The sequence below is a fragment of the Eumetopias jubatus genome, unplaced genomic scaffold (genome assembly GCF_037043125.1).
Source record: "Eumetopias jubatus isolate StellerSeaLion01/CBP00866 unplaced genomic scaffold, mEumJub1_p1.0 scaffold_8, whole genome shotgun sequence".
Classification (NCBI taxonomy): Eukaryota; Metazoa; Chordata; class Mammalia; order Carnivora; family Otariidae; genus Eumetopias; species Eumetopias jubatus.
In genome coordinates, this window is record NW_028274814.1 from 57,304,340 (window position 1) to 57,592,697 (window position 288,358).

General features: G+C 38.9%; 3 protein-coding genes and 4 pseudogenes across 4 annotated transcripts; 6 read left to right on the forward strand and 1 right to left on the reverse strand.

The window, feature by feature from the left end:
* The first annotated feature begins 450 nt into the window (after window positions 1–450).
* On the forward strand, window positions 451–126,335 carry LOC114203931 (ankyrin repeat domain-containing protein 26-like). Its single transcript, XM_088025706.1, has 23 exons — window positions 451–755; window positions 3,440–3,554; window positions 3,712–3,885; window positions 6,114–6,220; window positions 7,711–7,848; window positions 9,954–10,021; window positions 16,038–16,074; window positions 21,155–21,227; window positions 71,702–72,769; window positions 88,953–89,107; window positions 96,505–96,675; window positions 98,970–99,003; window positions 99,356–99,494; window positions 104,067–104,259; window positions 105,901–106,081; window positions 106,825–106,962; window positions 108,414–109,349; window positions 110,743–110,945; window positions 114,872–114,904; window positions 115,279–115,369; window positions 118,972–119,247; window positions 120,105–120,319; window positions 121,739–126,335. The coding sequence occupies exons 1-23, from the start codon at window positions 505–507 to the stop codon at window positions 122,016–122,018; spliced, it is 5,076 nt and encodes a 1,691-aa protein (XP_087881832.1). The 5' UTR covers window positions 451–504; the 3' UTR covers window positions 122,019–126,335.
* Window positions 45,296–46,713, forward strand: LOC148163713 (putative coiled-coil domain-containing protein 144B). The gene is made up of 2 exons (XM_088025934.1): window positions 45,296–46,359; window positions 46,561–46,713. The coding sequence occupies exons 1-2, from the start codon at window positions 45,403–45,405 to the stop codon at window positions 46,690–46,692; spliced, it is 1,089 nt and encodes a 362-aa protein (XP_087882060.1). The 5' UTR covers window positions 45,296–45,402; the 3' UTR covers window positions 46,693–46,713.
* LOC148163714 (putative coiled-coil domain-containing protein 144B) lies at window positions 58,501–59,917 on the forward strand. The gene is made up of 2 exons (XM_088025935.1): window positions 58,501–59,564; window positions 59,765–59,917. The coding sequence occupies exons 1-2, from the start codon at window positions 58,608–58,610 to the stop codon at window positions 59,894–59,896; spliced, it is 1,089 nt and encodes a 362-aa protein (XP_087882061.1). The 5' UTR covers window positions 58,501–58,607; the 3' UTR covers window positions 59,897–59,917.
* LOC148163715 (small nucleolar RNA U3) lies at window positions 122,102–122,207 on the forward strand (annotated as a pseudogene).
* Window positions 126,336–196,449: 70,114 nt separating the features above from the next.
* On the reverse strand, window positions 196,450–242,466 carry LOC148163716 (patched domain-containing protein 3-like; annotated as a pseudogene). The gene is made up of 5 exons (XR_015768832.1): window positions 242,034–242,466; window positions 241,679–241,850; window positions 209,997–210,153; window positions 201,973–202,118; window positions 196,450–198,164 (listed from the first exon to the last, which is right to left on the reverse strand). The product of XR_015768832.1 is annotated as a patched domain-containing protein 3-like (transcript).
* A 2,818-nt stretch (window positions 242,467–245,284) lies between these two features.
* On the forward strand, window positions 245,285–246,652 carry LOC148163717 (RNA-binding motif protein, X chromosome-like; annotated as a pseudogene).
* A 21,241-nt stretch (window positions 246,653–267,893) lies between these two features.
* LOC148163718 (patched domain-containing protein 3-like) overlaps window positions 267,894–288,358 on the forward strand; it is a 34,635-nt pseudogene continuing 14,170 nt past the window's right edge.

Sequence of the window (288,358 nt, forward strand, 5' to 3'; positions counted from 1 at the left end):
GGGCCCAGAGGGATATGGAAGAGGAATAAACTGAGGGAGAGCTTTTTTTAGGGAAGTTTTCTGGGGGACGAGGCATTCAGCACCCTGAAGTTTCATGCACTCTAGCCCCAGTAGGATACGAAGAGTGCTTTTCCACACCGGCGAGTCTAATTTCTGCAAATGTTGGGGAAAGCTCAGCCAACTCCCGCCAACGTTTGAAGGGGAACCCACCCCGGCTCACAAGCAAACGCTGAGATTCGAGAGACTGGGACCTCGCACATGCGCTTTGGGCATCCTTGGCCGCCGGCCCTTTGTGCGCAGGCGCAGCGACGCTGCTTTGTGAGGTGCCCGAGCGCACTTGTGTTTGGCTTCCTTGCTTGGTTACGGTTGGCGAACCGCGGAGTTTCGCTACTGTGATGTAGTGGCGAGGCGGGTTTGGCTTATCTCTGGCGCTAGTGTTGGGCTCTAGAGGTGGTGAAAAGCCGAGGGGAAGGTGAAGTGTTTGTGAAGCCTCCAAGCTTTGCGATGGAGAAGTTTTTTAGCTTCCAGGATAAGAAGGGCGGGTCGTCCCTTCCAGTCACCAGCTCGCTGAGGGACGGCTCGGGCATCCCGTGTGGGAAGAGAATTGGAACCAGCAGCTCCGGGTCGGGGTACAACATCCGAGACAAAGATCTCAAAAAGATCCACAAAGTTGCCATCATGGGCAACGTAAGGAAACTGCAGAAGGTTCTCACTTTCGGGAAACACGGCATGAACGAAAGAGACAAGATGAACAGGTAATAGGGACTTGGAGGCCGGCTGCCTGAGACGGCGGGGAGGAGGTGGGGCGGACCGGGAGAAGCGCGCACCTTCCCGGGCTCCGCCTGTGGAACCGAGCCCTCCTGTCACCGAGGGCGCTTTGCGGTCTTCCCTCCTGAGGCCCCGCAGCAGGGGTCCAGCGCCCAGGTCGGCTGAGCATCAAAACGAAATCTTCAGCTGCCTTTGGACCCACTCATAATTCCCCGTATAGACCACTGTACAGACAGGTTTTTTTTTTTTTTTTAAGATTTTATGTATTTATTTGACAGAGAGAGACAGCTAGAGAGACAGGGGTAGAGGGAGAGGCAGGCTCCCGGCTGAGCAGGGAGCCCGATGCGGGGCTCGATCCCAGGACCCTAGGAACGTGACCTGAGCTGAAGGCAAGCACTTAACTGAGCCACCCAGGTGCCCCTCTTACTTTCTATTTTAAAAAGAATTTGGGAGTGCAGGTGGGGATTGGTATCTTCTGACAACGTTTAGCCTCTTCAGAAGTAAAGGGGTTATTTTTATGTGTACTTGTAGATTTTATTTATACATTAAATATATACCTGTTTTTTGTTGTGTGTAGCTTTATTACGTATAAATGATTATAGATTAATCATTTTATTTTAGTTACATCCTTATGAAAATAAATAATAAAAATAATATAAAGGTTTATAAAATTTTAGTTGTGTCCTTATGAAAAAAATAAAAAATGGGAAATATAAATGATTGTTGCAATTTCAAATGTATTGCTTTACTTTATAAAAGTTTTCTTTAAAAATACTGAACTCTCTGGGATGCCTGGGTGGCATAATCGGTTGAGCATCAGAGTCTTGATTTCGGCGTGGATCGTGATCTCGGGGTTGTGGGGTTGAGCCCCATGTCCGGCTCCATGCTTGGTGGGGAGACTGCTTGAGATTCTCTCCCTCTCCCTCTGCCCTTCCCCCCGCTTGTGCATACTCTTTCTCTAAAATAAATAAATCTTTAAAAATAACTGAACTCTCCAACTGTATCTACTCTTTCAATCCATTTATTTATCAAATAGAATCTGAACACATGTTATGTAGGAGACGTACTCTACCCAGAATCTCTTCATTCTTAAAGACTTCATGTTGTCCAGTATTAGTAAGATGAGAAATTCTATTTATTTTATTTTGTTTTGTTTATTTAAAAGATTTTACTTTTAAGTAATCTGTATACCCAACATGGGGCTCGAATTTATATCATTGAGACTAAGGTTGCATGTTCTACTGATTGAGCCAGCCAGATACTACTAAGATGAGAAATTTTATTTTATTTTTTTAATTTTAAGAAAAGATTGATTTATTTGAGAGAGAGAGGGAGAGAGAGGATCTCAAGCTGACTCCACGCTGAGCACGGAGCCCATGGGGCTCGATCTCAGGATCTTGAGATCATGACCTGAGCCAAAACCAAGAGTTGGACACTCAACCAACTAGCCACTGAGGTGCCCCTAAGATGAGCAATTTTAAATTGAAGTATTAGGACTTAATCTCACTTAAAGCTTTTCCTCCTTCCTTTCAAACGAAAACATTTCTTGAAGATAGGAAATTGTAAATGTTAACCTTTACCTGCCCTTTTGAAATTTTAATAGTATTAAGTACTGATATTGATAATTGGTAGTACTTGATTTTCATGTGACTTATAAATCTAAATATTTAATAAAATGAGCTGTCCCTGTTTATTTAAATCCTGAGTTTCCTTTGGCTTAAAGTTTCTTGAAAATCAGGGTAAGAATTACTTAAAAAACATTCTCCGTTATTTTAGTCCTCTTTTCCCATAATGCTTTCAAGAACTAAAATTTATTTAAATGCCAGGTATATGACTGGAACTGCAATAGACCTGTTGTGTATATCATTATTTCATTTAATGTAAGGCACCATAGATTGTCTGATGCCCCAGTAGTTTCTGTACCGATAAGAAATTTTAAAAAATTCTGCCAATTATAGTTGTAAGACATTTTGAATTATAAATTGCATTCCAGTGTCAGAGATATTAAAAGGTGACAAAATGAGCATCTTAGAATCACTGAAATGTAGTATTCTTGAAAATCCTTAAAACATATCTACAAAGTAGGCATAATCGTATCACTTTACCTAATTGGATGTTGTCTTTGTAAAATAGTAATAGTAATAGTTATAATAATATTATGTAACAAACTTTGCATAGATCCTCATTTAAGCATCAGGCCGAGGTCTTGTGAGATAACTACTCTTTATTTTATTTATTAGTATTATTTTTTAGTCATCTCTGTACCCAACACGGGGCTCGAATTCATGACCCTCAAGATCAAGAGTCACATGATCTTCAAACTGAGCTGGGCAGGGGACCCGAGATAACTATTTCTATCCCCATTTTGTTGATGAGGAAATTGAGGATAAGGCTGAGTAAGTGATAACTGTTAAGTGACAGAGTTGAAGTAGGATTCAAACCCAAGTTAAGCTGAATCCTGAGGTCATGCTCTACCTAATCAGATAGGCTGCTCTTTATTAGTGTGGTGAATAATCACTAATAAATATTGTACTTTCTTCAAAAGAAAACTAAATCTTTGTTTTGGAGTCATAGGAATAAGGTGCTATTTAACGTTTACAATTACATGAGTTCATTGCATGTTTTGAAATAGTGCACTATAATTTCCTAAAAAGTTCTTTCACTTTCATAGGACTGCTCTCCATTTGGCCTGTGCCAGTGGCCATCCAGATGTCGTTGCTCTCCTAGTGGAGAGGAAATGCCAGCTTAACTTCTTTGATGGAGATTACAGGACTGCTCTGATGAAGGTATGTGGTAGCAGCTGTGTCTGCCTGAGATGGATTTGATTTAATTACTTAGAATGAAAATTTATTGCATTTAAGCATAACTAATTGGTGAAACCTGTGGCACGTTTACTTTAAATTTCCAGAATTTACACTCTGTTTCTTGGTGTAATACTGACAGGCTGTACAATGCCAGAACGAGAGATGTGTGACTATTCTTCTAGAACATGGTGCTGATCCAAATCTTGTGGACATTGCTGGCAATACTGCTCTCCACTATGCCACCGTTGGTTCAAATACATCAATAGCAGAGAAGCTGCTTTTACACCATGCAAATATTGAAGCGAGAAACAAGGTACAGATCAGCTGTCTTTATGAAGTATTTGAAATAATATATAGGTATATATAAGTTTTTTTAGCCACAAAACATTTTATTTACATATTTACTTATATGTGTAATAAATACATATACTGAAGTCTATACATCAGGTCCTGTCGTCATGGAAACAACTCCAAAGCCAGGGCAGGGAGGGCTAGAGAAAGATGATGCCCATGGAGAGGGCAAAGTTCCGTCCCCCAGCCACCCTTCCGCCCCGGAAAGAGAATCTTCCCATTAGCGCTTGGGAGTGAATGGTGGGCTCAGAGCCCACAAAGGATTGAAGGCCTAGAGGGGAGTGGAGGTGATGGACGCTGGGTGCTGTGCAGGGGCTTAGGAAATGGGTGCTGCTGGGAATGGGTGGGAGACTCTGACCCAGTGGGGTAACTTGGGTGAGTGTAAGTGGGAGGAGAAAGCAGCAGGTTGCAGGCCCTGGGCACTCCAGGCCCCAAGGTTCTGAAAATGAGAGCAAGGGGATCAGGTCATGACATCCTACAGGGGTATCTACTTGTGCTTGTAGCCACTCTTCCCGCCATGTACCACATTGAGGTCTCCCATTTCAGAGAGTAGTTCCTGCTCAGCCTTGTGTAGTTCCTCAGTGGGGTGGTAGCTGTATGTGGGGAATAGCTGATGACCATGCTCACCAGTCCACCTTCTGTTTCTTTGACACGCATTACTTCTACCACTGCCCTTACAGAAACACTGTTGGTTGACATAGGTAGGGTCAGTTTTTCATATTTGGAAGCTCATGCATTCCCTGAATGAAAATATTTTGAAGTAACTGAATTGTCTAAGATTTCACTTTAATGATACTTTTTTTTTTAAGATTTTATTTATTTGAGAGAGACAGAGAACAAACATGAGTATGGAGGAAGGGCAGAGGGAGAGGGAGAAGCAGGGGAGCCTGATGCAGGGCTGGATTCCAGGACCCCGGGGGTCATGACCTGAGCCAAAGACAGACGCTTAAGTGACTGAGCCACCCAGTTGCCCCAGAGCCACTCTTTTAATTCCGAGTCCCTCTCCTCAGTGACCCATTTGGATCAAGAGTGCCTTATGTTGACATCTGGGATCCTGATCCGTTGATAGAAGAGAGTCAAGCATGTTTGTGTAACCCGGAGAAAACCTTCATCTTTTTTTTTTTTTTAAAGATTTTATTTATTTGTTTGACAGAGAGAGAGCAAGAGAGGGAACACTAGCAGGGGGAGCGGGAGAGGGAGAAGCAGGCTTCCCGCCGAGCAGGATGTGGGGCTCGATCCCAGGACCCTGGGATCATGACCTGAGCCGAAGGCAGACGCTTAACGACTGAGCCACCCAGGCACCCCGAAAACCTTCATCTTTATTGGAAAGCTCTCAAAACTATACCCCTGAAACTCTAATTTCTCAAATGTTAATGTTTGCCACATAAAAGTATTGTCAAATGGGGATAAGCAAATTTAAACGGATTTCTTTTGTGCTAGATATATAGTGCAGTTTTGTCATATTTCTCAATCATAGATGATCATTGAATCTTTCTATTGGCGCACAGTACTTATGTTCCAGCAAAGTATATGTTCTTTGGAATGTAATTTAAAAAACACTACTCCAGAGATAATCATTTAGGTTGTTAACTCAATAAAAATACTTAAAGCATTTACTGCTATGTTTTAGAGTTTGGAGATATAGAGAAAAAAAATAATCCCTTCCCTCAAGAAGCTCTTGGCTGAGATGGGTGCAATAAAATAACTAGAGCATACCATAATAAATACTGTGATAGAAGCCAAGATTCTTGGAACCAGTCAATGAAGTGAGTTTTGGAGAATGACTGCAGTTTATCTGTTGAAGAGGTGGGAGAGGGCTATTTAATTTAGTTTTATTTATTTTATTTTTTTAAAAAGATTTTATTTATTTGAGAGAGAGAGAGTGGGCGAGAGAGCTCGAGCATAGGGGCGGGGCAGAGGGAGAGGGAGAGGCCAACTCCCCTCTGAGCAGGGAGCCTGGGATCACGACCTGAGCTGACCTGAGCCCAAGGCAGATGCTTAAGGGACTGAGCCACCCAGGCCCCCTGAGGAGGGCTATTGTAAAGAGAAGGAGCAGCTGGTGAAAGCACAGAAGGGCGAGAGTACTTTCTCTATTATATATTTGAGTTTAGAGGATCCTTTATAAGTTTTAAAATTCAGTATGGAAATATGTAATTTTGTAAATTATAAATTGTTTTTGCACTTTTACAGGATGAATTCACACCATTTTTACTCGCTGTAAGTAAGAACAAACAGCAAATGGTGGAATTTTTAATACAAAAAGAAGCAAATGTACATGCAGTTGATAAGTCCCAAAGGTACAGTAGTTTTGGTTTTTTTTTTTTTAACCTTACATTGTTCTGGAGTGGTACAGTTACTCACGTCAGAAAGTTTAACTTAATAAGAAGAGGACTAATTTATAATTATATAGTGAAAAATGTCAACATGTCATCAGTTAGGCAGAAAGCAATTATTCTGACAGGGCAACGTGGAAGAACAGTGTAGGGTAGAATTTATATTCCTTCATATTATTGACTGATGTCATTTGCAGTCTTTTTTTTTTTTGCCATATGATTTTATATTAGCTAAAGGGGTTTCATATTAGTTTTATTAGTTTTATAAAGTGTGGACTCCTAACTTTTATTTTACTTTATGATGCAATATTGGACTTCTTAACCCTTTTATAGTATTTTTGAAACTTCTACTTCATATATATTTTCTTTAAAAGATGAATATTAAACATAAATAGGAGTTGTTTTGTCTTTTGGATGACTCTTTGCTTTAAATTGCTTTTTGTTTTTGAAGAATACTGATGTTAGATGATCCCTAAGTGATTATTAATTACTATTACCAGATAATATGGGCTCATCATCCTTTTTCATGTTCAGTATTTTTTTTTTCCATTGGTAAGGTAGAAGGATGAAAGATAACTTTAATTGAATAGACTTTTCCTTTAATGAGGACATATCATAGGTGGGTGATAAAGAGAAAAGAGATGGGCTTTAGATTGACACAAGACTAGGTTTAATTCCTAGCTTTCGTGCTTGCTGGGCGTGTGACTTTGGAAACATTACTAATTATAACCAGATACATCTCCTGATATGAAAAGGAGGATAATAATATATCCTTCAAGGGTGGTTGTGTGTAATGTTTTGTATATATATAGCATTTAATTGAGTGCCTACCACGTGCTTATCTTAGCATCATTACTGCAACTATGACTGTTTTATCACCGTTAGTATGAATACTGTTATTTTAAGCCTGCAAGTAAGCTTTTTTATTTTTTTATTTTTAAAGATTTTATTTATTTGAGAGAGGGAGCATGAGCAGGGGGAGGGTCTAGAGCAGGGAGCCAGACGTGGAGCTTGATCCCAGGACCCCGAGATCATGACTGAGCTGAAGGCAGACGCTTAACCGACTGAGCCACCCAGGCGCCCCTGCAAATAGCTTTTTATACGGACCTGTCCTCTAGGTGGCTTGGAAGCACACTGTATCAGATTAAGGAAGAAATGGGGAAGTCTTTTTTAAAAATCTTTACCCATTCAGATGAGTGACCTCAGCATAGTTTCTTGTTCATCAAAGGACTTTAAAGCAGCAGCTTCTACTGTCATACCCCAGTAGGACAAGAGGCTTCTTGTTTGTCCTTTCCTTTTAGGCGTGGAGGTAATTCACAAAGATGAGCGCGGGAACATGTTAATGGTCAGTTCTGTACTGACAGGCAAGATATTACCCTGATAAAGGATATCAAATGAGCTGTTTAAATAACTCTTAAGTTCCTAAGGGTGAAGTTATCTCTCTGTTATTTTAGAACAGCCCTCATGCTTGCTGTACATCATGATTCTGCAGATCTAGTCAGGGTTCTTCTTCAGCAAGGTATTGATATCTCTTCTAAAGATGCGAATGGATGGACTGCAGAAGAATATTCTATTTTTAGTGGTCTTAAAGTGTAAGTGTTTACATTAAAGTGTTAATTATTACTAAACTGAGGTATATAATAATTTAACTGTTTTTTTTTTTAAAGATTTTACTTATTTATTTGACAGAGAGAGACACAGCGAGAGAGGGAACACAAGCAGGAGGAGTGGGAGAGGGGGAAGCAGGCTTCCCGCGGAGCAGAGAGCCTGACATGGGGCTCGATCTCAGGACCCTGGGATCATGACCTGAGCCGAAGGCAGAACCTTAAGGACTGAGCCACCCAGGCGCCCCTAACTGTTAGTTCTTATGTAACAGATGAGAGTTCATTGTTTGATTCAGGCAGTTTTGGGATGGCCGTGAGTTAGCCCACGTCATTTGCCAGAAATCAAGAAAAAGGCTAGACGACTAGTAAGAAGTAGTAATGGGTGCAGGATTCTTTATCTCAGGACTATTGAGACCTTTATCCTTAGGGATCCTAACTGTATCTGTTTCATTCCAAGTATAACTCTTATTATGCATGGGGTAGAAATAATGTTACATCTGTGTTTTTTTTTTCTTTCTTTTTTTTTTGTAGATTTTAGTTACTTGAAAAGAGGTAGAGAGCACAGGCGGGGGAGGGATAGAGGGAGAAGCAGATTCCCTGCTGAGCAGGGAGCCTGACGTGGGGCTCCATCCCAGGACCCCAAGATCGTGACCTGAGCCGAAGGCAGATGCTTAACCGACTGAGCCACCGAGGCGCCCCAACATCTTTGTTTTTTCTAACTAGTTACTTGGGTCTTGAGAAGTTCAGGTTAGTAGAAAACCCTATACTTTCCCTTGAGGGCTATCTCCTATACTTTCCCCCTTGAAGTTTCCAAGAACCTGAGGAGTTCCCTAAGACCAAAGAGACCATGTTTTTTCACAAGTCATTTCGAAGGAAAAGACATTCTTCTCATTCCCTTGTTTCCTCTGATTCTACTACTACAGCATTGCCATTGAAACTGGTTCTGCAGGGCGCCTGGGTGGCTCAGTTGGTTAAGCGACTGCCTTTGGCTCAGGTCATGATCCTGGAGTCCCAGGATTGAGTCCCGCATCAGGCTCCCTGCTCAGCGGGGAGTCTGCTTCTCCCTCTGACCCTCCCCCCTCTCACGCTCTCGCTCTCAAATAAATAAATAAATAAATAAATCTTTAAAAAAAAAAAAGTAGGAAAGAAACTGGTTCTGCGGTGTGGTCATGATTGATCTTTGCTCCTAGGATGCCCTTGCTGATCCACATTCCTCAGTCTTCAGGGTGATCCAGAGTTAGACTTCGAAGTTACAACTTTTTTTTAGTTTACTACATATGCTTATATGCTCAGCTATTCCAAAGCACCAGCACCCTGTTCTGTCAGCTGGGCCTCCTGGCTTTCGCCACACACACCCTTGCGTTCACGCTCAAAAGCCTTACGTGAAGCCCATATGTTAGCCCAGACCTTCATGATGAATTACCCTTTGAGGGTTTTGCTTGTCTTTTCTGCTAGCAGATGGTAGTTGGGACCATTCTAAGCTGTTAAAGAGGTTCAAATACTGCTGCAGGAAGAGACTGGACTTCTCTTTCTCCTTTGTTACTAGACCTATATCCCAAGCCTGCTTTAAATCCTGTGGAGCGGCTTTTCTTATTAGGTGATGAAAGGTCCCATATTGCCCTTCCCAGAGTAGTGGGCATCACCTTTCCTGAGAGGCCATGTTTTGGGTTTAATATTTCATTAAATCCTCTTAACAACCTTGTAAAATAAGGCAGTAAGATGCCTGTTTTATAGAGGAAGACTTTGAGCCCAAGAGAAGTGGCTTGTCCAAGAGCAAATAGCTGTGAGACTTAGGACTTCTGAGTTCTAGACACTTTCCATTATGGCAAGCTAACTCTAATTTACTAATTACTAAATTACTAATTCATGACTGGTTCACCTTACTTTTTTTCTCCTTTCATTACATACTTAATAATTAAGTAATATTAATAAAAAGTGTATAAAACTTATAAATTTGAAGTATATGGGGTACTTTAAGTTTTGATATTAGTTCTGATATTTGAAATACTCTTTTAAGAATTTGGTATTTGGTAAGTGTTTTTCATATCAGTATTAAAAGAGTAACATTGTTTATCACCCTTTTTTATATGTAGCAGTCGCCAACTAATTGCTGAACATAGAGAAGAAAAACTTAACAATTATTTGCAAAATAAGAATCCAGGTAAGACTTTCCAGCATGAATTACTTTTGGTGGTCCTCACATAGATGGAGTCAGAGTAAGGAAGTTTCGATAATGAAAGAGCAATGAAAAAAAAAAAAAACCAATGTGTAAATTGCATATGTATTTTTTTCTCTCTTTTCTTTTCTTTCTTTCTTTCTTTCTTTCTTTTTTTTTTAAGATTTTATCTATTTATTTGACAGAGAGAGAGAGTGAGAGAGCACAAGCAGGGGGAGTGGCAGGCAGAGGGAGAGGGAGAAGCAGGTTTCCCGCCGAGCAGGGAGCCCGATGTGGGGCTTGATCCCGGGGTCTGGGGATCATGAACTAAGCTGAAGGCAGACGCTTAACCAACTGAGTCACCCAGATGCCCCTATTTTTTTTTTCTTTCTTAATTTCTTTCTTAATAGTCTAGTATTCAGGATTATTTAAGAAGTTAATTGTAGGTACTGCTGTCATGAACAATGGGGAAGAAATCAGAGGGAGACAAACCGTGAGAGAGACTGGACTCCGGGAAACAAACTGAGGGTTACAGAAGGGGGGGGGTGGGGGGATGGGGTAACCGGGTGATGAGTATTGAGGAGGACACGTGTTATGATGAGCAGTAGGTGTTACGTGCAATTAATGAATTGTTGAACACTACATCAAAAACTCACGGTGTACTGTATGCTGGCTAACAACATAATAAAGAAATTAAAGTACCTCAGTATGAACAACAACAAAAGAAGTTAATTGTAGGTAATTTAAAATATGAGGCGGTATTGTCTGAAAAGAAATTCATTATTTTAGTCATGACCCCTAAAATCCCATATGATATTTTTGTGTAAATAAGAAAAAGAGATTTTAGGGCGCCTGGGTGGCTCAGATGGTTAAGCGTCTGCCTTCGGCTCAGGTCATGATCCCAGGGTCCTGGGATCGAGTCCCACATCGGGCTCCCTGCTCCTTGGGAGCCTGCTTCTCCCTCTGCCTCTCTCTCTCTCTCTCTCTCTGTCTGTCTCTCATGAATAAATAAATAAAATCTTAAAAAAAAAAAAAAAGAAAAAGAGATTTTAAAGTTAGTATGTTTTGTTTTCTCTATAAGCATATTATAATAAATTGAACTTGTTATGAAAATGGATCTTTTAATTTTTACAAGTGGATTACATTTAGTAAATATTATTCTATGGTGACTTGTCTCATTAAAAAAGGAACTATCCTTAAAACTGGGGACTTTACAATACCTTCCTGGTATCGTAAACAAATGGCAAACAATAAGAACTGCAAAACTTAGCTAGTATGCAGCAATACCAATGAGACTTTTTTTTTAAGGTAACTGTCTATTGTTTTTGCAATTTACTCATTTTCATTTGTTCACGTAACAAATAACTATCAAGTGTCTTTTAGCTCCTGAGTGTTATTCTGATGTTGTAGAATGCAAACATTCAAAAAACACAATCCCTGCCCTCCAGGAATTTGTTATTATCCTTGTCATTTTTATTATTTACTCTACTTTATTTAGTGCTTACTATGTGCCAGAGTCCCCTAGTGCTTATAATTACCATTGTTATTTTTTTATTGACATTTAATATGTTCCAGATACTGTAAGTCCATAGTGAGGAATTAGACTTTTAATATGTTCCAGATACTGTAAGTCCATAGTGAGGAATTAGACTTTGAGGAATTAGACTTTTAGTAGAATTTAGGGTAAGTATGCAGACTGAATAGTAAGTTTGCCAGGTAAAGTGGCAGAAGGACGATGTTTGGCAGGAGAAACATCCATCAAGATTACATGTTTTGTGGGGCACCTGGGTGGCTCAGTCGTTAAGTGTCTGCCTTCGGCTCAGGTCGTGATCCTAGGGTCCTGGGATCGAGCCCGATGTCGGGCTCCCTGCTCCGCGGGAAGCCTGCTTCTCCCTCTCCTGCTCCCCCTGCTTGTGTTCCCTCTCTCGCTGTGTCTCTCTCTGTCAAATAAATAAATAAAACCTTTAAAAATAAAAAAAAGATTACATGTTTTGCAGACGGAACAGCAGTGCAAAGGCTAAAATGTACGAGTGAACTTTGGAGGATTTATGAGCAGTTCAGTTTTGCCAGTACAAAAAGTGCGCTACGGGAATGGTTGGAATGAGGTGAATACTTAGCTAAGGCAAGCTTATGAAAGTTTTTCAGTCCTATGGAAAGGAGTAGATCTTACCCTGTAGACCTTGGGAACTTTATCAGGTAAAATGCTTTTAGCTGCAAATAATAGGTGACTTATAATAGTGACTAAAACAGGGGCACCTGGGTGGCTTAGTCAGTTAAGTGTTGACTCTTGGTTTTACACAGTCTCGGGTCATGAGATCAAGCCCCACATCACGTTGGGCTCCGTGCTCATCATGGAGTCAGCTTGAAGATTCTCTTCCTCTGCCCTTCCCCCCGTTCGTGCACTCTCTTGCACGCTTCCTCTCTCTCTCTCAAATAAAGAAATCTAAAAACCAAACCAAACCAAAACAAAACAGTGACTAAAACAATAGGAACTAGAATTGTTTTGATGGTTCAGTGATCTCATCAGAATCCCAGTTGTCTCTTTTTCAGCTTTGAGGTTGGCATTATTTTATGTCTCCCTTCCTGGTTGGCTAATTAGCAACAGCTCCAGGCATAGTCTCACATGACAATATCCAATGACTGGAAGGACTGTTTTTCTTTATATGTTTCTTTCATTAATTAACTAATTAATTAATTTAAGATTTTACCCATTTATTTGACAGAAGGAGAGAGAGACAGCAAGAGAGGGAACACAAGCAGGGGGAGTGGGAGAGGGAGAAGCAGGCTTCCTGCGGAGCAGGGAGCCCGATGTGGGGCTCAATCCCAGGATCTGGGATCATGACCTGAGCTGAAGGCAGACGCTTAACAACTGAGCCACCCAGGTGCCCCAAATTAAGCCCTATTTAGTTGGAGAAAATTTGTGTGATCTTTTCATTTTTTATAGGAAATTTTATCGTGTAGAACATATTGATAATCAGGATTCTCTGTTTTTTCCTGATTAAAATAAGATTGTTGCTTGTTTGACATTATTTTCTGATCATTATGTCATCTATTCTTTTTATGCCTTTATTCAGATGGGTGTAGAAATACAGGAATCTCCAAGGCAAATATTAAGAAAAACAGATTCAAGGAAAGGTGTTCTGTGAAATAACCTTCTGACTGTAATCATGTAGAAAACATCAACCCAAATCATAAAAATTTCACATAATGCAGTTGTATTAGAGGCTCCCAGAACGACACCCAGATTTGGTTATTCACTAGAAGAACTCACAGGTCTTAGCATGTTTGTACTCATGCCTTTGGTTTATTACGGTGAAAGGATACAAAGCAAAATCAGCAGAGAGGAAAGGTGCATGGAGTGAAGTCTAGAGGAAACCCAAGTGCAGGCTTCTCAGAATCCTCTGCCTGTGGATGTGCTTAATTCCTCCAGCATCAAGTGATGTGTTTAATTCCTCCGGCATCAAATTATGACAACACGTACGAAATGTTGTCTGCCAGTACAAGAATCTTATAGAGACTCGGTGCCTGAAGTTTTCTTGAAATGATAATCACGTAGGCATCTTCTCCCTAGCGTATACCAAAATTCCAGGTTCCCAGAAGGAAATCAAGTATACAGGATAAGTCACCTGGTTTGTACCAACACTTAGGCACAGCCACTCTTAGCAGCTATGGAATGGTGGGAACCCTCCCAAAATCCAAGTTCCCAGATACCAACCAAGGGCCAGCCATTCAAGTGGGATCTAATGGTGGCAGTCTTTGGCCTGCTGTATGGAATCTTTTTTGCACAGGAATTAGAGCCCTGACTTAATTTTTGTTGTTGTTTTAAGATTTTATTTTGACAGCAAGTAATGTGATGGTATAACATGGTACTGGTTTCAGCACATGATCTGTATTAAATTGAAGTGCTGGTTACTTTTTTGACTTTTGGTGAATATTTAACCCGTATTTGTACATAAATTACTGGGGCAATATTAGGTAATTATAATCTTTTTTTTATCTTACTAAACTTTCATTATGATTCTTAAACAATGATTTCTGATTTAAAATTAGAATAAAAACTCTTAATTATATAGATAATGCAGTTTTGTTTCATATGGTGGTGAATCCCTGTTTATAATTATAAAATAAGATTCGATTATATCATTGTCAATTATTTTCCTGCCTAAGTATGCAATTAAAATTATTTGCGGGCGCCTGGGTGGCTCAGTCGTTAGGCGTCTGCCTTCGGCTCAGGTCATGATCCCAGGGTCCTGGGATCCAGTCCCACATTGGGCTCCCTGCTCAGAGGGGAGCCTGCTTCTCCCTCTCCCACTCCCCCTGCTCGTGTTCCTGCTCTTGCTATCTCTCTCTCTCTGTCAAATAAATAAATAAAATCTTTAAAAAAATAAAATTATTTGCTTTATGTATTTCCATATACTTCAATTTGGTGGATAACACGTGTATTCCGTTACTTCAGTCTTTATCTTAATTTTCATGGTGGCTGTATCTTTAATACGTGGTGATAGCAGGCTCAATGGATACCTTTTTTTTCTTCATGATAAATAGGCCTTACTTTTTTGAACATTTTCAAGTTAACAGCAAAATATAGCAGAAAGTATAGAGAGTTTCCGTTTACCCCATGTTGCCATACATGCATAGCCTCCCCTGTTGTCAACATCCTGTACCACAGTGATAGATTGTTTTATTTACATTAACTCATCTTTACCATCCAAAGTCCATAATTGACGTTACGGTTCAGTCTTGGTGTTGTACATTCTGTTGGTTTTAACAAATGTATAATGACACGGAATAGTTTCACTGCCTTGAAAGTCCTCTGTGCTGTTTCTATTCATCCCTCCTTTTGCCACAACCCTTAACTCCTAACTTGAAAGGTTTTGCTTTTCCCAGAATGTCCTATAGTTGCAATCATATGGTGGATATGTTCTTGGATGGTTTTTTTTTATTTATTTTAATTTAATTTTATTTTTTTAAAGATTTTATTAGAGAGAGAGAACTCGACGAGGGGGAGGGGCAGAGGGAGAGGGAGTTGCAGACACCTGCGCTGAGGAGGGAGCCCGATGTGGGGCTCCATCCCAGGACCCTGAGGTCATGACCTGAGCTGAAGGCAGATGCTTAACCGATTAACCGACTGAACCACCCAGACGCCCCTCTTCTTGAATGTTTAAAAAATTAAAATTCCAAGGTAATGGAATGTAGTGATTCAAGATATTCTCTGTCCTTTGTTTTGTTTTGTTTTGTTTGTGTTCATCAGTGTAGGATCTGATGACATATGCCTTACAGACTGAAAAAGTGTGATTTCTGTAGGCATTTGTCACATAGTGGGGAGGGTTGAGAACAATGACATCATGTACTGCTACCTAGCACTAACCATTGGTACCATCCTGGTCTAAGAGGTGGGTCCAGATAGACTCTCTAGCAATGAAAGTAGATAGTCTCAAGAGGTTATACTTTATAAAACCAGAATCACTAAAGTCACTAAAATCTTTCATACTTACGTGCAATTGGAAAGAAGGCCAGAGAGAGTCTGTTTGCTATGTTTTGCCATGCTGCAAAGTACACTGGCTATAGACCAAACTTTGTGATGAGATGTTTCATCCTAAACTTAACAGTCTGCTGAAGAGCTGGAGAAGTTCTGTTGTGTTACAGCAAAATAAATACAGTCTCTTTTAACTACACCTAGTAGTGGAAGTCCAGAAGAATCATGTTATTTAAGTTTGACATTGTCAGTCTATGATAATGATTCTGCTAATGATACCAGTTTCGGTCAGTCTCATAGGGTTTGGTTACAAGGTATCAAATTCTGATAAATACCATTCTCTTCTTGCATTTGGTAAATGTAGAGGAGAAAGTAAGATTTCTTAATGCATTAACTGCCTACCAATAATATAATTAATAGTCTTTCCAGTGTGCTTTCCAGGTGTGGTCTTGAAGGAATACTTTTTAACAAATCATCAGTCTTATACTTTTAATATTCTGTATTTTTCTGTTGTTGATTTAAAATGTATTTTGCTTTTTTCATTAGTGGCGGATAAGATTTCTGAAGAGGAGTCTTTAAGCAGGTAGGATTTTTATGGAGTCTTTAAAATTACCTGTTAACTAAGGGAATGCAGAGAAAAGCATTTGTTGAGTTCTCCTCTGGGCTAGACTAGACACTATATTATGTGCTTGACCTTTATTACTTATATAGTCATTACAACAGCTTCACAAAGTAGCTCTGCTATTATAGCCTATTTTTTATTAGTCAGCTGTGGTGCAGGGAGGTTGATTAATGGACCTGTGATTGCATAGTTAATGAGTAGCAGACCCATGATTTGACTGTCAGCCTGTGTGACTCCCACATCCATTCTTTTGTCCCTCAGCAGCACTGGGATTAAGATACAGATCCTAGTCAGATCAACGCATTCAAATTTAGTTATGTGTTACCCCTGCTTTAGAGTTTTCTTAAGAAACCAGGTTCGTTCAAGCATTTGTCCTAATATATTTGACAACTAGTGATAACTAGAGGTCAGTATTGCAGTGGTAACTAGTCTCTTGTTTTTACTGTCAAAGATTTTAGGGTGGATCTCAGTTACCTATGGCCACAGTACATAGCTTTTACACAAGCAAGACCTAATCAGGCAAATTCTTAGATATAGTGATGTCTGCTCTCCTTGAGAGGAATGATGTTTCCAGAAGTGAAGGATATGTAATCTAGGTGTAGACCATGTTACGTTAATTAAGTTTATCATCTATTTAGAGGCTATTTCTAAATGATTCTCTATTTACTGACTTCCCAGTCTAGTTTTCCCTTTAGGCTAGTACCCTTGACTAGTTCTTCGAAGCTTCTTTTTTTATAGACCTTTTTCCTTTTCTCCATGACTTTTCTATAATCTTTTCTTGATTGTTTTTTTTTACTTTGTTCTCTGCTTTTCTTGTTGTTTCTTTTAGTCCATTAATTTTTTCCATTTCTGCCAGCTAATTAGTCTCTGTTTTTCTATAGACAAAATCAAAAGCACATAGAATTTCAGGATTTTAAGGAATCTCAGAGATGAATTAATCAAAATACCCTCTGGTACTGCAACCTATGTTTAACATCCTCACCAAGTGGTTGTTTAAATGGAGAATTTGAAACTCAAAAGAGATTAAAAGTGACTTACTTGGATATAAGTGACAGAAATGAGATTTAAATTCAGGTTTCTTCCTTTTTTTCATCTTGTAGGTGAATGTTTTAATAATTGAAAGATGGGGAGGGGGTCTTGTGAACACAGTGAAGGTGGATAAGGAAGGAATTAGCAGGAGAGGCCAAGTTTCAAGAAGAATAACACTGGGTTGGATAGTTTTAGAAAAGATGTCAGAATAGTGGGGTTTATAATAAGTTAGATAAAGATGAATTATAGGAATGAAGGATACACACACACACACACACACACACACACACACACGCACACAAAGGAATGAAGGACACAGGATATTGGGAGTTGTTTAGAAAGGCATATTAAAATAGAGGGTTGAAGAGAATCTTGAGCAGCTTTTTTGTTTGTTGGTTTAATTGAACGAACTAGCATACTTCAGGTTTTCTGTTGAGAGATATTAAAATCATTTGAGCCACTGGGAAGAATCTTTTTACAGCATATAAGAATGTGATATCATCTACTTGCACCCCAACTTACAGAGAGTGGCTTAGATCCTCTTGAGTAATAGGCGGAATGGAGATTCTACACAACATAGATGTATGGCCCAAGGTAGCGGTCTCCTCACTCCACCTCTTTTCTTAATTCTCTGATGCCCTGCCCATGTGCATGTAGGGTTTGGTGGGTGGGACTGGCTGTCAAATCAGTAAGAGAGTTTTATTTGGGTAGTTGGTAACATGTCTATGTTGAGATGACTACATGGAGGACTGAAACTCCATTTAGCTTGTTCTCCAGGAGCAGGAAATGGCTCCTACTCTTGGTCATTTGAGCCTATCCTTGTTTTGGGAGTCTGTGCTTTCATAGGCTAAAGACTTAAAGGTTGGAGAGTACCACTGAACCCTGCAGAAGAGTGATAATAGGAGTGGGAACTCACAGAAAGAAAATACTAGGCAGTGTATAGGGAAATAGAGGCACAGCTACCCGGACTCTATTTTTATCGCAGTCTCTCTTCTTGGGTATCTGAGTGCCTGTGAAGGTTTTTAAGGTCTTGCTAGTTTATGTAGACCTAAATAAGGCAGGACCTGTGAAGGAAAAACTTTGGGCCTTATAATTTTTAATCTTTTAATCTGGGAATAGTATTCCCACTAATAGCATAAATTTGTTCTTTAACATTTATATATTTATTTATTTATTTTAATTGAAGCATAGTTGACCCAAGATGGTATGTTAGTTTCAGGTGTACAAGGTAGTGCTTGAACAACTCTATATGTTACACCATGCTCACCACAAGTGTATCTACTATCTGTTACTGCATAATGCTATTACAGTACCATTGACTATATTCCCTATGCTGTACTTGTATCCCTGTGACTTACTATAACTGGAATCCTGAACCTCCCATTCCCCTTCACCCATTGTGTCCGTCCCCCACCCCCTTCCCTTCTGACAATACAGAATTCTCCCTATTTCTGCGTCTGTTTCTGCTTTTTGTTTGTTCATTTGTTCTGCTTTCTAGATTCTACATATAAGTGAAATCATACACTATTTGTCTTTCTCTGACTTACTTCACTTAGCATAATACCCTCTAGGTACATCTACATTGTTGCAAATGGCAAGATCATATTCTTTTTTATGGCTGAGTAACATTCCTGTGTGTGTGTGTGTGTGTGTGTGTGTGTGTGTGTGTAAGAGATACATCTGTTGATGGACACTTGGGTTGTTTCCATATATTGGCTGTTGTAAATAATGCTGCAATAAACATGAGGGCGCATATATCTTTTCAAATTAGTGTTTTCATTTTCTTTGGGAAAGTAAATAACCAGTAGTGGAATTACTGCATCATATGGTATTTCTATTTTTAATATTTCAGGGAACCTCCATACTGTTTTTCACACCATTTTCTATCCCCATCACCAGTGCACAAGGGTTCCTTTTTCTCTACATCCTCACCAACACTTGTTTTTTTTGTTTTTGATTCTAGCCATTCTGACAGGTATAAGGTGATAATTCATTGTGGTTAACTTTTAAACAATTAACTTTCAAACATTTCAGAGAATTCCTTGCCTGTCACTCTTAGGTATGGGAACTGAGACTGGGTCTTTAGTAGGTATTTCACATCTTCGGAGAGGTGGAGGCAAAATAGATAATGAAAACCTTTTTAAAAACAGAGACCAAATTTTGAAAGACCTATACTCTAACAACTATAAAACATTGATGACAGAAATTGTGTCAAGACAGAAGAAGTGGAAAGACGTTGCATGCTCATGGATGGGAAAAACACATATTGTTAAAATGTCTATATTACCCAAGGCAATCTACAAATTTAATGCAATGCCTAATAAAATACCAACATTTTTCACAGAACTGGAACAAACAATCCTAAACTTTGTATGGAACCACTGAAGACCTCGAATAGCCAAAGCAATATTGAAAAACAAATTGGAAGTATCACAATTCCCGATTTCCAGTTTTATTACAAAGCTGTAGTAATCAAAACAGTATGGTACTGGCAAAATACAAATATAGATCAGTGGAATAGAAGAGAAAACCCCAGAAATAAACCCAAAACTATATGGTCAATTAATCTTTGACAAAGCAGGAAAGAATATCCAATGGAGAAAAAGCAGTCTCTTCAACAAATGGTATTGGGAAAACTGGACAGCTACATGCAAAAGAATGAAACTGGACCACTTTCTTTAAAAATAAACTCAAAAATGGGTTTAAGACCTAAATGTGACACCTGAAATCATAAAAATACATGAAGAGAGCACAAGCAGTAATCTCTCTGATATTGGCTATAGCAGTGTTTGTTTGTTTGTTTGTTTGTTTCTCTAATTATTTCTCCTGAGGCAAGAGAATCAAAAGCAAAAATAAACTGTTGGGACTACATCAAAATCAAAAGCTTTTGCACAGCGAAGGAATCAGTCCACAAAATGAAAAGGCAACCTATGAATAGGAGAAGATATTTGCAAATGACATATCTGATAAAGGGTTGGTATACAAATATAAAGAACTGATAGAACTCAACACCCAAAACACAACCCAGTTTAAAAATGATCAGAAGGCATGAACAGACATTTTTCCAAAGAAAACATACAGATGGTCAACAGGCACAGAAGAAGAGGCTCAACATCACTCATCATCAGGGATGATGCAAATCAAAACTACAATGAGACACCACTGCACACCTGTCAGAATGACTAGAATCAAAAACACAAGACACAAGTGTTGACGAGGTTGCGGAGAAAAAGGAACCCTCTTGGATTGTTGGTGGGAATGCAAACTGGTGCAGCCACTGTGGGAAACAGTATGGAGTTTCCTCAAAAAGTTAAAAATAGAACCACCCTATAATCCAGTAATTGCACTACTGGGTATTTACCCAAAAAATACAGAAACACCAATTCAAGGGGCTACATGCACCCCTATGTTTACTACTGCATTATTTACCAGAGTCAGCCCAAGTGTCCATTGATAGATGAATGGATAAAGAAGTGATATATATACACAATGGAATATTATTCAGGCATAGAAAAGAATGAAATCTTGCCATTTGCAGTGAAATGGACGGAACTAGAGAGTATTATGCTAAGTGAAGTCAGTCAGAGAAAGACAAATACCATAAGATTTTACTCATGTGTAGAATTTCAGAAACAATAAAAATGAGCAAAGGGAAAAAAAAAAAAAAGACAAACCAAGAAACAGAGTCTTAATGATAGAGAACAAATTGATGGTTACCAGAGGGGAGATGGGTGGGGGAATGGGTGAAATAGGAGATAGGGATTAAGGAATGCACTTGTCATGATGAGCACTGGGTGATGTATGGAATTGCCGAATCATTATATTGTATACATGAAACTAATATAGTACTTGTATGTTAATGATACAGGAATTAAAATACAAACTTAGTAACAAAAACAGAGGCCAAATTTTAATTATATCAAGAAACTTCATTCAGTAAATAGATAGCTGACCTTTCATTCGATTTTTCTTTCTAATAAACTTGCTTTTGTTGTATGTTTTTGCTCTTAAGTATTTCCATTAAACCTGGTACTGATGATTCATGGCTTACATCAGATGCTGAAGACTTAAATTTTGGTATCGAGGTAAAGTACTCTCTTGTGCAATTTGTTTTCCTGCTCTGAATTTAGTTTGTATGTTATTTACTCTTAAAATTTAGCAGTGGCCTACCTATTATCATTTTATGTTTGTGATGGAAAGTTGGTCATAACAAACCATTTTGTAGAAATATGATGAGTTGAAAATTGTTTTTTTTTTTTTACTCTAGTAAATACTGAAGGTAGAGACTGAAAAAAGTGGGCTGGAAAATACATAATGACAGAAAATTATATTGGGAAAAGCTTTTCCATAATGGAGGAAATAAGATACTTGGTCAAGGGTAACGATTCTTACTGTGAGTTTTAAATTATGTTAACATGACTTTTCTTTCTTTCTTTCTGTCTTTCTTTCTGTCTTTCTTTCTGTCTTTCTTTCTGTCTTTCTTTCTTTCTTTCTTTCTTTCTTTCTTTCTTTCTTTCTTTCTTAATATGACGTGTATACTCATGCCTAAATGAAATCTATAGTGGATTCAATTATTGCGGAGATTTTTTATCTTGGACATTTTTTACCTTGGTAACATATTGTTTTAAAAAAGACTTTTTTCTCTATTTTTATCCTTTGTTCTACATTTAGACTAAAATAATATTAGAAATTGTGGAAATTCAGAAATTTAAATTGTTTCTCAAAATTTATATTGCAAAGGTATTCCACTGTGTTTTCAAAATAATTCCATTAAGAGTATAGTTAAAACTTTATCTAAGTGAAGAATACATATTTTGCCTAAAATAATAATCAGCTCTAGAGGCAGAGGCTCTTCATAGCCATATGATAAAATGTCCAATTTCAGAAATCTTTTATAGTATAGTTTTTAAAAATATCTACTCAATCTTTTTGTCAGATTCCAAAATTTAAAATTTCATTCTTATTTAAATATTCATTTTAAAGCCCCTGCATCATTATAAGCTACTGGATGTTAGGAAACGTAATTGTGCCTCTCCTAGAACGCGTAGAATAAAGTCTTGCTTGGAAGAAGCCATTTCATATTTTCTGAATGTGAATAAATGAGCAGACAGATGGAATTCTATATAATGGAATGTTATAAGTAGTGTGCATAATGTGTCATAAATATATGAATTTTTAACAATATGGCTCAGATTTATATTCCTTTTTTAGTTTCTATAAACATTTTATTTATTATTTATTTGAGAGAGAGAGGGAGAGAGAGAGAGAAACAACAGAGGGGAGAGGCCAGAGGGAGAAGCAGGCTCCCTGCCGAGCCGGGAGCCGGCAGACTCAGTCCCAGGAACCCGGCATCATGACCTGAGCCGAAGGCAGTCGCTTAACCAACTGAGCCACCCTCGCGTCCCAATTCTGCTGTTTTTATTCAAACAGAAATGAAGCAGAATTTATAAAAATTGCAATCATTTATAATGATAAAGTTAAACACGAAATATTTTTATCGATTAAAATTACGACAAACTAAGAGTCAAATGTTATAATTAATGCAAAAAAGTTCTGGGATGACTGGGTGGCTCAGTCGTTAAGCATCTGCCTTAGGCTCAGGTCGTGATCCCAGGGTCCTGGGATCGAGCCCCGCATCGGGCTCCCTGCTCGGCCGGAGGCCTGCTTCTCCCTCTCCCACTCCCCCTGCCTGTGTTCCTGCTGTCGCTGTCTCTCTATCAAATACATAAATAAAATCTTAAAATAATATATATATATATATATAAGCATTGAATGATGTTAAAGCATAAATGGGGATGCTTAGACTTTTCTCTGTCATCTCTGCATTTACGCATAAAAACTATTTCCTTATACTTTTTACGTGTAATTGATAAAATAATCATGTGCTAAATATAATAATACAGCATAATACAGTTCTGCTAATTTGCGAGCTTAACTTAATGAAAGCTGTGTAGTATTATTGCAGAAAACCGAGGCTTAGGAGTCATAAGGAAGTAGTTTGGGTTTTGAAATTAAGTTATTTAAAAAACTAAAGAATTACTCCAGGCCAAGCTATGGCCAGATGTGATTCTGTGGTGTATATGGATGTGCAAAATTCCTAATCAGATCTAGAAAGTTTGGGTTACAGTTTTTTACAACTTGGAGCCTGAAAAGCTAATGCCTGGGACTTGAAAGCATTTTATATGTGTGTGTGTGTGTATGTGTGTGTTTATATGTGTGTATATATATATATATATATATATATATTTTAATATTTTATTTATTTATTAGAGAGAGAGAGGGAGAGTGAGCAGGAGGGAGAGGGAGAATCTGCAGCAGACTCCACTCTGGGCGCAGAGCACTACTGATACCAAGAGTTGGACGCTCAACTGACTGAGCCATCCAGGGGCCCTGAAAGTATTATATTTGGATTGTCAAGTGGATTTACAAGGAGCTTTGGGATTATAATAACAATTTGGTTTAGCGGTGTTTTATTTATTTATTTTTAAAAAGATTTTCTTTATTTATTTGAGAGAGAGAGAGAGAAAGACAGCGTGAGCTGGGGGAGGTGCGGAGGGAGAGGGAGAAGCAGGCTCCCCACTGAGCACATGGGGCTAGATCCCAGAACCAACTGAGCCACCCAGGCATCTCTGGTTTAGTGGTGTTTTAATAGGTAAAAGCCTTTTTGGATAGTTAAAATAGTATGCATTAAGTATCTTTGTGGCTGCCATACTTGTAGTAACATAAGTATAAAGTGATGATGACCTATTCTAAGGTGACAGACCATGGAAGGAGGTAAAAAGGGCCTGACCTCTTAGCACAGGCAGGTGCTACACAATGGTGCAAGCACCATATTCGAAGTCAAAAGATATGCTAGCATCCTGGTTCTGTCACTTGGTAGCTGTGGGATCCCAGAAAAACTTGTTTAACCTGTTTGAATGTCAGTGACCTCATTCATAAAAATGGTACTAATACCTACCTCTCAGGTATGTGTAATGAACAAATGTGGGAACAAATGTGAAAACACTTTGTATACTGTAAAGGCTGCTATAGAAATACAGGACAAAAATGATCACAGCAGTATTTAGTGATTTATTAAATATTGAGGACACTTTTTTTAAATGTGAAGATTTCTGAAGGACAATAAAATAAATGGCAGTAGTGTCAAGAAAAGAATGGCAAAGATAGAACGGGCAGGTGGATTTCTAATCTGGGATATGTTAAGTTTCAGTGACATTGTATAGATATACAGCTGACCCTTGAACGGGATGAGTTTGAATTGTGTGGCCACTTACACACAGACTTTTTTGATACAGTACAGTACTGTTAATCTGTTTTCCTTATGATTTCTTAATAGCCTTTTCTTTATATTGTAAGAATCCAGTATATAATACCTATAACATGAAAATGTGTTAATTGACGTTACATTATTGGTAAGGTCAGCATTAGGTTATAATTTACTCTGACCTTCCATGCTCACTTTACAGAGTCCAGGGCCAAATGAGGATTAAGACGTAGATTAGATCTAGAGAGCAGATACGAGGTCTTCTGTTTGAATGTTTTGGTTTTTAATTTACATTTTTCCTATTTTAAGTCTAATTGCGTTTAAAGTAGGAAGTTCAATAGGAGATTAGTAGTTAAGTTTTTGGGGAATCAAAAGTTAGATGTGGATTTTTGACTGCACGGCTGTGCAAACGCCCTTAACCCTTGCATTGTGTAAGGGTCGACAGTATAGTGACTTGGTACTTGAGACCTTCTCAGTGAGATGATTTTATTTCTTTTTTAGAGAGAGAGAGAGAGAGAGAGAGCGTGTGAGAGGGGTGGGGAGGGGCAGAAGAAGAGGGAGCGAGAGAATCCCAAGTAGGCTTCATGCTCAGCACGGAGCCCGACATGGGGCTTGATCTCATGACCCTGAGATCGTGAACTGAGCTGAAATCAAGAGTTGGACACTTAACTGACTCTGCCACACAGGCACCCCCCTCAGTGAGATTTTATATGTTTGACCTTAAATACATTTCTGTTATTGAATATCAGCTATGTACCGGCTGTATAAGTTGAGGGGTTAGGCTGTAGTGGTAGGAGCAGAAAAAATAAGGAAACAACAATCCATTGTAAGTTACTATAAGTGCTTTGTATAAAGAAAATGGAAATGTTAGGTTAGGGAATTTTGGGGGAGTTTGTCATTAGGATGGGGATGAGAATGGGAGTGGAATTTTGTTAGTCAGGAAAGATCTCTCTGAATGTGGCAAGAGCTGCCAAGTGGCGGATGAGAAGGACCAGTCGTGCCAGGGTCTTGGAGAAGGACGTTCTAGACAGAGAGAACCATGGATCACATCTATGCATCATTTCACTCTTATGTCTTGGAATGACCAGGAAGCAGGAAGATCCACCCCATTGTCATAATCATTGTTGTTACTGTTGGGTGTAGAAAAGAAAATGTGCATACTAAAATAAGTGCCTGGTACATTTTAGGTAATTAATAAATAAATGTTCTTAGTCTTCCCTTAGGAAAGCTTAGACTTTTTGAAGAGTTTCATACCTGTATCTAAACTGCTTTGCTATTATTTAAATATAATTTCAAGAAAAGTTTTTCTTCCTTCTTTGCCATTTCATTCAACCATTTTTCCTATCAATAAAAATTCCAAGCCTTTGTTTATCTAAATGAAGCAGCAGCTACCACAGTGTTCTGTTTATACTCAAGATGATATACTCCAAGGTTTCTCATCATGTCCAGTATCTTCTTCTTTGAGCACTGAAAACGTTTCTGCCGTCAGGAAGAGTTTAAATTTGTAGCAAATATACTTATTAAAGAATTTGTTTAAATACATCTTTTTAATGTCCTTTTATTTTGGTGGGGAATGCAAAGGAGAGTTAGGTGTTTTGTTAGTTCCTGTTGAAAGGTACATACAAATCAGTCTTCTGTCTATGAAAGTATTTACTCTGGCCTTCCATGTTCGGGCAAATGGAGATTAAAAGGTACCCTTAATCTAGGAAGCATATATGAGGTTTTGAGATGTTTTGGTTTTCAATACATGCTTTTCTTATTTGTAAGTCTGATTGCTGTTAACGTCGGAAATTCAGATATTTTCTTAGAAAAGGATTCGGAAGTCTTTATGCAGCTCATTTTTGATGTTAATTTTAACAGAGTATTTCTGAGAGTCTTCCAAAGAAAGACGTTAAACGTTTATCTGGAGCTGCGGATCAGAAGGGACCACGTATATTAAATGAAGAAGTAGAAGGTAAGAATTGTATTTTATTAAAAAGTCACTTGATAGAATGTTAATTTAAAATGGGAATAGTGATATGTTCTAATATCCAAAGAAAATCACCTATTAAACGCATAGAAAGGAGAAAGATGTGAAAAGGAGATAAATTGATATCTTATCAGGTGTCAGCAACAGATTAAATTGAGAGTGCCACTGCAGGAACTAAATTACTGGTTCCATTTCAAGGTATTCTAAGACCTAAGGAACATCAGGAAATAAGAGGAAAAGAGCAAAAGAGGGAATGATGAGAAAGGCGGAGAGTACCGGGAGTAAATGAAGGGCAAAGGCAGCTCTTTATAGTGGAAGGTGGTAACATAAAATAATTCTTTAGAAGGAAGAGCAGAGTATTTGAAATGCAGGAAAAATATCAAGTGAGCTTCCAGTACCAAAGTTTGTCAGAGTAGTATGCCAAAATTTTTCCACTCTTCCTGATTTCCTCACTGTTGGGAAGACATTAAGGACCGGCGTAGCTGATTATGCAGAGCTATGTCCTAGTCGGCTATAAATGTATATATCTTAATGTCATACAAAATGGTGGCACTTCATAAGATAGTATCATTTAGTGCAAAATAAGAGAATTGGAAAGAAGAAGAGAGCAGGGTCACTTGGGGGAGATCAAGGAAGCTTTCGCCCTGATAAAAAGTCCATTAGAAAGTTTATGACTTTTTTTTTTAAATTTTATTTATTTATTTGACACAGAGAGAGAGACAGCGAGAGAGGGAACACAGGCGGGGGGGTGGGAGAGGGAGAAGCAGGCTTCCCGCCAAGCAGGGAGCCCAATGTGGGGCTCGATCCCAGGACCCCGAGACCATGACCTGAGCTGAAGGCAGACGCTTAACAACTGAGCCACCCAGGCACCCCGAAAGTTTATGACTTTTAATACATTTTAGTTTTGGAGAATCGATAGGAACGTGAGGCTTTTTCTAGAAGGTTAAGTTAAGGTAAAGGAATGTGGCAGCAGACTCCGTATGGACCAGAATTTCTCAAATTGTAGTGAATCATCCGAGACCTTGTTAAAAATGCACATTGTGAGCAGCAGGTCTGGGATTCTGCATTCTGACCTCTCAGGTGATGCCAGTGTTGGTGGTCCTTGGGTCATGCGCTCCATACGTAGCAAGGATGTAGACTTCCCTATAGAGAAATCTGGAAGGGCCACTGGATAGTTCAAGACATAATAGGATCAAGGAAGAGCATGACTTTGTTTTTATTGCTGAGCATGTTTTTAGCTAGAGGGGAGCAAGGAGATGGAGAAAGAGAGGTTATAGATGTAAGATACTGCTGCTAAACAAAGAGGAAAGAAGTGGTAGAGATAATCCATAATCAAAGGGATGTAAAAGCAGAACAGTCAAGACCATAAATCCAGAAATTACTTTTTTTAAAGATTTATTTATCTTAGGGAGAGAGAGAGAGAACGAGCAACCACGGCGAGGGGCAACGGGAGAGGGAGAGAGTATCCTTAAGCAGACTCCCTGCTGAGCCTGGAGCCCGATGCGGTGCTCAGTCCCGGGACCCCGACATCATGACCTGAGCTGAAATCAAGAGCCAAGACACCCAACTGACTGTGCCACCCAGGCGCCCCCAGAAATTACTTTTGAAGAAGGTGGATAGTGAAGGGAAGGAAGGAAGAAAGAAAGGCGTGGTAGCTAGGAAATTTTGGAGTTGATGAGGAAACTTGAGAGAATTCACCTTAGATGGCTTGAGTGTATTTGCACTAAAGCAGATTAAATTACAGCTGCTCCACAAAGAATACTGAAAGCAGATGGAGTGCTAAACCTGGGGTGAAACAGCCACTCATTCATCCTCCTCAGATCTATGAGACATCAAAGATCTATGTTGTATTGGTATTCATTATTCAAATGAGATTAATTTGAATATGGAAGCTTTGGCTGTTTTTCTTTTTTAAGAGAGCTAATTTTTTGATATGATAGCTGTTTCAAAAAAACCTTTTAAAGACTAACATGATCTACCAAATCAAACTAATTTTGGAAACAAAAGAGATTATCACGTTCATTCCCTAAATGCTAAAATTGTTATTATCAGTAAGCATGACACTGATTTTGAAATACAAAAGATTTTCAGTATCTAAAAATTCTGTGGCGATTAAATTGTTTTTTTTTCCATTTTGGTAATCCTATTTCCATACTGAAAGCTTATTATACATTATTTCCTTTTTTCCCCCAAGATTTTATTTCTTTGAGAGAGAGAATGAGAGAGAGAGAGAGTATGAGAGGGGGGAGGGTCAGAGGGAGAAGCAGACTCCCCGCTGAGCGGGGAGCCCGATGCGGGACTCGATCCCAGGACTCTGGGATCATGACCTGAGCCGAAGGCAGCCGTTTAACTGACTGAGCCACCCAGGCACCTCCCTTTATTATTTTTAATGAATAAATGGAATACTGGTTTTAAGGAGCACTATATTATTTAAAAATAATATGTGGAAAGTCAGTTTTCATTCTACTAAGATACTCAGTCTATTGATTAACCACATCTAATGTGTGCTCTACTTAATGTACCAGTTAATTCCATGCCTTTTATCAGTCATGTGATCAGGTCTGTACTCATAAATCGTACAATATTTTTTTCACCCCTGTAGTTTTAGGTTCTTTCTTTACTTGTAGAATTAACACTGTGTTTTCAAAAGATTTTCAATGATCTCCTAGAGTAGTGAGTACAGGCAAGAAATGCAAAGTTATTTACCTCTGCAAGTGACTTGTTTGCTGTTACTTCTTCCCGAGCTTGGTAGATCCAAGAAGGAGGACTTCTAAAATACCTACAGGCTCCTGTAACAAAGGAAGATCTGAAACAAAAATTAGAAATACAAGCAACTTAAAACAGTTCATGTGGATTGTTTCTCTTCTCACTTGATGCCTTTTATAAAGTAGTGAGCAAAGTTAGTTCTCTAGGGACCCACGATTGTGTGCTTATTCATTTAATACAGATTTATTCTGTACTGTGCCCTGATAATTTTATATCCTCAATAGTTCTGGACCCATTCTGTCAGTTCAGGTGTACTTCATCTTTATTTTGCAGTACTGCCTTGTAATTCATCTCCCATCTTGTGTGACAGTGCCCCTCAAATTCATCCCTCTCCACGGCATTTAGAGTGATCTGTCTCAAATGTCAATATGACTAGGAACCACTGTTGAAAATATATTTGTGTCCAGGTATCTTAAACTTACATATAAAGCTTTCATAACCTTGACTTCTGCCAAACTCTCTAGCCCTTTCTGCCGTCTGCCCTTTTCTCTGGCATTCTGAACTGCTGGTGATGTCTTCCTCTTAGATCCCTGTATTACCCTGTTGTGTGCTTCTCTCCCTTTTAGACAAATATTTACCCTGTCGTGTGCTTCTCTCCCTTGTCTTCCTACAGCCTTGCATACTCTCCCTGTTTTCCTCCCTCTAATCCCTTTGAATCTGGCTGACCTCACTGTTTTCAATTTCGGTTCAGGCATTATGTCCAGAAAAACCATTCCTGACACCTTTTATCTACGTGCTTCTTGAAACCTGGGTGCCTAGCACTTACTGGGAACTCAGTAAATAATTACTGAGTAAAATGAAGACAGTTTACATAGAGATGACTTAAGAGATTGCCCCATACAGGGGCACCTGTGTGGCTCAGTCGGTTGAGCGTCCAACTCTTGATTTCGGCTCAGGTCATGAGCTCAGAGTTGTGAGATCGAGCCCCATGTGTGGCTCAGTGCTGGGCTTGGAGCCCGGTCAAGATTCTCTCTCTCTCTCTCTCTCTGCTCCTCCCCCTGTCTAAAAAAAGAGAGAGAGAGAGAGAGAGAGAGAGAGAGAGAGATTGTCCCATACAGTCCAGGAGCCAAAGAAATAGATATAGAAAGAAGTAATTTACAGTTCAGGTGGTGAAGATACACTAGAAAAATCTGTAAAGTACTAAGGTACCCCTGAAGAAAGAGACACCTATTAATCTGGGGAAGACTAGCCATAATCAAGGATGACTTTACATAGCAGTCTGTGTCCTAAAAGATGTGAAGAAATTTATCAAGTAGGAGAGGAAAACATTTCAGGAATGTTTACACTCAGCAGCGACGTACACCCATAGGAAGCTTGTACACTAATAAAGGCATAAAAAATACTAATAATTTTGGAAACCATGAATAATGTTGTAGCTGAGGCTTTGGGTGTTAAGAGGTGCTGTTACAAGGTAAAGAATAGTCTGTTGTGATTTTACATGTTTCTGCTGCATTTTAAAATTTTGTTTCTGAGTGTTTTGTTCATTGATGTGAGGTGGATGAACTTGTGAATGAATCGTTGAGATGTTTGTATGTCTTTAACCTGGTGACCTTTAGTATTTCCCAAATGGTTTGTTGAAGTTTCCGATAATTAAAAGTGTTTCTTAAAGTAAATATTCAGCTAAAGATTAAGTTTAATTTGAACTATCAATAGATGAAATGTTATTTTCTGTTTTTAAGAAGGATATAGCTTTATCTAACCATTCTCAGTAGTCCATTTTAACTAAATATATAGATTTGCCAGGAGAACGAGACTTAGAAAGGACATCAGAGGAAGAGCAAGAAAGACTTGATGAAAGTGAAAATAACCACCTACAGGTATGTAAAAAGTTAAATTTAAATGTAAATTTCCGCTTTTATATTGTTTTTCCTGCTTTAATAACGTAACATAGTTCAAATGAAATTATCTTTTGAATGGACATATTGAAGTCAATAGATTATAATTTAATATTTAGTTTTTATAAAATTTTACAAGTTACAAACCTTAAACTATTGTTAGAATTTATAGTAACTTATAGCTAAACTTCATCCTTGGAATTGAGAGGAAAAAAAAATTCCTGAACAGTGTTTGCTTCTTCCATTTTTGTCACTTTTTATGTGATAAAGAAGGTAACACCAAATATTGAATCATATGTTTAAACAGTTGAAATTATGAGCAGCGTAATAATGATGACTACTGACTTAGATCCACGTAGAAGGAGTAATTATCCTCAGTGGTTCCAAATGTGCAGTTCTGTATTGCCCATCACTAATGCCAAGATTAAAGATTTATTTTGCCTTGTGATCTCTGTGTAGTTGACTTCAGAGAGTGGGGTCATAAAATCAGCACAATTGCCAATTGCCTAGAATCCCACCTTCCAGGATGGGACCTTTGTAGTTGGGTAATAAACCATAACTCTTTCAGTTATTTCATTTCAGCGTAGGAAATCAGTATTATTAACATTTTTCTTATCCACTCTCAGTGGACATTATATTAGAGCTGGATAGAAGCAGATAATTATAGTGATGTATAACACTATCATAGTATATAATTTGAATTAAGATTTAGGAATTTTCTTTCTGATTGATGTTAATTGATTTTGGCTCCTAATAATTTAAAATTTGCCTATTCTCTAGTTATTAGTCTTTAAAGAAAATCCTCAAATGCACGGTAGGGGCTATGTAAGGTATGGTGAGGTAAAATGTTTTTAAGTTTGTCACATTAAAAATAATGTAATTCATTTTTTGGTAGATGGAACATGGAATGAATTGTTTATTTCCAAAAAACTGACAAAGTTAAGTTGATGGATTTATGTTTTTCTTCTGTCTTAAGCTAGGGCGAGTTATTTTTCGCTTCTTTGTTACAATCCAGTGACTTGGGAGCAGCTTAACATAGATTAAGAAATCTAACAGTTAAATTTTAATTATTTTCTAATTTTTCTTTGTCCATACTTGATTACTTAAGGATAAAGTTATTTTACAAACATGTATCCTGGCAGAAAAGACATCTGAAAATCAAACCAAGCAAATTAATGTTCCACTTTTGCATCTGCAAAAAAAGTCTCGAGAACCAGAGATGAATAAGAACTGTGATAGAGAGGCTCGTGTAGCTGTATTTTCAGAACATCTTCTTGTGCAAAACCATGAGGAACTCTGGATCAAACAAGGCAACTTAGGGTGGAAAAAGAATTTAAAACTCATCACCAGTGAGTTAAAGTGGGAGTTTGGTAAAACTTGTCAAAGACACAAAATTGCTCCTTATCCTAAGGAAGAGTCACTACATGGTAACTTTAAAGAAGGAGCAAACGTAATGGAAATACCTTCTAACTTGACAAATGACAGACTCGATTGTGAGAAAAGGGATACATTTGCAGTGCCTGTCCCTCTAGTATTTCAGGCATTTGCTGAACAAAAACCGTCTAGTCTCAAATATGCTTGGCAGTCATCTTCTGATTTTGCTTTAAGTGAAAATAAATCGGACCGTGAAAATGGTCACAAACCAGACACTGAGCATGTTTTTAACAAAAATAAGAGTTTTAAAAGTGATACAGAAAATAAAAAAGTAAGGAACCCACTCGCTATGTTTGAAGTGAAAGAAGACCAAGAGCTTGACATGCCAATGGCAAAAAGTATGAACCAAAATAGCACTAATTCTAAATTAGAGATGGGACATCTACCTCAGTCTAGTCATTCGGAAAGCCTTTGTGACAAAAGGTTTTCCAGCTCCAATGAGGTGAGACAGATGGCTCAAATAAAAAGGCACAATAGTTCTGCTGTTACAGACACTTACAAGAAGACAAAAGACTTGTTCCGGAAGCCATTCTGTGCAGATAATGACAGTACTAATAACTATAGAAGTATGGAACCCGAAGTAGAAAATGAGAGTTCTTCTCCACCATGTAGTTACGGAACATCAGAAGTATATCTAAAAGAAGAAATACAGCAAGATGTTCAAAAGGTTAAGAACGAGATAGGCATGTTACAGATAGACTTCCTGGATTTGGAAAAAGAGAAAGTTCAACTTCAAAAAGAGGTAAGAGGTTCACTTTGCTGCTGCTCTTTTGTTTTTTTCTCTTTATCAGTTATCTGAGTCATTTTGATTTTCCACTTAGGAGAAGAGATCGTGTATAAAATGGGGTTGTCTAAATACGTGATTGTGTTCGGAAATAGCTTATTTCTGCTATCTAAATGATAGGAGTGCAGGAAAGCATTCTTATGATTTGTTTTCCTTAGGTTTCTCCGTCAGTCTCCCAAGTGGCATGTGAACTTGGGAACGAATTTAGCTATGCACCATGTGACCTCATGAACCCGAGTAACCGTAAAGAAAATTCCTTAAAAAATGCAATTATCGGGGCGCCTGGGTGACTCAGTCGTTAAGCATCTGCCTTCGGCTCAGGTCATGATCCCGGGGTCCTGGGACGGAGCCCCGCATCGGGCTCCCTGCTCATTGGGAAGCCTGCTTCTCCCTCTCCCACTCCCCCTGCTTGTGTTCCATCTCTCTCTGTGTCTCTCTCTGTCAAATAAATAAATAAAATCTTTTAAAAAAAAAACTTTAAAAAAATGCAGTTATCTTGGCACGTCTGGGTGGCACAGTCGAGCATCCGACTCTTGGTTTTGGCTTGGGTTTTGATCTCAGGTTCGTGAGATTGAGCCCCACGTTTGGCTCTGTGCTCAGTGTGGAGTGTGCTTTAGTTTCTCTCTCCTTCTCCCTCTGCCCTTCCTGCTCATGCTCTCGCTCTCTCTCTCTCAAATAAATAAATCTTTAAAAAATATATAATAATCTCTAGTGTTTTGTTTTTTTTTTTAAGTTTTCTTTCTTTATTTATTTGAGAGAGCGCGCACGTGTGTGCACGAGCATGAGCCGGGGGAGAGGCAGAGGCAGAGAGAAAGGGAGAAGCAGACTCTCTGCTGAGCAGGGAGCCTGACATGGGGCTCCATCCCAGGCCCCTGGGATCATGACCTGAGCTGAAGGCAGACGCTTAACCGCTGAGCCATCCAGGTGCCCCATCTCTAGGGTTTTTATTTTTATCTATTGGCTTAAATATAAACTGCGTTTCCATAAACAATAAAATGGGAAAGAAGCAATGACTAAGAGAAAAGATATAAACAAATATTTCAGCTAAACCTATTTATTGTTTCAGTATGTGCAATCTTTTCTGCTTTGTACTCTTGGAACTTAGAATTCCAACAGGACCACGTTGAGATATTTTTAATAACAAATATTTGGATTATCACTTTCTTCCTCCACATTTTTTAAAAACAGACTCTTTTTTTAAGATTTATTTATTTATTGAGAGAGCATAAGCCAAGGGGAGGGCTAAAGGGAGAGAGGGAGAGAGAGAGAGAGGTAGGTAGACTCCCCACTGAGCATGGAGCCTGATGCGGGGCTCAATCCCACAACCTCGAGATCATGAGCTGAGCCAAAATCAAGAGTCAGAGGCCCAACTGACTGAGCCACCCAGGCGCCCCCCTCCACTTTTTTTGGTCACCATTCTCACATGTTTCTGTTGAGTCAGACCTTCATATTATGTTTAATAAAGTATGGTACATTTTGACATGTATGATTTTTATAATGTAGGTAGCAGAAACCTTCAGAAACCTTCAGTATTTAACTCGAAGGGAGAAAATGGACTTTTGAGGTGAATTGAGTTTTAAAAATAGACAAAAATCTAGAGATATCCTCCTTTAAAAGAAGAAGTAGCTAAGCACCGTGTCCCCAATTAAGATATTAAATTACTGTGCCAGTGTCATACTTTTAATGTATCTGATTAATTTAATGAATGTGTTTGATAACTTACCTGATTCAGCATCAAAGAATTGTATCATCTCTTTCGGTGCCATAAGATGCTAGGTAATGCCACTTTAGGAACTTTGGACCAAATTAACCTTTTTTGGTTTTACTCCCATTTATCAGTGGAAAACAGGATTAAAGTTGATAATTACTTTTATATCCTCTAGCTATAAAATTTTATGGTTTTTGAATGTGGAATTTGGGGAGCATTACTCATTTCCCAAAATTCTACACTAACAGTTTCACTCTGTTCTTTTTGTGTTGTGGTGAACTTTGGTTCATATATTTTAATGAACACTGTCACTTTTTTGATAGCCCTAGGATCCAAATGAAAAAAAGAATTGTAAAAGGTAGTTGGGGAAAAAATAGCTCAGTGTAGAAAGAGGAAAACTTCTGTTTGTTCCTGGAGCACCACAATGTCACATCCTTTAAATCTGGCTGTTTTTGCAAAATCCAGGTGGTAAGGACAGAAGATGACACATTTTGTGTCTTTGTCCTTTTTATTTCTTTGTATCTGCTGGTCAGATGGGGTGGGGTGGGGAATGGTAGGGAGCAAACCGTGGATATGAATACAAAATTAAGAAAGCCCTTTTTCAAATTTGGGAAAATTCTATTTTAATTAATTAATTATTTTTTAAGATTTTATTTATTTGTCAGAGAGAGAGAGAGAGAGAGAGCACAAGCAGGAGGAGCGGCAGGCAGAGGGAGAAGCAGGCTTCCCACTGAGCAAGGAGCCTGATGCGGGCCTCGATCCCAGGACCCTGGATCAGACCCGAGCCGAAGGCAGACGCTTACCCAGCTGAGTCACCCACGCGTCCCAATTCAGCTGTTTTTATTCAAACAGAAATGAAGCAGAATTTATAAAAATTGCAATTATTTATAATGATAAAGTTAAACACGAAATATTTTTATCGATTAAAATTACGACAAACTAAGAGTCAAATGTTATAATTAATGCAAAAAAGTTCTGGGATGACTGGGTGGCTCAGTCGTCAAGCATCTGCCTTAGGCTCAGGTCGTGATCCCAGGGTCCTGGGATCGAGCCCCGCATCGGGCTCCCTGCTCGGCCGGAGGCCTGCTTCTCCCTCTCCCACTCCCCCTGCCTGTGTTCCTGCTGTCGCTGTCTCTCTGTCAAATACATAAATAAAATCTTAAAATAATATATATATATATATATAAGCATTGAATGATGTTAAAGCATAAATGGGGATGCTTAGACTTTTCTCTGTCATCTCTGCATTTACGCATAAAAACTATTTCCTTATGCTTTTTACGTGTAATTGATAAAATAATCATGTGCTAAATATAATAATACAGCATAATACAGTTCTGCTAATTTGCGAGCTTAACTTAATGAAAGCTGTGTAGTATTATTGCAGAAAACCGAGGCTTAGGAGTCATAAGGAAGTAGTTTGGGTTTTGAAATTAAGTTATTTAAAAAACTAAAGAATTACTCCAGGCCAAGCTATGGCCAGATGTGATTCTGTGGTGTATATGGATGTGCAAAATTCCTAATCAGATCTAGAAAGTTTGGGTTACAGTTTTTTACAACTTGGAGCCTGAAAAGCTAATGCCTGGGACTTGAAAGCATTTTATATGTGTGTGTGTGTGTATGTGTGTGTTTATATGTGTGTGTATATATATATATATATATATATATTTTAATATTTTATTTATTTATTAGAGAGAGAGAGGGAGAGTGAGCAGGAGGGAGAGGGAGAATCTGCAGCAGACTCCACTCTGGGCGCAGAGCACTACTGATACCAAGAGTTGGACGCTCAACTGACTGAGCCATCCAGGGGCCCTGAAAGTATTATATTTGGATTGTCAAGTGGATTTACAAGGAGCTTTGGGATTATAATAACAATTTGGTTTAGCGGTGTTTTATTTATTTATTTTTAAAAAGATTTTCTTTATTTATTTGAGAGAGAGAGAGAGAAAGACAGCGTGAGCTGGGGGAGGTGCGGAGGGAGAGGGAGAAGCAGGCTCCCCACTGAGCACATGGGGCTAGATCCCAGAACCAACTGAGCCACCCAGGCATCTCTGGTTTAGTGGTGTTTTAATAGGTAAAAGCCTTTTTGGATAGTTAAAATAGTATGCATTAAGTATCTTTGTGGCTGCCATACTTGTAGTAACATAAGTATAAAGTGATGATGACCTATTCTAAGGTGACAGACCATGGAAGGAGGTAAAAAGGGCCTGACCTCTTAGCACAGGCAGGTGCTACACAATGGTGCAAGCACCATATTCGAAGTCAAAAGATATGCTAGCATCCTGGTTCTGTCACTTGGTAGCTGTGGGATCCCAGAAAAACTTGTTTAACCTGTTTGAATGTCAGTGACCTCATTCATAAAAATGGTACTAATACCTACCTCTCAGGTATGTGTAATGAACAAATGTGGGAACAAATGTGAAAACACTTTGTATACTGTAAAGGCTGCTATAGAAATACAGGACAAAAATGATCACAGCAGTATTTAGTGATTTATTAAATATTGAGGACACTTTTTTTAAATGTGAAGATTTCTGAAGGACAATAAAATAAATGGCAGTAGTGTCAAGAAAAGAATGGCAAAGATAGAACGGGCAGGTGGATTTCTAATCTGGGATATGTTAAGTTTCAGTGACATTGTATAGATATACAGCTGACCCTTGAACGGGATGAGTTTGAATTGTGTGGCCACTTACACACAGACTTTTTTGATACAGTACAGTACTGTTAATCTGTTTTCCTTATGATTTCTTAATAGCCTTTTCTTTATATTGTAAGAATCCAGTATATAATACCTATAACATGAAAATGTGTTAATTGACGTTACATTATTGGTAAGGTCAGCATTAGGTTATAATTTACTCTGACCTTCCATGCTCACTTTACAGAGTCCAGGGCCAAATGAGGATTAAGACGTAGATTAGATCTAGAGAGCAGATACGAGGTCTTCTGTTTGAATGTTTTGGTTTTTAATTTACATTTTTCCTATTTTAAGTCTAATTGCGTTTAAAGTAGGAAGTTCAATAGGAGATTAGTAGTTAAGTTTTTGGGGAATCAAAAGTTAGATGTGGATTTTTGACTGCACGGCTGTGCAAACGCCCTTAACCCTTGCATTGTGTAAGGGTCGACAGTATAGTGACTTGGTACTTGAGACCTTCTCAGTGAGATGATTTTATTTCTTTTTTAGAGAGAGAGAGAGAGAGAGAGAGAGAGCGTGTGAGAGGGGTGGGGAGGGGCAGAAGAAGAGGGAGCGAGAGAATCCCAAGTAGGCTTCATGCTCAGCACGGAGCCCGACATGGGGCTTGATCTCATGACCCTGAGATCGTGAACTGAGCTGAAATCAAGAGTTGGACACTTAACTGACTCTGCCACACAGGCACCCCCCTCAGTGAGATTTTATATGTTTGACCTTAAATACATTTCTGTTATTGAATATCAGCTATGTACCGGCTGTATAAGTTGAGGGGTTAGGCTGTAGTGGTAGGAGCAGAAAAAATAAGGAAACAACAATCCATTGTAAGTTACTATAAGTGCTTTGTATAAAGAAAATGGAAATGTTAGGTTAGGGAATTTTGGGGGAGTTTGTCATTAGGATGGGGATGAGAATGGGAGTGGAATTTTGTTAGTCAGGAAAGATCTCTCTGAATGTGGCAAGAGCTGCCAAGTGGCGGATGAGAAGGACCAGTCGTGCCAGGGTCTTGGAGAAGGACGTTCTAGACAGAGAGAACCATGGATCACATCTATGCATCATTTCACTCTTATGTCTTGGAATGACCAGGAAGCAGGAAGATCCACCCCATTGTCATAATCATTGTTGTTACTGTTGGGTGTAGAAAAGAAAATGTGCATACTAAAATAAGTGCCTGGTACATTTTAGGTAATTAATAAATAAATGTTCTTAGTCTTCCCTTAGGAAAGCTTAGACTTTTTGAAGAGTTTCATACCTGTATCTAAACTGCTTTGCTATTATTTAAATATAATTTCAAGAAAAGTTTTTCTTCCTTCTTTGCCATTTCATTCAACCATTTTTCCTATCAATAAAAATTCCAAGCCTTTGTTTATCTAAATGAAGCAGCAGCTACCACAGTGTTCTGTTTATACTCAAGATGATATACTCCAAGGTTTCTCATCATGTCCAGTATCTTCTTCTTTGAGCACTGAAAACGTTTCTGCCGTCAGGAAGAGTTTAAATTTGTAGCAAATATACTTATTAAAGAATTTGTTTAAATACATCTTTTTAATGTCCTTTTATTTTGGTGGGGAATGCAAAGGAGAGTTAGGTGTTTTGTTAGTTCCTGTTGAAAGGTACATACAAATCAGTCTTCTGTCTATGAAAGTATTTACTCTGGCCTTCCATGTTCGGGCAAATGGAGATTAAAAGGTACCCTTAATCTAGGAAGCATATATGAGGTTTTGAGATGTTTTGGTTTTCAATACATGCTTTTCTTATTTGTAAGTCTGATTGCTGTTAACGTCGGAAATTCAGATATTTTCTTAGAAAAGGATTCGGAAGTCTTTATGCAGCTCATTTTTGATGTTAATTTTAACAGAGTATTTCTGAGAGTCTTCCAAAGAAAGACGTTAAACGTTTATCTGGAGCTGCGGATCAGAAGGGACCACGTATATTAAATGAAGAAGTAGAAGGTAAGAATTGTATTTTATTAAAAAGTCACTTGATAGAGTGTTAATTTAAAATGGGAATAGTGATATGTTCTAATATCCAAAGAAAATCACCTATTAAACGCATAGAAAGGAGAAAGATGTGAAAAGGAGATAAATTGATATCTTATCAGGTGTCAGCAACAGATTAAATTGAGAGTGCCACTGCAGGAACTAAATTACTGGTTCCATTTCAAGGTATTCTAAGACCTAAGGAACATCAGGAAATAAGAGGAAAAGAGCAAAAGAAGGAATGATGAGAAAGGCGGAGAGTACCGGGAGTAAATGAAGGGCAAAGGCAGCTCTTTATAGTGGAAGGTGGTAACATAAAATAATTCTTTAGAAGGAAGAGCAGAGTATTTGAAATGCAGGAAAAATATCAAGTGAGCTTCCAGTACCAAAGTTTGTCAGAGTAGTATGCCAAAATTTTTCCACTCTTCCTGATTTCCTCACTGTTGGGAAGACATTAAGGACCGGCGTAGCTGATTATGCAGAGCTATGTCCTAGTCGGCTATAAATGTATATATCTTAATGTCATACAAAATGGTGGCACTTCATAAGATAGTATCATTTAGTGCAAAATAAGAGAATTGGAAGGAAGAAGAGAGCAGGGTCAGTTAGGGGGAGATCAAGGAAGCTTTCGCCCTGATAAAAAGTCCATTAGAAAGTTTATGACTTTTTTTTTTAATTTTATTTATTTATTTGACACAGAGAGAGAGACAGCGAGAGAGGGAACACAGGCGGGGGGGTGGGAGAGGGAGAAGCAGGCTTCCCGCCAAGCAGGGAGCCCAATGTGGGGCTCGATCCCAGGACCCCGAGACCATGACCTGAGCTGAAGGCAGACGCTTAACAACTGAGCCACCCAGGCACCCCGAAAGTTTATGACTTTTAATACATTTTAGTTTTGGAGAATCGATAGGAACGTGAGGCTTTTTCTAGAAGGTTAAGTTAAGGTAAAGGAATGTGGCAGCAGACTCCGTATGGACCAGAATTTCTCAAATTGTAGTGAATCATCCGAGACCTTGTTAAAAATGCACATTGTGAGCAGCAGGTCTGGGATTCTGCATTCTGACCTCTCAGGTGATGCCAGTGTTGGTGGTCCTTGGGTCATGCGCTCCGTACGTAGCAAGGATGTAGACTTCCCTATAGAGAAATCTGGAAGGGCCACTGGATAGTTCAAGACATAATAGGATCAAGGAAGAGCATGACTTTGTTTTTATTGCTGAGCATGTTTTTAGCTAGAGGGGAGCAAGGAGATGGAGAAAGAGAGGTTATAGATGTAAGATACTGCTGCCACACCAAGAGGAAAGAAGCGGTGGAGATAATCCATAATCAAAGGGATGTAAAAGCAGAACAGTCCAGACCATAGATCCAGAAATTACTTTTTTAAAAGACTTATTTATTTATGTTAGGGAGAGAGAGAGAGAGAGAGAGAGAGAGCGCGAGCAACCAGGGCGAGGGGCAACGGGAGAGGGAGAGAGTATCCTTAAGCAGACTCCCTGCTGAGCCTGGAGCCCGATGCGGGGCTCAGTCCCAGGACCCCGACATCATGACCTGAGCTGAAATCAAGAGCCAAGACACCCAACTGACTGTGCCACCCAGGCGCCCCCAGAAATTACTTTTGAAGAAGGTGGATAGTGAAGGGAAGGAGGGAAGAAAGAAAGGCGTGGTAGCTAGGAAATTTTGGAGTTGATGAGGAAACTTGAGAGAATTCACCTTAGATGGCTTGAGTGTATTTGCACTAAAGCAGATTAAATTACAGCTGCTCCACAAAGAATACTGAAAGCAGATGGAATGCTAAACTTGGGGTGAAACAGCCACTCATTCATCCTCCTCAGATCTATGGGACATCAAAGATCTATGTTGTATTGGTATTCATTATTCAAATGAGATTAATTTGAATATGGAAGCTTTGGCTGTTTTTCTTTTTTAAGAGAGCTAATTTTTTGATATGATAGCTGTTTCAAAAAAACCTTTTAAAGACTAACATGATCTACCAAATCAAACTAATTTTGGAAACAAAAGAGATTATCACGTTCATTCCCTAAATGCTAAAATTGTTATTATCAGTAAGCATGACACTGATTTTGAAATACAAAAGATTTTCAGTATCTAAAAATTCTGTGGCGATTAAATTGTTTTTTTTTCCATTTTGGTAATCCTATTTCCATACTGAAAGCTTATTATACATTATTTCCTTTTTTCCCCCAAGATTTTATTTCTTTGAGAGAGAGAATGAGAGAGAGAGAGAGTATGAGAGGGGGGAGGGTCAGAGGGAGAAGCAGACTCCCCGCTGAGCGGGGAGCCCGATGCGGGACTCGATCCCAGGACTCTGGGATCATGACCTGAGCCGAAGGCAGCCGTTTAACTGACTGAGCCACCCAGGCACCTCCCTTTATTATTTTTAATGAATAAATGGAATACTGGTTTTAAGGAGCACTATATTATTTAAAAATAATATGTGGAAAGTCAGTTTTCATTCTACTAAGATACTCAGTCTATTGATTAACCACATCTAATGTGTGCTCTACTTAATGTACCAGTTAATTCCATGCCTTTTATCAGTCATGTGATCAGGTCTGTACTCATAAATCGTACAATATTTTTTTCACCCCTGTAGTTTTAGGTTCTTTCTTTACTTGTAGAATTAACACTGTGTTTTCAAAAGATTTTCAATGATCTCCTAGAGTAGTGAGTACAGGCAAGAAATGCAAAGTTATTTACCTCTGCAAGTGACTTGTTTGCTGTTACTTCTTCCCGAGCTTGGTAGATCCAAGAAGGAGGACTTCTAAAATACCTACAGGCTCCTGTAACAAAGGAAGATCTGAAACAAAAATTAGAAATACAAGCAACTTAAAACAGTTCATGTGGATTGTTTCTCTTCTCACTTGATGCCTTTTATAAAGTAGTGAGCAAAGTTAGTTCTCTAGGGACCCACGATTGTGTGCTTATTCATTTAATACAGATTTATTCTGTACTGTGCCCTGATAATTTTATATCCTCAATAGTTCTGGACCCATTCTGTCAGTTCAGGTGTACTTCATCTTTATTTTGCAGTACTGCCTTGTAATTCATCTCCCATCTTGTGTGACAGTGCCCCTCAAATTCATCCCTCTCCACGGCATTTAGAGTGATCTGTCTCAAATGTCAATATGACTAGGAACCACTGTTGAAAATATATTTGTGTCCAGGTATCTTAAACTTACATATAAAGCTTTCATAACCTTGACTTCTGCCAAACTCTCTAGCCCTTTCTGCCGTCTGCCCTTTTCTCTGGCATTCTGAACTGCTGGTGATGTCTTCCTCTTAGATCCCTGTATTACCCTGTTGTGTGCTTCTCTCCCTTTTAGACAAATATTTACCCTGTCGTGTGCTTCTCTCCCTTGTCTTCCTACAGCCTTGCATACTCTCCCTGTTTTCCTCCCTCTAATCCCTTTGAATCTGGCTGACCTCACTGTTTTCAATTTCGGTTCAGGCATTATGTCCAGAAAAACCATTCCTGACACCTTTTATCTACGTGCTTCTTGAAACCTGGGTGCCTAGCACTTACTGGGAACTCAGTAAATAATTACTGAGTAAAATGAAGACAGTTTACATAGAGATGACTTAAGAGATTGCCCCATACAGGGGCACCTGTGTGGCTCAGTCGGTTGAGCGTCCAACTCTTGATTTCGGCTCAGGTCATGAGCTCAGAGTTGTGAGATCGAGCCCCATGTGTGGCTCAGTGCTGGGCTTGGAGCCCGGTCAAGATTCTCTCTCTCTCTCTCTCTCTGCTCCTCCCCCTGTCTAAAAAAAGAGAGAGAGAGAGAGAGAGAGAGAGAGAGAGAGAGATTGTCCCATACAGTCCAGGAGCCAAAGAAATAGATATAGAAAGAAGTAATTTACAGTTCAGGTGGTGAAGATACACTAGAAAAATCTGTAAAGTACTAAGGTACCCCTGAAGAAAGAGACACCTATTAATCTGGGGAAGACTAGCCATAATCAAGGATGACTTTACATAGCAGTCTGTGTCCTAAAAGATGTGAAGAAATTTATCAAGTAGGAGAGGAAAACATTTCAGGAATGTTTACACTCAGCAGCGACGTACACCCATAGGAAGCTTGTACACTAATAAAGGCATAAAAAATACTAATAATTTTGGAAACCATGAATAATGTTGTAGCTGAGGCTTTGGGTGTTAAGAGGTGCTGTTACAAGGTAAAGAATAGTCTGTTGTGATTTTACATGTTTCTGCTGCATTTTAAAATTTTGTTTCTGAGTGTTTTGTTCATTGATGTGAGGTGGATGAACTTGTGAATGAATCGTTGAGATGTTTGTATGTCTTTAACCTGGTGACCTTTAGTATTTCCCAAATGGTTTGTTGAAGTTTCCGATAATTAAAAGTGTTTCTTAAAGTAAATATTCAGCTAAAGATTAAGTTTAATTTGAACTATCAATAGATGAAATGTTATTTTCTGTTTTTAAGAAGGATATAGCTTTTATCTAACCATTCTCAGTAGTCCATTTTAACTAAATATATAGATTTGCCAGGAGAACGAGACTTAGAAAGGACATCAGAGGAAGAGCAAAAAAGACTTGATGAAAGTGAAAATAACCACCTACAGGTATGTAAAAAGTTAAATTTAAATGTAAATTTCCGCTTTTATATTGTTTTTCCTGCTTTAATAACGTAACATAGTTCAAATGAAATTATCTTTTGAATGGACATATTGAAGTCAATAGATTATAATTTAATATTTAGTTTTTATAAAATTTTACAAGTTACAAACCTTAAACTATTGTTAGAATTTATAGTAACTTATAGCTAAACTTCATCCTTGGAATTGAGAGGAAAAAAAAATTCCTGAACAGTGTTTGCTTCTTCCATTTTTGTCACTTTTTATGTGATAAAGAAGGTAACACCAAATATTGAATCATATGTTTAAACAGTTGAAATTATGAGCAGCGTAATAATGATGACTACTGACTTAGATCCACGTAGAAGGAGTAATTATCCTCAGTGGTTCCAAATGTGCAGTTCTGTATTGCCCATCACTAATGCCAAGATTAAAGATTTATTTTGCCTTGTGATCTCTGTGTAGTTGACTTCAGAGAGTGGGGTCATAAAATCAGCACAATTGCCAATTGCCTAGAATCCCACCTTCCAGGATGGGACCTTTGTAGTTGGGTAATAAACCATAACTCTTTCAGTTATTTCATTTCAGCGTAGGAAATCAGTATTATTAACATTTTTCTTATCCACTCTCAGTGGACATTATATTAGAGCTGGATAGAAGCAGATAATTATAGTGATGTATAACACTATCATAGTATATAATTTGAATTAAGATTTAGGAATTTTCTTTCTGATTGATGTTAATTGATTTTGGCTCCTAATAATTTAAAATTTGCCTATTCTCTAGTTATTAGTCTTTAAAGAAAATCCTCAAATGCACGGTAGGGGCTATGTAAGGTATGGTGAGGTAAAATGTTTTTAAGTTTGTCACATTAAAAATAATGTAATTCATTTTTTGGTAGATGGAACATGGAATGAATTGTTTATTTCCAAAAAACTGACAAAGTTAAGTTGATGGATTTATGTTTTTCTTCTGTCTTAAGCTAGGGCGAGTTATTTTTCGCTTCTTTGTTACAATCCAGTGACTTGGGAGCAGCTTAACATAGATTAAGAAATCTAACAGTTAAATTTTAATTATTTTCTAATTTTTCTTTGTCCATACTTGATTACTTAAGGATAAAGTTATTTTACAAACATGTATCCTGGCAGAAAAGACATCTGAAAATCAAACCAAGCAAATTAATGTTCCACTTTTGCATCTGCAAAAAAAGTCTCGAGAACCAGAGATGAATAAGAACTGTGATAGAGAGGCTCGTGTAGCTGTATTTTCAGAACATCCTCTTGTGCAAAACCATGAGGAACTCTGGATCAAACAAGGCAACTTAGGGTGGAAAAAGAATTTAAAACTCATCACCAGTGAGTTAAAGTGGGAGTTTGGTAAAACTTGTCAAAGACACAAAATTGCTCCTTATCCTAAGGAAGAGTCACTACATGGTAACTTTAAAGAAGGAGCAAACGTAATGGAAATACCTTCTAACTTGACAAATGACAGACTCGATTGTGAGAAAAGGGATACATTTGCAGTGCCTGTCCCTCTAGTATTTCAGGCATTTGCTGAACAAAAACCGTCTAGTCTCAAATATGCTTGGCAGTCATCTTCTGATTTTGCTTTAAGTGAAAATAAATCGGACCGTGAAAATGGTCACAAACCAGACACTGAGCATGTTTTTAACAAAAATAAGAGTTTTAAAAGTGATACAGAAAATAAAAAAGTAAGGAACCCACTCGCTATGTTTGAAGTGAAAGAAGACCAAGAGCTTGACATGCCAATGGCAAAAAGTATGAACCAAAATAGCACTAATTCTAAATTAGAGATGGGACATCTACCTCAGTCTAGTCATTCGGAAAGCCTTTGTGACAAAAGGTTTTCCAGCTCCAATGAGGTGAGACAGATGGCTCAAATAAAAAGGCACAATAGTTCTGCTGTTACAGACACTTACAAGAAGACAAAAGACTTGTTCCGGAAGCCATTCTGTGCAGATAATGACAGTACTAATAACTATAGAAGTATGGAACCCGAAGTAGAAAATGAGAGTTCTTCTCCACCATGTAGTTACGGAACATCAGAAGTATATCTAAAAGAAGAAATACAGCAAGATGTTCAAAAGGTTAAGAACGAGATAGGCATGTTACAGATAGACTTCCTGGATTTGGAAAAAGAGAAAGTTCAACTTCAAAAAGAGGTAAGAGGTTCACTTTGCTGCTGCTCTTTTGTTTTTTTCTCTTTATCAGTTATCTGAGTCATTTTGATTTTCCACTTAGGAGAAGAGATCGTGTATAAAATGGGGTTGTCTAAATACGTGATTGTGTTCGGAAATAGCTTATTTCTGCTATCTAAATGATAGGAGTGCAGGAAAGCATTCTTATGATTTTGTTTTCCTTAGGTTTCTCCGTCAGTCTCCCAAGTGGCATGTGAACTTGGGAACGAATTTAGCTATGCACCATGTGACCTCATGAACCCGAGTAACCGTAAAGAAAATTCCTTAAAAAATGCAATTATCGGGGCGCCTGGGTGACTCAGTCGTTAAGCATCTGCCTTCGGCTCAGGTCATGATCCCGGGGTCCTGGGACGGAGCCCCGCATCGGGCTCCCTGCTCATTGGGAAGCCTGCTTCTCCCTCTCCCACTCCCCCTGCTTGTGTTCCATCTCTCTCTGTGTCTCTCTCTGTCAAATAAATAAATAAAATCTTTTAAAAAAAAAACTTTAAAAAAATGCAGTTATCTTGGCACGTCTGGGTGGCACAGTCGAGCATCCGACTCTTGGTTTTGGCTTGGGTTTTGATCTCAGGTTCGTGAGATTGAGCCCCACGTTTGGCTCTGTGCTCAGTGTGGAGTGTGCTTTAGTTTCTCTCTCCTTCTCCCTCTGCCCTTCCTGCTCATGCTCTCGCTCTCTCTCTCTCAAATAAATAAATCTTTAAAAAATATATAATAATCTCTAGTGTTTTGTTTTTTTTTTTAAGTTTTCTTTCTTTATTTATTTGAGAGAGCGCGCACGTGTGTGCACGAGCATGAGCCGGGGGAGAGGCAGAGGCAGAGAGAAAGGGAGAAGCAGACTCTCTGCTGAGCAGGGAGCCTGACATGGGGCTCCATCCCAGGCCCCTGGGATCATGACCTGAGCTGAAGGCAGACGCTTAACCGCTGAGCCATCCAGGTGCCCCATCTCTAGGGTTTTTATTTTTATCTATTGGCTTAAATATAAACTGCGTTTCCATAAACAATAAAATGGGAAAGAAGCAATGACTAAGAGAAAAGATATAAACAAATATTTCAGCTAAACCTATTTATTGTTTCAGTATGTGCAATCTTTTCTGCTTTGTACTCTTGGAACTTAGAATTCCAACAGGACCACGTTGAGATATTTTTAATAACAAATATTTGGATTATCACTTTCTTCCTCCACATTTTTTAAAAACAGACTCTTTTTTTAAGATTTATTTATTTATTGAGAGAGCATAAGCCAAGGGGAGGGCTAAAGGGAGAGAGGGAGAGAGAGAGAGAGGTAGGTAGACTCCCCACTGAGCATGGAGCCTGATGCGGGGCTCAATCCCACAACCTCGAGATCATGAGCTGAGCCAAAATCAAGAGTCAGAGGCCCAACTGACTGAGCCACCCAGGCGCCCCCCTCCACTTTTTTTGGTCACCATTCTCACATGTTTCTGTTGAGTCAGACCTTCATATTATGTTTAATAAAGTATGGTACATTTTGACATGTATGATTTTTATAATGTAGGTAGCAGAAACCTTCAGAAACCTTCAGTATTTAACTCGAAGGGAGAAAATGGACTTTTGAGGTGAATTGAGTTTTAAAAATAGACAAAAATCTAGAGATATCCTCCTTTAAAAGAAGAAGTAGCTAAGCACCGTGTCCCCAATTAAGATATTAAATTACTGTGCCAGTGTCATACTTTTAATGTATCTGATTAATTTAATGAATGTGTTTGATAACTTACCTGATTCAGCATCAAAGAATTGTATCATCTCTTTCGGTGCCATAAGATGCTAGGTAATGCCACTTTAGGAACTTTGGACCAAATTAACCTTTTTTGGTTTTACTCCCATTTATCAGTGGAAAACAGGATTAAAGTTGATAATTACTTTTATATCCTCTAGCTATAAAATTTTATGGTTTTTGAATGTGGAATTTGGGGAGCATTACTCATTTCCCAAAATTCTACACTAACAGTTTCACTCTGTTCTTTTTGTGTTGTGGTGAACTTTGGTTCATATATTTTAATGAACACTGTCACTTTTTTGATAGCCCTAGGATCCAAATGAAAAAAAGAATTGTAAAAGGTAGTTGGGGAAAAAATAGCTCAGTGTAGAAAGAGGAAAACTTCTGTTTGTTCCTGGAGCACCACAATGTCACATCCTTTAAATCTGGCTGTTTTTGCAAAATCCAGGTGGTAAGGACAGAAGATGACACATTTTGTGTCTTTGTCCTTTTTATTTCTTTGTATCTGCTGGTCAGATGGGGTGGGGTGGGGAATGGTAGGGAGCAAACCGTGGATATGAATACAAAATTAAGAAAGCCCTTTTTCAAATTTGGGAAAATTCTATTTTAATTAATTAATTATTTTTTAAGATTTTATTTATTTGTCAGAGAGAGAGAGAGAGAGAGAGCACAAGCAGGAGGAGCGGCAGGCAGAGGGAGAAGCAGGCTTCCCACTGAGCAAGGAGCCTGATGCGGGCCTCGATCCCAGGACCCTGGATCAGACCCGAGCCGAAGGCAGACGCTTACCCAGCTGAGTCACCCACGCGTCCCAATTCAGCTGTTTTTATTCAAACAGAAATGAAGCAGAATTTATAAAAATTGCAATTATTTATAATGATAAAGTTAAACACGAAATATTTTTATCGATTAAAATTACGACAAACTAAGAGTCAAATGTTATAATTAATGCAAAAAAGTTCTGGGATGACTGGGTGGCTCAGTCGTCAAGCATCTGCCTTAGGCTCAGGTCGTGATCCCAGGGTCCTGGGATCGAGCCCCGCATCGGGCTCCCTGCTCGGCCGGAGGCCTGCTTCTCCCTCTCCCACTCCCCCTGCCTGTGTTCCTGCTGTCGCTGTCTCTCTGTCAAATACATAAATAAAATCTTAAAATAATATATATATATATATATAAGCATTGAATGATGTTAAAGCATAAATGGGGATGCTTAGACTTTTCTCTGTCATCTCTGCATTTACGCATAAAAACTATTTCCTTATACTTTTTACGTGTAATTGATAAAATAATCATGTGCTAAATATAATAATACAGCATAATACAGTTCTGCTAATTTGCGAGCTTAACTTAATGAAAGCTGTGTAGTATTATTGCAGAAAACCGAGGCTTAGGAGTCATAAGGAAGTAGTTTGGGTTTTGAAATTAAGTTATTTAAAAAACTAAAGAATTACTCCAGGCCAAGCTATGGCCAGATGTGATTCTGTGGTGTATATGGATGTGCAAAATTCCTAATCAGATCTAGAAAGTTTGGGTTACAGTTTTTTACAACTTGGAGCCTGAAAAGCTAATGCCTGGGACTTGAAAGCATTTTATGTGTGTGTGTGTGTGTATGTGTGTGTTTATATGTGTGTATATATATATATATATATATATATATTTTAATATTTTATTTATTTATTAGAGAGAGAGAGGGAGAGTGAGCAGGAGGGAGAGGGAGAATCTGCAGCAGACTCCACTCTGGGCGCAGAGCACTACTGATACCAAGAGTTGGACGCTCAACTGACTGAGCCATCCAGGGGCCCTGAAAGTATTATATTTGGATTGTCAAGTGGATTTACAAGGAGCTTTGGGATTATAATAACAATTTGGTTTAGCGGTGTTTTATTTATTTATTTTTAAAAAGATTTTCTTTATTTATTTGAGAGAGAGAGAGAGAAAGACAGCGTGAGCTGGGGGAGGTGCGGAGGGAGAGGGAGAAGCAGGCTCCCCACTGAGCACATGGGGCTAGATCCCAGAACCAACTGAGCCACCCAGGCATCTCTGGTTTAGTGGTGTTTTAATAGGTAAAAGCCTTTTTGGATAGTTAAAATAGTATGCATTAAGTATCTTTGTGGCTGCCATACTTGTAGTAACATAAGTATAAAGTGATGATGACCTATTCTAAGGTGACAGACCATGGAAGGAGGTAAAAAGGGCCTGACCTCTTAGCACAGGCAGGTGCTACACAATGGTGCAAGCACCATATTCGAAGTCAAAAGATATGCTAGCATCCTGGTTCTGTCACTTGGTAGCTGTGGGATCCCAGAAAAACTTGTTTAACCTGTTTGAATGTCAGTGACCTCATTCATAAAAATGGTACTAATACCTACCTCTCAGGTATGTGTAATGAACAAATGTGGGAACAAATGTGAAAACACTTTGTATACTGTAAAGGCTGCTATAGAAATACAGGACAAAAATGATCACAGCAGTATTTAGTGATTTATTAAATATTGAGGACACTTTTTTTAAATGTGAAGATTTCTGAAGGACAATAAAATAAATGGCAGTAGTGTCAAGAAAAGAATGGCAAAGATAGAACGGGCAGGTGGATTTCTAATCTGGGATATGTTAAGTTTCAGTGACATTGTATAGATATACAGCTGACCCTTGAACGGGATGAGTTTGAATTGTGTGGCCACTTACACACAGACTTTTTTGATACAGTACAGTACTGTTAATCTGTTTTCCTTATGATTTCTTAATAGCCTTTTCTTTATATTGTAAGAATCCAGTATATAATACCTATAACATGAAAATGTGTTAATTGACGTTACATTATTGGTAAGGTCAGCATTAGGTTATAATTTACTCTGACCTTCCATGCTCACTTTACAGAGTCCAGGGCCAAATGAGGATTAAGACGTAGATTAGATCTAGAGAGCAGATACGAGGTCTTCTGTTTGAATGTTTTGGTTTTTAATTTACATTTTCCTATTTTAAGTCTAATTGCGTTTAAAGTAGGAAGTTCAATAGGAGATTAGTAGTTAAGTTTTTGGGGAATCAAAAGTTAGATGTGGATTTTTGACTGCACGGCTGTGCAAACGCCCTTAACCCTTGCATTGTGTAAGGGTCGACAGTATAGTGACTTGGTACTTGAGACCTTCTCAGTGAGATGATTTTATTTCTTTTTTAGAGAGAGAGAGAGAGAGAGAGAGCGTGTGAGAGGGGTGGGGAGGGGCAGAAGAAGAGGGAGCGAGAGAATCCCAAGTAGGCTTCATGCTCAGCACGGAGCCCGACATGGGGCTTGATCTCATGACCCTGAGATCGTGAACTGAGCTGAAATCAAGAGTTGGACACTTAACTGACTCTGCCACACAGGCACCCCCCTCAGTGAGATTTTATATGTTTGACCTTAAATACATTTCTGTTATTGAATATCAGCTATGTACCGGCTGTATAAGTTGAGGGGTTAGGCTGTAGTGGTAGGAGCAGAAAAAATAAGGAAACAACAATCCATTGTAAGTTACTATAAGTGCTTTGTATAAAGAAAATGGAAATGTTAGGTTAGGGAATTTTGGGGGAGTTTGTCATTAGGATGGGGATGAGAATGGGAGTGGAATTTTGTTAGTCAGGAAAGATCTCTCTGAATGTGGCAAGAGCTGCCAAGTGGCGGATGAGAAGGACCAGTCGTGCCAGGGTCTTGGAGAAGGACGTTCTAGACAGAGAGAACCATGGATCACATCTATGCATCATTTCACTCTTATGTCTTGGAATGACCAGGAAGCAGGAAGATCCACCCCATTGTCATAATCATTGTTGTTACTGTTGGGTGTAGAAAAGAAAATGTGCATACTAAAATAAGTGCCTGGTACATTTTAGGTAATTAATAAATAAATGTTCTTAGTCTTCCCTTAGGAAAGCTTAGACTTTTTGAAGAGTTTCATACCTGTATCTAAACTGCTTTGCTATTATTTAAATATAATTTCAAGAAAAGTTTTTCTTCCTTCTTTGCCATTTCATTCAACCATTTTTCCTATCAATAAAAATTCCAAGCCTTTGTTTATCTAAATGAAGCAGCAGCTACCACAGTGTTCTGTTTATACTCAAGATGATATACTCCAAGGTTTCTCATCATGTCCAGTATCTTCTTCTTTGAGCACTGAAAACGTTTCTGCCGTCAGGAAGAGTTTAAATTTGTAGCAAATATACTTATTAAAGAATTTGTTTAAATACATCTTTTTAATGTCCTTTTATTTTGGTGGGGAATGCAAAGGAGAGTTAGGTGTTTTGTTAGTTCCTGTTGAAAGGTACATACAAATCAGTCTTCTGTCTATGAAAGTATTTACTCTGGCCTTCCATGTTCGGGCAAATGGAGATTAAAAGGTACCCTTAATCTAGGAAGCATATATGAGGTTTTGAGATGTTTTGGTTTTCAATACATGCTTTTCTTATTTGTAAGTCTGATTGCTGTTAACGTCGGAAATTCAGATATTTTCTTAGAAAAGGATTCGGAAGTCTTTATGCAGCTCATTTTTGATGTTAATTTTAACAGAGTATTTCTGAGAGTCTTCCAAAGAAAGACGTTAAACGTTTATCTGGAGCTGCGGATCAGAAGGGACCACGTATATTAAATGAAGAAGTAGAAGGTAAGAATTGTATTTTATTAAAAAGTCACTTGATAGAGTGTTAATTTAAAATGGGAATAGTGATATGTTCTAATATCCAAAGAAAATCACCTATTAAACGCATAGAAAGGAGAAAGATGTGAAAAGGAGATAAATTGATATCTTATCAGGTGTCAGCAACAGATTAAATTGAGAGTGCCACTGCAGGAACTAAATTACTGGTTCCATTTCAAGGTATTCTAAGACCTAAGGAACATCAGGAAATAAGAGGAAAAGAGCAAAAGAAGGAATGATGAGAAAGGCGGAGAGTACCGGGAGTAAATGAAGGGCAAAGGCAGCTCTTTATAGTGGAAGGTGGTAACATAAAATAATTCTTTAGAAGGAAGAGCAGAGTATTTGAAATGCAGGAAAAATATCAAGTGAGCTTCCAGTACCAAAGTTTGTCAGAGTAGTATGCCAAAATTTTTTCCTCCAAAACCCCCTCCTCACTGTTGGGAAGACATTAAGGACCGGCGTAGCTGATTATGCAGAGCTATGTCCTAGTCGGCTATAAATGTATATATCTTAATGTCATACAAAATGGTGGCACTTCATAAGATAGTATCATTTAGTGCAAAATAAGAGAATTGGAAGGAAGAAGAGAGCAGGGTCAGTTAGGGGGAGATCAAGGAAGCTTTCGCCCTGATAAAAAGTCCATTAGAAAGTTTATGACTTTTTTTTTTAATTTTATTTATTTATTTGACACAGAGAGAGAGACAGCGAGAGAGGGAACACAGGCGGGGGGGTGGGAGAGGGAGAAGCAGGCTTCCCGCCAAGCAGGGAGCCCAATGTGGGGCTCGATCCCAGGACCCCGAGACCATGACCTGAGCTGAAGGCAGACGCTTAACAACTGAGCCACCCAGGCACCCCGAAAGTTTATGACTTTTAATACATTTTAGTTTTGGAGAATCGATAGGAACGTGAGGCTTTTTCTAGAAGGTTAAGTTAAGGTAAAGGAATGTGGCAGCAGACTCCGTATGGACCAGAATTTCTCAAATTGTAGTGAATCATCCGAGACCTTGTTAAAAATGCACATTGTGAGCAGCAGGTCTGGGATTCTGCATTCTGACCTCTCAGGTGATGCCAGTGTTGGTGGTCCTTGGGTCATGCGCTCCGTACGTAGCAAGGATGTAGACTTCCCTATAGAGAAATCTGGAAGGGCCACTGGATAGTTCAAGACATAATAGGATCAAGGAAGAGCATGACTTTGTTTTTATTGCTGAGCATGTTTTTAGCTAGAGGGGAGCAAGGAGATGGAGAAAGAGAGGTTATAGATGTAAGATACTGCTGCCACACCAAGAGGAAAGAAGCGGTGGAGATAATCCATAATCAAAGGGATGTAAAAGCAGAACAGTCCAGACCATAGATCCAGAAATTACTTTTTTAAAAGACTTATTTATTTATGTTAGGGAGAGAGAGAGAGAGAGAGAGAGAGAGAGCGCGAGCAACCAGGGCGAGGGGCAACGGGAGAGGGAGAGAGTATCCTTAAGCAGACTCCCTGCTGAGCCTGGAGCCCGATGCGGGGCTCAGTCCCAGGACCCCGACATCATGACCTGAGCTGAAATCAAGAGCCAAGACACCCAACTGACTGTGCCACCCAGGCGCCCCCAGAAATTACTTTTGAAGAAGGTGGATAGTGAAGGGAAGGAGGGAAGAAAGAAAGGCGTGGTAGCTAGGAAATTTTGGAGTTGATGAGGAAACTTGAGAGAATTCACCTTAGATGGCTTGAGTGTATTTGCACTAAAGCAGATTAAATTACAGCTGCTCCACAAAGAATACTGAAAGCAGATGGAATGCTAAACTTGGGGTGAAACAGCCACTCATTCATCCTCCTCAGATCTATGGGACATCAAAGATCTATGTTGTATTGGTATTCATTATTCAAATGAGATTAATTTGAATATGGAAGCTTTGGCTGTTTTTCTTTTTTAAGAGAGCTAATTTTTTGATATGATAGCTGTTTCAAAAAAACCTTTTAAAGACTAACATGATCTACCAAATCAAACTAATTTTGGAAACAAAAGAGATTATCACGTTCATTCCCTAAATGCTAAAATTGTTATTATCAGTAAGCATGACACTGATTTTGAAATACAAAAGATTTTCAGTATCTAAAAATTCTGTGGCGATTAAATTGGTTTTTTTTCCATTTTGGTAATCCTATTTCCATACTGAAAGCTTATTATACATTATTTCCTTTTTTCCCCCAAGATTTTATTTCTTTGAGAGAGAGAATGAGAGAGAGAGAGAGTATGAGAGGGGGGAGGGTCAGAGGGAGAAGCAGACTCCCCGCTGAGCGGGGAGCCCGATGCGGGACTCGATCCCAGGACTCTGGGATCATGACCTGAGCCGAAGGCAGCCGTTTAACTGACTGAGCCACCCAGGCACCTCCCTTTATTATTTTTAATGAATAAATGGAATACTGGTTTTAAGGAGCACTATATTATTTAAAAATAATATGTGGAAAGTCAGTTTTCATTCTACTAAGATACTCAGTCTATTGATTAACCACATCTAATGTGTGCTCTACTTAATGTACCAGTTAATTCCATGCCTTTTATCAGTCATGTGATCAGGTCTGTACTCATAAATCGTACAATATTTTTTTCACCCCTGTAGTTTTAGGTTCTTTCTTTACTTGTAGAATTAACACTGTGTTTTCAAAAGATTTTCAATGATCTCCTAGAGTAGTGAGTACAGGCAAGAAATGCAAAGTTATTTACCTCTGCAAGTGACTTGTTTGCTGTTACTTCTTCCCGAGCTTGGTAGATCCAAGAAGGAGGACTTCTAAAATACCTACAGGCTCCTGTAACAAAGGAAGATCTGAAACAAAAATTAGAAATACAAGCAACTTAAAACAGTTCATGTGGATTGTTTCTCTTCTCACTTGATGCCTTTTATAAAGTAGTGAGCAAAGTTAGTTCTCTAGGGACCCACGATTGTGTGCTTATTCATTTAATACAGATTTATTCTGTACTGTGCCCTGATAATTTTATATCCTCAATAGTTCTGGACCCATTCTGTCAGTTCAGGTGTACTTCATCTTTATTTTGCAGTACTGCCTTGTAATTCATCTCCCATCTTGTGTGACAGTGCCCCTCAAATTCATCCCTCTCCACGGCATTTAGAGTGATCTGTCTCAAATGTCAATATGACTAGGAACCACTGTTGAAAATATATTTGTGTCCAGGTATCTTAAACTTACATATAAAGCTTTCATAACCTTGACTTCTGCCAAACTCTCTAGCCCTTTCTGCCGTCTGCCCTTTTCTCTGGCATTCTGAACTGCTGGTGATGTCTTCCTCTTAGATCCCTGTATTACCCTGTTGTGTGCTTCTCTCCCTTTTAGACAAATATTTACCCTGTCGTGTGCTTCTCTCCCTTGTCTTCCTACAGCCTTGCATACTCTCCCTGTTTTCCTCCCTCTAATCCCTTTGAATCTGGCTGACCTCACTGTTTTCAATTTCGGTTCAGGCATTATGTCCAGAAAAACCATTCCTGACACCTTTTATCTACGTGCTTCTTGAAACCTGGGTGCCTAGCACTTACTGGGAACTCAGTAAATAATTACTGAGTAAAATGAAGACAGTTTACATAGAGATGACTTAAGAGATTGCCCCATACAGGGGCACCTGTGTGGCTCAGTCGGTTGAGCGTCCAACTCTTGATTTCGGCTCAGGTCATGAGCTCAGAGTTGTGAGATCGAGCCCCATGTGTGGCTCAGTGCTGGGCTTGGAGCCCGGTCAAGATTCTCTCTCTCTCTCTCTCTCTGCTCCTCCCCCTGTCTAAAAAAAGAGAGAGAGAGAGAGAGAGAGAGAGAGAGAGAGAGATTGTCCCATACAGTCCAGGAGCCAAAGAAATAGATATAGAAAGAAGTAATTTACAGTTCAGGTGGTGAAGATACACTAGAAAAATCTGTAAAGTACTAAGGTACCCCTGAAGAAAGAGACACCTATTAATCTGGGGAAGACTAGCCATAATCAAGGATGACTTTACATAGCAGTCTGTGTCCTAAAAGATGTGAAGAAATTTATCAAGTAGGAGAGGAAAACATTTCAGGAATGTTTACACTCAGCAGCGACGTACACCCATAGGAAGCTTGTACACTAATAAAGGCATAAAAAATACTAATAATTTTGGAAACCATGAATAATGTTGTAGCTGAGGCTTTGGGTGTTAAGAGGTGCTGTTACAAGGTAAAGAATAGTCTGTTGTGATTTTACATGTTTCTGCTGCATTTTAAAATTTTGTTTCTGAGTGTTTTGTTCATTGATGTGAGGTGGATGAACTTGTGAATGAATCGTTGAGATGTTTGTATGTCTTTAACCTGGTGACCTTTAGTATTTCCCAAATGGTTTGTTGAAGTTTCCGATAATTAAAAGTGTTTCTTAAAGTAAATATTCAGCTAAAGATTAAGTTTAATTTGAACTATCAATAGATGAAATGTTATTTTCTGTTTTTAAGAAGGATATAGCTTTTATCTAACCATTCTCAGTAGTCCATTTTAACTAAATATATAGATTTGCCAGGAGAACGAGACTTAGAAAGGACATCAGAGGAAGAGCAAAAAAGACTTGATGAAAGTGAAAATAACCACCTACAGGTATGTAAAAAGTTAAATTTAAATGTAAATTTCCGCTTTTATATTGTTTTTCCTGCTTTAATAACGTAACATAGTTCAAATGAAATTATCTTTTGAATGGACATATTGAAGTCAATAGATTATAATTTAATATTTAGTTTTTATAAAATTTTACAAGTTACAAACCTTAAACTATTGTTAGAATTTATAGTAACTTATAGCTAAACTTCATCCTTGGAATTGAGAGGAAAAAAAAATTCCTGAACAGTGTTTGCTTCTTCCATTTTTGTCACTTTTTATGTGATAAAGAAGGTAACACCAAATATTGAATCATATGTTTAAACAGTTGAAATTATGAGCAGCGTAATAATGATGACTACTGACTTAGATCCACGTAGAAGGAGTAATTATCCTCAGTGGTTCCAAATGTGCAGTTCTGTATTGCCCATCACTAATGCCAAGATTAAAGATTTATTTTGCCTTGTGATCTCTGTGTAGTTGACTTCAGAGAGTGGGGTCATAAAATCAGCACAATTGCCAATTGCCTAGAATCCCACCTTCCAGGATGGGACCTTTGTAGTTGGGTAATAAACCATAACTCTTTCAGTTATTTCATTTCAGCGTAGGAAATCAGTATTATTAACATTTTTCTTATCCACTCTCAGTGGACATTATATTAGAGCTGGATAGAAGCAGATAATTATAGTGATGTATAACACTATCATAGTATATAATTTGAATTAAGATTTAGGAATTTTCTTTCTGATTGATGTTAATTGATTTTGGCTCCTAATAATTTAAAATTTGCCTATTCTCTAGTTATTAGTCTTTAAAGAAAATCCTCAAATGCACGGTAGGGGCTATGTAAGGTATGGTGAGGTAAAATGTTTTTAAGTTTGTCACATTAAAAATAATGTAATTCATTTTTTGGTAGATGGAACATGGAATGAATTGTTTATTTCCAAAAAACTGACAAAGTTAAGTTGATGGATTTATGTTTTTCTTCTGTCTTAAGCTAGGGCGAGTTATTTTTCGCTTCTTTGTTACAATCCAGTGACTTGGGAGCAGCTTAACATAGATTAAGAAATCTAACAGTTAAATTTTAATTATTTTCTAATTTTTCTTTGTCCATACTTGATTACTTAAGGATAAAGTTATTTTACAAACATGTATCCTGGCAGAAAAGACATCTGAAAATCAAACCAAGCAAATTAATGTTCCACTTTTGCATCTGCAAAAAAAGTCTCGAGAACCAGAGATGAATAAGAACTGTGATAGAGAGGCTCGTGTAGCTGTATTTTCAGAACATCCTCTTGTGCAAAACCATGAGGAACTCTGGATCAAACAAGGCAACTTAGGGTGGAAAAAGAATTTAAAACTCATCACCAGTGAGTTAAAGTGGGAGTTTGGTAAAACTTGTCAAAGACACAAAATTGCTCCTTATCCTAAGGAAGAGTCACTACATGGTAACTTTAAAGAAGGAGCAAACGTAATGGAAATACCTTCTAACTTGACAAATGACAGACTCGATTGTGAGAAAAGGGATACATTTGCAGTGCCTGTCCCTCTAGTATTTCAGGCATTTGCTGAACAAAAACCGTCTAGTCTCAAATATGCTTGGCAGTCATCTTCTGATTTTGCTTTAAGTGAAAATAAATCGGACCGTGAAAATGGTCACAAACCAGACACTGAGCATGTTTTTAACAAAAATAAGAGTTTTAAAAGTGATACAGAAAATAAAAAAGTAAGGAACCCACTCGCTATGTTTGAAGTGAAAGAAGACCAAGAGCTTGACATGCCAATGGCAAAAAGTATGAACCAAAATAGCACTAATTCTAAATTAGAGATGGGACATCTACCTCAGTCTAGTCATTCGGAAAGCCTTTGTGACAAAAGGTTTTCCAGCTCCAATGAGGTGAGACAGATGGCTCAAATAAAAAGGCACAATAGTTCTGCTGTTACAGACACTTACAAGAAGACAAAAGACTTGTTCCGGAAGCCATTCTGTGCAGATAATGACAGTACTAATAACTATAGAAATATGGAACCCGAAGTAGAAAATGAGAGTTCTTCTCCACCATGTAGTTACGGAACATCAGAAGTATATCTAAAAGAAGAAATACAGCAAGATGTTCAAAAGGTTAAGAACGAGATAGGCATGTTACAGATAGACTTCCTGGATTTGGAAAAAGAGAAAGTTCAACTTCAAAAAGAGGTAAGAGGTTCACTTTGCTGCTGCTCTTTTGTTTTTTTCTCTTTATCAGTTATCTGAGTCATTTTGATTTTCCACTTAGGAGAAGAGATCGTGTATAAAATGGGGTTGTCTAAATACGTGATTGTGTTCGGAAATAGCTTATTTCTGCTATCTAAATGATAGGAGTGCAGGAAAGCATTCTTATGATTTGTTTTCCTTAGGTTTCTCCGTCAGTCTCCCAAGTGGCATGTGAACTTGGGAACGAATTTAGCTATGCACCATGTGACCTCATGAACCCGAGTAACCGTAAAGAAAATTCCTTAAAAAATGCAATTATCGGGGCGCCTGGGTGACTCAGTCGTTAAGCATCTGCCTTCGGCTCAGGTCATGATCCCGGGGTCCTGGGACGGAGCCCCGCATCGGGCTCCCTGCTCATTGGGAAGCCTGCTTCTCCCTCTCCCACTCCCCCTGCTTGTGTTCCATCTCTCTCTGTGTCTCTCTCTGTCAAATAAATAAATAAAATCTTTTAAAAAAAAAACTTTAAAAAAATGCAGTTATCTTGGCACGTCTGGGTGGCACAGTCGAGCATCCGACTCTTGGTTTTGGCTTGGGTTTTGATCTCAGGTTCGTGAGATTGAGCCCCACGTTTGGCTCTGTGCTCAGTGTGGAGTGTGCTTTAGTTTCTCTCTCCTTCTCCCTCTGCCCTTCCTGCTCATGCTCTCGCTCTCTCTCTCTCAAATAAATAAATCTTTAAAAAATATATAATAATCTCTAGTGTTTTGTTTTTTTTTTTAAGTTTTCTTTCTTTATTTATTTGAGAGAGCGCGCACGTGTGTGCACGAGCATGAGCCGGGGGAGAGGCAGAGGCAGAGAGAAAGGGAGAAGCAGACTCTCTGCTGAGCAGGGAGCCTGACATGGGGCTCCATCCCAGGCCCCTGGGATCATGACCTGAGCTGAAGGCAGACGCTTAACCGCTGAGCCATCCAGGTGCCCCATCTCTAGGGTTTTTATTTTTATCTATTGGCTTAAATATAAACTGCGTTTCCATAAACAATAAAATGGGAAAGAAGCAATGACTAAGAGAAAAGATATAAACAAATATTTCAGCTAAACCTATTTATTGTTTCAGTATGTGCAATCTTTTCTGCTTTGTACTCTTGGAACTTAGAATTCCAACAGGACCACGTTGAGATATTTTTAATAACAAATATTTGGATTATCACTTTCTTCCTCCACATTTTTTAAAAACAGACTCTTTTTTTAAGATTTATTTATTTATTGAGAGAGCATAAGCCAAGGGGAGGGCTAAAGGGAGAGAGGGAGAGAGAGAGAGAGGTAGGTAGACTCCCCACTGAGCATGGAGCCTGATGCGGGGCTCAATCCCACAACCTCGAGATCATGAGCTGAGCCAAAATCAAGAGTCAGAGGCCCAACTGACTGAGCCACCCAGGCGCCCCCCTCCACTTTTTTTGGTCACCATTCTCACATGTTTCTGTTGAGTCAGACCTTCATATTATGTTTAATAAAGTATGGTACATTTTGACATGTATGATTTTTATAATGTAGGTAGCAGAAACCTTCAGAAACCTTCAGTATTTAACTCGAAGGGAGAAAATGGACTTTTGAGGTGAATTGAGTTTTAAAAATAGACAAAAATCTAGAGATATCCTCCTTTAAAAGAAGAAGTAGCTAAGCACCGTGTCCCCAATTAAGATATTAAATTACTGTGCCAGTGTCATACTTTTAATGTATCTGATTAATTTAATGAATGTGTTTGATAACTTACCTGATTCAGCATCAAAGAATTGTATCATCTCTTTCGGTGCCATAAGATGCTAGGTAATGCCACTTTAGGAACTTTGGACCAAATTAACCTTTTTTGGTTTTACTCCCATTTATCAGTGGAAAACAGGATTAAAGTTGATAATTACTTTTATATCCTCTAGCTATAAAATTTTATGGTTTTTGAATGTGGAATTTGGGGAGCATTACTCATTTCCCAAAATTCTACACTAACAGTTTCACTCTGTTCTTTTTGTGTTGTGGTGAACTTTGGTTCATATATTTTAATGAACACTGTCACTTTTTTGATAGCCCTAGGATCCAAATGAAAAAAAGAATTGTAAAAGGTAGTTGGGGAAAAAATAGCTCAGTGTAGAAAGAGGAAAACTTCTGTTTGTTCCTGGAGCACCACAATGTCACATCCTTTAAATCTGGCTGTTTTTGCAAAATCCAGGTGGTAAGGACAGAAGATGACACATTTTGTGTCTTTGTCCTTTTTATTTCTTTGTATCTGCTGGTCAGATGGGGTGGGGTGGGGAATGGTAGGGAGCAAACCGTGGATATGAATACAAAATTAAGAAAGCCCTTTTTCAAATTTGGGAAAATTCTATTTTAATTAATTAATTATTTTTTAAGATTTTATTTATTTGTCAGAGAGAGAGAGAGAGAGAGAGCACAAGCAGGAGGAGCGGCAGGCAGAGGGAGAAGCAGGCTTCCCACTGAGCAAGGAGCCTGATGCGGGCCTCGATCCCAGGACCCTGGATCAGACCCGAGCCGAAGGCAGACGCTTACCCAGCTGAGTCACCCACGCGTCCCAATTCAGCTGTTTTTATTCAAACAGAAATGAAGCAGAATTTATAAAAATTGCAATTATTTATAATGATAAAGTTAAACACGAAATATTTTTATCGATTAAAATTACGACAAACTAAGAGTCAAATGTTATAATTAATGCAAAAAAGTTCTGGGATGACTGGGTGGCTCAGTCGTCAAGCATCTGCCTTAGGCTCAGGTCGTGATCCCAGGGTCCTGGGATCGAGCCCCGCATCGGGCTCCCTGCTCGGCCGGAGGCCTGCTTCTCCCTCTCCCACTCCCCCTGCCTGTGTTCCTGCTGTCGCTGTCTCTCTGTCAAATACATAAATAAAATCTTAAAATAATATATATATATATATATAAGCATTGAATGATGTTAAAGCATAAATGGGGATGCTTAGACTTTTCTCTGTCATCTCTGCATTTACGCATAAAAACTATTTCCTTATACTTTTTATGTGTAATTGATAAAATAATCATGTGCTAAATATAATAATACAGCATAATACAGTTCTGCTAATTTGCGAGCTTAACTTAATGAAAGCTGTGTAGTATTATTGCAGAAAACCGAGGCTTAGGAGTCATAAGGAAGTAGTTTGGGTTTTGAAATTAAGTTATTTAAAAAACTAAAGAATTACTCCAGGCCAAGCTATGGCCAGATGTGATTCTGTGGTGTATATGGATGTGCAAAATTCCTAATCAGATCTAGAAAGTTTGGGTTACAGTTTTTTACAACTTGGAGCCTGAAAAGCTAATGCCTGGGACTTGAAAGCATTTTATATGTGTGTGTGTGTGTATGTGTGTGTTTATATGTGTGTATATATATATATATATATATATATTTTAATATTTTATTTATTTATTAGAGAGAGAGAGGGAGAGTGAGCAGGAGGGAGAGGGAGAATCTGCAGCAGACTCCACTCTGGGCGCAGAGCACTACTGATACCAAGAGTTGGACGCTCAACTGACTGAGCCATCCAGGGGCCCTGAAAGTATTATATTTGGATTGTCAAGTGGATTTACAAGGAGCTTTGGGATTATAATAACAATTTGGTTTAGCGGTGTTTTATTTATTTATTTTTAAAAAGATTTTCTTTATTTATTTGAGAGAGAGAGAGAGAAAGACAGCGTGAGCTGGGGGAGGTGCGGAGGGAGAGGGAGAAGCAGGCTCCCCACTGAGCACATGGGGCTAGATCCCAGAACCAACTGAGCCACCCAGGCATCTCTGGTTTAGTGGTGTTTTAATAGGTAAAAGCCTTTTTGGATAGTTAAAATAGTATGCATTAAGTATCTTTGTGGCTGCCATACTTGTAGTAACATAAGTATAAAGTGATGATGACCTATTCTAAGGTGACAGACCATGGAAGGAGGTAAAAAGGGCCTGACCTCTTAGCACAGGCAGGTGCTACACAATGGTGCAAGCACCATATTCGAAGTCAAAAGATATGCTAGCATCCTGGTTCTGTCACTTGGTAGCTGTGGGATCCCAGAAAAACTTGTTTAACCTGTTTGAATGTCAGTGACCTCATTCATAAAAATGGTACTAATACCTACCTCTCAGGTATGTGTAATGAACAAATGTGGGAACAAATGTGAAAACACTTTGTATACTGTAAAGGCTGCTATAGAAATACAGGACAAAAATGATCACAGCAGTATTTAGTGATTTATTAAATATTGAGGACACTTTTTTTAAATGTGAAGATTTCTGAAGGACAATAAAATAAATGGCAGTAGTGTCAAGAAAAGAATGGCAAAGATAGAACGGGCAGGTGGATTTCTAATCTGGGATATGTTAAGTTTCAGTGACATTGTATAGATATACAGCTGACCCTTGAACGGGATGAGTTTGAATTGTGTGGCCACTTACACACAGACTTTTTTGATACAGTACAGTACTGTTAATCTGTTTTCCTTATGATTTCTTAATAGCCTTTTCTTTATATTGTAAGAATCCAGTATATAATACCTATAACATGAAAATGTGTTAATTGACGTTACATTATTGGTAAGGTCAGCATTAGGTTATAATTTACTCTGACCTTCCATGCTCACTTTACAGAGTCCAGGGCCAAATGAGGATTAAGACGTAGATTAGATCTAGAGAGCAGATACGAGGTCTTCTGTTTGAATGTTTTGGTTTTTAATTTACATTTTTCCTATTTTAAGTCTAATTGCGTTTAAAGTAGGAAGTTCAATAGGAGATTAGTAGTTAAGTTTTTGGGGAATCAAAAGTTAGATGTGGATTTTTGACTGCACGGCTGTGCAAACGCCCTTAACCCTTGCATTGTGTAAGGGTCGACAGTATAGTGACTTGGTACTTGAGACCTTCTCAGTGAGATGATTTTATTTCTTTTTTAGAGAGAGAGAGAGAGAGAGAGAGAGAGCGTGTGAGAGGGGTGGGGAGGGGCAGAAGAAGAGGGAGCGAGAGAATCCCAAGTAGGCTTCATGCTCAGCACGGAGCCCGACATGGGGCTTGATCTCATGACCCTGAGATCGTGAACTGAGCTGAAATCAAGAGTTGGACACTTAACTGACTCTGCCACACAGGCACCCCCCTCAGTGAGATTTTATATGTTTGACCTTAAATACATTTCTGTTATTGAATATCAGCTATGTACCGGCTGTATAAGTTGAGGGGTTAGGCTGTAGTGGTAGGAGCAGAAAAAATAAGGAAACAACAATCCATTGTAAGTTACTATAAGTGCTTTGTATAAAGAAAATGGAAATGTTAGGTTAGGGAATTTTGGGGGAGTTTGTCATTAGGATGGGGATGAGAATGGGAGTGGAATTTTGTTAGTCAGGAAAGATCTCTCTGAATGTGGCAAGAGCTGCCAAGTGGCGGATGAGAAGGACCAGTCGTGCCAGGGTCTTGGAGAAGGACGTTCTAGACAGAGAGAACCATGGATCACATCTATGCATCATTTCACTCTTATGTCTTGGAATGACCAGGAAGCAGGAAGATCCACCCCATTGTCATAATCATTGTTGTTACTGTTGGGTGTAGAAAAGAAAATGTGCATACTAAAATAAGTGCCTGGTACATTTTAGGTAATTAATAAATAAATGTTCTTAGTCTTCCCTTAGGAAAGCTTAGACTTTTTGAAGAGTTTCATACCTGTATCTAAACTGCTTTGCTATTATTTAAATATAATTTCAAGAAAAGTTTTTCTTCCTTCTTTGCCATTTCATTCAACCATTTTTCCTATCAATAAAAATTCCAAGCCTTTGTTTATCTAAATGAAGCAGCAGCTACCACAGTGTTCTGTTTATACTCAAGATGATATACTCCAAGGTTTCTCATCATGTCCAGTATCTTCTTCTTTGAGCACTGAAAACGTTTCTGCCGTCAGGAAGAGTTTAAATTTGTAGCAAATATACTTATTAAAGAATTTGTTTAAATACATCTTTTTAATGTCCTTTTATTTTGGTGGGGAATGCAAAGGAGAGTTAGGTGTTTTGTTAGTTCCTGTTGAAAGGTACATACAAATCAGTCTTCTGTCTATGAAAGTATTTACTCTGGCCTTCCATGTTCGGGCAAATGGAGATTAAAAGGTACCCTTAATCTAGGAAGCATATATGAGGTTTTGAGATGTTTTGGTTTTCAATACATGCTTTTCTTATTTGTAAGTCTGATTGCTGTTAACGTCGGAAATTCAGATATTTTCTTAGAAAAGGATTCGGAAGTCTTTATGCAGCTCATTTTTGATGTTAATTTTAACAGAGTATTTCTGAGAGTCTTCCAAAGAAAGACGTTAAACGTTTATCTGGAGCTGCGGATCAGAAGGGACCACGTATATTAAATGAAGAAGTAGAAGGTAAGAATTGTATTTTATTAAAAAGTCACTTGATAGAGTGTTAATTTAAAATGGGAATAGTGATATGTTCTAATATCCAAAGAAAATCACCTATTAAACGCATAGAAAGGAGAAAGATGTGAAAAGGAGATAAATTGATATCTTATCAGGTGTCAGCAACAGATTAAATTGAGAGTGCCACTGCAGGAACTAAATTACTGGTTCCATTTCAAGGTATTCTAAGACCTAAGGAACATCAGGAAATAAGAGGAAAAGAGCAAAAGAAGGAATGATGAGAAAGGCGGAGAGTACCGGGAGTAAATGAAGGGCAAAGGCAGCTCTTTATAGTGGAAGGTGGTAACATAAAATAATTCTTTAGAAGGAAGAGCAGAGTATTTGAAATGCAGGAAAAATATCAAGTGAGCTTCCAGTACCAAAGTTTGTCAGAGTAGTATGCCAAAATTTTTCCACTCTTCCTGATTTCCTCACTGTTGGGAAGACATTAAGGACCGGCGTAGCTGATTATGCAGAGCTATGTCCTAGTCGGCTATAAATGTATATATCTTAATGTCATACAAAATGGTGGCACTTCATAAGATAGTATCATTTAGTGCAAAATAAGAGAATTGGAAGGAAGAAGAGAGCAGGGTCAGTTAGGGGGAGATCAAGGAAGCTTTCGCCCTGATAAAAAGTCCATTAGAAAGTTTATGACTTTTTTTTTTAATTTTATTTATTTATTTGACACAGAGAGAGAGACAGCGAGAGAGGGAACACAGGCGGGGGGGTGGGAGAGGGAGAAGCAGGCTTCCCGCCAAGCAGGGAGCCCAATGTGGGGCTCGATCCCAGGACCCCGAGACCATGACCTGAGCTGAAGGCAGACGCTTAACAACTGAGCCACCCAGGCACCCCGAAAGTTTATGACTTTTAATACATTTTAGTTTTGGAGAATCGATAGGAACGTGAGGCTTTTTCTAGAAGGTTAAGTTAAGGTAAAGGAATGTGGCAGCAGACTCCGTATGGACCAGAATTTCTCAAATTGTAGTGAATCATCCGAGACCTTGTTAAAAATGCACATTGTGAGCAGCAGGTCTGGGATTCTGCATTCTGACCTCTCAGGTGATGCCAGTGTTGGTGGTCCTTGGGTCATGCGCTCCGTACGTAGCAAGGATGTAGACTTCCCTATAGAGAAATCTGGAAGGGCCACTGGATAGTTCAAGACATAATAGGATCAAGGAAGAGCATGACTTTGTTTTTATTGCTGAGCATGTTTTTAGCTAGAGGGGAGCAAGGAGATGGAGAAAGAGAGGTTATAGATGTAAGATACTGCTGCCACACCAAGAGGAAAGAAGCGGTGGAGATAATCCATAATCAAAGGGATGTAAAAGCAGAACAGTCCAGACCATAGATCCAGAAATTACTTTTTTAAAAGACTTATTTATTTATGTTAGGGAGAGAGAGAGAGAGAGAGAGAGAGAGCGCGCGAGCAACCAGGGCGAGGGGCAACGGGAGAGGGAGAGAGTATCCTTAAGCAGACTCCCTGCTGAGCCTGGAGCCCGATGCGGGGCTCAGTCCCAGGACCCCGACATCATGACCTGAGCTGAAATCAAGAGCCAAGACACCCAACTGACTGTGCCACCCAGGCGCCCCCAGAAATTACTTTTGAAGAAGGTGGATAGTGAAGGGAAGGAGGGAAGAAAGAAAGGCGTGGTAGCTAGGAAATTTTGGAGTTGATGAGGAAACTTGAGAGAATTCACCTTAGATGGCTTGAGTGTATTTGCACTAAAGCAGATTAAATTACAGCTGCTCCACAAAGAATACTGAAAGCAGATGGAATGCTAAACTTGGGGTGAAACAGCCACTCATTCATCCTCCTCAGATCTATGGGACATCAAAGATCTATGTTGTATTGGTATTCATTATTCAAATGAGATTAATTTGAATATGGAAGCTTTGGCTGTTTTTCTTTTTTAAGAGAGCTAATTTTTTGATATGATAGCTGTTTCAAAAAAACCTTTTAAAGACTAACATGATCTACCAAATCAAACTAATTTTGGAAACAAAAGAGATTATCACGTTCATTCCCTAAATGCTAAAATTGTTATTATCAGTAAGCATGACACTGATTTTGAAATACAAAAGATTTTCAGTATCTAAAAATTCTGTGGCGATTAAATTGGTTTTTTTTCCATTTTGGTAATCCTATTTCCATACTGAAAGCTTATTATACATTATTTCCTTTTTTCCCCCAAGATTTTATTTCTTTGAGAGAGAGAATGAGAGAGAGAGAGAGTATGAGAGGGGGGAGGGTCAGAGGGAGAAGCAGACTCCCCGCTGAGCGGGGAGCCCGATGCGGGACTCGATCCCAGGACTCTGGGATCATGACCTGAGCCGAAGGCAGCCGTTTAACTGACTGAGCCACCCAGGCACCTCCCTTTATTATTTTTAATGAATAAATGGAATACTGGTTTTAAGGAGCACTATATTATTTAAAAATAATATGTGGAAAGTCAGTTTTCATTCTACTAAGATACTCAGTCTATTGATTAACCACATCTAATGTGTGCTCTACTTAATGTACCAGTTAATTCCATGCCTTTTATCAGTCATGTGATCAGGTCTGTACTCATAAATCGTACAATATTTTTTTCACCCCTGTAGTTTTAGGTTCTTTCTTTACTTGTAGAATTAACACTGTGTTTTCAAAAGATTTTCAATGATCTCCTAGAGTAGTGAGTACAGGCAAGAAATGCAAAGTTATTTACCTCTGCAAGTGACTTGTTTGCTGTTACTTCTTCCCGAGCTTGGTAGATCCAAGAAGGAGGACTTCTAAAATACCTACAGGCTCCTGTAACAAAGGAAGATCTGAAACAAAAATTAGAAATACAAGCAACTTAAAACAGTTCATGTGGATTGTTTCTCTTCTCACTTGATGCCTTTTATAAAGTAGTGAGCAAAGTTAGTTCTCTAGGGACCCACGATTGTGTGCTTATTCATTTAATACAGATTTATTCTGTACTGTGCCCTGATAATTTTATATCCTCAATAGTTCTGGACCCATTCTGTCAGTTCAGGTGTACTTCATCTTTATTTTGCAGTACTGCCTTGTAATTCATCTCCCATCTTGTGTGACAGTGCCCCTCAAATTCATCCCTCTCCACGGCATTTAGAGTGATCTGTCTCAAATGTCAATATGACTAGGAACCACTGTTGAAAATATATTTGTGTCCAGGTATCTTAAACTTACATATAAAGCTTTCATAACCTTGACTTCTGCCAAACTCTCTAGCCCTTTCTGCCGTCTGCCCTTTTCTCTGGCATTCTGAACTGCTGGTGATGTCTTCCTCTTAGATCCCTGTATTACCCTGTTGTGTGCTTCTCTCCCTTTTAGACAAATATTTACCCTGTCGTGTGCTTCTCTCCCTTGTCTTCCTACAGCCTTGCATACTCTCCCTGTTTTCCTCCCTCTAATCCCTTTGAATCTGGCTGACCTCACTGTTTTCAATTTCGGTTCAGGCATTATGTCCAGAAAAACCATTCCTGACACCTTTTATCTACGTGCTTCTTGAAACCTGGGTGCCTAGCACTTACTGGGAACTCAGTAAATAATTACTGAGTAAAATGAAGACAGTTTACATAGAGATGACTTAAGAGATTGCCCCATACAGGGGCACCTGTGTGGCTCAGTCGGTTGAGCGTCCAACTCTTGATTTCGGCTCAGGTCATGAGCTCAGAGTTGTGAGATCGAGCCCCATGTGTGGCTCAGTGCTGGGCTTGGAGCCCGGTCAAGATTCTCTCTCTCTCTCTCTCTCTGCTCCTCCCCCTGTCTAAAAAAAGAGAGAGAGAGAGAGAGAGAGAGAGAGAGAGAGATTGTCCCATACAGTCCAGGAGCCAAAGAAATAGATATAGAAAGAAGTAATTTACAGTTCAGGTGGTGAAGATACACTAGAAAAATCTGTAAAGTACTAAGGTACCCCTGAAGAAAGAGACACCTATTAATCTGGGGAAGACTAGCCATAATCAAGGATGACTTTACATAGCAGTCTGTGTCCTAAAAGATGTGAAGAAATTTATCAAGTAGGAGAGGAAAACATTTCAGGAATGTTTACACTCAGCAGCGACGTACACCCATAGGAAGCTTGTACACTAATAAAGGCATAAAAAATACTAATAATTTTGGAAACCATGAATAATGTTGTAGCTGAGGCTTTGGGTGTTAAGAGGTGCTGTTACAAGGTAAAGAATAGTCTGTTGTGATTTTACATGTTTCTGCTGCATTTTAAAATTTTGTTTCTGAGTGTTTTGTTCATTGATGTGAGGTGGATGAACTTGTGAATGAATCGTTGAGATGTTTGTATGTCTTTAACCTGGTGACCTTTAGTATTTCCCAAATGGTTTGTTGAAGTTTCCGATAATTAAAAGTGTTTCTTAAAGTAAATATTCAGCTAAAGATTAAGTTTAATTTGAACTATCAATAGATGAAATGTTATTTTCTGTTTTTAAGAAGGATATAGCTTTATCTAACCATTCTCAGTAGTCCATTTTAACTAAATATATAGATTTGCCAGGAGAACGAGACTTAGAAAGGACATCAGAGGAAGAGCAAAAAAGACTTGATGAAAGTGAAAATAACCACCTACAGGTATGTAAAAAGTTAAATTTAAATGTAAATTTCCGCTTTTATATTGTTTTTCCTGCTTTAATAACGTAACATAGTTCAAATGAAATTATCTTTTGAATGGACATATTGAAGTCAATAGATTATAATTTAATATTTAGTTTTTATAAAATTTTACAAGTTACAAACCTTAAACTATTGTTAGAATTTATAGTAACTTATAGCTAAACTTCATCCTTGGAATTGAGAGGAAAAAAAAATTCCTGAACAGTGTTTGCTTCTTCCATTTTTGTCACTTTTTATGTGATAAAGAAGGTAACACCAAATATTGAATCATATGTTTAAACAGTTGAAATTATGAGCAGCGTAATAATGATGACTACTGACTTAGATCCACGTAGAAGGAGTAATTATCCTCAGTGGTTCCAAATGTGCAGTTCTGTATTGCCCATCACTAATGCCAAGATTAAAGATTTATTTTGCCTTGTGATCTCTGTGTAGTTGACTTCAAGAGAGTGGGGTCATAAAATCAGCACAATTGCCAATTGCCTAGAATCCCACCTTCCAGGATGGGACCTTTGTAGTTGGGTAATAAACCATAACTCTTTCAGTTATTTCATTTCAGCGTAGGAAATCAGTATTATTAACATTTTTCTTATCCACTCTCAGTGGACATTATATTAGAGCTGGATAGAAGCAGATAATTATAGTGATGTATAACACTATCATAGTATATAATTTGAATTAAGATTTAGGAATTTTCTTTCTGATTGATGTTAATTGATTTTGGCTCCTAATAATTTAAAATTTGCCTATTCTCTAGTTATTAGTCTTTAAAGAAAATCCTCAAATGCACGGTAGGGGCTATGTAAGGTATGGTGAGGTAAAATGTTTTTAAGTTTGTCACATTAAAAATAATGTAATTCATTTTTTGGTAGATGGAACATGGAATGAATTGTTTATTTCCAAAAAACTGACAAAGTTAAGTTGATGGATTTATGTTTTTCTTCTGTCTTAAGCTAGGGCGAGTTATTTTTCGCTTCTTTGTTACAATCCAGTGACTTGGGAGCAGCTTAACATAGATTAAGAAATCTAACAGTTAAATTTTAATTATTTTCTAATTTTTCTTTGTCCATACTTGATTACTTAAGGATAAAGTTATTTTACAAACATGTATCCTGGCAGAAAAGACATCTGAAAATCAAACCAAGCAAATTAATGTTCCACTTTTGCATCTGCAAAAAAAGTCTCGAGAACCAGAGATGAATAAGAACTGTGATAGAGAGGCTCGTGTAGCTGTATTTTCAGAACATCCTCTTGTGCAAAACCATGAGGAACTCTGGATCAAACAAGGCAACTTAGGGTGGAAAAAGAATTTAAAACTCATCACCAGTGAGTTAAAGTGGGAGTTTGGTAAAACTTGTCAAAGACACAAAATTGCTCCTTATCCTAAGGAAGAGTCACTACATGGTAACTTTAAAGAAGGAGCAAACGTAATGGAAATACCTTCTAACTTGACAAATGACAGACTCGATTGTGAGAAAAGGGATACATTTGCAGTGCCTGTCCCTCTAGTATTTCAGGCATTTGCTGAACAAAAACCGTCTAGTCTCAAATATGCTTGGCAGTCATCTTCTGATTTTGCTTTAAGTGAAAATAAATCGGACCGTGAAAATGGTCACAAACCAGACACTGAGCATGTTTTTAACAAAAATAAGAGTTTTAAAAGTGATACAGAAAATAAAAAAGTAAGGAACCCACTCGCTATGTTTGAAGTGAAAGAAGACCAAGAGCTTGACATGCCAATGGCAAAAAGTATGAACCAAAATAGCACTAATTCTAAATTAGAGATGGGACATCTACCTCAGTCTAGTCATTCGGAAAGCCTTTGTGACAAAAGGTTTTCCAGCTCCAATGAGGTGAGACAGATGGCTCAAATAAAAAGGCACAATAGTTCTGCTGTTACAGACACTTACAAGAAGACAAAAGACTTGTTCCGGAAGCCATTCTGTGCAGATAATGACAGTACTAATAACTATAGAAGTATGGAACCCGAAGTAGAAAATGAGAGTTCTTCTCCACCATGTAGTTACGGAACATCAGAAGTATATCTAAAAGAAGAAATACAGCAAGATGTTCAAAAGGTTAAGAACGAGATAGGCATGTTACAGATAGACTTCCTGGATTTGGAAAAAGAGAAAGTTCAACTTCAAAAAGAGGTAAGAGGTTCACTTTGCTGCTGCTCTTTTGTTTTTTTCTCTTTATCAGTTATCTGAGTCATTTTGATTTTCCACTTAGGAGAAGAGATCGTGTATAAAATGGGGTTGTCTAAATACGTGATTGTGTTCGGAAATAGCTTATTTCTGCTATCTAAATGATAGGAGTGCAGGAAAGCATTCTTATGATTTGTTTTCCTTAGGTTTCTCCGTCAGTCTCCCAAGTGGCATGTGAACTTGGGAACGAATTTAGCTATGCACCATGTGACCTCATGAACCCGAGTAACCGTAAAGAAAATTCCTTAAAAAATGCAATTATCGGGGCGCCTGGGTGACTCAGTCGTTAAGCATCTGCCTTCGGCTCAGGTCATGATCCCGGGGTCCTGGGACGGAGCCCCGCATCGGGCTCCCTGCTCATTGGGAAGCCTGCTTCTCCCTCTCCCACTCCCCCTGCTTGTGTTCCATCTCTCTCTGTGTCTCTCTCTGTCAAATAAATAAATAAAATCTTTTAAAAAAAAAACTTTAAAAAAATGCAGTTATCTTGGCACGTCTGGGTGGCACAGTCGAGCATCCGACTCTTGGTTTTGGCTTGGGTTTTGATCTCAGGTTCGTGAGATTGAGCCCCACGTTTGGCTCTGTGCTCAGTGTGGAGTGTGCTTTAGTTTCTCTCTCCTTCTCCCTCTGCCCTTCCTGCTCATGCTCTCGCTCTCTCTCTCTCAAATAAATAAATCTTTAAAAAATATATAATAATCTCTAGTGTTTTGTTTTTTTTTTTAAGTTTTCTTTCTTTATTTATTTGAGAGAGCGCGCACGTGTGTGCACGAGCATGAGCCGGGGGAGAGGCAGAGGCAGAGAGAAAGGGAGAAGCAGACTCTCTGCTGAGCAGGGAGCCTGACATGGGGCTCCATCCCAGGCCCCTGGGATCATGACCTGAGCTGAAGGCAGACGCTTAACCGCTGAGCCATCCAGGTGCCCCATCTCTAGGGTTTTTATTTTTATCTATTGGCTTAAATATAAACTGCGTTTCCATAAACAATAAAATGGGAAAGAAGCAATGACTAAGAGAAAAGATATAAACAAATATTTCAGCTAAACCTATTTATTGTTTCAGTATGTGCAATCTTTTCTGCTTTGTACTCTTGGAACTTAGAATTCCAACAGGACCACGTTGAGATATTTTTAATAACAAATATTTGGATTATCACTTTCTTCCTCCACATTTTTTAAAAACAGACTCTTTTTTTAAGATTTATTTATTTATTGAGAGAGCATAAGCCAAGGGGAGGGCTAAAGGGAGAGAGGGAGAGAGAGAGAGAGGTAGGTAGACTCCCCACTGAGCATGGAGCCTGATGCGGGGCTCAATCCCACAACCTCGAGATCATGAGCTGAGCCAAAATCAAGAGTCAGAGGCCCAACTGACTGAGCCACCCAGGCGCCCCCCTCCACTTTTTTTGGTCACCATTCTCACATGTTTCTGTTGAGTCAGACCTTCATATTATGTTTAATAAAGTATGGTACATTTTGACATGTATGATTTTTATAATGTAGGTAGCAGAAACCTTCAGAAACCTTCAGTATTTAACTCGAAGGGAGAAAATGGACTTTTGAGGTGAATTGAGTTTTAAAAATAGACAAAAATCTAGAGATATCCTCCTTTAAAAGAAGAAGTAGCTAAGCACCGTGTCCCCAATTAAGATATTAAATTACTGTGCCAGTGTCATACTTTTAATGTATCTGATTAATTTAATGAATGTGTTTGATAACTTACCTGATTCAGCATCAAAGAATTGTATCATCTCTTTCGGTGCCATAAGATGCTAGGTAATGCCACTTTAGGAACTTTGGACCAAATTAACCTTTTTTGGTTTTACTCCCATTTATCAGTGGAAAACAGGATTAAAGTTGATAATTACTTTTATATCCTCTAGCTATAAAATTTTATGGTTTTTGAATGTGGAATTTGGGGAGCATTACTCATTTCCCAAAATTCTACACTAACAGTTTCACTCTGTTCTTTTTGTGTTGTGGTGAACTTTGGTTCATATATTTTAATGAACACTGTCACTTTTTTGATAGCCCTAGGATCCAAATGAAAAAAAGAATTGTAAAAGGTAGTTGGGGAAAAAATAGCTCAGTGTAGAAAGAGGAAAACTTCTGTTTGTTCCTGGAGCACCACAATGTCACATCCTTTAAATCTGGCTGTTTTTGCAAAATCCAGGTGGTAAGGACAGAAGATGACACATTTTGTGTCTTTGTCCTTTTTATTTCTTTGTATCTGCTGGTCAGATGGGGTGGGGTGGGGAATGGTAGGGAGCAAACCGTGGATATGAATACAAAATTAAGAAAGCCCTTTTTCAAATTTGGGAAAATTCTATTTTAATTAATTAATTATTTTTTAAGATTTTATTTATTTGTCAGAGAGAGAGAGAGAGAGAGAGCACAAGCAGGAGGAGCGGCAGGCAGAGGGAGAAGCAGGCTTCCCACTGAGCAAGGAGCCTGATGCGGGCCTCGATCCCAGGACCCTGGATCAGACCCGAGCCGAAGGCAGACGCTTACCCAGCTGAGTCACCCACGCGTCCCAATTCAGCTGTTTTTATTCAAACAGAAATGAAGCAGAATTTATAAAAATTGCAATTATTTATAATGATAAAGTTAAACACGAAATATTTTTATCGATTAAAATTACGACAAACTAAGAGTCAAATGTTATAATTAATGCAAAAAAGTTCTGGGATGACTGGGTGGCTCAGTCGTCAAGCATCTGCCTTAGGCTCAGGTCGTGATCCCAGGGTCCTGGGATCGAGCCCCGCATCGGGCTCCCTGCTCGGCCGGAGGCCTGCTTCTCCCTCTCCCACTCCCCCTGCCTGTGTTCCTGCTGTCGCTGTCTCTCTGTCAAATACATAAATAAAATCTTAAAATAATATATATATATATATATAAGCATTGAATGATGTTAAAGCATAAATGGGGATGCTTAGACTTTTCTCTGTCATCTCTGCATTTACGCATAAAAACTATTTCCTTATACTTTTTACGTGTAATTGATAAAATAATCATGTGCTAAATATAATAATACAGCATAATACAGTTCTGCTAATTTGCGAGCTTAACTTAATGAAAGCTGTGTAGTATTATTGCAGAAAACCGAGGCTTAGGAGTCATAAGGAAGTAGTTTGGGTTTTGAAATTAAGTTATTTAAAAAACTAAAGAATTACTCCAGGCCAAGCTATGGCCAGATGTGATTCTGTGGTGTATATGGATGTGCAAAATTCCTAATCAGATCTAGAAAGTTTGGGTTACAGTTTTTTACAACTTGGAGCCTGAAAAGCTAATGCCTGGGACTTGAAAGCATTTTATATGTGTGTGTGTGTGTATGTGTGTGTTTATATGTGTGTATATATATATATATATATATATATATATATATATTTTAATATTTTATTTATTTATTAGAGAGAGAGAGGGAGAGTGAGCAGGAGGGAGAGGGAGAATCTGCAGCAGACTCCACTCTGGGCGCAGAGCACTACTGATACCAAGAGTTGGACGCTCAACTGACTGAGCCATCCAGGGGCCCTGAAAGTATTATATTTGGATTGTCAAGTGGATTTACAAGGAGCTTTGGGATTATAATAACAATTTGGTTTAGCGGTGTTTTATTTATTTATTTTTAAAAAGATTTTCTTTATTTATTTGAGAGAGAGAGAGAGAAAGACAGCGTGAGCTGGGGGAGGTGCGGAGGGAGAGGGAGAAGCAGGCTCCCCACTGAGCACATGGGGCTAGATCCCAGAACCAACTGAGCCACCCAGGCATCTCTGGTTTAGTGGTGTTTTAATAGGTAAAAGCCTTTTTGGATAGTTAAAATAGTATGCATTAAGTATCTTTGTGGCTGCCATACTTGTAGTAACATAAGTATAAAGTGATGATGACCTATTCTAAGGTGACAGACCATGGAAGGAGGTAAAAAGGGCCTGACCTCTTAGCACAGGCAGGTGCTACACAATGGTGCAAGCACCATATTCGAAGTCAAAAGATATGCTAGCATCCTGGTTCTGTCACTTGGTAGCTGTGGGATCCCAGAAAAACTTGTTTAACCTGTTTGAATGTCAGTGACCTCATTCATAAAAATGGTACTAATACCTACCTCTCAGGTATGTGTAATGAACAAATGTGGGAACAAATGTGAAAACACTTTGTATACTGTAAAGGCTGCTATAGAAATACAGGACAAAAATGATCACAGCAGTATTTAGTGATTTATTAAATATTGAGGACACTTTTTTTAAATGTGAAGATTTCTGAAGGACAATAAAATAAATGGCAGTAGTGTCAAGAAAAGAATGGCAAAGATAGAACGGGCAGGTGGATTTCTAATCTGGGATATGTTAAGTTTCAGTGACATTGTATAGATATACAGCTGACCCTTGAACGGGATGAGTTTGAATTGTGTGGCCACTTACACACAGACTTTTTTGATACAGTACAGTACTGTTAATCTGTTTTCCTTATGATTTCTTAATAGCCTTTTCTTTATATTGTAAGAATCCAGTATATAATACCTATAACATGAAAATGTGTTAATTGACGTTACATTATTGGTAAGGTCAGCATTAGGTTATAATTTACTCTGACCTTCCATGCTCACTTTACAGAGTCCAGGGCCAAATGAGGATTAAGACGTAGATTAGATCTAGAGAGCAGATACGAGGTCTTCTGTTTGAATGTTTTGGTTTTTAATTTACATTTTTCCTATTTTAAGTCTAATTGCGTTTAAAGTAGGAAGTTCAATAGGAGATTAGTAGTTAAGTTTTTGGGGAATCAAAAGTTAGATGTGGATTTTTGACTGCACGGCTGTGCAAACGCCCTTAACCCTTGCATTGTGTAAGGGTCGACAGTATAGTGACTTGGTACTTGAGACCTTCTCAGTGAGATGATTTTATTTCTTTTTTAGAGAGAGAGAGAGAGAGAGAGAGAGAGCATGTGAGAGGGGTGGGGAGGGGCAGAAGAAGAGGGAGCGAGAGAATCCCAAGTAGGCTTCATGCTCAGCACGGAGCCCGACATGGGGCTTGATCTCATGACCCTGAGATCGTGAACTGAGCTGAAATCAAGAGTTGGACACTTAACTGACTCTGCCACACAGGCACCCCCCTCAGTGAGATTTTATATGTTTGACCTTAAATACATTTCTGTTATTGAATATCAGCTATGTACCGGCTGTATAAGTTGAGGGGTTAGGCTGTAGTGGTAGGAGCAGAAAAAATAAGGAAACAACAATCCATTGTAAGTTACTATAAGTGCTTTGTATAAAGAAAATGGAAATGTTAGGTTAGGGAATTTTGGGGGAGTTTGTCATTAGGATGGGGATGAGAATGGGAATGGAATTTTGTTAGTCAGGAAAGATCTCTCTGAATGTGGCAAGAGCTGCCAAGTGGCGGATGAGAAGGACCAGTCGTGCCAGGGTCTTGGAGAAGGACGTTCTAGACAGAGAGAACCATGGATCACATCTATGCATCATTTCACTCTTATGTCTTGGAATGACCAGGAAGCAGGAAGATCCACCCCATTGTCATAATCATTGTTGTTACTGTTGGGTGTAGAAAAGAAAATGTGCATACTAAAATAAGTGCCTGGTACATTTTAGGTAATTAATAAATAAATGTTCTTAGTCTTCCCTTAGGAAAGCTTAGACTTTTTGAAGAGTTTCATACCTGTATCTAAACTGCTTTGCTATTATTTAAATATAATTTCAAGAAAAGTTTTTCTTCCTTCTTTGCCATTTCATTCAACCATTTTTCCTATCAATAAAAATTCCAAGCCTTTGTTTATCTAAATGAAGCAGCAGCTACCACAGTGTTCTGTTTATACTCAAGATGATATACTCCAAGGTTTCTCATCATGTCCAGTATCTTCTTCTTTGAGCACTGAAAACGTTTCTGCCGTCAGGAAGAGTTTAAATTTGTAGCAAATATACTTATTAAAGAATTTGTTTAAATACATCTTTTTAATGTCCTTTTATTTTGGTGGGGAATGCAAAGGAGAGTTAGGTGTTTTGTTAGTTCCTGTTGAAAGGTACATACAAATCAGTCTTCTGTCTATGAAAGTATTTACTTTGGCCTTCCATGTTCGGGCAAATGGAGATTAAAAGGTACCCTTAATCTAGGAAGCATATATGAGGTTTTGAGATGTTTTGGTTTTCAATACATGCTTTTCTTATTTGTAAGTCTGATTGCTGTTAACGTCGGAAATTCAGATATTTTCTTAGAAAAGGATTCGGAAGTCTTTATGCAGCTCATTTTTGATGTTAATTTTAACAGAGTATTTCTGAGAGTCTTCCAAAGAAAGACGTTAAACGTTTATCTGGAGCTGCGGATCAGAAGGGACCACGTATATTAAATGAAGAAGTAGAAGGTAAGAATTGTATTTTATTAAAAAGTCACTTGATAGAGTGTTAATTTAAAATGGGAATAGTGATATGTTCTAATATCCAAAGAAAATCACCTATTAAACGCATAGAAAGGAGAAAGATGTGAAAAGGAGATAAATTGATATCTTATCAGGTGTCAGCAACAGATTAAATTGAGAGTGCCACTGCAGGAACTAAATTACTGGTTCCATTTCAAGGTATTCTAAGACCTAAGGAACATCAGGAAATAAGAGGAAAAGAGCAAAAGAAGGAATGATGAGAAAGGCGGAGAGTACCGGGAGTAAATGAAGGGCAAAGGCAGCTCTTTATAGTGGAAGGTGGTAACATAAAATAATTCTTTAGAAGGAAGAGCAGAGTATTTGAAATGCAGGAAAAATATCAAGTGAGCTTCCAGTACCAAAGTTTGTCAGAGTAGTATGCCAAAATTTTTCCACTCTTCCTGATTTCCTCACTGTTGGGAAGACATTAAGGACCGGCGTAGCTGATAATGCAGAGCTATGTCCTAGTCGGCTATAAATGTATATATCTTAATGTCATACAAAATGGTGGCACTTCATAAGATAGTATCATTTAGTGCAAAATAAGAGAATTGGAAGGAAGAAGAGAGCAGGGTCAGTTAGGGGGAGATCAAGGAAGCTTTCGCCCTGATAAAAAGTCCATTAGAAAGTTCATGACTTTTTTTTTTTAATTTTATTTATTTATTTGACACAGAGAGAGAGACAGCGAGAGAGGGAACACAGGCGGGGGGGTGGGAGAGGGAGAAGCAGGCTTCCCGCCAAGCAGGGAGCCCAATGTGGGGCTCGATCCCAGGACCCCGAGACCATGACCTGAGCTGAAGGCAGACGCTTAACAACTGAGCCACCCAGGCACCCCGAAAGTTTATGACTTTTAATACATTTTAGTTTTGGAGAATCGATAGGAACGTGAGGCTTTTTCTAGAAGGTTAAGTTAAGGTAAAGGAATGTGGCAGCAGACTCCGTATGGACCAGAATTTCTCAAATTGTAGTGAATCATCCGAGACCTTGTTAAAAATGCACATTGTGAGCAGCAGGTCTGGGATTCTGCATTCTGACCTCTCAGGTGATGCCAGTGTTGGTGGTCCTTGGGTCATGCGCTCCGTACGTAGCAAGGATGTAGACTTCCCTATAGAGAAATCTGGAAGGGCCACTGGATAGTTCAAGACATAATAGGATCAAGGAAGAGCATGACTTTGTTTTTATTGCTGAGCATGTTTTTAGCTAGAGGGGAGCAAGGAGATGGAGAAAGAGAGGTTATAGATGTAAGATACTGCTGCCACACCAAGAGGAAAGAAGCGGTGGAGATAATCCATAATCAAAGGGATGTAAAAGCAGAACAGTCCAGACCATAGATCCAGAAATTACTTTTTTAAAAGACTTATTTATTTATGTTAGGGAGAGAGAGAGAGAGAGAGAGAGAGAGAGCGCGAGCAACCAGGGCGAGGGGCAACGGGAGAGGGAGAGAGTATCCTTAAGCAGACTCCCTGCTGAGCCTGGAGCCCGATGCGGGGCTCAGTCCCAGGACCCCGACATCATGACCTGAGCTGAAATCAAGAGCCAAGACACCCAACTGACTGTGCCACCCAGGCGCCCCCAGAAATTACTTTTGAAGAAGGTGGATAGTGAAGGGAAGGAGGGAAGAAAGAAAGGCGTGGTAGCTAGGAAATTTTGGAGTTGATGAGGAAACTTGAGAGAATTCACCTTAGATGGCTTGAGTGTATTTGCACTAAAGCAGATTAAATTACAGCTGCTCCACAAAGAATACTGAAAGCAGATGGAATGCTAAACTTGGGGTGAAACAGCCACTCATTCATCCTCCTCAGATCTATGGGACATCAAAGATCTATGTTGTATTGGTATTCATTATTCAAATGAGATTAATTTGAATATGGAAGCTTTGGCTGTTTTTCTTTTTTAAGAGAGCTAATTTTTTGATATGATAGCTGTTTCAAAAAAACCTTTTAAAGACTAACATGATCTACCAAATCAAACTAATTTTGGAAACAAAAGAGATTATCACGTTCATTCCCTAAATGCTAAAATTGTTATTATCAGTAAGCATGACACTGATTTTGAAATACAAAAGATTTTCAGTATCTAAAAATTCTGTGGCGATTAAATTGGTTTTTTTTCCATTTTGGTAATCCTATTTCCATACTGAAAGCTTATTATACATTATTTCCTTTTTTCCCCCAAGATTTTATTTCTTTGAGAGAGAGAATGAGAGAGAGAGAGAGTATGAGAGGGGGGAGGGTCAGAGGGAGAAGCAGACTCCCCGCTGAGCGGGGAGCCCGATGCGGGACTCGATCCCAGGACTCTGGGATCATGACCTGAGCCGAAGGCAGCCGTTTAACTGACTGAGCCACCCAGGCACCTCCCTTTATTATTTTTAATGAATAAATGGAATACTGGTTTTAAGGAGCACTATATTATTTAAAAATAATATGTGGAAAGTCAGTTTTCATTCTACTAAGATACTCAGTCTATTGATTAACCACATCTAATGTGTGCTCTACTTAATGTACCAGTTAATTCCATGCCTTTTATCAGTCATGTGATCAGGTCTGTACTCATAAATCGTACAATATTTTTTTCACCCCTGTAGTTTTAGGTTCTTTCTTTACTTGTAGAATTAACACTGTGTTTTCAAAAGATTTTCAATGATCTCCTAGAGTAGTGAGTACAGGCAAGAAATGCAAAGTTATTTACCTCTGCAAGTGACTTGTTTGCTGTTACTTCTTCCCGAGCTTGGTAGATCCAAGAAGGAGGACTTCTAAAATACCTACAGGCTCCTGTAACAAAGGAAGATCTGAAACAAAAATTAGAAATACAAGCAACTTAAAACAGTTCATGTGGATTGTTTCTCTTCTCACTTGATGCCTTTTATAAAGTAGTGAGCAAAGTTAGTTCTCTAGGGACCCACGATTGTGTGCTTATTCATTTAATACAGATTTATTCTGTACTGTGCCCTGATAATTTTATATCCTCAATAGTTCTGGACCCATTCTGTCAGTTCAGGTGTACTTCATCTTTATTTTGCAGTACTGCCTTGTAATTCATCTCCCATCTTGTGTGACAGTGCCCCTCAAATTCATCCCTCTCCACGGCATTTAGAGTGATCTGTCTCAAATGTCAATATGACTAGGAACCACTGTTGAAAATATATTTGTGTCCAGGTATCTTAAACTTACATATAAAGCTTTCATAACCTTGACTTCTGCCAAACTCTCTAGCCCTTTCTGCCGTCTGCCCTTTTCTCTGGCATTCTGAACTGCTGGTGATGTCTTCCTCTTAGATCCCTGTATTACCCTGTTGTGTGCTTCTCTCCCTTTTAGATAAATATTTACCCTGTCGTGTGCTTCTCTCCCTTGTCTTCCTACAGCCTTGCATACTCTCCCTGTTTTCCTCCCTCTAATCCCTTTGAATCTGGCTGACCTCACTGTTTTCAATTTCGGTTCAGGCATTATGTCCAGAAAAACCATTCCTGACACCTTTTATCTACGTGCTTCTTGAAACCTGGGTGCCTAGCACTTACTGGGAACTCAGTAAATAATTACTGAGTAAAATGAAGACAGTTTACATAGAGATGACTTAAGAGATTGCCCCATACAGGGGCACCTGTGTGGCTCAGTCGGTTGAGCGTCCAACTCTTGATTTCGGCTCAGGTCATGAGCTCAGAGTTGTGAGATCGAGCCCCATGTGTGGCTCAGTGCTGGGCTTGGAGCCCGGTCAAGATTCTCTCTCTCTCTCTCTCTCTGCTCCTCCCCCTGTCTAAAAAAAGAGAGAGAGAGAGAGAGAGAGAGAGAGAGAGATTGTCCCATACAGTCCAGGAGCCAAAGAAATAGATATAGAAAGAAGTAATTTACAGTTCAGGTGGTGAAGATACACTAGAAAAATCTGTAAAGTACTAAGGTACCCCTGAAGAAAGAGACACCTATTAATCTGGGGAAGACTAGCCATAATCAAGGATGACTTTACATAGCAGTCTGTGTCCTAAAAGATGTGAAGAAATTTATCAAGTAGGAGAGGAAAACATTTCAGGAATGTTTACACTCAGCAGCGACGTACACCCATAGGAAGCTTGTACACTAATAAAGGCATAAAAAATACTAATAATTTTGGAAACCATGAATAATGTTGTAGCTGAGGCTTTGGGTGTTAAGAGGTGCTGTTACAAGGTAAAGAATAGTCTGTTGTGATTTTACATGTTTCTGCTGCATTTTAAAATTTTGTTTCTGAGTGTTTTGTTCATTGATGTGAGGTGGATGAACTTGTGAATGAATCGTTGAGATGTTTGTATGTCTTTAACCTGGTGACCTTTAGTATTTCCCAAATGGTTTGTTGAAGTTTCCGATAATTAAAAGTGTTTCTTAAAGTAAATATTCAGCTAAAGATTAAGTTTAATTTGAACTATCAATAGATGAAATGTTATTTTCTGTTTTTAAGAAGGATATAGCTTTTATCTAACCATTCTCAGTAGTCCATTTTAACTAAATATATAGATTTGCCAGGAGAACGAGACTTAGAAAGGACATCAGAGGAAGAGCAAAAAAGACTTGATGAAAGTGAAAATAACCACCTACAGGTATGTAAAAAGTTAAATTTAAATGTAAATTTCCGCTTTTATATTGTTTTTCCTGCTTTAATAACGTAACATAGTTCAAATGAAATTATCTTTTGAATGGACATATTGAAGTCAATAGATTATAATTTAATATTTAGTTTTTATAAAATTTTACAAGTTACAAACCTTAAACTATTGTTAGAATTTATAGTAACTTATAGCTAAACTTCATCCTTGGAATTGAGAGGAAAAAAAAATTCCTGAACAGTGTTTGCTTCTTCCATTTTTGTCACTTTTTATGTGATAAAGAAGGTAACACCAAATATTGAATCATATGTTTAAACAGTTGAAATTATGAGCAGCGTAATAATGATGACTACTGACTTAGATCCACGTAGGAGTAATTATCCTCAGTGGTTCCAAATGTGCAGTTCTGTATTGCCCATCACTAATGCCAACATTAAAGATTTATTTTGCCTTGTGATCTCTGTGTAGTTGACTTCAGAGAGTGGGGTCATAAAATCAGCACAATTGCCAATTGCCTAGAATCCCACCTTCCAGGATGGGACCTTTGTAGTTGGGTAATAAACCATAACTCTTTTCAGTTATTTCATTTCAGCGTAGGAAATCAGTATTATTAACATTTTTCTTATCCACTCTCAGTGGACATTATATTAGAGCTGGATAGAAGCAGATAATTATAGTGATGTATAACACTATCATAGTATATAATTTGAATTAAGATTTAGGAATTTTCTTTCTGATTGATGTTAATTGATTTTGGCTCCTAATAATTTAAAATTTGCCTATTCTCTAGTTATTAGTCTTTAAAGAAAATCCTCAAATGCACGGTAGGGGCTATGTAAGGTATGGTGAGGTAAAATGTTTTTAAGTTTGTCACATTAAAAATAATGTAATTCATTTTTTGGTAGATGGAACATGGAATGAATTGTTTATTTCCAAAAAACTGACAAAGTTGATGGATTTATGTTTTTCTTCTGTCTTAAGCTAGGGCGAGTTATTTTTCGCTTCTTTGTTACAATCCAGTGACTTGGGAGCAGCTTAACATAGATTAAGAAATCTAACAGTTAAATTTTAATTATTTTCTAATTTTTCTTTGTCCATACTTGATTACTTAAGGATAAAGTTATTTTACAAACATGTATCCTGGCAGAAAAGACATCTGAAAATCAAACCAAGCAAATTAATGTTCCACTTTTGCATCTGCAAAAAAAGTCTCGAGAACCAGAGATGAATAAGAACTGTGATAGAGAGGCTCGTGTAGCTGTATTTTCAGAACATCCTCTTGTGCAAAACCATGAGGAACTCTGGATCAAACAAGGCAACTTAGGGTGGAAAAAGAATTTAAAACTCATCACCAGTGAGTTAAAGTGGGAGTTTGGTAAAACTTGTCAAAGACACAAAATTGCTCCTTATCCTAAGGAAGAGTCACTACATGGTAACTTTAAAGAAGGAGCAAACGTAATGGAAATACCTTCTAACTTGACAAATGACAGACTCGATTGTGAGAAAAGGGATACATTTGCAGTGCCTGTCCCTCTAGTATTTCAGGCATTTGCTGAACAAAAACCGTCTAGTCTCAAATATGCTTGGCAGTCATCTTCTGATTTTGCTTTAAGTGAAAATAAATCGGACCGTGAAAATGGTCACAAACCAGACACTGAGCATGTTTTTAACAAAAATAAGAGTTTTAAAAGTGATACAGAAAATAAAAAAGTAAGGAACCCACTCGCTATGTTTGAAGTGAAAGAAGACCAAGAGCTTGACATGCCAATGGCAAAAAGTATGAACCAAAATAGCACTAATTCTAAATTAGAGATGGGACATCTACCTCAGTCTAGTCATTCGGAAAGCCTTTGTGACAAAAGGTTTTCCAGCTCCAATGAGGTGAGACAGATGGCTCAAATAAAAAGGCACAATAGTTCTGCTGTTACAGACACTTACAAGAAGATAAAAGACTTGTTCCGGAAGCCATTCTGTGCAGATAATGACAGTACTAATAACTATAGAAGTATGGAACCCGAAGTAGAAAATGAGAGTTCTTCTCCACCATGTAGTTACGGAACATCAGAAGTATATCTAAAAGAAGAAATACAGCAAGATGTTCAAAAGGTTAAGAACGAGATAGGCATGTTACAGATAGACTTCCTGGATTTGGAAAAAGTGAAAGTTCAACTTCAAAAAGAGGTAAGAGGTTCACTTTGCTGCTGCTCTTTTGTTTTTTTCTCTTTATCAGTTATCTGAGTCATTTTGATTTTCCACTTAGGAGAAGAGATCGTGTATAAAATGGGGTTGTCTAAATACGTGATTGTGTTCGGAAATAGCTTATTTCTGCTATCTAAATGATAGGAGTGCAGGAAAGCATTCTTATGATTTGTTTTCCTTAGGTTTCTCCGTCAGTCTCCCAAGTGGCATGTGAACTTGGGAACGAATTTAGCTATGCACCATGTGACCTCATGAACCCGAGTAACCGTAAAGAAAATTCCTTAAAAAATGCAATTATCGGGGCGCCTGGGTGACTCAGTCGTTAAGCATCTGCCTTCGGCTCAGGTCATGATCCCGGGGTCCTGGGACGGAGCCCCGCATCGGGCTCCCTGCTCATTGGGAAGCCTGCTTCTCCCTCTCCCACTCCCCCTGCTTGTGTTCCATCTCTCTCTGTGTCTCTCTCTGTCAAATAAATAAATAAAATCTTTTAAAAAAAAACTTTAAAAAAATGCAGTTATCTTGGCACGTCTGGGTGGCACAGTCGAGCATCCGACTCTTGGTTTTGGCTTGGGTTTTGATCTCAGGTTCGTGAGATTGAGCCCCACGTTTGGCTCTGTGCTCAGTGTGGAGTGTGCTTTAGTTTCTCTCTCCTTCTCCCTCTGCCCTTCCTGCTCATGCTCTCGCTCTCTCTCTCTCAAATAAATAAATCTTTAAAAAATATATAATAATCTCTAGTGTTTTGTTTTTTTTTTTAAGTTTTCTTTCTTTATTTATTTGAGAGAGCGCGCACGTGTGTGCACGAGCATGAGCCGGGGGAGAGGCAGAGGCAGAGAGAAAGGGAGAAGCAGACTCTCTGCTGAGCAGGGAGCCTGACATGGGGCTCCATCCCAGGCCCCTGGGATCATGACCTGAGCTGAAGGCAGACGCTTAACCGCTGAGCCATCCAGGTGCCCCATCTCTAGGGTTTTTATTTTTATCTATTGGCTTAAATATAAACTGCGTTTCCATAAACAATAAAATGGGAAAGAAGCAATGACTAAGAGAGAAGATATAAACAAATATTTCAGCTAAACCTATTTATTGTTTCAGTATGTGCAATCTTTTCTGCTTTGTACTCTTGGAACTTAGAATTCCAACAGGACCACGCTGAGATATTTTTAATAACAAATATTTGGATTATCACTTTCTTCCTCCACATTTTTTAAAAACAGACTCTTTTTTTAAGATTTATTTATTTATTGAGAGAGCATAAGCCAAGGGGAGGGCTAAAGGGAGAGAGGGAGAGAGAGAGAGAGGTAGGTAGACTCCCCACTGAGCATGGAGCCTGATGCGGGGCTCAATCCCACAACCTCGAGATCATGAGCTGAGCCAAAATCAAGAGTCAGAGGCCCAACTGACTGAGCCACCCAGGCGCCCCCCTCCACTTTTTTTGGTCACCATTCTCACATGTTTCTGTTGAGTCAGACCTTCATATTATGTTTAATAAAGTATGGTACATTTTGACATGTATGATTTTTATAATGTAGGTAGCAGAAACCTTCAGAAACCTTCAGTATTTAACTCGAAGGGAGAAAATGGACTTTTGAGGTGAATTGAGTTTTAAAAATAGACAAAAATCTAGAGATATCCTCCTTTAAAAGAAGAAGTAGCTAAGCACCGTGTCCCCAATTAAGATATTAAATTACTGTGCCAGTGTCATACTTTTAATGTATCTGATTAATTTAATGAATGTGTTTGATAACTTACCTGATTCAGCATCAAAGAATTGTATCATCTCTTTCGGTGCCATAAGATGCTAGGTAATGCCACTTTAGGAACTTTGGACCAAATTAACCTTTTTTGGTTTTACTCCCATTTATCAGTGGAAAACAGGATTAAAGTTGATAATTACTTTTATATCCTCTAGCTATAAAATTTTATGGTTTTTGAATGTGGAATTTGGGGAGCATTACTCATTTCCCAAAATTCTACACTAACAGTTTCACTCTGTTCTTTTTGTGTTGTGGTGAACTTTGGTTCATATATTTTAATGAACACTGTCACTTTTTTGATAGCCCTAGGATCCAAATGAAAAAAAGAATTGTAAAAGGTAGTTGGGGAAAAAATAGCTCAGTGTAGAAAGAGGAAAACTTCTGTTTGTTCCTGGAGCACCACAATGTCACATCCTTTAAATCTGGCTGTTTTTGCAAAATCCAGGTGGTAAGGACAGAAGATGACACATTTTGTGTCTTTGTCTTTTTATTTCTTTGTATCTGCTGGTCAGATGGGGTGGGGTGGGGAATGGTAGGGAGCAAACCGTGGATATGAATACAAAATTAAGAAAGCCCTTTTTCAAATTTGGGAAAATTCTGTTTTAATTAATTAATTATTTTTTAAGATTTTATTTGTCAGAGAGAGAGAGAGAGAGCACAAGCAGGAGGAGTGGCAGGCAGAGGGAGAAGCAGGCTTCCCACTGAGCAAGGAGCCTGATGCGGGCCTCGATCCCAGGACCCTGGATCAGACCCGAGCCGAAGGCAGACGCTTACCCAGCTGAGTCACCCACGCGTCCCAATTCTGCTGTTTTTATTCAAACAGAATGAAGCAGAATTTATAAAAATTGCAATTATTTATAATGATAAAGTTAAACACAAAATATTTTTATTGATTAAAATTACGACAAACTAAGAGTCAAATGTTATAATTAATGAAAAAAAGTTCTGGGATGCCTGGGTGGCTCAGTCGTTAAGCGTCTGCCTTCGGCTCAGGTCGTGATCCCAGGGTCCTGGGATCGTGTCCCGCATCGGGCTCCCTGCTCAGCGGGGAGCCTGCTTCTCTCTCTGTCTGCACCTCCCTCCTCCTGCTTGTGCTCTCTCTCTGATAAATATATAAAATCTTTAAAAAATGTATAATTAATGCAAAAAGTTCTTTTTAATGAATAAAGTAGTAACAATTATCCTTAGTATCAAATTTCCATTAAAGATTAATGAAAAGAAGAGACAGCAAAGTAATGGGATGGCAGTATTCGAAAACGTGTGTGTTGTCGCTGCTGCTGCTGCTGGACTAATTCCACAAAGAGAGAGTGGAAAAACTGAAAACCACCTCTTTCCTTTTGGGAAAAAGGAAGATTCTGATGGGTAAGCCTATAGCAATATTTAAATAGTAGGTAATTATTATTTTCCTATAAAACAAATTCTAGTTGGAGCTAACATTCATGATTAACAAATTTTATATTTTTAGTAGGGCTATTCCGTCCTGGGTGCTAATCAGAAAAATGCAAATAACGAGATATCATTTTTTGCGGTCATTGTGATAAATATTTTATTAAAAAAATAATACCCAAAGTTAGCAAATGTAAGGAAAAAGGCATTCCTATACACTGTTGTTAGATGAAATTGGTAAATCCTTTCTGAAGGGTGATTTTAGCAGTGTGTTTCAAAAATTTTAAATATGGTGTCCTTTTTTTAAATTTATTTTTTTTTAAGATTTTATTTCTTTATTTGACAGACAGACAGAGACACAGCGAGAGAGGGAACACAAGCAGGGGGAGTGGGAGAGGGAGAAGCAGGCTTCCCGCAGAGCAGGGAGCCCGATGTGGGGCTCGATCCCAGCACCCTGGGATCATGACCTGAGCTGAAGGGAGACGCTTAACAACTGAGCCACCCAGGCGCCCCTCTTATAGAATTTTAATATGACTAATTATTTTGGGTATATCCTAGAGTTAGATGATTTTTATCAAGCATGAAATATTGCTCTTCAAACTTAATAGTGTTTCTGTGGTCTTTCTAAGCATGAGAAAAAATGATTATCAGGTTATATAGTGTTATATATATATATATACACTACATCTAGAAAATTTTTAAGGAGTCTTTTGGTTGTATAATTTTGTGAATTATTTAATGCCTTGGTCTGCCTTTTTTTTTTTAAGATTTTATTTATATTAGAGAGAGAGAGTGCGTGGTGAGGGAGAGGGACAAGCGGACTTGGCACTGAGAGCAGAGCCCCAGGCGGGGCTCGATCGCACAACCGAGAGATCATGACCTGAGCCAAAATCAAGAGGTTTAACCGACTGAGCCACCCAGGTTCCCCCTTGGTCTGGCATTGTTTTAAAAAACATTTAATGCTACATGTATGTAATTTAAAAAACTATATTACAAAATATATTACAAAAATACTACGTCATCATTGTGTAAGGATTGAACCAAACAAGAAAATTAAATCATCTATGATCTTTCCTCTTAGCTATGAAATCCTTAAAAGAACCATGTACACTCACTGATCCGGATTTACCTCCCATTCACTCTTGAATTCTGTCTAGTAATTTTCACTCCCACTACTCCAGAATTGATTTTACAAAGGTTTCCACTGATTTTCATTTTAATAAATCTAGACATAATTTCTTAGATCTCATTTTATTTAACCTATCAACAATATTTGACCCAACGGAGAACTCTCTCCTCCAAAATTCTGTCTTCACTGAGCTTCCAGGATCTCACTCACTCCCCTGGTTTTCCCCCTGCCTTCCTAGTCTGTACATCTCAGCCTGATTTGCTGCTTTCTCCTCATCCCCCACCTCTTACTTACACATTGACATCTTCCAGGAATCAGTCCTTGATTTTCCTTCTCTTGACTTTTACTATCTTGTGTATTCTAATGATCTTCAAGTTTCTATCTCCAGCCCAAATCTCTCTGTGTAATTCCAGACCTACATATTAAACTGCCTATTTGATGTCTCTTTGGGATAGCTCTTGGGTCTTACGAACTTAACATGTCCAAAATCGAACTACTGATATTCTTTCTTATACCAGCCCTTCTTGTCTTTCCTAATTGAGTTAATGACAATTCTTCCAGTTGCTCTGCCAGAAAACTTGGTATCATCTTTGACTCATGTCTTTTTCTTTTTCATACATGTCACATCTAATCTGTCAGCAGATCTTGTCAGGTCTTCCTTCAACATATATCCAGAAGCCAAACACATCTTCCATGACCAAGCCACTATCATCTGTTGTGTGTATAAGTGTAATAATTAACTAATTGGTCTTCTTGTTTGTTCTTTTGTCTTTTCTCTGTTTCCATTAATTCTGAACACAGTGGATCTATTAAAATGTAAGTCAGATTATGTCTTCCTCTGCTCAAAAGCCAATTGCCTCCTATTTCACTCAGAGTACATGCCAGAGTTCTTTCTAACACCTACAAGGCCTTGTATGATCTGTTCATCTTGGTCTCTCCCTATCCCTTACTGCCTCACTCCTATTTTCTGTCCCTTTCACGCTGTCCAGCCACACTGAATTTCTCACTTTTTTCCCCTCACTACAAACACTTCGAGCATCCCTCTGTCCTTGCTGTTGACTCTGGAGTGCTTTTCCCTCCAATACCCTCATGGCTTCCTTGCTCCTTGCTCCTTCCTTTCCCCCCTCCCCTTCAATTTTGTGCTTAAAAGTTACTTTCTTAGCAAGGCCTTTCTTGGTTATCCTGATTACCTCTTTCCCTATGGCACATCAAAATTTGATTTCTCTGCTTTAGTTTTCCTCCTCTAGTACTATCTTGCCTGTGTAGTTTATTGTATTGTGTTTACTTCACTCATGAGTAGGATTTTTATCTGTTCATCGCCACGTCCTCAGGGCCTAGAAAACGTCCTAGCGTATACAGTTCTGTTCAGCAAATGTTTATTGAGTGCATGGAGTTTCACCTGCATGTATTGTTTTTTAACATAATACTCTCACTTAAACAAAAAGAAAGTTTGATATGGGTCCATTCTGACAATTTAATCTGTCAGTTGTATGCATTTTTTTTTATTTTTGGGGGGCCCAATGTTGTGGTTACTTGCTATTTATTCTTTTACTGGTATTTATGCTAGTTTTAATTATGGTAAAGTGGATCAGAGGAATAGCAAACTTCATTTATATTTTATTAAGGAAAACGAAATATGGTGGCAAATTATAGGACTTTAAAAATTCTTGCCAAAAGATTGTGAGCCCTCAATATCTGAAATAAAAAGATGAAGTTGGAATTTATTGGCTACTAGTAAGATAGACCTATGCTGGTCACTTAGAGTCTTTTCTGACAGAGCAGTCTGCTATTCTTATATAGGGTTTTGGGAAGAGTAGAGTTTAAGGTTTGGGGGACTTTCAGAGAATTAAGTGGTTTGTCATCATGTGAAACACCATGGTAATTTGGATGAGACTGTTGTTGATTGGTTGGCACGTGAGGCATGTGTATGGAATGGTTTTGTCTCCTACTGGCTTTCTTTGAGAAGGGAGGAGCTGACACTGGTTGGTTGGTGAGTGAGGCCAGTGGGCGTTGATCAGTCACACACATTTAAAACTGGTTGTGCTGGCTTCTTTTCCCGTGGCTTCATATTTGGGTCCCCCCCCCAGGTTTGAGGTGACTTTAACTAGATGTTTTCTATTTAAAAGTTGCTTCTATCAACTGTGTTCAAAATGAAAGCTATTTCATATTCTGTAATTATAGGTTTATTTTTGAGATTTGGGTTAAAAAGAATTGTTTAATAATTGCCTTCAGGAAGATCCTTCTTTTTTGGATGTTAAATTTTAACTAGAAGAGTTATCTGTGTAACAGTTTTAAAACAATAATTGCTAGCTCTGTTTTTGTTTCCAGTGCTCTTAGGGGCTCATGTTCAATTCCTAAATTAATAATCTCCTGTGGGAACTTTCATTCTTTTTGTAAATTTAGGTAGCTATATGCTGCTAATATTCTCTTGCATACATTTAGTCCATGAAAAAGTAATTATAATTTTCTGTTGGTAAATCTAGCTTTTTATATTAGGATTAAATACTTGGCTAAAAGTATACAAAAGTCACCAAATCATTTTCTTTAAAAAAATTAAAATTTTTTTAATGTATTTGTAAGAGAGAGAGAAAGAGAGCGAGCACACAAGCAGGAGGGAGGGGCAGAGGGAGAGGTAGAAGCTCAGTGGGGAGCCTCATGCAGGGCTAGATCCCAGGACCTGGAGATTATGACCTGAGCCAAGGCAGACACTTAACCGACTGAGCCACCCAGGCACCCCCAAATCCTTTTATTTTCAAACAAAATTAACCAGGTTATTGCTATTTTTGAGTGATATATATAATGACAGATGAGTATTTTTGAATTTTCTCCAGATTTATTGAGGTATAATTGACAGATAACTGTGTAAGTCTAAGGTATACGTATATTAATTTAATACACTTTTATATTGTAAAATGGTAAGAGTGTTAATAACTCCATCATCTCACATAATTATCATTTCTCTTTTAGCAACTCTCTTAGCAACTTTCAAATATATAATACAGTATTGTTAACTGTAATCACCATTCCGTACATTAGACCCTCAGAACTTACTAATCTTGTAACAGGAAGTTTGTATCCTTTGGCCAGTATCTACGCATTTCCCACAGCCTCCTACCCCTGGCAAGCAGCAGGGTGTAAATTTGTTGTTGTTTTTTTAAGATTCTACATGTAAGTCAGATCATACAGTATTTGTCTTTTTGTGTGACTTATTTCATTTAGCATAATTCCCTCAAGGTTCATTTCTGTTGTCGCAAATGGCAGGTTTCCCTCTTTTTTGTGGCTAAAATATTCCATTGTAAATATATACCACATTTTTTAAACCCATGGATCCACTGATGGACACTTAGGTTGCTTCCCTGTCTTGGCTATTGTAAATAATGCTGCAGCAAACAGGGGTGCAGATACCACTTCGAGATGATGATTTCGTTTCCATCAGATATGTTCCCAGAAATGGGATTACTGCAGCATATGATAGTTCTATTTTTAGTTTTTTGAGGAACCTCCGCAGTGTTTTGTATAGCGGCTGTACCAATTTACAGTCCCGTAATGGTGTACAAGGATTCCCTTTTCTGTACATCTTTGCCAGTGGTATCTCTTGTCTTTTTGATGAAAGCCCTTTAACAGGTGTGAGGTGATAGATATATGATTGTGGTTTTGATTTGCGTTTCCCTGATGAATAGTGATGTTGAGCCCCTTTTTCGGTACCGTTGGCCATTTGCATATCTTCTGAGGAAAGTTGTCTGTAAAGGTGCTTTGCTGAGTTTTTATTTGAAGGATTTGTTTTTTGCTGTTGAATTGTATGAATTCCTCATATATTTTAGATATTAGCCTTTTTTCAGATATGTGGTTTGCAGATATTTTCTTCCATTCTGTAGGTTGCCTTTTCATTATGTTACTTGTTTCTTTTTTGTTTTTTTAGATTTTACTTAAGTTCAAGTTAGTTAACATATATTGTATTATTAGTTTCAGGGCTGGACTTTAGTGATTCATCCCTCGCATGTAATACCCAATGCTCATCACAAGTGCCCTCCCTAATGCCCATCACCCAGTTACACCGTCTTCCCACGCACCTCCCCTCCAGCAGCCCTCAGTTTGTTTCCTATAGTTAAGAGTCTCTTATGGTTTGCCACCCTCTCTGTTTTTATCTTATTTTTCCCTTCCTTCCCCTATACTTGACGTAAATGGAACTAGAGTGTTGCTTGTTTCTTTTGCTGTGGAGAAACATTGTTCCATTGTTTTTGCTTTGGTTGCTTGTACTTTGGATGTCATATCCAAAATCATTGCCAAGATCAATGTCAGGGAGTGTTTTCCCTGTTTTCTTGTAGGAGTTTTATGGCTCAAGGTTGTACATTTGAGTCTTTGATCCAGTTTGGGTTAATTTTTGTGAGTGATGTAAGTTAGGGGTCCAGTTTCATTCTTTTGTATGTGAATATGCAGTTTTCTCAGCATCATTTATTGAAGAGATTATCTTTTCTTCTCTTCACTATATGCATGGGTTTATTTTTGGGTTCTTGATTCTGTTTCATTTGTCTTTGTGTTTGTTTTTATGCAGGTTCCATATACTGTTTTGGTGACTACAGCTTTGTAACAGTTTGAAAACAGGAAGTGTGATGCTTCCACCTTTGTTGTTCTCTCTCACGGCTGCTTTGGCTATTTGGGGTCCTTTTTGTTCCATACAAATTTAAGGATTGTTTTTCCTATTTCTGTGCAAAATGTCACTGGAATTTTGACAGAGATTGCATTGAATCTGTAGATGGCTTTGAATAATGTGGATGTTCAATATTAATTTTTCCAAACCATAAACAACGAGGTATCTTCCTATTTGTGTCTCTGCTCTCTCTTTTATCAAAGTCTTGTAGTTTTTAGTGTACATATCTTTCACTTCCTTGATTGGATAATTTGAAAGTTTTAAAATTTGAAAATTTTAAATTCACAGATTTTTTTGATCCATTTTCCTGTCAGTGATTTCTATTGCTTTTTTGCATTTCATTCACTATATTATTCAGCTCCAGAATTTTTGTTTAATTCTTTTTTACTATTTCCAGCTCTTTTCTAAAGAAAAGATTTTACATATTTATTTGAGGGAGAGAGAGAAAAGAGCAGGTCGGGGGAGGGACAGAGAGAGGGTGAGAGATTCTCAAGCCGACCCGGGGCTCGATCCCACGACCCTGAGATCATGACCTGAGCTGAAATCAAGAGTCAGACACTTAACTGACTGAGCCACCCAGGTTCCCTTCCAACGCTTTATTAAACTTCTCATTTTATTCATACAGTGTTTTTCTCATTTTATTGAATTGGCGCTTTTTTTTTTTTTGGTAAAGATTTTATTTATTTATTTTAGAGAGAGCGTGTATGTGAGTGGGGGGAATAGCAGAGGGAGAGGGACAAGAAGACTCTGCACTGAGTGGAAGCAGGATGCACAACTGGATCTCATGACCCTGAGATCATGACCTGAGACAAAACCAAGAGTCAGACGCTCACCTGACTGAGCCACCCAGGCAGCCCTGAATTGGCTTTTTGTGTTTTCTTGTAGGTCATTAAGTTTCCTTAAAACTGCTATTTTGAATTCTTTTTTGGATAAATTACAGATCTCCATGTGTTTGAGATCAATTACTGGAAGATTTGGTGTCCTATATCCTTGACTTTTTATATTCTTTGAAGTTTTGCATTGCTGTCTTTGCATTTGAAGTAGCCTTTGATGACTACCTTTCCAATGTGTCCAAACCTGATATTTTTTTTGCTCTGGTGGTGTGCTGGAACTTTTCTGCAGGAAATCTGGTGTTCCAAAAAGTCTCTCTCATCCATGGGTGATTATCTAAGACCGTGTTTTCCAGGGGCTCCCAGATGTGGCTGAGAGGAAGGGGCTGGAACCGGTTTATGGGCTATTGCTGGGTCCACAGCTGGGAATGTAGTGAGTGTGCCCGTCACCTGATGCATGGGTAGGCAAGACTTTTCCGAGGTCCCTTGCTGTATGGTCCTTGATTCCACAGCTCCTACAAAGAGATCCATAGCAGTTTTGTCCCCACAAATGACACTGTATTGTAGTTGTATATGTATCTGTCTTTGAAGCAAGGGATGTGTATTTCCTTGTATATGGTTGGATTTCATAACTGTTCTGTGAATTAATAAATGCCAATTGAGCTGGCTAACAGAATTTTACAAAAAAATTGTTTTTATTCTTTACCCGTAAAATTATTAGAAAACATTGGTTTTTTAATGGATATTTTAACTGGATTTTTAAAAGTAGTGATCCTGGTTTGCATATGAAGGAAGTAAGGAAAGATGAAAATGAAAAATGGACATCAAAAGTATCTGTGATTACGCCAGGGCTTGAGAAGGCCGATTCCCTAACTTCGTGTCCACTACAAGTGAATGATGAGAGCACTTCAGGTGAAATGGATCAGGATGAAGGAAGGTAAAAGCTATAAATTCTTCATTTCCCTCTGAAGGAAGTTTAGCAGTGATTACTTTTTCTGGAAATAAAACGCTGTAGTGTAGGTACAGGCTCAGGCAGGAAATAGTCAAGTATATCAGACACACGGCTTGAAAGGTTAAGATGAGGACAAGGGACTCTGACAAGGAGCAGTTTCAGTAGTCACCATGGAAGCTGGACTGTGATGGATAAGTCGAAACAACTCCTTAGAGAATTTTTATGGGGAAAGGTAATAGAGAAATGGATGATAACTGAAAAAGAATGTGGAATTCAAGGGAATTGTCTTTCTTTTTTTAAGATGGGAGCTTTTAGAGTACATTTGTATGCTGCTGGAGATGATCCAATAGAGATAGACATGGTTATTTAATTTTGTTTGCATTTCCAAATATTAGAAAGCTTATTGATTGTATTACATTATCTTTTTTTTTTTTTTAAGAGTTTTTATTTTTTATTTGACAGAGAGAGAGAGTACAAGCCGGGGGAGCGGCAGGCAGAGGCAGAGGGAGAAGCAGGCTCCCTGCCCAGCAGGGAGCCCGTTGTGGGACTGGATCCCAGGATCCCGGGATCATGACCTGAGCCGAAGGCAGACGCCTAACGACTGAGCCACCCAGGCGCCCCTATTTTAAGATTTTTGTATTTGCTTGACAGAGAGAGAGAGAATGCACAAGCAGGGGGAGCGGCAGGCAGAGGGAGAGGGAGAAGCAGGCTCCCCGTCAAGCAGGGAGCCTGATATGGGACTCGATCCCAGGACCCCGGGACCATGACCTGAGCCGAAGGCAGATGCTTAATGACTGAGCCACCCAGGCGCCCCTGTATTACATTATCTTTTAAAGATTACAGTAATTGTCCTTAGTACTCCTATTCATGTAGTTTTGTGGCAAGAGGTGTTTTTTTTTGTTTGTTTGTTTGTTTTAAGATTTTATTTTTTGTACAGAGACATAGCGAGAGAGGAAACACAAGCAGGGAGAGTGGGAGAGGGAAAAGCACACTCCCGCTGAACAGGGAGCCCGATGTGGGGCTTGGTCCCAGGACCCTGGGACCATGACCTGAGCCGAAGGCAGATGCTTAACGACTGAGCCACCCAGGTGCCCGTGGCAAGAAGTTGTTTATTCAGAATGGGTTCCACAGTGGAGTATTCTCATATAATTGAATGTGCAGATACTATCATTCATAGACTTAAAAATATATAGATAATAGTAAATATACAAACTCTTGGGCCATTCTGAGTGGTACTGATCATTCCTTGATGATTTTAGATATTCAGTGCCTTTGACAGTATCATGAATAGCTATGGTTTTGTTAGGGACTTTGAAGTATCTGGTTGCATTAAGTTAATATTTGTTTAGATTCTGGGGAAGGGGGAAAGACTTTATTTATAGTTGAAAAATAAACTATTAATCTATCATAGATTATTACTTTTAGAGTATAAAAGTTCTAAATTATAAAAGCCATGGTTCCTGTACCAACAGTGTCATTGACACATACTGTGTGCTCCATAAGTATGTAGTTGTGAATAAACAGTTGAATGAATAAATGAATGCCATTGATGAACTTCTTTAGAAGAAGCAGATCTTTAGTTTATTGAAAGTGGATTTTCAATATTGCCTAGGTATGAAGTCTTTTTATTTTAAAAAATATGTGTAAGATTCATAGAGTATAATTATAGCTAGAAATGGAATAATAGTAGATTCATTTCCTATCATATTAGTTAGAAAGACTTAAATATTACTTTCACCACATATTGTAAAACACATGTTTTTGAAGGCACATATCCTGGATTTGAATTCTGGGTCTACTCCTGACCAGCTGTATGGGCTTGGGGAAGTTACTTATTTCTGTGCCTCATTTTCTTCCTGTGTAAAATACCTAATATGAGTACCTATGTTTATAAGATTGTTGTGAGGCTTAAAATACTTTTAAGATGTGTACAGCGTTCATAATGAGGCATAGTAGTTGCACAGTAAATCCTCAAAACACTAGTATCATGATTATTAAAAAAGGGTTTCTTTCATATAAGAACTCAACTTGCACTTTCCAAATAGTTTTTACAGCCAATAAAAGCTTGTTTTTATTGAAAATGACAACAAAAAATGTGGTGTATTTCTTCGTATCAAATAATGCAAGTAACATTATGATTTTCCTTTGCTTTTTGTCCATTTTATCTAAATTTAATGCTTTGTTAATATTATTAATAATATTGTTTAGCTATGATTTAGATATTCTTTGTATTTTAAGTATTTAATACTTGCCTGATATGAATTGTTTTTTTTTCTTAGACCTGCAAAGAAAACATCTCATGAAAAGAAAGAGGTAAAAAATATATATATAATTTTATTTCATTTATGAATTTTTTAATTTTCACTTTCTTATATTACTTTGATAAATAATACTTATTAGAAATGTTATTCCATGGTAAGAAATTACTTTAGGAAAGGTATAGTGAAAAAATAGAAAATCTTCCTTTGTTGTATAGACATTTATTGTGAAAAAGTTATTCAGAAGTACTAATTATTGATAAAGGTCATTTTGATAAAAATCAGTTCTTTTAAAAAGTACCTATGTTTTTGCTCTTATAAAAAGATGGGTATTGATCATCTCTCTACACTTGGTATATTTTATGAATATTTGGGGGACATTTTGAAATAGTATTTTTTATTTGTAGGTCAAAAAGCAAATGAATTTTATGGATGACCTTGACTTAACTGAGTCATCTGGAACAGCTTCAGAGGGTTCCAAGTTGCCTTGCTCTAATTATATGAGTTGCGTGTCGCTACCTGCACAAGTTGGCAAGGATTGTAAAGGTAGGACCATTGTATCAATATAAAGCCTTTGTACGTATATCACCGTAGTAATACGTGCACATCTTGTATAGTGCTGTACCACACAACACTCATGCGGTACTCATCTCAGAAATACGTTTTATATGAAAACAGAGAATTGTTGAATACTCTCAGCCAAAGGGCTATAATTTCCACTCTATGTTTTGTCATGGGAATGGCACACCTGATGTGTTGTTAACTCCGCTTCTCTTCTGTGCCTTCACCCAAGGTCGGGTTACCATTATTTTTCTCCTAGAATACTGAAATAACCTCAGGACTGTTTTCCCTGTCATTCCACCTCCCAGAATCTTGGTCTCCACTGCAACCGTAGTTATCATAATTTTTAAAAATTCATGTTTCATCACATTACCCCCTTGCTTAAAGCTTAGCTATTACTTCTCATTGCTCTAAGGTGAAAGACCGCAGTACTCTAGCTTCATCTTGTATTGTTTCATATCCTTCTTTTTTTTTTTTAATTTTTTTTTAAAGATTTTATTTATTTGACAGAGAGAGACACAGCGAGAGAGGAAACACAAGCAGGGGGAGTGGGAGAGGGAGAAGCAGGCTCCCCGCGGAGCAGGGAGCCGGATGCGGGCCTCGATCCCAGGACTCTGGGATCATGACCTGAGCCGAAGGCAGACGCTTAACAACTGAGCCACCCAGGCACCCCTGTTTCAGATCCTTCTTTCCATCTGTGTCTCAGCCACTGTTTTCGATGTTTTTTCCTATAATAGAGCTTTTTTTTCCCCCAACAGCTTTAGTTAGGTAAACTGCACATATAGGAAGTGTATACTTTGATAGTTTTGACATATGTATATGCCTATGAAAACATAACCGTAATTCAGGCAGTTGACATATCTATCACCCGTAAGTCTCATGTCTCTTTATATTCCCTTATCATGAAACTGCCAAATTGTTTTCTAAAGTAGTTGTACCATTTTCCATTCCCACCAGCAGTGTATGAGAGTTCTAATTTCTCCCTGTATATTCATGAACACTTAGTATTGTCAGTTTTTTAAATCTCAGCCATTCTGATGGGTATGTAATATATATATCATTATGGTTTTAATGTACATTTCCCTAATAACTGGTAATGTTGAGCATATTTTCATGTGCTTATTTGCCATCTGTATATCTGCTTTGAACTATCCAAATCCTTTGTCATTTTAAAAATTAGGTTGTTTTCTTATTTGTTGAGTTTTGAGAATTCTTTGTATATTCTAGATATAGTTCCTTTATCACCTATATATTTTTTTAAGATTTTATTTATTAATTTGACAGAGAGAGAGACAGCTAGAGAGGGAACACAAGCAGGGGGAGTGGGAGAGGGAGAAGCAGACTCTCCACTGAGCAGGAAGCCCGATGCGGGGCTCGATCCCAGGACCCCGGGATAATGACCTGAGCCGAAGGCAGATGCTTAATGACTGAGCCACCCAGGTGCCCCTCACCTCTATTTTCTCCCAATCTGTGACTTTTCATTCTTTCCACAGTGTCTTTTGAAGAGCAGTTTTTCTTTTTGATGAAATCCGGTTTATCCATTTGTTCTATGGATTTTTGCTTTCGGTGTTCCTATCTAAGAAATCTTTGCCTAGCACAAAGTCAGAGGTTTTCTCTCATGCTTTCTTTTAGAAGTTTCGTAGTTTAAAAACAAAGTTTTATAGTTTTAGGTCTTACATGTAGATCTGTGATCCATGTGATCCGTGTCATCATTTTGTATTCTTTTTTAATATTTTATTTATTTATTTGACAGAGAACATGAGCAGGGGGAATGGCAGCCTGAGGGAGAAAGAAAAGCAGGGTCCCCGCTGAGCAGAGAGCTGGACATGGGGCTCGATCCCAGGACCCTGGGAGCATGACCTGAGCCAAGGCAGACACTCAGCCAACTGAGACACCCAGGCGCCCCCATTCTCTATTCTTTTTTTTATTTATGATGCATAGTATGGATCCAGGTTCATTCTTTTTGCATATGAATATCCAGTTTTTCCAGCACCATTTGTTGAAAAGGCTATGTTTTCTCCACTTCCTGCCATTGTGTCTTTGTCAGGACCACTTGACCATATGTGTGTGGGTTTATTTATGGACTGTCCCATTGATCTCTTGGGCCTTCTTTATGTCAATATCATGCTGTTTTAATTACTACCAGTGTATGATGATTTTTGAATTCAGGTGGTTAGTGTTAGTCCTCCAGTTTTGTTCTTTTTCAGGGTTCTTTGGTATTCTATTCTAGATCCTTTGTGTTTCCAGAACATGAATTGTATTTATTTATTTATTTTTTCCACATGAATTTTAGAATCAGTTTGTCATTTTCTCAAAAAAAAAAAACGACTCGTAATCTTTTGTAGTTTTTAGTGTATAAGTCTTTCTATCTTTTATGTTATTACCTGTGGTTATTTTTTATTTTTCAATACAGTTTCAATTTTTTAATTAATAATTAAAATTAATTTTTAATTCTTAAATTTTAATTTTTGTCTATTGCTAATATGTAGAAATACAGTTGATTTTTGTATAATGATTCTGTATCCTCCAAACTTGATGAGTTCATTTATTAGTTCTAGTAGCTTTTTAAAAAATTCTGTCAGATTTTCTACATAACCAAAGGTTATCAAACTTTAACTACTAATTTACTGATTTCTTAAGGTGGAGGCAAAGGTCATCAATTTGAGACTTTTCTTCTTTTTTAATATATACATTCAGTGCTGTAAATGTTCATATGAGTGCTACTATAGCAGGATTTCAGAAATTCTAATATGTGTATTCAATTCAGAATACTTTCTAATTTCTTTTGTCATTACTTCTTTGACCCGGGGTTATTTAAAGATTTTATTTATGTGTGTGTGTGAGAGAGAGAGAGAAAGAGAGAGAGAGAGCATGAGCTGGAGGGGAAGCAGCCTCCCCTCTGAGCAGGGAGCCAAATGTAGGGCTTGATCCCAGGACCCTGAGATCATGACCTGAGCTGAAGGCAGATGCTTAATCAATTGAGCCACCCAGGTGCCCTGACCTAGGGGTTATTTAGATGTGTGTTAATTAGTTTGTGGTCACAGAGCACACTTTCATGACTTCAGTCCTTTTGACTTGCTCCTTTTATTACAATTTATTTTATGACCCAAAATATAGTCTCCTTTGGTAAGTGTTCCATGGATAGCTGAGAAGCATGGTGGTGTTCCAGTCTACTATATCCTTGCTGATTTTCTGCCTATTGAAATCTCAGACTATAATTGTGAATTTGCCTGTTTCTCTATAATGCTATCGATTTTTGCTTTATGTATTTTGAACCTATTAATAGATGCATAAACATTTAGGTTTGTTATGCTTCTTTTAATTGACCCTTCTATCATTATAAAATGACCTTATTTATTGCTGCTAATGTGTTTTGCCATGAAATCTATTTTGTCTGGTATTAGTATAGCCACTCAGGCTCAGCCTTCTTTTGTCAAGTTGTTAGTGTGGTCTGTCATATTTCTGGCCTTTTAAAAAATTTGTGTCTTTACACTTAAGGTGTATTTTTTTAATGGGTGGCATATAGTTGGGTCTTCCTTTTTCATCCATTTTGACAGTCTGCCTTTTCCTTGAGGCTTTTGGACCATTTTCATTTAATGTGATTATTGATGTGGTGGATTTGAATCTGTCATCATATCGTTTGACTTCCATCTGTCCTTTCTGCTTTTTGCTCCTATTCTCTCCTTTTTCTGCTTTCTTTTAGATTAATCAAGTAATTTTTATGATTTAGTTTTATTTATGTGAGTATGCGTATGTGTGTATTTTGCTTACTCTAGCTATAACTCTTTAGTTGTGCTATTTTAGTGATTAGGGTTTAAAGTATATGACTTAAGCATCACAGTCCACCTTTGAGTAATGTTATACCACATCGTAGTAGTTTAAGAAAAGTATAATAGCTTACTTCCATTTCTTCTCTCCTAGCCAGATCCTTCTGGATCTGTGGGATGATAGTTTTCATTATTTAGAAAGGTTTTGGTCATTTTTTCTTTCCTTTTTTAAAGATTGTATTCATTTATTTGAGAGAAGGAGAGTGAGAGGGCACGAGCGGGGGAAGGGGCAGGGCAGAGGGAGAAGCAGACTCCCCAGTAAGCAGGGAGTCTGACACGGGGCTTGATCCCAGGACCCTGAGATCATGACTTGAGCTGAAGGCAGACACTTAACTGACTGAGCCACCCAGGCACCTCTAAAATATCTTTTATATTGAAGTCATTCAATATATATTTGTTTAATGCGTGAGTGAGTGAATGGGAAAACACATAGTCCTTCATATGCAAAAAATACTCATATATTTTATTTCTTTTTTTTTAAAGATTTAATTTATTTGAGAGAGAGAGAGAGAGAGAGAGTATGAGCGGGGGGGTGGGAGAGAAGAACAGAGGGGAAGGGGGGAAAGAATCTCAAGCAGACCCCATGCTGAGTGTGGAGCCTGATGCGGGGCTCGATCCCAGGACTCTGAGATTATGACCGGTGCCGAAACCAAGAGTTGGATGCTTAACCAACTGAGCCACCTAGGCGCCCTATATGTTTTATTTGTTCTTGTTTTTTTCTCTGATGTAGATTCTGCTACTTTACTAAAAATCCAGGATGTGATTCTTTCGTATAAAAGATTAGTAGAACAACTTAAAAGAAAAAATAAAAAAATGGAAAATAAGGTTAATGGACTACAAAAGGAGCTATCAGAAACAAAAGAATTGAAATCGCAGTTGGAGCATCAAAAAGTGAAGTGGGAACAAGAACTTGGCCGTTTGAGGTATGACATCTTGGTTTCAAGGAAATATTTGAACTATTTACCTTTTTTTTTTTTTTAATAGGCTCCACACCCAGTGTGGGGCTTGAACTCACAGCTACGAGGTCAAGAGTTGCATGCTCTACCAAGTGAGCCAGCCAGGTGCCCCTGGAACTACTTACTTTTGTAATACAGATGTGTAGGAGAAGTGTTATAATTGCTACCTTACCCTATGGAATTTTTCTAGGGAAGACAACTTCTTTAGTAGTGTGAAGTATGAGATTCTTCAAAATAATTCAGCAAGTTCTTGACAGTGAATACTTCTACTGATAATTTAATGTATATTCCATATCATAATTTTAATGACCATATAGAAGTCCACCATATGGAATCCTCCTTGTTTAACAAATTGAATTTTGGTTATTTTCCATTTTTCTATACTTTAATTAATGCTGTAAGGAATATCTTTTATATAAATCTGTTTCTACAATTCTGGTTACTTGGAATAAATTCTTCAATATAGTATTGTTTGCTTAAAGTATAAAAATTTTTAAAGAAGGTCTTTGATCCTATTTTTAAACTGTTCTCAGGGAAGTTTATATTAATTTCTATGCCCATCAACAGAGTATGAAATGGCCATTTTTCTCAAGACAGGAAAACTTTTTAAAATTTATTCAGTTTTAAACATACGCAGCGATTAAAAAGTAAGATGGAAAATGATTACTGCTCAGTTTTTTCAATCTCTCTCTTATAAAATTAATCCAAAAGTCTATGCTGTAAGCACGTACGACTCTTTATTGTTTACTTAATGTGGATCCTGTGTTGTTCTAAAAGGGGTTTTCAAATGATTTATAAAATGGATAATAGGGGCGCCTGGGTGGCTCTGTTGGTTAAGGGTCTGCCTTCGGCTCAGGTCATGATCCCAGGGTCCTGGGATCGAGCCCCATCTCCAGATCTCTGCTCGGCAGGGAGCCTACTTCTCCCTCTGCCTGCTGCTCCCTCTGCTTGTGCTCTCTCTCTCTGTCAAATAAATAAATAAAATCTTAAAAAAAATGAATAATAATCAACAAGGTAAATTGAGAGTATTGCAGAAGAAACATAAAATGTATAGGGCAACAGATATTCGACTCCCCAGCCTAGTCCTGGATCACAGTAATCTGCAGGTGTATGTTGTGTAAATGACATCTGCAGATGCTGTCTTATACTGCAAATTATTTTTGGAGGTACCTGTGATGTTTTGGGAAATAGAAATGTACTTCTAGTGAATTTATAAACTTTTTTATAAAGAGCAACTTCTCTTTTTAATTAGTAACTCAATTATCTGTTCTAATGGAGGAGGAGTAATTATGACTATATGGGAAAAATGATAATTTTTAATTCTCACTTTCTTGAATAATTTCAAAATTCCTTTCTCTACAATATCTACCAGAGTTAGTACTAAAACTTATTACTAAGCTGCGTAATGCTTTCTCATTGCTTCTTTTCAACTATATATATCTTTTGGAAGAGATTGAAGTGAGAAATTAAACATGAGCCCGAGAAAGGAAAAAAATTGAGAACATAGAAATTTCATTTGGCTAATAAGCCAACGTATGTGGAACCAGATCATAAAATGAACTTTTTATCGCTTACAAAACATTTTAAAATAAGCACATTTATTTGCAGATTTACCTTAAAACGTGAAAAAGAAAAAAGAAGAAATGCTGATATATTATATGAAAAAATGAGGGAGCAATTCAGAGAAAAAGAAGAGCAGTATAATAAAGAAATCGAAATGAAACAACTTGAACTTTCTCTTGGAACACTAGATGTGGAATTGAGGACTGTAAGAAATAATTTGGATCAGGTAAATCTTTGATAAAAATTGCCTATTTCGATCAATATTATTTATAATATCCCCTTGATTTAATGTATATTATTTAGGTATAAAATAGATAAAAACTTTAATTTTATCCTAATAGGAACTATAATATTTTTAGCTAAAATTATTAACTTATTGGGATGCTTGGCTTCTCCTATATGCTCTCTATATATTTCCTGAATGAAGGGATAGAAGGTAAATTGAGATAAATGTGAATGTTGGCTTTTCTTTTTTAAGATTTTATTTATTTTTAGAGAGAGAGCATGAGCAAGGGAAGGAGTAAAGGGGGAGGGAGAGGGAGGGAAAAGAATAAGAAGCTCAAGCAGACTGTGCGCTGAATGAAGAGCCCGACTCTGGGTTGGATCTTACAACCCTGAGACCATGACCTGAGCCAAAAGCAAAGGTAGGACACTTAACCAACTGAGCCACCCAGGCACCCCGGTTTTGGATTTTTAATGTTAAAATACAGGCTAAATCGCCTTGAGACTATGATGGAACTAGTTCAATGTTTTGTAAAGAAATTTTATTTCACATTCTATATCTTCTTGTACTTTTACTTTATGACAAATTTAGCTGTCATTCAAATTAAAATTTGAGTTATTCAGGCAGGATAAAAATCCTTGTATTTAAAAAGGCTACTACTTTTGAACATTTTTTTTAAGTTCTCTTAAGCTTTTGACTTTTTTTTAATGGTGTGATCCAAAATCCTAATGAAAACATGTCTCTAGGTTGTAGAAGAGCGAAATGATGCTAAGTTACAACTTTCTCAAGAACAGAATGCCAGAATATTACAAGATGGAATCCTAAAGAATCACCTTTGCAAACAAACAGAGATGGAAGTGGCTAATAACAGAATGAATTCTGGGGTATTTTCTTTAGTTATTTTTAAGTACATATGTGTATGTATTTGTATATATATACATTTTATTTTCTAAAATTATTTTTTCTCCATGTATGCATATATATATTTTAAAAACCAACACCGTAGATCATGGAAAGCATAGAGGATTTTTAAAGCATATGTGTGTGTGTGTATGTATTTGGGGGGACCAAGGGGGTGGTGACATTTTTGGTCCAGTGGATAAAGTAATATCCTTAATTTAAATGCGTTTGTCTGCAAGAGTCAAATAGTGACGTTCATAATGTCCTCATCCAAAGGAGAGGCTTTTATTATTTTCCATAAGAATTGATGAGCTTTCCATATGCTCAAAACTATTGCTACTAACAACATATGTTTCAATTTTTGGCAGTTACTTCATCACCTCTGTATTGAAAGAGAAGTTAGCTTAACACTGCCAGTGATGAACAGGAGGAAGAGTGTAGCCTGTTCAGAGACTTTATTTTGGATTTAGTCTCTACTTTTGAGAAAAGTAGCCATTTGCTCCAAGTAGTATCCAAAGCGCTTTTGAAACAATCCTATGCTAATGATAACGTATTGATGAGGGTTGTATTCCTCCTAAAATAGCTCAGTGTATTTTCCCCTATTTTAAACATTTTAAACATCATGAAGAGGAAATAAAATTTATTGCAGCAGCAAATAATCGCATGATTTTTCTAAGAGCTGTATAAATTTTACCTTATTTACCATCAGTATTTTGAAACATAAGGCTTCTTTTGTATTTATGATTTACACTAGAGAAGAGCTGCGGTTTGGTGTAAGAGCACTAGTAGTGAAGTAAGAAGACCCGGGGAGAGTCCTGCAGCTCACTTAATGTTTTTAAGCTCTCCATTCTAGAATTGTGATCACCAAAAAGTTCACTGATGTATGTAGAAGTGTTTATAGTATAGTGCTTAGATTTGTCAGTTATCAGTAGGTGTAATTCTTATAACTGACTATAGAAACGTTAGAAAAGTAGAATTTCTATGGAATATTGTCAGGAAAAAAGAATTTTAGGAAATTTAATCTGTCAAAATAAATGCAGAGCTAGGGATTTTATTGTGGGGGAGCTGTGTTAGATATCAGACTGTAAATTCAGTTTTTAGTGTAATCAGATTTATTAATCTTTTATTTCAGGCTTTCTGGGTTTGTTGTAAATCAGAGAAAGACCTTTCCAGTTCTGAGATTCTTAAAAATTTTGTCTTGGTTTCTTTTTTCCTTTCATGCATTCACTGTCTTCAATTAAATTTTTGAACCTGTGGGAATTTATGCTGGTCTAAAGTTTGAGGTTTGGACCCAACTTTATTTTTTTCCAGTTGGGATATCCACCAACTGCAACCTATTCATTGTATAAACATAGGTTATTCTTTAATTTCAGAGAAAATCATGATAATGTCATTTTATTGAATTCCAGCTAAAAGTCTCTTTTGTTTTACTTAGATTTCTAATAGTCATGAAAAAGAAGAAGATCTGTTGCCTAAAACCCACATGTGGCAGGATGAAATTGCCATGCTAAGACTGGATCGAGACACAATAAACAATAAGAACCAGGACATGGAAAAGAAATATTGTGAAGGCATTGAAATTATAAAAGAAAAGAATGTCAGTCTTCAAGAGATCATAAAACTGAAGGTGGAAACATTAACAAAAACAATATTAGAATATAGTGGACAGATTAATGCTCTGACCACTGAGAATACAATGCTAAAGTCTAAACTGGAGAATGAAAAGCAAAACAAAGACAGACTGGACAGAAAAGTTGAATCTTACCGAGCTAGACTAGCTACTGCTATAGAGGATTATGATCAAAGTCAGGCATCAAAAAGAGACCTAGAACTTGCTTTCCAGAGAGCAGAAGATGAATGGTTTCGTCTGCAGGACAAACTGAAGTTTGATGTGTCTAACCTAAAAGAAAACAATGAGCTTCTTTCTCAAAACCTTTCTAAAGCTGAAAGTAAATTCAATACTCTAGAAATTGAGCTCCATCACACAAGAGATGCTCTCAGGGAAAAGACTTTGGCTTTAGAATGTGTACAAAGAGACCTAAGTCAAACACAGTGTCAGAAAAAGGAAATGAAACACATGTATCAAAATGAACACGGAAAGCAGGAATCCTTAGAGGAGAGATTATCTCAACTACAAAGTGAAAATATGTTGCTTCAACAGCAACTAGACGATGCTCACAACAAAGCTGCCAGTAAAGAAAATGTCGTAATTAATATCCAAGACCAGTTTCAGGATATCATAAAAAAACTTCAAGCTGAAAGTGAAAAACAAGGTCTTTGGCTGGAAGAAAGAAATAAAGAGTTAATCAATGAATGTAATCTTTTAAAAGAAAGAATGTATCAGTATGAAAAGGAGAAAGCAGAAAGAGAAGTAAGTATCCAGAAAGATAAATATTTTTCAAGCTTTCTAAGAGAAAATTCCAAGTAATATTTGATTATTATTATTTTTAGAGAGAAAGAGTGCACCTGCACATGAATGGGAGTGGGGCAGAGGGAGAGGGAGAGAGAATCCCAAGAGGGCTCCACATCAGAGAACTCCACCTCATGACCCCGAGATCATGACCTGAATGATTATGGCTGAATTTTGAATCTAGTTGAATATAAAAAATATAGAGACTCTAATTCAGCATAACTTGTATCCAGTAAATAAAAATTAAGATTTGAGAGGTGCTTTAATTTGAATAAAATTGTTGTGTCGTCTATGAAAGTTTAAGAGGTTAAGTTATCAATTGTTAATAGATACTAGGCTGATATTAATAATTTAGTCTTATACTACTAAAATAATAACTTTAATCTTTGTCACCACATTTTAATACCATGATGAATAGATAAATGGAAATGTTCATACCTGAAATGAGCATTTTGAAATTGAGATTCAATTAAGTGGATGGACTTGACGGTTTATTCCAGATTTCCCACATGAACTGAAGTGTAGATGCTCTATGTCAGTACTTTTCCTTTGGTAGCTTTTTATACATCTTAGGTTGGAATAATTTTATTTTTATTTATATAAATTTGAATTTTTAGTCTGAAATCATGTATCTTATGACCTTTTAACTCTTTGCAGGCACTTTTCATTAAATTATAATTTGGGACAACTGTGGTGAGCTTTAGCAAAACTGTTTGATTTAATCTTCCCACTGCTATTTATAATTTTTTAAGGCAATTTTACAAATAATTTGCTTCTTTCAAAGCTCAATTACTATCATTTGGGCATGAGTTTGTCCAATACAAAGAGAATTGTATCTGTAATATATTAATTTGGCATTGGATCTCCATTTTCAGATTAATGGGGGGCGGCAGGATTCTTGTGTAGCAGGAATGGAGGTCAGGGAGGGAGGTGAAAGCCAGGTTATCTAGGGCCTCGAAGCCCATTAGAATGACTTCACTTTTGTTCTGAGATAGTAATCTCTTGGAAGGATTTGAGCAGAGGATGGAATATGTGAGGAACTTTGACATTAATTTAAGCCTCTAATAAAAAAGAGGGAAAACATTTCATAATGTTGAATTTACCACTGCTAGGCTCACCTATATACCCATTTCTTTTTGAGACTTCAGTAGGCTGGGAAGCTTTGCAGATTCATCAACAAGGAATGGATAGTGGGGCTGAATTAATTATCTAAGTAACCTAATACTGACCAGGCAGGAGGATCACACCTGTATGTGGTGATATTTTTCAAAGTACATATGTTCGAGTTACGTATTATTAACATAACTTAATAGTAAGATAATTTATAAAATCAGTAACAGAAACGTCTTATTAGGTAGCCGTGAGACACCTTCAGCTAGAACTGGCTGATGCCCTAAAAAAACAGTCTATGTCAGAGGCTTCACTGGAGGTTACATCACGTTGCCGTATTAATTTAGAAGATGAGACACAGGATTTGAGGAAGAAATTAGGTCAAATCAGACATCAGGTATGTTTTGAATGTAGCATGTGTCAACAGTTAATCTGTAGCAGGTTAATATAAAGTGTTTTAGGATGCTAATTTCCATGGACCACTTTCTTTTGTATTTTCATTATAGTTTAGTGCAATTTTAGTATCTTCACAATGCACTTATTTCTTAAACTTTGACTTTCATTCTTCTATTTGTGTTATACATTTTTTTTTCTTACAGTATTTACCCTTAGGAAAGTTGAGACTTGTGCATCCGTCACAGAAATTGAGGGACTTGTTTTTTCCTACTAAACAATTTTTTTAAAGATTTATGTATTATTTGAGAGAGAGCGAGAGCACGTGCACATGCACATGCGTGAGTGCGGGGAGAGGCAGAGGGAGAGGGAGAGAATCTCGAGCAGACTCCTTGCCCAGCACAGAGCCCCACGCCAGCTCGATTCCATGATCCTGAGCTGAAATCATGAGTTGGATGCTTAAGCAACTGAGCCACTCAGTTGCAATGTTTTTTAATGGTATCTCTGTTACCATGATGAGTGAGCCATATAAAATCAGAAGATAATGTTTAATGGAATGTTTCAGAAAATTGTCTTATTTCTCATGTTCACTTTTATGAATGGATATAGAATCTGTACTGATTTTAGGATAACTTGTACAGAAAAGTCATTTTACAAACCAGTTGAACTTAGGCATTTCCTTCATTTTCTTTTCCTTTTAGATATATTGTAAATGCATAGAAATGTTCAGATCATATGTAGTATATACACCCAAAAGATAGAATTAAGAAATTAAGAATTAAGAAAATTATCTAGGTCCTGCCATTGGATTTTTTTTTTTTTTTTTAAGATTTTATTTGTCTGAAAGAGACACAGTGAGACAGGGAACACAAGCAGGGGGAGTGGGAGAGGGAGAAGCAGGCTTCCCGCCGAGCAGGGAGCCTGATGTGGGGCTGGATCCCAGGACCCTGCCCCCATGACCTGAGCCGAAGGCAACCTCTTAATGACCGAGCCACCCCGGCGCCCCCAGTGGATTTTTTAAAAACTTTATTGAGATATAATGCACATACCATACAATTCGCCCATTTAACATGTATAGTTCAATGTTTCTGATGGTATTCATAGAGTTGTGCAACTATCACTGCCATCAAGTAGAACATTTTCATCACCCTGAAAAGAAACCCTTCGCCCTTGAGCCCCCAGCCTCAGGCAACCACCAGTCTACTTCCCGCCTCTATCGAGTTGCCTATTCTGAATATTTCATCTACAGGGAGTCACACGGTGTGTGGTCCTTTGTGACTAGCTTCTTTCACTTCCTCTTTTCAGGGTTCATCTGTGTTACAGCGTCTATCAGTGCTTCATTGTTTTTTTATTGTCAAACAGTACTCCATTGTGGGCCAAAACCCTTGTTCGTTCATCATTTCATGCACCTTTGGGTTGTTTCCCACTTTATGGCCATTAATGCTGCTCTGAACGTTCATTTAATTATTGTCTGGGCATCTGTTTTGATTTCCCTGCCGTCAGATTTCATCCTCGGAGTGGATTGGGTTGATTTCACCCTCTCTCAGCCTTTTCCTCGTGGTGTCCTTTCTGTCCTTTTAATTTCCCTTCCTCTTGCCTAGTCCTACACTGTTCAGACCTGGCTCCTAGTCTCTCATTCTCCATGAAGCTCTCTCTGACTATTCTAATTCCCACGGCCTTTACTGTCTTCACACTCGTCTCATCTAGTCTGTGCAGAACGGTTTGGTCCTTTATTTTACGTTGGTTTTATTTTTTTCATGAGAGAGAATTTTGTCTTTCTACGTCCACGTTTATCTAAGGGGGAAGGTATGGGATATGCATGGTACCTATCCTTGTATAAATTGAGAATATTTTAACTTAACAGTTTTTAGGATAAAATTAAGTACTTTATAGCATGTCAGTAATTTCTGATTGAAAACACTGACATAACAAAGCTTTTATTCTAAATGTATTTGAAGCAATTAAATGGAAAATTGAGAGCATTTAATCTGACAGAGGAGAGGTGTTCAATCAAATGCTTGTTTTTTCCCCCTCACTGTGGAAAAACAGTCTAAATTTGCCTTTCTTCATTTTGCAGCCAGTACTGAGATTACTTTACCAACTATAAAGCTTGAGGACAGCTTTTCTTTTTTCTTTTTTCTTTTTGTTTTTACCTCTTTTTTAAAGTTTGTTTGTGAATTTATTTATTTATGTAATTACTACACCCATTGTGGGGCTTGAACTCATGACCCCAAGGTCAAGAGTCGCATGTTCTTCCCACTGAGCCAGCCAGGCGCCCCTGGGGACAGTTTTTTCTGATATGCCATACCACGTAGCCTTAATGTATTCATCAGAGTACTTGCTAAAGTGGTGTAACACAAACAGTTGCTAAGATAATGTAAACGTGAAATGATTTGGGAATGTTGATTTAGCAAGAGTCCATTATTTCCACGTCAGTGGCTTTACCTTGCCTCTGATGGTCCTGTAAATATTTATTACTCAGTCTAGGAGGTACTGTTTTGCACTGTAGTCCATGAGATTGTCCACTGAGTAGTATAGAGAGGAAGTAAGTTAAAATTATAAGTGGAAAAAGTACTGTTAGCTAGTGGAATTGGTAAAAGTTTTTTGAAGTACTGAGGATGTATTCTTATTCTGGGCCTCATGCTCCTCATTTGCTGCCCCTTTCAGTGGTAGGAAGAACAATTTCAATATAACTTGTATAAGAGACCACTTTCAATGGCCTGCCATCTGCCTAAAATATCAAATATTTTTAGAACATGACATACAGCAACTATAATAATGCTAATTGCAGACAAAATTTGGTGTGTGCCACTTACCTTCTTTTATTTTTTTAAAGATTTTATTTATTTTTTTGAGAGAGAATGAGAGATAGAGAGCACGAGAGGGAAGAGGGTCAGAGGGAGAAGCAGACTCCCCGCTGAGCAGGGAGCCCGATGTGGGACTCGATCCCGGGACTCCAGGATCATGACCTGAGCCGAAGGCAGTCGCTTAACCAACTGAGCCACCCAGGCGCCCTGCCACATACCCTTCTAAATAGTTCATTTACAGGGGCGCCTGGGTGGTTCAGTTGTTAAGTGTCTGCCTTCGGCTCAGGTCATGATCCCAGGGTCCCGGGATCAAGTAAGTCCTGCATCGGGCTCTCTGCTCTGCGGGAAGCCTGCTTCTCCCTCTCCCACTCTCCCTGCTAGTGTTCCCTCTCTCGCTGTCTCTCTCTCTCTCTCTGTCAAATAAATAGAATCTTTAAAAAATAAAAATAAAAAAAAGTAGGTCATGTATATATCCTAAATTAACTTCCCCACATCCCAGTGTGGTAGATACTTTTATTATCTTCATTTTACAGAGAAGAAACTGAGACACAGAAATTTTAAGTAATTTGTTCCAGGTCACACAGCTAATACCCAGTGAGTTGGGATTCAGACCCCAGGCATTGTGGTTCCTACGAAGATAATGCCTCTCATACTATTCCATGAAATATCTAGTTGTCACTGAAAGCAACATGTTAACTTTTATAATCCCTGGAATAGCCATGGTCATTCACATATGGGAATATTTAAAATTATAATTGATGTGGTGCTTAGAATACAAAAATGGAAATGTTTCCCATAAGGTAATTTCCTATCTTTCCCCCTTTGACCAATATATAAATTTGTAGGTTTAGCTGATAAAATATAATTTAAAAACATTAAACATGTTACATTTTAGTAACTGGAGAAATCAGCAAACTTTTTTGTAAGGGGATTGTAAATATTTTAAGATTTTATTTATTTGAGAGAGAGAGAAACAGATTCCCTGTAAATGTTTTAGGCTTCGTAGGCCCTATTAGGTCTCTGTTGCAGCAGTTCAACTCTGCTGTAGCCATAAATCAGTATGGAGAGAAGAGTGTAGCTGTACCCAATAAAATTTTATTTACAAAGACAGCTGATGATGGTTTTATACTAGATTCCCAGTAGTTAAAATTATTTCTTTTTTTTCTTTCTTAGTTGCAAGAAGCACAAGATCGACATGCAGAGGCTGTAAGATGTATTGAAACGTTGAAAGATCACGTGCAAAAGTACAATTTAAAGCAGCACAGAAAATAACTTGAGTATTTCTAAAGCAGATAAGCAGTGTAGTATGAGAAAGATATCAGTTACGATAATAAGTACATCATTGTGAAGCTGGATAAAAGTTTCAGCTTTGTGCTATTTTGAAATCCATAAATTTTGCATATTATCTTTAAATTTTGCACATTAACTACAAAACACAACCAGAAAAATGGCACAATTGCCAAATCTTCTACTTTTTAAATTTTTAAGAATTTATGTAAGACCTTCAGATGTTTGTTTAGAAATTATACGGTACTTTTAAAATTTGCGTGTGAGAGTAATTTTAAAAATATTCATTTTAGGCTTGGAGTTGAAAATGACAAGTTAAAAGTTACAGTCAAAAAACAGGGCAAAATTGAACAACTTCAGGAAAACCTGTTAAGTACAAGTTCGGTAAGTCAGTCTCTTAATTTCTGTCCTACTGAAAAGGACTTTCTATTTCTCTATAGTAGTATATAAGACTATTTTGTATAATATGAAAATTCTCACTGATAAAAATGTTTATTATATTCATATTGCTCCTTGCTACTGGTAGTATCATTCCTCTTCATAGATGAAGTTGACTGAATTCATAAAGTAATACTTTTTATAGTAAGACTGTAATAAAAAAGATTGTGGTAGTCTAAGATAAGCAATATTTTATACATACCACATTTTATTTATCTGTCAGTGGACAATTGAGTTTTTCCACCTTTTGGCTATTGTTTAGTAATGCTGCTGTGAATATTGGTATATAAACGTCTGAGTCCCTACTAATATTTTTCAGTATGTTTAAAAATTCCCAAACTTTGAGTAATAATTTGATGTTGAATTCTGACTTTCTCTTGTCATCTAAACCCTTCAGTGAGATTTGAGAATGGATTACTTTAATGACAGTTTGTTGTGATTTATAATTATAAATTTGTAATTTGTTGTCTTCATCAAGAATGACTACTAGGTCATTATGCAAACATTTTTCTCAAAGGAATATATTTTTCTCTTTGTTGGATTTTGAAAAGGAAAAGAGATGCCAGTGAAAAAGTGGAAACGACTGATCAATCAGGGCCTTACATAGTAACATAGTGCTCCTAGCATTCACTGCAAGTTCAGGAACTAATTTTTTTTCTCATTCATTTGAGTTAATCAGCCTTTCAGAGATTTAACAATCCAATTCAGAAAAAATTAATGTGCAATCCAGGATTCCAACTTATTGATATGTAGTGAAAACTATATAACTATTTACCAAGCAGCACCGGATTATCATGCCATTTATACCCTCCTTCATAGGAGAGGCTACCAATGATTTAAGATGAGAAGACTGCATTGTGAGTCCTAAGTTGGAACAATGAGGTAGATGCACCTACCACTAGTTTCTTTTAGTCACAAAAGCTGCATACTTGCAAATTTCATTATACAGCTCTACCTATCAGGGGAACGAGCACATTCTGTTGACTGGTCCTTTTTGTGGCCAAAGAAACATCGAAAATTATTTTTTTTCTAGATGTCATATAAATTAGTCACATTGTATTACTGTACTTTTCATTGAGCGAGTAACGTGACAATATGTGAATGAGAATGCCAGGAGTTGTCCCCCTACGGTGTCATATAGAAATCTATTAAGGAAGGTATCAAATCTTGTAAAGTTTGTAAGAATATCCATAGATATTCTGTAGATGCCAATGGAAATGAATTAGGGTTATGACATAAAATTATTAGCCACTTTAAAGTCTACTCTGTGAAACAAAAACTTAGCTTTCAACCAACTCAGTCCATAGTCCTCACATCTCTAGAAGGATTTTATCTCATGAATCCCTAAGGCAGAGACTACCTGGGTTAAGATATTGGATGGACATAGTTTTGAGGTGAAGAATCTGGATTGGGAAGAAGAGATAGCTCTAGGCTGACTTAAGCTTCCAAACAATATCGTCAAGTATGTGTCTGAAAAGAACTTCAGAAGAAGACTTCCATAAGATCAAATCTCTATGGAATAGGAAATTATTCAGAAGAAAACAAAGGCAAACCATTGATAGCCTGACCCTTGTGAGAGACATTTGCATCAGAAAAGAAAAGCAAGACAGAGTATGGTGGTCAGCATCCTAAGGGTCAGGGTGCCCCCTGCGATTATAAAATAACAGTACACTCAAAGTAATACCAAAAAGAGTCAACAGAAAAGGTACAAGATTAGCTGTCTAGGGGTACCTGGGTGGCTCAGTCAGTTAAGTGTCTGCTTTCGGCTCAGACCATGATCTCAGGGTCCTGAGATGGAGCCCTGCTCAGCTGGGAGTCCGCTTCTCCCTCTCCCTCTGCTCCTTCCCCTATTCAGCACTCTCTACTTGAAAGAAAAAAATTTTAAAAACTTAAAAAAATTTAGCTGTCTATAAAGGTAATCCACATCAGGTAATGGTTTTTGAGTGTGTGGTTGAGAATATTGTCTGTGACGAACTAGAAGGAAGATCGGAAAGTAGAGATGACCTCAGTAAAGGGGCCAAGGCTGGAAATGTAGATTAGAGAATCTGGTTTTGAAGCCTTGAGACTGAACCAACTGTGAGAGGATTTGATATGAGGAATAGCAAGGGTCAGGGACTAACAGCGGCTGCTGTCATTTAGAAATAAAATGGGATTAGAAGAGCAGAGGGAGGGTATGGTCATTGTTTTCAGCTGTTGCTGAGAAGTACAGCAGGATAAAGACTTTAAAAAAAAGATCCTTGATGACCCTCAAAATTTTTTAGTGGAATTCCAGGATTGAAACTCAGATTTTAGTGTAAAAGAAGACAATAAGTGTTGGAAAGATGAATCTGTGGATGAGATGACACATTAAAGAATGTTCAAGTCCCGTGAAAGGGGAGGAGCAGGATGATAGAAAAAGCTGCCAGAGCTAAGCAAAAGTTTTTATGTAATATCGAGAAGACTTAAACTTTGTTTAAAGAGAAACGTAGTTAATAGAAAAGAAGAAATTGAAACCTTGCAGAGATGCTTGAAATGCTTGCAGAGAATGAGGGTATCTCATTCTAAAGTCAGACGATCACCAAAACTGTAATGGGGCCTGCATAGGAATTTTTCGGAGATGATCTTAAAAAGGTATGATCTCACAAAACCCAGGGTATCTTAAGCTATGGATGAAAATGTTTCTAGGGCATCTTTAGAAACTAAAATGTAAATATAACCACTTTTTAAAAATTTTCATTAACCCTTAGTATTAATATGGGTAAGAACCTCTGTATTTAACAAGTAAATTTTGGCCATTTAAATTCTAGAAAAAATAATGATGAAAAGGTAAAATCAGTTGAAGCTGTTTTTAGGAAAGGTCCTTATATTTGAAATTTGTATTTATTGGCATCAGGCTTATAAAACTGCATTATATAAAACTTAAAATTATAAATTTTAAACTACATTATATAAATTTAAAATTATAAATTTATAAAATTTATAAAATGTAGTTTATGAGCCTTTCTAAACACGTTATTCCTCATGAATTCATGAGAAATAATATTTTATGATAGAAGAATGAGTATCTAGATTTTTAAATATAATTTTCTTTAAACATTTTCTTCAAAGTCTGATGATGAACAGGGACAGTGTTAAGATGAGGGAAGGGTTAAGAGACGTTCTACTATGAGATGACTAACAGTTATTTTATGGAGGAAAGATCTGAAACAATCCTAGAAAAATAAAAGTATAAATGTGTGGCCAAGAGAACAATAGCAGAGATCTGTTTTAATAACTACTAGTGGTTTTAATTTTGTTCTTGATTTTCTGAGTTATTTGAGGTTCCACATTCCAAGACTCTACTTCGAGTATAGATAACATTTTGTTGAAAATGAATTTATTTTAAAATTTGGGCACCTGGCTGGCTCTGTCAGTAGAGCATGTGGCTCTTGATCTTGGGGGTTGTGAGTTCAAGCCCCGTGTTGGGTGTAGAGACTTAAAAATAAAATCTTTAAAAAAAAAATTTGGTCATAGTTTTGCATTAGACTATTTTCACTCTACTTCCAAACGGTATTATTTTATTCATGCAGGTTGGTGATCTTACAGCAAAACTGGAAAGTGCATCTTCAAAATGTCTATACCTGGATGCAAAAAACCAGCTTCTTACCCAGGACTTATCATCTATGAAGGAAATGCAGAAGAAATATGAAAAACTAGAGAAGAATAAAAAGAAGTTGAAACAACAAGTAGTACACCTCAGAAGTCATTTAGAACTCAGTATGGTAGAATACAGTAAAATAGAACAATATAAATGGGAGCTTGAAGACGTAACAGAAAAATTAAAAGAAGCCAGTCTGTTTTTACAGGTTAATTTACTGATCTGTAGTATGCTTTAATCATTTCACTGCAAGTTACATTTTGGTTATATGCATTGTATAATTTTCCTCTACTTCCTTGATAGCCATTTGGTAAATTTGAAGGAACATTTGTTCCTTCTCTTTAAAAATTTCACTTTTCATCATTATTCTCACTAAATTGATTTTTCAGAATGATTCACAGTAGAGAATCATTTTATTTTTTAAGACCAGTTGGTATAAAACAAGACTATTGACAGGAAAAGAAAAAATGGTCTTTTAAAAATTTTAACCATGGGGTGCCTGGGTGGCTCAGTTGGTTGAGCAGCTCAGGCTCGTGAAATCAAGCCCAGCATGGAGCCTGCTGGGAAAAAAAAGATGGTACCATACTTGGATTATTTTTTTTAAAGATATTTATTTATTTATTTATTTATCTGGAAAGCACGGGTGAGAGGATGCACAGAGGGAGAGAGAGAATCCCAGGCAGACTCCATGCTGAGTACGACACAGGGCTTTAATCTCAGGACCCTGAGATCACGATTGAGCAGAAACCCAGAGTCTGGCGCTCAACCGACTAAGCCAGCCAGGCACCCCCTGTTTTTGGATTATTCTTAAGTTGTATTGTTCACTTTTTAAAGTTTTTAAAGGATTCTCTTATTCTCTGAATTATCAGATTGCATGAGTTCTAATATAAGAATGATTGAACTTTATCATTCAGATTTAATTCAGTTGACATTGATGAGAAATATTTTACACTTCAGCTTTTTTTTCACATTTACAATTGCTCTCTGAATCATTGACTCAAAACTAAAGGAAAGAAATATACTGTATTTACCCAGTTTTAAAACTATGCTTTTAATTTGCTTTAGACACAAGTAGCATCTCAAGAAAGGTTAGGACAGTTAAGAGAAACTAATAATGCTTCAATAAGAAGTCAAATGGAACTCCGAATTAAAGAATTGGAATTTGAACTATCCAGAATGAAAAGTTCTCGAGATTTTTATAAAACAGAATTGGAAAAACACAAGCAACTCTACGTAGAAGAATTAAAAGTTCAAACGTCATTGACAAATGAACTGAGCAAGTAAGTTAAAACAGAATCATAGAAAATAGATTTAGCTTGTTAATTTGCCTCTAAAGCATAATTTTTATGGAGCCAAGTTCATGAGATGAGTAAGATAGTTTAATTTTGGAAAACGATGTTTGTAAAAGAACTTACCTTTGAAATGTTAGTCCAAGACAGTTTGCCTCTCTCCTCCTTTTTTCGGTTTTACATGATTTTATTTTTTTCCCCTTAATATTTTCAGTTAATCTGATCTCCTAGTCTTTAAGCTAATTGTTAGAAGCTTTATAATTTAGACAGCATGTTATTATAAAATTGTTTGTCAGAATTGCCCTGAATAGCAATGAGTTTCTTAATATTAGTGAGTTTATTTTTGGAAGAGTACATCTTTAACCCAAACTGCACATCCTGGCAGCTTGGTAAATTTACTTTTTTGATTGTGATTTTTGTTATTATTACCAAATAGAGGGTGCTTTGAAACAAACTGTTCTTTATATAGTTTTTCTACCTTACATAAAGGTATACATGTGAAATACAACAAGATTCACCTAGGGGTGAAAGGCAGCATAATTCCCAAAGTGGCTAAAAATAGCACCATGGTGGACATGAGGAGGGGCTGGGTGAAAGACAGAAAGGGTAGATTCCACCTCCAGTACCCTGGTAACTGTGTTATAACCTAATTGCCTCCGGAGCTGTTTTCTGTCTTTCTGATCACAACTCTGCCATCTAGCAGTTGTTGGTCTAAATTATTCCTCAGTGTCAAATGCTCAATTTCTCTGAGATAATGAGTGAAATGTACAAGAGTGGTGAAAGCCAATACTTGAAAATGTCTTTGAGGGATGGTTTATTTTTATTTTTATTTCAAAGATTTTATGTATTTATTTGACAGAGAGCAAGCAAGTGAGCTCAAGCAGGGGGAGCGGCAGGACGAGGTTGAGGGAAAAGCAGGGGCTCGATTCCAGGACTCTGGGGTCATGACCTGAGCGGAAGGCAGATGGTTCACTGACCGAGCACCCAGCCCCCCGGGATGGTTTTATATTTTTGTATCTCTAAACTGGTTTACTAAATATAAGTATATGTAATGGCATGCTGCTTTACTAAATATAAGTATGTGTCGTGGCATCCTCAAGAACCTTGTAAGTACAGCCATTCCAGAAGGCAGCATGTATTACCTGTTAAGCATTGTGCATCACTAATAGCCGTTTCTCTCCCTCCTTAATTTGAATTACTTGTTAGTTAGGAATCTCTAGAAATATATGTACTTCTTTAGAACAATTTTAAACCTATCATTATATATTGTAGGTCTGCTCTGTCACATTTTCAGTGTTAAAACACCGTTTAATGGCACATTCTGTTTACTATTATGGAAACTTTCAAAAAATGCAAGTCATTTAGGAATGATGTGGGGAGAAATGAAATACTAAGCGCTGTGTTTTGTAGTCTTAACAGGACTAATGAGAAGCTGGCAGAGAGCAGTACCAGACTTCCGGTGGAGAAACAGCAAAAACAGTCTTTGATTAATACTATTACTATGAGGCGTGTCCTAGACTTGCCTTCTGTTAGAAATATTAATAATAGTTCACTGCTCAATAGAAATGTTGCTCCAAGAGAAAACCTAGTGATTCTTACCCCACGCTCACGGCCTACAAATAATGGCATTGAGACTTTCTTGACCAAGGTTAGTTATGTTATCTTTTTTTCTTGGGTTTCAGATTTCTGATAGAATTTTTGTTTTTAATTTGGTGAAATTCTGAGACTACTTTCAGGGATCATTTCTATAGTTTGTTAATTTGGTGAAATTCTAAGACTGTACTTTCAGGGATCATTTCTATAGTTTGTTAATTTGGTGAAATTCTGAGTTGTTTAACTGACTAATGCACACTAAGTGAAAGTCATAATTATATGTGCTAATAAAGAAATGAGACAGAAATTTTATGATATTTTTTTAGTTCCTGGAGCTCTTACTTTCAAGAGATACCTATTATTAGCTTTATTTAATAAATATAACTAAACTGACATATTTTTTTTTAAAGATTTATTTATTTAATTTTATTTTTTGAAGATTTTATTTATTTATTTGACAGAGAGAGACACAGCGAGAGAGGGAACACAAACAGGGGCAGTGGGAGAGGGAGAAGCAGGCTTCCCTCCAAGCAGGGAGTCCGATGCGGGGCTCGCTCCCAGGACCCTGGTGTCATGACCTGAGCCAAAGGCAGATGCTCAACGACTGAGCCACCCAGGCGCCCCTAAAGATTTTATCATTTTAAAGATTTTATTTATTTATTTGAGAGCAAGAGAGAGAGCATGAGAGGGAGGAGGGTCAGAGGGAGAAGCAGACTCCCTGCCAAACAGGGAGTCCGATGCGGGACTCGATCCTGGGACTCCAGGATCATGACTTGAGCTGAAGGCAGTGGCTTAACCGACTGAGCCACCCAGGCGCCCCAGATTTTATTATTTTAGAGAGAGAGAGTGCACAAGAGGGAGAGAGAGCATGAGACTTTCAAGCAGACTCCCCACTGAGCGTGAACCCTATGTAGGGCCCAGTCTCATGACCTGTTTTCTTACATGAGAGTACATTCTTAATTGCTTTCTTACTTATAGCATTTTTTTTTTTTTTTACTTATAACACTTCTGTTTCACGTTTTACAAAATGTCTTGTTGAGCAGTTGTAGAGCATTTTCTATGTAGTTAAATCAAGCAAATATTTGATTTTTTTTTTTTTTTCAGAGAGGGAGTACAGGCAGGGGGTGAGGAGCAGAGGGTAAGCAGGCTCCATGCTCAGTGCGGAGCCCCATGTAGAGCTCAGTCTCACAACCCTGAGATCATGACCTGAGCCAAAATCAAGATCAGACACTTAACTGACTGAGCCACCCAGACGCCCCACAATTTGAATTTTTTAAAAAAAGTTCACGTATATCTACCTTGTCATCACTTGAATGATTGATGACTAATATGGGAATGATAGGGAGTCTTTAAATAGCAGCTAGTTTCCATTGTGTATCATTGTTATTAAAATATCCATTTCAATGAATGCACATAGGTTTAATGGTTTTGATGGTATATTCATGGTCTTATTAACGTAGACAAAAGGAGCATAGGCTCAGGGTAAATGAGGCCTCAGTCTTGTTCTTTCATTCGGCATCGTTATTGTCTTGCTCTCTTCCCTTCTAATTTGAGGACTTTCTTTAGTGTTATGCTTGGATGCCTTTCGATTTTTGGTTTGTGATCACCATGAAGTTCATATGTAACATCCTATGTATATAGCAGTTTATTTTAAGTTGATGGTTACTTAAGTTCAAACACATTTTAAAAACACTACATTTTTACACCCCACCTTGTTTTATTTATTTGATGGCTTAGTTTACATCTTTTTATTTTGTGTATCCCTTAACTAATTACTGTAGATATAATTGATATTACTACTTTTGTCTTAACCTTCGTACTGGCCTTATAAATGTGATTGATCTATTACCTTTACTGTATGTTTGCTTTTACCAATAAAACTTTCTTTCATAATTTTTTTACTTCTAGTTATGGCCTTTCCTTTTTTTTTTTTTTTTTTAAGATTTTATTTATTCATTTGACAGAGACAGCCAGAGAGAGAGCACAAGCAGGGTAAGTGGGAGAGAGAGAAGCAGGCTTCCTCCTGATCAGGGAGCCCGATGTGGGGCTCGATCCCAGGACCCTGGGATCATGACCTGAGCCGAAGGCGGACGCTTAACGACTGAGCCACCCAGGCACCCCTCCTTTTTTTTTTTTAATTTTAATTTATTTATGAGAGAGAGAGAGAGCAGAGCAAGCGAGCGAGAACACCAGTGGGAGGGGAAGGCCCGAGGGAAAGGGAGAAGAAGGAAGCTCCCTGATCAGGGCGCCTGATGTGGGGCTCAATCCTAGGAGGTCCCTTAGCCTGTCCTCATTTTTAAAATTCTTTTTTTTCCTTTTGGCTTGGGGGATTTCTAGTACCCTGTCTTGCAGATCACGGATCTGTTCTGCAGCTTTTAATCTGCTGTCGATTCCCTCTGGTGTATTTTTCATTTCAGTTATTGTATTCTTTAGCTCTGATGGGTTCTTCTTTATATTTTCTCTTTGTTGAAGTTCTCACTGAATCCATCCATTCTTCTCCCAAGTTTGCTGAGCATCCTTATGTCCATTACTTTGAACTCTTTATCAGGTAGATTACTTATCTCGGTTTCATTTAGTTATTTTTCTGCAGTGTTGTATTGTTCTTTCATTTGGAACATACTCCTCTGTCTCCTCATTTTGTCTGACTTTGTATGTTTATTTCTGAAATTGTTCTTTTCCAGCTTTTTCCCTCTTCCAAGTATGTTGCTTTGAACAATGAATGTTAGTTATAAAGTCAAGGAAGGAGAAAACATTTTAAGTGTTGTCTGGTCATTTTTCTTGTTGGAACTGTGGTGGAGTAGGTGGCAGATGACATTGCTCTTCTCTTTCTGAGTTGAGAACACAGGAGTCAGGCAGATGGAGATAAGCTTAGTAACTTTATTACTAATACATACAAACAAATAGGAGGATATGGTTTAGGTATGTAGCTACAGCGAGCTTCCCAGTACTTTATCCCAAATTAGACGCTTCCACACACAGTTGTAATGGAAGGAACAAATGTTTGATGCCCATCCCACAAAGATGAGAGCAGACTTGAATTCATGTTACTGTGGCAGGCACATCTTTTCAAAGAAGAGATTTGGAACCACGTAGGCATTGCTTAGTGCCTTCTCCCAAATTCACCCTTTAGGTAAATCTCCCTTCCTGTCGTGAGGAAGTAGAGAAAAGTCCTCGCATGGAAATGAAGGTTTACCTATAATTTCTGACTTGATTTAAATTATAATTAAAGTTAATCATGTCTTTTGTACATACCAACTAATGATGAGAGGTTGGTCAGAGCATGCTAGATGGTAAAGAGAAATCTGTTTTGTGTTTTAAATTTTGTTATAAATAACCCACAACATAGGTAACTCATTTGTTGATTGATTTTGACAAACCAAGTTTTATTTGAAGGAAATGGATAATTCTTTCAAGGAAGAATTTCCTCAGGTTCAGGTTCTTTGGTTCAACTAAAGATGTTCTCCTTCAAGCTCCTTGTCCTTTGGTTAAAAAATTTTGTGCTTGTAAATCCTGCGTATGTTGACTGTTACTAATAGGAGTTAAGATAACTTCTGTTCCTCTATTTTTGTTCATGACTTTAAAATTTATAATTTAGTTAGAAAGCTATTTTGTGCCTAATGCCTGAACATTATTATAGAGCCACATGACAAAGTTTTATGTATTCATATTCTCTGAGTTATAGTTGAAAATGCATGCGTTGTTCCTGAATATGAGGAAGTAACTGGCATAAAACTCTAGGCTCAGTAAGACCTACACCACATTCCCGGCTGGCAACTAGGTGGTTTTTTGACCTCAGGCAAACTACAATCTCTCTGGGGCCTTTTTGTCTCGTATGTAAGATTAGGGACTTTGACGAAGTTAGTGACTTTTATACCTTTGGAAAAAAATTTTTTTTGCATTAAACTGTATTATATAAAACAGAGGCAGGTAGAGCTGTTCAGCTAAAGGAGAGATGGGACTACACCTGTAGACTTCCTTTTCCCTCAATCCTGCTGTGTCCCCAGTGGAACCTTAGATTTCTGTGGGCATAGTTTGAAAACGAACAGTTATGAGAAAATCCTTGTAGTTAATAATTCTTCAAATTAAAATTTGCTGATACATTGTACATTGTTTTTCTGTGTATAATTTTCTTACCCTCCTGTATCTTTGATAAGTGGAAAAGTATAAATAAAATTGCAAATGTGTTCTATTTATTAATGGACTTAAAGCTATTTCTGCTATCTAAGCACAATTCTCACCTGGAAATAAACAAAGGTCACAGAAGTAAATATTTAGGAAACGAGCTTTGGGGAAAAGATAATAACATTACGTTGGTAGTTCCTTAAGTCACGTCATATGAAAAAGTGGTTTATATTTTACATAGTATTTATTAATGGTATTATAAAATTGCTTCAATAAAAGTTTCTCCCATCAAGTGGTATTGAGTCATTAATTTTACAAGGCCTGCCTAGCAATGTTGTCAGATTATTCGTTGTCTAAATCCTGAATATAATGTTACTGTCAAAAAGTGTTATGGTTCCTCAAAAAATTAAAAATAGAAATACGATACAATTCAGTAATTCCACTCCTGAGATTTACCCAAAGAAAATGAAAACACTAATTCGAAAAGTTGTATGCACCCCTGTGTTTTTTGAAACGTTACTTACAATAACGAGAGTATGGAAGCAACCTCAGGGTCCATCAACAGACGAATGGATAAAGAAGATATGTTATATGTATACAATGAAATATTACTCAGCTATAAAAAAGAATGGGATCTTGCCATTTGTGACAACACTGGTAGACCCAGTGTTTTGCTAAGTAAAATAACTCAGAGAAAGGCAAATACCCGTATGATTTCACTTATGCATGGGATCTAAAAAACTAAACTACTAATAGCCTAGTTCGACTTGATTTCTCTTTCTTCTGGAAGCCTTACCCATAACATTAAATAATCCATTAACACATGTTTTGTACATTACATGTATTATGTACTGTATTCTCACAATAAAATAAGCTAGCGAAGAAAATGTTATTGAGAAAAACATAAGAGAAAATACACTACGATGCAGTATCAAAAAAAGTCCATGTGTAAGTAGAGTAGACCTGTACCATTCAAACACATGTTGGTCAAGGATCAACTGTATATTACAAGTATTCCCATCTAGAATGTTCTTAGACCTTTCTTGTAAAAGGTATCCTTTCATTGAATGCCCAAAATGGGGTCTAAAGTAGGGTACTGAGGGGTGCCTTGGTGGTTCAGTCAGTTAAGTGTCTGTCTTCAGCTCAGGTCATGATTCCAGGGTTCTGGGATAAAGCCCCGCTTCAGGCTCTCTGCTCAGTGGGAGTCTGCTGTTTCCTCTCCGTCGGCCCCTCCCCCCACTCGTGCACTGTCTCTATCTCTCTTTCTCAAATACATAAAATTGCTATAAACATTGGGATATAGTTGCCCCTTCGGATCACTGCATTTCTATCTTTGGGGTAAATCCCTAGTATTGCAGTTGCTGGGTCGTTGGGTAGCTCTATATTCACTTTTTGGAGGAACCTCCGTACTGTTTTCCAGAGTGGCTACACCAGCTTGCATTCTCAGCAACAGAGTGGGAGGGAGGGTTCCCCATTCTCTGCATCCCCACCCGCATCTGCTTCCCGACTTGTGCATTTTAGCCGTTCCAACAGGTGTGAGGTGATACCTCATTGTGGTTTTGATTTGTCTTTATTTCCCTGATGCCGAGTGATATTGGGCATTTTTTCATGTATCTGTTGACCATTTGAATGTCTTCTTTGGAGAAATGTCTGGTCACATCTTCCACCCATTTTCTTTTTTATTTTTTTAAAGATTGTATTTATTTGAGAGAGAGAGCACATGAGAGGGCTCCCCCCTCTCATAGGAGGGAGAGCAGACTCAGAGGGAGAAGCAGACTCCCTGCTGAGCAGGGAGCCGGATGCGGGATCCTGGGACTCCGGGATCATGACCGGAGCCGAAGGCAGTCGTTTAACCGGCTGAGCCACCCAGGCGCCCCTTCCTCCCATTTCTTGACTGGATTATTTGTTCTTTGGGGGTTGAGTTTGATAAGTTCTTTATATATAGATTTTGCATACTAGCCCTTTATCTGATAGGTCATTTGCAAATATCTTCTCCCATTCTGTCAGTCGTCTTTTGGTTTTGTCGACTGCTTCCTTTGCTGTGCAAAAGCTTTTTATCTTGATGAAGTCTTTGTTTCCCTTGCCTTTGGAGACGTGTCTAGCAAGAAGTTGCTGCGACCCAGGTCACAGAAGTTGCTGCCTGTGTTCTCCTCTAGGATTTTGATGAGTTCCTGTCTCACATTTAGGTCTTACATCCATTTTGAGTCTATTTTTGTGTATGGTGTAAGAAAACGGTCCAGTTTCATTCTTCTGCGTGTGGCTGTCCAATTTTCCCAACACCATTTGGTGAAGAGACTGTCTTTTTTCCATTGGCTATTCTTTCCCACTCTGCCGAAGATTAGGTGACCATAGAGTTGAGGGTCCATTTCTGGGTTCGCTGTTCTGTTTCATTGGCCGATGTGTCTGTTTTTGTGCCAGTACCATACTGTCTTGATGATGACAGCTTTGTCATAGAGCTTGAGGACCGGAATTGTGATGCCACCAGCTTTGGTTTTCTTTCTCAACATTCCTTTGGCTCTTCGGGGTCTTTTCTGGTTCCGTACACATTTTAGGGTCATTTGTTCCAGCTCTGTGAAACAAGTTGATGGTATTTTGATAGAGATTGCCTTGAATGCACAGATTGCTCTGGGTCGCGGTAGCATAGAGATTTTAACAAATTTGTTCTTCCAGTCCATGAACATGGGGTGTTTTTCCATTTCTTTGTGTCTTCCTCAGTTTCTCTCGTGAGTGTTCTATAGTTTTCAGAGTACACATCCTTTGCCTCTTTGGTTAGGTTTATTCCTAGGTATCTTATGGTTTTGGGTGCAATTGTAAATGGGTTCGATTCCTTAATTTCTCTTTCTTCTGTCTCGTTGTTAGTGTATAGAAATGCAACTGATTTCTGTGCATTGATTTTATATCCTGCCACTTTGCTGAATTCCTGTATGAGTTCTAGCAATTTTGGGGTGGAGTCTTTTGGGTTTTCCACATAGAGTATTTCGTCATCTGCGAAGAGTGAGCGTTTGACTCCTTTGCCGATTCCGATGCCTTTTATTTCTTTTCGTTGTCTGATTGCTGAGGCTAGGACTGCTAGTGTCATGTTGGACAACAGTGGTGAGAGTGGACATCCCTGCCGTGTTCCTGACCTTAGGGGAGAAGCTCGCAGTTTTTCCCCATTGAGAATGATATTCACCGTGGGCTTTTCATAGATGGCTTTTATGGTATTGAGGTATGTGCCCTCTATCCCTGCACCGTGTCATAGATGGCTTTTATGGTATTGAGGTATGTGCCCTCTATCCCTGCACCGTGAAGAGTTTTAATCAAGAAAGCATGCTGTACTTTGTCAGATGCTTTTTCTGCATCTATTGAGCGGATCATATGGTTCTTGTCCTTCCTTTTATTAATGTAGCATATCACATTGATTGATTTGCGGATGTTGAACCACCTTTGCAGCCCAGGAATAAGTCCCACTTGGTCGTGGTGAATAATCCTCTTAATGTACTGTTGGCTCCTATTGGCGAGTATCTTGATGAGAACTTTTGCATCCGTGTTCATCAGGGATACTGGCCTGTAATTCTCCTTTTTGGTGGGGTCTTTGTCTGGTTTGGGGATCAAGGTAATGCTGGCCTCCTAGAAAGAGTTTGGAAGGCAGCTATGCTCACCACTATACCACCAATGCCTGCTATAGAAAGAGTTTGGAAGTTTTCCTTCCATTTCTATTTTTTGAAACCGCTTCAGAAGAATAGGCATTAATTCCTCCTTAAGTGTTTGTTAGAACTCCCCAGGGAAGCCATCCGGCCCTGGAGTTTTGTTTGTTGGGAGATTTTTGATTACTGCTTCAATTTCCTTGCTGGTTGTGGGTCTGTTCGGGTTTTTTTGTTTTTTCCTGTTTCAGTTTTGGTAGGTTGCACGTCTCTGGGAATGCATCCATTTCTTCCAGATTGCCTGATTTGTTGGCATATAGTCTTTCATAATATGTTCTTAAAATTGTTTGTACTTCCCTAGTGTTGGTTGTGATCTCTCCTCTTTCATTCATGATTTTATTGATTTGGATCCTTTCTCTTTTCTTTTTGCCAAATCTGGCGAGGGGTTTATCGATCCTATTAATTCATTCAAAGATCAAAGAATCAGCTCCTAGTTTCATGGCTGTGTTCTACTGTTCTTTTGGTTTCTATTTCATTGATTTCTGCTCTGGTCGTCATTAATTCTCGTCTCCTGCTGGGTTTAGGCTTTATTTGCTGTTCTTTCTCCAGCTCCTTTAAGTTTAAGGTTAGGTTGTGTATTTAGGACCTTTCTTAGGCTGTTACTGCTCTATACTTCCCCCCGCCCCCAGGACTGCCTTTGCTGCATCGTGAAGGTTTTGAACAGTTGTGTTTTCATTTTCCTTTGTTTCCATGAATTCTTTTAATTCTTCTTTAGTTTCCTGGTTGACCCATTCATTAACTTTAACTTCCATGTGTTTGAGTTCTTTGCAAATTTCCTCTTGTGATTGAGTCCAAGTTTCAAGGCGTTGTGGTGTGAAAATATGCAGGGAATGATCCCATACTTTTGGTACCGGTTGAGACCTGATTTGCGACCCAGTATGTGATCTCTTCTGGAGAAAGTTCCACGTGCGTTCGAGAAGAATGTGTATTCTGTAGCTTTAGGTTGGAATGCTCTGAATATATCTGTGAAGTCCATCTGGTCCAGTGTCGACCTTGGAGAGTCGTGGACCTGGGGCGGCGAAGGAACTGAGGAAAAGAGACGACGGTAGAGCGAGGCACAGGGGACCCCGAGCAATCAGCCCGAGGTCCCGAGGTTTATTTTCCGTAATCGTACAGCAATATAGATCTAGAATGGTTTACAGCAGGGGCTTAGTAAGGCACATTCTTCCATGTACATAGGATTAGTCCAGCGTGTATGATAAGAATCTTTAAAGCAGGACAAGGGAACGAAGAGGGGAGTGCACAGCGTGCTATTTACAGGGCAAGGGAACAAAGAGGGGAGTGCACAGCGTGCTGTTTACAGGTGGCTTCCTATCTGCAAAACATCTGCTGCTGCCTATTTTAGAACAGACCACACACGTCCCAAGGGCATTTCACTCTGATCCTTTCAGGTCATTTTTAACCCTGCAATCTCAAGTTTTCTCAGAGATCTCGGAGGCCGAACGAACCTGCACCGGTGGTGGTTGTGGCGTTCTGTTCCCACAGTCCAGTGTGTCATTCACTCTTGTTAATGTATCATCATCAATGTGTTTCTTTAATTTTGTTATTAATTGGTTTATGTAATCGGCTGCTCCCATGTTAGGGGCACAGATATTTACAATTGTTAGATCTTCTTGTTGGATAGACCCCTTTCATTATGATACTGTCCTTCCTCATCTCTTATTACAGTCTTTGGTTTAAAATCCAATTTGTCTGGTCTAAGGATTGCTACCCCAGCTTTCTTTTGATGTCCATTAGCATGATAAGTGGTTTTCCACTCCCTCACTTTGAATCTGGAGGTGTCCTTGGGTCTAAAATGAGTCTCTTGCAGACAGCATATCGATGGGTCTTGCTTTTTTATCCAGTCTGATACCCTGCGTCTTTTGATTGGGGCATTTGGCCCATTCACATTCAGGGTAACTATTGAAAGCTATGAATTTAGTGCCTTTGTATTACCTGTAACGTCCCTGTTTCTGTATATTGTCTCCGTTCCTTTCTAGTCTGTGTTACTTTGGGGTTCTCTCTTTGCGTAAAGGATCTCCTTTAATATTTCTTGCAGGGCTGGTTTAGTGATCAGAAATGTTTTAGTTTCTCTTTGTCCTGGAAACTCTTTTATGTCTCCTTCAATTTTGAATGACAGCCTTGCTGGAGAAATAAAGTATTCTTGGCTGCATATTTTTCTCCTTTAGCACCCTGAATATATCCTGCCAGTCCTTACTGGCCCGCCAGGTCTCTGTGGTTAGGTCTGCTGCCAGTCTAACGTTTCTACCCTTGTCGGTTAAGGACCTCTTGTGCCGAGCTGCTTTCAGGATTTTCTCTTTGTCTCTGAAATGTGCAGGCTTCACTACTATATGTCGAGGTGTTGACCTGTTTTTATTGATGTTGAAGGGGGTTGGGTTCTCTGTGCCTCCTGGATCTGAATGCCTGTTTCCTTCCCCAGATTAGGGAGGTTCTCCGCTATCATTTCTCAAATATACCTTCTGCCAACCCCCCTTCCTCTTCTTCTGGGATCCCAATTATTCTAATATTGTTTCGCTTTACGGTATCACTTATCTCTTGAATTCTCGCCTCATGATCCAGTGGTTGTTTATCTCTCTTTTTTCTCAGCTTTCTTATTCTCCATCATTTCTTAATTTTTAAAAATTTTTTTAAAGATTTCATTTATTTTATTGACAGAGTAGACACAGCAAGAGAGGGAACATAAGCAGGGGTCATGGGTGAGGAAGAAGCAGGCTTTCTGCTGAACAGAGAGCCTGATGCGGGGCTCGATCCCAGGACCCTGGGATCATGACCTGAGCCAAAGGCAGATGCTTAACGACGGAGCCACCCAGGTGCCACATTTTATTTTGTCTTCTGTATCACTACTTCTCCTTTCTGCCTCATTTATCCTAGCAGAGCCTCCAAATTTTTTTTATTTTAAATACATAATTTTTATTAAGTATAGCTTAGTAAGTCTGGAAAAGATAAGTAAATAATGTTTTATTTCACCCTTACCCATATGTATGTGATAAATTCTTTAAAATTTCTTTTTATTTTAAGGATTTTATTTATTTATTTGACACAGAGAGATAGTGAGAGAGCACAGAGAGGGAGAAGCAGACTCCCCGCTGAGCAAGGAGCCCAACATGGGTTCGATCCCAAGACCCTGGGATTATGACCTGAGCTGAACACAGCCGCTTAACCAAGTGAGCCACCCAGGCACCCCTAAAATTTCTCTTCAGTTAGCTGACATATGTTATATCATTAGTTTCAGATGTAGTGTTCAGTGAATCATCAGTTGTATATAACAGCCAGGGCTCTACACATCACGTGCCCTCCTTCATGCCCATCACCCACTTACCCCATCCCCCCACCCACCTCCCCTCCAGCAAACCTCAAGTTGGTTTCCTATAGTTAAGAGTCTCTCATGGTTTGTTTCCCTCTCTGGTTTCTTCCCATTTTAGTTTTCTCTCCCTTCCCCTATGATTCTCTGCACTGTTTCTTATATTTCACATGTGTATGAAACCATATGCTAACTGTCTTTCCCCGATTGACTTTTCTCTCAGCATAATACCTTCCATTTCCATCCACGTCAATGTAAATTGTAAGATTTCATCCTTCTGATGGCGTAGTAATATTCCATTGTATTTATATATACCGCATCTTCTTTATCCATTCATCTGTTGATGGACATTTGGGCTGTTTCCACAGTTTGGCTATTGTGGATATTCCTGCTATAAAAATTGGTGTCCAGGTGCCCCTTCTGATCACTACATTTGCATCTTTGGGGTCAATACCTTGTAGTACAATTACTGGGTCATCGGGTAGCTCTATTTTTAACTTCTTGAGGAACCTCCATACTGTTTTCCAGAGGGAGAGCCTCCATTTTTTAGTGCAGCTTATTAATAGCCTTTTGATTTCGATTTGTTAAGATTTTAGTTCTTTTATTTCTCCAGAAAGGCATTCTGTAGTGTCTTCTATGCTTTTTCAAGCCCAGCTAGTATCTTTAGGATTGTTATTCCAAGCTCTAATTCCAGCATCTTACTTTTATCCATACTGATGAGGTCCCTGTCAGTCAGTACTGCCTCTTGTTCTCTTATTTGAGGTGAGTTTTTCCATCTAGTCATTCTGTCCAGAGAAGAATAGATGAATGAGAGAACAAAATACTAAAAGAGCAACAACGCCCCCAGAGAAATCTACTCTTAACAAATCAGAGGAGACCTGAAGCCACAAAAATAAGTAAACTAAGAATTAAAGTCGAAAGAGAATATAATCGGACAGCTGATGAGAACAGAGCAATACACTAGATTCTGGGTGTATTTTGGTCTGTTTGTTAGAAGAAACTACATCCCAAAATTGTAAAGAAAGAAAAACTTATATATATGCAAAAATAAAATTAAATACAATGAAAGTATAGAATGTAATTATAAAAATGAACGTTAAAAACATTTTTAAAAAACGAGTTGATAAAATAAGAAATTGGTTGTAAAGGAAGAAAAATTACAATTGAGAGATTAAGGAATCATGAGAAAAAGCCTTGACTTCTATATAGTATTTTCGTCTAGTGCTGGAGTTTTGCAGTTCTGTGTGATCGGTAAACTTGGTCTTAGCCGGATGTTCTTGCTGATTTTCTGGAGGAGAGGCCTGTTGTGCTGATTCCCAGGGGCCTTTGCTCCGGCAGTATTGCACTGCCCTTGCCAGGGGCCAGCCTAAGTCAGGGCCTCGGGATTGCTCTATGTGGCTTTTGTTCCCTGAAGGCTTTCCGCACCACTTTATAGGATGAGAATGAAAATGTCAGCCTCCCAGCGTCCAGCCCTGGAGCTGAAAGCTGGCACCCTCCGCTCTTCAGTGTGCCCTCACGGAGAAGCTGTCAATCACTCTTATCTCCCTGGTTTCTGTCTGCCTTCTGTGTACACCCAGCCTGTGACTGAACATTTTTATCTCAGCCACACCAACTCCCTTTGGAGTTTCCAAACTTTGCAGTCTCCTGTGGCATGCATTCATGCTGCTCCTCCTGGGAGAGGGAGGGAGGTCTTGCCCTGGTTCTGCCACTTGTATGGCCCCTGCTCTGAGAGCGGTCGCCCAACTGGCTGCGGTTTGTGGTTTATGGCAACACTGAGCTGAACGCCCCCCTCCTCAACTCTCTGACTGCAGCCGGCTTCACTGCTCAAATGCCTGGGAACTCTCCCATACTCAGGCACCCCCATTCTTTCTGTGACCTTGGGGATCCTGAGATAAGGCTGTTCCACCTAGGGTTCCACCCTGCTTCTCCACCTGAGTGCCTTTCAAGCAGGGATGTCCCTCGCCGGAGCGGACTTCTAAAAGTTCCGGTTTGCGCACCACTGCTTTATCACTTTCTGATAGCCGGCTTATGTAGGCTCCCTCGCCCCCACGGTTTATCTTCCCATACACCACCTCAGATTCGCTTCTCCACACCTCCTACCTTGCAGAAAGTGGTTGCTTTTCTATTTGTAGAATTGCAACAGTTCTTTTCTTAGATCTCAGGTTGAGTTCACAGGTCTTCAGAATGATTTGGGGAAAGCTACCCAGCTAAATTCTAGGGACCAACAAAACTATGGTCCTCTACTCCTCCGCCATCTTCCTCTTCTTCCAGAAAGTCTATATTCAATAGACCTATATTAATTGTACTTTTTATCAGATTCATCTAAATAGCATTACATATGTTTCTTCTCAGTTACCTAAGATTAAAATAAGTAGGGATTTATTTTATTTATGTGATTATCTTTCTATTGAAGCAATCCCTAACTTAGTTTTAGTCTCTAAAAGTGTTATTTAAAGACCGCATTTCATAAGCTATATATAATTCCTACAGTAATGTCTCTTTAACTTGAACATTATAAATAATATTTGACTTATTTCAGATGCAGTGGGAGATGGAAAGGAATATAACTAGAGAACTAGAAGGTATGTTGCCAAATTTATGAATTAAGATGATCATTGATTTTGGAAATAAACTATGAATAGTAAATGGCATCCCTTTCCCTTGTTTGGATAATAGGTACTACATAAATTTTTTTATATCTATCTAATAAAAATGTAAAACATAAACATAATGAAGAACATACTTATTCCTCATTTAATCATCGTGTTTGTTCAGACTTTTTTAAAAAATCTCCAAACGTCTACGTATCTGTTATTATTTCTGGCTATAATCTTTCTTCACTTCTGCCTCTCCTATGGAACCGTCAACCTGAATAAGTGGGATTTCTCAAATTCTTGTTTCTGCTAGTGGTATAAGACCAAAAAAACCAGACTTGTCTTAGTAATAGTTAAGCAATTATAGTCCATATAGCTGTCACTTGACAGATGGTATTTAAATCTCCAGTCATTGATTTTGTCATTGGTTTACCTTTTGCCATTGAGTAAAATTCCAAGTTCCTTATATGGAATAAAAACACCCAAATCAATTTGGTTCTTGCCAGATTATTCAGCCTTCTCTGTCGCTACTTACCCTACTCTGTTGCTTTGCTCTAGCACCTCTTCAGCGTAGACTACTTGCAATTCCACAAGTGTTCTTCCTCACTCTTTGTATATGTTCTTTGTATATGTGTCTTCCCTCCACCTGGCACACTTTTTCCTTGTACTTCAGGTATCAGTTTACATATCACCTCCACCAAAAAGCAGACAATATTGATAGAAAAGTAGGATGTCCCTTTTGTGTGTTCTTATAGTGTCTTGTTTTATACCTGTCATGGTATATTCAACTCTAAAATTGCCTGTTTGCTTTTTCAGTTTATAGTATATGGTTGTTCAGGGGTGGGCTCTGTCATCATCATGTAATTTCGTCTCGTAATGAGAAACTAGAAGCTCTGATATTTATCCACAATAGCAATTAACTTGGTGGGCAACCATGAGCAAAATATATTTAAAAGTCATCTTGTATTTTGTAGTTCTATGCAGATATTTTTCATTCTTCTTAACACTCATAAGGCTTCAACTTTGTTTTTTACTAACTTGTAGTTAACTACAAAGTTAAAATTTTAGATAAAGAATGTAATTTTTTCTTTTCAGCTGCTGCTGAATTTGAATCAGACTCATTGTATAAGACCTCCTCTTTAGAATCTACTTGTGAACCACATGTAAAGTACGATCTACTAGAGAAATCGTCAAAAGAATTTTTACAGATTTTGAAGAAAAAGTACATGCTCTGAAAGATCAATAATAATTCATTTACTGGATGTTTGTATAACATCTTAATTGTGTCCTACTAAACGTATGATGTGTGAAAATCTTTATTAAAGGAAACGGGTTTGGATCATATGTGTAATGAAAGTTTATATAATATTTTAAGCTATGTTTCTTGGCACCTAATTAACTTTTAAGCAGGTTTTATATGTGGAAACCAGCACTGTTGAGTTTTACATGCTTCAGGCTGCCCAACTACCAGCTTTTTAAACAGCACCCAACCAACCAAATTGTCGTTAGTACTTCAGTGGTGTTAATTGATAGCCTTTTTGTATTTTCCAGTTTTTATTACTACATATGGACCTAGAGGTTTACACAGACATCATTTTGATATATTGCTGCTAAGGCTATTGTCAGTGTTTGTATATATTACAATTTTTATAGTGCCATAAAACCTATGTATAATTTTAATTTTAATTTCAAGTACTGATTCGTAGCTCTTTCCTCATGGTGAAATAAGATTTGCCTAAGGCTTTTCACCTTTTCTGTTTATTTTTGATTTACTTTTTGAAAACAGTCTTAAAATTAGAGAAAAGAAAAATTGGAGAAAAAAGAACTTTTCCACCCCAGAACGATTTGCAGGTAAATTGTTAAATTATGCCTGATTCCCCTAGCATTTATATCCTACAAGTCAGTACATTCCACATAACTACTGTACAACCCTGACAATCAGACAATTAGCTCTCATACAATTAACACTTGAATAATGTCGGGGTTAGGGGCACTGACCCTTTGCAGTCAGAAATATGTGAATAACTTTTGACTCCCCAACTTTTGACTTTACTAATAATCTGCTGTTGACCAGAAAACTTACTGGTACCAGAACAGTCAATTAACCTATGTTTTGTATGTTATATGTATTCCATATTATATTCTTAGAATAAAGTAAGCTACAGAAAAAATGTTATTGAAATCATAAAAGAAAATACATTTAGAGTACTATCATGTATTTATTGAAAACATCTGCCTATAAGTGCACCCATTCAAACCATGTCAACTATACATTCTATCATTTTTTTAAAAGATTGTATTTATTTATTTGACAGTGAGAGCACAAGTAGGCAGAGAGGCAAGCAGAGGGAGAGGGAGAAGCAGGCTCCCCACTGAGCAGAGAGCCCGACATGGGGCTCGATCCCAGGACCCCAGAATCATGAGCTGAGCCGAAGGCAGATGCTTAACCAACTGAGCCACCCAGGCACCCTGTACATTCTGTCATTTAATCATCAAATTTTTAAGTTTTGTCACTTGTCTGTAATATCCTATACGCACGGAAGGTCCTGTTCAGAGCCATGTATTTAATTCAGATGTTGTGTCTCTTAGTTCTTTCAGTTTAGAATAGTTCCTTAGTCTTTCCTTAATTTTCATGACTTTTAATCTTTTATTAAAGAGTTAATTCCAGTAATGGAGAATGTCTTTCAATGTGGGTTTTTCTTATGTTTCCTGATGATAAAATTCAGATCAGGGATGCCTGGGTGGCTCAGTTGGTTAAGCAACTGCCTTCAGCTCAGGTCATGATCCTGGTGTCTTGGGATCAAGTCCTGCATCGGGCTCCCTGCTCAGTGGGGAGCCTGCTTCTCCCTCTGCCTGCCACTCCCCCCTGCTTGTGTTTTCTCTCTCGCTGACAAATTAAAAAAAAAAAAAAAAAACTTAAAAAAAATTCAGATCATACATTTTTAGCAAGAGTATGACTGACGTGGTCCTCTACTCTTCTCATTGCATCCTATCATGTGACCTACAATTTGGTTTGTCCCATTGTTGGTGATGTGAGCATTGATCCTGGAGGTAATATCTGCCAGGTTTCTCCTCTGGAATGTTAACTTTCCACTTTATAACTCATTAGTATTTTAGGGGAAGTACTTTGAGACATGTAAATATCTCCTTTCTCAGACACCCTGTGCCAGGCCACGTCTTCTGCAGATGATTTACTGCCCCCACAGGCTCTGAAAACCCCATGCTGGACTGTTCTTTGCCTTCAGTCCGTGATACCACATTCTCTGTTGTTGACCTTTCAGGTGTGTTCCAACACTGCAGGGTGGCTCTCCCACTTTTATGCCTTCCCCATTCTAGCCAGGCTCCAACACCACACTCTGGGCCACCACAGCTCCCTGTTTCTATGCTTTTGAACTGAAAATTTGGGAATAGAAAGAAGAGAGGGGGGAAAAGGCTCCATAGGTCTTTTATAATCAACTTGTCAAGCTTTACAAAGCAAAGATTCTGATTGGAATTGCATTGAATCTATAAATACTTTATAGGGAAAAGACATAATACTGAGTTTTCCTAACAGTATTTCAGTTGATTAACTCTCAATGTTAAAAAATTTCCTATAAAGGTCCTGCCGATGTTTTTTAGATTTATTCCCAGTAATTGAATACTTTTGACCCCATTATAGATATTATTTTCAAAAATCAATTTCATTTCCTGTTTGTTGCTAGCTTATAGAAATAACAGTATTCTGTATATTGAGCTTAGATTCACCTATCTTGCTAAACTGTCTTATTATATTGTTTCTCCCAGTTCTGGAGGCTAGGAAGTCCAAAATCAAGGCACTGGCAGATTCAGTGTCCAGTGAGGGCCGGCTTCCTGGTTCATGGATGCTGGTCTTCCTCCTGTTTCCTCATAAGGCACAGGGCCAAGGGAGCTCTCTCAGGTATCCTTTATTTATAAGGGCACTAATCCCATTCATGAGGGCTCCACCTTCATGACTTCATCACTTCCCAAAGCCCCCACCTCCAAATACTATTACATGGAACATTAAGATTTAATACATGAATTTGGGAGTGGGGGGAACAAATAGTCTATAGCAAGGTTGTTCCTTGTTCTTGGCCAGGTAGGCTTCCCCAATATGGCTGCTTACCTCATGAGGCCAACAAGGAGAATTTCACTGCAGAGAGGGCTCAGTCCTCTTTTAAGGGTTTCACCTGCTTAAATCAGGCTTACATAGAATAATCCCCTTTTGATCAACTCAAAATTAACCATTGTATCTGCAAAATTCCATTACATTTGCCATTTTCTAATGGCTAGAGTCAAGTCACAGAGCTTGGCTACACTTAAGGGCAAAGGATTATAAAAGGTGAGAACACCAAAGGGCATTTATTATGGGGTCACCTAGGGTCTTTCTGTTATGATTCTATTAACAAAGTTCCCTTCTACTACTCGTTTTCTAAGTTTTATCATGAATGTTGAAAGATAATAGATGTTTGTTTTGCATATATTGAGATAATTTTTAAAAAATTTGTCAATGTCGTGAATTACATTAAGTGCTCATGTCAAACCAACCTTGCATTTCTTAGGTAAACTGAATTTAGTTGTGATTTCATTCGTCTGTTTCATACATTGCTACTCTTGATATGATGAAATTTTGGTGAGGATTTTGTCCTCTCTGTTCATGGATAATGATAATGCAAGGAGTTTTGAATGCTTTTAACTCAATTTACATGGCTCCAAACTTATGTGTATTGTTGCTTTGTGTTTTAATTCTCTCTTGTATCTTTAAAAAATACTCAACATTTTTATAACTTTTATATGATACTGTCAGTGTTCATTTAAATTGAAGGACATATTTAATTATTTTTTTCCCCTCTCCTCTTGCATCTCAGAATTTCTACTTGGGATTATTTTTCTTCTGTTTGTTTGTGTGCATTCTTTAAAATTTCCATGAGCGAGAGCTGCCAGGTAATGAATCTCTGTTTAAGATGTCTTTATTGGGCGCCTGGGTGGCTCAGTTGATTAAGTGTCTGCCTTTGGCTCAGGTCATGATCCCAGGGTCCTGGGATTGAGCCCCACTTCAGGCTCACTGCTCAGTGTGGAGTCTGACTCTCCCTCTCTCTCTGCCCCTCCCCTCACTTTTTCTTCTCTCGCTCCTTCTCTCTCACTCTCTTCCAAATAAATAAAATCTTGAAAAAAGAATAAAAATGCCTTTATTTCCTCTTACTCTTGATACACATTTTCACAGCATAGAGAATCCTAGGTGAGTAGTTACTTTCTTTGATCATACAGAAAATGTCATTCCACTGCCCTTTGTCTCTCATAATTGCTCTTTAGAAATTAGCTGTCTGCCTGTTTCTCCTTTGAACATAATCTGTTCCCCACTCTGCTCCTTTTCCCCACAATTTTTGGTTGCTCTAAAGATTTTACTCTTGCGGGCGGGGTGGGGGAGGAATTCTTTTTCTTTTTGTGTTTACTGCAGGTACGCTATTATGGGTCTAGATTTGGTGTCTTGCTATTTATCTTAATAATGTTCCATAATTAGAATTCCATTTACAGCAGCTCCAAAAACCAAAATATACCTAGGAATAAACGTAACCTAGCAGGTAAAGGATCTGTATTCTAGAAGCTACAGAACACTTATGAAAGAAATTGAGGAAGACACAAAGAGATGGAAAAACATCCCATGCTCATGGATTGGAAGGATAAATATCGTTAAAATGTCTATGCTTCCCAGAGCAATTTACCCTTTCAATGCAATCTCTTTCAAAATACCATTGACATTTTTCACAGAGCTGGAACAAATAATGCTAAAATTGCTATGGAACAGAAAAGACCCTGAATTGCCAGGGGAATGTTCAAAAAGAAAACCAAAGCTGGAGGTACCACAGTGCCTGACTTCAAGCTATATTACAAAGCTGTAGTCAAGACAGTATGGTATTGGCACAAAAACAGACACATAGGTCAGTGGAACAGAGTAGAGACCCCAGAAATGGACTCTCAACTCTATGGTCAACTAATCTTTGACAAAGCAGGAAAGAACATCGAATGGGAAAAAAAAGACAGTCTCTTCAATAAATGGTGCTGGGAAAACTCGACAACCACATGCAGAAGAATAAAACGAGACATCCTCTTACACCATACACAAAGATAAAAATGGGTGAAAGACCTCTATGTGAGACAAGAATCCATTAAATCCTAGAGGAGAACATAGGCAATAACCTCTTTGACATTGGCCACAAGAACTTTTTCAAGTCACGTCTCTAAAAGCAGCAGAAACAAAAGCAGAAATGAACATTTGGGACTTCATCAAGATAAAAAGCTTTTGCACAGCAAAGGAAGCAGTCAACAAAACTAAGAGGCAATCCAAAGGATGGGAGAAGATGTGTGCAAATGACATTTCAGATAAGGGGCTGATATCCAAGATCTATAAAGAACTTCTCAAACTCAACACCCCAAAAACAAACCAGTCAAGAAATGGGCAGAAGATATGAAAAGACACTTCTCTGAAGAAGACATCCAAATGGCTAACAGACACATTAAAAAAAATGTTCAACATCGCTAGCCATCAGGGAAATACAAATCAAAACCACAATGAGATACCACCTTACACCAGTTAGAATGGCCAAAATGAACGAGACAGGAAAAGGTGTGGAGAAAAGGGAACCCTCTTACACTGTTGGTGGGAATGCAAGCTTGTACAGCCACTCTGGAAAACAGTATGGAGGTTCCTCAAGAGATTAAAAATACAGCTACCCTATGACCCAGCTATTGCACTACTAGGCATTTACCCTGAAGATATGTATGTAGTAAAAATAAGGGGCACATGCACCCCATAGTTCATAGCAGCAATGTCCACAATAGCCAAACTGTGGAAGGAACTGAGAGGCCCTTCAACAGATGAATGGTTACAGATGTGGTACATATATACAATGGAATATTACTCAGCCATCAGAAGGGATGAATACTCACCATTTGCCTTGACATGGATGGAAGTGGAGGGGATTATGCCAAGTGAAATAAGTCAAGCTCCTATGTGGAACATAAGGAATAGAGCGGAGGACCACAGGGGAAGGGAGGGAAAACTGAATGGGAAGAAATCAGAGAGGGAGACAAACCATGAGAGACTCTGGACTCCAGGAAACAAACTGAGGGTTACAGAAGGGAGGGGTAGGGGGATGGGGTAACCGGCCGATGGGTATTAAGGAGGGCACGTGTTGGGGTGAGCACTGGGTGTTATAGGCAACTAATGAATTGTTGAACACTACAACAAAAACTTATGATGTACTGTATGCTGGCTAACTGAACATAATCAAAATTCATTTGGCCTTTTGAATCTGATTTGGTGTCTCAGATTAAACATATTTAGACTTTCTTATCTAGGCCCCATATTTCTTAACCTCTCTTTCATGTCTCCATGGTTGTCTTTTGGTCTCTTCCCTTATATCCTCAATTATTTCTTCTATTTTCCTAGTTAATTTTCACCTCTGCTGTATCCAGTCTGCTGTCTTACCTATCCATAGAAATTTCAGTTGGGGTTAAGGCATTTTTAAAATAAGTTTTCTTCGGGTCTTTAAAAAAATCTATTTAAATAATATAGTTTTTCATTATTTGAAGAATATGTTTTGTTTTTTTATTCATTAACTGAGGATCTACTTCAGGGGAGGAAAAGATGGTGGAGGAGTAGGGGACCCTTTACCAACCGGTCCCTGAATTGGGCTGGATATCTACCAGACCACTTTGAACACCCAGGAAATCACCCTGAGATATAAGAAGATATATCTGGATCTCTACAAACAGAATATCACAGGCGGTTGATTTGGAGGTATGAAGCGGGGAGCCGTGATTCCGCGGGCAGCTATCGGAGGATAAACGGCAGCAGGAGGGAGCATGGCCGTCAGGATCCTACACCGCTAGTGAGCGATAGCCTCCCGCGCTGGGGACGGGGCACAGACTCGCACACCGGTAGCGGCAGGGAAGGGACTTTAGGGCAGTCCCCAGACTGAAACGTGGAGCAGTGGGGTGCATGGGAACTGGGGGAGGCTGTCGGTTTTAGAGACACAAAGGGCAGAGACATGCCCCGACCAGGAGGCGAGGACTGGGAGTGCTGCTGAGGGGCTCACAACCCAGGATGCTGCAGTTCATAGCAGCACACACAGAAACGGAGATAGTGTGGCCTGGAGAGCTCACCGAAGAACAGACTGCGATATTTCTGCTCTGAGGCAGAGAGGGTTGGAAACGATCTCTTCTGCGCTGGCTCTCAGAAGAGACACAGAAAGCCGCCAAGGAAAGCCGCTAGAGAACAAAAGCCCCCCAAAACGGGTTTTCACTGAGCCCAGCCCCTGCCACAGGGGGTAGGGCAACTGCCCAAACAAGGTTGCCTGAGTAACAGCACGGCAGGCCCCTCCCCCAGAAGACAGCCTGGAGAACAAGAGTCCAGCAACCCTAAAGTTCCTATAAAAAGGTGCATCTTGCTTGGGTCGTGGTCAATAATTTGGACTCTGTACATTCCCTCAACCACCCCTCAACAGAATGACTCAGAGAAGGAACCCCCAAAATAGGAAAGACTCAAGAGACTGTGACTTCTGCCACAGATTCATAAATGCATACAGATATAACCAAGATGTCAGAGATGGAATTCAGGGTAGCAATTGTCAAGACAGTAGCTAGGATGGAGAAATTGATTAATGGCAATGTAGAGTCTCTAAGGGCAGAAATGAAAGCTGAACTGGCAGAACTTAAAAATGCTATCAGTGAGATCCAATCTAATCTAGATAATCTAACAGCTAGGGTAAGCAAGGCAGAAGAATGACTTAGTGATCTAGAAGACCAATTAATAGACAAGAAGGAAAAAGAGGAGGCCAGGGAAAAACAACTCAGAATCCATGAAAAGAGAATCAGAGAAATAAGTGACACCATGAAACGTTCCAATGTCAGAATTACTGGGATCTGTGAGGGGGTGGCGAGAGAGGACTAGAAGATATATTTGAGCAAATCTAGCTGAGAACTTCCCTAATCTGGGGAATGAAACAAATATTTGTGTCCTAGAAGCAGAGAGGACCCCTCCCAAGATCAAGGAAAACAGGCCAATGCCCCGGTATGTAATAGTAAAACTCGCAAATCTTAGAACCAAGGAAACCGTCTTAAGGGCAGTTAGGGGGAAGAGATTGCTTACATACAGAGGGAGGAACATCAGAATAATGTCAGACCTATCCACAGAGACCTGGCAAGTCAGAAAGGGCTGGCAAGACCTATTCAGACACATGCAGCCAAGAATACTTTATGCGGCGAGGCTGTCATTTAGAATGGATGGAGAGATGCAGAGCTTCCAAGAGCAGCAGAAACTGAAAGAATATGTGACCATTAAGCCAGCCATGCAAGAAATATTAAGGGGGGTTCTATAAAAGGAGAAAGACCCCAAGAGTGATATAGAACTGAAATTTACAGAGGCAATCTATAAAGACAAGGTCTTCACAGGCAACATGATGACAATAAATTCATATCTCTCAATAGTCACTCTCAACTTGAACGGCCTAAATGCTCCCATAAAACGGCACAGGATTGCAGATTGGATAAAAAGACAGGACCCATCCATATGCTGTCTACAAGAGACTCGTTTTCAACCTAAAGATACATCCAGACTGAAAGCGATGGGATGGATATCCATCTTCCATGCCAACGGACCTCAAAAGTAAGCTGGGGTAGCAATTTTTATATCAGACAAATTAGATTTTAAGCTAAAGACTAATTAGAGACACAGAAGGACACTATATCATTCTTAAAGGATATATCCAACAAGAAGATCTAACAATTGTAAATATCTACACCCCCAACATGGGAGGAGCCATCTACATAGGCCAACTGTTAACCAAAAGAGAGTCATATTGATAACAATATGTTAATTGTAGGAGACCTCAATACTCCACTCTCAGCAACAGACAGATCATCTAAGCAGAATATCAACAAAGAAACAAGAGCTTTGCATGACACACTGGACCAGATGGACCTCATAGCTATATACAGAACATTCCACCCTAAAACAACAGAATACTCATTCTTCTCGAGTGCACATGGAACTTTCTCCAGAATAGACCACATACTGCACCACAAATCAGGTCTCAACCGACACCAAAAGACTGAGATTATTCCCTGAATCTTCTCAGACCATAATGCTTTAAAACTGGAACTCAACCACAAGAAAAAGTTTGGAAGAAATTCAAACACTTGGAAGCTAAAGACCACTCTGCTCAAGAATGTTTGGGTCAACCAGGAAATCAAAGAAGAACTTACACAATTCATGGAAACCAATGAGAACGAAAACACATCGGTCCAAAACCTATGGGATACAGCAAAGGCGGTCCTAAGGGGGAAATACATAGCCATCCAAGCCTCACTCAAAAAATAGAAAAACCCCGAATTCACCAACTAACTTTACAGCTTAAAGAACTAGAGAAAAAGCAACAAACGATTCCTAAGCTATGCATTAGAAGAGAAATAATTAAGATTAGAGCATTGATCAATCAGTTAGAAACCAGAAACACAGTGGATCAGATCAACGAAACCAGAAGCTGGTCCTTTGAAAGAATTAATAAGATCAAAAGCCACTGGCCAGACTTATCCAAAAGAAAAGAGAAAGGACCCAAATTAATAAAATTGACTAATAGCAAGGAAACAGAATCAATTATTAGAAATTATTATCAACAACTATATGCCAATAAATTGAGCAACCTGGAAGAAAGGGATGCCTTCCTGGAAACCTATAAACTGCCTAGACTGAAACAGGAAGAAATTGACAACCTGAATAGGCCAATAACCAGTAAAGGGATTGAAGCAGTGAGCAAAAACCTCCCAAAAAACAAGAGTCCAAGGCCTGATGGATTCCCTGGGGAATTCTACCAAACATTCAAAGAAGAAATAATCCCTATTCTCCTGAAGCTGTTTCAAGAAATAGAAACAGAAGGAAAGCTTCCAGACTCATTCTATGAGGCCAGCATTACCTTAACCCCCAATCCAGGCAAGGACCCCATCAAAAAAGAGAATTTCCAATCGATATCCCTGATGAATATGGATTCCAAAATTCTCAATAAAATCCTAGCAAATAGGGTCCAACAGTACATTAAAAGGATCATCCACCACGACCAAGTGGGATTTATCCCCGGGATGCAAGGGTGGTTCAACATTCGCAAGTCAATCAATGTCATAGAACACATTAATAAGAGGAGAATAAACATTGTTAAAATGTCTATGCTACCCAGAGCAATCTATACCTTCAACGCCATCCCGATCAAAATTCCCATGACATTTTTCAAAGTGTTGGAACAATCCTAAAATTTGTATGGAATCAGAAGAGACCCCGAATCGCCAAGGAAATGTTGAAAAAGAAAAACAAAGCTGGGGGCATCACGTTGCCTGATTTCAAGCTATATTACAAAGCAGTGATCACCCAGAGAGCATGGTACTGGCCCCAAAACAGACATATAGACCAATGGAACAGAATAGAGAGCCCAGATATGGACCCTCAACTCTATGGTCAAATATCTTCGACAAAGCAGGAAAAATTATGCAATGGAAAAAGGACAGTCTCGTCAATAGATGGTGCTGGCAAAATTGGACAGCTCTATACAGAAGAATAAAACTCAACCATTCTCTAACACTATACAGAAAGATAAACTCAAAATGGATGAAAAATCTCAATGTGAGACAGGAATCCATCAAAATCCTAGAGGAGAACATAGGGAGTAACCTCTTTGACATCGGCCACAGCAACTTCTTTCAAGATAACATCTCCAAAGGCAAGTGAAACAAAAGCAAAAATGAGCTTTTGGGACTTCATCAAGATAAAAAGATTCTGCACAGCAAAGGAAACCGTCAAAAAACAAAGAGGCAACCCACAGAATGGGAGAAGATATTTACAAATGGCACTACAGACAAAGGACTGATATCCAAGATTTATAAAGAACTTCTCAAACTCAACACCCAAAAAACAAATAATCAAGTCAAAAAATAGGCAGGAGACATGAACACTTTTCAAAAGAAGACATACAAATGGCTAACAGACACATGAAAAAATGTTCATCATCATTAGCCATCAGGGAAATTAAAATCAAAACCACACTGAGATACCACCTTATGCCAGTTAGAATGGCAAAAATTGACAAGGCAAGAAACAAATGTTGGAGAGGTTTTGGAGAATGGGGAACCCTCTTACACTGTTGGTGGGAATGCAAGTTGGTAGAGCCATTTTGGAAAACAGTGTAGAGGTTCCTCAAAAAATTAAACATAGAACTACCCTATGACCCAGCAATTGCACTACTGGGTATTTACCCCAAAGACACAGATGTAGTGAAAAGAAGGGCCATATGCACCCCAGTGTTCGTAGCAGCAATGTCCACAATAGCCAAGCTGTGGAAAGAGCTGAGATGCCTTTCAACAGATGGATGGGTAAAGATGTGGTCCATATATACAATGAAATACTGCTCAGCCATCAGAAGGGATGAATACCCAACTTTTACATCCACATGGTTGGGACTGGAGGAGATTATGCTAAGTGAAATAAGTCAAGCAGAGAAAGTCAATTATCATACGGTTTCACTTATTTGTGGAACACAAGGAATAGCAGGGAGGACATTAGGAGAAGGAAGGGAAAAATGAAGGGGGGGAAATCGGAGGGGAGATGATCCATGAGAGACTATGGACTCCGAGAAACAGACTGAGGGTTTTAGAGGGGAGGGGGGTTGGGGATGGGTTAGCCTGGTGATGGGTATTAAGGAGGGCACGTACTGCATGGAGCACTGGGTGTTATATGAAAACAATGACTCGTGGATCACTACATCAAAAACAAATGATGTATTCTATGGTGACTAACATAACATAATAAACTAAACAACTAAACTAAACTAAAAAACAAACAAACAAAAACAACCCTGAAGATCTACTTTTAACAAGAAATAAAGGTTAAGGGTAGGGACAACTATCAGAAAATGGGAATGACTACACTTTTGTTCTTTTTTATTTTTTAATTTAAAATGTACAATGTGAAAACCAAACACCCCACTAAAAAGGAGAACTACAGGCCAGTATCTCTGATGAACATGACTAGCAAATCAAAGTGAACAATACATTAAAAGAATTATTCACCCTAATCAAGTGGGATTTATTCCTGTGTTGCAGGAGTGGTTCAATATTTACAAATCAATGTGATACACCACATTAATAAAAGGATAAGAACCATATGATCCTCTAAATGGATACAGAAAAAGCACTTGACAAGAAACATCATCCGTTCTTGATGAAAACCCTCTACAAAGTAGGGATAGATGGAACCTACCTCAATATCATAAAGGCCATATAGGAAAGACCCACAGGTAACATCATCCTCAATGGGGAAAAACTGAGAGCTTTTTCCCTACGGTCAGGAACAAGACAGGGATATCCACTCTCACCATTACTATTCAACAGTACTGGCAGTCTTAACCTCAGCAATCAGACAACAAAAAGAAATAAAAGGCATCCAAGTCTGCAAGGAAGAAGTCAAACTTTCACTATTTGCAGACAACACGATACTCTATGTAGAAAACCTGAAAGACTCCACCAAAAAATTGCTAGAACTAATGCATGAATTCAGCAAAGTCACAGGACATAAAATTAACATAAAAATCTGTTGCATTTCTATACACCAATAATGAAGTAGCAGAAAAAGAAATCGAGGAATTGATACCATTTGCAATTGCATAAAAAATTAAATACTTAAAGAGAATACTTGAAGAGGACACAAAGAAATGGAAAAACATTCCATGCTCATAGATTGGAACAAGCATTGTTAAAATGTCTCTGCTACCCAAAGTAATCTACATATTTAACACAATCCCTATCAAAATCCCACCAGCATTTTTCACAGAACTCGAACAAACAATCCTAAAATTCATATGAAACCACGAAAGATTCTGAATAGCCAAAGCAATCCTGAACAAGGAAAAACAAAGCTGGAGGCATCGTGATTCTGGATTTCAAGTTCTATTACAAAACTGTAGTCATCAAGGCACTATACTGCTGGCACAAAAACACATAGATCAATGGAACAGAATAGAAAACCCAGAAGTGGATCCACAACTACACAGTCAACCAATCTTCAATAATACAGGAAAGAATATCCAATGGATATTCAACAAATGGGTTGAGAAAACTGGACAGCAACATGCAGAAGAATGAAACTGTACCACCTTCTTACACCATACATAAAAGTAAATTCAAAATGGTTGAAGGACTGAAGTGTGAGACAGGAAACCATCAAAATCCTGGAGGAGAACATTGGCAGCAACCTCTCTGACCTTGGCTGGGGCAGCTTCTTACTAGACACATCACCAGAGGCAAGGGAAACAAGAGCAAAAATGAACTATTGGGACTTCATCAATATAAAAAGCTTGTGCGCAGCGAAGGAAACAAAACTAAAAGGCAGCCTATGGAATGGGAGAAAGATATTTGCAAATGGCATATCTGATAAATGGTTAGTATCCAAAATTTATAAAGAACTTACCAAAATCAACACCCAGAAAACAAATAATCCAGTTAAGAAATGGGAGGAAAATATGAATAGACAGTTTTACATAGAAGACATCCAGGTGGCTAACAGACACATGAAAAGGTGCTCAACATCACTCCTCGTCAAGGAAATGCAAATCAAAGCCACGATGAGATACCACCTCACACCTGTCAGAATGGCTAAAATTAACAACACAAGAAACAACATGTGTTGGTGAGGATGCAGAGAAAGGGGAACCCCCTTGCACTCCTGGTGGGAATGCAAACCGGTGCAGGTACTCTGGAAAACAGTATGGAGTTTCCTCAAAAATTTAAAAATAGAACTACCCTATGATCCAGCAATTGTACTACTTGGTATTTACCCAAAGGATACAAAACTACAGATTCAAAGGGGTATAGTTCCCCTGATGTTTATAACAGCATTATCAACAATAGCCAAACTGGAGAAAGAACCCAAATGTCCATTGACTGATGAATGGATAGAGAAGATGGGGTGCATATATATATATATGCAATATTCCTATACATATATAGGAATATTATTCAGCCACCAAAAAGAATAAAATCTTACCATTTGCACCAGTGTGGATAGAACTACAGTGTATTACACTAAGCAAAATAAGTCAGTCAGAGAAAGACAAATACCATATGATTTCACTCATATGTCGAACTTAGGAAACAAAACAAATGAGCATATGGGAGGTGAAAAAAAAGAGGGAACCAAACCATAAGAGACTCTTAACTATAGAGAACAAACTCAGTGGTGATGGAGGGAGGTGGGTGGGGGATGGGCTAGATGGATGATGAGTATTAAAGAGGGCACTTGTTATGATGAACACTGGGTGTTGTATGTAAGTGATGAATCACTGGATTCTACTCCTGAAACCAATATTGCACGGTATGTTAACTAGAATTTAAATAAAGATCTTTAAAAATGTGTAATGTGATGAGTTGATATATGTATACATTGTGAAAGGATTCTCACAATCTAGTTAATTAATGCATTCTGCCCCCTACTTTATTTATTTATTTATTTATTTATTGGTGAGAACACTTGTTTTAGTTTCTTAGTAAATTTCAATTATACAACACAGAATTATCAACTATAGCCACCACATTATACATTAGATCTTCAAACCTTATTCATGTTATAACTAAAAGCTTGTGTGCAACTACCAACCTCTACACATTTTCCCCACCATCCAGCCCCTGCAACCACCATTCTACTGTGTTTATATGAGTTCAAGTTCAAAAACAGTTTTTTTAGATTCCACATATACATGGTATCATGCAGTATTTATCTTTCTCTTTCTTACTTAGCATAATGCTTCTGGGTCTATTCATGTTTTTGCAAATGATAGGATTTTCTTATTTTAAAGGATAATATTCCTATCTATCTATCTATCTATCTATCTATCTATCTATCTATCTATCATCTATCATCTATCATCCATCACATTTACTTTATCCACTCATCCATCAATGGAAACAGGATTTTTCCCATACCTTGGCTGTTGTGAATACTGCTGTGAACATAAGAGTATAGATGTCTTTTTGAGATAATTTAATTTCATTTGGATAAATATACCCAGAAGTGGGACTCATGGATCATATGGTAGTTCTATTTGTAATTTCTTGAGGAACCTCCATACTGTGTTCAGTGGCAGCTGTACCAGTTTACATTCCCACCAACAATGTATGAGTGTTCCCTTTCCTCCACATTCTCAGCAGCATTTGGTACCTCTTGTTTTTTTGATAATAGACATTGTAACAAGTATAAAGGTATTTCTCGTTGTAGTTTTGATTTGAATTTCTCTGGTGATTAGTGATGTTGAACACGTTTTCATGTATGGGTCGGACATTTTTATGTCTTGGAATAATGTCTATTCAGGTCTTTTGACCATATTTCAATTGGGTTATCTAGCTCTCTATTGAAATACATGAGTTCCTTGTATATTTAAATATTAACCCCTTACTGGTTATGGTTTGGAAATATTTTCTCCCCATTTCATAGTTTGCCTTTAAAATTTTTTTATGTTAATTACTCAGTGCTCATCGCAAGTGCCCTCTTTAATTCCCATCACCTATTTCACCCATCTCCCCACCCACCTCCCCTCTGGTTACCATCAGTTTGTTTTCTATAGTTAAGAGGCTGGTTTTTGGTTTGTCTTCTCTGTTTTTTTCCTCTTTGCTCATTTGTTTTGTTTCTTAGGTTCCAAATATGAGTAAAATCATATGGTATTTGTCTTTCTCTGACTGACTTATTTCACTTAGCATTATATTCTCTAGTTTTATCCATGTTGCTGCAAATGGCAAGATTTTGTTTTTTCTTTATGGCTGAAAAATATTCCATTTATATATACCACATCTTCTTTATCCATTAATCTATCAATGGACACTTGGGTTGCTTCCATATCTTGGCTATTGTAAGTAATTCTGCAATAAATATAGGAGTGTACGTATCCCTTTGAATTTGTGTTTCTGTAATCTTTGGTTAAAAACCCAGTAGTGCAAAAAACAAAAACAAAAACGAACAACAACAACAACAAAACCCCAAAAACAAAAAACCCAGTAGCGTAGTTAGTTCTTTTTTTAACTTTTTGAGGAACATCCATACTGTTTTCCACAGTGGCTATACTAGTTTGCATTTGCACCACCAACATTGCAAGAGGGTTCCTTTTGCTCCACCTCCTCACCAACACCTGTTACTTCTTGTGTTTTTCATTTTAGCCATTCTGACAGGTGTGCAGTGATATCTCATTGTAGTTTTGATTTGCATTTCCCTGATGATACATGATAATGAGCATGTTTTCAAATGTGTGTGTTGGCCATCTGTATGTCTTCTCTGGAAAAATGTCTGTGTCTTCTGCACATTTTTAAATTGGATTATTCATTTTGTGTGTTAGTTTTATAAGTTCTTGATAGATTTGAGATTCTAACCCTTTACTGGGTAGGTCCAATTTAAAAGATCAGAATGGCTTTGGTGTGATGTTTAGGATTTTCTATATATAAAATCATGTCATTTGCAAATAGATACAACTTACTTTTTCCTTTCTGATTTAGAAGACTTTTAATTTTTTTCCTTGCTGATTGCACTGAGTAGGTGTGGTGAGAATGGGCATCCTTGCCTTGTTCCTGATCTTGATGAAAAGCTTTCAAGCTTTCATCATTGAGTGTGATATATGTGGGCTTGTCCTGTATGTGGCTCTTATTATGTTGAGGTATGTTTCTTTCTATACCTAATTTGTTGAGGGTTCTTATCATGAATGGATGTTGAATTCTGTCAGTTGCTTTTTATGCATCTACTGAGATTATCATATGATTTTTATCTTTTATTCTACTAAAGATGTATTTATTATCTATTCTTATTATTGTTTTTATTGATTTGCATATATTGAACCATCCCTGCATCACAAGGATGAATCCTGCTTGATCATAATGTATGATACTTTTACTGTGATGTTGAGTTTGTTTTGCTAATATTTATTGAGAATTTTTGCATCTACGTTCAGAGGGGATATTGGTCTGTGGTTTTGGGGTGGTTTGGTTTTGTTTTGTTTTTTTCTTGTAGTGTTCTTATCTGGCTTTGGTGACAGAACGATGCTGGCCATGTAAAATGAATTTGGGAGTGTTCCTTCCTCTTCAATTGTTTGGAAGAATTTGATAAGGATTGCTGTTAATGCTTCTTTAATGTTTGGTAGAATTCAATCCATGTAACCATCTGGTCCTGGTCTTTTTGTTGTTGAGAGGTTTTTGATTACTGAGTCAATGTCGTTTACTCATTATTGGTCTGTTTGTATTTTCTATTTCTTCATGATTCCGTCTTTATAGGTTATATGTTTTTCTGAATTTATATGTTTCTTTTAGGTTTCCAGTTGTTACCATATAATTGTTCACAGTCATCTTTTATGATACTTGTATACTTGTGGCGTCAGTTATAATGTCTCCTCTTTCATTTCTGATTTTATTTAGTTAAAAGATTTTTCTATTTGTGTGTAGTTAACACAGTGTTACATTAGTTTCAGGTGTACAACATAGTCATTCAGTTTCTCTATACCTTATGCTATGCTCACCACAAATGTAGCTACCATGTTGTTTTTTAAACCACTAAAAAAAGAAACCTTTTATTTATTTATTTGAAAGAGAGAGCACAAGCCAGGGAGGAGGGGCAGAGGAAGAGGGGGAAGCAGACTCCCTGCTGGGCAGGGAGCCCGATGCAGGACTTGATCCCAGAACCCTGAGATCATGACCTGAGCTGAAGGCAGATGCTAACTGCCCCTATAGCTACCATGTTTCACGATACAAACGATCACAATAACATTGACTATATTCCCTATGCTTTGCCTTTTATTTCCATGGCTTATCTATTGCATAGCTAGAAGTCTGTATCTTCCACTCCCCTTCAAACATTTTCGCCCATGCCTTCACCCCTACTCCACTGGGAACCATCAGTTTATTCTCTGTATTTATAGGTCTGATTCTGCATTTTGTCCGTTTATTCATTTGGGTTTTCTAGATTCCACATTTGTCTTTCTCAGTATGACTTAATTCACTTAGCATAATACCCTCCATGTCCGTCCATTTTGTTGCATATGTCACGATCTCATCCTTTTTAAGACTGCATAAAATTCCATTTTGTATTTCTTCCTTATCCATTTGTCTATTGATGGACATGTAGGTTGCTTTCATATCTTGGCTATTGTCAATAGTGCTGCAATAAATAGAGGGATGTATATGTCTTTTCAAATTAGTGTTTTCATTTTCTTGGGTAAATAGTAGTGCAATTACTGGGTCATATGGTATTTCTACTTTTAATTTTTTTGAGAAACCTCCATATTATGTGAGAGGAGAGGGAGAAGGAGAAGCACCCGCTGAGCAGGGAGCCCGACACGGGGCTCGATCCCAGGACTCCGGGATTATGACCCGAGCCGAAGGCAGACGCCCAACCAACTGGGCCACCCAGGCGCCCCTGTGTATGGTTTCAGAAAGTGGCCCAGTTTTATTCTTTTATATAGCTGTCCTGTTTTCCCAATACCATTTATTGAAGAGATTGTCTTTTCCCCATTTTGTATTCTTGCCTCCTTTGTCATAGAATAATTGACCTCATGAGTATAGGGTTGTTTCTGAGCTCTTTTCTGTTCCACTGCTCTATGTGTCTATTTTTGTGCCAGTACCATAATGTTTTGATTACTACAGCTTTGTTGTATATCTTGAAATCTGGAATTGTGATACCTCCAGCTTTGTTTTTTTTTTTTCTCAAGGTTTCTTTGTCTATATGAGGTATTTTGTGACCAAGAAAAAAAGAGAAAGGACCCAAAGAAATAAAATCAGAAATGGAAGAGGAGAAGTAACAACTGATACCACAGAAATACAAAGTATTATAAGAGAATCCTGTGAAAAATTATATGCCAACAAATTGGACAACCTAGAAGAAATGGATAAAATCCTAGGAACATATAATCTTCCAAAACTGAATCAGGAAGAAATAGAAAAATCATTTCTGATTTTATTTGTGTAGCCAAATTTTTGTTTTCTTCTTCTTAGTGTAGTCAAAATTTTGTTTAGTTTTCTTGATCTTTTCTATGATTTTTCTGGTCTCTTATTTATTTCTGCTCTGATATTTATTATTGCCCTTTTCCCCCCCAACATTTATTTACTTGTTGATTTTCTGTCTGGATGGTTTATCTACTGTTGGAAGTAGGGTATTGTAGTCTTCCACTCTTATAGTATTGTCTGTTTCTCTCGTCAGACCTTTTTTTTTAAGATTTATTTATTTATTTTAGAAGGAGAGTGTGTGCAGTGGGTAGGGGCAAAGGCAGAGGGAGAGAGAGTCTTAAGCAGACTCTGTATTGAGTGTAAAGCTTGACGTGGGGCTCCGTCTCATGACCCTGATCATGACCTAAGCCAAAGCCAAGATCTGGCTGCTTTACCAACTGTGCCACCCTGGCACCCCACCCCTCTCTTCAGATCTAGTAGTATTTGAAGTAGGTGCTCTCATGTTGGATGCATATGTATATTTATGATTGCTGTATCTTCTTGATCAATTGACTCTTGTATCATTATATAATGACCTTCTTTGTCTTTTGTTACTATTTTTGGCTTAAAGTCTATTTTGTCTAATGTAAGAATAGTTACTCCTTCTCTCTTTTGGTTTCCATTTGCATGGAATATATTTTTCCATCCATTCACTTTTAGCCTATGTATATTAAAGCTGAAATGAGTCTCTTGTAGGAAGCATATATTTGGGGCTTATCTATTTTATCCATTCAGCCACTCTATGTCTTTTCATGGGAGAAATCAGTGCATTTTCGTTTCGAGTAATTATTGATAGGTAAAGACTTACTTACACCATCTTATTTTTCCTAGCTGTTTTATAGTTCCCTTATACCAGTCTTCCTCTTTTGCTGACTTCCTTTCTGAATTGACGATTTTCTGTAGTGGTATGCTTTGACTCTCTTCTATTTATCTTTTGTGAATCTATTGTAGGTTTCTGCTTTCTGGTTACCCATGAGGCTTATGTGAAACATTTATATGTATAACAGTCTGTTTTGAAGTAGTCACCTCTCCTGAACTTTATGTCCTGACTTTGGTAATAAAAGACTTTTACCTCAGAGTGGGGGCATGCTGATGCAGGACACCAAGTGTGGGGTGTGGGTGGCGATGGGCCTCTTTGGCTCAGGCCACTGCGGTCCACAGGATTGATACCCCTGTGGTCGTTGGTGAGCATTCAACGGGTCCGTAGTGGCTTCAAGGGCCGTTGAAGTCCTCAGTGGCACTTCCAAGTACGATGGCTAGGGACCAGGCAGTAGTGGTGGTGGTCAGAGCTTGTGGTGACATACTTGGCTGCAGGGTCTAGCTGCAGGTGCCTGTGTAGTGTCATGTGCCAGTTGGGCACATAATGTAGTGGTGGGGTCAGGGCAGGCAGCCAAGTACAAGCCCCACTACAGGCTCACTGGCATGCACTACTGTGGCTGCTGGGTATTGCCATGGGTGCACAGCAGTGTAGACTGTTGACAGGAGTCACACCTAGGGTGTGTGGGTGCACAGCTGGAGGGGCTAGCTGTGGCACCGGCCAGTGATAGGATACAGGGCCTAATCCAGGCCCACAAGCAATTACAGAAGTCCTGGCTGATGGTGTACTCCCCTATGCCGCCACAGTCTTACTCCAGGCATGCACATTTCAGTGGAGGCCAGTGAAAGTTGTCAGGCTTGCAGTGTGCAAGTGCACAGATGGATGGGCTAGCCCCAAGTACACACATGGTGGTGGGGTCAGTGTCAGGCCTAGGCTGGCATCTTACAATTGTGCAACTACAGAGGCCTGGGCTGACTGCTGGTGCAGTTTCCAGGCTCTTTAGGGAGCCAGAGAGGGGAAGTAGTGGGAAGAGACTCAGACAACTGGTGTCAGCAAATTCCAGTACCTGTGGGGTCAAAGCTGGTGAAAACTGCAGGGGTTCCATGGAGGCTAAGTTGGCTATCGATTTCTTCAGTGGCAAAAGCTGCTGGGTTTCTCTGCAGGGGGTCCTGCTGCATGGCTGCTATTAGTAGCTCCTGTGTTTCTTCTTGTTCCTAGCCATCTCTGTACATCTCACTTTTGTTGGTCTCTGGATGGGGTAAAAGTGAAGTGGGACCTTTGTGTGGTACCCTGAAGGCTGGGGAAGCTGGTCACTCACTCTGCTTTTCCTTTTCTGGTAAGTGGAACTCTTTCTGGCTGGGGATTTCCCTTCTGGCACTGAGCAGTGCCCACTTGAGAGGTGAGATGATGCAGGCAAAAATGAAGTGTTCTTCTTCTCTTATGCAGTTATTCTCAGGTTGTTTGTTCCACTGTGTTTGTGGCTAAAGTTTCTTAAGAGGACTCCTGAGCTCTCCCAGAGCCATTTTTGTTCATGGATAGCTGTCTGATTGTTGATCTTTGTGAAGGGATGGAGGTCTTCCTACATTGCTATTTTGGTGATGTCATTCCCAAATTCCCCAGATCTTAACATTCACTCCAAAATTTGTGAAGCATTGTGCTAGATAGTAAAAGAGGGAGAAGTCAGAACAATGTTTTATTGATCCTCAGTTAGCATAATTCCTTATATTGACAGTCATTAAAAACTTACATTATTTACTTATCATCACTCTTAGCCTTATAATTAATTTTGGAAATAAAAGCTGAAATATTTTTATTATTTCCTTTATCAAGCACTAGAAAGCCATACCACAGTCTGGGGAGTCATCAATGCCATTGCTGTCAAACAAAGTCAGCTACTCTCATCGCCAGACCATCTCAGAGGAGCAGGAGAGGGTCCTACAGAGGAGCATCTATTTGACTCATGTTGACCCATTAAGAGTACACTACAACTAGGCTCACAGCATGGGAATGTCTGCTGGAGGTCCCACTAAAGTGGAGACCTTGGCAAACACCACCGGGAGAAACAAGCAACAGGGGACTCCTGTTCTGAAGGTTGGTCAGTGAAAGGCAGAAATGGTGGCCACACTGAATCTGCAGTGGGAATAATAGGCCTCATTAAGTTGCTTCTAATGATGTACCATGTGAAGATCCTTCCATCTTTGTGCTATGTAGACAGTGTAAACAGCATAAACACTAAGAGGTTTTGAATCTGTCCATTCCAGCAAGCCTGGAGGCTTGGGAAGAATCCTAAGAATTTATCAGGGGAGCTAGGGTTAGCAGTTTTGGATTTGGGGGGAACCAACGTTCATGTTGTCATCAGACAGTTGAAGCAGTAATCCCAGAATCTTAGGAGGCTAAATGAAACATTTTTACAGTCTGCAGGTTCCAGGAAGTCCCTTCAGCTCCCAAAGGAAGACATGGCTTACTATATGGGTCAAAGTATTTAAGTATTACTGCAAAATCTGGCCTACACAGCATCTTGCAGAAGGAGCCACACAAGCTACCTGTACAGGAAAGCATTTGTAATCCCTTCCTCATAGCATCTAAGGCAACATCTACAATCAGCAGCCAAGGAGGGAACAGTTCAAACCTGCGTTCCCCCTCAGCTGATATTCGTGTTCTGTGGAAATGGACTCTATTACCAATGAATGGGAAAGATCCTGCTCAAATGTGAAGCAGTGTTCAGAGAAAAATCCTGGGAAATTGCCAGGTTGTTTCTCCAGGAGGATCCCACAAGGCTCCTTGAATTTTTCAAATCCTGAAATAACCCAACCTCTCCTTTGTATGCTCCAAGTAGCTTTGACAACTCTCCTGAAATACTGGGGCACTGTGCTTAATGCCATATTGGATTCCTCTGTGGGAGAAGTTGCTGCCATCCACTGTGCAGGGGTCATTTCCCTTGAAAATGCTGTGAAGGTGATCCACTGCCAGAGCAGGTTACAGGCAGAGGTGGTTGGAGGGAAAATGGTGGTTGAAGCATTGCCGCAGAGGAGATCTCAAAGGCGCCTGTCTTTCTTTCCATAAAGGTGTGCGTTTTAGCCTTTAACAGTTCTAGCTCCTGTACTCTGTCAGGAGAAGCAAAAGCTATAGCCAGGTGTTGTGAAAAGCTGGCTCAGGAGTTTGAGAAAAGGAATATATTTCTGCATATCTTATCAGTTCCAGCTACTTATCATAGTTATATGATGGATTTAATACTCAAAGATGTTGAAGAGTGCATTGGGAACTTGATGAGGAGGGAATCAGAAATAGAACGGATTTCAACAGTCACAAGAAAAACAACCCCTGAGTGAGATTTTGCTACTGGCAAATAGAGGTCCAGGACTGTTTGAGAGCCAATTGCCTTCACCCAGGTTGTCACAGCTGCAATCAAAGGAAGGGGGGAAATGCTGTGTTTGTTGAAATAGCTCTAAAGAGAGGAATCCAAAGAAATAACAGGGAAATCTTATGTGAAGAAATCAAAATTTTTCCTTCTCTACAACCAAATGAAGAGTATGAGACCCTTTTGATTTGGTAAAATCTCTGAATTTGGAAACATCCTTAATTAGCCATGCTTTTCTGAAGGTTTGAAAACAACTCCAACAGGTTACCCAAAATATTGGTTTGATCACAAGAATCTTAAGACTGATTTAAAAAGTCTTCAGTTGTAGAACAAAAGTGTTAACTTCAACACCCTCTTGAAAAAAAAAAAAAAAGAGCGGCGCCTGGGTGGCTCCGTTGTTAAGCGTCTGCCTTCAGCTCAGGTCATGATCCCAGGGTCCTGGGATCAAGCCCCTCATCGGGCTCCCTGCTCAGCGGGAAGCCTGCTTCTCTCTCTCCCACTTACGCTGCTTGAGTTCTCTCTCTGGCTGTTTCTCTCTGTCAAATAAATAAAGAAAACCTTTAAAAATTTTTTTAAAAGATTTTATTAATTTATTTATTTGAGAGAGGGAATGAGTGGGGGAGAGGAGCAAACAGACTCCCCACTGAACAGGAAGCCTGATGCAGGGCTTGATCCTGGGACCCTCAGATTATGACCTGAGCCGTAAGCAGATGCTTAACTGACTGAACCACCCAAGTGCCCCACTTCAACACCCTATTATTAGTGGTACCAATGACAACTTAGATTTTACCTGTTTTGTAACTTAGGATAGGGCATCTTATGTTTTTGAGCACAAAAACAATGGGCCTCCTTTGGTTCCTGTTTCCTGGTTTGTGGAATCTGTTTTGGCCTGTGTGCTGGACAGTTTAAACCTCCGAGTACCTCTGAGTACGTCAGGTAAGAGTGGGTTTCTTTTTCTTTCTTTTTTTTTTTTAAGTAAGATTTTATTTATTTACCTGACAGAGAGAGAGATAGCGAGAACAGGAACACAAGGAGGGAGAGTGGGAGAGGGAGAAGCAGACTTCCCACTGAGCAGGGAGCCTGATGTGGGGCTCGATCCCAAGACCCTGGGATCATGACCTGAGCCAAAGGCAGATGCTTAATGACTGAGCCACCCAGGCACCCCAAGAGTGGGTTTCTTAGCTTCCTGTGTGGTGAGCCAAAACTTCTTAGATATGAATGAGCAGCTGGAATCAGGAGAAACAGAAACAAACTTTAAAATAATCTCTTCAACATCAGCAGTTTATGCAACAGAGGAAGTTTAAAAAGCTTTGAGTGAAAAAAGCACATTTCTCTTTGTAGCCTCTTTCAAAGGTGTTAGCTGATTTTAACTGGTGATAAATTTTAGGAAATACTCTTCCGTGTTGGCTTTCAATACTGTACCATTTCAAATTGTTAAATACCATTTTATTAAATATTTAATATGTAAATATTAAACAACACACTAGTGTACAAGTAATGGGCCAAATAAGAAATCAAATGGCAAATCAAAATATGTCTTAAAAGAAAAAGGAAATACAATATTCCAGAACCTGTGGAATGCCGCAGAAGCAGATGTTAGAGTGAAATTTATGCTATAAATGCTTGTATTAAGAAAAAAAAGTTCAAATAAACAACTTAACATTACAAGGAACTGGAAAAGAAGAAACATAGCTGAAATTTAGTAGAGGCAGGAAATAACAAAGAGAAATCAGAAATAAATAAAATAGAGACCAGAATAAGCAATAACATAACATTGAAAGTAATGACCTGTTTTAAAAAAATTGGCAATGCTTCAACTATATTAATTAAAGAAAAAAGAGAGAAGACTCAAAAACCAAAATGAGAAATGGAAGAGAAAACAATACAACACATAACCACGGAAATACATACTGTGATAGAAGATTACTATAAATAATTATATACTAACAAATCACATAACTTAGAAAAAAAAAAAACCCAGATGGTTCCTGAAAATGTGCACGTTACCAAGATTGAATCATGAATCTTGAATCCAAGAAGTAGGAAATCTTCTTAGACCAATGACAGGAATGTAAGTTGAATTAGGAATCAAAAATTTCCCAGCAGAGAAAAGACCAAGACCACATGTTTCATTGGTGAATTCGACCAAACATTAAAACCAAACAAACAATTAATGACAATCTTAATCAAAATCTTACGAATAGTGGAATAGAGGGAGCACATTCAAAATCATTCCATGAGGCCAGTAGGACCCTGATACCAAAGCAGGATAAAAAACAATACCAGAACAAAAAAGTCTAGTTTGTCCCATATAAATATTACTACTTGGACTTTCTTTTGACATCCGTTTGTGTGATAAATGTTTCTCCAACCCCTCACTTTCAATCTGCAAGTGTCTTTAGGTCTAAAGTGAATCTCTTGTAGGCAGCATATAGATATATAGATGACTCTTTTTTTTCCTTTTTTATCCATTCTGCCACCCTATGTCTTTCGATTTGAGCATTTAGTCTTTTTAGATTCAAAGTTATTGTTTATAGATATGTATTTATTGCCATTTTATTACTTGCTTTTCATTGTTTCTGGAGATTTTCTCTGATCCTTTCTTGTCTTTGACACTTTTGGTCTCCTTTGCACTCAAGGAGTCCCCTTTAATATTTCTTGTAGGGCTGGTTTAGTGGTCACGAACTCCTTTAGTTTTTGTTTATCTGGGAAACTATCTGTCCTTCTATTCTGAATGATAGACTTGGTGGATAGAATATTCTTGGCTGCAGATTTTTCCCATTCAGCACTTGGAATATATCATGCCACTCCCTTCTGGCTTGCCAAGTTTCTGTTGAGAAATCTTCAGCTAGCCTTATGGGTTTTCCCCTGTAAGTTAAAGACTTCTTTGGTCTTGCTGCTTTTAAGATTTTTTTTATCAGTATATTTTGCAAATTTAATTACCATATGTCTTGGTGTTGGCCTGCCTTTGATGATTTTCATGGGCATTCATTGTGCCTCCTGGATCTGGACGACTGTTGCCTTCCCAAGATTAAGGAAGTTTTCTGCTATTATTTCTTGAGATAAATTTTCTGCCCCTTTTTCCTTCTCATCTTCTTCTGGGACTCCTACAATACGAATGTTACTACTTTTGATGGAGTCACTGAGTTCCCTAAGTCTATTCTCGTGTTGCATATTTCTCATTCTTTCTTTTTTTTGTTCAGCTACATTATTGTCCATTATTTGATCTTCTACATCACTAATTCATTCTTCTGCTTTTTCCAGCCTGCTATTCACTGCATCAATTCTATTTCCAATCTTGTTTATTGAATTCTTTTTCTCTGATTGATTCTTCTTTTCCTTTTTTTAAAAAAAAAGATTTATTTATTTGAGAGAGAGAGAGGAGGGGCAGAGGGAGAGGGAGAGAGAAACTTTTAGTAGACTCTTCGCTGAACTCAAAGCCTGACGTGGGGCTCTATCTCATGACCCTGAGATCATGACCTGAGCCAAAAGCGAATGTTGGATGCTTAACCAACTGAGCCACCCAGGCGCCCCTCTGATTCTTTTTTAACTCTTTTATCTCTGTTGTAAGGGTCTCACTGATGTCTTTTTCTCTTAAGCTCAGTGAGTATCATTATGATTGTTGCTTTAAATTCTCCATCAGTCATGTTACTTTTATCTTTCACTTAGATCTCTGGCCATGGTCTTTATCTTGTTTTTTTATTTGGGATAAATTCCTCTGTTTTGGCCTTTTGGCTAAGTCTCTGCCTTATTCTGTGTGTTAGCTGCCTTCGATTTTATTTTCTGATGAGGTAATGGAAAGCATAACAACCATCAAAATTAATAAAGGTCTGTAGAGAGAAATGTTTGACTATCATATACATTCAGTGCTGTTAGACTATAGCTTACAAATGACAGTTGTCATGGCCACAAGAGACAGAAAAAATAGAGGAAAAACTGGTGTTTCATCAAAGATAGGCAAATTGACAGTTTCCAAAAATCTGGAAGAGGAAATGAATATACATAAAGGTCATCAAATGTTAAGAAAACGACTTTGAAGTGTGTGGCCTTTTTTGTGGACAAATATGGTTACCATTTAGCAAGACTAGAAGAGATTGAGTTCATGTATAGTAAACAAAAATTCTAATGATAACTTTCTTCCAGAAAACACTGGAAACACATATCACACACTCAGATGCTTGGGTATACTGGTGAAGTGCTTCCATTACTAGTTCTAGCTGACACATTTGGAATAACTCAACAGTTTACAAAGTATTTGCCTTATGACTCCAAGTATATTAGGTTTCAGGAATGGGAAACAAGCCAACATCCTGAGATGAGAGTATGTGATATGATAAAAACTGAAATAAAAGACTTCTGTCATCTTTTATGCATATGAGGAATTACACAACGAAATGAAGAGATTCCAGGTATACTTCTTCAGTACCTCTCAAAGTGCTGTGAGGCATTTCATCAAATTATTTGTGCCTTAAAAGACCAAAGTGCTGATTATACTGTGATAGTAATCACTATGTAACAGTAAGAAATGTGGATCACATTAATCCAGGATTTGTTCTCTCTGGCATGACTTCGAATGAAGTGCCACGCGTCACATTTCAGATGGTAGATATTAGTGATAAAAGCCCGACAACACAAGTTTTGCAGAAGCTTTTATTAAATGTAAGGGGAAAGATTATCCAAAACTCCCTATTGATCAGGGGAGAATACCCGTTCCTGAAATCAGGTGTACTTTCTTTGAGAGGCTTTACAATAAATAGCAAACCTCACAAAGGCAACCAGAACTCTGAATTGTTTACTCTCTACACCTCAGATCCTACAGTGTACTAGAGGTGACAGCTGATGGTGACAGTTGTGGAAGCTGAGACTGATAAAATATGTGTTCACTCAGATTATTTTCCTGTGAAGACCTCCAGCTGATATATTGGCGATCTTTTATATTGGGCTGATGACAAAATGGAGAAACATAAATTACTGCATTGTGAACTTCAGTGGTCCAGAAACAGCCATAGGCAAGGATGTTAAAGAAGTGAAGATGGGTGATCACATTGCCACCTGTTTTCCTGTTGTGGCCTCACCACAGGTCTTAATTCCTGACATCATGTGCTTTCACAGCAAGAAGTTTTCAGTATTTAGAAATGTACCATGTACATCATACTTTACAATAGCTTGGAAATTCTCACCTAGATATTACCAAATGCCAAATGTCTCTCCATGCTTGCTGTTATCTTCCCACAGCCAGGATCAGTTCTAGGTGAGGTGCTGACCTTAGCTGCTACGGAAGTAGGCTGGGGCTAGGGCACTCTTCTCTCCCTCTTTGCTGCTCCATGGCAAAAGGTAGAATGCTGCCAGGCGCTTATTTTTTCTCCCCTCTCCAGGGGAACTCTTCAAAGAAACACTCACTGACTTTCCTTGCCTCTGAGATGCCATATTCCTATGGCCAAAGCCAGTGTGAATTTCTATAGCAATTACTGCATAATGGTCACAATCATGTCCAGATCCACATTCTAAATCTTAGCCAGCTTTTACAGAAATCATGTCTGATAACATCCAATAGATTTGTAATTGGTTAAAAGTAGTAAATTTGAAAAATAATTTAAATTTAGCTTGCTCTCTTTTTCAATAAAATACACTGGCAAATCCTCTTCTGTCTTCATATTTCACACGTGTGGCCACCCCCCCCCCTTGCTGTGTTAGAAGTCAATGTTCCAGAATGTCAACTTTCACAAATACCTATGTGTAGAGCAAAGAGGAAACTTTTTAAAGTAAATGCGGTGCATGTTGTATCGAGGAGGCTCTCTGTCCTTGGATTTGAAACTGGGAATTTTATTGTACAGAAAGGAAGTGGCTCTGTTGCAATTCTTTCATGACAAAATCCAACTTCTGAGCAGTTGAAAGAAATGCAATTTCTGGAAAGTTAGAATGAAGGAAGCAGGATTATCAGCTTTTGTTGTGATGTCGGTTTTCGTTCTGAGATGGAAAAGGCAATAAATGCAATAGGAAATATCTTCTCAAAGAATGAAATCAAAAGTGTATTACATAGTGTTGCGGTCTTGGATGACGGGCCCCTTAGGGCTCTCAATGTGTCTCAGTTTGAGAAAGTGTTAAATCCCAAAGTATCTGGAAAGTAAATGTTCACCTTGCAACCAGAGGGCAGGCACTTAATTACTTTGTGTGCTGTTCATCTGTTTCTGCCTGTATTGGGAATGCAACGCAAGCCAACCGTACTGCTGCTAAATCTTCACTAGATGTGTTCTGTCACTACCTGGGAAGTGTGGTCTCAGTGGACAATTCACTTGGGGAGCCTTGAATCTTGGATTGCTGCTACACAAACACCATCTTCAAAGTGTTTTAGCCACCAAAGGAGTACTTACTCTTCAACAACCAGAAATCCATGAGCACCTTGAAAAAATGTTTAATACTGAATAATTCTCAACAAGCTATAATCAAATTTAATTTCAGGAAATTACAGGAAAACTTTCCCCAAATTCCATCTCTCAGAATTCATTTCCCAAAAGCTTTCCAAGATGAATTCAATTTTCTGGAAGATTCTTGCATGACTTATCCTCATTATCCATCTCAGATATCAACAGATGAGTCTATCACTTCTTTAGCTAGTACATTTGTGAATACGAACCTTGAAGACTTTACCACGTCCACCTTGCTTACATCATTAGGCATTACCGGTTGTGACAGTTCAGAGTAAGCTCTTTCATGATCTAAAGTTTCAAATTCCTCTAATCAAGCTGCTTGATTCAGGAGCAGCTCTGCAAACCTTAAATTTTTTTCTGGAAGAACAATCAAATAAGACTTGAAATAGCAGAGAGTGACCACAGTCTGTAGATTTTTTTTCTAAATTCATGCATAATGAGGAATCAGTATGAAAATAGAAGTACAAGATTATAAACAGGATCCATCAAACTTGTGTTAAATGTAACCAATGTTTTATGTATTTTTTTCCTGAAAATTTCAGACAACTTTTATTAATATTAAATTGACATTTTAAACTAACTTAACATTTAAATTTGAATGTTAGTAAACATTCCCTATAGTAACTCACTTAATTAGTGAAGGCTAAATCTAAAATTTTTAATTAAAATAAAAAATTAGTCTTTACTGACCAAAATGTAAGATTTATTAGATTTAGCACTTTTCCAATCATTTGGTCATTGTTGATTCTTTTTCTGAGTAATCTGTACAAAATTCCACTAAAAATAAATTAGTAGTCAGAATTTTTCGTAAATACCAAGAGATTATCTGAAGAATTTACTTAATTGGTTTCACATACAAAGGAAGGTAATTGGTTTACTTAGCAGAGATTCTCATCCCTATTGTTTTTTTCTTTAAATATTTTATTTACTTACTTTAGAGAGAGAAAGAGAGCACAAGTGGGAGAGGCAGAGGGAGAGGGAAAGAGGATTCTGCTTGAGATTTCAAGCAGACTCTGCACTGAGCATGGAGCCCAAGGTGGAGCTCTGTCTTACGACCCTGAGATCACGACCTGAGCTGAAACCCAGTCGGCCGCTCAAACGACTGTGCCACCCAGGCGCCCCTCATCCCTATTGTTTTTATTGTTGGGCTAGTGTTCTTGGACCAATATGATGGTAAGTAATTACACAATTAAAATAAATATATAGATTTTAAATTTAAATTAGGGAAAACTAATGGCTTACAAGAATACAAAGTTTTTAAAACACCACTGCCTAGGGACGCCAGCTGGCTCATTTGGTAGAGCATGCAACTTCTTGATCTTGGGGTCATAAGTTCAAGTCCCTCATGGGCATAGGGCCTACTTTTAAAAAAATTTTATAAATATGTAAATAAAATACCACTGCCTAATTCTAAAGCATTTTACTACTATGCTATACTACATTTAATACCAGTTAAGATCTCACTCTATGCCAAGCACTGCATTAAATTTTAGTAAATTTAACGAGAGCTAAAAGTAATAACATGCTTCTATTTCATAAGTTTGTGTACATTTACTAGCCTTGAATTTTCTAGGGAATACTAAGCCAGTAGTAGTCCAGAGGCCCAAGGATATATTTAGGCTTCACTAGAACTAAGAATAGTCTCTCCATTACATGGAGACTATGGTATGGCATGCATATTGAAAATTCTTTTCCTTTGTGTTTTCATTTGTGAGGTTTTCTATTTTTTATAAAAAGAAATAGTTGGAATTCTGATGTGGATAAATTGATTTGTCTTTCCCTTTAACATTCTGCCTTTGGAGTCTTACTTAGTTTTCCCTATTCCTAACGTTATACAAATATTAACAATATTTTCCTTATGCTATTTTTGAATTCCTACTTTCTTTCAAAAATTTTTTTCTAAAGATTTTATTTATTTATTTGTCAGAGAATGAGAGAAAGAGAGAAAGAGAGAGAGCAAGCCAGCACGGGGAGTGGCAGGCAGAGGGAGAAGCAGGCTCCCTGCCAAGCAAGGAGCCCCATGTAGGGCTTGAACTCCCGACCCTGAGATCAAGACCTGAACTGAGATCAAGAGTCGGATGCTTAACTGACTGAGCCACTCGGGGTGCCCCATGTGCTTTTAATTTTTTTTATAATACTTTTAGTTATTTTTAAGTGTCTCATAATCAATGTCTCCTGTCCAGAATCTAAAGTGTTTCTGCACAGCCACTGTTCTGACAAATGATTCAACAAGTGTTACAAAGACAAAAACAGGATTAAATCATGCTAATCGATTCTCAAACTGAGAACCAATCCTCTACAAACAAAACCTCACTTCAAGGGGAATCGACAATAGTGATGCGATATGGACAATTCCTGCAGGTTTGGCAGAGAGGAATCAGATAGAGGTTACTAAGGGTGAAAGTTTTCTTTTCTTTTTCTTTGGCTATGGCGGAAAGTAACCACCAGAACTGGTTTTAAACCTGTCCAATTGATTAGTGATAACTTTACATCAATAAACACATCATCTAAGACCTAGCAAATCAGTGGCAGCCCCAGGCTTCTGGAAGTCAGTAAATCAAAACAGGTGTGTTCCAGTAGCTACACTTGCATAGCTAAAGGTCAATCAATCTCTAAATGCTCACTCTACTGTGAGTAGAACTTCACACATCCAAAACCCCATTGAAGATTCGTTTTCTGCTTTGCTCAGAGAGACGATTCCTAACTAGGATGGTTCTCTCCCTTGCTTTGCAAGCAATAAATTCAGCTTTTTGTTTACTCCCTTGACGGAGTGTTGGATGCAATCGGAGTGAACCTTTAGTCAAAGTATCTTCAACCTTAATGCTGCTGTCTTGAAGAATTGATGACTATTATGGGAGATGAAAGTACAATGATTAACAGCTCTTCTTTGCCTTCTTCTTCCTAGTTCTCCTTTTCTTCCTTTAAAATTTTTTTGTATGTAAAAATTATACCTTTAATTACAAAAACTAAATTGAGGAAAGGATAAAGAAGAAAACAAAGGTCCATTGCAAATCCCATCCTCATAAAGCACTACTGTCAGTTTCAACATCCTTTTACTCTTTTCTATACAATTGTCTCTCTTTTTAAAAAGATTTATTTATTTATTTGAGAGAGAGAAAGAGAGAGAGAGTGAGGTGGGGAAGGGGCCAAGGGAGAAGGAGAGAGAAACTCAAGCAGACGCCACACTGAGTGCAGAGCCCGACATGGCGCTTGATCTCCGGACCCCGAGGTCATGACCTGAGCTGAGACCAAGAGTCACACTCTAAACCGACTGAGCCACCCAGGTGCCCCTATGCAACCGTCTTTATATATTTATGTTTTTCTAGCTGTATTGAGGTGTAATAGACCAATTATCCATTTAGATGTTTTATTACAACAAACACCTTTGTCTATTATTTTGTGAACTTATTTTTTATTATAAAATAATACTTCTAAAAAATAAGTTGTAATGGTTTTTTAGTTTTCTGTGTTATGGATATGTAATTAATTCATTTAGTTAATGTATATTGACGATTGACTTTGTGGCTTCTTATAGTAGGTATTAGGAACAAAAGCATGAAGATCAAGAAGATAAAGGACCTTGTAGGTGGATAGTCTGGCCAGGTTTATATACAGTAAGCCAGGCACAGACAACAGGATGATTGCAGATTGTAATAACTGCTGTGACAAATAAGAAAACAATGTGATGCAACCGAGAGTAACTAATGTATGTTTATAGGCTACTTTCATTAGGAAAGACCTGAAGGAGGGGAGGAAGCCAGCCAGAGAAAGAGCCAAAGAGTCTGAGAAATAGTTTTCAAAATAAAAGGGGAAAGTGCAAAGATCTGAGGTAACAAAGAAATAGAAAAAAGAATCAAATACACGGATATATAGTAGAAGATGAAATTGGAAACTAGATCATACAGGGTGCTTTGTAGACTCTCTTTAACAATTTGTATTGTAAGTATGAGAGGATGTCATTGAAAGATTTTTTTAAAGATTTTATTTATTTCTTTGAGAGACAGATAGCAAGAGCAGGAGCAGAGAGGAGAGGGAGAAGTGGGCTTCCCGCTGAGCAGGTAGCCCGATGCAGGGCTCCATCCCAGCACCCGGGGACCACGACCCGAGCCAAAGGCAGACACTTAACTGACTGAGCCACCCAGTCGCCCGTCATGGGAAGATTTTAAGCAATAGAGTGATACTATGTGAATTTATGTTTTTAAACTCTGCCTCTTGGAACATAAGGAGGCCAGAATGTAAATTGAAAGACCATTCGGAAGGCGGTTGTAATTTTCCAGGGAAGGTACGTGGATAGCTTGGACTAAGGTAGAGATAAGATATTTTTTGAGGTTTCCGTCAACTAGTCAGTGCTAGACTGGAATGGGAGGCCCAGGAAAGGGGTAATCAAGGATGACTCCTAGGTTTGGGCTTGAACAGTTGAGTATGTAATGGTATCATTTGCTGAGATGGCGACAAAGAGAAAGGAACATATTGAGGTGGGAAGGGGAGCAAAAAAGGGAATATTCCATTAGGGACATAGTAATCTTGAAATGCTCGATAGATATCCAGTTGGAAGTTTTGAGTAGACAGTTTGGTCCATGAGACTGGAACGTGGATGAAAGTCTGCCCCGGAAATATAAATCAGTGTAAGTATATGGTCTTTAAAGCTATGTAACTGGACGAAGTCACTCGCAGAGAGTTTGTATGGGGAAGAGGACCAGAACTGAGCTCTGAAGTACTGCAACCTTCATTGCTTCAGCAGTGAGGGAAGCCAGCCAAGGAGCCAGGGAGAAACTGTCCAAAAGGGAGGAGCACCCAGGACTATGTGAAGGCAGAAAGAAAGTGGGGTCCATATTGAATGCGGTTGAGGGCAAGAAAGTACCCATCGAATCTGGTAACCAGGAGGGCAAAAGCAGTGTCCGTGGCTTGGTGGGAAAAGTTGAGGAGGGTCTGAGAGATGAGGAAGAGGAGACAGTATGGCTGGAAGCAGGCCCCTGACACTCTCCTCTCCTTCAAGACCCTTGAGAAGAAGGAGCGCTGGTTTACCCGTGCAGTGCAGGGAAGGGAATTTCAAATTATTGCCTCAACTGCTTTTCTTACTAGGTGATGGGGAGATGGCTCACTTTTTTTTTTTTTTTTTTTTTTTAACCCATACATTGATAAACATTGCCAAGTGTTGGTTCCAGGGATGGGGGCTGTGTACTTGCATATACGGGCATGTTTTTCATCATGCTAGGAGTTGATTTAGTTTGGTCAAACATTCTTTTAACTTTAAAATGTATCTTTATAGACTTCACCATGACAGTAAACATCCGTTTAATGCCTGCTCAGATTTCTTCTAGTACAGTTAGTGTTCTAAATTGAAAATGATCACAGCCCCATCTCGTGGACTTGTTTAGCTAGTGAAGGTGCAACTGTGGCGTGTTGTCTATTCTCCGCGACTCTCTCTGCAAGACAGTCAAGGCTTTTGTGAGCTTACTGGCTATCTGGTAAATGAAGACAAAAACCAAATGTTTGGCCACTTAGCTTTATTTTTGTTTTGCTTATAATTTCAGAGAGTCTATGTTAAACCCCAGAACTTCATGGGACAAATAGAGGCCACTGGGCTAGTGGGGATACAACTGGGAGATCCAGACTCATTCCAATGTCAGGAGGCTACAGCACTTTCTAGAAAGTGTCGGAATTATAATCATCCCTTGGCTTCTGGAGGTGAGAGCGGGAAGTGTGGTTCTTCCATGACATAGAGGCAGTTAGGCAGTTTTCTGATTGTGTAAATAATCGTAATTTTTATAGGAAAACTTTGGAGATTAAAATTCAAAAATAAAAACCACTCATCATCCAATCACTTAAAGACAGTTGTTATTACCACTTTTGTGTATTCTGTTTCGGAGTGTAGGATTTTGATGCAGATTTTTAAAGCCATTGAGATCTTTATAGAGAGAGAGAGCGCTTTGTATTTGGTTAAGGTTTGACGGCTTTGGGGTTATGTAGGAAGTTACAGATAAGCTATCTATTTCTTTTTGTGTATCAGGAACAAACTGATATTCAGACTGTGGCTTTTGCAGAGCCAGGCCATGAGGATTCATGTCCTTAGAAGTTTGCAGCGATCCATTTTGTGCAGTGAGAGTGTAATAATTTCTTCTTTCTTTCTAACTTTTCATGACCCCTGGCAAACACTTAGAGTCCTAGGCAACATGAGATTTTGACATTGGTGAGTCACTGTAATTTATGGCCACTTTGACCACAGGGAAGTAAGTGGTTGTTTTAGATGCTGGTCTTGAGCTAGTGGTGGGTGGTCATGGTGCCTCGTAGGGGCTGGCTTTAGAATTTGCATGACTACAGTTTCATTTTGAGTGACACTGGTATTTAATAGCTTTCCAGGGTCTCTGCAGACAGTGGGCCATCAGGGCCTCAGTAACAAGTGCATCTGAGGCAAGGATTCACTCAAATGGACGAGAGCATCTTGACTGGGGATAATTATTTGCTGCTTTTATTTTATTTTATTTTTAAAGATTTTATTTATTTATTTGACAGAGAGAGACACAGCGAGAGAGGGAACACAAGCAGGAGGTGTGGGAGGGGGAGAAGCAGGCTCCTGCAGAGCAGGGAGCCCGATGCGGGGCTCGATCCCAGGACCCTGGGAACATGACCTGAGCTGAAGGCAGCCGCTTAACCGACTGAGCCACCCAGGCGCCCCTCTTTATGCTGTTTTGAATCGAATTCAGAGCCAAGGGAGGAACTTATGGAGGGGCTAAGCCATGGATATACATGGTTTATAAACAACCTTTAAGAATCATTCCCCACTTTGATATACAGAGCCTGTAACATCTCAAATCCTAGGATGCACGGTCTCTTTTGAGTAGAAATGACACAGGGCTTTGTCCCATGAGGCCTCTAGAGGCGCACTTCATCAAAAGCCCCTTTATTTCAGGAACTTGCTGAAAGTGGTTCTCCAGCTGAAACAGTTCTGGGGATGAACATTCCCTGGGAAGCTGGGTTCACAGCCCTAAGAAATTCCACAGCAAGTGGCAGCCGCCATTGTGGCTCAGGACCAAAAATACCAGTTCATGGGAGAGAGTGCAGGCTACGTCGCCAAGTCGGAGCCCACACCAATGCAGAAAAATGGCACTCAAGGGGAAGTCTAAACTTGAGTGAAAATGCTGAAAGGGAAGAGCTTCTTCTCAGGATCTGATGCCTGGGACTGCTTCCATTGCAAATTTTAAGGAAAAAAAAAAAAAGAGAGAGACAGGAATATCTCAAATGACAATCCCTGAGAAAAGAAATGAGTGAATCCCAGCCCCTCCTACACCCTGGTCCCACAAAAGTGGTCAATCTCATGGTTTCCAATTTAACGTCTTTTGAGAGGTTCTCCCAAGGGTTTTAAAAACTGAGATATAAAAAGACTCGTTTACAAAAGCCAGACTCTTAACTCTAGAGAACAATCAGATGGTTACCAGAGGGGAGTTGCGTGGGGGGTTGGGTGAAATAGGCAAAGGGGATTAAGAGCACACTTACGATGAGCACTGAGTAATGTATAGAAGTGTTGGATTACTATATTATACACCTGAAATTAATATAACACTATGTTAATTACACTGGAATTAAAATTAAAAAATGAAATGATTGAGATTAAAAATAAATGAATGAATGAATAAATATTATATATATAAATAAAATTCATGGTTTAAAAGTGTACATATCAGTAATTTTTGGTATATTAACTATTACTATTACCTGTTTACCCTTAACTAAAACCACTAACAAATTCCAGAATAGGGGTGCCTGGGTGGCTCAGTCATCTGCCTTCGGCTCAGGTCATGATCCCAGCGTCCTGGGATCGAGCCCCGCGTCGGGCTCCCTGCTCCACGGGAAGCCTGCTTCTCCCTCTCCCACTCCCCCTGCTTGTGTTCCCTCTCTTGCTGTCTCTCTCTCTGTCAAAAAATAAAGGAAAATCTTAAAAAAAAAAGAATATTGTCCAGAATATTTTCATCACACCAAAAAGAAACCCCACACCTATTAGCAGTCAATCACAGTTCTCTCTCCCACCCCCTGGCAACCATGAATCTACTTTTTATCTCTACCGATTTGCCTATTCTGGACATTTCATATAAATGGAATCATACAGTGTGTAGCCTTTGTGACTGACTTTCACTTTAGCATAATATTTTCAAGGTTCATCCATATCATAGCATGTAGCAACTCCCATTCATTTTGACAGCTGAATGATTTTTCATTGCATGGATATACCACATTTGTTTATCCATTCATCAGTTGATGGCATTGGATTATTTACATTTTTCCCCTCAGATTTTATTTATTCGTTTGAGACAGAGAGAACACGAGCAGGGGTAGAGGCAGAAAACAGGTTCCCTCCTGAGCTAGGAGCCCAATGCAGGGTTCGATCCCAGGACCCCAGGATCATGACCTGAGCCGAAGGCAGACGCTTAACGACTGAGCCACTCAGGTTCCCCTAATTTTTTAAGATTTATATCTTTTAATTATATTGCTGGGAAATTAATAATGGGAGGAGGGTTTATTTAATTTTGGAGTATCATGATATGTTGACATGATTTTTGGAATATTTTAATTTAATTTGGAATGTTTGATTTAATTTTAATATTTTAATGTTGTTATTTTAATCTCTTGCAGAAACTCTGAGAGGCCATGTTGGACAATACAGCTGGGCAAAATTTGGAATAGGAAATAGAACACAAGTGAACGTTCATCTTTAAATTCATAAATGGCCATTGAGGTCATTCAATTAATATACCATTCTGTCCCACTTCAGAGCCTAGAGCAAAAATCTCATTCTTTTAGCAGTAAGAAAGGTCCCAGAACGTCTCAGAAAGATCCACAAAAGAGAATGGAAGGGCAGTTGTTTTCTTACAACAAATATTTTCTCCACTGTGATAAATGTATATTAGTTCTATGCTAATAATGCCTCATGGAGTAATTTTTAGACAATACCTAAAAAAATAACCAGAGACCTACATTTAGAATAAAATTTTAAAAAATGGAGCACAAGATAACTCTTCTATTCAAAGGTAAAGGAAAAGTACAAGAAATGATGATTGTATTATCACTTACTCTTCCATCTGGGAGATGGAAAATTTCTTTTGCCATAGATTTTTTAAGTAGCTAGATTACAGACACATTCAAATGTGAAAAAAACAGTCCTGGATTTTCCTCTCTTAGTTGAATCACTGCTACTTCCACAGCCAGGAGCGTAAAAACGGTGATTGGACTGTGGCCCTTCAGCGTTTTCTCCTTGGGCTAAAGTGGAAGATAAATTTGGCGGCTCTTCCAAGGGTAGGCCTTGGACCCTTTCCTGCCAGCAGGGAAAGAGGCTGGAAACCACCTAGGCTCTTTCTACCCCTGACCTGCTGGCACTCTGGGGTCTTCCAGAATTTCCCCACTTGCTGCTACTTCACATACTCTTCCCTGGAAAGGTAGTCACTTTTTCATTCCTGGCCTTACTTTGGTGCCAGATTGTGGTATAAGATTGGACCGGTTTCTGTTTGTTTGTTTCATCGTGGAAGTTATATCATGGAAGACCTGTTTCTCACTGTTTTTACTCTTGAAGTTCATGTCATTCACTTTCAAGAGTGATTTCAAAAGGGATTTCAAGAAGGGTGCCTGGGTGGCTCAGTTGGTTAAGCATCTGACTCTTGATTTCAGCTCAGGTCGTGAGCTCATGGATCGTGATCTCATGGGTTGTGGGACTGAGCCACACGTCAGGCTCCAAGCTCAGTGGGGAGTCTGCTTGAGATTCTCTCCTTCCCTCTCCCTCTGCCCTTCTTCCTGCTTACTCTGTCTCTCTAAATTAAATAAATAAATCTTTAAAAAAAGAGAGAGAGAGATTTCAAAAATTTGTGCTTATATGGCCATTTTATTCCAACTTTAGAATATTTAGAAATCTTTCAGCCTCTCCTTTAAAAAAAAGTCTGGTATATTTGTTGAGTGAATGCATGGACACCATGCCAGACTCTGATGAAGAATGTCGTTTTTATTAAAAGCCATCTCTGGAATTTTGAAGTTAAAGAAAAATTCTGTGAAAAATCCCACCTAGTCATCTAATTCTAGTAGTGTTAGGAAGTTTACCTATTCTTTTTTTCTTTTTGAAAATGATTGAATACAATATTGCACAAGCAGACCTTCACATTCTACCAGGCATTTGGTGAGTGTTCAACAAATGTTGGCGTTTACTGTTACTACTCTTTAATTTGCTCAGCCCCAGACGATCACCACACAACCATTTTACCCAGTGCTTATGTAATATCTTCTTGCTCTCCTTCTCTCTCCCCTCACTGGCTCTTTCACTCTTCAATTCTTTCTTTCTCTTCTTGCTGTGGTCAACTCCACAATCATCCTCAAAGTCCACTACTATTTCTATTCTCATTGTTCCTATCAATAATTCCACCAGGCAAGTAGTACAAATTTGTATATTTACAAATTTCTTTTTTTTTTAAGATTTTATTTATTTATCTGAGAGAAAGAGAGTACATGAACGGTGGGGGGAGGGAGGGGGAGAGGGAGAGGGAGAAGCAGGCTCCTGGCTGAGCAGGGAGCCCAATGTGGAGCTAGATCCAAGGACCCTGAGATAATGACCTGAGCTGAAGGCAGATGCTTAACTGACTGAGCCACCCAGGCACCCCTGTATATTTACTTTGTAGTCCTATAAAGTACCAATGTGTTTCTTATTGAGGTATATTATTATATTTAAACAATCTATTTAAATTACTATATCAACTTACACTAGGAGGTCCTATATGCTAATATAAATGCATACGACCCAAATATTATCGCTCATTGGGAGATCCCTTTAGTCTTCATGGACTGATGTGTCCATGGATGTATCAGATTGCATTTATAATGCAGAAGAAGGCCTGCTTCTGCTTTCCATGGCACCATTTTATATTCAAAGTAAGGATGCATGTTAGTTAGCTCATGGCATTTTCCTTCAGTCTAGTGTATAAGATGTGGACATTCGGGGTGACATTTTGGCTCATGCTCATCATATCTCTTTGGTCAGTCCAGACATTCCTGGGAAGGATTTTAACACTTCTTTTTATAGCACTCTGTTTTCTGGAAGTCAACCTGTACTTTCATGGACTCTTAAAAAATCAAGTCACATGTTGTATCTAGTGCTTGGAACTCTCTCTCAAAGACATTTGCTGATTACCATGTTAATGCCTAAAAAATGTGTTAAAGCTTTTTTCCTGAATGCATTATCTTAGTATTCAGAATTAAGATCTGTCTGTGATTCAAACACCAAAGTATAATCATGGAAACTATTTTTTCAGGAGATTAGATTTTCCTGCCTGAGATGGCAATGAGTCTGATTGTCAAGGAAAACTCTCCACATGAACAATATTCTAAAGGAGGAATAAAGAGGCTTTCTCTGGGAATTTCAGAACACAGAGGGAAACGATTGTTTAATGTGGGCCTGGTTTTGGCAATGATTCTTTAATATATTGAAAAAAGTGTGATAAAATTTTTATTTTTACTTCTTCATAACCACAAGATGGCACCAGTTTCCCATTTTTAAAAGCTTGACACTGCTGTTTTTCTTTTTTTTTTTTACATTTTTTTCAAGATTACAAGCTGTTGGGTGACAATTTGGTTATAACTTTCCCTCACATACAGGCTCATAGACTGTAAGACTAGAGTTACTGCATTAACTAAGAATTTGTAGGTGGAATAAGGTTTATAATATGCATTGCTTGTAACAAAGCTTCAATGTGGAGGGAGTGACTAATGAATAAGGGGGAATATTGCAGTAATTTTGCTCACAAATGTTAAATTACAGAGTAATTTTCAAACTCAAAGCCTCATACTGGCAATTTTATGAGCATTTTCTCATACAAACTCATATAAATGAGTATAAGCCAGCAACTAAAAAGCAATAAATACTAGAAATCTATTTACATGCTTTGGGATCTGGCTATATGTATGTCTTGTCTTCGTTACCAGAATTGTAACGCATTTATGAGTTTGGATGGCCAAGGCCCAGAATCAAAGCAGATTGTATCTAACTGCTTCCTGCTAGTTTTTCTAGATTATCCTATAAATAAAATTCAGATTTCTCAAAATGACTACAAAATAGATTTTGGCTAAACATTCCATGATCACCTTTTTTGTGATGTTGCCTTTAAAGCGACTTGAAGCTGTGACATCCTTGTGAGACTCTAAGCCCTGGTGAGTTTGGGATAGGGCCCAGGAATGATGAGATGGCATTGATGAAGCCTGTCTGTTTTAATTGTTTTCCACATTAGTTTACAAGTGTTAGAACTGTTCCAAAGGACTTAAGGCAGAGATGAAATTTTCTCATTCAACTGAAAAGTCCCCAGATAGCCTGGCTTCCGGAACAATTGGATTCTGGGCTCAAACAACATCATTAGGGCTTGATATCTGACCCCCGGCCCCTGCCTCGCACTGGGCTGGTTTATATGCAAGCTTCCTGTCACAGTCCCCTGGAACTTCTAGGCTCTCTTTTTGTGGCAAGATGACTAAGGCAGTTCTAGACCCAGAAGAGTTCAAGAGTCAAGTGTAGTGGGAACACAGGCCCTTTATTTAGAGATCTGGGAATCACTCATATGTCCACTCACCAACCAAGCTCCAAGGGCAGGGGAATGTGATGTGCTGATTGTCGTGGACCTGAGACATCCGGTCCACCATTGGACCAGTGTATGTGGACTAGACTGAGGAAGGAGTAATCTCCAGGTTGAAATATATACAAGGGCCATATCATTTTTAAGTTATATTTCCCTTAGCATACGAATGTTTTGATCCACTTACGTGTGTGTGTACTAGAATAAACAAATGCTGTAAAGGCCAATGCTACAGCATATGGAAGCCTCCTTTGTTACAGGGGTGTGATTTAAATGGTTGGAATCTCAACAGGAGGGAAAGGAGTGTCTCTGGGGGTTTTGCAAGTGAAAAAGGCATTGGGCAACTTAAATTGAGTCAGATGTAAAGAGAAGAGAAGTCAGAGGTAAAGTGGTCTTGGCCAGGAGTTCCCTGTCTGGTCCAAGAGTATGAGTTGGCAGAGAATATAGGCTAGGATGAGAAAGAGGGTAAGAATGGCAGCTGTGCTGAGCGTCGAACTCTCCTAGAAATGATCTTTTGAAGTGAGGGGTGGACTGAGGGTGTGTTTGAGGAAGGAGACGGAAGAGATCAGAGAAGGAGAAGCATGCCTAAGGCAGAAGCAAAAAGTAGAAGGCAATTCCACCCACTTCTCAGCTCTGACCTAACTCTGTTAACATATTCTGGTTTGGCAAACTGTCCTGGGCTTACAGAAGACAAATGAAGGGAACCGCTGGGGAACCAGCCACCTTCCTGTCATAAATGCTGTTGTAAGGTTGTTGTCTAGCTGTAGTTCTAAGACCTTCCTCTCCTCACCCTCCCTTCATCGCCTGTTTTCCTCCTCTTCATCAGTCCAATCCCTTTGGGTTATAAGTAATGGAAACCCAGTGCAAAGTTGCTTAAGCAAAAGGGAGTTTATCAACGCCTAAGACTTAAAAGTTCAGGGTTTGAATGACTCTAGACAGCTGCATATAGATGCTCCACTGTTGCCTCTTTCTATTTTTATTTTTTCTGTTGTCTTCATTCTCCCTCACATCTGTCCAGGGTGCAGGGAAGATTGTCCCAGCAGCATTAGACTTTCATGATTTTCATAGCTCAGTCTCAGAAGCCATTCGTCTCTTTCCCAGTATTCCTACAAAGGACCCTCATTGGTTGGTCTGGGTTGTGTGCCCACCTGGCTGACCACTGCGTAAGAATTATGGGGACCACCGAAGGTACAATACTCAAAAGAAAATGTTTATGGACAGATTTTAAATGTAATCCATGTCCATTATATCTTCCTAGGAAACTGTCAGGACTGTAACACGGCCCCGGGCCAATGTTCCCAATGCAGTAAGAACTAATCTACTAAATACAGTGAAAATGCACGGTTTGTAATTACGCATAAGGACTAGATCTAAGTTTGGAGATCTTCAGCCTAGGAGGAAAATCTCATGGAGAGAATTACAGGTTTGACCCGTTGTTACCCTCTAGTATTTCCTGTTCTTTTTAGCCATTTACTTCCATGGGTAAGCATAACGGTGGGCAGGTTGACTTGAGAAGAATTTCTGGTCTCAGAGTCTCCCGACCTAAAATCAATCGCTTTCCCTCTCCCTCCTTCCATCCCTCCCTCTGCACCTCCCCCACCCCATCACCAAATGTGACTGGATTTCCCTTGACCCACTGTATGTAGGACTTGCTCAGAATCCTGAAATGGGACATTCAACAGAAATCTTGGGACTGAAATCTTTGTGTTCAAAGTGGGGATTGGGCATGCTTCCTTATACTCATGTGGTCATATAATTGTGCCAATAATGAAAGCTCTAGATGTAGCTACTTTCGTTAACTTCCATTTCACAGAGGTAACAAGTGTTCTGTTGTGAGTGCCTGGGAAGCTGTCTCTTGCCAAATCTGGAGAAGAATATATGAAGGGAAGAGTTCTTCTGGGTAAACCTTCTTGGTACGAGGTATCAGAAGCTTTTGTAGAGCTCAACAGCAATACTGCAAAGTTTAATTATATACTCATATATTTTAGGCTCTCTAAGTTTATTTGATAAAGGTTCAACCCATTATATTAACATAATGACTGTGCTTGTCTTGTGGAAAACTTGGAAACAGACTAATAAAATATCTCCCCTGCTATGAAAACTAGATGGCTTTAGTTTGAGAGAATTGAATGTGGTTCATCGCAGTCTGACACTGACAATTTCTACACTATTTTGGACAGCATTCTCAGAGCATTTAACATTTACTTTGACGGCAAAGCTGTGGAAAGAAATGTTCTGATTGAGTGGTTATGAACCAAAAACCAGGTAAGAAGCTTGATTTTAGGCATAATTTCCACCCTGTTAATCCTCCTATGGCTCTTTAGGAAATGAGATAGAGAATAATCCATTCTTAGTGGGTCGAAGAGGCTCAACATCTGAAAAGTTAGCACGTATATTGGAAGTTAAATTTCCATTTCATACAATTAGAAAATAAGACAGACTATTCCAGAAACAACTACGGACGTTAGGAAAAGGAATATTTCTTAAAGAACATGCACCTGCAAATCAGAGAAGATGTTATCCTAACATTATTTGAAGTTTCAACAACTCAACATTGGTACAATTAATGATGGCAGCCCCTCCGGTCCAGCGTTCTCTCACGCAGGTGCTCTGCACACCACGTGAATAGTCACTCTCAGTGTCGTAACTTCCATCTTGCCATCATCCGTCACCTCACCTCCAGAGGCAGAAATGACAGCATTTCACCTTCTGACCACAGACTTCCCTTGTTCCAGATCACGTGGTCGTCACTTTCCACTACTTTGAACCTCACTGGCACAGACAGGTTCCTCACGCTCTGCTCCTCCCAGTACCCTGGGCCTCTACTCTTACCATTCCCAGCTTAGATTTCTCTTTCCTCAATGGCCAGTCCCCCCACTTGTATTTCAAATTCCATCTTTCCGTTTTTTGTCCAGTTCTTTACTACACTATTAATAACCCCTTCTCTGTCTTGTAACTTCATTCTACTTCTCACTGAATCCTCCTGTTAGCTTTTAAATATATTAAAGACTCTCCCATTAAAATAACTAGAGTTGGTTCTCATACACTGCTTCAGCTACCCTTCTGTATCTCTCTCCTCCACCCTCAGACTCCTTCAGAGAAGACTTGGAGTCACAGCATCCACTTCCTCACCTCCCACTGACTGCCCAGTCCATTCCTATGTAGCCTCTGGCTCGACAGAGGTATTCTCAACACCTTTCACTGAAGTCACCAGTTTTGCGCTTCCACATATAGGTGAGATCATGCAGTATTTGTTTTTCTCTGTCTGGCTATTTCACTTAGCACAGTGCCCTCAAGGGCCATCCGTGTCATGGCAATGGGAAAGATTTCCTTCCTTTTTACAGCTGAATAACTTCCCACATTCTATATATATAGTGGATATCTATATCTATATATCACATCTTCTTTATCCATTCATCCATTAATGAACACTTAGGTTGTATCCATAGCTCAGCTATTATAAATAATCCTTCAGTGAACATGGGGATGCATCTATCTTTTCAAGTTGCTGCCTTTGTTTCCTTTGGATAAATACCCAGAAGTGGAATTGCTGAATCATATGGTAGTTCCATTTTTAACTTCTTGAGGAACCTGCACACTGTTTTCCACAGTGGCTGCACCCATGTACATTCCCGCCAACGGTGTACAAGGGTGCCCTTTTCTCCATGTCCTCACCAACACTTGTTATCTCTTGTCTTCTTTTTAATAGCGGTTCTGACAGATGTGAGGTGATATCTCACTGTGGCTTTGATCTGCATTTCCTTGATGATGAGTGATGTTGAACATCTTTTCAAGTAGCTGTTGGCCACCTGTATGTCTTCTTTGGAAAAATGTCTATTCAGAGCCTCTACTCATTTTAAAATCAGACCGTGTTTTGTTTTGTTTTGCTATTGAGTTGTATGAGACCTTCGTGTATTTTGGATAGCCCCTCCATCCCAAGTCCTATTTCCCCGTTCCCTTTGCATTGACGGGTACCACCATGCATTTGGACATGCTAGTTTATCTCTCATCCTATCTACCACTGGATTCTGACATCTTTACCGCTGGAGCATCTTTTGAATTCTTCTATCAGTTTCTACCATAGTCTAGACACAATTTTTTACGTGGTATATTGCATTATTGGCCTTAAAAGTGACCTTCTTGTATGCAATCTGACCTTCACCCTGGCAGAATATGAATCTGATGATACCACCCCTTGGACAAGACACTTCAGAAATTCCCCTTTCTATTTAGGATAAAGACTCCATTTCTAAACATAAGTCACCTGTGCCTGTATGATCTGGCCCCTCCCTTAAACTCTGACTTTCTCCTGCACCACCTCCCTCACTCATCTATGCTCTAACCTCTCTGGCCATGCTCTCTCTTGCCACAGAATATTCTCACATGAGGCTCCTTCTATCTGGATTACTCTCTTGCCCCTCCACTACTTACCAAGTTGGCTCCTATCTTCCCACAAGATAAGCTCCAGCTTTACCTCCTCGAGTGTGCCTTTGTGGACCCACCTTGCATCTATTTCTTGGCACTTATCAGTGATAATTTTACATTTGCTTCTATTATTATTGTTAGCCAACATTGCCTGTCTTCCCTACTGGACTCAAGCTCCACAAGGTCATGAATTATGTATGTTTTTGCCAATCATTATTACCATATAGCCCCAGGCAAGAGAATGTAATAGGAGCTCAATAAATATTTGTTAGATGAAAGATTGCTTAGATTGCTTTACGATATATTTTTCTATCTAAAACAAGCAATGTGTGATTACTGTTAGGTTTGTGCCGTCTTGAGAGTTGTCCTGAAGTGGCCAGCAGAAACTTTGATGGCATACACGAAAGGGAGCGTACATAGCAGGCCACTGTGTGTGTTCTTTCAGAGTAGGTTGTGATTATAATCGCCCAATTTCTCAGAAGAAATGAATTGTGGCTCCCACCTTATTTCTTCTCTAGCCCCATAAAAAGCAGACTAAATGGAATCAGTTAATTTAGCACCGTTTCAAGTGAAGTTTCACACTCTTCCTGGGATGGGATAGCATTATAGGCTAGTCGAGATGATCTAAGATTGGCCGTGGACAATTGCAGTTGGTGTTCTTCCCTACACGTTGGGAAGCATGTCGAAGTTTCAAGAAGTGTTACCAGAAAAAAAAATCTTGTTTGCCTACCTAAAAGCTGTTCCTACCTTTTCTCCTGCTGTAGAGCCTTTATTGTAATCCAGTGTGTAGCCCCAACTCATGTGACTTGAGAAAGACACACTATCCAGGCCCCGGCAATAAATTCTAATTGATCTAAGCCAGTCATTGCGATCCAGTATCCTTGTCAGTTATTGAATCTGATGTGGGCATGTCCCTGTATTTCTGCCCAGTGAGATGTGAGAAGCCTTCGGGTTCTTGGAGAAAAGGCTCTTCTCTTATTATCAGAGGCACACGGATGAACGGTCCCTCTCCTTCTGCTCAGTGCTGTTGTGTCTGAATGGGGTCCTGAGAAGGCTGCAGCCAGCTTGTGACAATGGGAACTAGTCTGCAGATGAGAGACATGCTGAGTATGGCAGGGAAGAAAGATAGAAAGCTCTGGGCCACAGGCTAGTTCTCCTCACTGATGTGGCTGGGTAGGCATGCGCAATTTGCCGGACACACACACACGCACATGTTTGTACGTGTGCAACAAAGAATTTGGCAAAACATCATGTGCTTCAGTTTCCTTCTGCTGTTGCATGCATATACGGATAGAGTATACCCATCACGGGACAGAATCTTGTAGGGCTGTGTTTCAGGAATGAAACTGAAAATTAACCACTTTCATCAATTTCATTGCAGGTGAAAGAAAAATTGGGGTATGGCAAGCACTGAAAAATTTCCCAGCCTGTCATGGTTTCTTCCACCTTTAAGAGCTTGGAGATTACATTGGCCCCACTTGGATAACCCAGGACACTCTACCTGTCTTAAGGTCAGCTGGTTAGCAATCTTAATTCCATCTGCAACCTTAACTCTCTTTCTGTACGCAACAAAGCCTAGTCACGAGTTCTGGGCATTAGGACGCAGAGGTATTTGGGTGTCACTCACATCCTTGCCGTCTTAGTATGTCTTCCACTTTAAGTTCATTCAAAAACTTATCCATTTGGTGAACATTTGAGCCCTTGCTATGGAAATGGAAATGGGACGTGGTCCCTGCATTTAAGGAGGTGATGATTTAGCAATGTCTTTCTCATAAAATGCTTTAATTTGTAGCATTCGATTTGATGATAAGGGAGATATTGTTCTAAATAGTCTAGATATCCTGTCCCAGATACTCTAGATGTATGTGTATATGTGTGTTTTTCATTTTCTAGCTGAGTAACAGGAAGTTTACTGAGGTAAAGCTACTCTTACCCAGGAGTGCAGCTGGGAAGACACGGAGACAGTGTGTGAATGGTGATGTTCTTGCTTGTCCAGTGGTTTTTCCTCTGTATCAGTGAATGCTTTATGTATGAAGAATTCCGGTCTCATTTTTGCTTTACGATAACTTCCAGGCCTGTGAAGTAGAAAGGGAATGTTGCTTTCCCTGTTTTCACAGAATTTCAGCTGAGAACAGTGGGTGATAGAATCCTCATTGCATCCATAAAGTGTAGGGACGGTAATTTCCAACAGTCTAAAAGGAATAAAGATTTCTTGAAGTTTTCTTTGACATACATCAGGAATACATACGTATGTGAGTGCATGTGAGCCTGTGAGTGGCTTTTCCTCTCTCCTCCTGGTGGAGAGACTCTTGCATGACTCTTGCCTTAAGAATTCTAAAGGCCGGAGTTTGGCAGGAGTTAATCCATCAGCGCCGCAAAGAGGAAGGGCAGCAGAAAAACATGCCATTTGGGAAGGAAGGGTATGTGATTTCATGGGCTGGAGGATATTGCACAGACGAACGAGATGTGCTTGAGTGAACAGACGGGTCCCTCTCTGGAGGGCAGGGGACCTCAACAGGAGTTTGTGTGGTGTGAACCACAAAGGGGATTTTAAAAGAAGTCAGCTGCAAGAGCATCTGCGTTGGGGGATGCAAAAACTCCACCAAGGAGACCCAAGACAAAACCTGCCTTAACAGAGTGAACAACAGCTATTTTAGAGGAACGACAGTGACGGGGACCGCACCCCTTCTCGGAGACAGCAGCAGGATGGGAGAGGAGGAGTGGAGGAGAGGAGGAAGGCAAGAACAGACACAACCCCCTACCCCTTTCCCCTCGCTGATGTCAGTGCTGGGCGTATTCCTTTGTCCTCACGAACGACTTTGTGCTGAATGGTTCTCTAAAGGACAACTTTTAATTTTAAATGCAGTGTTTCTCAAACTTGGGTTTCTAAGTTTCTGGGAGTTACTAAGTCTAAAGGCTCAAACTGTATCTTGGGAGGTCAGGCTCCCGCCTTATTCATTTTTTCACAATATTACCTTCAGTATAATAATTTGTATTTAAATAGCTATATCCATTGACATTGAAGAACCCACAAGATGTCACATTTATAGCTTAAAATAAATAACCCCGACTTGAGGAGACTCTTACCTGTCAAATGTCACAAGCACAGGCAGGAGTATGTCAAGATTTGTGTCTCATAATTGGGACTAAACATAGGACGAAACTTCGCTTTCGGTTTTGCCATTTTGTCCTGGGGATTTGTTGCACCAGTCCAAAGTGGAGTTGGTCTCTGATCTTTAGGAAATGAAACAGGGTCACTGTGGCAGTACAGAAGACAATTTGTTGTCTTAGGGATGGGCGCTGTCTCTGTATACAGTGGCTTTGGTCTGGGTGGGTCCATGGCGGGAGATGGCCAGGAGAGGAGGTGACTGAAAGGGAGGAAGGCCCTTGTGATTCTCCTTAAGTAGGATGACTACCGCTGCTCTTTTCAAAAGGCACAGGCAGGGTTATCATCTCTGCATCTCTGAATGGGTACATGGAAATCTAGGTACCTTCAAACTTTATTTGTAAGTACACCCAACTGCTTCCCCGCACAGCTGACCCAGGAGAAATGTGGTAAAGTAATATACAGCACAGCATACCCTAAGTTGATCTTGGATCTTCATCTATGCACCCTTTGGGGCTGCCAGCCATCGGTGATTTGAAGATTCTTCCTTCGGTCAGAGGAGGATGCCTTAGCCAAATTGAGGCAAGTAGCCATTGTTGATTAGAAACTTTCCAAAATCACCTATTCCTTCTAACCAGTGGCAATGGGGCCTGAGTGAAGAAAACACAGACTGTGATAAGTAAAGCTTTACCCTAGAAAAACAGTCTGTGAAAAGTTTTTGGTCTCAAAACGCTAATACACGAGTCAATCACTGGGAGCAGAATTCATATGAAGAAAATAACGAAGCTTTTTCTCAGGGAATGGGCAAAGTATTTCTCCACATTCCTGAAGTCACCTGAAACTGTAAAGCATTTCACCACATTTCAGCAAGATAATAAGAAAGTGCTGTGGGGACAATGGCTTGTCTTGTATGCATTTGTCTGTGTGAGGATGGAATAAGCCACCAGTGGTATGGAAAATCTGTAACTAGTGTTGAAAAGGGTATTGAGGGGTGCCCGGGCGGCTCAGTTGTTAAGCGTCTGCTCAGGTCAAGATCCCAGGGTCCTGGGATCGAGCCCCACATCGGGCTCCCTGCTCAGCGGGAAGCCTGCTTCTCCCCCTCCCACTCCCCCTGCTTGTGATCCCTCACTGGCTCGCTGTATCTCTCTGTCCAATAAATAAATAAAATCTTTAAAAAATAAAAAAAGAATAGGGTATTGAAATTATAGATTATATTTATTCATTCCTTACTGGCAAAGGAATTATGCAACACACTGGCTTTTATTCATTTTATTACCAACAAATTGTTGGCAAAAGGCCTCGATAATGTATTTCCTTTTAAACACCAGAGAAAGTGTTGAAATAAAAGTAAGCTATTGTTTATTTTTAAAGTTACCAAATTTCTGTTCCAGAAATATTATGACCTTCACTTTTAAATGGTGTCGATAATGTAGGAAATGAACTATGTTTCTTGGTCAGCAATCTGAAAAATTCATAAAACCCTGTCCCCTCTTTGACTCTTGAACCTAGCAGCGGTAGGCTGCTCCCAGAATTTCCATTAGAGTTGATGAAAGACACAGGTGCGCTCTGAGAGGCAACCATATCTGGTGGCCTGTTATTTGAATAACATTATAAAAGACTGCTTTAGAGAGAGAACCAGTATGGGTAGGAGGCAAAAACCGAGGGACAAAAGTCTGTGTTTCTCTATGTGGGTGTATATTTATAGGATTTCATTGGTTGCCTAGTTCAGAGAATATCTCTTGAGAAAATAATTGTGGGGAAAATAACTCAGCAGAAAGAGAATAATGGAAAGGAAAACCTTAAAGGATTAATATATTTGGGGATCTAGTTTGCAATCTTGTGCACGCATGTGTGTGTGTGTGTGTGTGTGTGTGTGTGAGAGAGAGAGAGAGAGAGATGGGGGAGAGGGAAGGTGAGAGAGGGAGAGAGAGAGAGGGAGGGAGGGAGAGAAAGGGAGAGAGAGAGGGAGGGAAGAAGAGAGAGAGAGAGACAGGGAGGGAGAGAAAGAGAAGGAGAGAGAGAGGAAAGAGAGAGAGAGAAAGTAAGAGGGATTACTGACTGCTACCTCTATTGGAAGCATCTATTCAAAAACTAGGCATACCTACTAAGATTGTTTTAGGCTCGGCCATCTCTATGCCAAATATCTGTTTCTTCAATAAATGACTTTTAAAAAACCTCAATAGCTCTATCATGGCTTGCAATTGATTCTTGGCTCAAGATTATTTGGCTTTAGGTTTTTATTGATGGGTTGTGTGTTTTTCCTATTAACATTTTTTTTTTATGATTTCCATAGCAGTTTAACACCTGGAATATAGTTTTTATTTTGGAGGAAGAAAACTTATTTATTTCATTTTATTAATTTTCTTCAAGGTCTTTTAACATCATGACCTAGGTGATTGTCCTCATCATTGTTGATGATGGTTATTATTTGAATGAGTTAACTGTCATATGGGCTTAGTCAACCTGAAACTTTAAGTGTGTGAGTTTTATTTTGTTGGGCCAACATTACAACAGAGGATGAAAAAAATGTACCGTTCTGAAACCCTTAAGGCAGGCTCTGGACATCTGACATGTCTGTACAAAACATAATCACTTATTTTGCCTGAAAACACACGCCAATGCTTTTTGCTATATTTCTCTGTTGCTAGATACTGGATTTCGTATATCCCTACAGTCAATCTACCTCCACGTACTTTGTAGTGTCTGATAGGCTGATTCTCCACAAATGTTCAGGGCACAGATATCACAGCAGACTTGAGAAAAATGTCCCTTTGGTTGGATTTTGTTGTGTCACATTATGGAATTCCTTTTTCTCTTCTACTTTCCAAAAGGTAGTACTCCTAGAGATTCCTGCATTTATAAGAGTCTCCTTCAACATGCCAGAGTGTGCTGAAGATCTGGAGGGCTTGGCGTTTCCAGTGAGTGAAGACTTTTGTTATGGCAAAATAATGAGGTGTGGGCTTTTTATTATGGAGTCTCCCTGGAGTGTCAGTGTTTTTTTTTTTTTTAATTGCTTTTCTACTTACTAAAAGTAAGTGAACCCTTAAATCTAATAAATTCTGTTAAAATAAGGTACATACTTTATAATTCAAAATCAATTTCTTTGTTGATACCCAGAAAGTTGATGCCGATCCCAAGCCATTTTAGAAAAGAGAAGAAAACAGTAATCATGATCGATAATATGTAGGAGTACTGCACTTCCTTTACCTAAATTTACTTTCCACGTTATTGTATGTTGATATACTTATAAGAATAAGCTTTCATTTCCCCTGCAGTTTGCTCATGAACCGCTGTGGCAATTTCCTGCCCTGCCACCAACACATGTGGACACACACACAGACACTAACTGGTGTATGTATGTACACACACATTCCTATCTAGTGATGAGGTCTCACGTTATCCTGCTGGACTTCATGGTAATTGCAATCCAGATGCTCAAAAAAATATTTGTGAAATGAATGAACAGATTGCAGGCTTTTAACACTAGAAAGGAGATTTATTATTACTGTTGTCAAAAAGAAAGAAGTGTTAACAACCGCCTCTCATTTACCCTCCCTCTTTTAGTCGGATATTCATTCTCTGAGTCTGTTCTTCTTATCAGGACTGAAATGCCTAACAAGCAATGTGGTCGTAATGGCTCTTCCTGGATTCGGACTCCATTTGCAATCCCTGCCCTGCCTCTCGAAGAAAATCTGGGCTGAAGATTTCTGTCTCAGGGCATTGTCCGTGCAGAGTAAAGATGAAGTCCATAATAATTCCACTGTGAGTCAGGTCAGATGCCCTCTGAGAAAAACTTGAACTTTAGATTTCTTAAAGCCTTTCTCTTTTTGAAGAAAAGAATATATTCTTTTCAATTATCTATGCAAAAAGAGAAAATGAATGCTCATATTCTCTATTAACGTTAGAAACATAAACAAGATCACTTTAAATCTACAGTTGCCAGGAATATCCGCTCTCCTCTGCACAGCGTCAGATAATAAGTATTCTATTATGTATCATGTGTGCACATACGCACACATATACATACATACATGTGTGTGTATGTATACATACATACATATGTACATATATATAAAACAATAACAGATATCAGTTGTGGACTGAGTATCAAATCAAAATGATAATTTTAAATGCTTGTATGTTCTTCATTATAAGTATAGCGGTGTCATAATTTGATTATCTCTTTTTTCCAAAGTTACTCTCAGCTGATACTTTAAAAAAAAATGTTCATTTTTAAGTAACCTCTACACTCAACATGGGGCTTGAACTCACAACCCTGAGATCAAGAGTCACATGTTCTACTGACTGAGCCCGCCAGGCGCCCCTACAGTTTGATACTTATATGGTCAACAAATTCTTTAACTTTAGACAGTATGACTATATACTTTGACAAATATTAACTGACAAAGTTATACTTAAATCACCTCAAGGATTTTTCTCCATAAAGAAAAGGAAAAAAGTTGGGGGGAGGGGTGGGAATAGAGGGTGAGAGTCATCTTATCTTGCAGATTTGCAGCATAAAAGGATATTATTCATAGTGGTGATGTATTCTTTGGAATTTGAAGGCAAAAGTGTTATATGGAAGAATTTTTCTGAACTTCCTGGGCCATTGGCATAGGATATGTATCAGTCTCTTTTGCAATTTCCTTGAAAACCTATTTACTTTGTTAAAGCAAAGTCTTTTTGTTGTTATTTTAGAGTTTAAGAGACAATCAAGGGAATTGTAAGATCATTTTTCGCATTATATGGCTATTGATTTATTGAGGGAGAAAAGGGATTTTCCAGATATATTGAAGTCCCATGTAATTAATTTACTTCAAAGCTTACTTCAAGGAGATGAACTAGAGTGAACCCAAACTGTAAACTTAGATAGCAAAAATGAATGACATAAATAGGAAAAAAGATAGGGGACTTGTTTCCAGCTCCGATGAGGTAATTGAAAGACTGTCCTCTTATTGGAAATAACAAGACAAAATGTGTTGAGCAACTGTCTTCAGAAACCGGGCAGTAAACAGTGGAGGACTATGATCCCTGGAAAAAGGGAAACAAATGACGTGAACCATAGAACCCGGTTCTCTGGCCTCCTTAGAGACATTTTCCAGACTGCAGCCCGGGAAGGAGAATCTAAGCAAAGCATAACATTTTCTCTAAGTCGAGGAGACCAAGCAGAGTTTAGCGGGGATGAGGTGGCCGAAATATGTGAGGCTGAGTGCCAGGGAAGAGAGAGCTCTAGCGATAAAGTGCCTCAGAAATGTGCACGGGGTTCCTTGCAGTTTGTCCTCAAATCCCCAGTCACATATGTGGACGATGAAGTTCTTTGAAGTCAGGCAAAGCCTGGCCAGAGTCTGTCCCTAAATACTTAACCACGCATGCATGGATAAAACTCCACGAGCTTAGGCAAAACATAATTAGAGAAATAGATGCTGGAAAGTTGCCCAAGCTAATCCAGAGCTGGGGGACGGTTAAATTTTGAACAGCCAGACTGCAGAGTCCACCCTGGGGCTGTCAGGAGAAACTCCAGAGAGTTTTGCCTCATACTATGGCACAACTAGCCCTGGGACTAAAGTCTACTCTAGACTTGCCCTAACAAGGCTTATAAACAAGTCTTGAAAGGATCAACCTGCTATAGAAACAACTTCCTGTCAGATCAAAGTCCAATAGTATTTAAAGGAAGCAAAGAGGGGCGCCTGGGTGGCTCGGTCGTTAAGCCTCTGCCTTCGGCTCAAGTCATGATCCCAGGGTCCTGGGATCGAGCCCCGCATGGGGATCCCTGTTCAGCGGGAAGCCTGCTTCTCCCTCTCCCACTCCCCCTGCTTGGGTTCCCTCTCTCGCTGTGTCTCTCTCTGTCAAATAAATAAATAAAGTCTCTAAAAAATAAAATAACATAAAATAAAATAAAGGAAGCAAGGAAATTTAGTACTCAACATATATACTCTACAAGGTCCAACATCAAATACAAAAGTACTAGGCATGCAAAGGAGGAAAATATGACCCACAACTCTGGTAGAAATCCACAATGGTAAAGAGTAGCTTGGCTCAATGATGGCTCTCAATTATCATCACCTCCTGATAGTCATATCCTTTAGTCTCCTTGCACATTGAGTTAGAATGGGTTGGTATGACCAATAGAGTGCATTAGCGGTGCGCCATGTGACATTCTAGGTTAGGACAAAAGGACAATTGGATCCCTTGTTCTGGGAGAAGCCAGCAGCCACATCATGAGCAACCCTGTAATGAGGCCCAGATGGAGAGGAACTGAGACCTTCACAAAATAGGCAACCCAACTTGCCATGCCCATGAGTTAGCCACCTTGAAAATGAATCTTCTTCCCACTCCAGTCAAGCCTTCAGATATATGCATCCCCAACCGACGTCTGACTAAATCTCACGAGCACTGCAAGACAGTGCATCCAATCAAAGCCATTCCCCAGTTCCTTAACCACAGAAAATATGAAAGATAATAAATGTGATTATTGTTTTGTGCCACTGAGTTTTGGGATAATTTGTTAAGGAACAATAGAGAATTAATATAGACATTGGTACTGCTACTATAACAAAACCCCCAAAATGTAGGAGTGACTGAGCAAGTAGGGAAAAGCTGGAACATCTTAAGGGGACTTTTGGTGAAAGGCAAAAGGCCTTGAGGTTACTATTAACGACGTTGTGGCCCTTGAGGAGGCTGCCACGGAGGCGGTAAGTGAGAAGAATATGATTGGAGACTGGGAAAAAGAGAATCCCTGCTATATGGTGGCAAAAAGTTGAGAGGCACTGTCGATACGCACAATACTGATGTATCGTGGGAACTAGAAAAGGCACTGAATCAGCTGGATGATTAAACTAAGAATCTTTTCGGGCAGGAGGTTGCAGGTGCAGTCTGACTTCCTTTTGCAGTTTTTTGCACAACGTAAAGGAGAGAGAGAGAGAGAGAGAAGTTAGAGAAAAAGTTGTTAAACACAAGCAACTGCTAGGTTTGAAAGCAAACAATGCTAAAATTAAGAAATGGCTCTAGGAAAAGATCAAATCCAAAGAACTGTTAGGAAAGCATGGTCTAAAGATGAAACCAGACATGGCGGGGAGTGACGGCATCAAGAGGGCAACACAGTGGTTCCCAACTGCTGTCCTCTTCACAAGAACAACTAGCAACTTTCCATAGGCAAGACACCATTTGAAAATCCCAGAACATGGGGATAGGGCTGAGGGCCCCCCCATCCCAGAACACAGAGACTAAAAATGGATTGGATTAGAAGGCTGAGAGGAGCCCTTGTACTCTGATTACATCACCCCTCCCCAGGCCAGCACAGCGAGGCACTGAGAGGCACCCCCCTCCTTCCCCTCCCCTGGGCCTATGGTTTCTCCAGTGGGGGGGAAAAAGAGCCCAAGATGAACATCTAGTTCTCCCAGCGTTGTGGGATATGCTTCCTGGAGGGCCCACTTGGGTCTTGCCTCACAAGGCTCGTAGGGGAAATCTATGAGGCTTGAACCCTGGGGATCAGATTGAGATGGAGGAGTTGGGGTAGGGTTTACAGCAACTAGTGCTCAGATCTTGGCCAACAGCATTCTTCCTTGCAGGAGCAACCAAGTAGATATTGTAGCCAGTGGCTCTGCCCATCTGCAGAGCTGATTTGGTGGCCCTGTCTGGCCAGGGAGCAGCTCAGGTTGATTATGTCCCCGGTAAATGAACCATACACACCTTGGAGCCCATTCAATCCTTCAGCCTTGGCAGGAAAGCGAGCTCAAAGCCCTGCCTAATGCTGAATATAGCCTTCCGTCCTGCCAGAACAGGAAGCCTAATCAGAGTACCTGGGACGATGCATAGACAATCCTACAGACCCATATATAGTAGTAGCTGCACAGAGAGCCCAGCCAGTGGCTCTGCCGATCTCCAGAGCTAGCCAGTGGCCGGTCGGGTCAGGGAACTTGGTGGCAAGTTCTGCCTGATTCATGGACCCATCCGGCCAGTCACACCAGCCTTGGAGCCGGTTCTGTCACCACACCCAGGCTGGGAAGCAAATTCAAAGCCTGTCTACTGCAGAATATAGCCCACAGTCCCGCCCAACCAGGAAGCCTAATCAGAGAACCGGAGAAGCTGCGGAGCCCAGCCTACATGCTCTAACCCAGGAGCCAACTTAGCAAGTTGGAGATGAGAAGGATATGTGATTGGAGAGGGCTAGAAATTCACACGTGAATTTTAAATTAAAAAAAAAAACAAAGCCTTTTCAGAAAAACTCTGTGCCCAGATGACTTCACTGGTGAATTCTACCAAACATTTAAGTAAGAAATTATATCAACCATACATCATATATTTCAGAAAATAGAAGAGGACTATTTACCAGCTCATTCCCTGAGGGTAGCATAACCCTGTTATCAAAACCTGAGGAGGACATTAGAAGAAAAGGGAACTGTAGACCAATATCCCTCGTGATCATAGGAACAAATATCATTGTTTGATAATGATATGATAAACAAATATGATAAAACTAAGACAGTAATAGATGAAAACACTAATATGCCATGACCAAATGTGAGTCATCTTAGGAATGCAAGGTTGGTGTAAATACTAAATAGTCATTCAACATAAATTGCCACATTCTCAGATTAAAATAGAAAAAATAACATGATAATCTTAAGAGATGGACAAAAATTATTTGACAAAATTCAATACCCATCCATGGTAAAACATCTTAGCAAACTAGGAGAAAGGAACTTCCCCCATCTGATAGAAACAACTATGAAATACCTCAAGGTCATCATCATATTTAATGATGAAATTTTGAACATTTCCTCTAGAGTTGGGAACAAGGCAATGAGATCTGCCTTTAGTGTGCTTTCCCACAGTTTACTGGATGTTTTAAGCCACTGCAATGAGTCAAGTAAGAGATAAAGATTATATAAGAAGAAATAAAATGGCCTTTATGTGACCTTTACGTAATTGCACAGATAAAACCTGCTAAAGAAACTACAAGGATCTACAAGAACTGATAAATGAACCTAATAAGGTTACACAATATAATTTAGGTATGTTGAAATCAATTGTATTTTTATGTAGTAGTAAAAACAAAATGGAAAAGGAATTCAAATTTATTTACAATGCCATAAAGATAAAAATACTTGGAAAGTAAATCAACCTGAACCTATAAGATATTCCTGAGGGAAATTAAGGAAGACACAAATAAATGGAAAGGTAAACCATGTTCACAGATTAGAAGATTCCAAATGGCTAAGATACCTATTTTCCCCCAACTGATCTGTAATTCACTATAACCGAGTCATGAACCCGGAAGGCTTTCTGATAAATTGACAAGTGATTCTAAAATTAGTATCTAAATGGGGAGAACGAAGACTAGCCAAAATAATTTGGAAAAGAAAAATGCTGGACCTATTATACAACCTAATTTCAAGATTTAATATAAAGGTTCAATAATCAAGGCACTGTGGTATTGGCTTTAGGATAGACAAACAGATCAATGCCCAGAAATAGAGCCACACATAAACTGTCAGCTGATTCTTTGACAGAGGTGCCAAATTAATCCTATGCTGAAAATGTAGTCTTTTTACTAATGATGCTGGAAAACTGAATGGGTAACTATTATGGGAAGATAATGAACCTCTATCCACACGTCTCAACAAATACAGATCTATGGATCATAGACCTGAATGTAAAATTAGAATTATGAGCTCTGAGAAGAAATCATAGATGGATTTTTTTGTAATCTTGGAATAGGCAAAGACTTCTTAGAGACGACACAGAAAACACTGACCATTTTTTTATGATAAATGATAAATTGGATTTCAAAACTTTAAAAATTTCATTTTATCAAGATACACCGTTAAGAAAATGCATACGAAGCCCCCAGACTGGAAGAATAAATAATAAGTTATACTTTTACATATTAATGATCTAGGAAGTACAATGAAAATAATATTCCATTTATATTATAATGCATAAAATATTTGAATTTCAGGCAGAAACTTCTAACAATGAAACAAAAGGAAAAAATAATTAGAAAGTCATACCTTATGAATGATTGTATAGACCGTAATAAAGATGACAACACTTCCTAATTTAGTAAAGATATTTTAATGTAAGCCTAAATGATTTTTCCAGGATATTTTCAATAACAATTTAAATGGGATTTCCAAGCCAAGGAAACATGCCTTTGTTATTAGTTTATTGACTATTTCTAATAGTGCCCTGTTATCAGATTGGAGTGTGACAATCAGGAATTTTATAATTAGTCTTTGATTTGTTAGTGGATATTCAAACAGACCTTCAAAAAAAAGGTTAAGAATACTGGAATAAAAATTAGGCCATGAGCAGCCCCAAATACCATAACAAGAAACATCATCTTAAAAAATGTCCTGAAGATGTATGCTTTAGCTGCAGATAAAACACACACCCCTATTACTGTTGAAAGTGCACTTTGTAACAGTGGGTAGCCTAGCCCATACACTGCCTCAATTGCTTTTTGGTTTACTGACGGCTTAGAGCTGGAAACAAATGCCTAAGAAATGTGTGCAGAAAAATCGAAAGAAAACCCTATGCAAATGACAAGATTAACCATGGATATGGAATCGAGACTGACATTCCAGAATGCCAGGAGACCCGTTACTCCCACAATCGCAGATGCAGTAGCATAAGTTACCCACAAGGAACACAGTGGATGAGGAATTAACAATAAGGAAACAACGAACATAGCAGTTGATGCAACAATGACATTTCGAACAGTGTTTTCCAATACGGGGGTATACTGATCAAAATATACAAATGCCTGGTTATACACCATTAGGGGGATTTCGCACTTTTCAGCTCTGCTTCGTAACTGGGATAACACCTTCTTCTCATCGGCTGAAGAAGAAACACCCACGGTCTGAACGAAGCCCCGGGAAGAAATGATTTCATGTGACGATGAAATATTAGTATCAGACACAAAAAGTGGAAAACGTGTTAAAAAATTGGGCAAGCCGTTCATAAAATATCCTTATCATTTACATCTTGCTTGCTGTTTTCCATATACTGCACATACTCTCGTAACCAAAACTCTGTGAGATTTTTATCTACATAGTCACTGTTTTCCAAATCTGCCAGACGTAATTCCAGTTTTTGCCTAGCATCTTTATCCCAGTAGTCAAGAGTTTCAGTAACAACAACCATAACCCTGGGACCATAATCCAAAAAATATCCTCTTCTACATTAAAACATGGTGTGATGTAGGAATCGTCACTTGCCAAATTTCGAAGGTCTAAATCTTCCTGCACTTGGAAACACCCATAGATACTACTTATGATGTACAAAATATATATAAGCACTACAAAAACTCTGGACTCAGTGCTTGTGAGAAAAGGGCCAAAACAGTCTCAAAAGAACAAATTCATCGGATGGATATCAGTTTCTTGTTCATCCGGGAGAGAGTCACATGGGAGACAGCAGGACCTTTTCAGTGAGGAACATTTTTGGTCAGGAGTTTCTGGCTTTTTCAACCAGCGTAGACAGACTCCTTCTCTTTTACCATCCAGAGCCATAAATGCTCTGAAACAGGTGATGTTATCGAAATAACAAAAGAGCAGGGTTGTTCCCGTATAGATGCAAAAGTATTGTATGGACCTGAAAGAGGTCATAATCCCTGTATAGAAGGCTAGGACGTTGGTGATGGTGGTGATTGTAATCGACACCGCCACTTTGGAATAGACACTGGACAGCCGCTGTTTTGTGTTATCCACGAGGCTAGTCTTCTGCCAGGCAGAAATCATTATGAACCTATCGTCAACCGCAACACCTGTTAAAAAAGGGAAACAATCTTCATGCATATTAATACCCATTAAAAACTAAACACATAAACTCAAACCATCGTCTTTGTCCATCTCTTAGAAGGGGTCTTATTTATCTTGCCCAATCTGTGCTTTGATACTATTTTCCCAGTTGCTTTCTCTGGTTGCCTCTGAATCCACCACAGAATTCACCCCTTCCTCTGTAACAACTCTGTGCTTTGTACGTACTCCCGTTATTTGTACCTAGCACAGGATGCTCTACTCCTAGTCCTCATGTAGGGTGTTTTAATGACGAGTCAGGAAACTGTTGTGGGTGTCAGTCGAAGCAGGATTAGCAGTGTATCTTTGATTCCACTGGATTACTTGAGAGACCATTTTCCCTCATAAAACATTTTTTAAAATTTTTTATTGTTATGTTAATCACCATACATTACATCATTAGTTCTTGATGTAGTGTTCCATGATTCATTGTTTGTGCATAACACCCAGTGCTCCACACAGAATTTGCCCTCTTTAATACCCATCAGCAGACTAACCCATCCCCCCACCCCCCTCCCCTCTAAAACCCTCAGTTTGCTTTTCAGAGTCCATCGTCTCTCACGGTTCATCTCCCCCTCTGACTTACTCCCCTTCATTCTTCCCCTCCGGCTATTTTCTTCTTTTTCTTTTTTCTTAACATATGTTGCATTATTTGTTTCAGAAGTACAGATTTGTGATTCAACAGTCTTGCAGAATTCACAGTGCTCACCATAGCACATACCCTCCCCAATGTCTATCACCCGGCCACCCCGTCCCTCCCACCACCCTGCCACTCCAGCAACACTCAGTTTGTTTCCTGAGATTAAGAATTTCTCATATCAGTGAGGTCATATGATACATGTCTTTCTCTGATTGACTTATTTCACTCAGCATAACACCCTCCAGTTCCGTCCACGTCATTGCAAATGGCAAGATCTCATTCCTTTTGATGGCTGCACAATATTCCATTGTGTATATATACCACATCTTCTTTATCCATTCATCTGTCAATGGACATCTTGGCTCTTTCCACAGTTTGGCTATTGTGGACATTGCTGCTATAAACATCGGGGTGCACGTACCCCTTCGGATCCTACATTTGTATCTTTGGGGTAAATAACTAGTAGTGCAATTGCTGGATCGTATGCTAGCTCTACTTTCAGCTGTTTGAGGAACCTCCATACTGTTTTCCAGAGGGGTTGCACAAACTTGCATTCCCACCAACAGTGTAGGAGGGTTCCCCTTTCTCCGCATCCCCGCCAACATCTGTCGTTTCCTGACTTGTTCATTTTAGCCATTCTGACTGGTGTGAGGTGGTATCTCATGAGGTTTTGATTTGGATTTCCCTGATGCCGAGCGATGTGGAGCACTTTTTCATGTGTCTGTTGGCCATTTGGATGTCTTCTTTGGAAAAATGTCACTTCATGTCTTCTGCCCATTTCTTGATTGGATTATTTGTTCTTTGGGTGTTGAGTTTGATAAGTTCTTTATAGATTTTGGATGCTAGCCCTTTATCTGATATGTCATTTGCAAATATTTTCTCCCATTCTGTCGGTTGTCTTTTGGTTTTGTGGACTGTTTCTTTTGCTGTGCAAAAGCTTTTATCTTGATGAAATCCCAAGAGTTCATTTTTGCCCTTGCTTCCCTTGCCTTTGGCGATGTTTCTAGGAACCTCATAAACCATTTTATACAGATGCCCAAACACATCAAGCCAACATTCTGTTGCTTAAAGTATAAGCTGGACTTATCTGTTCTACAGTTAGCATCTAACTATCAATGTGGTATGATTTGAGAGGGACCACATAGTTCTCTCTCTCTCTCTTTCTCTCTCTCTGTCACACACACACACACACACACACACACACACACACACACACACCATTTTCCTCCTAGTTTGTTTTTGGTACCCAGAATGTCAGCATTTAAACTTACTTTCCCCAGTTAAGGCATTGTTAGTAAAATGCAAGTACTCTTAAGATCAGGCACACGCACCAAAGTCAATCTTAAGAATCCCTTACATATTAATGCCTACTAAGGTAATTCTTTTCCACAGGGATGTTTCACGACTGGTTTGGAATAGAGACGACAGAAGAACATTTGAGGACTTTGAAATCACCACTGAAAACTTGGAAAGGGGGACTAGCAAGAAGAAAAGGGAATTAGTAAGGACAGCATGAGCATGTTGCTGATAAAGTTCACCTCCCTCTAGCTTTCTACTAGAGTTGACACCTACTTCCACTCATGTATACTGATACAAACTCAATAAAATAAACAAGTAAATACAAAAAGTGGAATAAATTGCTGATCTTCATTTCAATTTGGGGGGATCTTCTCCACGGGAGGGCGCTAGGAATTGCAACTTTGCCTCTGATCAGATGTTCTATGGGTATGATCAAGAAGGCAGAAGGCTCTAAAAGAACGTAAGTCTACACAGTCTGTCACAAACTGCATCCCGCCATCCCATGGCTAGCGGCCTTGAGGATTTCAGTTGTACTCAGCTGGACAAAAGGGAGAATCAGAAGTACTAAGGACCAAGAATGAACTCATCGATATTTATCAGGCATTTAAAAACTAGTTTTATTATTTATAGAACCTTATTCAGAAATTGTCCTCACACATTTCTTGCTTGAGTTGCTTAAATCACACACACACACACACACACACACACACAGAACCGTTCACACTCCCGTGAATACACATACTATCCAATCCTGGTTTACATTAAATCAATTATATACACCTTAACCATAGTTGTTATTGGCTGTGGGGGGTACTGAGTGAATAAGTATAGCTGTGGACTAGACATCCAGTATACAGTTCATCAATGTCTGCCCTGGGAAACCAAATACTACTACTTCCAAGCTCCTTGCTTCCTCAAATATAAACACCTTTGTTTTCTCATGCTTATTATAAATTCTGAAAGTACAGGAAAATACAGAGAAAAAATTTGAGCAACTGTAATTCCACCCTTCATTTTTACATATGTCCATCCAGAATTTGTCCTGTACAAATACGCCCGTACAACTGTATCTCTCTCTTTCGAACACCTTGTTTCATAACCGGCATTTTTCTGGCAGAGGTTTTAGGTCTTATATGTACCTTACAGATCTTATAAATCTACCTCTTTCTAAGGACTGAATAGGATTCAAATCTTAATATGTTACGTTTGAGTTGCCCAATCCCATGTTGATAGGGGATTAGATGGCTTTCAAAACCTTCCTGTACTACATAATGCCAAAATGAACATAATTTTTCTACTTTTTAAGCACTTGTCCAATTACAAGGACAAATGCCTAGAAGTGGCATCAGTAAGCCAAAGGCATTCCCTGTTTAATTTTTAAGTCTTTTGATTTGTTGCAAAACTGGAAACCCCAGTTTATCATTGTCCTGTAGCAGAATGAGTGTTCATTTCCATACAGCCTTCCTTCAATCTTGCTGACATTTATTAATCTGGTAAGAAAACAAGGTGTCTCACTTTTGGTTTAATTTTCATCCCTCAGTTAATTGAGAGAGCAAATTATTTTTTTCTTATATTTCCAGGGATTCATATTTCGGACTTTTGGGGTATGAACCGCCTGTTCATGTCCCTTGTCTCTGTTTTCCCATCTGGGGTACTAGACTTCTCTACCTCTAAGGACACATAATTCAATTTGACTTTCTTTTTTCCTGTCACCTCATTTTGGTCTATAGAGCTACTTAAACATAATTATTTTGCTTAATCTAACCTAAACTCCTTCCCTTATCTACCCTGCACCCCCACATTTACAATGTGTAGTCTCAACGTTTTGTTTTACTCACCCACAATAAGAAACGGTGAATTTGCAACTAGGATCACAAATGGCACCCCAATGTCCAACATCAGGCCAAAACCGCTCACCACTGCCAAGGCCACAGAAATCACTCCAAAGGCTGCAGCTCACATTTTGTTGCGTACACAGTCACTCCTGTATATTTGGAGAGAAAAATCATGGGATCTGTGGTGGTAGCTTCTATACTGAAATTCCATCGGTTTATAGCATTCTCGACTTGGACACCTGGTCAGAAAGCTCTTGAGCAATCATTCCCATACCTGTCTACTGGAGAGCTTTAACTCCCAGGCACCATCCCAGACCAAGTGGGAAAAAGGAGAGAGGGAACAGAGAAGTTATCTGTGCTTTTGCCAAACTTCCTGGGTGATTCTTCTGCAGCTGAGCAAGCACTACTCCCCACTGACTGGTAGCTGAGAACCACAAAGATACACTAAAGCACTCCCGATGGTTAATTCCACTCCGCTCTTCAAAGGGTGTCAATGGAATACAACAGCAAAGGGAGGGCAAGCTGTAGCAGAGAAAGTACCCATACCCAGTGCTGTTTTCACCCAACCCTTGACCCCAGCTAGCCATAGATGCAATCCTAAATAGCTCCTGTATTTCAGAGCCAGGTTCAATATGCGTTGTGCTTAGCAAAATGTAGAAAGACTCCTCCTAAAACATTTTCAGGATTCTTGTCTACTGCTGAAGTGGGCTCTAGAAAAGTTGCTACTAATTGCAAAAGAGTTGGAAATGTAGTCCATTTTGAGTAACAAAGACGTGCCTGTTTCCCAGAAATGAGAATACATAGACAGTATTTTAAAGTATGGATTCGGTACTTGACCTACCCAACAACCACAACATGACATTTTTTAAAAAGATTATTTATTTATTTATTTATTTATTTATTTATTTATTTAATTATTTGTCAGAGACACAGTGAGAGAGCCAGGGAGCAGAAGCAAGGGGCGTAGCAGGCAGAGGAAGAGGGAGAAGCAGGGAGCCTGACGCTGGACTCGATCCCACAACCCTGGGATCATGACCTGAGCCAGAGGCGACGCTTAACCGCCTGAGCCACCCAGGGGCCCTCCACATTACATTTAAAAATATTGACAACCATCTCTGGTTTTATACCTCACTTGTTTGTTAACTGCTTCAAAACAAATGACTGATACTCGTCTCTAGATATTTTTAGGAAGAGAGAGAAATGAAATTTGGATTGAAAACTAGGAGTCCACTATGGAAATGGAAGCAATGATTCTAACACAGCAAGAACACGACTAAAGACCTTTTACTGTTGTAACAATAAAGTAGCTAAACTTTCTTATTATGAAAAAAAAGGTCTACGCCATGGCTGTATTTCACTTTTTTTGAGCCCACCGGCGCTAGGAGTTAAATTCAGGGCCCCAAATCAACCACATACGCAAAATTCCAGAGCAAAAGTAAATTGCTTTGTTAGAATAAAATTTGACTATAATGAATACTTTCTTCAAACACTACTGGCTTATAGCAGTTTAAAAGAAGAAAGTAACAAAGATGAACTCTGAAATCAGAAAGATTAAGGAGGATAAAAGTTACATATGACATTTATTTCCATTTCTTCTCTCAAGTTTCCGGATTTTTTGGTGTGAATTTTTCAGATGGGGGAGTATGACTTTACTTTGACTAGTTGCTCAGTTGACTTTCTCTTAATGACCTTTGTTTTAATGTTCAATAGGCAATGGAAGAATAGATTTGAAAGTGGAACACTGTAGGAGTTTGGTGAATACACTCGCAAATATTCCAGTCCCCCAGAAGGATTTTGCTTTAAGCAGCTTATCAGAATGACCTAGGAGAGTCTTAGAACTTTAGATTTCCTGGAACCTAGCTATGCAGATCCTGATTCAGTAGGTTTGTAGTGAAGCTGCTGAGTCTCTGTGTCTAAAACTTTCCTCATACGATTGCAGTGCTCAGGCCGATTTGGGCATCACTGGCAGCAAAATGGCCAATCTTCTGATTTTTATTCACTTAGCAGAGAAGGGCTAAATTGGAAATTACTGCCCTTAGAAAACAATCTGTATGTTTGGTGAGGGTTACCTTCCTTGAAAGGTAATGATGTCTCCCACAAGTAAACAATAATTTAGAGTGTGTTTGAGAAGGGAAAGATTTTCCCCAGATTGTTTCAGAAACTGATCTAATATTTGGGGTAAGTTTTGTCATTTCCAGAATGTTAGACAATTCTGAAATAGTCTAGAAGCTCAATATACCACTACTTGCTGTAGAATAAGGTTTAAATTAGAGCATAAACTTGAAAAAGTCTTACTATTGTTCACATGACTTCACTACAAGACAATAAACATAGAACCCTAAAATGTGTTCAAGTAAGGGTTCTGGGGGCGCCTGGGTGGCTCAGTTGTTCAGCGTCTGCCTTCGGCTCAGGTCATGATCCCAGGTCCTGGGATCGAGCCCCGCATCGGGATCCCTGCTCCGCGGGAAGACTGCTTCTCCCTCTCCCACTCGCCCTGCTTGGGTTCCCTCTCTCGCTGTGTCTCTCTCTGTCAAATAAAGAAAGAAAGAAAAATCTTTCTTAAAAAAAAAAAATACGGGTTCTGTGTGAGGCAAATGCATGCATGCAAGGAATAACCTTCATTCGTAAGTATCTGACACAAGAAGGATAGGCAATGGCTTAGGGACTGTCTAGGAGGCCCCGCCCAGAACAGAGAGAAGAGATTCTCAGTGATAACAGAGGGGTAGGAGTGGGAGATGTCCAAGGAACTTACAAACACATTCTTGGGGGAATTAGTTTTATTTGCGAGCCCAGAGAAGGCTTGAAATTGAATTGAATCATCGAACTGAACCATCATGGCAGCATCTGTACCTTAAGAATTTTCCTGCTCCCTTTCCTCTTCTCCCTGGGCATGCTCCAACCCAGGAGGCAGCTTAGCAAGATGGAAAGTAGGGAGAGACGTGATAGAAGAGGGCTGGTCAGTCCCCTTTTTCCCCATTAAGGACTATCCCGCGCAGCCTGCTCTGGCTAAGAGTGCTGGGGGGAAACTTAGCTTCAAACCCAGTTACCCCTCTTGATTATTACATGGACACTGGCATTTTAATTCTGAATGGAGCCGTTTGTCTTACCTAAGAATGACCACAAAAGTCACAGGACCTGCCTGAGTTTTCGGGTGACAGAGGAAGGACTTGCTCGACCTACAAAACTTAAAGGGAACAAAGGGAGACCAAAATAAAGTTGCTGTATGTTTATACCTCATGAGTCCCATGTGTTCAGTATCTTGGTTACATCCACATAATATCTTCAAAGAGACATAAATATAAATCATTTTCTAATTGCCTTTGGTATAAGATTTTCTGTATTACTGTCCATAATCATCTGTTGTTTTTTTTTTTTTAAGATTTTATTTATTTATTTGCAAAATTGTGGCTAAAGATGAGTAGCATTTCTCTGGGAATTTAGGACAGTAAAAAGCACTCAGGTATACTGGGGAATTTCGAAAGTTACTCAGGGCAAGATGTATGCTCAGAAAAAACCTGAGAAGACCCTAAGCTTTCACCTAGGGCTGATCCCTAGGCACAGTGTAAGCCTTGCTGAGTGCTGAAGGAGGTTCCAGGCATAGAACCACTTTGCAAAAAGTGGGAGAGCTCCTGGCATCCAAGGAAATCTATGTCAAGACACTATCTAAGGTGCCTGGGTGGCTCAGATGGTTAAGCCTCTGCCTTTGGTTCAGGTCATGATCCCGGGGTCCTGGGATTGAGTCCCGCATCGGGCTCCCTGCTCCTTGGGAGCCTGCTTCTCCCTCTGCTTCTCTCTCTCTCTCTCTCTCCCTCTCTCTCTCTCCCTCTGTCTCTCATGAATAAATAAATTAAAAAAAAAGACACTAGCTAAACACAAGCTAAGGTACAGAAACTTCAGTGACTACAAAAACAAGAATTACAGTCTTTACAATAATAGTTTGAGAAAATCACTAAGAAAATGGACTACTGCAGACTTAAATAAACACATTAAAAAACAACAGAAAACTCTAGGGAAGGGGGAATCTGATTTCCAGTTACTACGTTATGACAGCCAAATGCCCAGTTTTCAACAACAACAACAACAGCAAAAATCACAAGGTATACAAAGAAAGAGGAAAGTGGCTCAAATATGTTTGAAACAAAATAAATCAACAGAAATAATTCTTGAGTAAAGACAGAGATAGGACTTAACTAAACAAACACTATAAACACTGTTCTAAATATGCTGACAGAGCTAAAGGAGAGCACCGATAAGGAAATTAAAAAAAAGTTTGAATTTATAAAATAAATTAAAATAATGTTATGTTTAAGATTTATTTATTTGAGAGAGAGCAAGAGAGTGAGTGGGGGGAAGGGCAGAGGGAGAGAATCTTCAAGCAGACTCCACATTGAGCACAGAGCCCGCTGTGGGGCTCAATTTCACCACCCATGAGATCATGACCTGAGCTGAAACCAAGAGTCAGACACTTAACCAACTGAGCCACTCAGGCGCCACCCTATTTGTGTGTTTTTGAAGTTAAGGTGGTATCAATGTAATGTAGATTGTTTAAAATTTAGAATTATATGAATCTCCATGGTAAGAAAATCTCACAAAATCATTGCCAAAGGAAATGACAAGAGAATCAAACAGCTCACTAGAAAAATGGAAACTAAATATTCAAGAGGCATAATGGATGAAATGAGGGACAAAAAGCTATAAGATACACAGAATGCAAAGAGCCAAATAGCAGAAGTCTTTTCTTGTCAGAAGTTACTTTAAATATAAATGTATTAAACTCTCTAGTCAAAATGTAGAGATTGACAAAATGGATAACATAACATGATTCAAATATCTGCTGTCTACAAGAGACTCACATTAGATCCAAAGACATAAACAAATGGAAAGTTAAAGGATGGAGAAAGATGTTTCATATGAATAGTAACCAAAGGACAGCAGGGGTGGATATACTAATATGAGACAAAAGAGATTTTATTTTAAAAATGGTTAAAAGAGACAAAGAAGGACATTATATATTGATAAAAAGGCCAATTCATCAAGAAGATAGAAAAACTACAAACATACATGCACCACCAATAGAGACCCAGAATACATGAAGCAAACATTGACAGACATGTAGAGAGAAATAGGTAGCTCTACAGTAATAGTTGGAGAATTCAGTATACCATTTTCTTTATTTTGAAAGATTTTATTTATTTATTGAGAGAGAGAATGAGAGAGAGAGAACATGAGAAGGGGAGGGTCAGAGAGAGAAGTAGACTCCCCGCCGAGCAGGGAGCCTGACGCAGGACTCGATCCCTGAACTCCAGGATCACGACCTGAGCCGAAGGCAGCCACTCAACCAACTGAGCCACCCAGGCGCCCCAGTATACCATTTTTCAATAATAAATAAAACACCTAGGCAGATAATCTATAAGGAAACATAAGAAATGGACAACACTATAAATCAGTTAGACCTTACAGAGATATATAGAACACTCAACCCAATGATAGCAGAATTCTCAAGTGCACGTGAAACATCCTCTGGAATAGATCATATGTTAGGTTACAAAATATGTCTGAAAATGTAAAAATATTGAAATTACACAAAGTATCTTTTCAACCAGCAATGGAATGAAGCTCCAAATCAATAATAGAGGGAAAACTGGATAATTCAAGATATATGGAAATTAAACAACTAATGGGCCAAAGAATAAATCACACAGGAAATTAGAAAATACTTAGCAACAAATGAAAAGAAATACACAGTATACCATATTATAATTTACTGGATGTAGCAACACCAGTGCTCACAGATAAATTTATTCTACATTAAAAAAAGAAAAAGGATCTTAAATCACCTTATGGTGATTTCTAGACATTCTGTAGAAATAGAAACAAAACAAAACCCAAAGCTAACAGAAGGAAAGAAATGAAAAGATTAGAATAGAGAAAAATAAAACTGGAATAGAAAAACAAAGGAGAATGAACAAAAGTAAAAGTTGGTTATTTAAAAAAATCAACAAATTGACAAACTTTTATCTAGAGTGACGAAGAAAAAGAAGATCCAAATAACTAAATCAGATATGAAAGTGAAGGCATTACTACTGATTTTAGAGAAATAGAAAGAATTATAAAAAATACTACAAACGACTTACACCAACAAATTAGATAACCTAGATGAAATGCACAAATTTCTAGAAACACACAAAAGACCTAAACTGAGTCAAGATGAAATAGAAAATCTCAACAGACATGTAACAAGTAAAAAGATTGAATCGGGAATCAAAAACCTCCCGACAAAGAAAAGTCCAAGACCAAATCATTTCACTGGTGAATTTTACTAAACACGTAAGGAAAAATTAACACCAATCCTTCTCAAATCCTTCCAAAAAATTGAAAAGGAAGGAACACTTCCTAACTCATTCTATGAGGCCACATTACACTAATACCAATGCAAGACAAAGACTACAAGAAGACTACAGATCAACATCTCTTATGAATATGGATGCAGATATCCTTAATAAAATTCTAGCGAACCCAATTCAATAGAACATTAAGAGGATTATACATCATGACCAAGTGGGATTTATCGCAGCGATGCAAGAGTGGTTCAACATGGGAAAATCAATCAATGTAATACACCACACTAATAGAACAAAGCATAAAAAGCACATGATCATCTCAATAGATGCAGAAAAGGCATTTGACAAGATCTAATACCCATTTATGATAAAAAAAAAAACTTCAAGAAACAAGGAATAGAAATGAACTTCCTCAAAATGATAGGGGCATTTATGAAAACTGCAGAGCTAACACTATAGTCAATAGTGAAAGATTGAAAGAGTTCCCTCTAAAGTCGGGAACAAGATAAAAGTGCCCATTTTCACCAATGGCATTCAACACTGAAGTAGAAGTGCTAGCCAGAGCAATGAGATAAGAATTAGAAATAAAAGGAATTCAAACTGGAAATGAAGAAGGTAACTATTCCTTTTTACATGATTATATGATTCTATATCTGAAAATTCCAAAGAATCCACAATCAAACTAGGAGAGTTAATAAGCAAATTGAGCAAAGCTGCAAGATACAAAATGAACGCACAAAAATCAGTTGTTTCTATTTGTGTGCAATCAACAATCCATAAATGAAATGAAGAAAGCAATTCCATTTAAATAGTGTCTAAAATAATAAAATATTTAGAAATAAATTTAAACAAGGAAGTGAAAGACTAAAAATTACAAAAATTTGGTAAAGAAACTAAAGAAGACCTAAATTAATGGAAAGAAATCCTTAGTTCATGGGGAGGAGGACAGTATTGTTAAAATGTCAATCACACTTAAAACAACCTATAGATTCAACACAATCTTTCTTACAAAATTCCAATTGGCCTTTTTTCTTAAGAAATGGAAACCCAACCCTCAACTTCCTACGGAATTGCAAGGATCCCTGGATAATCCAAACTAATCATGGAAAAGAAGAAAAGAACTGGAGGACTCTGATTTCCACAACAAAGCTACAGCAATCAAAACTGTGTGGTACTAGAAAATCAACAGACTTGTAGGCTAATAGAATAGAATCGAGAGTCCAGAAATAAACCCATACGTCTACAGCCAATTGATTTTTGACAAGGATGCCAAATCCAACCAACTTGGAAAGAACACGCTCTTCAACACATGGTACTTGGACAACTGGATTTCCATATGTGCAAGAATGAATTCCATATGTGAGTAGAATGACCTCTACTCACACCATATACATAAATGAACTAAAAGCTGATCAAGGGCGCATGGCTAAGCTCCTTGACCTCTCCATCCTCAGTCTTCAGGTAGTACAGAAGCCGCATGGCTTTGGCCTTCACGAGTAACTGGTTCCTTCCCGTCGTCCTCTTGCCTAAAAGGGTTCCTCCAATGGTGCTGGCCAGGTAGATGGGCTGACCTGTTTGGTTGAAGATTGGGAAGGTGATGTGTCTCAGGTCGAGGTTCTTGTTCATCGGCCAGGCAGCCAGGAGTGGGTTGGAGGGCACGCAGAGGCCCTGGTTCTTAGCACACACCTGACTGTAGCGGATCTGGGTTCCGTTTTCCTCTGTCACATACAGATCCTGTACCACGTCCTTCAGTTTACCAATTTCCTCTAGGATTTCTTGTTCCAGCAGTGAGGCCGTGTTGGAGACTGCCAGAATACAGGCGAAATTGACTTCGGTGCTCTTCCTGGAGATGGAGAAGCGGTAAGAGTCGTTGCCGGTAACATGTCCCTGCACAAAGCGCCGCTCAGCTTTGGCCGGGCTCCCTATGGGGGTGTACTTCTCCTCGAGGTTTTCTTCTAAATCCTTGGGCCAGGGGCGCCTGGGTGGCTCAGTTGGTTAAGCGACTGCCTTCGGCTCAGGTCATGATTCTGGAGTCCCGGGATCGAGTCTCACATCAGGCTCCCTGCTCAGCAGGGAGTCTGCTTCTCCCTCTGACCCTCCCCCCTCATGTGCTCTCTCTCTCATTCTCTCTCTCAAATAAATTAAAAAAAAAATCTAAAAATAAAAAAAAAATAAATCCTTGGGGCAGTAAATCGAGGTAGTGCCCAGAGCAGCCGTCAGCAGCATGGGTGCCAGCAGGAAGATCCAGGGGTGCGAGCCCACCTCCCACCCCAGCCTTCCGAAGGCGTGGGAGAGGGGCGCCTCTAGGCAGTTGGTGTGGCAGCGGGGTCTCTCCGACAACTCATTTTCTGACCGGGGAGCCGGCCGACTTGAACGTCCCCGCACTGACACCGACTGGGATTGGGACGCTCAAGGGACTGCATGCTCTGCCGGGAAGGCCAGTTCAGCTCCGGTTCCCGCCTCGCCTCCGCCTCGGGCCAGGCCTCTGGCACCACCCGTGGAGGGACTAAGGCTCACTTTCAGCAAGGAAAAGCAACGTTCTCAAACTGGACAGCTGATGAGACCGCAGCTACTGGGGGGAGCAACGGCTTCCTGGAGAAATTCTACCGGAGTCTGTTTGACTTCTGGCGGTTCACGCCCGGAGCCTGGAGGCGTGGTTGGGGATCACGTGTTTTTGTTTGTTTTTTTTTTTTTTAGGATTTTTATTCATTTATTTGTGAGAGAGAGAGAGAGAGAGCACAAGCAGGGGGAGCAGTAGAGGGAGAGGGAGAAGCAGGCTCCTCACTGAGCAAGGAGCCCGATGTGGGACTCGATCGCAGGACACTGGGATCATGACCTGAGCCGAAGGCAGATGCTTAACGACTGAGCCACCTAGGCGACCCAGGGATCACGTGTTTTGACCCATAGCCTCACTAGCCCCAAATTTGTCTGGGGCATGCCTGTGCCCTCGGGAGTCTAGTTAACACAGAAACACTTCCTAAAGGTGAGTAAGATGCGTGCCTGTCCTACAAGACTTACATTTTATTGGGGGAATTTGGTTTGTACACACACACACACACACACACACACACACACACACACACACACACACAAGTGTCCTAACCTTTCTGGGATCATCCAGTAACACAGTTATTGGCTAAGGTGAACCTGGTACACTTCCTTTATTATTTTTATTAACTACAAAGCTAAAATAGACATTCGCCTTGTAAAAGGTTAGAAGTCAATATGTAGAATGAGAAGTGAGTGTTTATCTTTGGTCTGTTCCACAGTTCCCAGGATGGAGGGACCCCTGTGTTCATGTCACCTTTTTTATGAAAGTCCTCACCTACCTTTTAACATGCAGGAACTGAAAGGCAGGTGGTGAGCGGTTCCTAGAGTTAGGAGAATTGCTTGCCATGTTTTCCATAGTTGGCAGTCACCTAGCATTAATTGTGATTGTGTTTTTCTGTGGGGAGTTATGGCATTTTACCGAAATCTCCAGATTGTAAGAATACCAAGGCCAAGAGTTTAAGGAAGATACCTTTAACAGTATTTTAAAGGAGAAAGTAATAAGAGATACTGTTAAGTTGGCTTTACAGAAAGTCATTGCTTAAGAGTGACATTAATAACCACAAGATGGCACACAGTTTCTATTGAATTTTTAAAATTTTTTAATTTTTTAATTTTTTAAAGGTTCTATTTATTTTTTGCCAGAGAGAGAGAGCGAGAGGGGGAACACAAGCAGGGGGAGCTGCAGAGGGAGAAGGAGAAGCAGGCTTCCCGCTGAGCAGGGAGCCTGACATGGGGCTCGATCCCAAGAGCCTGGGATCATGACCTGAGCCGAAGGCAGACGCTTAAGGACTGAGCCACCCACCCCGTTTTGTATTTTAAAAAAAGGTAGGGTAAATGGGACCGAGGATTCCTTTTCTCCTTTATCTGCATGTTGCAAGTCCTAGTTATAGCTACATCTGGAGTTTATCCTTGGTGTGCTATAAATCTAGAGGCACCTGTACCACATTTAAATGGAGGAACTGATCTGGGAATTCCATTTGTTAAACCATATTAACTTTATGGAGAGAAATGGCTCAGCTGGTTTCCTAAACATTTAGGATGTAATGTTAGACGGAGGGTGTTCACAAGTATTCTGTAATGTGCAAAACCAAACACAGGGCCTCTTACTGCCCATCTTTATGGTATTTCTTTAGCACAGCATCAGCGTGTTTTTTTTTTTATTCTCAAACACAACATTCAAAACAAAATTTCTACAGTTGCTCATAAATCAGCCACTGTGAAGTATTAAATTCTATAGAAAAATATGTACCTCAAGGTTTGATTTTATCGAGTTTTTTCATTCTATTTCATTGATTCTAGATTATGTAATTTTGCTAATCTAGTTATCTAGATTACTAATGTTTGTGTGGGTTTAGAATGTCAATAAAAAATACCACTAATAGTTGTTCCCCACCGGTTTTACTGTATTATTCCATAAAAGGAATTTGGCACTTTTAAAATGAGCTCATCTGCCCTATTTGAGTCGTGAAACCCTTTCTATTGGTTTCAGAGCCTTAGACTAATCCAAGTGCAGCTATAACATGGCCTAGAAGTCACATGTCCTAAGGGACAAGTCTCTGAAGTTTCTTCCTTTCAATTCAGACAACCCTCTGGCCTTAATCTGAGAATGGTGTCTACTTTGTCAGGATAGGATTCTCCATACTTTATAAAATACCTTCTGGATGAGAAGGGGGTGGGTATTGGGAATTCAAGAATACAGTTTAGAACTTAAAATTTTATCTAGTATACTTCTTACCCATCTTCAGTCTAGATAAAATGAAGCAGCAAAGCATTACCTTTTCTTTTCTCTTACACGTTGATTCCATTTTCTTCTGTTCCCTAGTCCCTTCTCAAGCCTGTCCAATTTTTTTTCTCTTCCCCCTGTTTCTCTTTTTCTAAGTCCCATTCTCTCAGGTTAGCCAAACTGACTTTGGCATAAATAAAGGGCAGTTGCCCGTTAGTTTTTTATTTATTTAAATTTTTTTTGCCATTTTTATTTATAGGATGCTTCTCTTTTAAGTCTGTATCTTAGTTACTTGATAATCTGTTTCCCACACTTGAGTATGAGCTCCTCAGACACAAGGACTGCATCTTGTTCATCCCTGTGTTTGATACTCAGAGGACACTCTAATGTTAGTCATAACTTAGGTGGTCCTGCTTGTCTTTCCACAGCTCTAGAAATGATATAATTCAAATACGGCAGACATAAGGGCTGAAATATATCCTGTGGATCCCGTAGGGACTGCTCAGATGCCTGTGTTGGAACTGAGACAGCAGGTATTTTTTTGCATCTTTTCACCTGCCCTATCTTAAGCTTTTTTCCTTTTCCTTTCTGGAATTAAAACAGTATAGCCATTCCTCCTAACTCGCATAATAATCTGTCACAGAGCTTTATGAAGTCACTCGGTTTTCCTTTTCTAGATTGAAATCTAAAGATTTAATAAAACGATTGGCCATTGAGAAGAGGCTCTAAAATTGAAATATGAATAATTAAGAAAGAAACTGAAGAAAGGACAGCAGCAAGAATTGATCATGAATGTAGTGATGGGGAAGAAACTTTTTTTTTTTTTTTTTGAGAGACAGAATGAGAGGGAGAAGGAACAGAAGAAGAGGGAGAGAGAATCCCACGTACGCTCCATGCCGAGTGCAGAGCCTGACTTGGGACTCCATCTCACAACCCTGAGATCATGACCTGAACCGAAATCAAGAGTAGACACTTAACTGGCTGACTTACCCAGGTGCCCCAATGAATCGTGGCTCCCAGTATTTATGACTTTTCATAGTTCCCTCCCACATTGACTCTGGGTTTAGCCATGTGACTTACTTGGTTCAGTGGGACATTAGCAACTGTGACACAAGCAGAAGGTTGATAAGTACTTGTGCATTTGGGGTTTGACTTCTTGGAAGCAAGAGAACTCAGGTTTTTATGAACTTGGGGTTCACAGTGCTGCTGGTAAAACTCTTCGAAGTAGTTACTTTATCATTGACCTTCATTAAATTCCTTTTTATATAATAAGGTGAATTTCTCATTTTTTATACTATAGCGATGCCCAGAAACATGGCTCAGGAAATAGCAGAAGACAAGCTAGAGAATGCTTGAGAGAAAGAAAAATTAAGATTTCCTTAAAGGAATTGTTGGAATTTTGGAGAGCACATTAGACAGAACAGGAAAGCGGAGATCTTGAAGGCCACGCTCAACGTACAGAAAGGGAAACACAGCAACAGTAACCAGACTTGACAGCTGACTGTGTAGGACTTTAAAGGGGGAGGGGGTAATTAAAAATTAATAGGTTAGAGAGAGTGACTAGAGTCTTAAAAAATGAAACAGAGGAAACCAGACTAATGCTCCCAGAGGGAGCACAAATCCAGGGGATACCTGAGTAACTGCAGGTGCCCTTGGGGATGTTCCCTTGAAGAATGGGAGAGCTAGTCACAGTGGTTACAAAAAATCTGAGTAGACTTTTAAGTCTAGAACGTGGGCAATTAGATTAGACTCTTTCGCATATTATTAAGTCGGTCTCAAAGTGATGAAGTTATTTAGGGAAAGATTTTCGTATCTCCTGAGCCCTAGGGGACCAAGAATTTCTAGAGTTAAATCTTCTCAAAAGAGAAGCACAGGTAAGAGGAGAAATGCTACAAGGAACCAGGGGCGACGAAAGTGATTGACCCTGGACTTGAAGTCCACTGGGAGAGTATGAATTTATCCAATGGAGGTGAAGGTGGGCAAGATTCAGTAAGCAGTGGGTAATTGGATCATTCAGTAACTCCTTGGCTTTATACTTCTGTCTTATGGGAGCCTTCCCAAAACAAAACTAGAAGACTATGTTAGCAAACCAAATGTCTGAGCCTTAAATCAAGGGGAAATAGTAAAGGGAGAGCACTCAGTGCCACCAAACAAGGCTGCTTACAGGCTTTTTGAGAAGGAAAGGGATCACTCTGAGGGGCAGGATAACATTTCTAAAACTAAGGGAACCTTCTTAAAAAGAGTAGAGCAAATGCAGCCCGGAGGAGTGGGTAGTCTATGTCCTGGATCTCCACCACAGAAAGCAATGTGAGAAAGGGAAGATATTCTGCCTCCCACTGAAGTGAAGTAAGTTCTTAAGAGTAGAGAAAAATCCAAAAGCTGAAAAAGATTAGTTTTGGTGGGGAGAGAACATGGCAGAAGTATTGATCCTTGCTAGACCCCAAGGGGCATAGACTTTAGGAGCATGAATAACAGCTTCTGTTCAGGAAATCTACTGAGGGTGACTCTACCGCTGAAATGGATATGGGGACCTCAGCGGAAAGTGACCCTAAGACACAAGTTCTAGGCCCCACATAAATTCTGCTCAAAAAGGACTAGACAGAATCCACACTCAACCCAGGAGTACATGGTCTACACGGCCAGTGGAAATTAAGCGGTTTTGGATATTTTTCAAGAGATTACGGCATCCTGGTTAAAAGTATGGACGGACTTTGGGACTTATGTGCCTGGGTTCACATCCCAGCTCTACCTCTTACTACCTGTGTGATTTGGGGCAAGTTACTTAACCTCTCTCTCACATTTTCCACTTGTCAAATGGAGAAGATAATACCTTGCTATTGGGGTTCTTAGGATTAAATTATTGAATACACGTGAAATTATTTAAAACATGAAATTCAGTAAGGACTATTATTATTAGAAATATTTTCACCACTGAGTGGGATTTTTTGTTTGTTTTAGTTTTCTACCTTTATGAAGGTAAGGAAAGTTTGCTACAAAGTTGCTTTTTCCTGATGGAGTTAAATTTTTATCAAATCATGAAAAAAAATTTTTATCAAATCATGTGAGTTAATCTATTGGGAAGAACCTATGGAGTCTCTCCTTCATCTATGTATGCGGCAAATGGTAGTATTGTTTTTTAATCTTGGGAAAAAAATGCTTGAAAACCCTAAATGTCAGAATATAATGCGGGTTCCATCTGCTAACTTTTATATAGCAATACTGCATTCATGTTGAGGTGAGATTGGCCTCTAATTTTCTTTTATGGTCCAATTTGGTTAACAAGCCTTGTAAGGGTAATTTTCTCTCTTTTTCTATTCTCTGCAAAAGTTTATATAAGATAGAAATAACCTGTTTCTTTTCCCTCCTCTTTTTCTTTATTTTATTTTATTTTTCCACCATGATAAGTGTACTCTTTAATCCCCATCACTTGTTTCACCCACCACCCCCCTCCCCACTGGTAACCATCAGTTTATTCTCATAGTTAAGACTCTCTTTCTTGGTTTGTCTCTCTCTCTCTCTTCTCTCTCTTTTTTTTTTTTCCCTTGCTGGTTTGTTTCGTTTCTAAAATTCTACCTGTGAGTGAAATCATATGGTATTTGTATTTCTCTGACTGACTTATTTTGCTTTGCTTAACATTATACTCTCTAGCTCCATCCATGCCATTGCAAATAGCAAGATTTCATTACTTTTTATAACTGAATAATATTCCATTGTGTGTGTGTGTGTGTGTGTGTGTGTGTGTGTGTGTATACACTCATACCACTTCTTTATCCATTCATCTGTTGATGGACATTGGGCTGCTTCTGTATTTTGGCTATTGTAAATAATGCTGCAGTAAACATAGGAATGCATGTATCCTTTTGAATTAGTGCTTTTGTGTTTTGAGGGAAATACCCAGTAGTACAATTACTGGATCAAAGGGTAGTTCTGTTGTTTCACCGTTGATTATGATGTTGACTGTGGATTTTTCATATAAGTTCTTTATTATGTTGAGGTATAGTCCCTGTAGACCTACTTAACAGAGAGTTTTTATCATGCATGGATGTTGTACTTTGTTGAATGGGTTTTCTGCATCTATTGAAATGATCATGTGGTTTTTATCCTTTCTCTCAGTGATGTGACATATCATGTTGATTGTTTGGGGACTGTTGAACCACCATTGCATCCTGGGAATAAATCCCACTCGATTGTGTTGTATGATTTTTTTATTAACATACTGTTGGATTCAGTTTGCTAATATTTTGTTGAGGACTTTTGCATGAGAGATACTGGCCTGTGTTCTCTTTTTTGTAGTGTCTTTGTCTGGTTTTGGTATCAGGGTGATATTGGCCTCATCAGAATGAATTTGGAAGTTTTCCTTCCCTTTCTATTTTTTTGAAATATTTGAGAGGAATAGGTATTAACTCTTTTTTACATGTTTGGTAGAATTTGCCTGTGAAGCTGTCTGGTCCTGGACTTTTATTTTTTGGGAGTTTTTTGATTATTGATTCAATTTCACTGCTGGTAATTGGTCTGTTCAAATTAACTATTTCTTCTTGTTTTACTTTTGATAATTTATATGTTTCTAGGAATTTATCTATTTCTTCTAGATTGTTGAATTTGTTGGCATATAGGTTTTCATAATACCCTGTTGAAAATATTTGTATTTCTGTGGTGTTGGTTGTAATTTCTCCTCTTTCATTAGTGATTTTGTTTATTTGGGTTCTCTCTCTCTCTTTCTTCTTTTCTTTCTTTCTTTCTTTTTTTTTTTTTTTTGATGAGTCTGGCTAGAGGTTTATCAATTTTGTTGATCTTTTCAAAGAATCAGCTGCTGGTTTCATTGACCTGTTCTTTTGTTTTTTTAGTTTCTATATCATTTATTTCTATTCTAATTTTTATTATTTCCTTCCTTTTGCTGTGTTTGAATGTTGTTTGGTCTTATTTTTCTAGCTCCTTTAGGTAAAAGTTAGATTGTTTACTTGAGATTTTTTTCTTGTTCCTTGGGGCAGGCCTGTATTGCTATAACCTTGCCTCTTAGAACCACTTTTGCTGCATCCCAAAGATTTTGGACCATTGTGTTTTGATTTTCACTCGTTTCTATGAAATTTTTTATTTCTTCTTTCATTTCTTTGGTTGACCCATTCATTGTTTAGTAGCGTGTAATTTGACCTCCATGTATCTGTGCTCTTTCCAGACTTTTTCTTGTGGTTAGTTTCTAGTTTCATAACATTGTGGTCAGAAAAGATGCATGGTCTGACTTCGATTTTTTTGAATTTGTTGAGACTTGTTTTGTGGCCTAATATGTGATCTCTTCTGGAGAATGTTCCCTGTGCACTTGAAAAGAAGTTGGTATTCTTGCTGTTTTAGGATGGAATGTTCTGAATGTCTGCTAAATCCATGTGCTTCAGTGTGTCGTTCAAAGCCACTGTTTCCTTGTTGATGTTGTGCTTGGATTATCCATCCATTGATGTATGTGGGGTGTTAAAGTCCCCTACTATTATTGTATTACTATCAGTTATTTCCTTTATGTTTTCTATTAACTGATTTATGGATCTGAGTGCAAAAATATTCAATTGTTATATCCTCTTGTTGGACTGTCCCCTTTATTATACAGTGTCTTTCTTTGTCTCTTGTTACAATCTTTGTTTTAAAGTCTGTTTTGTCTGATTTAAGTATTACTACCCAGCTTTCTTTTGACTTCCAATTTCATGATAAATATTTCTCCATCCCCTCACTTTGAATCTGCAGTGTTTTTTCGTCTGAATTGAGTCTCTTCTAGGTAGCATACAGATGGGTCTCTGTCACCCTACGTCATTTCATTGGAGCCTTTCGTCCATTTACATTCAAAGTAAATATTGATAGATCTCCGTATCGATTGCCATTTTGTTACTTGTTTTGTGGTTGTTTCAATAGATTTTCTTTGATCTTTTCCTCTCCTGCTTGTTGGCTTTCTTTCGTGATATTCTTGGATTCCTTTCTCTTTATTCTTTGCGTATCTATTAGTGGTTTTTGATTTGTGGTTCTCATTAGGTTTGTATATAACATCTCCTGTATATAGCAGTCTATATTAAGTTGATGGTCGCTTAAGTTAAAACCCATTCTTTTCTCCTCTCCTTCCACATTTTAGGTATGTGGTGTCATATTTTCCATCCTTTCATTTTATGAATCCCTTGACTGATTTGTACAGAAATAGTTATTTTTACTGCTTTTGTGTTTTTTTGCTTTTCATATTCTCCCTTATGGTCTTTCCTTTCTACTCAAAAAGTCCCCTTTAATATTTCTGGCAGGGCTGGTTTAGCGGCCATGAACTCCTTTAGTTTTTATTTGTCTGGGAAACTCCGTTTGTTTGTTTGTTTGTTTGTTTGTTTGTTTGTTTTAAAGTAGGCTCCACACCCAGCATGGACTCCAATGAGGGGCTTGAACTCACACCCCTGAGATCAAGACCTGAGCTGAGATCAAGAGATGGAGGCTTAACTGACCAAGGCAGCCAGGCACACCTGTCTGGGAAACTCTTTATCTGAATGATAGTCTTGCTGGACAGAGTATTCTTAACTGCATATTTTTCCCTCTGGGCTCTTTGAATATATCATGTCACTACCTCTGGCCTGCAAAGTTTCTGTTGAAAAGTCTGCTGATGGCCTTATGAGTTTTCCCTAGTAAGTGACTGTCTTCTTTTCTCTTGCTGCTTTTAAAATATTTTCTTTATCTCAACCTCTTGGGTTGAGTTTTTGGGGCACTCTCTATGCCTCCTGGATCTGGATATCTGTTTCTCTCCCCAAATTAGGGACGTTTTCAGCTATTATTTCTTCAAATAGAATTTCTGCCACCTTTTCTGTTATTCTTCTGAGACCCCTACAATACAAATGTTACTATGCTTGATGGAGTCACTGAGTTCCTTAGGACTATTCTCAGTTTGCATAATTTTCTTTCTCTCTTTTGCTCACCTTGGTTACTTTCCACTCCTCTGTCTTCCAGGTCATTAATTCATTCCTCTGCTTCATCTAGCCTGCTGTTTATTCCACCAAGTATATTTTTAATTTCATTTATTGTCTTGTTGATCTCTGGTTGGTTCTTTTTTATCTATGTGTTAAGGGGTCTCACTGATGTCCACTCTTTTCTCAAGTCCGGTGAATATCTTTATGGTCGTTAAATCCTCTATCAGAATTATATCCAGTTCACTTAAGTCTCTTACTGTGGTTTTGCGCTGTCCTTTCATTTGGGAGATATTTCTCTGTCTCCTCATTTGGTCTAACCGTGTCTGTCTCTGTGTGTTAGGAGAATCAGCTGCTTCTCTTGCTCTTAACAATAGGAGCCTTATGAAGAAGAGGTCCTATAGTGCCTTGCAGTGCAGTGTCCCTGTTCCCTGGGGCTTCAGGGAGTGTCTCCTCTGTGTTGTGTGTGCTCTGCTGTTGAGGCTTGGCCTCTTTTTCCTTCCGTCCAGTTGTCTGCAGAGGGTCTCCTTGCCTATTGTGGGCAGTGTTTGGTCCCCAACAGTGGTGGGGGTGCATTTTAACAAGGTGTGCAGTGGTCTCCTTGAAAATGAGACCTGCCCCTGCTGCTGCAGGAACTGAGGTCCTGCAAAATGTGCTGGTCTGGAGATGTGGTGGACAGGTGGCCTGGACTTCTCGGGGAGGGGCCCTGCAGCACTGGGAAGGGTGGATCTGCCCAAGCAAGGGGTTGGGGGCTTGGTGCAAACAAGTTAGGTAGCAAGTATTGACACAGCACTTGTTCCCACAGATGGCCATTGTTTTTTCTGGGGGGTAGGGGGAGGGAAATGGCACCTGCTGATTCCTTTGTCCCTGGAGGGGTCTTCCCATGATCCTTCTCTCTGTGGGCCACATTCTGATATGAGGAAATCACTCTCCCTCCTGTGTGCCCCATCTGTTTTTCAAACTGTTGGTTCTGGTGCTGCATCTGCATGGGCTGTTTGTTGGCTGTCTCTTTAAGGGTGGGGACTCTGCTTTCTAACACCCTCCAGGCTCCCCAGAGGTGAGCCTGCCAATTTTTAAGATTCCAGGCTTTAAGTCCCACTAGTTATAAGAACTCATGAAGTTCGGCCTCTCTCTCTTTCAAAGGCAGATGTTTTGGGGATTTGTCCTCCCTGTTTGTGGGCTCTCCAGTGTGCAAGTCTGTTTTGTACCCTTCTCTGCACCACCAGCTCCCTCTCCACCAAGGACGTCCATGGTCCGTTTAGCTCCTAGACCGCGTCTTCCGTGTCTTTGCCCTTCCTACCTTCTTCAATGTGACTTCTTCTCTTTCTTGTGTAAGTCTTGCGTCGTTTTCTGGGTGATTTACCTTGCTCAGAGTGTTATCAAGTTCTATCCGTGGGAGGAGGCAAGCTTAGGGCCCTCCTACTCTGCCTTCTTCCCAGCGGACCAGAAACAACCTATTTCTTCAAAGATTGCTAAATCTGTCCTGTGACTTCTCTGGGTCTAGTGCCTTTAAGAGATGGATATTTTTATCAACCAATTCAATTTCTTTGATAGTATCGGGTGAATCAGGTGTTAAATTTCTCCTTCGGCCAACTTGATAATTTTTCTAAAAATGTGTTTGACGTTAATTTTTAAATTGCGGTAACATTTTCAAACATTTTTTTTAAAGTAAAAAAAATCTATTCTTTTTCTGTACTTCTGACCCGTTTTCCATTCTTAATATTAATCTGTGTCTATTCCCTTTTTTCCTTAGGAAGGCTTTTAAAGCTATTTTTTATTTACTACTCTCTTAAGAGAAGCAGGTTTTGATTTTGCAGTTGAACTCTTTTTTAAAATGGTTTGATCATTGTTTCTTTAATTTCTACCTTTGCCTTGATTTCCTCCTTCCAACTTTTTAAATTTTTTTCTGACTTAAGTTGACAGCTGAAGTCACGTTGGGTGTAGAGATTACTTAAAAATAAAATCTTAGGTGTGCCTGGGTGGCTCAGTCAGTTAAGCATCTGACTCTTTATTCTGGCTTAGGTCATGATTTTTATAATAAATGCATGTAAAACTATGACTTTTCACTTACGTACTGGATTAATGACCCTATAGGTTTTGATGGGTAGTGTTCTAAAGATAAATTTTCAAAAATTTATTAATTTCCTTAGAATTTATCCTATCTTATGTCATCTTTTTACCAAGCTCTTATCCTTACTTGCTTTTTCTACTTTTATTCTTGCTCCTTTTGTTGGAGTAGCACTTTTTCCTTAATTCTCATGGTTTGCTTTAAAAGTTACTCTTAAATTTTTAACATGTATCTTAGTTTTACATTCCTCCAGCAAGTTCTTTCCTTTTTTTAAGATTTATTTATTTATTTAAGGGGAGAGAACACACATACAGTGGGAGGGGCAGAAGGAGAGGAGGGAGAGGGAGAGAACCAGACTCCTCACTGAGTGGGGAGCCTGACTCCAGGGCTCAGTTTCATGACCCTGAGATCATGACCTGAGCCAAAATCAAGAGTTGAGCGCTTAAGCAACTAAGCCACCCAGGTGCCCCTCTCCAACAAGTTCTAAGGTTAGTTATTAGCTGTTCTCTTCCAAAAGCAGTGGAAATATTTATAATTTTTTATTTCAAGTTGAAACACCCTGCTATCAGCTTTCCTAGTGTTGTTATCTAGAATTATCCGATTTTTACACACATCCATGAAAATTACTGTCGTTATTTTTTTTCCTTTTAAGATTCATTTATTTTTGGGGTGACAGGGTAGCTCAGTTGTAGGGCATGTGCCTTTGGCTTGGGTCGTGATCCCGGGGTCCTGGGATCGAGCCCCACATTGGGCTCCCTGCTCTGTGGGAAGCCTGCTTCTCCCTCTCCCACTCCCCCTGCTTGGGTTCCTCTCTCGCCGTGTCTCTCTCTGTCAAATGGATGGAATCTTTAAAAAAAAAGATTTATTTACTTTTATTTTAGAGAGAGAGAGAGAATGGGATGGGGAGAGGCAGAGGGAGAGGGAGAGAGAAAATCCTTAAGCAGGCTCCCTGCTGAACGTGGAGCCCGATCCCAGGACCCCTGAGATCATGACCTGAGCCAAAATCAAGTGTTAGACGCTTAACCAACTGAGCCACCCAGGCACCCCATACTGTGGTTATTTTTTTCGCACTCAATACTTCATTTAGTTTAGCTGTGTTTTTCAAATGAATTTGCTCACCATTGAATTTCCTCCTTCATTCTTTGAATCAGTTTTATGGCTGATGCGTACATATTCTTCAGCAGTTTCTTCACAAATGTCAGTGAGGAGTAAACTCTTATTTTTTCATACTTGAATATATATTGAATTATATTCCTTCTTGAATAATTTATTATATATAGAATTCTAGGTTCTGAGTTCTTTAGTATGTAAAAGATATTTTCCTGCTACCTTTTGGCATTTATTTTTGCTGATTAGAGCTCTGCTACCAACCTGATTGTTGTTTGAGGGGTTTTTTGGTAAGTAGTCTGTCATTAAAAAAAAAGAACAGCAGGGCGCCTAGTTGGCTCAGTCGGGGGAGCATGGGACTCTTGATCTCGGGGTTGTGAATTTAAGCCCCACGTTGGGTGTAGAGATTACTTAAAAATAAAATCTTAGGGGTGCCTGGGTGGCTCAGTCAGTTAAGCATCTGACTCCTTATTCTGGCTTAGGTCATGATCTTGGGGTTGTGAGATCAAGCCCCATGTTGGGCTCCGTGCTGGACGTGCAGCCTGTTTACGATTCTCTCTCTCTGGGACGCTTGGGTGGCTCAGTCAGTTAAGCATTGCCTTTGGCTCAGGTCATGATCCCAGGGTCCTGGGATCGAGTCTCGCATCGGGCTCCCTGCTCAGCGGGGAGCCTGCTTCTCCCTCTCCCTCTGCCTGCCCCTCCCCCTGCTTGTGCTCTCTCTCTCTCTCACAAATAAATAAAATCTTAAAAAAAAATTCTCTCTCTCCCTCTCCCTTTGCCTCTCCCCATCCCTGCTCATGCATGCTCTCTTTTTCTAAAAAAAGTCAAATGAGTAAAAATGAAAATAAAAATAAAAAATAAAATAAAATCTTAAAAAAAAAGAATAGAATTTACTTTTTAGAGTCATTTTAGGTTCACGGAAAAATTAAACTGAAGGTACAATGCTTTCTCATCTTCCTCCTGTCCCTGGACGTGTGTGTCTCCCTCCTTATCAACATCCCCCACCAGAACTATAAAGAATAAGAAATGAATCTCCTCTTTGCCCTACACCACTCCCCCTTTTCAGTTTTTACTGTTTCATTGTTACCATTTGGTGTGCATCCTTCCTCAACTCTCTGTCTCCATACAAACATAGACACACACAGTCCCATAGTGCATCTGTATCATAATACAAATGTGTATATACTTTCATATACATGTGGTTGTGATGGTCAGTTTTATGTGTCAACTTGGCTAGACTATATGGTTCCCAGTTATCACATCAAACGCTAATCTAGGTGTTCCTTTGAAGGTGTTTTGTAGATGTGATTAAAGTCCATAACCAGTTGACTTATTAGGAAGGGAGATTGTCCTAGATAATCCGGGTGGAACTGATTGAGTTATCTGAAAGCTCTTAAGAGCAGTGCTTAGTCTTCCCTGAAGAGGAAATTCTGTCTGGGGGCAGCAGTTTCAGTTTGTGCCTGACAGTTGTAGATAACTCCCTTCTTGAAGGCCCGCCTTGTGATTTTCCAACTTGCCTAGCCAGCCCTGATAATTGCATAAGCCAAGTCTTTGCAATAAATCTCCTATTATATATTTCTTACTGATTCTGTTTCCCCTGGTTGAACCATGACTGACATTTATATTTCTGTAACTTGCTTTTTCACTAACAATATGTCTTAGAGATGGCATTATATTTAACTGCCGAATCATAGCACGTCATATGAATATACTCTATCTTATCTAATCATCCTGTTACTGGTGGATATTTTAGTTGTTTAGATTCAAAGTTAAATTAGATTCAAATTATTTTCGTTTGCTGCTTTGGAAATTTGCTTTATTGACTTCTTGTATCCAGCATTGCTATAATAAAATTTAACACCAGTTGGATTCTTGCTTCTTTGCAGATAATTATTTTTCTTCTTTGAAGGCTTTTAAGATTATTCTTCTCCTTTAATATTTCATAAGAACAGATTATTGGGGTGGAAAAATATTTCCTTCTACTTTTCAAGCTTATTTGGATGTTTGGGAATTAGGTGTTTGCCCTGCCATACAGACCTGTCATTCAGATAAAACAAATTATCTCTGGTAATAGTTCTTTCTGGGCCAGGCCCCTATCTAAATTCTTTCAGGTCGTTAAGGGAGTAGTAAAAGTGTTTCCTGAGTTTGCTGGGTCTTGACTGTTTTCATTTTAAAATAGTCCACATGCCAAAGTGACACATTTTGGGGAGATTTGTTTTGAACCCCTTTAATATCTATGGTTGTTTCTCTTCCTGCTTCATTTTTATTAGTCCCTTTAAATCTGGAGACTCACTTCTTTTGATGTTCTCCTGTCATTGCTTTTATTATTATTTTTTGAGTCCTCTTTCTCTCTCTTTTTCCTTGGAACTCCTATTTGGTGGATTCAAGGTTTTCTGGGACTTTCTCTCAAGCCTCAACTTCTTTTTTTTTTTTTTAAAGATTTATTTATTTGAGAGAGAGAGGAGGGGGGAGCAGTGGGGAGGGGCAGAGGGAGAGGGAGAAAAGGAATCTTAAGCAGACTCTGTGTTGAACATGGAGCCTGATGCAGGGCTCGATCTCACGACCATGACCTGAGAGGAAACCAAGAGTCAGATGCTTAACCGACCTAGCCACCCAGGCGCCCCTCTCAACACTCAACCTTTATGTCACACTTCCCACCCAGTCATTCTGTTGTGCTGCATTTAGGGCTGGGTATTCAGCTTATTAACTTGCTCTTCCCTTGTGTCCATTCTATCATTCAGCCGATATATTGAATTTTATTGCAATAATAAAAACATTTTTTATTTTTAAGATCTAAAGTTGCATTTTTATAATACCTGTTCTTTTTTCATAGTTATGATGTTCTTCTGAAGATATTAATTTCACTTCTATTAAAGCCTCCTTTTGTTTGCTCTATTAAGCATTTTTCCCCTCCAGTATTAGTTGTGTGAATGAAGTTTGGTACCTCTCTTTTATGGGCACTGATTTTCCTCATATATTTGGCAGTTTTGGGTGTGAGTACAGTATTTGTCGCGGTCTGTCTCCCACGATGGGGAGACGGTACAGGATGGGTTAGCAGATGTAGAACGCTAGGCATCCATACCCTCAGCGAGGACCACTTTGCTTGGCTGGCGTGACACCATTTGCAAGGGGCAGCTTAACTCTCCATAGTCACTTCTCCAGCCTGGAGCAGATGCCTCAGCGACTTGCTCCTTGACCACGGGGAAGAGGGTCTTTGCAGTAGGAGGAAGGCGGTCCATGCATCTAGCATCCATCTCGCATGCATCGCCTCTGAGTCTGGACACTTGCAGAGCATCCAGTTCGCAGCAGTTCTTTCCTCAGCCAGTCCTATCTCCTTTCTGTCTGTTAGAAATGGCTCAGGAGTTTTTCTTTTCTCTTGCTTTCCGGCACTGTTACAGATTTTAATTTTTCTTTCCCTGTCATTTGTAGGGATTTGGGGTAAGAGGGAAGGTGGAAGAGTGTTTGTCTCTTCCGGCGCAGAGATAAAATAAAGCGATTTTATCTCTGCACCATATTGCCATGAAATATTTGGGAGGGTTTAAGTTAATTTGCCAATAACTTTGAAAAAAAAACTTTGTCTTAAATAATAATAGTAATACTAATTTTAGAATTAAATGATTTGATTAATAATCTAGAAATTAAAAAAGAAACCAAAAATATAAATTTTACAATACCCTATTCCCCTGGGGCTCCTGGGTGGCTCAGTTGGTTAAGTGTCTGTCTTTGGCTCAGGTCATGATACCAGGGTCCTGGAATCGAGCCCCGTGTTGGGCTCCTTGTTCAGCAGGGAGCCTGCTTCTCCCTCTCCCTCTCCCTCCGCCCCTCCCCCTGCTTGTGCTCTCTCTCTCTCTCTCTCTCTCTCTGACAGATAAATAAATAAACTCTTAAAAAAAATACCCTATTCCCTTTCTGTCAACCAAGTTCACACATCGTGCCATTAAATTTGCTGAAAGTTACAAAGGAAAGAATATCAGGTGTCAAACAAAGAATCATACAAACAAGGCATTTTTACATTTGTCTCCTAGCAGTAGGGGACGAGATGTCTTTGCATTGTGAAAACCTCAAGGCTGCCTATCTCCATTGGCTGTTGAAAAGTAAACAAACAAACAAAAAACCTAAATGATTCTCATATAAAACCTTGAATCAAGACAAAGTTTAGCTGGTCAAGAACTGGAACCACGATAGCCTTCTGCATGAATCTCTTACAGATAGCTTGTCCAAAAACACCTCACCTCCTTTAAAGATGAATTATCAAAAGGATTTCAGCTAAACACTACTGCTACCACTCAAGAATCAAAAAGGAAGAAAGTAGCAGCAAAACAAAGGACAGATGAATGCTCAACAGAAAAATTACTTCTGTAAAGTAGATGAAAATCATGCCCAGCTGTTTTGCTATGAATTTAAAACACTTTTTGGAAATATTTACCACTGAGAGCACAAAGCAGTGATAAAAGAGGTCAGGAAGAGATAGTGTGACTGCATGAGAAAATGCAATGTAAGCTAATTGAGCAGAAAGGAAAATAAGGTTAAGAAAATAAAACCATCACTGAAAGAAGGGCGAAATTAGAAGGATCACAAGGGACAGTAGAGACTGTGGAAAACAAAATAAAGGACAATAGAAGCTAGAAAAGAAAAAAGTGGGTAGAATTTACCAAAATGAATAAAAATGTTTAAAACACATTAGAAAAAATGATGTGGAGGGGCGCCTGGGTGGCTCAGTCGTTCAGCATCTGCCTTTGGCTCAGGTCATGACCCCAGGGTCCTGGGATCGAGCCCCGCATCGGGATCCCCGCTCCGCGGGAAGCCTGCTTCTCCCTCTCCCGCTCTCCCTGCTTGTGTTCCCTCTCTCGCTGTCTCTCTCTGTCAAATAAATAAATAAAATCTTAAAAAAAAAATGTGGAAATCAGAAAAGGAGATTCAGCATATGTATATTTGAATCGCAGAATGAGACAACAAATATTTAATATTTCTGACATAAAAATAAATACACACACACACAAAATTTTAAGAATATTTTGACCGGGTTTTTTGTTTGTTTCCTGCGAGGGGGTGTTTGGAAAAACAAAAGGCATCTGGTTTCTTTTTCTGCTTATGGCAAGGCCTTATGATGGTACTTAATCAGCTGCATAGATAGAACTGATTGAAATTTAAGCATGGAGTTTAGATCCTTGTAGAAATTAGTTACACCGATTTTATATAATCTGATTAAACAGGCAAAATTTGCTTCATGTTAAAGTGTTTATTTTTTTAAAGTTTTTTATTTTTTAATTTACTTTGTTTTAGGTGACCTTTGAGTGTAATGAGTGCTTTGAGTAAAAGTTTTTCAAATAAAAAATTAGAAAATTTATTTGTTTAAATTAAAATTTAAAACGATTTCTCTGCTTTTTTGTTTAAGATGTTGTTTATTTATTCCAGAGAGAGAGAGAGAGCACGCATGTGTGAGTCGGGGGAGGAGCAGAGGGAGAGGGAGAGCATCTCAGGCAGGCTCCATGCTCAGTGCAGAGCCTGACACAGGGCTTTATCTCTCAACCCTGATACAATGACCTGAGTTGAAATCAAGAGTTGGACACTTCACCCACTGAGCCACTCTGGTATCCTGAGGAAGCTATTTATTTAATTGAGAAATTGCTTCATTTTTTTCCTTCTCTCCTTCCTACTTTTCTTTTAGTTTATTTTGTTAGTTTTTTAAGAGTAGTATTAAGTTCCCTTCTTTTTACTCCTTACTCCTTAATAAAGATGTCCTCTAAGAACAAGTTCGCTGTGCCCCATAGGTTTTGGTAGGGTGTGTTTCTTTTTCATTGCTCTCTGGATAATTTGAATTTTCAGTTTTGCTGTCTTTGAACATTTGAAATTTTTGATTTAGGAATGTGTTTTTTAATTTCCAAGCTGTTTTGTTGTCATTTAATTTCTTATTTATTGATTAATGATACTGGTTTGGAATGAGACCATCCAACCCTCTGCCAGCCCCATGTCCATCAGCAGAAGCCAAGTTGGGAGTCTTGGAATTCAGCCCGCTTCTGACAAGACCTTTCTCCACAGCCCTCTTTCCTCTCCAAACATTATCTTGCTGTTACTTTCTGCCATAAAACCATCATACTGTTTGTCTCCTTTTAAGTAGTCATCACAACAAGCCCTGGCTTCCCAGGTTATTCTTCATCTCTGAGACTTTCATCTTCATAAGGTTTTGTACATCTTTTCTCACCCCCAGCTTCCCCTCCTTCTCAACTCTTAAGACATATTTACTCTATCCTCTGAGGTAGCAGAGGTAACATTTTATTGTTGATACTTTTAAAGTTTGCACACTCAGATTTGGGGATCTAGGTCCTCAATTATTTCTCTATTGGATCCTTCAGGCTTTTAGAGTATCCCTCTTGATGTCCCCTTACCCTGAAGTTCTCCACCCTCCCTCCCCCCAAAATAACTAGCGGGTAAAGCAGGAATTCTTATATTCCTTGATGAGAAGGGGGAGACTGACGTAAAGAGGTGAAGCTCCTGCCTAGCTAGACCTCAGTAAGAGAGCTGAGACTAAACCCAGCCTCCTAACTTCTAACTTGGTATTCTTTTAATCACAACATAGTAATACAGATATAAAAAGATTAAATCAAACACAGATTTGAACAGAATGTCAAAAATGTTAAACATAAGAAGGAAGTAACAGAATTAAAATATATCCGTTAATTAAATGTGAATAGGTCCAATTCTACTAACTCATACTGTCAGGTGGAATTGAGGAGTACTTAAAAGCACATAATGAAAGGTTGAAAATAAAGGGATGGGCCAGGCAAATGCAAACAGTATAAAAGCGGAGGTGGTAATATAATGTAATTTAAAGTAGAATTTAAGGTTAATGCACTGGATATAATGAAATAAGATAGTATGTAATAATGAAAGGCCCAATTAATTAACAAAGTAGCTGTAACAGTCATAACAAGTAGGCACCAAACATAGATGGTATATTTCAGAGCAAAACCTGTTCAAAACACAAGAGAATTTGATGAAGATACAGTTATATTAGGAGATTTGTTGTATCTCTTTCATAATTAAATAGATCCAAAAATCACAAATGAGACCATAGGGAAATAGAATAACACAATCAACAAATTTTTTTTTTTTTAATTTTAAATAATCCCTATACCCACGTTGGGGCTTGAACTTGCCATCCCAAGATCAGGAGTTGCATGTTCTACTGACAGAGCCAGCCAGGTGCCCCTCAATGAACAAGATTTATTTATTTCATTGAGAGAGATCCCGGGGGTAGGGCGGGGTAGGGGGGTGGGAAGGGCAGAGGGAGAGGGAGAGAGAGTCTTAAGTGGACTCTGTGCTGAGTGCGGAGTCTAACGCAAGGCTCGAATCCCATGACTCTGAGATCATGACCTGAGCCGAAACCAAGAGTTGGTCGCTTAACCGACTGGGCCATTTGAGGCACCCAATCAATAAATCTTTTGAGGGAAGAACTCATTACTTCAAAAGCCCATGGAACAGTTTTACAAAATCGGTCTTGGACTTAGTAGCAAAGTAAATCGTAAATCAGAAAGAAGCAGAAATTTTATACTACATGTTCTCTGGTAATTTATTCTTTTAGAAAATATTTTTGATCTGTTATATTCCTAGCATATGAGTAGGTAGTGTGGTTTTTTTTTTTTTAATTACTATACAAATTGCCCTCATTTTGGTATACAGTTTTTTTAATTTTAACAGGTATTATACAAATGTATACAGTCATTTAATCATTACCACAGTAAGGATATTAAGCAGTGCCATCCTTCTAAAAAACTAGTGTCTTTTTAGTCATACTTTTCCCCTGCCTCTAGCCTCTGGCAGCCACTGGTCAGTCTTCATCACTATAATTTTATCTTTTTGAGAATGTCCTATAAATGGAATATATCCTGTAAAGTTTTCAGACTTTTTTTCACTTAGCATAATGCCTTTGAGCTGTATCCAAGCTCTTGCATGCCAGTAGTTTGTTTCTTGTTACTGCTGGGTTGTATTCCATTGTGTGTGGATGTTTCAGAGTTGATTTATCCATCCACTTATTACAGGACATTGGATTGTTTCCAGTTCTTGGTGGTTATGAATAGACCTGTATAAACAATTTAGGTACAGGATTTTATATGAATATTAATTTTTATTTCTTTAGAGTAAATACCCAGTAATAGGATTGCTGGATCATATGGTAAATGCATGTTTAAGTTTGGAAACTATTCCATCCATGTTTTAATAAAGTGATTGTATCATTTTACATTTCCACTAACAGTATATAAAAGTTCCTGTTTCCACATCCTCACCTGTTATACTTAGCACAATCAGACTTTAAAATATTAACCGTTCCAATAGGTATGTATGTGTTGGTAGTCTCATTGTGGTTTAATTTGCATTGTCTAATGACCAGTGATGTTGAGTGTCTTATTTGCTGTCCGTTGAGCTGTATTTTGAGTGTGTGTGTGTGAAGTGTATAAATCTTCTGTTCATTTTTTGTTTTTTCTTGTTGAATTTTGAGAGTTCTTTATATATTCTGCATATGAACCCCTTATTACGTGATATATGCTTTGCTGATATTTTCTTAGACTGTGGCTCCTCTTGTCATTCTCTTAACAGTTTATTTCTAAAAGCAGAAGTTTTTTATTTTGATGAAATCCGGTATATCAATTTTTTCGTATTAATGATGGTTTCAGTGTTATATCTTTTGCTTAACAGAGGGTTGCAGTGATTTTTCTTAATGTTTTCCTCTAGAAGTTGTATGGTTTCATGTGTTACATTAGGTCTGTGATTCATTTTGAATTAATTTTTGGATACAGTATGAAGCATATGAATCGAAGTTCTGTTCTTTTCCTTTCTTTTTTCTTCTCTTATATATTCTAAAACTATTTGTTGAAAAGTCTGTCCTTTCTGTAGTGCATAGCTTTTGCACCTTTGTAAAAACTTAGTTGTTTATATATGGTAAGTCTATTTCTGGATTCTCTTCTAGCCCATTAATCTATTGGTCTCTTATGTGAGGATGCTTCACTGTCTTGATTTCTATAGCTTTTTTTTTAAGATTGTATTTATTTGAGAGAGAGAGAATGAGAGAGAGAGAGAGAGCACACGAGAGGGGGAGGGTCAGAGGGAGAAGCAGACTCCCTGCTGAGCAGGGAGCCTGATGCGGGATTCGATCCAAGGACTCCAGGATCATGACCTGAGCTGAAGGCAGTCGCTTAACCAACTGAGCCACCCAGGCACCCTTGATTTCTATAGCTTTATAGTAGGCCTGGAAGTCATATATTGTTAGTCTACCAATTTTGTTACTTTTTTCAAAATTATTTTAGCTCTAATGTTTTTGTGTTTCCCGATGAATTTTAGAATCCGTTTGTTGATTTAAAAATAAAAGCCTGCTAGGATTTTTATAGGGGTTGCATTGACTCTATATAGATCAATTTGGGGAGAATTGACCTTTTAACAATATTGAGTCTTAAGGATCACAGAACAAATTATGTGTCTCCATTTATTTAGGTCTTTCAAAATTTCTTTCAGAGTGGTTACATGTCTTTTACATCTTTTGTCAGATTTAGCCCTAAATATTCAATAGATTTTTATTAAAAAATGTTATTTCAAGAGAAGAATCCTTTGTTTATTGCTGATATTTAGAAATACAATAGATCTTTTAAACGTTTAGTTTGTATCCGCCAACCTTGCTAAACTTGCTAAGTAGTTCTGCGAGCTTTTTTTTTTTTTTAAATCTTGTAGATTCCATTGAATTTCTACATTTTTTCTTTCCAATCTGGGTTCTTTTTATTTCTTGTCTTATTGCCCTGGCTTAAAAAAAAAAAAGAAATCTTAAAAAAGGTGAAGAGCCTGATATCCATCTTTTGTTCCTGACATGAAGAGGAAAAATACTCAGTTTTTTACCATTAAGTGTGTTGTTAGCTGTATGTTTTTCACAGATGCCCTTTATCAGGTTGAGGAATTTCCCTTCTGTTTCTAATTTGCCGAGAGGTTTTGTCAGGAATGCATGTTGGATTTTGTTAAGTGCACTTCCTGCATTTGTTGATGATCATATAATAAAGTCCCCACTGATATTTTTTTGCTCTAAATTTTTTATTGTTATGTTAATCATCATTAGTTTCCCCATTGATTTTTTTCATTGTTTAGGATAACCCCACTTGGTTGTGATGTGTTGTTGTCTTATACATATTTTTACTATTTACGCTAAAATTTTGTTTAGGATTTTCATATGTCAACATGAAGGATATTAGTCTGTAGCTTTTAATTATAATGTCTTTGGTTTTGGTATCAGGGTAATGTATAACTCATAGAGTGACTAAGAAAGTATTCACTCTTCTTCACGGTCCTGGAGGAGTTTGTTTAGAATGGATTATTATTTAAATGTTCAGTAGAATTCACTCTGGGCCTGGAATTCTTTTCATGGAAAGGTTTTTAACCATAGATTCAATTTCTTTAATAGATGCAGGACTCTCCAGTTATCTATTTATTTTTAAATCATGGTAAAGTAAACATAAATTTGACCATGTTAACCATTTTTAAGTTTACAGCTCAGGGGCAATAAGTACGTTTGCATTGTTTTGCAGCCATCACCACTATCTGTTTTCAGAACTTTTTCATCACCTCAAAGAGGAACTCTGTACCAATTAAACAATAGCTTTCACTCCACTTTCCCCTCAGCCCGTGGTAACCTTTCTTCTGTCTTCTGTTTTTATGAATTTGCCTGTGTTAGATACCTCCTAGGTGGAATCATACAGTATTTGCCCTTTTGTGAGTAGCTTATTTCACTTAGCTTAATGTGATCAAGGTTCATACATGTTGTAGCATATCTCAGAATTTCATTCCATTTCATGACTGAATAATGTTCCATGATATGTATAAACCACATTTTGTTTATCTGTTCATCGAGCACTTGAGTTGCTTCAGCCTTCTGTTGTAATACTGCCGTCAACATTGTTGCGCAAATATCTGTTTGAGTTTCTGCTGTCACTGCTTTTGGGTATATACTAAGAGTGGAATTGCTGCCTAATACGGTAATTGTATTTGCAGCTTTTTGAGGAAACATCAGATTTTCTTCTGTTCCTAGTTTGTTGAGCGTTTTTTATCATAAAAGGATGCTGAGTTTTGTCAAATACTTTTTCTGCATGAATTGAGATGATCATGTGTTTTTCCCCCCATTCATTCTTTAATGGGATATATTATTTTGAGTGATTGCTCATATTCCACCAATCTCGTATTATGGAGGTAAAACTCACTTTATCATGGTGTATAATCCTTTTAAGAGGCTGCTGAATTACGTTTGCTAGTATTTTGCTGGGGATTTTTTGCATCAGTATTCCTCTGGGATATTGGTCTATAGTTTTCTTTATTTGTAGCATCTTTGTCTGGCTCTGGGATTAGAATAGTGCTAGCCTCCTAGAATGAGCTTGGAAGTGTTCCTTTCTCTTCCGTTTTTTGAAAAGCGAGGAGGGTTGGTGTTAACTCTTTAAATGTTTGATGGAATTTACCAATGGAGGTATCTGGTCCTGGGCTTTTCTTTGTTGGGATGATTTTGATTACTTACGGTCTCTTCAGATTTTCTTTTTTTTTTTAATTTTATTTATTTGAGAGAGAGGCAGAATGAGAGAGAGTGAGCACAAGCAGGGTGAGGGGTAGAGAGAGAAGCAGACACCCCGCTGAGTGGGGAGACCGACGTGGGGCACTATCCTGGAACTCTGGGATCATGACCTGAGCCGAAGGCAGACGCTTAACCGCTTGAGCCACCCAGGGGCCCCAGATTTTCTTTTTCTTGATAAGTCGATTTTGTCAATTGTGTGTTTTCAGGAATTCATTCATTTCATCTAGGTTATCCAGCTTGTTGGTGTATATAATCATTTTTTTGGCTGTAAAATTAGGGGTAATGTCCCCACTTTCATATCTGAGTTTTGTAATTGGAATCTTCTCTTTTTCCTTCGTCTAGTTAAAAGCTTGTCAGTTTTGTCGATCTTTAAAAGAAAGAAAGAAACCAGGCCTTGGGCATGGATTTTTCTCTATTGTGTATCAATTCGCTTTGTCCTTTAATTTGGTTCTGATCGTCATTATTTCCTTCCTTCTATAGCCCTTAGTTTGCTCTTCTTTTCTAGTCCCCTAAGGTGTAAAATTAGGTTATTGAGTTGAGATATTTCTTCTCTTATACTGTGTTTAGAGCTGTAAATTTCCCTCAGCACTGCTTTTGCTACATCTCAAATTTCGGCGTCTTGTGTTTTCATTTGTCTCAAAGTATTCTCTAATTTTCTTGTGATTTCTTCTTTGGCCCATTAGTTGTTGTTTAAAAGGGTGTGATTTAATTTGCACATGTTTGTGAATTCTCCAGTTTTCTTTCTGTCACCGATTTCTAGTTTCATTAGGTTATGATAAAAAATACTTCAGATGAGTTTAGTCTTTTAAAACTTATTCATACTTGTTTTGTAGACACCATAGGGTCTGTCCTGGAGAATGTTTCATAGGCGCTTGAGAGAACTGTGTTCTGAAGTCGTTGGGTAGCATGTTCTCCGGGGCCTCACTGGTCTGTGCTGTTGTTCCGCTGTCCTATTTCTCTGTTCTCTCTCTGGTTGTTTGATCCATTATTGAAAGTGGTGCATTAAGATCTCCAACTAATACTGTATTTGTCCCTCCAGTTATGTGAATGGTTGCTTCATAGATACTGGGATCTGTCCTTTGGTGTATGAGTCTCTTAAGAGACAGCATGTACACTTGGAACTTTGTTATAGATTTATTTATATACTTGGGTATTATTTTTATATATATTCCGCCAACACCGCCTTTAATATAATTACTGGTAAGGGAGGATTTACTACTGACATTTTGCTGTTTGTTTTCTGTGTTTCTGTGTGTCTCAGAGAGTTTTTATCGCTTATTTCCTCTATTACTGCTGCCTTTGGGATTAGTTGATTTCTTACAGTGACACGTTTTGATTCCCTTTTGTTTAAATTCTTTAGGTATTTTGTTTGTGGTCTGTTTCTTTTTGAGTCAATTCTGATAGTTTTTAATCTTTGATGGAAATTGACATTTCATCTGAATTGTCAAGTTTTTTGGCATGAACTTGTTTATAACATTTCCTCAGTTACATTTTCACCTCTGTATAATCTGTAGTGATGTGATCTTTCTCATTCTTTATAATGGTAATTTTTGTCTTTGTTTCTCTTGATCACTTTGGCTAGAATTTATCAGTTTCTTGATTTTTCCTTATAGAACCAATGTTTTGTTTCATTGATTTTACTTACTTATTTTTATCTATTTTTAAGGATTTTATTTATTTATTTGAGAGTGAGAGAGAGTACAAGCTGGGCGGCGGGGCAGAGAGAGAGGGAGAAGCAGGCTCCCCACTGAGCTGGGAGCCTGACACGGGCTCTATCCCAGGACCCCAGGACCATGGCCTGAGCCGAAGGAGGCTATTAAGCTGACTGAGCCACCCAGGGGCCCATTGTGTCTTCATATTCACCTATGTTTTCTTCTGTGATGTCTAATTTTTGTTAATCTCATCCCATGTATTTTACATCTCAGACACTTTCACTTTATCTCTAGATGTTTGATTTGGGTCTTTTTAATCTCATGTCTACTTTTTAAACATGTGCTATACATTTAAAATAGTTTTTAATTTCCTGTGTGCTAATTCTAGCATCTTTGTTCTCAGTCAGTTTCTGTTGATTGCCCTTTACTTCTGACATGGCAGATGATTCCATTGATATGTTCTGGTTTCTCACTGACAAGTATCTCTTTATGATACGGTTGATAATATCTTTGGTAAACTTTCATGTTCCATTCACTGCTTGTTTTAAAGGTTTTATTGATCATAATGTCTAGTTTTAACTGAACTACCCCTCACAAAATAACAGATATGCCTAAAAAAAGATTACTTTAAAAAAACTGAATTAAATATTGTATTAAAAGTGCAAGCCCAAACGAACAACAAGAAAAAGCCAAAATGACAGTTCTTCTGTGGATATTGTGATTTATAAGAAATACATATTTTGCTCCTGGCAGAGAGTTTTTAAAACCCTTTGACTTTCTTAACTGATCAAAGCAGTGATGACGTCTTTTGCTTTTCATAACTACCCCTTCCAAACGTACCCGACTTTATGTTAGCACTCTGACTTCTGGAAAGCCTCTAAGGGTGGAGGCTGGTTGCCTGGAGAACCACCCATGTGATTAGAGGGGTTGGGATTTTCAGTCCTACTCTCTCCTACCTCAGGAGAGGGGAGAGGGAAGAGGGACGGGAGATTCTGTCCAGTCACTGAAGGACAGTGATTTAATCAATCATGCCTGAGTAATGAAACCGTCATAAAAATGCTGAATTTACTGGTTCTGAGAGTTCGGTTTTGGCAAACACATGGAAGTCCTGGGAGGATGGCACGCTTGGAGAGGGCATGGGAGATTTGTGCCCCTTCCCCTCATACTTTTCCTTATTTGTCTCCTCCATCTGGCTGTTCCTGGGTTATATCCTTTTATAGTAAGATGATACTCTAGTGAGCAACTCTTCCTGAGTTCTGTGAGCCACAAATTAATGCAATCAAGGGAGGAGATTGTGGGAACCTTTGATTAATAGCCGGGTGGTCGGAAGCACAGGTAACAACCTGGATTTGGGATGGCATCTGAAATGGGAGTGCAGCAGTCTTATAGGACTTCTTATTAGTTGGCCCTTACCCTGTGGGATCTGACTGTATCAGACTGAATTGAACTGTAGGACACTGATGGCCGTCCCTGGACAGTCAGAGAATATCTGGTCACAGAAGTGTTCAGTGTTGTAGGAGAGTAGAGGAGATACAAAGAGTTTTTTTCTAAGATGTTCAGCTTCAAACCGTTAAGAGCTCCTTGTTATCCACATGAGGAGGTTGAACAGATGGTTTAATCAAATCTAGTAAGAAGTTGGCAAAGTCAGATTTATTAAAAAGATTCCTACTGTGGCCACCTTTTTATAAAAGCAAGTTAAGAGCCACTGGCAAAACAGAAGAACCAGACTTGGTGAAGAAGCCGTTTGAGCAGGTGAAAGCTAAAGAACTCAGTGTCTGCATAGGAGATTCACCAGAGGGACCAAGGAAAGATGAAACCGGGACTTGCAGGGTCTGGATCCAGATGGGGTGCCCTTTCAGGCTACCTGTGTGTATTGACTTTGGTGGTAGGATGCCAGTGGGCATTGTTTCCTGAGGATGTTCTCTGTCACTTTCAGATCTAACATCTCAGAAGAGTAACCTAATGATACATATGACAGAGACCGTCACTAGACTGTCAAGAAACATATGAAAAACAGGAAATTGTAAAAGGGGAGAGGGAGGTAAACACAAACATTTTGGGAACAGTGATTTTCTTTTCTTGGGTAGCTAGGAAAAAGTCAGTCTGCCCTTGAGCATGTTGTCTGGAGTAATTAGGAAAAAAAAAGTTCTTTATGCTCTGAAAAACTTTGAGAATTTAACTGGAGAGTGTGTATGACAGGTTTTCTCTATGTAATGTCTACAGTGGCCTTAATTTAGTACCTGCACCAAGTCAGAACCATTTCCCTCATCTGAATTTTCTCAGGCTTTGTTCTGTTTTTAAAGTATTATGAATAAAATGTGAATAATTTCATACTTTTTTAAAAAAGATTTTATTTTTATTTTATTCATGAGTGACAGAGAGAGGCAGAGGCAGAGGGAGAAGCAGGCTCCCCGCGGAGCAGGCAGCCCGATGTGGGACTCCATCCCTGGTCCCTGGCACCATGACCTGAACCGAACGCTTACCTGACTGAGCCATCCAGGCGCCCTTCATACTTTTTATATAAATGGTGTGGCATAATATTTATTTATCTAGACCTGGTGAATACAAGATTGTTTAATAGGAGTTTTTGTTTGTTTAGCTGCGAAGAAACTTTAACTTAAATTTTTCTGGGACTATGTTATTAGCACTGTCATAATTGCCCCTGATTCTAGGTATGGCTTTATCAACTCCTTTATCACTCTAGCTCAAAACACAAACTTTTTTTTTTAATCTTTGGCATACAGAAAGACCTGGTAAAGTGCATTTTTATTACCTAATTTGTGTTTGTAGTGGATCACCAGAAATCATCCAAGAATTACTCATGTATTTCCATATTGGTGACAGGTGTTCTCGTAAGCATTTGGTATATGAGGGTGCTGTTCATCTTACTTGTGACTGTTCTGAATTAATTGTGACAAGCTCTAATTAGAGCTTTTGAAAGTTTCATTCCAGGCTTCTTGAGCTGATGTTTTGCCTCTGGCCAGTGGGATAGACTGCACATTAATTTTGATACTCTTTAAAGACATGTGCGCAGTTACTGTTCATTTAAGCCAGATGGCATGTGTCAACTCCTGTTCCTGGAAAGGAAGAGGTTTTTTTGGTCGAGGAGGGGGGATTTGTAGTAAAACCTTACTTGTCTTCTTATGGAGCTCTTCTCTTTACATGAATTAGTACTTACAGACGATTTTTCATAGCAATGTAAGGGCTCCTCCTTTCACTTATGAAGAAGATTCTTAGAGGATTGGGCACAGATGTTTTTGTGTGTAAATTCTTTTGCAGTTGTGCAGTAGCAAGGGATCACTGATAAAGTTACATAAAATGAATACTGTTTTTTAGGAGAAAATCAAAGAATTCATAAGAGAAGGAGTAAGTGGCCCTTTTATGTTTTTACCAAGCTGCTTACAGTCAGAATCTGAGTCAGGGGATTGGCTGGCTCTGGACAGAACTCTTAATGATGGAGTGTCGATGCATTTGGAGCCCCTTAGAAAATTGCTCTGATCCAGAGTCAGCCATAGATAGTCTTCTCTACATGAGCACCGTGAATTCCAGCGCTTGGCTTTTAATGTGCATCATGAATCACCTTACATTGAAGTTTATTTTTCCATCAAAATTTTTATTTTTTTCAAGCAAGTACAGGTAGGTAAGTGTTTGAATTCTGCAAGCATTTGGTTTTCATTTATCCTGACTAAATCTTAAGCTGCTGAACTTTAGTGACACTTTTTAATTTTCACATCCATAACTCCCAAGAATTTAGGGTGTGAATTTGGGTATTTGATAAAGTGGCTTTTCTATGTTCTTATTTTCTTAGAAATTGATTTTAAAAGTATTATTTTACTGGGATGCTTATCAACATAAGGTATTGTATATATCCTGTGTGTAAGACACCCGATAAAGTATAATCTGTCACACACATATTATATGAGAGCCCTGATGCAGGGCTCTATCCCAGGAGACTGGGGTCATGACCAGAGCCAAAGGCAGACCCTTAAGCTACTAAGCCACCCAGGGGCCACTGTTCTCTTAATAACAACCCCCTCCTATGTCCTCCCCTAGTCTGACGTTTGAGATTACGAAAAGAATACTATTTTGTGTATATTTGTTTTCAAAACCTTTTGAATCTCCAATTAATGAATTTTTATTAAACAGTGTTGAATATTCATTACCAAGACAATTCATGATTAAATAGAAAACATGTTAAATACTGCGATAACGGTGTATTCAGTGAGTATTCAGTGAGTTTTATGCTCTGGCACAGTAATAGTGCTTAAAAGCATCATTTAAAAAAATACAATTTTAGGGGCGCCTGGGTGGCTCAGTCGTTAAGCATCTGCCTTCGACTCAGGTCACGAGCCCAGGGTCCTGGGATCAAGCCCCACGTGGGGCTCCCTGCTTCTCCCCCTCCCACTCCTGCTTGTGTTCCCTCTCTCTCTATCAAATAAATAAATAAAATCTTTTTTAAAAATATAAGTTTATTGTGAAAAATAATTCATATAATGAAGAAGAATAGGAAGTAAAAGATAAAAGTTCCCCTTGCCAAGCCTCTCCACAGAAAAAAATATTTGAATATCGGCTTTAAACTTCCCAACTTTGGTCAAACACATAAAATTACAAATTCAGAAAGCTCTGTAAACTCTAAACAGGATAAATTTGAAGAAAACCACACTTGGACACATCACGGTCAAATTGCTAAAAGCCAAGGATAAAGAGAAAAATTTTGGAAAGTCGCCTGAGAAATGACACATTAAATACAAAGGAACAACTGGACTGACTTTTCTCCTAAGCTGCAAGGAAGGCCCGATATAAGAATAAGAAACAGAATACTAGAACAAGAGAACAGCACACACAAAAAAGTCACAATCATATGTATTTATTAAAATAAATCATTTTACAAGTGAGTATAGCTATTCTTTCCTTTCCCTCCCTTCACATCGAAAGTTTCTGAAAGGCTTAAATAGTACACTTCATGAGCATGCGGCACCAAGCATCCCCAACCCAGTTTTTTTTTTTAAACATATCCTAATCCGCAATCATTAAGTAAGACTTCTGTTTTCAGCAATAAAAACTACTCAAAATCTTGAAAGATCAGCAGGTAATTAATTAACACTCTTTACCTTCCCTCCAATTACATTCTTTTTTAAACGCAGAAACGAAGGAGGTTAAATCAGCAAGACGACAAGCAGAAAGACTAAAGGAGGCGAGGTTCAGAAACCGGGGCCTCCGGCCTCGGGGGGAGGCTTCTGCAGCCGGGACCCAGCGCACTTACCATTCTTCGGCAAACTCTGGATCACCTTCACCGCCGCCTCAAACCTGGTTTCGTGCACGGATCTCGGGTCGGCCATCTCCAGCCGCCAGCGCCGGCCCCACTCCCGGGCCCAAGGTCTGTCGGCTGGAATCAGGCAGCAGCAGCACCAGCTTTCCCAGGAGCCTGCATGAAACTGGAACAGAGAGCGCAGCCGCGGATCAACATGCCCAAAGGGAGGAGGCCCACGCAGCTGGTCACTGCCCCGTCGCTCGGCCCTATCCAGGCCACACAGATCGAGGTGGCCCAGCTCCTTCCTCCTCCCCGGGGCGTGACCTAGGCCGAGGAGCCGGCCCGCCGAGACAGAAAAACAACTCACCGAGAGGAAGAGCATCTCTAGCACAACACGGAGGGGCTCCGGACACCCGTGGTCGCGGAGCGTCTCTCCCACCCGCAGGACCCTGGCGGAGCAGCCACACTCCCCATCCCGGCGGGGTCCGTCGGTCAGTCGGCGCCCTCCCCACAGCCCCGCCCCAGAGCCACTAAAGGACCCACTAGCTGCCGCCGCCGCTGCGGCCGCTCAGCCGACTCCACCCACCCGCCCCGCGTCCGAGGCGACGACGCGCGCTGCTGTCGGTCGCCCGGGTAGGGCCACAGGAGAAGGCCAGGCAGGGAAGTGAGATGGATCGGGTTCTCGGTTTTTGAACAGGCCGGACGCCGCGTCCGTGCCCGTGCAGCCGGACAGTGGGAAGCGCGCAGGGGACGCGGGGTTGGATCTGCACCAGGGCCCAAAGGTACCGCTGGGCGAAAAAAAAAAAAAAGACCCTGCGATCCAGGGCGCCTGCCCTCTTAGGTTAAGGTTTGAGGAACATGATGGGACATAAGAAAGGACCTTTTTCACTGAGATGACTCTCTTATTCCTTTATCACAAAACTCCTTTATCTCAGCTCATGACCTAACTTTATGCTGAGAAAAATAGAAACGATCTGACAGGAGCATTGATCATCCCACCGAGAGAGTCACCAACCTGTCTGCATTTGTGACCTTAGGCTCTCTGCCTTCGCTCCTGTGACAGTGGATGAACTGTCCCTGCTGCTATCTAGGAGCATCCCCTTTTCTACTTCTCGGATCCCATCCCTTCTCATTCACTGAAGAATCATGTGCCCTCACTACTGGATCACATCAGTCAGCTTTAAAAAGCCTGCCAAAATTACTGTGCATCTTACTAACCAACCAAGTAACCAACCACCCTGCCTTCCAGCCCACACACTCTTCTAGAAGCCACCTGGGTTATCCCTCTCTTTCAAAGCAAAATTGTCATCAAAACTTAACCTATGTAAGCCATTTCCACTTCCTTATTTCACATTTTCTCTTCAGACTCTAAGTGACCTTTGAACAACACCAGTGTGAACTGTGCAGTTCCAGTTACACATGGCTTTTTTTCAATAAACACAGGACAGTACCGTAAAGGTATTTTCTATTATGATTTTAATAACATTTTCTTTTCTCTAGCTTTACCATAAGAATACAGTATGTAATACACACAACATACAGAACATGTGTTAACTGACTTTATCAGTAAGACTTCAGGTCAATAGGCAATTAGCAGTTCAGTTTTGGGGGAGTCAAAAGTTATACGCAGATTACCGACTTGCGGGGGGGCGGGTGTCGGGACCCCTACCCCCACATTGTTCAAGGGTCAACTGTACTCTAACTAGGTTTTTGTTCTCACCACTCCGTGGAAACTTTTCTTTCTTTTTTTTAAGATTTTATTTATTTATTTAACAGAGAGAGACACAGCGAGAGAGGCAACACAAGCAGGGGGAGTGGGAGAGGGAGAAGCAGGCTTCCCGCCGAGCATCCCCTGGGATGAGCCCCGCATCGGGCTCTCTGCTTGGCAGGAAGCCTGCTTCTCCCTCTCCCACTCCCCCTGCTTGAGTTCTCTCTCTCTGTCAAATGAAAAAAATAAAATCCTTAAAAAAAATACCCAATCTATCAGCAGAGCCTGTCACCTTTACCAACCAAAGATCTCCTCGATCTGCCAACCTTCCGGAAGCCACCCATAACCACTCCCATAGTCAAAGGCACCAGCATTATTCATCTGGGCCATGACAAGCCTCTTGCTTCTGCTTCTCATGGACCATTTTCTGTACAAACAGGTCTTTTTAGAAGAATATCAGATCACAGCACTACTCCCCTGCTTTCCACACTTGGAATAAAATCCATTTCTTTACCATACCCTACAAGGCCCAACATGACCTTTTAAATTTCACCTCCCACCGTCACCACCTTTGCCCCCAACATACACTATGCTCCCAGCCCACAAGCTTTCTTCCTATCCCTTAAACACACTAAACTCGTTCTTACCTCAGGAAATATTTGCTATTCTGTCAGCCTGAGATGTTCTCCCTCTAGATCTTCATTTTATGGATTCTTGTTCCAATGGCACTACCTCCAAGAACTTCCCCTAATTACCTCCCATCGCCATCATACTCTCTCTCCTTCATAGCACTACTTACTTATTTAAGTCTGTTTCCTCTACTAGAATGTAAGCTTCATGAGGGCAGGGACTTTGTCCATTTTGTTCATCTGTTTGTTATAGTCTCAGTGTTCAGTAAACGTTTACTGAACTAATGTATCAAAATGAAGGACACCCAGCAAGTAAACAGAAAAGGTAGTACTCAATTCCTTTCTAAAATTGCCTATTACCTTCCACTTACAGCATCCTGCTTCTATCTATAGATGATGTTCTTTTATTTCCATTTCCTAATTCCTAAAAGATTCTAACAGTGGAATAGCTAAACCAGTAATTCCTAAAGCTGGCTTCACATCAGAATCAACTAGGATGGTTTTAGAAACGGTCTTCCAGGCCCAGTTTCAGACCTGTGACAAGGCCCAGGGAACCTGTAACGTTAAAAAAGCTCCACAGTGATAGAGCTTGTCCACTTTTCTAGACAGGGGGTCAACAAACTTTTCCTGTAAAGGGCCAGATGGTAAATATCTTACGCTTTGAATGCCATATGGTTTCTGCTGTAACCACTGAACTCTGCCATGAAGCACAAAAGCAGCCACACACAGCATGTAAATGCACAGGCAAGGTTGTGTTCTAACACAAATGGTGGAACCAGATTTGGTCCCATGCTATAGTCTGCCAAACCCTATTTTACCATGCTTCTCAAGTATTAATGTGCATTCAAGTCACATGAAGATCTTGTTAAAATACACATTCCAGGGGCGCCTGGGTGGCTCAGTCGGTTAAGCATCTGCCTGCGGCTCAGGTCATGGTCCCAGGGTCCTGGGATCCAGTCCCGCCTCGGGCTCCCTGCTCAGGTGGGAAGCCTGCTTCTCCCTCTGCCTGCCGCTCCCCCTGCTTGTGCTCTGTCTGACAGGTAAATAAATAAAATCTTAAAAAAAAATACAGATTCTAATTCAGAAAAGGTGGGTTGGGACTGAAATGAAGCATTTCTAACAAACTCCCAGGTGGTACCACTGCTGCCAGCACAAGGACCCGCAAGGTACAACACACACTGGGTGCCCGGCTTTGCCGAATGCCGCTGTATTCTGACAGGAATGATCTGTGTCCTATACAACTTCACATAATAAGATCCAATTCTTGCTCGTTTGCGCAGTAGTGCTAGCGGCTTCCCTATTCCGTTCTCGGAACCGGCGGCACTCCCTCGTGCTGAGCTGCTACGAAGCCCCTGCCGGCGAGCTCGTAGGAGCTTGGAACCGTCGTCACCCCTCCGTGTCTCACCAGGGGGGGAAAATGGTTGAAGCAGATCGCCCAGGAAAGCTTTTCATTGGTGGCCTCAATACAGAAACAAATGAAAAAGCCCTTGAAGCAGTATTTGGCAAATATGGACGAATAGTGGAAGTTCTATTGATGAAAGATCGTGAAACCAACAAACCGAGAGGATTTGCTTTTGTCACCTTTGAGAGCCCAGCAGATGCTAAGGATGCAGCCAGAGACATGAGTGGAAAGTCCTTAGATGGAAAAGCCCTCAAAGTAGAACGGGCCACTAAACCATCATTTGAAAGTGGTAGACGTGGACCACCTTCACCTCCAAGAAGCAGAGGCCCTCCAAGAGGTCTTAGAGGTGGAAGAGGAGGAAGTGGAGGAACCAGGGGACTCCCTCACGTGGAGGGCACATGGATGATGGTGGCTATTCCATGAATTTTAACATGAGTTCTTCCAGGGGACCACTTCCAGAAAAAAGAGGACCACCACCACGAAGTGGTGGTCCTCCTCCTAAAAGATCTGCCCCTTCAGGACCAGTTCACAGCAGCAGTGGAATGGGAGGAAGAGCCCCTGTGTCACGCGGAAGAGATAGTTATGGAGGCCCACCTCGACGGGAACCCCTGCCCTCTCGTAGAGATGTTTATTTGTCCCCAAGAGATGATGGATACTCTATTAAAGACAGCTATTCAAGCAGAGATTACCCAAGTTCTCGTGATACTAGAGATTATGCACCACCACCAAGAGATTATACTTACCGTGATTATGGTCATTCCAGTTCACGTGATGACTACCCATCGAGAGGCTATAGTGATAGAGATGGCTATGGTCGTGATCGTGACTATTCAGATCATCCAAGTGGAGGTTCCTACAGAGATTCATATGAGAGTTAGGGTAACTCACGTAGTGCTCCACCTACATGAGGGCCCCCGCCATCTTATGGTGGAAGCAGTCGCTAGGATGATTACAGCAGCTCACGTGACGGATATGGTGGAAGTCGAGACAGTTACTCAAGCAGCCGAAGTGATCTCTACTCAAGTGGTCGTGATCGGGTTGGCAGACAAGAAAGAGGGCTTCCCTCTTCTATGGAAAGGGGAGACCCTCCTCCACGTGATTCCTACAGCAGTTCAAGCCGCGGAGCACCAAGAGGTGGTGGCCGTGGAGGAAGCCAATCTGATAGAGGGGGAGTCAGAAGCAGATATTAAAAACAAAACTTTGGACCAAAATCCCTGTTCAAAGAAACAAACAAAAAAGTGGAACCTTTTCTGTCATAACTACGCAAGGACTACTAAAAGGAAAAATTGTGTTACTTTTTTTTTTTAATTTCCTGTTAAGTTCCCATTCCATAATTTTTATGTTCTTGTGAGGGAAAAAAAAGTAAAACCTGTTTAATCTTATTTGACTTTATGACATTGCTTTCAATAAGCAAATGTTAAATGTGTTAAGACCTGACTTGTGTACTAGTGTTGTAATTTTTCAAGTTAAAAGTGTCCCTAAAGGCCACTTCCTATATCTGATTTTTCCCAGTAAATGAGGCAAAGCAATTCTAAGACCTTCCACAAACATCTAGCCATCTAAAATGGAGAGGTGACTCCTTCTGCCTATACAGACAAGCTAGCTATTAGAGGGTGGTCGGGGTATGCTACTCTAGGATTTCAGAGTGTCTTCAACTGAAATCTCAATGTTCTCAGTATGAAAATCCTGAGATCAGATGCTTATGTAAGGAAAGTGCTATTCACCCAGTAAACCCAAAAAAGCAAATGGATAATGCTGGCCATATTTTGCCTTTCTGACATTTCCTTGGGAATCTACAAGAACCTCCCCTTTCCCCTCCCCCAATAAGACCATTTAAGTGTGTGTTAAGCAACTACAGAATACTAAATAAAAAGTTTGACCAAAACCAAAAAAAAAAAGATCCAATTTTTTTTTTTTTTTACAGAAGGAAAAATGAACCTGGCTCTACAGTTAGCACAAGAAAATGATGAACTAAGTACATACATTTTACTGTTCATAAAGAGAAAAATGTAGCAAAAACTCCATTTTAAAATTCCTCATTACTAATGAAAGGATAAATGTTCACACACCTACCTATAAATAACATTGCTTTCGTGCAAATTTCAGGCCTTCGTTTCTATCGACTTCACGATTTTCCTAAAAGGTAAATATAAGGATTAAGAAAAGCTACCAAAATACAGTCAAAATGACAAGTGTCTGACTTCTTACCTTACCAATTTTATTTCCAACCAGCATGTTTACTACGTCATTTCTCGTGCAGTATGTTTTCAATTCATTTAACCAATTATCCAATTTGACAAAGGTATCTCTTCTTGTGACATCATAAACTGAAATAAAAAGGGTCACTTATTAAATAAGCATTAAAAATAAGAGCAATGGCATTATATTTCTGATATGTCACTACAAGCTAATATTTCTATATAGGCAAGTCTGTTTCTAAGCCTTCAAATGCTTAACAATCAGTATCTACTCAGCCAGATGGAAGAAACAAGTGTATTAAAAAATAATAATAAACATATACATACACACACTTCAATTTCATTAAGACACACCGTGAGAGAAATGAAATTATATCCTGTGTGATAACTGAAAATTAATTTAAGCAAAACAACAGCTGTTCCCGTTCTTAACAATAAAAGACATTTATCCAAAAACGAAAACATTCAGATCCAAATCTGTGGCAAAATACCAAACTTTTTTCCATGGATTCAAACATCTATGACCCTGTTAATTTGTTTCTTACAAGGACCAGAATTTGCAACTTTGAAAAAATATGTAAACTTAACGGAGAAGATCCTGATTGTCTCCTTGTTATCATTTTCATCTTCCATCCCACTGCATTAAAATATATTAAGGGCTTATTCATATAAAGAACTTATTAATTTAAAGTGTTTTCTAGGGGCGCCTGGGTGGCTCAGTTGCTTAAGCAACTGCCTTCGGGGCAGGTCATGGTCCCAGGTCCTGGGATCGAGCCCCACCTCTGACTCCCTGCTCAGCAGGGAGCCTGCTTCTCCCTCTCCCTCTGCTGCTCCCCGGCCTGTGCTCTCCTGCTCTCTGTCAAATAAATAAATAAAATGTTTTTTTTTTAAAAAAGGTGTTTTCTAAACTTAAAGATGCTAAACCAAAATAAGAGTTGCTGTTAAATTAATGAAATGAACCTAAAACCTCACTATTTATGATATAATATAAAAAGACAATTTTCCCTAAAATTGACCAATATTTATTTTTAAAAGTTTCCCAGGAATATTGGTAACAAGCACTTTTCAACAACTTACAATGAGAATCCACATTTGGTTTTTAAATTCTGTATGATTATGAATCAACGATGTTAAGTGCCTTGTTAGACTTTTTAGGACTCATAAAACAGATTCAACTAAGCAACTAGCATCCTTCTTTCTTTATAAATGCACAGCAAATGTTAATGCACTGCTGACTGAAGATCAGTTTCTGGTAACACTCGTCAGACAGACCAATTACATGTGGATTAATCCTCAATTATGTCTTCATCAACATGTGCTTTTAAACCAAATAAATTAATCTGATCTTTCTCTTTTAATTGATAGACAAAGGACTGAAAAGAAATTTTGAAAGTTTAAATATTCATTAATATTAAATGAAGCTAATATAACTTCAAGTTACATAAAGGTACCCCTGAAGAAAACTAAAAACTCACTGACCTTCACAGATAAGGAAAATCAGAAATTGCAATAATAAAACAACATTTTTAAAGCAGTATCGTAAAGTAAAACCTTACCTAATATCACACCCTCTGCACCTCCATAATAGCTGGGAGTTAATGTTCTGAACCTCTCTTGACCAGCAGTATCCTAAAGGTGACAACCAATTATTACTAAATTTAAAAAGTATAAATAGTATTAAGAGTAGAAAGTCAAACAGCATTATTAAAAATATCCATGCACAAGCTCATTTAAATCTTGAAATTTAAATTAGATGCGTTCTCTTACTGAAGAGGGTTACATAAAATAAAATTAATAAATACTGACTCATCTCTAGAAAAATGCATCTAAGTAAAGGGGTATTTCTTCAAGATTTTTATCACACATGAAACCCATTTCCTTGAAAGCCATGGTTCTCAACTTCAGAAGCATAGTGAAATTTCCTGGGAAATGAAAAATTCCAATGCCTGGGTCCAACCCCCACTGGTTCTGGTTTAATTGGTCTACGGTAAGACAGAAGTTTTCAAAGTCTTCCCGGGTGATTCTAATGTAGAATCAAGGTTGAGAACCACTTATTTTTTTTTTTTTTTAAAGAGAATTACAGGAGTGTCTTATTTTAGGTAAGCAATTTTTAGGTTGGACTCTTAAAAGTATTTTCTCTGTATCTTCTTTTCGGAAAATGCATAAAACCAAACCACTTGCTATCACATGTTTCTGACACATATTGGGGGAGAGGAACATAAAAGATGCACACCAGCTAGGAAGTGCAAGTTTCGTGAGGAAAGAGACCTCATCTGCTTAATCATCGGTTTAACCCCAGTGCCTAGAGCAATTCTTGCCACAGGACAGTTGCTCAACTTTCCTTGGAAACCAACCAACCAACCAACCAACCCAAACTAATTAACAAGTCTGTACTTCCGGACCTGGTTCCTTCTGTCTTCTTTCTACCATCCTTGGACTGTGGCTTCAAGATACCTAAGATTATGCAAAGCAGCAGTTGACAAACGGCTCCCTCCGCCCAGCACCTGTTTTATTAACTAAAGTTTTACTGGAACACAGCCAGGCCCATTCGATTATGCAATGCCACATGGCCTGCCTTAGGATTAGACTAAATATTTACTCTCTGCCCTGTAAGAAAAAGTTTCCACTCTGCTAATATCAAATAACCTGAAGAAAAGTGAAGACATATGTCAAACATCAACTTAGCTGCCAGTCTCATGGTTGTAAATCCGAGTTTAGCTATGGGGCAAGCAGACGCTCCTTCAGATAGAAAACATGTTCATAACCTCTAAGAGGTTTATAAGATTGCAGAGGCATTTTAAACCAGCAGTGACGGGCTCCAGCTACTTACTTTCCTACTTACCTACTTTCTGTCCCTGGCCAAAATAGAGACTGCTTTAATATAAGAGCAACAGGTAGAGAATATATGAGTAATTTATGGCCCCAGAAGAGAAACTTAAGAGGAAAATAACTTTCAAAGTAAACCACTCTGCAAATCTACTACTCTTCCCCAGCTACGCTTACATAAATGCAGAATGTCCTTGCTTCCAGACTCTCACCACTACAGAAACTGCCCCCAGCCCTGCCATCTTGAAGTGAAAAAATTAACAAAATTAAACTTTCTAAACAGATAAATTTATGATAAAAATGATTTCTCTCTTTACAAAAATTCCCTTTGCTTCAAAGTTTCTTACAAAACCTCTGATATTTAAAATTATTCAATTTGCATATTGACTCAACTTTTCAAAAAACAGTAATATAAATTAAAGGTGCACCAACTGAAGTGTACTTACTATCTAAAGCAGATTATACTTTGGATAATTTGATATAGGTTAGGGCAAGGACCAAGCAAGAAATATTTTAGTCACAAGACTTTTGGTTGTAACAGAAAAATTCTGTTTCATATCAAAACCGTATCCACACTATAATAAATTAATTTCCAGAAACAGCGAAAAGCATTTGAATATGAATTTTGTTTCCCTTGATATTCACTGAGATCCACTTAGTAACTGCTCTGAGGAGACACAACACAAACATCAGAACTGTGGAGTGCCTTGGGCATCCGACTCCTGATTTCAGCCCAAGTCCTGATCTCAGGGGCCTGGTATAGAGCCCCATGTGGGGCTCTGTGCTCAGTGGGGAGTCTGCTTAAGGATTCCCTCTCTCCCTCTGCCCCTCCCCCTAAAATAAATAAATAAATATTTTAAAAATCAGAACTGTGATTCTAGTTAAAATATCCATAAAGCCCAGTGTTTTAAAAATAAAGACCAGAGCAGGGCGCCTGGGTGGTTCAGTTGGTTACGCGTCTGACTTCAGCTCAGGTCATGATCCCAGGATCCTGGGACTGAGCCCCATGTCAGGCTCCATGCTCAGTGTCGAGTCTGTTTCTCCACCTTTACCCCTCCCCCTGCTCAGGTTCTCTTGCTCTTTCTCATAAATAAAATCTTAAAAACAAACAAACAAAAAAGACTAGAGCCAAAAAATAATGTTTAATGTTAATATACTACAGTAAAAAATATTTACACACAAATATTTAAATTAATCCAGCTATTTAGAGTCTTGATTTTTTTGGATCCACTTATAAAAATGTTTAAGTAGGTATGATAATTTGAGCAAACACCCTGTGCCACAATATTGGATCAGAATATATTACACCTATAAAATTTATAGGCTTACATAGTCAAAAGTTAAGATTTTTGCTTGTTCTTGTTTTCAAGATAGGAATTTGCAATAACTGTAATAGCATCCTTGTAAGATAAGAAAAGCAGAGCTTACTATCTGTGGTTTTCTTCTCTGATGGGAGAGGAGAAAAGAGATTATTAAAGATTAGAAATGGACAAAGGACAAGGAAGGATCTGGAAAGACTAAATATTAAAATGTGGGAGTGGAAGTGAGGGCAGGATATAGAGAAAAATAGCTTTAGAGGTGCCAAGTAGGCCGTGATGTGTGTGCGGCACTTTTGGGAGCAGTGAGGACAGGGCTGTACTTGATTATTCTATTTGACTGATCCTAGGAGAAGCATCGAAGCAGGAGAGGAACTGAAAGGAAACAATGGACTCATGTATTTCTATTTATGAGTGAGGAGGCCTTCCTAAATATGACGTAACACCCAAATTCATGAAAAAAAAAAAACTGGTCTGACCAGAAAAATACTAAAACCTTGGTATGGCAAGAACATCTCTCCCCACACCATCCATACCCCATACACACACTCACTCATCCTAAACAAGATTTGAAGGCAAATGACAAACAGGAAAAAAATATTTGCAGCACATGACAGAGTTAGTATTACAAACACACACACACACTCACACACAAGAACATTAACATTTGGGGCACCTGAGTGGCTGAGTCAGTTGAGCTTCTGACTCTTGATTTAAGCTCAGGTCATGAGGGTCTCAGGGTTCTGAGATTGAGCCTCTTATTTAAAAAAATATTTATACGCTTATGATAAAGATGTCACTTCAGTAATACCTGCCAACCTTTTTATTATACAGGAACTAAAAAGTAAATTTAACAATACCTCTTGCATAAAAGAAAGATCTCACGGAAACCACCAAGCCTTAGATCCTATTCTAACACGTATATCTCACAAAACGGTAGCAAGGGCAGAAAGAAGGGATAAATTCAACCATGAAAAGTATACAGAAAATCAGGCTCCCACTTTTGTACAGGGAGAAGTTAGCATTCTTAAACTGTTCGATATATTTTATTATGGCCTAGTCCAACATTTTCCAAATTGTTTTTTGTTAGACATTACTATTCTTATCAATATCATAATTATATTTTGGGGAGGGGGCCAATAGGCTACCGATCGTGTAAAGTATTGTATGTTAGAAAAAAATTAACAGAAAAACATGAGACACACTTACACAGTTACTTGTTATTTGGGATGAAATGTGTATTAGAAATAATATGCCATTCGGAGAATGCCAGGAAAATGAATCAGATCATACAATACATAAACACGTGCTGTTTCAACCTGTAACCGATGCCCAGTTACTACTTCATCACCATGTTGAAGTACATCTCAGTGTGATGACCGCTAACCAGTTCCAATTATCCCATGTAACAAAAACATATTTATATATTTAGTTATCATAGTATATGTGGGAATCCGATATATAAGAGCATAGTTTTATAAATTATATATGTAATGTAATCTATTGGTAATCATTTAGATAGAGAGAGAGAAGTAGGTAGGTAGGTAGACAGGAGTGGGAGAGAGACGGGCAGACAGAGACAGACACTAAGCATCTTGGACGTCTTTGACAGTTATTGCTATTTTATTTGGTCAGCACTATCATGAAAAGGTCTTAGGAAAGCAACATGTATCAGAATGTTTGGGTTCACTGGCAAATGACAGTAAGTAAAGACTAGGCACTGAGAGTAGAAAATACATCCAAAGTTGGCAAATTCAAATTTCAGGAATATACGAACAGACTAACATGAAAAATACTTTTTTTCCTGAGCATCACTTCATCCCCTTCTCCCCAACAACTGCCTTCAGTGTTAGCTGAGTATACACTGTCTTCTTAAAACTTTAAAGAAACGTATTCAATAGCAATAATCCCTTCTGGCAGATAAGATGATTTTTCTATACTTTATTCTGCTTTTAAGTATTCTTAAGGGATTGTATATTTTAAAATTTTGATTAAGTGGAACAAGTCTCTGCCTCATTACCCAATATAAAACATAGCCATTTATTGTTTATCCATTAACCAACAAATTGTCCAAAAATTATTTGATACAAATTGTTTCCCTCTAGAACTCTACACACATCACCTTCTGCTTCTTTAAAAAATACAAGTTGAATATTTATACAAAATACATTTTTAAAACTCTTACCCAAATTGCAAGTTTAGCCTTATTGCCATCCACTGAAATTGTTTTCACCTTAAAGTCAACACTTTGAAAAAAATGAAAATGTTGATAAGCATCCCAGTAAAATAATACTTTTAAAATCAATTTCCAAGAAAATAAGAACATAGAAAAGCCACTTTACCAATACCCAAATTCACACCCTAAATTCTTGGGAGTTATGGATGTGAAAATCAAAAAGTGTCACTAAAGTTCAGCAGCTCAGGATTTAGTCAGGATAAATGAAAACCAAATGCTTGCAGAATTCAAACACTTACTTACCTGTAATTGCTTGAAAAAAATAAAAATTTTGATGGAAAAATAAACTTCAATGTAAGGTGATTCATGATGCACATTAAAAGCCAAGCGCTGGAATTCACGGTGCTCGTGTAGAGAAGACTATCTATGGCTGACTCTGGATCAGAGCAATTTTCTAAGGGGCTCCAAATGCATCGACACTCCATCATTAAGAGCTCTGTCCAGAGCCAGCCAATCCCCTGACTCAGATTCTGACTGTAAGCAGCTTGGTAAAAACGTAAAAGGGCCACTTACTCCTTCTCTTATGAATTCTTTGTTTGTTTTTATCCTAAAAAACAGTATTCGTTCTATGTAACTTTATCAGTGATCCCTTGCTACTGCACAACTGCAAAAGAATTTACACACAAAAACATCTGTGCCCAATCCCCTAAGAATCTTCTTCATAAGTGAAAGGAGGAGCGCTTAAAGTGCTATGAAAATCTTCTGTAAGTACTAATTCATGTAAAGAGAAGAGCTCCATAAAAAGACACGTACTAATTTATTAGGTAAAGAGAAGAGCTCCATAAGAAGACACGTAAGGTTTTACTACAAAGCCTCCTTCCCCCACCAAAAAACCTCTCCCTTTCCAGGAACAGGAGTTGACACATGCCATCTGGCTTAAATGAACAGTAACTGCGCACATGTCTTTAAAGAGTATCAAAATTAATGTGCAGTCTATCCCACTGGCCAGAGGCAAAACATCAGCTCAAGAAGCCTGGAATGAAACTTTCAAAAGCTCTAATTAGAGCTTGTCACAATTAATTCAGAACAGTCACAAGTAAGATGAACAGCACCCTCATATACCAAATGCTTACGAGAACACCTGTCACCAATATGGAAATACATGAGTAATTCTTGGATGATTTCTGGTGATCCACTACAAACACAAATTAGGTAATAAAAATGCACTTTACCAGGTCTTTCTGTATGCCAAAGATTAAAAAAAAAAGTTTGTGTTTTGAGCTAGAGTGATAAAGGAGTTGATAAAGCCATACCTAGAATCAGGGGCAATTATGACAGTGCTAATAACATAGTCCCAGAAAAATTTAAGTTAAAGTTTCTTCGCAGCTAAACAAACAAAAACTCCTATTAAACAATCTTGTATTCACCAGGTCTAGATAAATAAATATTATGCCACACCATTTATATAAAAAGTATGAAGGGCGCCTGGATGGCTCAGTCAGGTAAGCGTTCGGTTCAGGTCATGGTGCCAGGGACCAGGGATGGAGTCCCACATCGGGCTGCCTGCTCCGCGGGGAGCCTGCTTCTCCCTCTGCCTCTGCCTCTCTCTGTCACTCATGAATAAAATAAAAATAAAATCTTTTTTAAAAAAGTATGAAATTATTCACATTTTATTCATAATACTTTAAAAACAGAACAAAGCCTGAGAAAATTCAGATGAGGGAAATGGTTCTGACTTGGTGCAGGTACTAAATTAAGGCCACTGTAGACATTACATAGAGAAAACCTGTCATACACACTCTCCAGTTAAATTCTCAAAGTTTTTCAGAGCATAAAGAACTTTTTTTTTCCTAATTACTCCAGACAACATGCTCAAGGGCAGACTGACTTTTTCCTAGCTACCCAAGAAAAGAAAATCACTGTTCCCAAAATGTTTGTGTTTACCTCCCTCTCCCCTTTTACAATTTCCTGTTTTTCATATGTTTCTTGACAGTCTAGTGACGGTCTCTGTCATATGTATCATTAGGTTACTCTTCTGAGATGTTAGATCTGAAAGTGACAGAGAACATCCTCAGGAAACAATGCCCACTGGCATCCTACCACCAAAGTCAATACACACAGGTAGCCTGAAAGGGCACCCCATCTGGATCCAGACCCTGCAAGTCCCGGTTTCATCTTTCCTTGGTCCCTCTGGTGAATCTCCTATGCAGACACTGAGTTCTTTAGCTTTCACCTGCTCAAACGGCTTCTTCACCAAGTCTGGTTCTTCTGTTTTGCCAGTGGCTCTTAACTTGCTTTTATAAAAAGGTGGCCACAGTAGGAATCTTTTTAATAAATCTGACTTTGCCAACTTCTTACTAGATTTGATTAAACCATCTGTTCAACCTCCTCATGTGGATAACAAGGAGCTCTTAACGGTTTGAAGCTGAACATCTTAGAAAAAAACTCTTTGTATCTCCTCTACTCTCCTACAACACTGAACACTTCTGTGACCAGATATTCTCTGACTGTCCAGGGACGGCCATCAGTGTCCTACAGTTCAATTCAGTCTGATACAGTCAGATCCCACAGGGTAAGGGCCAACTAATAAGAAGTCCTATAAGACTGCTGCACTCCCATTTCAGATGCCATCCCAAATCCAGGTTGTTACCTGTGCTTCCGACCACCCGGCTATTAATCAAAGGTTCCCACAATCTCCTCCCTTGATTGCATTAATTTGTGGCTCACAGAACTCAGGAAGAGTTGCTCACTAGAGTATCATCTTACTATAAAAGGATATAACCCAGGAACAGCCAGATGGAGGAGACAAATAAGGAAAAGTATGAGGGGAAGGGGCACAAATCTCCCATGCCCTCTCCAAGCGTGCCATCCTCCCAGGACTTCCATGTGTTTGCCAAAACCGAACTCTCAGAACCAGTAAATTCAGCATTTTTATGACGGTTTCATTACTCAGGCATGATTGATTAAATCACTGTCCTTCAGTGACTGGACAGAATCTCCCGTCCCTCTTCCCTCTCCCCTCTCCTGAGGTAGGAGAGAGTAGGACTGAAAATCCCAACCCCTCTAATCACATGGGTGGTTCTCCAGGCAACCAGCCTCCACCCTTAGAGGCTTTCCAGAAGTCAGAGTGCTAACATAAAGTCGGGTACGTTTGGAAGGGGTAGTTATGAAAAGCAAAAGACGTCATCACTGCTTTGATCAGTTAAGAAAGTCAAAGGGTTTTAAAAACTCTCTGCCAGGAGCAAAATATGTATTTCTTATAAATCACAATATCCACAGAAGAACTGTCATTTTGGCTTTTTCTTGTTGTTCGTTTGGGCTTGCACTTTTAATACAATATTTAATTCAGTTTTTTTAAAGTAATCTTTTTTTAGGCATATCTGTTATTTTGTGAGGGGTAGTTCAGTTAAAACTAGACATTATGATCAATAAAACCTTTAAAACAAGCAGTGAATGGAACATGAAAGTTTACCAAAGATATTATCAACCGTATCATAAAGAGATACTTGTCAGTGAGAAACCAGAACACATCAATGGAATCATCTGCCATGTCAGAAGTAAAGGGCAATCAACAGAAACTGACTGAGAACAAAGATGCTAGAATTAGCACACAGGAAATTAAAAACTATTTTAAATGTATAGCACATGTTTAAAAAGTAGACATGAGATTAAAAAGACCCAAATCAAACATCTAGAGATAAAGTGAAAGTGTCTGAGATGTAAAATACATGGGATGAGATTAACAAAAATTAGACATCACAGAAGAAAACATAGGTGAATATGAAGACACAATGGGCCCCTGGGTGGCTCAGTCAGCTTAATAGCCTCCTTCGGCTCAGGCCATGGTCCTGGGGTCCTGGGATAGAGCCCGTGTCAGGCTCCCAGCTCAGTGGGGAGCCTGCTTCTCCCTCTCTCTCTGCCCCGCCGCCCAGCTTGTACTCTCTCTCACTCTCAAATAAATAAATAAAATCCTTAAAAATAGATAAAAATAAGTAAGTAAAATCAATGAAACAAAACATTGGTTCTATAAGGAAAAATCAAGAAACTGATAAATTCTAGCCAAAGTGATCAAGAGAAACAAAGACAAAAATTACCATTATAAAGAATGAGAAAGATCACATCACTACAGATTATACAGAGGTGAAAATGTAACTGAGGAAATGTTATAAACAAGTTCATGCCAAAAAACTTGACAATTCAGATGAAATGTCAATTTCCATCAAAGATTAAAAACTATCAGAATTGACTCAAAAAGAAACAGACCACAAACAAAATACCTAAAGAATTTAAACAAAAGGGAATCAAAACGTGTCACTGTAAGAAATCAACTAATCCCAAAGGCAGCAGTAATAGAGGAAATAAGCGATAAAAACTCTCTGAGACACACAGAAACACAGAAAACAAACAGCAAAATGTCAGTAGTAAATCCTCCCTTACCAGTAATTATATTAAAGGCGGTGTTGGCGGAATATATATAAAAATAATACCCAAGTATATAAATAAATCTATAACAAAGTTCCAAGTGTACATGCTGTCTCTTAAGAGACTCATACACCAAAGGACAGATCCCAGTATCTATGAAGCAACCATTCACATAACTGGAGGGACAAATACAGTATTAGTTGGAGATCTTAATGCACCACTTTCAATAATGGATCAAACAACCAGAGAGAGAACAGAGAAATAGGACAGCGGAACAACAGCACAGACCAGTGAGGCCCCGGAGAACATGCTACCCAACGACTTCAGAACACAGTTCTCTCAAGCGCCTATGAAACATTCTCCAGGACAGACCCTATGGTGTCTACAAAACAAGTATGAATAAGTTTTAAAAGACTAAACTCATCTGAAGTATTTTTTATCATAACCTAATGAAACTAGAAATCGGTGACAGAAAGAAAACTGGAGAATTCACAAACATGTGCAAATTAAATCACACCCTTTTAAACAACAACTAATGGGCCAAAGAAGAAATCACAAGAAAATTAGAGAATACTTTGAGACAAATGAAAACACAAGACGCCGAAATTTGAGATGTAGCAAAAGCAGTGCTGAGGGAAATTTACAGCTCTAAACACAGTATAAGAGAAGAAATATCTCAACTCAATAACCTAATTTTACACCTTAGGGGACTAGAAAAGAAGAGCAAACTAAGGGCTATAGAAGGAAGGAAATAATGACGATCAGAACCAAATTAAAGGACAAAGCGAATTGATACACAATAGAGAAAAATCCATGCCCAAGGCCTGGTTTCTTTCTTTCTTTTAAAGATCGACAAAACTGACAAGCTTTTAACTAGACGAAGGAAAAAGAGAAGATTCCAATTACAAAACTCAGATATGAAAGTGGGGACATTACCCCTAATTTTACAGCCAAAAAAATGATTATATACACCAACAAGCTGGATAACCTAGATGAAATGAATGAATTCCTGAAAACACACAATTGACAAAATCGACTTATCAAGAAAAAGAAAATCTGGGGCCCCTGGGTGGCTCAAGCGGTTAAGCGTCTGCCTTCGGCTCAGGTCATGATCCCAGAGTTCCAGGATAGTGCCCCACGTCGGTCTCCCCACTCAGCGGGGTGTCTGCTTCTCTCTCTACCCCTCACCCTGCTTGTGCTCACTCTCTCTCATTCTGCCTCTCTCTCAAATAAATAAAATTAAAAAAAAAAAGAAAATCTGAAGAGACCGTAAGTAATCAAAATCATCCCAACAAAGAAAAGCCCAGGACCAGATACCTCCATTGGTAAATTCCATCAAACATTTAAAGAGTTAACACCAACCCTCCTCGCTTTTCAAAAAACGGAAGAGAAAGGAACACTTCCAAGCTCATTCTAGGAGGCTAGCACTATTCTAATCCCAGAGCCAGACAAAGATGCTACAAATAAAGAAAACTATAGACCAATATCCCAGAGGAATACTGATGCAAAAAATCCCCAGCAAAATACTAGCAAACGTAATTCAGCAGCCTCTTAAAAGGATTATACACCATGATAAAGTGAGTTTTACCTCCATAATACGAGATTGGTGGAATATGAGCAATCACTCAAAATAATATATCCCATTAAAGAATGAATGGGGGGAAAAACACATGATCATCTCAATTCATGCAGAAAAAGTATTTGACAAAACTCAGCATCCTTTTATGATAAAAAACGCTCAACAAACTAGGAACAGAAGAAAATCTGATGTTTCCTCAAAAAGCTGCAAATACAATTACCGTATTAGGCAGCAATTCCACTCTTAGTATATACCCAAAAGCAGTGACAGCAGAAACTCAAACAGATATTTGCGCAACAATGTTGACGGCAGTATTACAACAGAAGGCTGAAGCAACTCAAGTGCTCGATGAACAGATAAACAAAATGTGGTTTATACATATCATGGAACATTATTCAGTCATGAAATGGAATGAAATTCTGAGATATGCTACAACATGTATGAACCTTGATCACATTAAGCTAAGTGAAATAAGCTACTCACAAAAGGGCAAATACTGTATGATTCCACCTAGGAGGTATCTAACACAGGCAAATTCATAAAAACAGAAGACAGAAGAAAGGTTACCACGGGCTGAGGGGAAAGTGGAGTGAAAGCTATTGTTTAATTGGTACAGAGTTCCTCTTTGAGGTGATGAAAAAGTTCTGAAAACAGATAGTGGTGATGGCTGCAAAACAATGCAAACGTACTTATTGCCCCTGAGCTGTAAACTTAAAAATGGTTAACATGGTCAAATTTATGTTTACTTTACCATGATTTAAAAATAAATAGATAACTGGAGAGTCCTGCATCTATTAAAGAAATTGAATCTATGGTTAAAAACCTTTCCATGAAAAGAATTCCAGGCCCAGAGTGAATTCTACTGAACATTTAAATAATAATCCATTCTAAACAAACTCCTCCAGGACCGTGAAGAAGAGTGAATACTTTCTTAGTCACTCTATGAGTTATACATTACCCTGATACCAAAACCAAAGACATTATAATTAAAAGCTACAGACTAATATCCTTCATGTTGACATATGAAAATCCTAAACAAAATTTTAGCGTAAATAGTAAAAATATGTATAAGACAACAACACATCACAACCAAGTGGGGTTATCCTAAACAATGAAAAAAATCAATGGGGAAACTAATGATGATTAACATAACAATAAAAAATTTAGAGCAAAAAAATATCAGTGGGGACTTTATTATATGATCATCAACAAATGCAGGAAGTGCACTTAACAAAATCCAACATGCATTCCTGACAAAACCTCTCGGCAAATTAGAAACAGAAGGGAAATTCCTCAACCTGATAAAGGGCATCTGTGAAAAACATACAGCTAACAACACACTTAATGGTAAAAAACTGAGTATTTTTCCTCTTCATGTCAGGAACAAAAGATGGATATCAGGCTCTTCACCTTTTTTAAGATTTCTTTTTTTTTTTTAAGCCAGGGCAATAAGACAAGAAATAAAAAGAACCCAGATTGGAAAGAAAAAATGTAGAAATTCAATGGAATCTACAAGATTTAAAAAAAAAAAAAAGCTCGCAGAACTACTTAGCAAGTTTAGCAAGGTTGGCGGATACAAACTAAACGTTTAAAAGATCTATTGTATTTCTAAATATCAGCAATAAACAAAGGATTCTTCTCTTGAAATAACATTTTTTAATAAAAATCTATTGAATATTTAGGGCTAAATCTGACAAAAGATGTAAAAGACATGTAACCACTCTGAAAGAAATTTTGAAAGACCTAAATAAATGGAGACACATAATTTGTTCTGTGATCCTTAAGACTCAATATTGTTAAAAGGTCAATTCTCCCCAAATTGATCTATATAGAGTCAATGCAACCCCTATAAAAATCCTAGCAGGCTTTTATTTTTAAATCAACAAACGGATTCTAAAATTCATCGGGAAACACAAAAACATTAGAGCTAAAATAATTTTGAAAAAAGTAACAAAATTGGTAGACTAACAATATATGACTTCCAGGCCTACTATAAAGCTATAGAAATCAAGGGTGCCTGGGTGGCTCAGTTGGTTAAGCGACTGCCTTCAGCTCAGGTCATGATCCTGGAGTCCTTGGATCGAATCCCGCATCAGGCTCCCTGCTCAGCAGGGAGTCTGCTTCTCCCTCTGACCCTCCCCCTCTCGTGTGCTCTCTCTCTCTCTCTCATTCTCTCTCTCTCAAATAAATACAATCTTAAAAAAAAAGCTATAGAAATCAAGACAGTGAAGCATCCTCACATAAGAGACCAATAGATTAATGGGCTAGAAGAGAATCCAGAAATAGACTTACCATATATAAACAACTAAGTTTTTACAAAGGTGCAAAAGCTATGCACTACAGAAAGGACAGACTTTTCAACAAATAGTTTTAGAATATATAAGAGAAGAAAAAAGAAAGGAAAAGAACAGAACTTCGATTCATATGCTTCATACTGTATCCAAAAATTAATTCAAAATGAATCACAGACCTAATGTAACACATGAAACCATACAACTTCTAGAGGAAAACATTAAGAAAAATCACTGCAACCCTCTGTTAAGCAAAAGATATAACACTGAAACCATCATTAATACGAAAAAATTGATATACCGGATTTCATCAAAATAAAAAACTTCTGCTTTTAGAAATAAACTGTTAAGAGAATGACAAGAGGAGCCACAGTCTAAGAAAATATCAGCAAAGCATATATCACGTAATAAGGGGTTCATATGCAGAATATATAAAGAACTCTCAAAATTCAACAAGAAAAAACAAAAAATGAACAGAAGATTTATACACTTCACACACACACACTCAAAATACAGCTCAACGGACAGCAAATAAGACACTCAACATCACTGGTCATTAGACAATGCAAATTAAACCACAATGAGACTACCAACACATACATACCTATTGGAACGGTTAATATTTTAAAGTCTGATTGTGCTAAGTATAACAGGTGAGGATGTGGAAACAGGAACTTTTATATACTGTTAGTGGAAATGTAAAATGATACAATCACTTTATTAAAACATGGATGGAATAGTTTCCAAACTTAAACATGCATTTACCATATGATCCAGCAATCCTATTACTGGGTATTTACTCTAAAGAAATAAAAATTAATATTCATATAAAATCCTGTACCTAAATTGTTTATACAGGTCTATTCATAACCACCAAGAACTGGAAACAATCCAATGTCCTGTAATAAGTGGATGGATAAATCAACTCTGAAACATCCACACACAATGGAATACAACCCAGCAGTAACAAGAAACAAACTACTGGCATGCAAGAGCTTGGATACAGCTCAAAGGCATTATGCTAAGTGAAAAAAAGTCTGAAAACTTTACAGGATATATTCCATTTATAGGACATTCTCAAAAAGATAAAATTATAGTGATGAAGACTGACCAGTGGCTGCCAGAGGCTAGAGGCAGGGGAAAAGTATGACTAAAAAGACACTAGTTTTTTAGAAGGATGGCACTGCTTAATATCCTTACTGTGGTAATGATTAAATGACTGTATACATTTGTATAATACCTGTTAAAATTAAAAAAACTGTATACCAAAATGAGGGCAATTTGTATAGTAATTAAAAAAAAAAAAACCACACTACCTACTCATATGCTAGGAATATAACAGATCAAAAATATTTTCTAAAAGAATAAATTACCAGAGAACATGTAGTATAAAATTTCTGCTTCTTTCTGATTTACGATTTACTTTGCTACTAAGTCCAAGACCGATTTTGTAAAACTGTTCCATGGGCTTTTGAAGTAATGAGTTCTTCCCTCAAAAGATTTATTGATTGGGTGCCTCAAATGGCCCAGTCGGTTAAGCGACCAACTCTTGGTTTCGGCTCAGGTCATGATCTCAGAGTCATGGGATTCGAGCCTTGCGTTAGACTCCGCACTCAGCACAGAGTCCACTTAAGACTCTCTCTCCCTCTCCCTCTGCCCTTCCCACCCCCCTACCCCGCCCTACCCCCGGGATCTCTCTCAATGAAATAAATAAATCTTGTTCATTGAGGGGCACCTGGCTGGCTCTGTCAGTAGAACATGCAACTCCTGATCTTGGGATGGCAAGTTCAAGCCCCAACGTGGGTATAGGGATTATTTAAAATTAAAAAAAAAAAAATTTGTTGATTGTGTTATTCTATTTCCCTATGGTCTCATTTGTGATTTTTGGATCTATTTAATTATGAAAGAGATACAACAAATCTCCTAATATAACTGTATCTTCATCAAATTCTCTTGTGTTTTGAACAGGTTTTGCTCTGAAATATACCATCTATGTTTGGTGCCTACTTGTTATGACTGTTACAGCTACTTTGTTAATTAATTGGGCCTTTCATTATTACATACTATCTTATTTCATTATATCCAGTGCATTAACCTTAAATTCTACTTTAAATTACATTATATTACCACCTCCGCTTTTATACTGTTTGCATTTGCCTGGCCCATCCCTTTATTTTCAACCTTTCATTATGTGCTTTTAAGTACTCCTCAATTCCACCTGACAGTATGAGTTAGTAGAATTGGACCTATTCACATTTAATTAACGGATATATTTTAATTCTGTTACTTCCTTCTTATGTTTAACATTTTTGACATTCTGTTCAAATCTGTGTTTGATTTAATCTTTTTATATCTGTATTACTATGTTGTGATTAAAAGAATACCAAGTTAGAAGTTAGGAGGCTGGGTTTAGTCTCAGCTCTCTTACTGAGGTCTAGCTAGGCAGGAGCTTCACCTCTTTACGTCAGTCTCCCCCTTCTCATCAAGGAATATAAGAATTCCTGCTTTACCCGCTAGTTATTTTGGGGGGAGGGAGGGTGGAGAACTTCAGGGTAAGGGGACATCAAGAGGGATACTCTAAAAGCCTGAAGGATCCAATAGAGAAATAATTGAGGACCTAGATCCCCAAATCTGAGTGTGCAAACTTTAAAAGTATCAACAATAAAATGTTACCTCTGCTACCTCAGAGGATAGAGTAAATATGTCTTAAGAGTTGAGAAGGAGGGGAAGCTGGGGGTGAGAAAAGATGTACAAAACCTTATGAAGATGAAAGTCTCAGAGATGAAGAATAACCTGGGAAGCCAGGGCTTGTTGTGATGACTACTTAAAAGGAGACAAACAGTATGATGGTTTTATGGCAGAAAGTAACAGCAAGATAATGTTTGGAGAGGAAAGAGGGCTGTGGAGAAAGGTCTTGTCAGAAGCGGGCTGAATTCCAAGACTCCCAACTTGGCTTCTGCTGATGGACATGGGGCTGGCAGAGGGTTGGATGGTCTCATTCCAAACCAGTATCATTAATCAATAAATAAGAAATTAAATGACAACAAAACAGCTTGGAAATTAAAAAACACATTCCTAAATCAAAAATTTCAAATGTTCAAAGACAGCAAAACTGAAAATTCAAATTATCCAGAGAGCAATGAAAAAGAAACACACCCTACCAAAACCTATGGGGCACAGCGAACTTGTTCTTAGAGGACATCTTTATTAAGGAGTAAGGAGTAAAAAGAAGGGAACTTAATACTACTCTTAAAAAACTAACAAAATAAACTAAAAGAAAAGTAGGAAGGAGAGAAGGAAAAAAATGAAGCAATTTCTCAATTAAATAAATAGCTTCCTCAGGATACCAGAGTGGCTCAGTGGGTGAAGTGTCCAACTCTTGATTTCAACTCAGGTCATTGTATCAGGGTTGAGAGATAAAGCCCTGTGTCAGGCTCTGCACTGAGCATGGAGCCTGCCTGAGATGCTCTCCCTCTCCCTCTGCTCCTCCCCCGACTCACACATGCGTGCTCTCTCTCTCTCTCTGGAATAAATAAACAACATCTTAAACAAAAAAGCAGAGAAATCGTTTTAAATTTTAATTTAAACAAATAAATTTTCTAATTTTTTATTTGAAAAACTTTTACTCAAAGCACTCATTACACTCAAAGGTCACCTAAAACAAAGTAAATTAAAAAATAAAAAACTTTAAAAAAATAAACACTTTAACATGAAGCAAATTTTGCCTGTTTAATCAGATTATATAAAATCGGTGTAACTAATTTCTACAAGGATCTAAACTCCATGCTTAAATTTCAATCAGTTCTATCTATGCAGCTGATTAAGTACCATCATAAGGCCTTGCCATAAGCAGAAAAAGAAACCAGATGCCTTTTGTTTTTCCAAACACCCCCTCGCAGGAAACAAACAAAAAACCCGGTCAAAATATTCTTAAAATTTTGTGTGTGTGTGTATTTATTTTTATGTCAGAAATATTAAATATTTGTTGTCTCATTCTGCGATTCAAATATACATATGCTGAATCTCCTTTTCTGATTTCCACATTTTTTTTTTAAGATTTTATTTATTTATTTGACAGAGAGAGACAGCGAGAGAGGGAACACAAGCAGGGAGAGCGGGAGAGGGAGAAGCAGGCTTCCCGCGGAGCGGGGATCCCGATGCGGGGCTCGATCCCAGGACCCTGGGGTCATGACCTGAGCCAAAGGCAGATGCTGAACGACTGAGCCACCCAGGCGCCCCTCCACATCATTTTTTCTAATGTGTTTTAAACATTTTTATTCATTTTGGTAAATTCTACCCACTTTTTTCTTTTCTAGCTTCTATTGTCCTTTATTTTGTTTTCCACAGTCTCTACTGTCCCTTGTGATCCTTCTAATTTCGCCCTTCTTTCAGTGATGGTTTTATTTTCTTAACCTTATTTTCCTTTCTGCTCAATTAGCTTACATTGCATTTTCTCATGCAGTCACACTATCTCTTCCTGACCTCTTTTATCACTGCTTTGTGCTCTCAGTGGTAAATATTTCCAAAAAGTGTTTTAAATTCATAGCAAAACAGCTGGGCATGATTTTCATCTACTTTACAGAAGTAATTTTTCTGTTGAGCATTCATCTGTCCTTTGTTTTGCTGCTACTTTCTTCCTTTTTGATTCTTGAGTGGTAGCAGTAGTGTTTAGCTGAAATCCTTTTGATAATTCATCTTTAAAGGAGGTGAGGTGTTTTTGGACAAGCTATCTGTAAGAGATTCATGCAGAAGGCTATCGTGGTTCCAGTTCTTGACCAGCTAAACTTTGTCTTGATTCAAGGTTTTATATGAGAATCATTTAGGTTTTTTGTTTGTTTGTTTACTTTTCAACAGCCAATGGAGATAGGCAGCCTTGAGGTTTTCACAATGCAAAGACATCTCGTCCCCTACTGCTAGGAGACAAATGTAAAAATGCCTTGTTTGTATGATTCTTTGTTTGACACCTGATATTCTTTCCTTTGTAACTTTCAGCAAATTTAATGGCACGATGTGTGAACTTGGTTGACAGAAAGGGAATAGGGTATTTTTTTTAAGAGTTTATTTATTTATCTGTCAGAGAGAGAGAGAGAGAGAGAGCACAAGCAGGGGGAGGGGCGGAGGGAGAGGGAGAGGGAGAAGCAGGCTCCCTGCTGAACAAGGAGCCCAACACGGGGCTCGATTCCAGGACCCTGGTATCATGACCTGAGCCAAAGACAGACACTTAACCAACTGAGCTACCCAGGAGCCCCAGGGGAATAGGGTATTGTAAAATTTATATTTTTGGTTTCTTTTTTAATTTCTAGATTATTAATCAAATCATTTAATTCTAAAATTAGTATTACTATTATTATTTAAGACAAAGTTTTTTTTTCAAAGTTATTGGCAAATTAACTTAAACCCTCCCAAATATTTCATGGCAATATGGTGCAGAGATAAAATCGCTTTATTTTATCTCTGCGCCGGAAGAGACAAACACTCTTCCACCTTCCCTCTTACCCCAAATCCCTACAAATGACAGGGAAAGAAAAATTAAAATCTGTAACAGTGCCGGAAAGCAAGAGAAAAGAAAAACTCCTGAGCCATTTCTAACAGACAGAAAGGAGATAGGACTGGCTGAGGAAAGAACTGCTGCGAACTGGATGCTCTGCAAGTGTCCAGACTCAGAGGCGATGCATGCGAGATGGATGCTAGATGCATGGACCGCCTTCCTCCTACTGCAAAGACCCTCTTCCCCGTGGTCAAGGAGCAAGTCGCTGAGGCATCTGCTCCAGGCTGGAGAAGTGACTATGGAGAGTTAAGCTGCCCCTTGCAAATGGTGTCACGCCAGCCAAGCAAAGTGGTCCTCGCTGAGGGTATGGATGCCTAGCGTTCTACATCTGCTAACCCATCCTGTACCGTCTCCCCATCGTGGGAGACAGACCGCGACAAATACTGTACTCACACCCAAAACTGCCAAATATATGAGGAAAATCAGTGCCCATAAAAGAGAGGTACCAAACTTCATTCACACAACTAATACTGGAGGGGAAAAATGCTTAATAGAGCAAACAAAAGGAGGCTTTAATAGAAGTGAAATTAATATCTTCAGAAGAACATCATAACTATGAAAAAAGAACAGGTATTATAAAAATGCAACTTTAGATCTTAAAAATAAAAAATGTTTTTATTATTGCAATAAAATTCAATATATCGGCTGAATGATAGAATGGACACAAGGGAAGAGCAAGTTAATAAGCTGAATACCCAGCCCTAAATGCAGCACAACAGAATGACTGGGTGGGAAGTGTGACATAAAGGTTGAGTGTTGAGAGGGGCGCCTGGGTGGCTAGGTCGGTTAAGCATCTGACTCTTGGTTTCCTCTCAGGTCATGGTCGTGAGATCGAGCCCTGCATCAGGCTCCATGTTCAACACAGAGTCTGCTTAAGATTCCTTTTCTCCCTCTCCCTCTGCCCCTCCCCACTGCTCCCCCCTCCTCTCTCTCTCAAATAAATAAATCTTTAAAAAAAAAAAAAAGAAGTTGAGGCTTGAGAGAAAGTCCCAGAAAACCTTGAATCCACCAAATAGGAGTTCCAAGGAAAAAGAGAGAGAAAGAGGACTCAAAAAATAATAATAAAAGCAATGACAGGAGAACATCAAAAGAAGTGAGTCTCCAGATTTAAAGGGACTAATAAAAATGAAGCAGGAAGAGAAACAACCATAGATATTAAAGGGGTTCAAAACAAATCTCCCCAAAATGTGTCACTTTGGCATGTGGACTATTTTAAAATGAAAACAGTCAAGACCCAGCAAACTCAGGAAACACTTTTACTACTCCCTTAACGACCTGAAAGAATTTAGATAGGGGCCTGGCCCAGAAAGAACTATTACCAGAGATAATTTGTTTTATCTGAATGACAGGTCTGTATGGCAGGGCAAACACCTAATTCCCAAACATCCAAATAAGCTTGAAAAGTAGAAGGAAATATTTTTCCACCCCAATAATCTGTTCTTATGAAATATTAAAGGAGAAGAATAATCTTAAAAGCCTTCAAAGAAGAAAAATAATTATCTGCAAAGAAGCAAGAATCCAACTGGTGTTAAATTTTATTATAGCAATGCTGGATACAAGAAGTCAATAAAGCAAATTTCCAAAGCAGCAAACGAAAATAATTTGAATCTAATTTAACTTTGAATCTAAACAACTAAAATATCCACCAGTAACAGGATGATTAGATAAGATAGAGTATATTCATATGACGTGCTATGATTCGGCAGTTAAATATAATGCCATCTCTAAGACATATTGTTAGTGAAAAAGCAAGTTACAGAAATATAAATGTCAGTCATGGTTCAACCAGGGGAAACAGAATCAGTAAGAAATATATAATAGGAGATTTATTGCAAAGACTTGGCTTATGCAATTATCAGGGCTGGCTAGGCAAGTTGGAAAATCACAAGGCGGGCCTTCAAGAAGGGAGTTATCTACAACTGTCAGGCACAAACTGAAACTGCTGCCCCCAGACAGAATTTCCTCTTCAGGGAAGACTAAGCACTGCTCTTAAGAGCTTTCAGATAACTCAATCAGTTCCACCCGGATTATCTAGGACAATCTCCCTTCCTAATAAGTCAACTGGTTATGGACTTTAATCACATCTACAAAACACCTTCAAAGGAACACCTAGATTAGCGTTTGATGTGATAACTGGGAACCATATAGTCTAGCCAAGTTGACACATAAAACTGACCATCACAACCACATGTATATGAAAGTATATACACATTTGTATTATGATACAGATGCACTATGGGACTGTGTGTGTCTATGTTTGTATGGAGACAGAGAGTTGAGGAAGGATGCACACCAAATGGTAACAATGAAACAGTAAAAACTGAAAAGGGGGAGTGGTGTAGGGCAAAGAGGAGATTCATTTCTTATTCTTTATAGTTCTGGTGGGGGATGTTGATAAGGAGGGAGACACACACGTCCAGGGACAGGAGGAAGATGAGAAAGCATTGTACCTTTGTACCTGAAAAGTTTAATTTTTCCGTGAACCTAAAATGACTCTAAAAAGTAAATTCTATTCTTTTTTTTTAAGATTTTATTTTATTTTTTATTTTTATTTTCATTTTTACTCATTTGACTTTTTTTAGAAAAAGAGAGCATGCATGAGCAGGGATGGGGAGAGGCAAAGGGAGAGGGAGAGAGAGAATTTTTTTTTAAGATTTTATTTATTTGTGAGAGAGAGAGAGAGCACAAGCAGGGGGAGGGGCAGGCAGAGGGAGAGGGAGAAGCAGGCTCCCCGCTGAGCAGGGAGCCCGATGCGAGACTTGATCCCAGGACCCTGGGATCATGACCTGAGCCAAAGGCAATGCTTAACTGACTGAGCCACCCAAGCGTCCCAGAGAGAGAGAATCGTAAACAGGCTGCACGTCCAGCACGGAGCCCAACATGGGGCTTGATCTCACAACCCCAAGATCATGACCTAAGCCAGAATAAGGAGTCAGATGCTTAACTGACTGAGCCACCCAGGCACCCCTAAGATTTTATTTTTAAGTAATCTCTACACCCAACGTGGGGCTTAAATTCACAACCCCGAGATCAAGAGTCCCATGCTCCCCCGACTGAGCCAACTAGGCGCCCTGCTGTTCTTTTTTTTTAATGACAGACTACTTACCAAAAAACCCCTCAAACAACAATCAGGTTGGTAGCAGAGCTCTAATCAGCAAAAATAAATGCCAAAAGGTAGCAGGAAAATATCTTTTACATACTAAAGAACTCAGAACCTAGAATTCTATATATAATAAATTATTCAAGAAGGAATATAATTCAATATATATTCAAGTATGAAAAAATAAGAGTTTACTCCTCACTGACATTTGTGAAGAAACTGCTGAAGAATATGTACGCATCAGCCATAAAACTGATTCAAAGAATGAAGGAGGAAATTCAATGGTGAGCAAATTCATTTGAAAAACACAGCTAAACTAAATGAAGTATTGAGTGCGAAAAAAATAACCACAGTATGGGGTGCCTGGGTGGCTCAGTTGGTTAAGCGTCTAACACTTGATTTTGGCTCAGGTCATGATCTCAGGGGTCCTGGGATCGGGCTCCACGTTCAGCAGGGAGCCTGCTTAAGGATTTTCTCTCTCCCTCTCCCTCTGCCTCTCCCCATCCCATTCTCTCTCTCTCTCTAAAATAAAAATGAATAAATCTTTTTTTTTTAAAGATTTCATTCATTTGACAGAGAGAGACACGGCGAGAGAGGGAACACAAGCAGGGGGAGTGGGAGAGGGAGAATCAGGCTTCCCACAGAGCAGGGAGCCCAATGTGGGGCTCGATCCCAGGACCCCGGGATCACGACCCAAGCCGGAGACACATGCCCTACAACTGAGCCACCCCGTCGCCCCCAAAAAAATAAATCTTAAAAGGAAAAAAAATAACGACAGTAATTTTCATGGATGTGTGTAAAAATCGGAAAATTCTAGATAACAACACTAGGAAAGCTGAGAGCAGGGTGTTTCAACTTGAAATAAAAAAATATAAATATTTCCGCTGCTTTTGGAAGAGAACAGCTAATAACTAACCTTAGAACTTGTTGGAGAGGGGCACCTGGGTGGCTTAGTTGGTTAAGCTCTCAACTCTTGATTTTGGCTCAGGTCATGATCTCAGGGTCATGAAACTGAGCCCTGCAGTCAGGCTCCCCACTCAGTGAGGAGTCTGGTTCTCTCCCTCTCCCTCCTCTCCTTCTGCCCCTCCCACTGTATGTGTGCTCTCTCCCCCTAAAATAAATAAATAAATCTTAAAAAGGGAAAGAACTTGCTGGAGGAATGTAAAACTAAGATACATGTTAAAAATTTAAGAGTAACTTTTAAAGCAAACCATGAGAATTAAGGAAAAAGTGCTACTCCAACAAAAGGAGCAAGAATAAAAGTAGAAAAAGCAAGTAGGGATAAGAGCTTGGTAAAAAGATGACATAAGATAGGATAAATTCTAAGGAAATTAGTAAATTTTTGAAAATTTATCTTTAGAACACTACCCATCAAAACCTATAGGGTCATTAATCCAGTACGTAAGTGAAAAGTCATAGTTTTACATGCATTTATTATAAAAATCATGACCTAAGCCAGAATAAAGAGTCAGATGCTTAACTGACTGAGCCACCCAGGCACACCTAAGATTTTATTTTTAAGTAATCTCTACACCCAACGTGACTTCAGCTGTCAACTTAAGTCAGAAAAAAATTTAAAAAGTTGGAAGGAGGAAATCAAGGCAAAGGTAGAAATTAAAGAAACAATGATCAAACCATTTTAAAATAGAGTTCAACTGCAAAATCAAAACCTGCTTCTCTTAAGAGAGTAGTAAATAATAAATAGCTTTAAAAGTCTTCCTAAGGAAAAAAGGGAATAGACACAGATTAATATTAAGAATGGAAAACGGGTCAGAAGTACAGAAAAAGAATAGATTTTTTTTACTTTAAAAAAAATGTTTGAAAATGTTACCGCAATTTAAAAATTAACGTCAAACACATTTTTAGAAAAATTATCAAGTTGGCCGAAGGAGAAATTTAACACCTGATCCACCCGATACTATCAAAGAAATTGTATTGGTTGATAAAAATGTCCATCTCTTAAAGGCACTAGACCCAGAGAAGTCACAGGACAGATTTAGCAATCTTTGAAGAAATAGGTTGTTTCTGGTCCGCTGGGAAGAAGGCAGAGTAGGAGGGCCCTAAGCTTGCCTCCTCCCACGGATACAACTCGATAACACTCACAGCAATGTAAATCACCCAGAAAATGACGCAAGACTTACACAAGAAAGAGAAGAAGTCACATTGAAGAAGGTAGGAAGGGCAAAGACACGGAAGACGCGGTCTAGGAGCTAAATGGACCATGGACGTCCTTGGTGGAGAGGGAGCTGGTGGTGCAGAGAAGGGTACAAAACAGACTTGCACACTGGAGAGCCCACAAACAGGGAGGACAAATCCCCAAAACATCTGCCTTTGAAAGAGAGAGAGGCCGAACTTCATGAGTTCTTATAACTAGTGGGACTTAAAGCCTGGAATCTTAAAAATTGGCAGGCTCACCTCTGGGGAGCCTGGAGGGTGTTAGAAAGCAGAGTCCCCACCCTTAAAGAGACAGCCAACAAACAGCCCATGCAGATGCAGCACCAGAACCAACAGTTTGAAAAACAGATGGGGCACACAGGAGGGAGAGTGATTTCCTCATATCAGAATGTGGCCCACAGAGAGAAGGATCATGGGAAGACCCCTCCAGGGACAAAGGAATTGCAGGTGCCATTTCCCTCCCCCTACCCCCCAGAAAAAACAATGGCCATCTGTGGGAACAAGCGCTGTGTCAATACATGCTACCTAACTTGTTTGCACCAAGCCCCCAACCCCTTGCTTGGGCAGATCCACCCTTCCCAGTCCTGCAGGGCCCCTCCCCGAGAAGTCCAGGCCACCTGTCCACCACATCTCCAGACCAGCACATTTTGCAGGACCTCAGTTCCTGCAGCAGCAGGGGCAGGTCTCATTTTCAAGGAGACCACTACACACCTTGATAAAATGCACCCCCACCATTGTTGGGGACCAAACACTGCCCACAATAGGCAAAGAGAGCCTCTGCAGACAACTGGACGGAAGGAAAAAGAGGCCAAGCCTCAACAGCAGAGCACACACAACACAGAGGAGACACTCCCTGAAGACCCAGGGAACAGGGGACACTGCACTGCAAGGCACTACAAGACCTCTTCTTCATAAGGCTCCTATTGTTAAGAGCAAGAGAAGCAGCTGATTCTCCTAACACACAGAGACAGACACGGTTAGAACAAATGAGGAGACAGAGAAATATCTCCCAAATGAAAGGACAGCGCAAAACCACAGTAAGAGACTTAAGTGAACTGGATATAACTCTGATAGAGGATTTAACGACCATAAAGATATTCACCGGACTTGAGAAAAGAGTGGAGGACATCAGTGAGACCCCTTAACACATAGATAAAAAAGAACCAACCAGAGATCAACAAGACAATAAATGAAATTAAAAATATACTTGGTGGAATAAACAGCAGGCTAGATGAAGCAGAGGAATGAATTAATGACCTGGAAGACAGAGGAGTGGAAAGTAACCAAGGTGAGCAAAAGAGAGAAAGAAAATTATGCAAACTGAGAATAGTCCTAAGGAACTCAGTGACTCCATCAAGCATAGTAACATTTGTATTGTAGGGGTCTCAGAAGAATAACAAAAAAGGTGGCAGAAATTCTATTTGAAGAATTAATAGCTGAAAACGTCCCTAATTTGGGGAGGGAAACAGATATCCAGATCCAGGAGGCATAGAGAGTGCCCCAAAAACTCAACCCAAGAGGTTGAGATAAAGAAAATATTTTAAAAGCAGCAAGAGAAAAGAAGACAGTCACTTACTAGGGAAAACTCATAAGGCCATCAGCAGACTTTTCAACAGAAACTTTGCAGGCCAGAGGTAGTGACATGATATATTCAAAGAGCCCAGAGGGAAAAATATGCAGTTAAGAATACTCTGTCCAGCAAGACTATCATTCAGATAAAGAGTTTCCCAGACAGGTGTGCCTGGCTGCCTTGGTCAGTTAAGCCTCCCACGCTTGATTTCAGCTCAGGTCTTGATCTCAGGGTTGTGAGTTCAAGCCTCTCATTGGAGTCCATGCTGGGTGTGGAGCCTACTTTAAAACAAACAAACAAACAAACGGAGTTTCCCAGACAAATAAAAACTAAAGGAGTTCATGGCCACTAAACCAGCCCTGCAAGAAATATTAAAGGGGACTTTTTGAGTAGAAGGGAAAGACCATAAGCGAGAATATGAAAAGCAAAAAAACACAAAAGCAGTAAAAATAAATATTTCTGTACAAATCAGTCAAGGGATTCATAAAATGAAAGGATGGAAAATATGACACCACATACCTAAAATGTGGAAGGAGAGGAGAAAAGAATGGGTTTTAACTTAAGCGACCATCAACTTAATATAGACTGCTATATACAGGAGATGTTATATACAAACCTAATGAGAACCACAAATCAAAAACCACTAATAGATACGCAAAGAATAAAGAGAAAGGAATCCAAGAATATCACGAAAGAAAGCCAACAAGCAAGAGAGGAAAAGATCAAAGAAAATCTATTGAAACAACCACAAAACAAGTAACAAAATGGCAATCGATACGGAGATCTATCAATATTTACTTTGAATGTAAATGGACGAAAGGCTCCAATGAAATGACATAGGGTGACAGAGACCCATCTGTATGCTACCTAGAAGAGACTCAATTCAGACGAAAAAACACTGCAGATTCAAAGTGAGGGGATGGAGAAATATTTATCATGAAAATGGAAGTCAAAAGAAAGCTGGGTAGTAATACTTAAATCAGACAAAACAGACTTTAAAACAAAGATTGTAACAAGAGACAAAGAAAGACACTGTATAATAAAGGGGACAGTCCAACAAGAGGATATAACAATTGTAAATATTTTTGCACTCAGATCCATAAATCAGTTAATAAAATCATAAAGGAAATAACTGATAGTAATACAATAATAGTAGGGGACTTTAACACCCCACATACATCGATGGATGGATAATCCAAGCACAACATCAACAAGGAAACAGTGGCTTTGAACGACACACTGAAGCACATGGATTTAACAGACATTCAGAACATTCCATCCTAAAACAGCAAGAATACCACCTTCTTTTCAAGTGCACAGGGAACATTCTCCAGAAGAGATCACATATTAGGCCACAAAACACGTCTCAACAAATTCAAAAAAATCGAAGTCAGACCATGCATCTTTTCTGACCACAATGTTATGAAACTAGAAACTAACCACAAGAAAAAGTCTGGAAAGAGCACAGATACATGGAGGTCAAATTACACGCTACTAAACAATGAATGGGTCAACCAAAGAAATGAAAGAAGAAATAAAAAATTTCATAGAAACGAGTGAAAATCAAAACACAATGGTCCAAAATCTTTGGGATGCAGCAAAAGTGGTTCTAAGAGGCAAGGTTATAGCAATACAGGCCTGCCCCAAGGAACAAGAAAAAAATCTCAAGTAAACAATCTAACTTTTACCTAAAGGAGCTAGAAAAATAAGACCAAACAACATTCAAACACAGCAAAAGGAAGGAAATAATAAAAATTAGAATAGAAATAAATGATATAGAAACTAAAAAAACAAAAGAACAGGTCAATGAAACCAGCAGCTGATTCTTTGAAAAGATCAACAAAATTGATAAACCTCTAGCCAGACTCATCAAAAAAAAAAAAAAAGAAAGAAAGAAAGAAAAGAAGAAAGAGAGAGAGAGAACCCAAATAAACAAAATCACTAATGAAAGAGGAGAAATTACAACCAACACCACAGAAATACAAATATTTTCAACAGGGTATTATGAAAACCTATATGCCAACAAATTCAACAATCTAGAAGAAATAGATAAATTCCTAGAAACATATAAATTATCAAAAGTAAAACAAGAAGAAATAGTTAATTTGAACAGACCAATTACCAGCAGTGAAATTGAATCAATAATCAAAAAACTCCCAAAAAATAAAAGTCCAGGACCAGACAGCTTCACAGTCAAATTCTACCGAACATGTAAAGAGTTAATACCTATTCCTCTCAAACTATTTCAAAAAATAGAAAGGGAAGGAAAACTTCCAAATTCATTCTGATGAGGCCAATATCACCCTGATACCAAAACCAGACAAAGACACTACAAAAAAGAGAACACAGGCCAGTATCTCTCATGCAAAAGTCCTCAACAAAATATTAGCAAACTGAATCCAACAGTATGTTAATAAAAAAATCATACACCACAATCGAGTGGGATTTATTCCCAGGATGCAAAGGTGGTTCAACAGTCCCCAAACAATCAACATGATATGTCACATCACTGAGAGAAAGGATAAAAACCATATGATCATTTCAATAGATACAGAAAACCCATTCAACAAAGTACAACATCCATGCATGATAAAAACTCTCTGTTAAGTAGGTCTACAGGGACTATACCTCAACATAATAAAGAACTTATATGAAAAATCCACAGTCAACATCATAATCAATGGTGAAACAACAGAACTACCCTTTGATCCAGTAATTGTACTACTGGGTATTTCCCTCAAAACACAAAAACACTAATTCAAAAGGATACATGCATTCCTATGTTTACTGCAGCATTATTTACAATAGCCAAAATACGGAAGCAGCCCAATGTCCATCAACAGATGAATGGATAAAGAAGTGGTATGAGTGTACACACACACACACACACACACAATGGAATATTATTCAGTTATAAAAAGGAATGAAATCTCGCCATTTGCAACCGCATGGATGGAGCTAGAGAGTATAATGTTAAGCAAAGCAAAATAAGTCAGTCAGAGAAATACAAATAGCATATGATTTCACTCACAGGTAGAATTTTAGAAACAAAAGAAACTAGCAAAGGAAAAAAAGAGAGAGACAGAGAGAGAGAGACAAACCAAGAAAGAGAGTCTTAACTATGAGAATAAACTGATGGTTACCAGTGGGGAGGGGGGGTGGGTGAAACAGGTGATGGGGATTAAAGAGTACACTTATCATGGTGGAAAAATAAAATAAAATAAAGAAAAAGAGGGGGGAAAAGAAACAGGTTATTTCTATCTTATATAAACTTTTGCAGAGAATAGAAAAAGAGAGAAAATTACCCTTATAAGGCTTGTTAACCAAATTGGACCATAAAAGAAAATTAGAGGCCAATCTCACCTCAACATGAGTGCAGTATTGCTATATAAAAGTTAGCAGATGGAACCCGCATTATATTCTGACATTTAGGGTTTTCAAGCATTTTTTTCCCAAGATTAAAAAACAATACTACCATTTGCCGCATACATAGATGAAGGAGAGACTCCATAGGTTCTTCCCAATAGATTAACTCACATGATTTGATAAAAATTTAACTCCATCATGAAAAAGCAACTTTGTAGCAAACTTTCCTCACCTTCATAAAGGTACAAAACTAAAACAAACAAAAAATCCCACTCAGTGGTGAAAATATTTCTAATAATAATAGTCCTTACTGAATTTCATGTTTTAAATAATTTCACGTGTATTCAATAATTTAATCCTAAGAACCCCAATAGCAAGGTATTATCTTCTCCATTTGACAAGTGGAAAATGTGACAGAGAGAGGTTAAGTAACTTGCCCAAAATCACACAGGTAGTAAGAGGTAGAGCTGGGATGTGAACCCAGGCACATTAGCCTCAAAGTCCGTCCATACTTTTAACCAGGATGCCATAATTTCTTGAAAAATATCCAAAACCGCTTAATTTCCACTGGTCGTGTAGACCATGTACTCCTGGGTTGAGTGTGGATTCTGTCTAGTCCTGTTTGAGCAGAACTTATGTGGGCCCTAGAACTTGTGTCTTAGGGTCACTTTCCACTGAGGTCCCCATATCCATTTCAGCGGTAGAGTCACCCTCAGTAGATTCCTGAACAGAAGCTGTTATTCATGCTCCTAAAGTCTATGCCCCTTGGGGTCTAGCAAGGATCAATACTTCTGTCATGTTCTCTCCCCACCAAAACTAATCTTTTTCAGCTTTTGGATTATTCTCTACTCTTAAGAACTTACTTCACTTCAGTGGGAGGCAGAAGATCTTCCCTTTCTCACATTGCTTTCTGTGGTGGAGATCCAGGACATAGACTACCCGCTCCTCCGGGCTGCATTTGCTCTACTCTTTTTAAGAAGGTTCCCTTAGTTTTAGAAATGTTATCCTGCCCCTCAGAGTGATCCCTTTCCTTCTCAAAAAGCCTGTAAGCAGCCCTGTTTGGTGGCACTGAGTGCTCTCCCTTTACTATTTCCCCTTGATTTAAGGCTCAGACATTTGGTTTGCTAACATAGTCTTCTAGTTTTGTTTTGGGAAGGCTCCCATAAGACAGAAGTATAAAGCCAAGGAGTTACTGAATGATCCAATTACCCACTGCTTACTGAATCTTGCCCACCTTCACCTCCATTGGATAAATTCATACTCTCCCAGTGGACTTCAAGTCCAGGGTCAATCACTTTCGTCGCCCCTGGTTCCTTGTAGCATTTCTCCTCTTACCTGTGCTTCTCTTTTGAGAAGATTTAACTCTAGAAATTCTTGGTCCCCTAGGGCTCAGGAGATACGAAAATCTTTCCCTAAATAACTTCATCACTTTGAGACCGACTTAATAATATGCGAAAGAGTCTAATCTAATTGCCCACGTTCTAGACTTAAAAGTCTACTCAGATTTTTTGTAACCACTGTGACTAGCTCTCCCATTCTTCAAGGGAACATCCCCAAGGGCACCTGCAGTTACTCAGGTATCCCCTGAATTTGTGCTCCCTCTGGGAGCATTAGTCTGGTTTCCTCTGTTTCATTTTTTAAGACTCTAGTCACTCTCTCTAACCTATTAATTTTTAATTACCCCCTCCCCCTTTAAAGTCCTACACAGTCAGCTGTCAAGTCTGGTTACTGTTGCTGTGTTTCCCTTTCTGTACGTTGAGCGTGGCCTTCAAGATCTCCGCTTTCCTGTTCTGTCTAATGTGCTCTCCCAAATTCCAACAATTCCTTTAAGGAAATCTTAATTTTTCTTTCTCTCAAGCATTCTCTAGCTTGTCTTCTGCTATTTCCTGAGCCATGTTTCTGGGCATCGCTATAGTATAAAAAATGAGAAATTCACCTTATTATATAAAAAGGAATTTAATGAAGGTCAATGATAAAGTAACTACTTCGAAGAGTTTTACCAGCAGCACTGTGAACCCCAAGTTCATAAAAACCTGAGTTCTCTTGCTTCCAAGAAGTCAAACCCCAAATGCACAAGTACTTATCAACCTTCTGCTTGTGTCACAGTTGCTAATGTCCCACTGAACCAAGTAAGTCACATGGCTAAACCCAGAGTCAATGTGGGAGGGAACTATGAAAAGTCATAAATACTGGGAGCCACGATTCATTGGGGCACCTGGGTAAGTCAGCCAGTTAAGTGTCTACTCTTGATTTCGGTTCAGGTCATGATCTCAGGGTTGTGAGATGGAGTCCCAAGTCAGGCTCTGCACTCGGCATGGAGCGTACGTGGGATTCTCTCTCCCTCTTCTTCTGTTCCTTCTCCCTCTCATTCTGTCTCTCAAAAAAAAAAAAAAGTTTCTTCCCCATCACTACATTCATGATCAATTCTTGCTGCTGTCCTTTCTTCAGTTTCTTTCTTAATTATTCATATTTCAATTTTAGAGCCTCTTCTCAATGGCCAATCGTTTTATTAAATCTTTAGATTTCAATCTAGAAAAGGAAAACCGAGTGACTTCATAAAGCTCTGTGACAGATTATTATGCGAGTTAGGAGGAATGGCTATACTGTTTTAATTCCAGAAAGGAAAAGGAAAAAAGCTTAAGATAGGGCAGGTGAAAAGATGCAAAAAAATACCTGCTGTCTCAGTTCCAACACAGGCATCTGAGCAGTCCCTACGGGATCCACAGGATATATTTCAGCCCTTATGTCTGCCGTATTTGAATTATATCATTTCTAGAGCTGTGGAAAGACAAGCAGGACCACCTCAGTTATGACTAACATTAGAGTGTCCTCTGAGTATCAAACACAGGGATGAACAAGATGCAGTCCTTGTGTCTGAGGAGCTCATACTCAAGTGTGGGAAACAGATTATCAAGTAACTAAGATACAGACTTAAAAGAGAAGCATCCTATAAATAAAAATGGCAAAAAAAATTTTAAATAAGAAATAAAAAACTAACGGGCAACTGCCCTTTATTTATGCCAAAGTCAGTTTGGCTAACCTGAGAGAATGGGACTTAGAAAAGGAGAAACAGGGGGAAGAGAAAAAAAAATTGGACGGGCTTGAGAAGGGACTGGGGAACAGAAGAAAATGGAATCAACGTGTAAGAGAAAAGAAAAGGTAATGCTTTGCCTGCTTCATTTTTTCTAGACTGAAGATGGGTAAGAAGTATACTAGATAAAATTTTAAGTTCTAAACTGTATTCTTGAATTCCCAATACCCACCCCCTTCTCATCCAGAAGGTATTTTATAAAGTATGGAGAATCCTATCCTGACAAAGTAGACACCATTCTCAGATTAAGGCCAGAGGGTTGTCTGAATTGAAAGGAAGAAACTTCAGAGACTTGTCCCTTAGGACATGTGACTTCTAGGCTATGTTATAGCTGCCCTTGGATTAGTCTAGAGCTCTGAAACCAATAGAAAGGGTTTCACGACTCAAATAGGGCAGATGAGCTCATTTTAAAAGTGCCAAGTCCCTTTTATGGAATAATACAGTAAAACCGGTGGGGAACAAGTATTAGTGGTATTTTTTATTGACATTCTAAACCCACACAAACATTAGTAATCTAGATAACTAGATTAGCAAAATTACGTAATCTAGAATCAACGAACTAGAATGAAAAAACTCGATAAAATCAAACCTTGAGGTACATATTTTCCTATAGAATTTAGTACTTCACAGTGGCTGATTTATGAGCAATTGTAGAAATTTTGTTTTGAATGTTGTGTTTTGAGAATTAAAAAAAAAACACGCTGATGCTGTGCTAAAGAAATACCATAAAGATGGGCAGTAAGAGGCCCTGTGTTTGGTTTTGCACATTACAGAATACTTGTGAACACCCTCCCTCTAACATTACATCCTAAATGTTTAGGAAACCAGCTGAGCCATTTCTCTCCATAATGTTAATATGGTTTAACAAATGGAATTCCCAGATCAGTTCCTCCATTTAAATGTGATACAGGTGCCTCTAGATTTATAGCACACCAAGGATAAACTCCAGATGTAGCTATAACTAGGACTTGCAACATGCAGATAAAGGAGAAAAGGAATCCTCGGTCCCATTTACCCTAACTTTTTTTAAAATAGGAAACGGGGTGGGTGGCTCAGTCCTTAAGCGTCTGCCTTCGGCTCAGGTCATGATCCCAGGCTCTTGGGATCGAGCCCCATGTCAGGCTCCCTGCTCAGCGGGAAGCCTGCTTCTCCTTCTCCCTCTGCAGCTCCCCCTGCTTGTGTTCCCTCTCTCGCTCTCTCTCTCTGGCAAAAAATAAATAGAATCTTTAAAAAATAAAAAAATTTTAAAAAATTTAAAAATTCAATAGAAACTGTGTGCCATCTTGTGGTTATTAATGTCACTCTTAAGCAATGACTTTCTGTAAAGCCAACTTAACAGTATCTCTTATTACTTTCTCCTTTAAAATACTGTTAAAGATATCTTCCTTAAACTCTTGGCCTTGGTATTCTTACAATCTGGAGATTTCGGTAAAATGCCATAACTCCCCACAGAAAAACACAATCACAATTAATGCTAGGTGACTGCCAACTATGGAAAACATGGCAAGCAATTCTCCTAACTCTAGGAACCGCTCACCACCTGCCTTTCAGTTCCTGCATGTTAAAAGGTAGGTGAGGACTTTCATAAAAAAGGTGACATGAACACAGGGGTCCCTCCATCCTGGGAACTGTGGAACAGACCAAAGATAAACACTCACTTCTCATTCTACATATTGACTTCTAACCTTTTACAAGGCGAATGTCTATTTTAGCTTGTAGTTAATAAAAATAATAAAGTAAGTGTACCAGGTTCACCTTAGCCAATAACTGTGTTACTGGATGATCCCAGCAAGGTTAGGACACGTGTGTGTGTGTACAAACCAAATTCCCCCAATAAAATGTAAGTCTTGTAGAACAGGCACGCATCTTACTCACCTTTAGGAAGTGTTTCTGTGTTAACTAGACTCCCGAGGGCACAGGCATGCCCCAGACAAATTTGGGGCTAGTGAGGCTATGGGTCAAAACACGTGATCCCTGGGTCGCCTAGGTGGCTCAGTCGTTAAGCATCTGCCTTCGGCTCAGGTCATGATCCCAGTGTCCTGCGATCGAGTCCCACATCGGGCTCCTTGCTCAGTGAGGAGCCTGCTTCTCCCTCTCCCTCTACTGCTCCCCCTGCTTGTGCTCTCTCTCTCTCTCTCTCACAAATAAATGAATAAAAATCCTAAAAAAAAAACAAACAAAAACACGTGATCCCCAACCACGCCTCCAGGCTCCGGGCGTGAACCGCCAGAAGTCAAACAGACTCCGGTAGAATTTCTCCAGGAAGCCGTTGCTCCCCCCAGTAGCTGCGGTCTCATCAGCTGTCCAGTTTGAGAACGTTGCTTTTCCTTGCTGAAAGTGAGCCTTAGTCCCTCCACGGGTGGTGCCAGAGGCCTGGCCCGAGGCGGAGGCGAGGCGGGAACCGGAGCTGAACTGGCCTTCCCGGCAGAGCATGCAGTCCCTTGAGCGTCCCAATCCCAGTCGGTGTCAGTGCGGGGACGTTCAAGTCGGCCGGCTCCTCGGTCAGAAAATGAGTTGTCGGAGAGACCCCGCTGCCACACCAACTGCCTAGAGGCGCCCCTCTCCCACGCCTTCGGAAGGCTGGGGTGGGAGGTGGGCTCGCACCCCTGGATCTTCCTGCTGGCACCCATGCTGCTGACGGCTGCTCTGGGCACTACCTCGATTTACTGCCCCAAGGATTTATTTATTTATTTTTATTTTTAGATTTTTTTTTTTAATTTATTTGAGAGAGAGAGCACATGAGGGGGGGAGGGTCAGAGGGAGAAGCAGACTCCCTGCTGAGCAGGGAGCCTGATGTGAGACTCGATCCCGGGACTCCAGAATCATGACCTGAGCCGAAGGCAGTCGCTTAACCAACTGAGCCACCCAGGCGCCCCTGGCCCAAGGATTTAGAAGAAAACCTCGAGGAGAAGTACACCCCCATAGGGAGCCCGGCCAAAGCTGAGCGGCGCTTTGTGCAGGGACATGTTACCGGCAACGACTCTTACCGCTTCTCCATCTCCAGGAAGAGCACCGAAGTCAATTTCGCCTGTATTCTGGCAGTCTCCAACACGGCCTCACTGCTGGAACAAGAAATCCTAGAGGAAATTGGTAAACTGAAGGACGTGGTACAGGATCTGTATGTGACAGAGGAAAACGGAACCCAGATCCGCTACAGTCAGGTGTGTGCTAAGAACCAGGGCCTCTGCGTGCCCTCCAACCCACTCCTGGCTGCCTGGCCGATGAACAAGAACCTCGACCTGAGACACATCACCTTCCCAATCTTCAACCAAACAGGTCAGCCCATCTACCTGGCCGGCACCATTGGAGGAACCCTTTTAGGCAAGAGGACGGGAAGGATCCAGTTACTCGTGAAGGCCAAAGCCATGCGGCTTCTGTACTACCTGAAGACTGAGGATGGAGAGATCAACGAGCTTAGCAAGATGTGGTTGATCCATTTCCTGAACCAATTTAGCAACATCGAAACGAGTCTGGCCCTGAAGAAGATCCAGGTACCTGGTGGCTGGGCTTGATAGGGAGGCCAGGAGAAGGTGGGAGGAATAAGGACACTTCTTCCAAGGATCATAGCAGTAGCACTCCCTGATTATTTGAGGGAGTCCTTGGCTTGAAGCTGGGAGTGCCCTACTCTATTTGGTACTTAATCCAGAGTCCTTAATCTCACGCATCAAAGGATGCCACAAATCTTAAATCTTTAGTAATGTTCTGGTGGAAAACACAAATCCTACATCCTCAAGGTAGGTCTGTTCCGTACAGACATTGACCATCAGGTTTCCTAGTCAAATGACTTTGAAATTCCTACTTTTAGTTAAGGACTCTGCTGTTTGAGGGAGCCCCCTAAAACTTGTTTGGACTTCACTGAAATAAAAAATAAAATTAAAAAAAAAAACCTTTAAGCAGAAGTTCCATGCTGTTTTTGAAAAGAGAACTAGCTTAGCATTTTCCGAGTAAGTGATCGCATAGTGCCAGGCACATGCTAACTATTCGGTAACGTTGGGCCAGCAAGCCTACTAGTACTTGTGAATAAGCCTGGTCAAAGTGAGACAACTACTGGAAAAGCCTTTGAATGCTAGATCTTTCTGAAATATCAATGCAATTAAAATAGTAAAAGATAACAACCTAATAAAATTTAGAAAAAGTGACACTTTTCTGTGGCTGTTAATGACTTCACGGTCTCATACAGAACTCAGATTTTGTATAGTCAGGAGCTTCAAACTTCGGGTTTTTGCAAGAAACTTTGGAAAGCATGGCAGGGATTTGCGGGAAGAAGCATATCTATGTTGCCTTCTTTATTCTAAAGTCATAGTTCACATATTTTGATCTTTTACTAAATTTTAACCTGTTGTTTCAATGAATAAGCTATAGTGTTTCAGTAGTGTTTGTAACACACACAGATATTGGAGTGAAAAGTTATTTACTTGGGTATATTTTTGTGGCAGGTGGTCTATTTCACGTCACTTTCCAGACAACTAGAATTTGAAGCAACTTCTATGAACGTGATCCCTTTGTTGCACTTGGCATACGTGCTAATCATATTATTTGCAGTCACATCATGCTACAGGTAAAACAGCTTTACTGGTTGTTTAACTCTTTTTAAAAATTATTTGCGTGCGATGAAATACATATAAAAGATATAAAATATGTCATTTCAGTCATTTTTCAGTGGCATTAATCAGATTCACACTGTCAGCCGTTGAATTAGATTCAACGTGCAACCGTCACAACTATCTGTTTCTAAACATTTTCCATCACCCCAAACAGAATTTGTATAAGCATTAGGCAGTAACCCTCCATGGCCCCAGTCCCGGTTAACCTTCATCTACTTTCTATCCCTATGAATTTGCCTGTTCTAGAGATTTCATATAAGTGGAATCATACAATATATGTTCTTTTGTAACTGGCTCATTTCACTTAGCACAATGTTTTCAAGGTTCAGCTATGACGTGGCTTGCATCAAAACTTCATTCCTTTTTATGACTGACTAATATTTCATCGTGTATAAACAGCACTGTTTATCCACTTGTCTGTTGATGGGCACTTGGAATGTTTCCACCTTTTGGCTATTGTAAATAATGCTGGTGGACAAATATTTCTTTGAGCTCCTGTTTTCAATTCCTTTCAGTATATACCTAAGAGTTGAATTGGTGAGTTGTATGATAATTCTTTGAAGAACAGCCAAACTGCTTGCCACAGAGGCTACCCCATTTTATATCCTACCAGCAATGTATAAGGGTTCCAATTGCTGCACATCCTCACCAACACTTGTTACTTTTTGTTTTATTGATTATAGCCATCTTAGTAGTGGCAAAGTGTGGCTTGATTTACAATTCCCTAATTACTGATGATGTTCAGTATCTTTTCATGCGTTTATTGGCCATTTGCCTATCTTCCTTGGAGAGATGTCTATGCAAGTCCTTTGCCCATTTTTTAATTGGGTTATTTGTCTTTCGGTTGTTGAGTCTTGTTGTTGATGAGTACTTTGTGTATTTTGGATATTAAACCCTTATCAGAGATAGGATTTCTAGGGGTGCCTGGGTGGCTCAGTTGGTTGAGCGTCCCAACTCTTGGTTTCAGCTCAGCTCATGATCTCAGGGTTGTGAGATCGAGCCCCTTGTCAGGCTCAGTGCTGGGTGCGGAGCCTACTTAAGATTTTCTCTCCCCCACACCCGCCCCTCTCCCCTGCTCATGCTCTTGCTATCTTTCTCTTTCTCTCTTTCTCAAAAAAAAAAAAAAATACATGACTTGTAAATATTTCCTCCCACTTCCGTGTACTGTCTCTTCACTTTTTTGATAATGTCTTTAATGCACAGGATTTTTTAATTTTGATGAAATCCAATTTGTCTTTTATCATTTTCTTTTTGCTACTTATGCTTTTGGTGTTACATCTATGAATCCATTGACAAGTCCAAGGTCATGCACATTTTCCCTGTGTTTCCTTCTAAGAGTTTCATGGTTTTAGCTCTTATATTTAAGTTGTTGATCAGCTTTTATTTTTTTTATTTTTTTAAAGATTTATTTATTTATTTGAAAGAGAGAGAGAATGAGAGAGAGAGAGCACATGAGAGGGGGGAGGGTCAGAGGGAGAAGCAGACTCCCTGTTGAGCAGGGAGCCGGATGCGGGACTCGATCCTGGGACTCCAGGATCATGACCTGAGCCGAAGGCAGTCGCTTAACCAACTGAGCCACCCAGGCGCCCTTGATCAGCTTTTAGTTCATTTTTGTATACGGTGTGAGTAGAGGTCATTCTACTCACATATGGAATTCATTCTTGCACATATGGAAATCCAGTTGTCCAAGTACCATGTGTTGAAGAGACTGTTCTTTCCAAGTTGGTTGGATTTGGCATCCTTGTCAAAAATCAATTGGCTGTAGACGTTCTGGACTCTCAATTCTATTCCATTAGCCTACAAGTCTGTTGATTTGCTAGTACCACACTCTTTTGATTGCTGTAGCTTTGTTGTGGAAATCAGAGTCCTCCAGTTCTTTTCTTCCTTTTCATGATTAGTTTGGATTATCCAGGGATCCTTGCAATTCCGTAGGAAGTTGAGGGTTGGGTTTTCCATTTCTGAAGAAAAAAGGCCAATTGGAATTTTGTAAGAAAGATTGTGTTGAATCTATAGGTTGTTTTAGGTGTGATTGACATTTTAACAATACTGTCCTCCTCCCCATGAACTAAGGATTTCTTTCCATTAATTTAGGTCTTCTTTAGTTTCTTTACCAAATTTTTGTAATTTTTAGTCTTTCACTTCCTTGTTTAAATTTATTTCTAAATATTTTATTATTTTAGACACTATTTAAATGGAATTGCTTTCTTCATTTCATTTATGGATTGTTGATTGCACACAAATAGAAACAACTGATTTTTGTGTGTTGCTCTTGTATCTTGCAGCTTTGCTCAATTTGTTTATTAACTCTATTAGTTTGATTGTGGATTCTTTGGAATTTTCAGATATAGGATCATGTAATCATGTAAAAAGGAATAGTTGCCTTCTTCATTTCCAGTTTGAATTCCTTTTATTTCTATTTCTTATCTCATTGCTCTGGCTAGCACTTCTACTTCAGTGTTGAATGCCATTGGTGAAAATGGGCACATTTATCTCGTTCCCGACTTTAGAGGGAACTCTTTCAATCTTTCACTATTGACTATAATGTTAGCTCTGCAGTTTTCATAAATGCCCCTATCATTTTGAGGAAGTTCATTTCTATTCCTTGCTTCTTGAGGGTTTTTTTTTTTTTATCATAAATGGGTATTAGATCTTGTCAAATGCCTTTTCTGCATCTATTGAGAAGATCATGTG

Excerpts from the sequence above, each read along its gene's own strand:
- LOC114203931 (XM_088025706.1), top strand. The coding sequence starts at position 505 with ATGGAGAAGTTTTTTAGCTTCCAGGATAAGAAGGGCGGGTCGTCCCTT. Across the intron at positions 7,849-9,953 it reads ATTTTTAGTGGTCTTAAAGT|CAGTCGCCAACTAATTGCTG; the intron begins GTAAGTGTTTAC and ends TTTTATATGTAG. Across the intron at positions 10,022-16,037 it reads TTTGCAAAATAAGAATCCAG|TGGCGGATAAGATTTCTGAA; the intron begins GTAAGACTTTCC and ends TTTTTTCATTAG.
- LOC148163713 (XM_088025934.1), top strand. The coding sequence starts at position 45,403 with ATGAATAAGAACTGTGATAGAGAGGCTCGTGTAGCTGTATTTTCAGAA. Across the intron at positions 46,360-46,560 it reads AAGTTCAACTTCAAAAAGAG|GTTTCTCCGTCAGTCTCCCA; the intron begins GTAAGAGGTTCA and ends TGTTTTCCTTAG.
- LOC148163714 (XM_088025935.1), top strand. The coding sequence starts at position 58,608 with ATGAATAAGAACTGTGATAGAGAGGCTCGTGTAGCTGTATTTTCAGAA. Across the intron at positions 59,565-59,764 it reads AAGTTCAACTTCAAAAAGAG|GTTTCTCCGTCAGTCTCCCA; the intron begins GTAAGAGGTTCA and ends TGTTTTCCTTAG.